This window comes from Phasianus colchicus, chromosome 24 (genome assembly GCF_987193195.1).
Source record: "Phasianus colchicus chromosome 24, bPhaCol1.hap1.1, whole genome shotgun sequence".
NCBI lineage: Eukaryota > Metazoa > Chordata > Aves > Galliformes > Phasianidae > Phasianus > Phasianus colchicus.
This window is the reverse complement of record NC_143459.1, coordinates 3,868,783-4,123,980: the sequence shown is the minus strand read 5'-3', so window position 1 is coordinate 4,123,980 and position 255,198 is coordinate 3,868,783. Positions and strand designations below refer to the sequence as shown.

The 255,198-nt window shown below is 45.1% G+C and overlaps 2 long non-coding RNA genes across 3 annotated transcripts; both read left to right on the top strand.

Moving 5' to 3' along the window:
• The first annotated feature begins 33,117 nt into the window (after positions 1–33,117).
• LOC149915130 (uncharacterized) lies at positions 33,118–251,890 on the top strand. 2 transcript variants are annotated; one of them, XR_016459678.1, is made up of 8 exons: positions 33,118–36,741; positions 115,368–115,549; positions 122,442–122,666; positions 123,765–126,482; positions 136,479–137,304; positions 191,190–191,276; positions 248,723–248,832; positions 251,136–251,890. It is a non-coding gene; the product is annotated as an uncharacterized LOC149915130 (long non-coding RNA). The 2 variants fall into 2 exon arrangements; XR_016459679.1 differs by lacking the exon at positions 33,118–36,741 and adding an exon at positions 113,088–113,757.
• LOC149915131 (uncharacterized) lies at positions 213,183–218,369 on the top strand. The gene is made up of 3 exons (XR_016459742.1): positions 213,183–214,655; positions 217,802–217,857; positions 217,963–218,369. It is a non-coding gene; the product is annotated as an uncharacterized LOC149915131 (long non-coding RNA).
• Positions 251,891–255,198: the final 3,308 nt, after the last annotated feature.

Below are 255,198 nucleotides of genomic sequence, written 5' to 3'. Positions count from 1 at the left end.
GAGACAGCATGAATCAAACCACACATCCTGGGGGCGAAAACCACAGTTCTCTATTGACAGTGAGATGGAAAAATTCACTAATTTGAAGACAGGAAAGTGGAGGCAATTTTCATTGCTAGAGGCAGCTACTAGGGGGAGACATGGTCACACTCTCTCTAAGCCGAGGCCACAGAATTCATAGCAATGTGGCCACAGTGCTTCTCAAATAATGAGCAAAATGAATGCATTCATATCAAGCTGAGGTGAAAGGAGATCACTGACCCAGCTGAGCCTCCAGCAGTCCCAGATACACACACATCTGCTTCCTGCCAAGCTGTGCAGCAAGATAACACAGTGGTCCCATGCTTCCTCCACTGCTCTGGAAGTCACAGATTCCTCCGGGACGTCTGAAGATCCTGTCTGTTTTACAGCGTTGAAAAAGCAACTTTTCTCTTCTGCTGTCATCTTTGCCCCATTATTCTCCAGGGACTCAACTAAAGGAAGCTTTAATTCGCAGTCCTTCTCCATCATCCTTCCAGCAGAAGGGACACAGACACTGCTGGTTAGCTTCCCTGCTCACCTCCTTGGTTTTTGCTTTCCCTCTTTTCTAGCTTGCTTACAGATTGAACTGCTCCTTTTATTTCTTAAAAGGGGTAGTGACCTTTCTTTGAAGCCCATCTTGGAAGTGCTGCTTGTTTGCAGGTTATTTAGCATTTCAATGCTAGCACACGGTGTAGATCTGCACCAGTACTCTTTTGTTTTCCACTACCAGGAGTTATGTCAGCTCTATTTGTTTTGGTGATATTTCCCTACACTCTATCTATCTATCTATCTATCTATCTATCTATCTGCCTATCTATCTATCTGTCTATCTAGCTGCCTATCTATCTATCTATCAATCATATCTAAAGAGTCAACACACACAGAGAAGTTTTAATTTATTAAGAGATGAAGAAATGGCCTCAAGTTGCTCCAGGGGAGGTTTAGATAAGGCATCAGGAAGAACTTCTTCATGGGAAGTGGGGTCAGGGGTTGGAACAGGCTGCTCAGGGAAGTGGTGGAGTCCTCATCTCTGGAGGTACTGAAGAGATGTCTACATATGGTGCTAAGGGACATGATTTGATGGTGGACTTGTGATGGTTGGACTCGAAGACCTTATGCATCTTTTCCAACACAAATGATTCTATGTTTATTTATTATCTGTTGATAAGTGGCTCAACTAAGACAAAATGCTATTGCATCTTTTCAGAAGAGCAATCCCACAGAGGATGAGTGGACTTCTTCCTTTCCTGACCAGTGATGGAGGTAGCATTTGTCCTCTCTTCATTAGGACAGAACAGGAGTGCAAATCCTACAGAACTCTTGAGACTTGAAAGCAGAGATAATTCACACTCACTTGTCTTTAGAGAAAGCAAGAGCCATGAAAATTGCTTTAATCTCGCTATGGATTAATAATACTCTGTTTCATTTATTGTGGTGAGTGGAATGCAGGGCTCCCTTGTCTCCCTGCTACATTCATAATTTATCCCCAGCCAATTAACTTCTTCTGCTGCAGAATTAATAAACTATTATATTATTGATGCCACAAAGGGGGTATGGCATTCTGTGTCTTTCTAACAATGTTGTGAGAAGTTATGTATATGACTTCAACAGCAAAGAGAGTTTTCTCAATTCCTTTTTGTACCAAACTGTGGGAGGTGACACCCTGTGGGAATTACATCTTAATTGTTAGCCCATTATTAACTGCGGTTGCCCTGATCCAGCAACTCTGATCTACCCAAAATTGCAGAAAGCCCCCGTGTTGTGCAGCCTGGCCCAAATCCTTTGGAAGGTGGGGTGGAGGTCTCATCTGGGTCTCAGGCCCAGATGTATCATGGAAATGTGTTCATGGAAGAGTCAGTGTGGAGAGGCAGTGCTTGGCTGTGGCAGTGAGGTGCTTGGTGATCCCAAAATGCCTTCTGTGAAGTACCACAGCTGGTCCCCTGCAGCACCTGCCCTTCTCTTCCCATCTCCTCATAGGGACCTGCACAATGAACCTACCCTTCCAAAGGACAGCTGATGGGAGCTGCCTCTCTTTTAATTGCTCATTGTTCATGTCTTTTGTGTAATAGAAAGGGATTTCAGGCAATAAATGTAGGTTATTTCCACCAAAATAGCCACTCTGCAGTGTTGTGATTGTCCTCAGATCAATACATCCCTCATAGGAAGTTCCATAGCAGGGGACAGTGTCACACACAACCCTGGTTCTGTCAAGCAGGTTCTTGTTTGGAAACTTGGGTTTGTTCTCATCGGAGCTTTTTGAGGGAATGCATCTTTTCTGCAAGCAAAAATCTCCTAGACCACAATACCTCATTGGTTTTACTGGGACCTGCCCACCCTATGGTCAGAGGCCACACTGTTTCCACGGAACAAACAACTCACCAGCAAGCCAGCAGAGCAAGCCCCCCTACCCAGTCTTGCTTTCAGGGTTTCAGTGCAATGTAAACAGCAACAACTGTTTAAACATTTGTTTAGTTTCTGCAGTGATAAAACCCTCCCTGCTTCGCAGTGGACTGAGGGCTCAATTTCTGGCTCATGTAAAGTTTTATTTAAAAACTGAAATGTCCGTGTAAACAAAGTAGAAGTGCTATTGTTTCTAAAGTCAGCTCTGGGCTTTTCTCTATGGTAACCTCGCAGAAGGTAATTAGGGAGCCATGGCAACAGCTATACCTCCTAGCAGGCTGCCTGCTCTCACAAACACTGGACAAGCTCCAAAGCATACAAGCAAGCAACCTGGAGATGCCAAGCTGGTTTACATTATGGAAGAGGCGATTGATGTTTCCCAGCATCACTTGGGGGCTCTGTTTCTGACAATGTTCTGTTTATTTCTGCTCCTCGGGCCCAAAGCTGTGCTCCCACATCCTTGCTTTATGTGGCATGCCAGGAGTGCTGTGTGCCTGCCCACTCCACAAAGCCTTGCTGGCTGAGTTATTGCACGCCGTGCTGGGACCTGTGTCCCACAGCCAGCTCTGCACAGAGCTGATGTGCTGTACAGGGGGAGGAATGACAGCTTAGCATTTAGTCCTCCCCAGTTTGAGCTCCACTGCTGGTAATGGTTTTATCAATCTGGGAGTCATCCAGTGTGCATACTGTGTCCTGTTGTTCCCTGGTGAGCATCTACAGCTCTGATGCCCGCTCCTTCCCAGCAGGTCTGTTCTCATCCCCTGCATAAAACAGGCTCTCTGAGAAGCCCAAAAACAGTTTGTCAAAAATCCCCAAGCAGTGATGGAAAAGTGGTGAGGCTTTGTGCTAAACATGACATCCAAATACTGCAACCAGTGATTATCTCCATCACTTTGTAAGTGTCTTCCTCTTTGTAAAATGGGCCAACCACATTATTCTGCTTGTGAAATTCTTACAGGAAACATCCAAAAGCTCTCAGGTGGGTTTCTCATTAAGGCCTCTCTCTGCATGAACTTTTCTTTTGCAAATACTCAAATTTTCATTACGAGAGGGCAAAAAACCTGCCTCCAAGGTGACAGTTTTCATCCTTCTCTTGCAGAGCAGCAATTTGTAAACTGCATTGAAGGGTAGATCAGTCCAAGCCAGTCAATTGGATGTCACCCTAAAAGACACATATCCTAAATAACACTTAATGAGTCATGTACCTGTGTCAGCATTCATGGAAGGCACCACCTTGGCCTGACAGAATGTAACCTTCACAGACTCTTGGGGAGTGGGCCTGGAAGGCCCCAGGAGAGGTTAATGTCTTTAGATGGGTAATTCTGACATAGCAATGTCTTGCAGGAGCCCAATGCGATGGTAACAAACGAAAAAAGCAGGGATGGAAAAGCCATTTTAGTAACTGGACACACAGTGGAACTCCAGGGCTAGGTTTCGTTTCCCATTTTTCCCTTTCTCCACTGTTCCCTGGGGCAGCAGAGAGTAGAGGAGAGAATGTCTGTCTTCCCCATGCCTCTGGCATCTGTCCCCAGGCACCAAGGAGCAGCAATTTCTGCTAACAGCAGAACGATCCACCCACTTAAGCAAAGTAGATGCAACAGGTCTGCTGGTTTGGAGCTGACAGGCGATTACTTGATGAAGACATGAAAGCTGTAATTTCCCATAATGAATAGCAACTGCTTATTAGCTGATCGCTCCTTTCCTAATTTTGTTTTATATGCGATTTTCACAGAAATGCAGGCGTTCAGCTGCAGGTGGGAGGTAGGAAGTAAACTTCAATATGCAGGAAGACAGAAAGAGTGCACTAGAAAAATGTAGTAAGAGACATTAAAACACTTTGCAGAAACGGGTCAGGGCTGGCGGGTTCAGGAAACATTTTTCTCTCTGGACCAGCATTTCAGGCACACTCACTTGCAGGAAGGAGCACTGAGGTTTTCAGTCTCAGCTTTATCTGATATTGCTGAATACAGGTTCAAGATCAGGACAGGACACAGTGTTCTCATTGCTCCCTCAGGTTCTGTCTGTTAAAGAAATGCAGAGTTTCTTCAATTCAAGGACCTAATTGGTGGCCTCAATTATTCAGTATTTCATCCGAGAAGAACGTTTTGCAAATGATTCTCCTTCTGCCTGGTTTTGCCATTTGATTTCTATTTGTGATACCTCTGAGCCACACTTGCAGCTCCTGTAAATGCACATGATTTGTGTGTTTTGGGTCATCTTACTTGTTGGAAGGAATGGATCCTTTTCTTGTCCCTCCCCCAAGGGTCCCAGTATGGTAGATATCGTTGTATGATCCAGATGGAAACGAGACAGGTGGGTCTGAAGATAAAGAACAAGCAGCTATATTATAATCATCACAACCACTGAGCCTAATGAGAACTTTGGGGCTGTTCCCACAGGAAGGATGGCTCTAAATGGACCACAGAGAGACACTGACACTCTCATGGCCTCCTGACAGTCCCATTAATGTTGTCAAGAGAACTGGCAGAGCAATGCAAGGGTTTGAACTGTCATTGTTTACCTTGCAATCATTCTGCAAAGGGAATATCATCATCTTCCAGGCTGTCCACTGGGGAATAATATTCCACTTCCAAGAAGAATGGAGGCGTGACTTGATGAGAACTGTCAACATATACATGCAGTCACTCTGACTTGTTCAACCATTTTCCAATCCCAAGAAACTTATCTTTATTTTAAACTCTTGATTTCACTGTTTGCAAGGAGAATTGAGAGAATGTGGACTTCTGATTCCTGCTATGGGTTACTGAAAGATGCAGAGTAGTGTGTTGGTAACTGGACCCAGTGCTTTTCATTACCAGCAGCACATAGGCCAGTGGATGCATCAAAGAGTTAAATGCAAAGAGAAGTGATCAGCTTTAGAAGGTGCAACTACCTATAGAAAGTACTGCCAGGCACTGCAGCCTTGATCATTACCTTATAGCACAATCTATATGGGCAAAACCAGCAGCCCAAGAAATGTTCTCAATGTGTGAATAGGAGGAACAAAGAAGTTAATGGAGTGGTAGCAGCCAGCTCCCACCTGCCCTGCATGCAGTGACAGCAGCGAAGCCCAGCACATGCTTTGTGGCAGCATCTCGTGGGCAAAGCAGTCTCAGAGTGGGGAATTTTCAATTAATTTAATTTCTTGCCAATTAACAGCAAGTTCTGATGCCTGGTTTGAGTATTAAGTAAAAAAAAAAAATAAACAAAAAACCAAAAACCCAAAAAACAAAAAAACAAAAAAACCAAAAAAAATCAAAAAACACATAAGGAAACACATTACCTCCCACTCCCTGCGGCTCAGTTACAACTGAACACCTCTCCCCACACGTATCAAGACTCAGCTCCCCGTTTTCACCACGTGCTCCTCCAGACCCTTTGGTGGGGTTACAGAATATGTGCTGCAAGGAATTCTGCTGTTCTGTGCTTTGTACTGTTTTGGCTTTTTTTTTTTCCACTCACAGTCCTTTGTGGGTGTTCCTGGGTTGGTGTGGACCACCTGCAGGCTGCAGTCCCTTGCAGGTGTCTCTGACAATGTGGGTCACCATTGCTGCAGTCCCTCTGGGGTATCCATACCCAGCATTGTGTCCTGGAGTTCTTGGGGAAGCTTGGGGGACTCTTCCCGCTTCTATGCTTCCCTCTGCCTGGCTTTGGAGAGTGTGTTAATTAAACAGCGTTTCAAGGATTCATCTGCTAAGGCTTCTTTCTTAATTAGCACACCCTGTTAGCAGTAAAGCTCTGTAACACAAGTGAGGTTTAACATATCTTCCCATTTTCTTCTCTCGTGTTTGCTCTGGAGATAATGGAAGATGGATGATGCAGGGGTCGTTCAGTATTAGGAGCCAAAGTTTCATTTTCTCCGTCCCTTTCTAATTTAGGAATGTTCTGTGTGAACAATTCCAGAAGGTGAGGTGAGGTGAGCACTTGGAGGACTGCCCGATGGATGTACACCCTGAGTGTGTCAGCATGGTGGGGACAGCCTCCCAGAGGTGCCCCAAAAGACCAAAACAGCAACAGCAAAGTGTGAACACAGTCAGAAAAATAGTTCTGTCAACAGTGCATGTTTCACTTGTGGGACACAGCATTCACCTTTCTGGACATCACCCATCCCAGTGCATTGGCACAGCCCTTGAAAAATGCCCAGCTTGGCCAGGCTGTGGGTGGAGTGCAGAGTGGCATGGACACAGCTAAGCCCCCTTTCCTGCTCATGGTTGAGCCCTGTTTCCTGCTCACTGCTTCCAAAAGAAGTGACCCAGAAGCAGAAGCACAGCCCCAAATGCTGGGCAGCCTCAATTCATCCCAGTGCTGTTGAGAGCCTCATGACTGGGGCCTGAAATGGTGAAGGGTAATCATTCCTGAATTCCACAGAGGAATACAAAGCCCAAATATTACATTCAAGTGCAGAGTCTCCAAAAACCTTATTAACAGGCTTCTCTTCATTATTCCTTTGATTTGCATAGTGCTGTCTTAATGCAGACTAAATGTAATTATTTCTCATTGCTGTTTTGCCTGTATTAGTAAAAGCTAATGCCATGGGGCCTTGTTCAAAAACTGCCTGTATAAATATTGTTAAAAATAAATGCATAACATTAATTCTCCATCGTTCATGTCACTGTTTATTTAATGCTCTAAAAAGCTAATTACCGCTAATTTTATTCTACATCTTTTTCGGGTCTTACAGTCTTGGCACTATAAGATAAAAGAATTAATTGTTAATTAGCATACCTTTCTCGGAGTACACTTTTTTCTTTATCAAAGATTACAAGAGGAGGAAGAGAGGGGGAAGGGAAAGAAATGAAGCTCTCAATTTTTCTGTCAGCTGTAGTGCCAAAATGGGCTTTTTCTTAAACAACAACACAAAAACTTTCATCTGGCCCTAGGGAGGAGATGTATAAGCTATGGTGTGTGAAGCCAATAAAAAGCACCAGTATTATTATTATTTTTTCTTGCACTGGATGTCTGAACACATTGTACCTGACTGTGTCTGCAGCATGATGGATTTGTAAAATGGGAGATGATGTCGCTGGGATTCCAGACATCCACCACCAAAAGTCAGGGTGCCCTGTGCTATGGAATGATCTGGGAGGCAGTGCAGACATTACCACGAACATTAACATTTGCAGAGCATTGGAGGGGGATGCCAAGCACTGCAATGCCTAGGTATCCCAATGCCCAGGGGAAGCCTGAGAGACCCCTAAGCTCAGCAACCAGACATGAGATGTTTCACATGACCACCTTAAAAAGTCTGAGGGCCGTCCAAATCATCACTGCAGAATGATTTACAACTGGAGCCATGTGTACTCATTCCCTCAGCTAAAGCTGTGCCTCTCAGGGTGAGAAGATGTGTAGATCTGATGCAGAAAACATGAAGACATTCAGGCCAACAGGCAGAGGGAGAACTGCAGTGTATCCACAATTTGGTTGGCACAGCTTACTCTGCCCTTTGGACTCAGCCCTCACACAGTGCTTTCCCTCCATGCCAAGGACAGGCTCCTGTAAAGCGGACAGATCACACAGCAAAGGAGTATTTTCCATATAGAAAAGGAGCCTTTTCTTTCTACCTTTTCCTGGTGCCCCACAAGGTCCCTCGAGTCCAAGATGTGGAATTTCAAGGAAGGGACAAATCAGGGCTGGTGGTCTCCTGTGGGAAGCCCATGTCCTGCCCTCACTGTGGGATGCTACCCACCTGCCTTCATTTTTTCACTACAACGCTGTTACCTGTCTCAGTCATTTTGGGCAGAGATGCTTACAGTGAGCCTGACCCTGACAGCAGCAGCTTTGCAGGTCACAGGAATGGGCACTTCACTGACTTTGTCTTGCAGAAGCCAAGACCCTGTCAAGCACCAGCAGGCAGATGAATTAAACAAACTCCTCTCCCCAGCTTAAGCCTCAGATCAGCCAAAAGGTGCCATGATGAGCCAGGTTTAGTGCTCTCAGTGGTTTCTCTTCCTCTTGTGCCCAAATTTTCAGCCACAAATTCTCTCTCTGCTTCCCAGAGCAATAGACCACCTTGCCACCAGGCTGTTAATCTCAGCTGTAAGGAGCAGAGCCCAGAGCCTGGCCAGGCAGTGTCGCAGTGGGAGCGTGCTGCCTGTGCCCTGCCTTTGTGATGTATTTATGGTTGCCTTGCTTTTCTCTCCAGCTAATTGGAAATGTCATGGAACTTTTAATTTGTAACAATGAAGTGAAACTCTTCTGCCTCCGTATTTACATAAATTAGGGAGAGTTTGCACTCATTCATTTCCTGGAAGAAAAGACAAAAACAAAACAAATGCGAGATGAGTTTCCTGCTTTTTTCATCAAGTCAAGCATAAAAAACAGTGACTAGGCAAACTTTAAAAAAAACGATGTGCTGAATAGAGCTACAGGAACAGTATGAAAGCCCATCCTGGTTGGTTTTTTGGGCTCCCCACTCCCTTGGTCATGGCCTGTGAATTTGTCACAGTTCCCTTGTACTGTTCCCAATGCCACTGATTTGGTTAGCAGCACCTTGGAGCTGGGCTATGTCTCTCCAGATGCTCAGCCTCAGAAAATGGATGGAAGAGAGAGGCATGGCTGGCCTGAGCAGAAATTAAATCAGCCTGGCATGTCAGTCATGCACAGGGCCTGCAGACCTTCATTAGTGTGGTTGGGGCCAAGCTTGCTGAGTCAATGAGAGCTCTGCTCTGGCCGACATTCTAGGGCTGTGCTGGGCTCTAGCAGGTAATTGCTTCAGGCCATTTCTGGAGGGGTTTGTGGGTTGTTCATTTTTTACTAAAAATATTGCATTTTCATTTGGTAGCTGCTCTGCAGAGGCTCATGCAGCCTTAATGAGATGTCTTTGTGAGGAACTACAAACCGAGGTCCTCTGCTCTGGATGGGGCTGAAGGAGACAGAATTTTGTGAAGGAAAATGAGCATCTGTTCAGAAGATTCTGTTACATCTCAACAGGAAAGTAGATCCTGAAAAAGTCAGTGCTTATGGCTTGGCCATGCCTCATCTGAGCATCTATCCACATCCATGACCTATCTGATACTCCCAATAAATATTTAAATCTTAGATAGCTTCTTTTTTTATTCCTCCTATTCTTATTGTGCCTGCAGTCAGAGCACGGGGAGGGTCAGTGGTTCAGCTGCTGGCATAATTCATGCACAGTATCCTCCAGTATTATCCTATAAATCTTCTATTAACCTGCATTATTTCATTAATTCAATATTTATCTCTGGTGCTGTTAATGGAGTATTTGATTGAACAGTACACGAACACTGCATCCTGCAGCAGTAAGAAAAAAGGTGAAAATGGAATTTAAAACCAGAACAGGATAATTGCTAATCTAATGTACTTGCAAAGTTGTTAAACACAAATTCTTACCCCAACTGTGGGTCTGATGTTTCAATCCACTTAGCACAGATGGAGTGCTTTGTAATTTGTGCAGGTAAGAATATGTCTTCGAGGAGCAATAGCAGCTGGATTTAGTCTTGGTGCTTTGTTGTTTTCAGTCATGAAGGCACTGGGACACAGCCTGTAGAGGTCTGAGCCTCATGTAAACAACCCACGTGGAGGAATTGAACCTGGAGAACTGAGAGTTGATTCATATGTTCTTGTGTCTTTAAAACTGCTCAGAAATTCTTACTGATGACTCTTGTAAATTCCCAGACAGATTTAAGTCAAGTAGTAATGATAATACCTGATACTGGTCAGATCCCTTGTGTAGCTCTATTTTGGGCCAGAGAATAGACAGTTGACAGATGCTGGATTAGCGTCATGCTGATGATTGCTTCATTTTAATTTGAAACTGCCAAAGACAGAGAATCTTTCACTATTTGCCCTAGTGGCTGATCCTTCACTCTGCTGATGTGATGGACTCTTTCCCACCTCTATTGACGTAGTTTCCAAATTCTGCTTTCTATTGTTCTTTTCTACAGACCACTTTTTAAAGAGTCATGACCTCAGATCACCTCTGGATTTTTGCTCTTCAAAATCTGTTTAGATCTCAGCTTTGGTATGAAATGTTTGCAGGAAAAAAAAAAAAAAAAGAAAACTGGCCAAAGTTTTCTGCTAGTGTTTCTCTACTGAAACCCTCTTTTCCAGGCTTGGACACAAAACCTGCACAGCAGCTTTGTGCCACCATCCAGGCCGCTGTGTATCTGCTGAGCCTGTTCCACTGCAGTTTCCAGTCCTGCACTGAAGACAAGGACTTTGCACAAAGGTTGACAGCCTGTCCTACACCTCTTACTCCATTCTTAATGCACAGCTCATGGGAGGGTTTGAACATCTCTGTTTCCTTTCATTTGAAATACTCTTGCAGATTCCTGATCGAGGCTTTAAATAAAGAAGGTACTGTCTGCAGACAATCCCTTTTGAGTTTTATCTTGATTCCACTGCATGCTGGGAGAGCGGATTTGCAGCTTTTACCAGGGCTTTGTGGTTACCCAGGCAGTACAGATCGATAAAGCTTGTTGATACACACCTCATTATCCTGTCTCTGAGTCAAGAAGCTCCTATTTACCCAGGTCATCAGAGAATACCTATAAGTACGTCAGTCGAGGCATAGGAGGGGGCGCCAACCCACCCTCCCTGCTTAGTATTCAAAATTTGCACTGAATTTCCCATCTATCATGGGGTGGTGAGTGTTAATTACATGGGTGATGAGAAGCCAGAGAGGGTGAAGGCAGTGTCAGTTTTGCCCTTCTGATACTTGCCAGAATATTCATGAAGATTTTCTTCTTGTTCTTGAAGCTGTTCAAGCATGTAATGATGAGAGCTTTTTTTGTGGAAGTTCAGACTTCTCACACCATGAGAGCCTCCTGTACTCTGATGTGATGCTTCCAGAACTGCCAGCATTTGCAAGTTGTCAGTGTTTCTCCCAGCCTCCTTTCAGCACTTGAGGATGTTAGCAGGCAGAGCTTTTATGGGGAGTGCAAGAGACTGATGCTGAAAAGGTAGCTGCTATCTTACAGCTGCTATAAGCACAGGCAGTGATGAAAGAAAATCGGGGTCAAGGATCAGAGATTTTGTATAGGGCAGATGGATCAAACATGCAGTGTGTCCAGCTGATGAGATAGCCCTTATCAAGGTATTTAGCAGTATCAAGGGCCTTGCTGAAAGAGCAGTACAAAGGAAGATATTTCCAAATGCACTTGCAGTGTGGTCAACCGTGTCAATACACCACAATTACTAACATGGGTAGAGGACCAAACCCCTTTCTTTCACCACAAAATCTGACTAGGGAGAGATTTGGAAAGACTGAATAATGGCTTTCTGACTGATGCTGCACAATTAAAGCTGGAGCTATTTCAAAATACCACCTTAGTAAATGTCCAAGGGCCTGCTAATTGGCTGTGATAGGAAAGCGTTGCTCTGCTGGTCCAGGGCCCTCTATGTCCAGCTCCCAGCTCCATGGAGGACTGCATGGGTCTTCTGCATGCTCATCCATCTGTGGATTCTGCAATGCTGAGGCCTTTTGGCTGAAGTTTTCTATCTAGTCTAGAGTCAGGGCTGCTTTTCCTTATAGGAGTAACATTAAACCCCCATTTTTTCATCTTCATACAATTTTTTTTATATATATATATAGGAAATGTATATTCTTCCTGTGGAAGGTGCCCTTCTGGGGCTGAGGCATGAATCATGGCCACACATCCAAGGAAATGCTCTCATATGTGGCTTCTCAGGGCCACCACTGCAGCCAGTTCTCTGCCCTCTGAGCGTATCTTCAGCACTTTGTCTTTGTCTGTGGCAGGCAGGATTTCCAAACCTGTTACTCAGAAAACACTGTTGCTCCAAATAAGCCTCTCTGGACTTTGGTTTGCTCTAGAGATCTGCAGAGATGCTGGCAAAAACTGTTTGGAACTAAAATTTGATTTTATTTTTCCAAAGAACCATCAGTTTTAGTCAGAGCACATTTCCAACTAAACATACAGCTGGCTCTAGTAATTACCCTTAAGGGATTTGTCAGTCTGATTACCTGTAGCTAAAGAGAAACCTACACCAGATCACATTAATGCCTTTTCTCTATTCTTGTTTCACTTTTATCACTCAACTGAAAGTCACTAATAATGTCAAATTCAGAGCTACGACTTCTTTGATTTTTATCATTGTAACATTCTTCTGATCCAAGGGATTGAGATAACTGGGAGCTACACTCAGCCCTTCCCCCCTTAGCACACATAAATCTGGAAAATTCCACTCTGACCGAATATTGCTGTGGAAGGCTAATCCAAGCCTTTAGCCATCTCCTGTCCTAAGGAAAAACTTGTGAAAGAAAATTAATGATTAAATTGCAACCTAAGGTGCCAGGTGTGATCAGTCACCCTCTGGAAATGCCTTCTTTCTATCCACCACTGATATACCTTAACTAGCTGCCTGACTTCTAAAGGTTGATGTTAGGTACAGCCTCACCTTCCAGATTCGTGGTTCTTTGCTCAGCCCAAAGGAACCTCTCACTGTTGTCATCTTCAGCACATCCAAAATTTCAGTTTTACTGCTTACTTTCCCCATGGAATGAGATAGGCAACAAGAGCAATCTGACAGATCAGAGGATTTGCTGGGTTTAATCTGAAAGGCAGCAGTTCAGGTTGGAGGATTCTGCCTCCCTTTAAACCTTTTGAAAAGTTAAATTTAAGTCAATATCAAAGTAAAACATCATTTCAGCATGCCAAGGCAAAGTATTCATTTTGCCAGTGTAGAAACGGTCTTAAAATTTTTATGTATTATTTTCTCTTTTTTCCCTCTCTCTCTCCCGCATGCTTGAAAGCATTTGTCAAAATTTGTTCTGATTCATAAATAATAATTTTAACCTGGCCAGAAAATGGAAAGAGCCTTCCAACCTGCTTACAGCAAGGAATTTCAGAGGCACGGATGTCTGTGCTTCGAAACAAAAGTAGTATAGATAAAGCATGACTGATAATATTTTTCCCAGTTTTCCATTCTGCAGGGGTTATAGGTCCAGGCACACCCCTAAGTGATCCAGTGGGTGGCAACCCTGCCCATGGCAGGCTGGCTGGAGCTAGATGGTCCTCGAGGTCCTTTCCAGACCAAGCCATTCTCTGATGATATATGATGAAGGTCCCTTCCAACCCAAGCCCTTCTATGATTCATTCTGTGATTCTCAGTGAAAGGTGATGTTCAGATCACAGCAGAAGATTCCTACTTATCTGCTTATCCTATTTTAAAAAAGCAGTGGGCAGTGACTTCCCTCACCGCAGTGATAAATGAAACAGAACACTGCCTACTTTCTATTAGAAATTAATTCTGATGTATGAATGTGCCAATGTTTATAATTAGCACAGTAATGTGTAGGCCTTGCTCCTCTTGACTAATTTTTCATCTCTATTGTTATTCACTTGCTGGTGACAGTGACTGTTTTCCACCTCATAAAGTGACAAGACTCACATGTCAACACTGTTCAATTCATTAAAGGTGGTTTGCATTAAAAAGAACCAGAAAAAACAGGTGCACTGTAAACAAGATAGGAGAGAGCACAGTGGGGCATCTGTGTACAAAGTTTTTCCTGTGTCAAATTTATTGTCAGTGTGGCCCCCAGACAAACCTGCAGGAGACCATGAAGGAATGATAAATCCACCTGTCAGGCCTGGGCACCAGGGACATCCTTCTTCACCAGGCATCAGCATTTTAGAACAACACAGTTGTCATTTTTGCATCAAGAATGAATGGCTGGATTTTTCAAAGGGCTCGATGAAGATATGATGGCTGCTCAGCAGAGACAGCTAGCAAAACTTAATGCGACCAAATTCAGTCCAGATAGGCAGTACCATCAGCATGGAAGGTTATGCAGAATTGTGTTGATACCACCACTATGTTATCTTAGCAGAAAGTTCTGAAATATTGACGTATTTCTTTTGAAGGCTGCCTTTATATTAATATAATATTTTGGTGCTGCAGTTTGAAATGAGTTTTCATTCTGTAGATTTATTTTTAATCTCCAGATTGACGTGTATTTGCTCACAGGTCTTTGTTTTCAGGATCAAAAATCCCTTCTCAGCCCAAGCTTCACCAGAAAACAAATTCTTTCATTCAGGCTGGGCTGAAGATTTAACTTAGATTAGGCATAACAAGTAGAGAATCAGTCTTTGTGGGAAATGATCCCTTAGGATCACAGTTTCAGCCCCATACCTCTCTTTCCTTAGAAGAAAAGCAAATTGTTTGTAGCCTCCACGATTAAGAGGATTTCATCAATTGAAGAGCAACCTTCAAACCCTTTCTAGAGCACAACTTTCAGCTTCTTGATTGTTTGGCTTCCCAAAGAATATTGCCCTATTGCTCCCACATTCCCTGCACAGCTGCCACTCTTTGCAGTCCTCAGCTCATTCCCAATTGCAAACTAGTTTCAGCAGCACGGCGCTTTCCCTTCAGCCTCCCCTAATGATGGCATGTTCCAGAGCACCCCACTTTGCCCCTTGTGTGGATTAGAAATCACTGGTGCAAATGCTGCTTGATCTCCCTGAACCTGCTGCCACTGCACTTCCAAAGAAACCACCATTGACCACATTGGGTTGAGCGTAGACTGCAACCTCCCGTTTCCAGCATCAGTGTAGGCACATTACTTGTCAGCCAAAGAGCTGCAATACCATGAATCTCACTCGACTCTCATTGCTTTCTCGGGGCTGAATTCAAAATTCCCATGTCTTATTAAAAGAGCTTTAAAGAGCAGCCCCCTCCCAGGCATTGTCCCATCTTCTGGGATTCACTCTGGGCCGTGCAGTGAAGTCGTAGCCATATCGTGGTAAATGCAGCAATATGCATTCTGCATGACCCAGGGGGCTAGGCAATGATATTACACAGCCTGGTAATATTTCATTCAATCGGATAGAGGCACCAGAGAGGGCTGTGTTTTAAAATGAAGGGAAAAATTTTATTAGTTAGAAATTGGTTTTGAAAACAGAGCCCCTACTCAATTGCGTTTCTTTCTCTCCTGGCCAAACTCTAAAATGTTGAGAGTCAACCCCTGGACTGGTGTAAATTGTGAAAGTTAATGTGGCCATGATGCTTTATGATGAAGTTCTGGCTTGTATTAGTTGTATGCCAGTGTAAGTCCTCTGAGTGCCAGAAAATTATTCCAGCTTATAATTGAGATCTGTATCTGGCCCCTGAAGAGTAACTGCAGTCCATAACATACAGCCAACGGTTTTATTAACAACTTTTCTGTGTTCTTGCTACTTTATGGGAACATTTTTTGCAATCGATGGGTAAGTATTTTATCACCACAAGATGGAAAAAATACTCCCCAAACTTTTCTGGATGCTAGAAAACCTTGGTACAACAAAGCAAGAAATGGTTTCTGTGCTGAGAGGCAGCAGGAGGAGCTGATGGGCATACTCTAACCCAGGACACTGTGTGAAGATACAGCCTAGAGTGGCCTTGCACACATGTCTAAAGTACCAGTGTTCTTTTGACATAATTGACATATTTTCTACTTATCTACAAATATTTTTATCAGTAATATTGATATTCTCCATGGGACTTAAAGATTTACAGGATTCACTCTTTTATTTAAAATCTGTCTTCTTTTTGTTGTAAAGAATCACAAAGATTCTTCCAGCTAGCTTGAGGTGTGGCACAACAAACCGGCCTCATTCATTAATGGTTTTCAGCAGCAGCAAGATGTTTCTTACAAAACCACTGAGGTCATCTTATCTGTGACTGTCTGGGGGTGATGAGCCCCAGCTGCTTTTCAGGAAGGGCTGAGAAGTGAGTGTGGCAACCTGGGAAGTTCAATCTCAGAAGCTTTGCAAATGGAGGATGGGTGCAGGCATCAGACTGGTCTTTGTTCCCTTCTCACTGCTGCCTGCTCACCCTGGCTGAGTTGCAGCAGACTGGCACAGTCAAATGTGCTGACAGCAATTCTTTGTGTGTCATCGTACACAACCATCAGGAGGTCCATCTCTGCGGCCAGGGAGCTTGGGCCACTGAGAACAAGTGGCAAAATATCAGACATCTTGTCTGAATTATCTCTACCCCAGTGTCAACCTGAAAAACATGCAAGTGCAATGTGGCACAGCCCAGGCAGCAGGAAGCAACATGCCTAGGCTCATCTAGAAGGCCTCTGCCCCTGGAGGACAGAGCAATGCAGCAAGCTGCTTTACCTCCAGAAACAGCAGGGCTGCAACCCATGCAGCAGGCAACAGCAAACATACAGTGAAATCCTTGGTATGGCTGCAGCCAGCAGGAAGAGATTTTTGATTACACCCCAGCAGCAGGCCACATGGGGCTAATTGGGATGATATCTGGATTCCCTCCATCAGAGGTGGTGGAACAGCCTTTGGACTGTGCTGCCCTGTGCTGCCAGTCTGAAAGCAGAGTAATTGGGACTGTTGGGTTTGACAACGACTTGGAACAAGGCCATCGTTAGAGTTCATTAGTAGATGTATTTATTTATTTTTTTACTACCTCTAAAGTAAACAGTAGTTCCCAAAGACCAATTTAAAATCTATTTTTACTTCCATCCCCAAGAGTCTGGAAAAGCGTTTTGAAGAAAGCTTCTTTCAAAGTCTCTGGTGACTCGACTAATTAAATCAGGGGCCTCATGTGGAAAGAAACAGAGAGAGATACACTTTTGTAGCCTCATTTTTTTTCTGTCTGCAATGAAAAAAAAAAAAAAACCAAACCTATTTTGGAGCTTTTGTTTTGTTTTCTGCTCTACTAATTCATGACATTCTAGGAAAGCTGCTAAAGCAAATTATTGTCAAGATAGCTTCTTTCTTTATGAGAAGGTGCTCACTAGCCTTGAAACACCACATAATTTGGGATGCAGCACATGAAACTGTGATGCTTTTTATCATTTATGTACTCTTAGCTGCCAGCTTATTACCACTGTTCTGCAACTTTTTACAAAGGACTGGACAGTGTGGTGCTCTCTCTTGGATGCTTTTCTTTCATTATTAATTTATTTATTGTTTGAAATTTATGCACATTTAGATTGCAGGCGTGCACATCTGCTTTCCCTCTTTTAAAATGTAAGTGGTTATTTAGTAACAGCACGTTACAGTTTTCTAATGGCTCCTCTCGGAATCATTTGCAGGCATTGATGACCGTGCTCTAACAGTGCTCCTGAGAGCAAGCCGTGCCACAACACTGCCCTCCCTTTCATCGGATTGAAAGGCTGAAGCTGCGATGTGGTGTCTGTGACAAGGGAGAATGCACTGTCATGGTTTTGGTCGTGATAAGGTTAATTTTCATAATAGAGTTGTGATGCCACGTTTTGGATTGTTGTTGAAAATAGTGGTGGCAACGCACCATTATTATATATTTTTAGTTGTTGCTGAGCAGTACTTGCATGGAGCCAAGGGCATTTCAGTCCTTGAAACAAAGAGCTGGGGGTGCACCAGGAACTGGGGGACACAGCACAACTGACCCAGACTGCCCAAAGGACATCACATTCCATATGGCATCATGCTCAGTAATAAATGCCCTCACTTAAACCACAGTGATCCAGCAGCAATCCTTATTAAACACTGGACCAACATACACAGGTTGATGGGAGATTCTTCTGAAAATAACTGTAGATGAACAGTGTTTTAAAAAGGACTTAGTTCAGGGAGTGTCTCTGGTTATCCTGTCCAGAAGGTTGGATTAGCTTGTAATTGTGGCTGTTCTGGATTTATTATCTGGAAGTCTTTATAGGATAGATTTAGCATATTTGTCTTGGTCTCCATTCAGTCTTATAAAATCGACTTCACCATTATTCTCATTATAAAATTGGCTTCCAAACTGAAATCTATCAGATTTTGCTAAATAGTTTCCAGATATTGATTATACAATGATATCATCTGCACAGACGTATTTGGTGTATACGCTTGTATAGATATATTGTGACCATTATGCTGCTCGTCACAGGAAAAAAAATACAAAAGCAATATTTTTCTCTCTCACAAATCACACTGTGACTAAAGGCCCTGCTGTTACCCCTGTTATAAAATTACCATACACACAATAATTTCACTTCAGTACATACTCCCACTTGGTGCTCACAGAACTCCCAGAGCTGAACATGTACAAACCTTGAAGTGGTCATTAACACCTGGCTAATTACTTAGAGAGAGACGCACTGGGAAGGCATTACTTCCAACTGCTGTGCATGTGGAATATCTCCTCTTTCCATTGCTCCATCAAGCCTGCACTGCCAGCTTTCTTTCAGCCTCCACCTTGTAAAATTGGCAGGAACAAGAAGGGGTAGAAAATAAATAAGAAACAATTTCAGGTATTAAAGTAACCTGCTTCCTCAGTTCCTCAGATTTGAAGTAAGTGCACTTCATCTAGTCACTGTATTAACAGCATTACCTGGGGAAGATCACAATCTCTTTTACGTTTGCTGTGGAAAAAAAATGACAAAATATTCCCTTGTTCATGTGCTTTCTCAGTTATTTGAAGAGATTCAGTGGAATCACAAATATATACTTGCTTTTTATCTCTCACCTTCTCCCAGCCTCCACCTCGATCCATCGTGTTACAAACGCAAGCGATTTAGCACAGCCAGTTGTCTCCTGCTGAGCAAACAGGAAAGTGACAAGAGACAAGGTCGGGTTGCTCTTTGCTCCTCGTGGTACACAGGCTATTTCATGTGTCTAAAGCTCTGGCTGTAGCAGGGCTGAAGAAATATCATAAGGTATTAAACTTAAGAAAACAAGGCACCAGGAGAACGTAACCTTCATCAAGCAGGAAAGCAAAAAGACTCTTATTTTTGGCTTTCCTGGTTGCAGTGCACTTGTCTGAACCCACAAGGCTGTTTTAATGTTCTGTTTTATTTTCCCCACTCTTGTTTGAAATGCTCTGGTTTCAGAAATGAAAGCAATTTTCATGAATTGATAGTGGAGAGATGCTGAAAAGTGCACATATATGCATGTACAGCTGAGAAAGCCCTCTGTTGCCCCACCAGAGGGACAGTAAGTATGGCCATAAATGCCAATAAAAACAAAATACTGAGTTTTTGCTGAAGACTGATTACAGAGAGGATCTCTGTGAAGACAGTGATTATTGGCTGCTCTTGGATATCCTACGCAATGGTACAAACACACTGGGGCAATGCTTTGGCTTTTCTTTTTGGTGCATTAGAAAGATAGCAGCAATAAGTAAATAAATAAATGCAGCTTTGCAGTATTTGTTTTGTCCACAGTAAATGAGGACCTGGGAAGAAAATCTATGGTTTCTCTCTTTTATCGCTGCCATTTCAAAAATCTAGTAGGTTTGAATGGGGAAACGTGTATATTTATATACATATATTTATATGTAGTGATATGCTTTACTCTGCCAAATGTTTCAAAGGTAAATAAACATGTTTTATTGTTTGCTTTTACATCTAGATGTAGCATTTAATAGATATATTAAACAGTGCAAGATATTCTAAGGAAATATTGTGCATCTCACAGCTAAGACTTACAATGTCACAACAAATCTATATTTTACTAATGGAAACAAGGCTTTCTCACATAAAGTGCTCAGAGCTTTTGGAGCACATTTTCTACCAGACTCATTTCTCCCACACTCTCCCAGATGTTCTGCAATCACACCCCATTGCTGCTGCAAACAAGATTGTGCTATTGAAATGACCTTCATTTCCTAACAGTTGTATTGACACGTTGAAGCAGGAAATGAGACATAAACGTGGGGTGGAGGAAGGCCTTGGATGAAAAGACACAAAGCAGAAGGACACTTTAATGGACCATGGTAGCTCTTCAACTAATAAGGATGCACGATAAGTACCACATCCAAAACAAGGCTTAAGCAACTAAAACAGGATGATACATATATAGATGATGTCTTGATGCTTAAATGCAGGAATAAATGAGAGAGCACCCCTCACCCACCACATCTCTATGGCAGCCAGGCTCCTTTCTTAAGAAGTGGAGAGTTTTCATCTTTTCAGAAAGCAGAAAGAATCAAACATGGGTCTCCTACATCTCTGGGCTATTATTGCTATTTATAGCCTCTAGTATAAAAGGCTCTGTGTGTTGGAGGTGGATTTGAAATAATCTCTTTCAAAAGAAGAATAAATCTTAGATTTTCTCTTTCTTTTTCTCTTTTGGCAATGGCAGGGGCACCTGCCCTATGGGGAAAATTCCAGGTCATAAGTCCTCAGTGCTGCAAGTTTTGGAGCTAGCCTTGTTATGCCCATCTAAATTAATACCTGAGGATGTACGTCCAGCAATGATCTGATCTCTGTTATCACAGTCTGATGCTGGACCTATTTCCTTCTTCCCACACAGCTGCAGTGGCAGCTCTAATCACACCTGTGCAGTAAGAAAGGTATTCAGGCCCCATATGCCCTTCAGTGGCTCAGCAGGCCCAATGCATGAAAACCAGTTACATGTTGTGCAGGGTGCCCAGCTCTTGCAGCCACATGGCTTTCTGCAGTGAGAAGCCAGTGGGGCTGTGTAAAGGTCATCAGATGATCAGACTCTATAATAGTGTCATTTTAGTGCAAGTCCAACCTGCAAAACCATTCACTCACCTACTGTTCGTGTTAGAAGTCCACAGACAGAGCCATACCAACAGCCACCAACAGGGAGAGAAACCACAATGCTCACATAGTTAGACAAAATTAGAGCCAGATTCAAGCCCACTTTTAATCTTAGGGAAGACTCATGTCGTGCTAGCTTTCCTTCTGCACTAGAAAAGGCACATTTTCATGCAGCTGTTGTCTTCTCTTTTCTTGCTGTTGCCAAGATGTAATAGCAGGGTTACATTACTGGCCTCTGGAACAAAACAGTTAGAGTACAGATATCAGAGGAGAGAGAATGCAGTAAAAGAATGATCATACTCAGCTTTAACTCCCTGTGTATTAATGGGCCAAATGTCACTTCAAGCTGCAATTTAGAGACATGATTTCTTGACATCTTTCTAGGAAGAGTAGTTCTCTGGTCCATTGCTAGAGAGAATGGTCTTAGAATTAAACTTTACTGCATATTTCCATTCAGAGAAAATTTTACTGGGTTGCAAAGACTTCATAGAGTGTTTCTCACGTATTCTTGGGTGATCTGGATATAATTTTGATTGTTTCAAGGAGTATTTCTTTATCCTGAATTGTGAGCTGTTTGTAATAGCTCAATGCCTTTGGCCATAGGAGATGGAAAATAAAGCTCTCCAGAGTGTTCAGTTATCAATGGATTGTTTGCACATACTGACCAGACTGATCATTAGTTTGAGATGTCTCTTTCAAATCGAGAGTTCAGAAGGCTTCTGTAGTCTCTGAATAAAACATGCTTAGAAAAGTAGTGGTGGCTGAAAGCACTGCGTCTGGGGTGTGTGCTAATCAGACTGCTTGTGCCTCCTACAGGCCTGAAGCTAAGAGAAGTAGTCATAATTTCTATGAGCTTCCTAATAGAAGACCAATAAAGGCTAAGCTCACTGACTCTTACAGTTGACTCTAACGAGACAACAATCGCGAAAGCCAAAATCTTTTATCTTCTTCTGACAGTCTTGAGAAATGGCTTGAGTTCATCTGAAACCAATCTGAACAGTCCATACTGTGTGTCTTCCTTATTGCTGTCATCTTGTTCTCATGCAGCAAGTTTCTGAAGCTTCCATGAGGCTTCAGGAAGGATGGACTTGGTCTCTCGCTGAAATTTGCTGCACTGTCACAGTGCCACCCAAACATTTGCTGTGTGTGCTGTTCATTGAGGCTAAGAAATTAAGACATCCTTGCATCAAAAACTTTGTGAGAACCTCAATTTCTTGAGATCATGCCCACATAGGAAATTTTTGAAAAAGGCAAAGTCCAGTGAAGACAGAGAATGAAAAATACATCAAACATCAAGTAGAATTGAACAAAAGAGAGAAAAACTAAAAATGAGGAGCAAAGGAAGAATCTGAAGGAAATTCTTTCTGATATAGCACTCAATAATAAATACAATATGTAGTACCACAGTATGCTACTGCAAACTCGCTTTGGGCTGTTCCTTCTATATCTGATATAAACAAAGTTCCTGCAGCTTATTAAATTCATCATAGTCATGCCTCTGCTGCCTGGAGCTACCTGGTCTCCTCAAATACTTGCATTACAATACTGCTTCAGGGTTTTCATTTCTAGTTATTATCAAGATCTGCTTTCATCAGGATTTCAGACCAAATCTAATCATGCTAATGAAATGCTATCTTGACTGTACACTGTATGCTTTGCTCATAGCCACTATTTATTTTCTCCCAACCAAAGTCCATGAGGACAGTTTTCCAGATGGAGAGAAGAATTTGCCAGGACCAATAGATCTTTCCATCATTGCCAGACAGCTGTATGTATTCCTGTGCTCCCTGAAACACTGTTAGTCTCACTGTAACCTCTGCAGTCCATGCCAAGATATTACTAAGGCAGGCTCCTGCAAGTCTGATTCCTGAGTATAGCCTCAACCTAGCTCACCTGTGAGTTAGTCATGTCACATGTAAGCTGTGACCAGCAGAATGGACAAGTCATGGGGTTCAGCGTGCTCATTTCTCAATTCTCACTCCATTGACCTATTTCTAGTAGCAGCAGGTGGCATTAGCATAGAGACCTAGAGAAAACATGGAGTGTCCACATGTCCAGCCACCTTGATAGTATCTCCTCTTTCTTTTATTGCAATTAAGCTTTTTTTTTCTATGTTGTGAGAGACATGATCAGTCTCTGCTTTGTAGTACTGTCACTGTGTATTTATAGAGCAAGTCTTATGAGAGCTGCAGCTTCCTGGTAACACCATGAGTACATTGCATGATGGAACCCATACCAGGAGTTGTCTTTTCATCATAAAACTACCCAGAATTAAGTTCATCCAGGCAGAAGGCGTACTCTTCCAGAGATCTGGCTTCCTATTTAACAGATAGAATAGGAGTTGCTGCTCCCTTTCTCGTGGGCCTTGGAGTGGCCCCTCAAGTTAATAGCCAGGTGTTGATCCCAGCATGTTATCATCCTCCTCAAGACCACTTTGTCTTGGGCAACTTGTCGCTCAGCTTCTGTCTGCATATGCAGAAGAACTCAGTGCTCTTCAGTTCTGGGGACAGCATCTCCTGCAGCTACAGTTGGATTCATTCTTTTCTGTCTCAGAAATCGGTCTCTCTGGGTAACAGATACGGACTTTGAGTGACACTGGATGGACTAAATATTGGCAGGGCTCCTAGCCCTGTACCCCAAGGGAATGGAAAGGACTTGAAGGCATCAGCAGTGCAGATAAGTGACATTTCCTTATGGTTACACAGCACCCCAGGGAGGGAAACTGCACAGTTGTCATAGCATAGACAGCTGCAAAACCAGATGCTGCGCGCTCTTAGACCAGTACAAAAGAAGACTGACCCTAAATAAAATGGAAGGCAGACTGCATAAAAACTGTGGTTTCCACAGGGGAGAAAAGCCTAACGAGGAGAATGAGACACTCAGATGACTAAGTCAGAGAAATGGAATAAACATATATCGATTCTCAGTGACTTATGGCACCATTAGACTGAGATGAAAGCCACAGCGTCCAGACATGGTTTGGGCTTCCTGGTTGTTGGTGTTTCTAAGCATTCAGAGCAGTGTAGCCAGTAGGAAATAGCAGCTATAGATGCTGAAGAACGTGGTAGCAAATAGAAAACTCAAAGGGTAGATGCAGGCTGTCAACATTTAATAGCCTGGATCAGGGGCAAATGCATTTTATTGAATCTCCGTTTTTCATTCTCTATTGAATTTCTCTGTTTTGGTATGAATTGCATTTTCAATCAAAACAGACATCTTCTTGAAGCCTTTTCAGTCAGAAAAAAAAGGATAATTACTCTTTTCTTTCACTACTCCAAGCTTTCTTTTCTTTCCTAGTAGAAAAACTGGAATGAGAAACAGTAACATTCTTTTCCAATCATGGTTTCCAGTTTCAGAAAGCAGAGACAGAGCTGGGGATAGAGAAAACCAACCAACCAAACAAAAAGCAACAAGACTAAAGGCTCTGGCTTTCCTTTCTCAGACACTCTGGGGCTTAATTTTCCTCTCATGTGCAAATGTAAATCAGACAAAATTCCACTGACTGTGGTGGAGTTGCTCTGATGAAAAAAATGATACAAGAATGTAGCAGAACCGTGTCTTTCCTAGTTAAAGCAAACCAGTTAGGCTTAGGATGATTTTTACCAAATTCTAACATTCTTGTCCCTCCATATCCACCCAAAGTCTATTTAGCCCTGGAAAAACAGCAGAATCTGAACTAAGACCTTTAAATATAATAGCAGAAGGAAATTTCAGTGTAAAATAAGTTTCACCTTCAGAAAAAACTGCATGAGAAAACTCAGAAACAGTCAAAAAATGGTGTGTTGTCCTGGTGCAGTTTACATAAGGTGTCAGTCATAGGGCTAAGAATGCATCAAGACTGCATTCTGCAATAGAGATGCAGGGGGAAGCTCCAGTTACCTATAGAGGATTTTTATCTGCTGCATACAGTATCAGAGAACACTATCCCTTTCACTCTCTCCCTCCTTGTACTCATGTATGCAACATTTATTCTAACTTGATGCATTTTTCTTTTCATTTACGGTTGAAAGCTGAGATCAGTTTTGTACTCCCATGGAACTCTTCAAATTCCCACCCAAATTATTCTAGAGCTGATCTCCTAACCCAGAGGGGCTCTGCTGGCAGTACTTCCATTGAATATCATTTATATTCCCACTGAGTTCTGCAGTAAAGCTCCCCCATCTGAATGACTGAGGGCAGCATATAACACTATCTAGCTGAGAGAGTCCATTCCCAATCAGCTTTGTGAGTAGTTACCAAGTAAGCCATCGTGCTGTTACAAAGCTACTCTCATTTGGATCCTCTCATTTGCCTGCTGAAGTGTAACAAATTATTTTCCTCTTCCTTTTTCTTCTTTTACAAATTATACACAACTGCCGAAACCTAACCAATGACTTTTGTGTGAATGCAATTGAAGTGGGATCCCTGGTAATAGTTATTATTCCGTTTCAGTAATGGTCACACCTTGAAAAGCCAAAGCAAAGCAACAGAGCATAAAAGAGAAACTCAATGAAGCAGAAATGGTTTGATATGATATTCAAAGCTCATGTTCTTTTCAGCAGTTGAGGTGGGAAACTACCCTAATCAATGCTAATGTACCCTCCTTAGGCTGATCTGGAAAGCCAACTCTTAAATATTATTTTCTACTTCCTGAGCCATGAGAACCCAGATTGTGTGTTCTTTTATCAGAAATTATCCACAAGGATTGCACAGGGTTGTTTGATGGAGGAAAGAGAAAAGGACGCAACGGTTCACAGGTCCTGACTTTGCTGTGTCACAATCCACATGGTCACAGGATACTGAGCTCCTGTAGCCTAAGATGGACACTGAGAGCTACCTCAGCCTCTCCCAAGGACCAAAGAAGAGGTTTCTTTTCAAAGGGATTTAGAGCAATTAAAATGAAGTTCCTGATCAGATTTGGCCTCTAGAAGTGACCACAGTTCTCCCTGCTCACTACAGATATAGGTTTGCATTTGACCTTTTCACTGAAAACTTATAATGAATCCAAATTTCTGACAACATCTGTCAGTGATGTTTTTCTCCTTTTAAAAGGCAGATCAGCTCTTTCTTTTCTCATCCTCTTTTTAGACATATACTGGCTGGCTGCTTCTGCCTACTGCTGCCCCATGGTTTGGTTGTATCTCATGGACAGAGCTGGCATCTTGCATCACAGAATCACAGAATCACAGAATTGCCAGGGTTGGAAGGGACCTCAAGGATCATGAATCTCCAACCCCCCTGCCACATGCAGGCCCCCCTGCCACATGCATCTCCATGTTTGTTGTTCTTGGCCATCTTGATCAGTCTCTAATCCTTTGAGGACACTGAGCAGTTTCTCATTTAGCCAGGCTAATGTCCTTTGACATCCTTCTTTCCCTGTGGAATAATTTGCATTTTACCTGCAACATAATGCCTTTAACGAACAGCCAGCTTTCTGGTCTATTCCTTTTTCCCTCAGACTTGTGCCCCAGGAGCCCACCTCCCCATTATCAGCAGATATTGATGTCTGAGGCCTTTAAGTCCATTCTGTGCATTCGCTGCCATCCTGCCAGAGTCATGAACTTTCATAGCCTTGGATGCTTTCACCCAAATTGCCTTCCCCCTGCCTATTCCCAAGGAACCAAACCATCTCAGAGTCAAGACTGGGAAAACCACACATGTAACTCCTATGTACTGACCCTGTTATTGCACACTGTGAGAAGCTGATGCACAGCTTGTATCTGGCCCAATTTTCTTTGTCCCAACCTGTGTCCTGGCATTGATGCCACTCCTTTTCCATCATGCAGAAACTTGCATTAAGTCAGCCCCATGCATCACAAGAAAGTCCTCCTCCTCTTGGCCAGAGCAGTCTCTGCTTTTTGTATCAATGTGCCAGACAGTGGAATTGTTCCACCCTGTGCTTTCTGTGCCAAATTCATTATACTTTAAAGCACTGAGACTTTCCTTGGCCAGTTTGTCTGGTCAAGTCTCTGGGTAATTTTTATGAATTGCCACGAAACAGATAAAGAAAACTTTTGGCAAATTTTAAGCGCACAGCTTAATGCTGCTCAATATCACCCACAGATATTACAATTATGAGATCAAGATGGAAATGAATATGGAATGAAATGACAGGGCATTTATCCACGTAATGAAGCTATTCAGAATTGCCACTGATTGGATTTAAAATACTTTTTTAAAGAGCGGAATGGCCGTAGACCCCTCACTCCTCAGGAATACAGAATGATACTCTTAGGATTCAGGAGGTTGGTTTCAGAAGCAAGGCTGCTCGCTGCTGCCTCCTGCTCTATTGCATTCATCCTCTCCTGAAACATCTCCACCAGCCAGCAGACAACCTTGTACTGACAAGTTCAAGGTCCAGGCGTAGCTTACATGCACCAGCATGCATGCAAATTGGAGTCACAGAATGACTGAATGCTAAGTGAATGCTTGTTACCTATTCTGTAGAGGGAAATTTAAAATTCGTTATTCACTGGCTGAGATATTGATAAATGTATGTATTAATTTACTATTTCAGTTGTGTATTTCTTTAGTTAATTATGTAGCAACTTAATTTATCTTTTGTCAATTTGTTTTCCTTCAATAAATGATCTGCCAACAATACGTTAGTTTTAATTAGCCTGCAGCAAGTGCCTCTACAAATGTAAATCAAATGCTTATTTGAGCCATTAATTGAAAAGGAAAGAACATTGAAATTCATATTGCATTATTCTTTTTTTTTTACAGGTTTTTTTTTTTTTTAAATTCTTGGAAGGATTATGACAAAACAGTGCCTGCAGCAAGGAATTGACAACACACTGATAACCAAAAAGAAACAGAAATGTACAAAAAAAGGGACAATCTACTTTTTCTAGCAGATAATAAATGCCAGGTAATTAAAACAAAAATTGTAACTGAAAAAGTCAGTTATTGATGATGGAGAAAACAGAAACCCCTCTCTCTGCAGCCATTCTCTTGTTTGGCTTTTTTTTTTGTATGTAATTTAGGGAACAACCATTTTGGATGTATCTACATGAAGAGGTAGAGAAAAACAAAACTCTTTTCTTAAGGACTATTCAACCCAGTGGAGAAACTACAAAATAAACTAAACATAGGGACTGCTATCACTCTGCTGCTTGGAGGGCTTTGCAGCTGCTGGGGCAGACCGGAGCACTGTCCCTCACTGCACAACACTGCTGCCTGTCCCTGACTCCCTGGGTTTTGCTCCAAGGCACGGATTGATCCCTAGGGATGTGCTACCATCTTCTTCTTTCATCACTATGGCAAAATTCCTCTGGTGTTTGACTGCTTTCTTTCCCTACTTTAGTGAAAGAACTCTGTTCCATCTGTTTTTTATTCCACTTTTCTCTTACTTCTTTTCTTTTCCGATTGTAAAAGCGTTGAGTCCTGAAGAAAATATACTCGGTGTCATTTTGTTTTATTTTCTGCATGGTTAATTACAGCAAGTTTTTCAGGCTTTGGGTGTCACTTTAAACAGAACTACTGCTGATACCACTTTAGTCAGAGAGGTGTTTGGGATTTTTATTGCATTTTGTAATCACACAATTCTCCCTATTTCAAGCAAAACATCAATGGCCCATCTGGCACATAAACAATAGTTCAAAAGAAAACCATTGTCTTACAATAATGAAGCAGGCAGCATTTTTAACCTTGATGTTCTGGGATGTGTGAGTGCTTCTCTGTGAAAAGACTGGTTATGAGAAAACCTTTTAATAGCTAAGATTTTCTGTAGCATTCTGTACAATGGTTTCCCAAAGGGACCTCATCTTCATAATTATCTTCGTTATTGTTTCTCTGTGCCATGTGTCACCCTATTGCACTACTCCACCTGAAGAGTCCTTGACTGCTGTGTGACTTGTATGACAAGAAGTGTCAGGCACACATTATTTAGTGCAAGGTGCTCTTAAGGGGTTTTCTAATGAAATGGGGAGGAACTGCTGTTTTTGAAGGAATACATCTTGCTGTGCCGAGGTGAGGGAATAATACAGCAGCATTTTATCATCCACTGCTTTCTGCAGTGTCACAGTGACTTTTGTAAGTGGAAAGCTGCTGTGATTATCAGTAATTTGATTTCAGATTTACAATCACTAAATGGATGCAGCTTCTTAATTTCAAAGGGCAGCAGAATAAGGGCCTGGGAAGTAAATTATGAAAAATATAAGAAGAAATACTCCATAAAAAATTCATGAAAGTGAAAGACTTGGAGAATAGATGATCTGGCTTATCTTGGAAGTTTTACTCCCCAGAACAGGACCAAGTGATCTTTGCCATTTCTATGTCATGCATTCCTATGAGATCAGCATCCCCTGAGTCCTCACTGCGTCATCTGTCAAGACTGCAGTTCCCATCCAATTGCTAATGGCTCACTGTGCAACCCCTTCTAAGCCCCATGAGTGCCTTAACACATGCTTAGTCCTGCTGAAGTCAAGGGCTCACCAATAAGATAAGACATTTTCAGTCCTCGCATCTGACTCAGACGCCTAGAGATGCAGATTAAACACTTGAGAAAAGCTGTCTGCTGCTTTTATCATCTAAATTCTGCAGCTGAGCACTAGTAAAGTCCTTAAACCCACCATTCAGATGCTGTCTAATCCATTTGCCTCTGGTCCCCTGCATGGGGCACAGCAAAGGACTGAGCTTCTGTTGCTGCAGTGCTGCTCTGCTCATCTGAGTGTTCCAAGAAGGTATTTGCTGAGATTTTGCATTTCTTATGTGGCTCTCAAACTACTGCATTGCCCAGAATTAACCTAGAAATCTTTTCAAACTTGTGCTAAAGTGATCAGGGCTGTGATTTCCACAGGACTTGCAAGGGTTTAACACGCAAGTGCCTAAAATTTGTCTTTTCTCTGCCAGTGCCACTTCTCTGCAGAGGCTCTGGGATGCAGTAATCAGTTGGTGCTGGTGGCAGTGATCAGTGAAAAACTCAGCCAAATCTTTGGGTTTTGTACAACATGTCTTTTCAGGGCACCTGGATAGAGCCAGCCTCAACAAGAACTTGAAGCACAGGGACAGTTTCTTGCTAGGGATACAAGAAACAACTGCCCCTTGAAGTCTGAGGTGAAGGACAGTTTGGATATTGTTCTTTTTTTTTTTTTTTTTTTCAGCAAGTACAATTTTTAAAAATAAATAAATCTTATTAAAGTTTAATTTTAAGAATGTCCTGTGTTTTCAAATTCTTGATTGAATTACCCTTTAAAAATTAAATTGTAATCCTTTAGGAGTTATTGATTCAGAAGGAAGAAAATGCCAATAGTACCATTCTGGCCTGAAACGCTTCCCATCAAATTGACATAATGCTTTAATTTGCCTAAATAACTCATTGAATCTGACTTAACTCCCATGGTTGGCTTTTCTAGCACTCAGTATCCGTTTAGTAAGGCAGAAAGAAAGATGTCATGAGCTCAGCCTCAATCATGCATGGTGACAAACGTTCCACCTGGGCAAAGAACAGCTCCCTGCCATTCCTGGCTATGGTGACACTGGCTTTTAGAAACTGGCAATGGGCAGAAGGGACTTCCTATGGCACTGCTCTGAGTGCCTGGAGTAGCTTTGGCCCAGAAGTCCTTTGGGTGAGTGCTCAGCACCCTTTGTTGCAAGGTGGCTACAGAGGACATAGGAAGAATTTGTCTTAGATGTGTGAAAAGGTGCTGAGGAGAGCAGGTGTGTGCTGGGCTGTGTATCACAGCAGTGCAGGGAAGGCTTCTGGCTCCTTTTGGCTGCCTACCCATCCACCCAGCTCCCACACGTGAAACCTGAATGAGTAAGAATCAGCCTCAAAACATTCCTTTCCCTTTTCCCCTTGTTAAATTACACCTCCAGCTAGAGCGAAGGCGCCACAAAAGAAGAAATAAACCTTCCATTATGTTTTGCAGGAGTCTCAGCTCATTTTTGAGTTAAAACACCAACATGACAAAAAAGTCAGAATGAATAGAGCCACCAAGATACAAACATGGTCTGTATAATTCAGAATCCCCATGAGAACAAAAGGTTGCAGTTCTTGAATAGAGGCACTGTTGGGAAAGCACTTGAAAAAAGGGGATGAATCAATTAATGCTTTTGATAGTTTGAATGTCCCACTATCTAAAAAACAAGCACTGCTTTAATAGTGAGATAATTCAGTTTACTGAATCCAATTACATGTAATTGGCTTTTTCTCTTTTTCTCCCCCTTTCCCCCCTCCCTTTTTAATTGCTGTTGGAACCAAGACTTTAATGCACTTGCTCTGGCTCCACCAGATGTTTCAGTTATTGGTGTTGCAAGGGCATGCTAGGGATCACAGGATTCAATTAACATCAGAGGTGCAGCCCTCCGCCCGAATGGCTGCAACACATCAGCGACTCCCAACTCTGTAACCCCAGAATAAAAAGTGCTCATGAAATCCTGCCAAAAAAACACTTATGAAAGTTCCCAATGAGGCAAAGTGTCAGTTACTCTTTCCATTTCTTGGGGAGAGTGAGCCTTTTTGCTTTGATATGATGCTTGTGTTCTGAGACATGAGTTTTTTTTATCCATCTCATAGAGTAATGCACTGAAGGAGCCAATGGTGCGGGAGGTCAGGTGAGCATAACAAGCTTCGTGGGATCTTTCTGGCAACGTTTACTTGTTTGTCTGGGACCTCTGCTCAGCAGGACTGTGCCTTCCTTCCTGGCAGCTTTCCAGCCCAACCCTTCCTCTCCTTACTACAACAGAATTAGTAGTTTGCTTCAGCCATCACCGACACAGGCACAACTCATATTTACAGCTCTTTGGCAATGTTCCACCCACTACTACAGGCTGGCACTAGAAATGTGAAGATACGCTGGCTTTCACCCCCAAAACAAGGGGCAAACATTTTGGAGTGTTGGGTGTATGACCTGCTCACAGCTCCAGGTACCCTACGACGTCTTTGCTGCTGGTTCTGCTTTCCTGACTGGCACTGTACACTTGTTGCTAACTCCTTCTGGGGGATATTGAGATGGGGTCTCCTGGCCATGTTGAGAGAAATGAGTCATTATGAATGTGCATGAACTGCAGTTCTTTGGTCATTGTGGGAGCATTCAAAAATATTTGCTGCGTTTTTATCCCGAAAAATTGCTTCCTCTCCTCTTTCCCTTTCCTTTATTTCCTTTTCCATTTTTTTCATTTTTCTTCTTCCTTCATTTCTTTCTTAGCGAAACAAAGAAGAAGAAATATTTGAAACCTGTTTTCTTAACAAGATGATGAAAAGATTTCTCCGTCTTATTCAGACATGACTCTCCCCTTTGAGCCCATTCTTCACTGCATGACATTTAAACAAACTCCTGTTGAGTGAACTGTTGCCAGATGGGAAGAAAGCAGCGTGCTGGCTATGCTGGGTGCTATTATGAGTGTATCAGTGATTGACAAGGCGATTCACACATGTGGATGTAGCTGGCAAAGTACTGTCAGATGCCCAGGATCAGAAGTCCTCCAAGCATGCAGAGTGCTGCTCTGAATTAGCATCAGCATCCAGCAGCCAGGGCACAGCACTGTGGGCTGAGTCACAAAGTGCAAACTTCCCAGCCAGACAAACAGCCTGGCAGAGGAAAGCACACGCTGGAGGATGGGACGGGTGCTGCATTGCTGTTAAAGCAAATTAAGCCCCTCCCTGATTAAGTCCTCTTTACTCCACTCACAGTTTTCCCCTCTTGGTCTTGCAAATCCTGAATGCTGCATGCTACTGTCACCCCACGCTCATTACCACTTCATGTATGCAATGGGAAATTTAATTTAATTAGCCACTAATAGAAAGTTAAAGAATCTAGCTCAGAAACTGATGCATCCAGGCAGTTGTGAGGGCAGCTAATCTGTATTCATCGATCTGTCTTTGCGCCTGAACTTTTCAGCAATCTGAGCTCAGGGGATTCGGAGGGATGGGAATGACAACAATTGCCAGCTCGGTCTCTCCCAAGAGACAGCATCTTTTGCACCGTGCCCAGCAGAATCATTGCCACATCATTTGGCTGATTTTCTACAACTTGCTGTTGGATGCACAAAGGGAGAGGAGGGAGTTCCTTGTTATAGAAAGACCCTTAATCCATTGCCCTGTACACGCAGACCTCTGCATCTCATGCCCGGGGCTTGACCTGCCTATCTGTTCACAGATGGAGCGTGTGTACAAGAGGAGCTACTTTCAGTTTTTAGAGACATTTCTCCATCTGTGAAAAGAGTCTCTGCTGGGCAGCCCCAGGAGAAGACAGCTCTTCCTCCCTTTGCCTTGATACAGAGGGAGGCTGCAAAGGTGGGCCTTTGCCAGGTGGCTGCAGGTGGCTGCAGGTGGCTGCAGAGTGTCTGCAGAGTGGGCCTTTGCTAGCAGCTGAAACACAAATGCAGGCATCCTGTTTTCCAGGCTTGTGCTTCAGTGCTGCTCTTCAGAACCATAAAAAAATATGAAGGGGGAAAAATGACCTGAACCTCTCTGATCCTCTGGAAGAATTGAGTTTAATTCAGTTTGAGCATGGGGGAAACAGTTTGGGTCATTGCCTTTTTAAGTCTAATGGGGGCACCCACTTCTGATCTTTAAGATTTGAGAAGAAATGTACAATATGGTGAACCAGATGGGAACCCAACTCAAAGCTCCTTCCAAACTCCTCCAATGGTTTTTAAGACAGATGCTTTGCAGGATAAGGACTAGCCGTGGGGTTAGAAGCTATAAATACAGTGTGCAAGACCTCCAGGCTGCTTTGCAGTTGAAGGCAGAGGTGCTTTTGTACTAGCAGCAAAGAATTCCTCCAAAGTTATATTCAAAGAAAAAAAGTTCCTTTCTTACTTTGGCTGTTAAGAATATTCTTTTCACTGAACATTTCTTTGACATTCTCTGGGTCAGGTGATTCATCCCATGCCCTGTGTTCTGCTTTTTGCTCTACCTCTTTTTTTTCCCCAGCCACATCCGCTTCTAATAGGATTTTGTATGTGATTAGCAGGAAGCTGCTAAGATAAATGACAACGGCGTCCCATGTTTATTCCTCTGAAGTGTTAATTCAGTATGGAGACCCTCAGGTCTCTGGAAAGAGGACAAATGCAACTCCTCCCCAGTATACTGGTTCTGTAAATTTAATTCATTATCATTTGATGATTTCATCCATAACTTTTTTTCAAAGCAATGGATCTTAATGACTCAGGAAAGCCCATGCAGACAGTAACAAATCTCTATCCCTTTTCTATGTCACCGTGCCTTCCAGAGTCTCACAGAAAGTCACTGTGACTGCAGATGCATAAAGAAGTGTCTCCTGTTTGAAAATATTACTCAGGCTCCAGGAAATTCTCATTTCGACAGGCTCTTGCTAGAGTTATCTGGAAACAATTGTCTTTTTTCAGCAGAGTCTGACGTTACCCAGTCCTGACCAGCCTAAAACACCATAATCTCTTGGCTGAGTGATTCTTGAATACCATGGAGATAATGAACTTGCTTGGGGCTGTATCTTTTGCAGGAACCATGCCCTTTGTCTTATGTTCTGTTTCTTATCTTTAAGCCAATTACTTATCCATGTAGTGACACTGTGTTTTATTACACAGCCTCTGAGTTTCCCCAGAAGCATTTTGAAGGGAAACCTTGCCAGGAGCTTTCTAGTGGTCCAAGCAGCCTGCAGTAAGGAGGTGCTTCTTCCCTACATACCCACTGATCTCTTGAACTGTGGCTACGCTGCAGACTGCACTGATTTCCCAGGTCCCCCTCACCCCATTCTTTAGCCCATCTGTCCTCAGTGCAGATGCCAGACCACCTGACAGAGGCAGCAGGCAATGAGACAACAAGAACTGCAAGTGGCAGCTTTCAAGACTCAAAGGCCTTTCAGCAACTGCTCTCCAGGCTCCACAGACTGCCCTAAAAGGGTTTTCAGGAATGTAGCCAGTAACATCATCCTATGGCAGCAACCTATACGTGAAAATGGTTAGAGATCTACAAAGTAAAGGACTTTGTATATCGCTGAAGAGCATTATTTTTCTTTTCCTTTAATGTTCTTTCCTTTACAAATATTTTTTCTTCTCCCAAGTCATGTTTCCTAAAGGTGCCTTTCATGCAGTAACACCCTTCTCAAGATAGGGCACTAGATCCAATCAGACCGTATTTACCACTTTTTTTTAGCAAGCTGAAAAACAAGTCATTTATAAAATAAAATCCCAAGGAAAAATACCAGACCAAAGCAATGATTCTTGTTACAGATAAGCCAGGTGTTTGTTTTTTTCTTCTTCTGTTTGCTTGCGAGCTAGAAACCACAATATTGCATGGCCTCTGACAAACCTTAGAGAAGACACGGCCCTTTTTACCTGCCTCATTTTCACACTTGACTGTTTAATTCTATCACCTTTACAGACTGCAGTCCTCAAGCTGGAGATTACTGTGTCACAGTGCACAAATGCAGATAGCACTCACTGCAAAAGGGCTTTGATCATGGCTCACTCTTCATATGCTACTATCTAATAATAATATAACAGCACCAGAGAACAGAATCTGTCTGTCCTGACCTACTATCCGGATTTGGCAGCTCATCCACATCTCCTCAGGCTGGGACAGAGCTGGCCAGAGCCACATGTGTGTACAACCTGACCAAGAAGCAAGAAAGCCGCACATACCTGTTTGTATTGCAACACCCACAGCAGAAAACAGCTTGGTAGTCACAGAATCACACAGAATCGTCACCGTGGACCTCCTGCTCACAGCACAGCACATCTCCATTGGCTCATTACTTCTTACGAGAACGTTTATAACGCAGGCTGGCATAGAGCTGGGGAGATGAATTGCTGTAAGTCACCTCAGCCAAAAGAAAACAAATAAAAGAGACCAAAACGGGCCAGCAATTTGTTCTTTTTGCTTTTTGCAGTGCTACGAGTACTGCAGGGCCCTGGGTGGCAGCAGAGCCTGCAGCTTCCCAGGGCAGCTTCAGCATTGCGCTGCCTGCAAGCCACGTGGGCAGGTGGTGGGCACTGCTGGCAATAAGAATACAGCCAACAAAAGTTTTGTACTGGGTGAGTTGGCACAAAGCCCCCAAGAGCATTTTGCTGTGTGACGGCAGGCTTCCTCCATGCTGCAACTGGACAGAAAACTGATATTTTTTCTTTTTTTTCTCTCCTCTCCAAAATAGAGAGGGCTAAAATTTCCAAGGAACGTTATGTGGAAAGAGAGAAGTAAAGTCTGTTGGTTTCCCAGAGGTTAATTCCAACTGTTAATGATGCTGTGAGCACACGCTGCTGAGGCACTCAGCGATCTGCCAGCACACAACGTGCTGCTGCTGCCCCTTGGTTCCCACAGAAGAGGCATCCCAGGCTCCTAAGTGCTCTCAGTGCCTTCAGATTTTGTGTTTTTTTGTTTGTTTGTTTGCTTGCTTCTTGTTTTTCCCACCAGCCCAATTTCTGTCCCTTCCTCACTCCAGTGTTGGCACTACTGTTATCTGCGTGCAATGCTGTGTCACAACGGTGAAGGCCATTCGCTGCTCCTCAGACTCTCGTGCCAGGACTGAGCTGTTCCCTCACCCCTCTGACCTTCTCTTTACTGACCCTGTCAGGAGAAGGCTCACGCTTCAAACGTTCAGCTGATCATTAGAAGCAAAAGCAAAGAACAAAGCCTAGAGGCCACTAGCGGCTTCCCTTGGCTCTGTGAAGCAGAAGCTGACTGTCCCCGCCGGCTGCCCCGCTGCTGAGGGACACGCAGCCCCATCACCTCAGAGCGAGGCGGGAACGGCGCGAGGCGGGAACGGCGCGAGGCGGGAACGGCGCGAGGCGGGAACGGCGCGCGGGAGCTGAGCAGGTGATGGAGAAGCACCGGGATGGCGGCTCTAAGGCGTGGACACCTCTGAGAGTCTACAGCCATGAGTGACCCATAGCGCAGCAGGAACCGCCCCGAGGGACCGCGGCTCATAGGGATGACCCTCAGAAGCGAAGCGCCGCTGGAATGCTCGGTAAGAACCGCCGTGTGACCGCTTTGGGGCGCTCCGCGGGCAGGCGGTGCCTCCAGGCGCATGTGCTGCAGCACAACCACAGAACGGCCGGGGTTGGAAGGGACCTCAAGGGTGGTGAATCTCCAACCCTCTGCTTCATGCAGGGCCACCAACCTCCACATTTAATACCAGCCCAGGCTGCCCAGGGCCCCATCCAACCTGGCCTTGAACACCTCCAGGGATGGACGGGGCATCCACAGCCTCTGGGCAGCTGTTCCAGCACCTCACCACTCTCACAGCAAACAACTTCCCCCTGACATCCAACCTCAATCTTCCCTCCCTCAATTTAAAACCATTTCCCCTTGTCCTGCAGTTATCTACCCTTTCAAAGAGTTGATTGCCCTCCTGTTTATAGGCTCCCTTTAGGTACTGCAATGAGGTCACCCCACAGCCTTCTCTTCTCCAGGCTGAACAAGCCCAGCTCCCTCAGCCTGTCTTCATAATGGAGGTACTCCAGTCCCCTGATCACCTTTGTGGCTCCTCTGGACCCTCTCCAACAGCTCCCTGTCTTTCTTGTACTGGGGGCTCCAGACCTGGACACAGTGCTGCAGATGGGGCCTCAGAAGAGCAGAGCAGAGGGGGACAATCACCCAATCACCTCCCTGTCCCCGCTGGCCACCCCTCTTCTGACAGAGCCCAGGATCCTATTTGCTTTCTGTGCTGCAGGAGCACACTGCTGGCTCGTGTTCAGCTTTTCATCCGTCAGGACCCCCAGGTCCGTTTCTGCAGGGCTGCTCTCAAGGACCGCTCCTTCCAGTCTGTAGGGATGCCTGGGATTCCTCCAGCCCAAGTGCAAAACTGCACTTTGCTGTGTTGAACCTCATTATGTTCACCCAGGCCCACCTTTCAAGCTGTTGATGTCCCTCTGAATGGCATCCCTTCCTTCCACCAACTGCACCACTCAATTTGGTGTCATCAGCAAACTTGCTGAGGGTGAGCACGCAGCTGTGTGCTAAATGGGAAGGGCGGGGGCTGGGATGATCCCTGCAGTGAAAGCAGCAGAAATCTCGGCTCGTGCGAGAAGGGACACCGCAGTCTGTCCTTTCGTACCAATCTAATGGGAAAACGCATCAGCCAGTGGAGCCGCGGGCGGTTGGAGGGCCGTGCTGCCGTGCTGCTCGCCGCCGCCAGGGGGCGCCCGACCGCCGCGGAGCTCGCGTGGTGCGCAGGTGGGAGCGGGAGGCTGCGCCGAGGGGAGCGAGGCATCTGCTGCTGCTCTATGGCAGCCTCCATTTGTAGGATTTTGTGGTTGTTTTTTTTTTTCTTTCTTTTTTCTTTTCTTTAATTTGTATGAAATTGTTGCGGTTGTGGTGCTGTTTGCAAGCAAAATCCGGAAATGCCTACCAGAGGCATTGTTAAATAAATGGCCAGCACACAACTAGGTCTCCCCTGTGCACGTGTATCTCTGGTTTCTCAAATGGAGAAAAGGATGACAGGATAGCAAACCTGGCCTTCCCTTCACACCTGTGGCATCTTGTTGCTGGAACAAAGGGAACTTACTTCTTTCTCACCAGGAGGTGATCTTGGGGTTCACTACCCATGCTAATTGTGGAGCTACCTGCAGGTGTCTGTGTAGATTTCCAAGAGCAACGTGTTATAACTGACCCTCCTTTGGGCAGGGAGGTTGAGCTGAGCCATCTCCAGAGCTGCCTTCCAGCCTCAACTCTTTATGGTGCTGGGGTTTGTCCTTGTTGGTGCTGCTCAATGCTGGGAATGCTTTGTGAGCAGATGTCTGGTAGGGGTTGTTCCCTTTGGTAGAGGCCATCTAAGGAAGTGCTGTGGGCTTTTCCTGGCCTCCAGACGGGGGCTTTTTGTTGTAAATCATGATCTTGGTGTTCACTGCATCCCACATCATCCATCTCGCTTTATTTACACTGAGGAAGCAATCTGAGTTTGCTCCCTGAGTCACCTTCTGTGGGCAGAGGAAATATGAGCTCTGAAACGTCACTGCAGGGCTCTGAAGTAACACCTGACCTTAAGTAAAAGGTGTAAATAGCCTTTCTTCCCACTCCTTGTGTCAACAGGACGCAGACCAAGGCTCCCACTCACTGGGAGAATTAAACACCTCTCAAAAATATTAGCTCTGTGACTCTCTCTCTGTTTCTCTGTGTGTTTCTATGCAGTGTCAGTGATCTGGCACCTGTCCCACAGCCTTTGCCATTATGGGGGCAAGATGCTGCCTGTAGACCCCTCTGATATGAAGTGGAAAGCAGATCAAAACCACAGCTCCCATGGGTGAACAGAGGAGACGTCCCGTGTGTGCAGATGGAGGTTTAGCAGCAGCATTTGGATTATTAAGCTTGCTGTTACCCAGGGTGTGAACAGCCCCATGGCATGGCAGCCTGTCTGATGGGATGAGCTGGGGCCAGCAGCAATGGGAAACCTGTGATGAAGCTACTCCCTTGCTGCTGGCTCGTGAATTAAAGGTAAAGATAAACTAAAAGTGGGTTAAAGATAGTTTGCATTTGTCTGCTTGTGCTGCAGATCAAGGCTATTTGTGACCAAGGAGGAAGGATATTCCTTGCATGGTAATTTACTCCATCTCTTTTTCAATCTTCTTCTCCCCTTGGTCTGTACTCCTTATTTTTCTATTTTGGGTGATAATTCTCTGATGCTGGACTGACCTCCAAGCCTTTTTCCAGGAGAATGAGGTCAGCAGAGAAAAGCAGTCCATAAACTTTTCCCCACCACTCGATTCTGCTTTTCCTTTCACACTGCAGCTTCCTCACATCTCTGAGCTGAGGTCAGCGTGCAGTCTGATATTGATTCATATTGGGAAAAACCCCATCTGCTTTTGCTGTTAAGTCTGAATGGAAAAGGGTTGTGTTCATTGCATGTTTAATTATGTCTGAATAAGAAATCTCCTTGGGACCATTTCATGAAGGACACTTTACAAATGTTTTGTATTATCATTGTAATAATGTAGCAGGAGTTACGCATGCGTGGAGAAGAGACGAGATGTGAGCAGAGCAGGCACGCAGCCTTTGGAGAAATGCCAGTTTGCTGCCATGGAAAATGAAGAGGGCACATTACCCTCCAGAGCTGAGCATCCACTGGTTTGGGATGCCCCTCACTGCAATTCACAGCCCAGTGGTCCAGGGCAGTGCCAGTGCACTCTGTTTCATTTGGGGAGAGGTGGAGGCATCTTGCTGTGTGCTCACCAGTAGGGGAAGTCGTGGTGCTGTGTTCAGGTGGGTGCTGATGTTCTCACTGCATCAGGCACTCTGGAGATAAAGGAGAGCAAACCGTTGATCAGGTCTCTCAGCTCGTTGTGGCAGCAGTTGTACAGCAGTTGTTTTTCTAACACTGTGATTGTTTTCTGTGCTGGTGAGGTTAGCTGGAGAGACCCACTGAGAGCTAATAAATACAAAATACCATAGCAAGTATTTAGAAATTGCAAAAATGATAAGATAAGGAAAAAAAAGTAAAAGCATGGAGGCAGGGGATGAGCATGAAAGGCTTTGTATCTGCTTGCCCCACTCTTGCTCTTTTTAAGGCTAGAGGAGCTGAGTGAAGTAAGCATCTTCCTGGCTCATCTTTGGTTGTCCACTTTTACCATTTCTCTGGTCTTCTGTTTCATAGAATCGTAGAATGGCCTGGGTTGAAAAGGAGCACAATGCTCATCCAGTTCCAACCCCCTGCTATGTGCAGGGTCGCCAACCAGCAGACCAGGCTGCCCAGAGCCACATCCAGCCTGGCCTTGAATGCCTGCAGGGATGGGGCATCCACAGCCTCCTTGGGCAGCCTGTTCCAGTGTGTTTCCTGCCCCAACTGGACATGGTGTGTAACAAAGCCAGTTGAGAAACTGATGGTAGAACAAGTTCTCATAGGAAAATAGAGATAGTTTTATCTAGATGACGCTTGCTGGTGGAGCAGGTGGGACTTTTTAAAGGTGTCACATGAGGAGTGCTTGGCCAAACCCCCTAAACTTGTAGTGTTCAAAGAATGGTTTCTGCAGTCTGCAGAGCAGTGCATTGCAGACCATGCCAGGTGTCACATCCACCCCCTAATGTGGGTCTGAGGTGCTTCCCTGGCCCTTGGCAGACAAGGACCTTCCTGTCCCTGGGATGGAGCTGGACTCACAGCCCCTCCAAGCACAATGACCCCAGGGCAGAGTCTTTTGTGGCATGAAAATGAGACGTTTGGGGCTTAAGGTTGGTTCTGGTGGAAGGAAAGAAGACAATTCTACTTCCTCAAAACTTTTGGTTAACGCAGAACAAAACATTTCTTCCAGTAGTGTGTGTTCTTTCTCAAAATCCTCTGAGCTAAATGGAAGTCAGTGTCCTAATAAACTAAATCAAAACAAGTCAAACATGGGAAATGTATATTTTGGGGTCTTCCTTGAATATTTTTTGTAGTTTTTCTCGATTAAAAAACCAAAACAGTGAGCATTTGTAAAATACAGCAGGGTGGCCAGGTGCTTCCTCTGATTCACAGCAAGGCTGCAGCTATAAATAATGTTAACAGTAATAGTAACTTGTTCAGCACAGCTCAGAAGCAGTGTTAAGCTATCAAATAAAAGAATGAGCAGAACTGAGTGCGTGCATGAGAGTCCATGAAAGAGCTGTGTCAGCATTCTGTCCTGTGGCTGTGGAGGAGAGGAAAATCTTAAGTGTTGTGATGTGGTTTTATTTCCTTATTTATTTATTTTACTGCCAGTGAACAGAGAGCTGCACTGGGACAGAGACAGGAACATTTTCTTTGAAGCGTTCTGCTGCTTTTCTGCACAGTGTTTCTAAGAGCATCCCCTGAACTGCCTGGATTCCTGCTGCAGATTAAAAGTACGTGGAGATGGAGGATAAAAGGGGCGTTAGCAATTAGCTCTGGTGATAACTTCAGCTGCTGAAAAAGTTGCACTAGCGAAGAACTATTAATTGAAATCCCCAGTTAATACAGAACTGTCAATAACGAATGCATAATGGAGAAAGTCCATTTAATTTTTAATTATCACCATCCCCCTCCAAACAAATACAATGTGTTAAATCTTCCTGTCACCTTCAGCCATGCAAAGGATGTTTGATGGAAGTCTTCATTAACCCCAGGTCTGCTCACGGCATCCTGCCAGGCCATTAGCTAGTTAGTTACAATAGAAATGACTGGCACTTGGCATGAGAAAACCCGGGTGGCCCTTGCCAGGTCCAGAACGTGGCAGGAATTAACTCTGTGTGATCATTGCAGGAGGAAGCTGAAATTCCTTGGCTGAGCTTTCTGAGCTGGAAGGGTATGGAGCACATCATGCATCTCACTGGGAGCTTTGGGAGCTCATGGAATCCCAGTTAAGTCTCAGTTCCCAGCTGAAGTCCTTGTTGGTTTGGGGGCCACTTCCGAGCATGACCTCTGGGAGACTCCTGGCAGGTCTGCCAAAGCAGCAGCACAGTCTGATTTCTATAGATTGAGGAGTATGGATGTGCTTATGTTCCAGTTTGAGCAGTGGGATGTGCACTGAATGAAGTACTTAAATCTTGAAGGAGAGTGTTGACACCGCGGCCTGAACACATTTGGGTTTGGACATGGAACATATTTAATGACCAAATTTAGGATGTGATCAAGGATCTACTGGAAACCAACTTGAGAAGAAACTGCCATGGGTTTTTGGTGAATCATAGCTGGTCTGGGATTCTCATTTCAGCTAAAAGCAAAAGGCCTGTTCTTGGTCAGGTTAATCCAGATGGAATAATCTTGCTGATGACCAGTGCTGTAGGAGGCTGAATTCTGCTTTTCTGGTGATTTAAATCAGAACTGATTCTCCCAAATCTGGATGAACTTAACAATGTGAAGCTGATGGAAGCAGGGTGAAAATCAGACCACGATTATCTGCTGAAAGCATGAATAGATGCAAGCAAGCAGCTCTGACTTCCCGGTGGCACTGGCTCACGGGAGCTGCCAGAACGTTGTGCTTGGGATGGGTTTGAGGTAAGGGTTTACAGCTCCAAAAAGTCACCTTCTAATGCCTGTCCCAGATGTGTCCTTGTCCCAGATGTGTCCTTACATTTACTATTCTTAGCATCTCACTCTCAAATGAGTTTGCCTACAGACAGCCTTCTGGGGATTCAATTAAACTCTAAAATAAAATAAACACTATCCCTTAGTAAGGGCTTGAATGCTAAGTAGAGCCATTATTTGAACAAAATAGGGCCATAAGTTTCAGTGTTTGTGTCCTCTATTTTCATCAGCTAGGGGTCAGAAACAAGTGAAGATGGGAAAGCCCTGTTCATTAACTCAGTTCATCCACCCTCAGAGCTTTTCCACTGCTGCTTTGAAGTGAGCAAAACACCTCAGAAGCATTTTGTTTGGTAGCACTTCTGCAAGTCAGTGACTCAAGGCAAAGTCACTGTAACAGCTTCTGTTCTTTCTCAGATGATAAACCTCCTGGAGATGTATTGCACAGGCAGTGCAGTGACACTGAACCCTGGGCTCTGGTGTCATTTATTTGCTGAGTGACCTCAGGCAAGTTCACATCTTTGTCGTTGTCCAATTTCAGTACTTGCTTGGTGCAGAGCGATCTACAAGTTGTTCTGTGGGTGAAATCTCAGTTCTTAGAATCTTTAGTCCAGATTTTTTGTTCTGGTCATGGAGAAGTGCTTGCCTGAGTGTGTATAGAAATTGGGTGAGCTGCTGCTACAGAGAATTGTGGCCAGTCTGCAATGGAGGAATGCAGCCGGTGAAAGAATCCCAAAATTGAGATCTCACACCCGAAATGTTGTGTTTGAGGCACCAGATTTAGATTTTGGGCAACAAGATGTTCCCCGAGGTGTGTTTGACAGTGTGCAGTGCAACTTATGTGAAGTTTCTTCTGAACCTTATCATAAATTCCAATCTGCAGTTTCTGGTTGATTCCATTTCACCTGAAGCTTGCTTTGCAGCTCATCAGCAGGCACCAATACAGGCCAGAAGCAGTGGTCACTCTTTGAAAGCTGCTGGCACTGTAAGCTGGAGTGCAGCTTGCAAGATGCCTGCAGTCATCCTGCTCTGCAGAGCACTGGGAGACTTCAGCTTGTTTGGGCCATTGAACTCTGAGAGTGATGGAAACCAATTAACAGAGAAGACTGCAGACAAGACTGATGAAATGATCAAGAGGTCTGGAAAACTGTGGCCAACAGAGTAGAGGGAAATAATTGGATTGTGTAGCTTAAAGAGAAAACTAAGTGATAATAATCTTAATGGATAAAAGGTGGCTGCAGGAAGGGAGTGGTGCCTTCATCACATCTGCTGCAGCTGAGAAATCACAGGCAGAGTTTGCAACAAGGAAATCCAAATTAAATATAAGGCAAACCTTTTCCATGGTTTTTATTGCCTCTTGCACCAAAGGCAAGGGAATGAAGACTTCAGGTTAAACAAATGTGTAGCAGGAGTGATGTCTAGAGCTTATGAAACAGGCTTCATAAATAACACAGATCACTTTGTTTTTCAGTGATCCTAAGTACCCAGATAAAGATGGCTGTCCACATGCATACACTTTGTTCTCTTCCCAAATACTTGCAAACAAATGATGTTAGAAGATAGCAGACCTTCATTAGGTCTTCCTGTCAGGTTCCCCAAGGTGATCTGACCTCCTTAATTTTAGCACTTATTATAATAGCACAGCTGTGCTATTCTTAGGAAAGTTTTGGCACCTTAGCAGTCTTAGCAGCTCTCTTATTGTTAAGATGCTATTTTTTAATTGATATTTCTCAGTCTAAAAGAAGCTAAAATAAAAAAAACTGCTGAGTTTTTTAATCCAGCTTTGCTGCTTACTGCTGCTGCAGCTGCACGCAACCTGGGGTGCATCCATTCCTCTGCATGACAGCAAATTGCTTCCTGTTGTCTTTTGATACAAAGTCAATTCAGGAAGGTTTGGAGTTGGAGTGGAAGCATTGGTGTTAAAAGGAGGTGTTTCCAGAAGGGAATGCTAAAGAACAACTATGGACACTGCTGTCTGCTTGGCTTTGTGAGAAAACCACACTGATTTGCACTTTGATCGGTGAAAATCAGTGTTTTCTGAAACTCACAGATCCTCATGGAAAAAGCTGCATTGGAAAGATTCCTTGGGGTCAGGTCCAGTCTATAGAAGAGAACTTTTGAGCCTAGAGTGTCAAATAAACTGCTTTCTCAGCTTACTGAAGTACTGCACTGTTAGAGCCTGGTGAGGCAGCGCCCCCAATTATCCCTTTCTTAATGGAAAAGAGAGACAGGGTGGGTCGGAGTGTGATGTTAGCACTTGGGGAGGGACAAGGCTAAGCAGGCAGTGAGTCTGTCCGTGTGGATTTTCTACATGTCGATGTTGCTTATCTCTTCCATTCCTATCTGTCTGCCATGCTCTCATCTTACTTCATAGAGACAAGTATACTCCTTTTTGACAGAAACTTACATAAGGTCACATTTCATCCCACTTCTAGGATGGTTCTGTTTATGAAATTGCAGCATTTCTGTTGGATTTAAATGTGTTTTTCTGTCCTTACATTGTTGGTTTTTCTTTAGCTACTGTACTCCAGAAATGCCCAAACTGCTGTGTTGCTGAGCAGATGTGAAGTGGTGGAAAAGGTGATGCCCTGGTGCTGGCAGCTTGCAGTGTTTCATTGAGGATATCTGCAGGGATCTTGCTTCATGAAGGCCATTCTGGGATAGCCTTTGCACTTGGTAATTAAATCCAGCACACACACAGCAATCAGAGCTACTCATGCAGGGTTACAGATCAAATGGATCTGAGGGTTACTCCATGGCCTGGTGTCAGTACTGATGCAATTAAAAGCAAGATTCACAGTGGGCTGGAGAGTGAACCATGTAGGAGGGCAGAGAAGAGCTGAGAGCCCAGCAGCCTGTCACACCTTCAGTGAGATTCTGCCTGCTAGGTGGATGCTGGTGCTTAAGAAGAAGTCTGGAAGGAGCATCTTCATGCTCTGAAAATGTAACCTCACTCCTCTTCTTTTGCATTACAAGATCTGCTCTTGCTATCCATGTGAAAGAGCAAACTCAATTCCTAGCACCCAGGCTGGGGCCTCCATACAGCCCTGGTGTATAGCCCATGAGAGCCACTTACTGAGCTTCATGTCCTGCATCCTCCTTCACTGTCGTATGGTTTGGTCAGTGCTGCTCTAGATTTCAGGCACTGAACATCTGCTTGGTGTAGAAGGCTGGAGCCCTGGGGCAGAACTCCAAGGGAACTGGTTTGCTAGCACTTGTGTATCCCCTGGTTCAGGTTAAGCCTTCTAGCCTAGAAGAGAGTGGTCAGCTTTAAGATGGAATACATATTACTGTGCTTTGGTATCTAAAAGACAAAAAACATGAATGACTCTCTCCATCCCTTTTTATATTCAGTGGAGAGACATGGGGATCTCAAGAGTGATTCACTGAACTTGTCTTAGCAGATTGTTTTGGTAAAAAATGATTTGCTTTTCTCTCCCCTTACTATAAAAGGGACATACAGTGAGCAGGTTAGTCTTAGAAATCTAACTTTTGACATCTGAAGTCAGAGCCCATGCCTGCCTTTTTAAAGAGCGTGAAGACTTCTCTTCCAGGCAGAGATCCACGCTGAAGCTGAAGATGTCAGCCTCCACTGGCAGTTTACTGCCAGATCCATCACACTCCATGTGGCATACAACATGCTTCCCGACTTCACTGAGAATTTAAATGCAATGGGAGGCTTCATCTCTTTGTATCTGTCTGTTTCATTACATTCCTCTTCTTTGCCAGAAGCGGGCTGATAGCTGAGACCTCTGCAGGGCTCTGATGGGTTTGTTCAATAAGGAGTTGACACTTATAGTCACTGTTTGACTCTATAACAAACGTGCCCAAGTGAATTCCCCAGTTTTATGCTATTATTTTTTTCTGAGCCCGCTCAAGGAATTAGAGTTTGATAGATGATTCTTTTCCTTGTCCCAGAAGTGCACAGATTTCTGCATTTCTGTACACAGCTTTCGTTATTGTGCAGCAAAAGCTTGCAGGAGAGCACAAAGAAGAGGGCAGGTGACAGCGTGTGGAGGCAGAAAAGGCTGCAGGGTGACTGTGGGTGCCTGGAGCTGGAGATGTGATGTCAGAGTACAGATGAACTCAGGACATGCTAGGGAGATGTTCACTGCAGGCAGCTTGGTGGCCTGGAATGATGTTGCCCTGCTGCTGCTGATGCCACACAGCCTTTTTCTTGTTCTTCCACAATGTTTTTTTTTTTCTTTTGAAACATCTGAGTATTATTGCACTGCAGAAATCAAGAGAGAGGAGAATTCTTTACCCTTCCAAAACCAATGTAGGCTCTCACAACAAAAGCCCAATACTGCAGATTAGAAATGGGGAAATCTGAGCACATGTTGATGGTGTTCATGTAGATCAGCCAGAGGGTGAATGAATAAAAGAAATGTGCTTTAATGATTGTACGTAAAGACTAGTTTTGGAGTTGAGATGAATACAGTAGGTGCATTGTTTAACTCCCTGTCACAAAGGTGCTGTTTTACCCCTGCCTTGACTGCTGCCCACATTAATCAAGAAAGCTAAGATGGTGTGACTTGCTGAAGCTTATGGTGGGGCTAGACTTCACGAGTATGATATGCTGTTTGGTAGCTCTTCTATCTGAAGAAGCAGGTATGGTTCACTGGACGTGACAGCAAACAAAGATTAGAATGAGGCTTGAATGTCTGCTCTGCAGCATATCCTCTGTTTATGTTTCTCTCAAGTGTAGATAATTAGCTTTTCCTGCTTCCATAAAGCACATAGAAATAACATAAAAGCAAAATGCCATTTTCAAATTAAATGCTATTATTAACATCTTGTGTTTGATGGATGATTATGGTGTTACAGCAACATAAATTCTTCTCTGGGGGCACTTGGCCAGTGATGTCGTAGGATGCTTTGCAGTTCCAACCTGATTAAAAATGAAATTCTATTACACATCTCTGAAGAGATTCAAACCATTGAATAGCAATCAGAAGGAGATTCTGCCAACTGTGAGGCGTAAATACTGACAGCCCTGGCTACAAATGTTTCCATTTTTATTTAGTTAGTTAGTTTTGGTAAGAGGAACTTAAAAATTAGAAAGGATGTGATTCAGAAGCAGCCCAGGAACATAAAAGGGAAGTAAATGGTAAAGAAGTTGCAGAGCTGCACTATTCCAGCACTGTGGTTTAGGCAAACAGAAGTATTTTAAAAATCAGGAAGAAAAGTCTCTGGCAGCCAGTGTGGATTATGGCACCAGAACAGGCAGATGAAAAATGGCTGAGAAAAGCATTTTCTCATAGTTTGAAGAAGTCTGAAGGAAATGTGGATGTGCAGAAGTAACATCTGTGAACAGTGTTTGCTTCTTGGTTGGAACAGCGGGGTGCGAGGCATTCATTGTGATAGCAGCACTGCAATGTATGTTGGTGAGACTGAGGCTCATTCACACCTTTCTCACTCCTAAGCACTGAGGATTGTCTCAAAAAAGCCTGAGGATCTCAGGTGACAGCATCCATTTGACTTTATTTGCTTGGCTATAAAAAAGCCAAAATTCTACGCTGCACAATTCATATGCAGCAGTTCTCCAGTCATGGGGCTGATAGTGGTAGAGCAGATCAGAAATTGATAGCTTAAACTCAGCCAGCTCTCACGTTCTTAAAACTACATTTCTTGCAAATTAGTCCATGGACAATCCATAACCATCAATGATCCTGGCAAAAATCAGAGAAAGTTACAGCAACTGGGAAAAAAGGAAATGGTTAGGAAGGATCAGGACAAGAAGGCAGAGAAATAGGAATCAGGGGAGGGAAACTTAGAAACAGGGAGACTACAGGTACAAAAAATGATTTTGAGACAAATGCTTTCTGTAGTGGAAATGCTGAGTCACAGCTTGAAGCAGTGATGGAACACCTGGTGGGAAGGCAGGGCCAGCCCAGGGCTCAGGTGTGAGCAATGCAGCTGAGTGACCAGAAGGGGTGGAGCCAGGATGCAGCCCTTCCCAGCCCTCGTTTAAGGGTTGGTGGGGGGTTTCTCATCTGGAGGTCTCTATGTCTCTGAGGACCTGATACATCTTCTGAAGGTAAGCAGCTTTTTTTTTTTTTTCCCTCTTTGTATTTGCTGCTGTTGTTATGAGTGGATTCTTGTTTTCTGCAGCCTGGATTCTTGCTGCTTTGTTGTCTTGTTGTGCTTTCTGTCACATTATGTTATCTTCACATACCTAGGACGTACTGTGCTTTTGTGTGTGTGTATTTTTTATTTGTAGTTTTATGCATTACAGAAAATTCCTGGCTTTTGGGTGTGTAAATAGGGCAAGTGTTGGTACTGCTTCAGCCATTACAGGAGGTGTCTGTGCAGCAGAGCAGCCTGATAGGTCTGTTAGTGTGACCATCTCCTAGCATCAGGCTGTGCTGACTGACAGCATGGGATGGCTTGCTGTATTTGGGGTATGGCTGTGTATTAAACCCCGCAGCAGCCATCTTCTCATTTGTTTATTTCCCTAATTGGACTCAGGAGTCTTAATGAAGAGGAGAATTGTTTGCTAAGACTCAGTAAGAGGAGATATTTCATATTCTCAGAGCTAGGATGAGGCTAAAACTCTTGATGAGATCTTGGTGCTTTGTGTTCATTTCCAAGAAGGCCCCCTAGATGCTATAAGCAAGGTTCTGGTTGTTTTTAATACACGTGGTAGGAAAGTTAAATATATAATGAGATAATTAAAATAGCTCAGATTTCTGGGAAGTTTGGAATTTTGTTCTGGGTACAGATTTAAGTGGAACTTGAGCACCAGTGGGAGATGTTCAGACTTCCTTCCCCTGTCACTTCTGATCTTTATGCATCTCAGTTCTTGCATTGAGCCAGGCTTGGAAATAGAAATGTCAATAAGCAATCATCTTCTCTTGAGATTCCTGCTCCACTTTCACAGATCTGCAAAATCTTCGTGGGTTGTTTTAAGCAGCCAAACACTGGTTTGCAGAGTGTTGTTACAGACTTGAGGAGATTCAGCAAATGCATAAAGCCTTTTTTTTCCCAGTATTTTTCATAATTACCTGTTTCCTGTTTGTTTGGTGAGATTCCAGTCATTCTTTTTAGAGAGATGTTTTCATTTTTTAGATGAAAATGCTGTTGAAACAGAACCTGCACCTTTAGAGTACATATCCAACCCTGAACTGTGTATCTTCCAAAAGAGATATAAGGAAACAAAAGAAATCTCTGAAGCTGTAAGATAAAGCCTTTGAAGATCGCAGGGCAAAAACAACCAACAAAAAAAAAATATCAAAAAACCTTGAACAATAAACAGTCAGTACGGTGTGTTTTGATAGAAGGTTTCGTTGTAAATTCAGACTCTTCACTAACAGTCCAAGTTTTGTCCTTAAATATGGATATTATATCTTCATCATATATTTACCTGCTGTTATTGGAAGACCATTACCTTGAACAGACTGTTCTTTAAATTCCAGGTGTAACTTTTTGTTACCTAATTATAAATGCAGCCATACCAAATGACTTGGATGAATGACACATGCTCTAGTCCTTTCAGCGCCTTATTGTGTCAGATGGGAAAGAAAATTTGCTTGTAACAGGGTCACAGACAATGCACCTCAGTTTCGTCATCTGCAGTATGGTGATAAGAGTAATGACTTTATTTCTGAGCTAAGCAATAGCATGTAGGTATTAAGAGTGTGCTTTTGTTTCTATGCTGATATAAGTAGACCAGCTTACAGGTGAACAAGCTCATCCCCCAGTAGAACAGCCTGCTAGTAGCATAGATTGTGCTCCTTTTTCCATAGCAATAGCTATAGTCTGAAGTGTGTGCACAAGATAGGACTGTAACCGTACTGCAGAGGCTATGCTGCCTATCTTCATCAGCACAAGTGATGTGCTAAAGCATTTTGCATTACAAAAATGTCCTGAAAATGCTCTGAAGTGAAAACCTGGCTCCTGAAAGTCAGTGTGAGGTTTGCTGTTGACTCCAGTGCAGGCAGGAATTCCCTTGAAGCCCTCAGGAGGTATGATTTGTTACTATGAAAACAACCTAGCTTCACTAAGTGAAATTCACTCTCTTGTGGAAGGTAAAAATATCCTGATTGTAGGAATGAAGGAAGATCATCCCTTACAGTTTCAAGTTTATGCACTGAACCTTTGACAGCTCAAGCCAGAACCTGGTGGGGATGTTTTGTTCTTACAGGCTTGTTGTGGATGCAGGTCACAAAAGCAAGTCTTTGGCTTCAGGAAATAAGCAGCCTCAGTGTGCACAAGCAGCACAGAATTGGGACTCTGGCAGTCACCTCAGCCTTAGCCCTTTCCATCAATGCCTTGTTCCTTGACTGCAAGTTGGCATGCCTGTTTATTTGGGTTGGTTATTTTTGTAGGCATTTGATTTATAAGTAGCTGCACAGGGAAAAAAGCAAACAGCCCCTGGCCTGGCTCTGTTGTATTGCAGCACGGATTGGAAGCTCTAGACAAACAGTGGGTAGTGCAATCTGCATGAGTAATTCTTTATTAAACCTAACCAGACCTAAGCCTTGCAACCAAGGCAGGAGGTGCATGTGCGCCTCTCAGCACGTGGCTTGGATGCAGGGTTTGCATACTCCTCCAGCATGTTCTACTCACAGGCTGTCATGCATAGGTTCCCTATGTGGATGCACAACATGCTTGTATGTACACAAAGGATTTGTGTGTCTCTAAGGACACCTAAAACATAGGATGCTCCCATGTGCAAATGCACAGAGTGCTTACACTGCAGACATTATTTCCTCCTTTGGGAAGAGAGGGGCCATATATACATGTGTATGTTTGTACATGTTTACAGACTGACGTGCAAAGAAAAATGAATGTGTGCCTGCTATTACCCAATGCCTGTGTTTCTTTATGGTGGGGGCTTACATTCTCAAAGTTATGTGAGGTGTGAGCATGGTAAAGTTCTCTCCTCAGGGCTTAGCTCTGAAAATATATTCCATATTTCTCTCATGGTAGTTTTGCTGTTTTCTGCCAGATGCTAATTGTGTTGGAGCCATTCATTATTACTTGCATTTTGCCACTGTTGAGGGAAAAACTAATGGGGAATGGTGTTTTATGATGTTAGATGCTGCCTGGAAGAAAGACAATTTCCTCTGAATGACTCACAGCCTAATAACACCAAAGGGAAAGGTAAAGCACAGGGCAGCCTGGTGCCCCCTCACCCAGCAGATAGAGGCTCTCTCTCTTTGTGGAACCTTTTTCCATCTTGGTTCAGCACAGTCTCTGCTTCTTGAAATGGATGTGTTGTCTTCAGGATTAACAGCTTTTTTTTTTTTTTTCTCAGGGACTTACATTATGGATGCAGTAAAGTTTTTCACTTACTTTCTCTCCAGTATGCTTAAATGTTATCTCAAAAGACAGATATCCAGGAGATATGAGGTTAAATCAGGAATCAACAATTATCCCGGGGAAAATAGGACACAAGCTCTTTATTTTAGGGAAGATTTTGATTAAGCAAGTAGTGCACAGTCCCATTTCTGTTTCTTACCTTATTCTGAGGGCCATGAAGCACATTTGCAATTAAATTGAGTCTAGTTACCCTCCAAAGTAAAAGGAATCTGTTCTGAAAATTACTAGTATGAGTCTCTCTACCTTTTGACAAATTATTTTCTAATGAAAAACATCTGCTCAGGCTAAGAAGGTTCACTCGTCTTTACTTCTGCCTCGTGTGAATGGTTTTTATTTTGCATATTGCAATATTGCATATTGGTAATAGAACTGAAAGGGACAGGAAGGTATTGATAAAACGTAGCAATGCTGTGAGTAGAATATAATTTCTCCCTCCCCTCCATGTAATTATCCTTTTTCTTTATAACAGGTGTAATGAGTGGAGCACCTGATGGCTAATGATAATCCAGATGGCTTGGAATTGTAACTCCATATGCCGCATCATTTAATGCGAAACAGTGCTGAAGTTAACTCTGTGTGGGTTGATGAAACAAACTTCCTTGTTTATTTTGGAAGTTTATGTTGGCAAACAAGAAATTCAAAGAGAAACCCACGGATGTGGGACCAGTAGGTTAATGGGAAGGCATCCATGCTGGTATTTCCTCTAAATCATGGGCAGAGAAGGGTTTGCTCTCCCAGAGACTTGCACATCTGTGTTGCCTGATGATACTTTCTCAGGATCTGGGTGTACTCCTTTGTGTGGTGCTGTGACTGCTTGAAGCCTGAATCCTGGATTTGGCTGTGTGTGTAAAGGCTACGGTCAGGTGTTCCAGCAGCTCAGTGGTGCTCATTGACTCTCAGAAATAATAACTTTATAATGCTCCTTTCTATGAGAAGAGGTGGCTGTTCTGTTTCTGCACTACTGGGATCAGTCCTAGATCACGAGATGGCTTTTAGGATGTGATAGCTTGCTGTCAGTCTTGCAGGTGTCTCTTCTGAGCTATTTCACACGGTTGGGCCCAATAATCCATCCATGCTGACATACAGAATTATTTCTGGAGTTATGTGTTCTCCGTGGAAGTAGTCACAGCTGGCGCCAGGCTAGCATGAATGTTTTCTCCTTAGGGAAAAGTGAATCTGTAAGTTCTAAGGATTCCTTATACAGAGAGGTGGCATCATTCCCCTCGTGTTATGAGAGGGGAAACTGGAGCAGGCTGGCTCTAATTCAGCACTGAAGCACCATGGGACATAAGCACATGCTTTCATGTTTGGCTGAACTGGTGCTGTACAGAGACATCATGATTTGCCCAAAGTCTCACAGCGAGCTGAAAATAGAAATCAGGAGTTCTTTGCACAGCTACAGCAGCTATTTGGTTTTGACAGGTTTTCTTCCTGTGCTGCCCAGAGGACGAGCAGCATTTTTCTTTACAAAACAAAAACAAATGTGCCGTAGTAAATACTGTGATTCCTGCAAAACAGCTTTTGTATTCTGCACTGGGAGGTGAGGAACTGAGGAACTGTTTCTGTAGGTCAACAACAGTGTTTGTGCCAGGTTTTGGAAAAGTTTTTGAGGTGGTGGTGTGAAAACAGATCAGTCCGGTGCCTGGCACAGACAGCCTGGCATCAGTTGACTTGGGAAGGATTTCTGGTGTGTTTTAGGCAGAGATTCCTTTGTGTGCATCAGAAGATGAATGGGTTCCTAGGCAAGGAAGAGAAATAAATCCTTTTGTTAGAATGCACTCAGGGCTGATCCTAACATCTGGTTTGCAATAGTGATTTGATTAGCAGGAAACAGCGATGTTGCCTCTCCAGCTCTGGGAACAGTGTGCAGCCCACATATCCAGAGAAAAATGTCAGCTTTGTTTGTGTATTTATGCCATTCACTTGCAGTAAGAACTTAACCTTGGTAGAATCCGGTGGCATCAGTTTCATACTCACAGCCCATTTCTCTCCTATTTGAGTCAATTTCTGACAGCATGTATATATATTAAAAAAAAAAAATTGCATGGCCTTTGCATTGAGTCCTTTTGGTGCGTGAACAAGGAACTGTTTCAATGGCTGTACACCTACCTGCAGAGAGAGACAGCTTGATGATATAGTGTGACATCAGTTTTCTTCAGTAAGTAGTCAACAAAATGAGTAAGCACAGATGCAGTCTCCTCTGCTCCTTGTGTGGCATGCTGTTCTTCAACCAGCTCTTGGCCTTGGATGTAAAAGAATTTAATATTAATTCAGGACAGTGCATGTTGTGAAGGAAGCAGAAGTGGAATTTCTAGATTTGAGACCTGGGACTAAATGAGAGGGTCTGTTGTAGTTCTTTGTATTGAAAGATGGAGGTAATACACATCAGAAAAGAGACTCTTTGCACATTCTCATTTCATACCTGACAGAAAGCTGGGGCAAGATGAATACCTGCTCCTAATGTTAAAAAATATCAAGTAGGTGGAAAGGCTTTTGCTCTTCTCTGAAGTAGCTGATGCTGTTAGAGGACAAATGTTTTTACAGTAGAGGCTTTAGTACAGATCATGGATTTAAATCTTCCTGTTGGCTTGAGGGACTACTTGTGTGGCTGGGTTCTGAAGAGTGCTGCTGAGGCATAATAGGTGCTAAATAGTGCTGCTTTGGCTTTCAGCTTTGGGGAATCCTCCTCAGTATTTGCAACCAATGCTGATATGTGGAGATTTGCTGAGAGTTGCCCAAACTCACCAGCATGCATCTGCAAAGGGCCTTGGCTGCTTTCTGCAGTGTGGCAAAGGAAAGGGATCAGGAGGCTGAAGTGGCCTCCATCAAGACAGCTGAGTTACTAACATGGGTTGTCTTCATAACGGTTCCTAGTGCTTTAAAGCTTTGGTAAATAGCAAAATGAGGGAAAGGAGTGGTATTGTTGTAGGGGAAAAAGAAAAAAACCCAAGATATCTGAGAATTGTTAATGCAGGAAGTGAAGAGCTAGATTTTCCAGAGCACATAAGTGTGTTAAGTGCTTAATTCCCCCCTCAGGCCTAGCACTTAGCTGCCATGTGAAGAAGGGAAGGCAAAAAAAAAAAGCGTAGTAGCATAGGAATAATTTCCTCAAACTTACTCTGATGGAGACAGCATGTTGAAGTCTGTGTAAGCTCTTCAGACCCACAGCAGGGAGGCACAGGCCCTCTTGCCTGCAAGCTGCAGGCTGGAACTGCATCTGCCTTGTCCTTCTGGCTTGGAAATGAAGATTTGGGAAGCTGTTCTATCAAAAGGATGAGAGCTAAGAAGGACTCTTCTATTCCCTCAGCTGTTTTCCTGGCTGTTAGAAGATGGTCCCAAAAAGACTTGTCTTCCACCTTGGGGTGGCACTGTTCATCTTTGCCTGTTCTTAGGGGAAGCCACGTGCTTGCTCTGCTCCAGGTGCCTGAAGATCTCTGGAAATCCAGCTTGAATAGCCTGGAGAGGCCTGGACTTAACTGATGGGAGTTTTCAGCAGTGATACTCACTACAAATCAAGGAGAAAATGAAATATTAAGGACCACCTTACAGCAGGCAATCCAGAGACTTTCTGAAACTAAATTGCGAAGACCAAGTGGGGATGCTGTGTGAGTGACTGCAGACAAAGCATGAGGCACCCAGGCAATGAAAGAAAGAAATGAAGCTAAACAGAGGTGGAGCACAATAAGAATTGTACTCAGACAGTGCCTGTGGTTAATTCAAGCTGAGCTGTGGGGGATCTCGCTGAATTCCTTTCTCCTCTTCAAGTGCTTATTTACCCAGGTGGTACATGGATGACATCCTCTTTATGAGAGCTACCAGTAATTTTAGATCTGTTTAAACAAGTATTAGGAAGGTTTGAGATGATAGCAGGGATATTAGATGGTCACTGAGTACTCTCAGAAGATCTGAACCTACAGAAACGTCTCATATTGACAACAGAATGCTTCAGAACAATTTGAAGCAAATGTATTTTCAAACTGTTTTCCCCTTTCTTAGAATTGAATGTCCATGGAATCTGTTTAAGCATTAAGACCAGGCTTATCCCTGTGTAATGAAGTTCACTGATGAGCAGAATGCATGTGCAGATCTGGTGCTGTTGGTCCTGGTGGTCCAGGAAGGGCAGAGCTGCTGTGCGCTCTTCCTTTCCCTGTGGTGTGAGCTGTGTTCCTTCCACAGAGCTCACAACAGAAGGAGGCTGTTTGCATTGTCCACATGGGAAACTGGGAAGTAACGTGGGTAGGCTGAAAGGGTCAGCAGATGTCTGAGAGACAGTAGCAGAAGCTGATCTGCTGACTCCCAGGATGTCATCTCACATAGTGTGAACTGCCTGCCATTTGCAAAGGGTCTGCTATTTCCTACAGAGCTAAAGGGACTCAGAGGCCAGAGAAGTTCAGTCTCACTTTGTCCAATTGCGTGGAATTTGTCTTTGCAAAAAAGGGCAGACCCGAGAAATGGGCTGAGGGAGAATAGCCAAGTTCTTCCTATGCCTCTGCAGTGCGAGGGCTGCGCTCCACTGATGAGGCACCTCAGTTTCACCTTAGATTGGATACCCAGTGTACTTGCAGGGTTAGGGCAACTTGGTGGTTTAACAAGTAACCACAAAGGAATGCGCAGTAGTTATATCAAACCTCATCCCTTTTAGCTTTTCAACGCTGCAAAATAAATTTAGAAGGGGTCATCTTTTAGTAAACACTTGGAGCATGATTTTTCTGGGGGCATTAAGAAGAGTTCCCTAACTGCTCTGTACCCAGTGCTGTCCTGCTGCATCTCAAGCCCTCTGCTTTTACTGTTGCCATATTGACAATGCAGGCACTTTCAGATTATTTATCCTGTCTGTGCTTTTTCATTTAACTTCTCCCAAAGTCCATTACCCTCAATGACACTTCCAATTGGCATTTGAATTTAAGGTGAAATCTAGACCTTGTAAGAAATAGGTTATTTTGTTCTTCTTCAGATGGTTCTGTCTCCTACACAGTGTCACTTTGGCTGATTCATTTATACAACCTGACAAAAATCTCCCAGACTTTCATGAACGGCTTCTCTGTGAATGTCACACTGAATTTGCTACAGTTGAATGCTGTATATCTACCAATGAACTGGAGAGCAAAGTGCTGAAGCTGGATGGTGAAACCACCCTGAGATGATGTTTCCTTTCCTGCCGTACATTTTTCTGTATTAGTGTGTTGTCCTGTTTGTGCATGTGCCTACATTCCATTGCATTCTCCTTAAACATCTGTTTGAGCCTGGTGTCCCATTGACACCAGGTAGCTGTGTGAGCCAGGCCTTCAGGCTGCTGTGTGTCCCCAGCATGCTAAATTTTAATTGTGTGCTGCCTCATTAAAAAAAAAAAATGGCATGAAAAGATTAACTGTTGTGGCTATCAGTATGAACACATTTACACACAAACCTGCCTTCGACTGCAGTGGGGGGAAAAACCCTCCATGCATCTTAAAAGAGCAAAGAATAAAGTTAGTAATATCAAATTAATCATAGAACATAAAATATCCCAAGTTGGAAGGACCCACAGGGATTGCAGAGTCCAACCCTTGGTCCCACACATCACTCAGCTCCAAGTTCTTTGTCTGTAAACAGTGTCCAAATGCTCCTTGGGCTTCAGCAACGTGGGGTCCCCTGGGGAGTCTGTTCTGTGCCTGATGACTGTGGTCCAGAAAAGGCTTTTTTTAGACATGTTGTGAGCTGTATCTGGGGTTGCTGGGTGAGTGCCAGTCAGCCCATCCACAGCTGGAGGTGTTTCCCTGCTGTATCTGTGCTCATCTTAGACACCTGGGAAAGGAAGCAAGGTTGTGGGAGGGCACTGTCACACTGCTTTGTAACCAGCCACCTCACTTTGTATGTAAGATTATTTGTTTTGATACATAATTACATGGGTTGATACTCTAGTCAGTGACTAATTAATCCTAATTGGATGTAAATTAATTAAGAATAGGGTTTGTCAAATTCAGTTTGTGCTTATCCAACTCTGCTCTCCCCTGGAGCAAAAGTGAAGATCCTGGCCCAAATCCAGCACTGTTTAGTGTGAGTATAGCAAGCTCAAACCCAGCATAGGCCCTGGGGTGGGTATTGCACCTTCTTGTTGTTAGAAAGCTGCTGCAATTTGGAGGCGTTCAGGGGATGCTTTCTTATGAGATGATTCCTGTTTAGGAGAAACAGATTAGGACAGCTGACCTACTGTTGAGTGAAGTTAAGGTGGTAAAAAAACAAACAAGTGAAACAATCCCCTTCCATATCTGATCACTGTACAAGAAGGACTCATAGATAAGATCTGCCTGGCCAGGAGGTACTGAAACCAGACAATGCTTTATTCTCCCATGTATCATTTTTCTCATGGCAATCCTTGTGTATGCTACTGTTTCCTAGGGAGTTCAACTCAGATGATCATACATGCTAGATATGGTTTGTATGCAGCCAGAATAAATGCTAAGCCACCTCATCTCCAGCAACCCTGAGATTATGTTGACAAGGTGCGAAAAAGAGTGGAAATTATTTTTTCTTTCAATAGTGGGGAAATGGGGCAGCCTGTTGCTGGATGCAGATGTTGATAAAATGTTTGCTTTAATACTGCTGTTATAGAATAGCTGTGTACTCTTGTCTCTGTTAGCCTGATTTGTACTCATATACTAAATGATCAAAGCAAAGCTCCCACATCTCAGGTGGAAACTGATGAAGGCAATCTGCACATGCTCAGTGCACCAGGCACCCTGCTTGTAACCAGTCTGGGTCTGAACAGCTCTGCTTTGTGCAGGGTTTGTGTTCTGGCAGCCTGGATGGGGCTTCTATTCCAGCTAAGCTGCTGGACGCAGGGAAATTCAGACAGAGGTCACATTTCCACATTTATTTTCCACTCAGTTTTGTAAAAGGCTGGCCATGTGATGCGTTTAAATACAGTGCAAGATGTGGTAAAATAACTTCATGTCCATGTATTCCAAGGGACCTTTAATAATTTGAACTTCAAGAGATCAGTTTTACTGATTGCAGAGCCTGTCACTAACCTGGCCTTTTCTTAATTGCTGTCACTCATCTATGCAGGGTGTTCCTGCAGCATTTCATACATCTATGTTTAAGGTGCCTTCCAGATCAAAGCTCTCCAGGAGAAATTCCCCATATTAGTTGTGAGATATTAAAAAATAAAAAATAAATGCAGATTTTCCAGTCAAGCCTGAAAATCTGCTCCAGTTGTAAGAATTTCCAAAATATATTACTACAGTGCCAATCATCTGATGCAAAAGTGGGAAAGATGTCAGCAAAATTCACCAGGTGCACGGAATTGTTGAATAGATTCATGGGCAGTCCACTGTGATGGCAAGTTTTCAGGGGTTATCAGAACTCTTTATACATCAAGTTAAAAAATGACAAGCTGAAAAAAATGCTCTGTGCTTTGAACCAAAGGATGGTTGAGACCACCAAAAGAAAGATGTAATATTGTAAAAATACGTAGTTAACCCCACAGTCTTTGTCAGACAGCATAACTATAGAAGAGCCACTGCTCACCATGGAGAAGGACTGATTGATCTGTAGGACTTTGATCATGTAAATGTGTTTCATTTAAATCTGCGTTGGACCATTGAACCTGAGGACTCTTAGAAGAGAAGCAGAACTGCTGGGTAGACCTGACAAAAACCCAGATGACCAAACTCAATTATGGATTGTCAGACAGAGCCAGCTCAGTCCAAACGTGTTCTAACATGTGTCACAACCTAGCTGTGATCTCAGTGTGCATGCATAGCAAAGCATGGAGCCCAGCATAGCGCCAAGGCTGCACTGCAAGCTGCACTCCAGGCACTGGTACTCTGGGAGCAGTAAGTCTGTGTGCAACAGACAGCAGGCATGTATAGCTATAAACCAGATATGTATAAAAGGGTGAGACTGGGCCTCTTGTCCTTTAGCTGCAGAGATGGCACGCTCATGTGGAGCAGAGCACTTGCTGTGCTGGATGTTTGTTAGGCAGCAGTAGTCCTTTTTTTTCCATTCATCTTAAGCTGAGAAGTGGTCTTTGTTATGCATTGTCTGGGTCTCTCTTTTTTTTTTTTTTTTTGTGGAAACTTGTGGTTTTCTTTTTCATGGTATTTGGGGCCGACCGCCAGCGTGTTACCAAAATTATCTGAATCAGTTCTATCTGCAGTTGCCCTCACCAGAAGTTTGTTTGCGAAGTTGGCATAAAATTTTATCTAAAGCTTCTGAACAGAAAATGTAAGAGAAGAACTTCCATTATAAGTTTCTAGGACTGTGCCCCTTAGTGCTGTCCTGACCTTCGGGCTGTAATGGAGCTGTGTGCTCTGTTATCTCAGAAAGCTGTGTTGAGTCACTTCCCACACATACCTCATGAGCGGGCACCCTTAGCACCTCTGTGCTCTCTTCCCATGCATCTCCACTGGCTGTGCTCTCCTCCCCATCACATTTGGATATCTCATTCTGCATTTTACAACAGCCTTCAGCAAATCATGATGGCTGTCAGGTTCTCCAGGCTGGTTAGTCAGCTAAGAACAGCATTTTAAGATCTCATTTTTGACCCAGTGGTTGTAAATACAAGCACAGCTAAACAGAGAGGAGATGGAGAGCCTGGGTAAGTTATGACCTGAGTCACTGAAGTGCACTGAAGAGGTTAAAGCAAATAAACTGATAAGAAGAGAAAAATGGTTTTAAGTTTTAAATGACTAAATGGATTAAAAAAAAAAAAGAGTAGAAAGTATTACTAAAGAAAGCAGGAAATAACACACTGATGCTTACAGCACCTTGTTCAACAAACCTTCCCTGCCCTTTAGATTGGCAGAACGAGTTGTTTGGAAAGACCTGAAGAGCTCAGATTTACTGCTGACACAAATCACAAGCCTTGGGAGGAGGGTTTATCAATGCCAGCACTGCTGAAAGTAAGATGGAGATGAGACAGAGATCATGACAAATGCAGGACTTTTCATAAATAAGTATTCCTTCCTCTGAACTACTCACTTAACACCATTTATTGTTAACTCCATGTCCTCATCTAATTGCTTTTTTGTTGCTAGGACAGCTGAGCACTTACTGATAACCTCATTTGTCCCTTCTACATCTTCATGTCTGTATCTGCGTGTTGGATAACGGCAGGAAGTGATGAGCCTTTTGTGGAGTTCAGATCTCATTCTCAGTATGCTTGGCTAATTATGGCAGATGGATGACAGTTCTGTGGTCTCCAGATGTGTGGGGTTTTTTCTACTATATAGGACCAAAATCAAGTGAGTTTTGAACAATCAGCAAAACAGGTGTAACAGGTAAATAAAACACAACTATAGATGCGAATGTGAGAAGTTGATTATTTTGAATGACAGAATACACATTTTCTTTTGGAAATGCTGTTGAGCTACCTTGGGAGAGCTGCTGTTTGGTTACCTGGTGTCCTCATTTGGCTCTTCTCAAAAGCTGTAGAACATATCAAGGCCTTGCAAAGACGAGACCTTATATCTTGTTAATCCAAAGGCATTGCAGCAGATGGTGATGATAAGAGAGAATGTATTAAGGGAAAGCATGCTGAAAGGGTATGTCTTTGTCTTGCAAGCAGTGCTGCTCAGAAGGGAGGGTGGTACAAAACAGGAAAAGAGCATGAGACCAGATCACAGCTTGCTCCAGGCTGTGTGAACCCAGGTTTCATGAACCTGAGGCTCCGCATTGCTCTCCCTCACCTTGGTCCTTCCACATGCTCCTGTCCTTGGTGCCTCAGAGTCATAAAATGGCCCAGCTAATGGAAAAAAAACCCAAAAACTAATGAACAACAAATGTCTCTTGGCAGGGTTTTTCTATTTTGGTGTTGGATTGGTCTTTTGATTGTCAGACTGCCAGTCAAAACTGCCACCCCTTGATCGAATCATACACTGCTTGTGATTTCACATCTGAGGACATTACTCCTTGGTGTAGTGCTCCCGTAGCTATGAACTTGCCCTGTAAGGGTCTTCAGCTCTGTGTTCATCAGTTCAGAGCTGGCAGGATGATATGAAAACACGGATATATCTGCACTTGGGATCTCGAGTAGACTGACTTAAATGGCTGCAGGTTTTGATTGTCAGATTTTGTGCTTGCCAACTGCGTGGTGACCTAAAATAATCAGGTGGAATGAACTCAGAGGAGCCTGTCTCAGTTTGCCAATCAATGCCACTCAGACAGGAAGGAGGGCTGGGAGGCTGGGGTTAGGTTTGCAATGTGTTGCAGTGTGTGTGTGCCTATGCCAGGAGTTGGACAGCTATCCTGAGTCCCTTTCTGCCACACAGGGGCTCATTACCACGGTAGTGTCACTCCTGAAATTGTCTCATAGATGAACAAAGGTTTTTGCTGATTGATGCCTGATTTGCTCTGTGTTTATCAGAACTGAAACAGTAATAAAATTGCTTTCATTTGCACCAGGAGGGACTTGAAATGTAAATTGTTTCATGGTTTCAAGGAACCTTTTTTCATTCTTCCCAGTAATTATGCCCAGGAGGGTGAAAAGCATTTGAATTGCATAAGACACATGCCATTGTACATGACAATTCATATTTTATAAAGCATTTCATAACCCCTACAGGAAAATAACGCTCAGTCTATATTTGTTTAAGTAGAGAAGCAAGCTAAAAGCCAGCTAAAAGGAAGAAAAAAATGGAGTTTTGTGATGAAATGTAGCAATGTAGAGAGAAAAGAGCTAGAATTTATATTTCTTCCTACTTCAAGATCTGGAGAGTTTTGGATTCAGAACAAGATACAAAAAATGGGAGGCAATGCATGAAGCGTACAGGAGGAGAAGTCATTCCATGAGGCAACAGGGGCACTGAAACCAGCTCCAGTCCTTTGCATTTGTGAACAGATTCTAACGTTCTTGTGTTCCTACAGGACAGCTATCATTACACTTGGAGATTTGGTGCTGGAGCTGCAAGGTCTCGAACTTCACATGGAGTTTTCAGCAGGACAGTTTTCTTACATGGCTTTGCTTTGGTATTTGTTTGGTGAAGACCAGAATGTCTTGATAGGTTAGGAAAGTCAGGCTTTTTCTGCAGGTGATCCTGCTGTTGGGGCTGGTTGGGTCATAGAAGTGAGTTCAGGTGAGAAGTCAGATTTGTAACTTTGTTTTCTTCAGGGCTGAGTCCCTCTAGGGTCTTTGCAGCTGTGGGAGGGTATCTTCAGCGTGTCCTCTAGCAGTCAGCCAGCAGCACAGCACATCTTTCAGGCCTGATGCCTTTTTAAGTACTTTGCTGCAAGTAGCTCAGCCTCTGCTACAAGGACAGGAATAATGAACAGCAAAAAGGCACTTGAGGCAGGCACGTTTGTGCCAGGCTGAGGGGCTGAATGGATTAGATCATAAGATGCTCTTCTGTGCTGCCCCTTGTGCCTGGGACACCCTTTCTGCCCTGCCTGCTATGATCTGTTACATGAGATCATGCAAAGCATGGTGAGCTCCAGCCACATCCCTGACTGATGTGTCAGCAAGGAGCAAACATCTTCACCAAACAAGTAGCTGCTCTGGGTCAGATGCTCTTAAAGGTGTTTCTTTAGGGCTTTATTCTTTTCATTCTGGCTTTTAGTCTTCTCCCATAGGAGAGCAGAGAAGTAACCTTCAGTCATAAGTCTCTCTTTGCTGCTCCCAGCGTTGTGTTTTCATCTGCCTTTCTGTGCTGACTGTGAAGAGCTTCAGTTTTAAGTATGCACCGTAATACAGGACAAGAGAGTGTTTTATTATTAGTTAGGTTGATATTGTGCAATTAGAGCAACAGTAGTGGCAGGACAGATGAGATCATTCCTGCTGCCTGATCTGTGCCCTGTAATGAATCAGATCTCTGCCTTCCAGAAAGCTGTTATCTTTCAGGAATATTGAGGCAATGAAACTAATCAAAAGAAGATTTAAAGAATTTTCCTCTATTTCATAGTGCAAAAGTCCTTGGAAATGCCACAGAGGCTGTTAGAAAAGGTGAGGAAAGTATTTCCTTAGTACTAAAGCACACATCAAAGTAAGAGGTACAATGTTGTGTCAAAAATGATGTCAAATCACTTTTAAAAACTCTTTTTTAACCAAAGTGCAGTGTGTGCTCTGTGGAGTACTGTGTAACTTCTGAGTGGGGAAGGAGTCTTAATGGACGTTTGTGATGGCACCCTGCACAAACCTGGGGTTTGCTGGCAATTTAAATTATGGGAAAATAAAAAGCTGTGGAAACAAGTTCAGCTGTGAACTTTTTGGAAAAAGCATGCAATTTTATTATGTAATTGGACACATAATCAATTGCTAAAAAAATTAAGCTCCAAAAATGTGTGAAGTTGCTTTTAAACTCTTGTAAGACTGTGGCATGATCATAGAGATTGAGCAAACATGGTCTTAAACATTGAATGGGATAAAAGTTACCTCTGCCTGACTTTCGAAAACTGTATTCCTAATTCCTTGCTAGCACTCTGTAAATGGGAATTATTTAAGCTGTCGTTGAGGCCTCGCTTTGCAGTAGAGCCTTGTGCTCAGCTGTGTTGTGTCCTGCTAAGCACTGTGGAGCCCAGAAGCAGAATTACATTGACACAGATGCAGTACATCCAAAATGGTGCTTCAACTCATTGTGCAACTTTGTGACATTGAAGGAGTTGACTTGGAGAAGGTTAAAGAAACCAGTTCCTTAATTAGTGTCATCTGGGTGCCCAGACCCCATAGAGGTTTAAATTCTAAGAAAACCTGGTAGAAATGTGCTTGGTTTGGAGGTGGGCAAGAAAGATGCACCAAAAAGATATAGTCAGGAGGTTGGCAGGGGCAGTTAAGCTTTTGGGAAGGTCAGCTTTGAGAGCTAAGGGAGCACCAAGGAATGAAAAATATTAGCAAGCTCTGCTTACAAGGAAAAAAAGGTTACCCCCCCTCAAAAGATGAGGTGTATAGGTGAAGAATATAAACACATCTCATTAAAATTACTCTTTATAAAAGACTGATGTTAAGCATTACCTGCCCATTACAGTTACGTGGCTTATAAGACCAAATTCTGGTGTTAAGCATTACAGCCAGAAGTGTCTGGCACAAGAGGAGGCTATCTGCTGTGCCTGTTTAATTGCCTCAGAAATTGTAGTGGCAAAAGGGACTGTTGCAATCAGGTTTAGTGTTTCAACTTGCACTCCAATCCAAACAAACCAGGTTTCAGCAGATGGATAACAATATGTGCAGGAGACAGGAAAGAATAAAGCAACTCGGTAAAATGAAGATCACATATTGCAAAACTACTGACTGAAACCATGAAACTCAGCATCTGCCAGCAAAGACTGCCTAAGGAATTAAAGCATGGAATTGGAGACAGTTAGAAGAATGCAGGACAAAATTCAGACACTGGAGGTCATCAGATAGGTTTGCAAAAACAAACAGGCAGGTTTGCAGAAGTTGCAGACACCTCCTGTAAGCTGAAAGTGCAGAGTGTTGTTGGGAACTGAAAAGGTGTAGAAGAGGCTCTGACTCTCCTTAAATTCTCTACAGTTTCAGTGCTGCAGACCCCAGTGGGCCAGGGCCCTTAGGATGTGCTGTATGTGTGTAAGCTCCAGAGATCTCAGCCCACCTTTCAAATCTGGAGAACATTAATTAACATTCTCTACATCCTGTGCTCCTAGCATCCTTCTCATAGCCAGAATAGCACCCCTTTCCAGGCATTTTATATCCCAGCAGAGAGGCAGCAAAGTGAGAGCTGGAGCCTCCACTGACAGATCCCTTGGATGAATACAAATAGGTAATTCCAAGTTAATTAATGCAACCTGCAATTGATTGACACTCACTTTCTAACATTTCTTGTGTTCTTGCTATTGCCCAGCTGAGCTGTCTGAGTCATGTTGTGTTCTTAAGATTATTACTTGAAATGCAATTGAAACTGCTGAAGCTTGGGAAATCTGTCTTGCCAAGAGCTTTTTTATTTAAAGGAAAGAGAAAAGAAAAAGAACAAGAAAGGAAGAAGAAAACCCTATAAGCTTAAAAGAAAGCTTAAATAAAACAATGCAGAGAACAAAAGGAGGAGATAATTGCAATTGGAAGGTTTGTGAAAATCTTTTTTATCGGTATTGTTGGGGCTCTCCTGAAAGTTTCATGTGTGTCTCTGAATTTTTCAGGTAGGAAGAATACCTCATGTAGGTGGTCCCAGTTTGTGTCTTTGGCATTATTGCTGTCCTGGTGTAGGCTGGCATTTTGGGAACTGCATTCTTGTTTTTATTACAGTCTTCCTTTAGATTTATCAGTTGAGGCCAAACTCATAATGAACAGTTTTTCCTAAAGCAACTGAAAAATGATTGGCTTATTAAGATCCTTGCCTTGCTGAGGGCAGCACGTTGTACTGACCTGCTTCTGGAGGCTGCTGCATGCTTTGGTCGTGGTGTGTGTGGGGACAGCCATTCTTCCTCAGCCTTCTTGGGCTGTAAGCTTCTTGATGCAGGGATGTTTGTGAATGCACAGCACCTCTCACAGCATGGATCTGTGCTGACATGCATCTTGGATGTGCCAATGTACGATAATTAACAGCATCTGATGGCCTGACTGCATAGGACCTGCTTCTCCTTAAATGAGTGACGTGTCAGCAGCAGGGATAGAACATCATCATTACCACAATTGACTTTAACTCAGCTGTCCTCTTAATTGTCACTATTACCAGGAAAATCGACCCCATCCCAGCTCCTGCTGTTCCCTGCCAAAGGAGCAGATCGGTTTATGTTGTCTCCTGCTGTCCTTGATTTGACAGAAGGTCTCAAAAGTGCAGAGCCTTTCTCTGACCCGCCTCCTCTGCCCCAAGCAAACTTCCAACTAAGCAGCACTATGGTATTTTACAAATTGTGTTTAGCTTTTAATGATTTGCTATAACATGCTTGATTAAAAACCCGACTAAATTCCCAGCCTAATGAACCTTGAACTTTCACATTAGATACATTAATTATGGTGGTCTCAGTGGCATGCTAGCACAGGAAAGTTATCCTGCCACGTTAGTATGAAAATGAAGAGTTGCTGTAAGAACTAAATGTAAAAAAAAAAATAAAATAGACAAGACTTTATTGCTAAAGCAGTTGTGCCTCTGAATTAAGTTACTGTCTTTTGTTTTTCCTTTTTAATTAATCAGATGGCAGCAGCAGAAGCAACATTCCCAAAGGCATTGCTTAAAAAGCCATGGACTGATGGAAAGCAACAGAAATAACCAATGACTTTGCCACTGGTGCTTAGATGCCATAGCAGTGATGAACGTGAGGTGCAAAGACAGACAGATCAATTTGCTATTCATTAATATTACAGTGTGGTGTTCTATTTTGATTCATGTCTTTTCGATTTATAAGGAAACACTGATCAGTGCATACAATCAACTTAATGCACAGAGGTAAATGCATTGATAGGTGCATTTAAAGGATGCCAGATGCTGACAGTTCCTCCAGCAATTCAATGCTTTGAAAAACTCAGTCCTGGGTGAAGGTTGTCCCACCTGTGCCAGTGGGATTGTTTACAGGATTGCCTGTGAACCATGGTGCTGCAATAGTATATGCTAAAAAAAGTGTTGTTCTTTCATCAAATCTTTCATATTGAATTTCAGCCAAATTGCTGCAATGATTGTTCACAGTTCTGTCCCATAAACATTTGTGTTGGCATAAAAGAGAGAAACAAAGAGCAGTGCAAAAAGCATGCTTTAAAAAAATGTAGTGAAGGAAAACCTTAAATGTTCTCTTAGCTGTATGCCAAACCTCCTGTTGTGGTCAATTCTCCATCAGGGCAAATACTGTCTTCACAGAATGAAGTGAATGAAGAGGTGCTTAACATAACCAGGAAGATTCACATCCCTTCTGTCTGTATCAACAGTTTCTGCAGGCTCCAAGCTTTCCCATGCTGTATGTAGGGTTGGAGGTGTCCCAACTGGACATCCAACCCAACTGGAGCTCGTTGCTGGTTTTCCAGCTTTGTGCTCAGCTGGGCCAAGTTGGTCCTTCCCACCATGTGTGACCTGGGAACAACATCAGCCCTATGCAGAGGGAGACGTGGTGCTGCAGGTCAGCGACGGAGCCCCTCATCTTCTTCCTTTTGCTATCAGTGTGTTACAGGTGGTTGCATGGTGTGAGAAGAGCCTTGCCATTTACACTGCCTGAAAGTCTGGTCAGTGCTGTTTAAAGCACGCTGACTTCCACATGCTCAATTTGTGGATAACAAGTGATGGTGTTTAGAATCCCATTATGGGTTCATTATGGCACATTCCATATGAAATTGATTACAAATTCCAGTGGAGCCAAGCAAAAGACTGTTAATTAGCTAATTATTGCTCAACATACATTCAAAAGACTCACTCAGTTCCTTGAACTTTCACTCCACACTTCATGCATTTTCTGAATTGAAATTCAGCAGCACAATGGGATACACGTGTGTCTCAGCTCTCCCTGTAATCGAGGCTGAACGGACGCCCAACTGCCAAGCTAGTCTGCTGAAGACAAGGGGGGCTTGTGCTTCACCCTTCACTCCTAAGCCTCCTTCAGTCCTTGCCAAACTCTTTTCTCTTCTAGCTTTACCACTGACAAGCAAGGAAATGAAATTTGCATTAGTTTTTCTCTTTCTGTCTGCCATGGCAGCTCTCTTTATTAAACAATTGAAAGCACACCAGTCAATGGAGCTCCTCTTGACTTTTGTCTTTGCTTTTCCAAGGCCTCATTCCAGGATAACTTGAATTCCTCTTCTTCCAAGATGAGCATGTCTTGATCTTAGGTCAGATTGAGGTGATGTAAATCAATTTTGCTTTGTGGAATAGAACTATTCTGACCATTACATCTGAAAGCCCAGCTGGATGAGGATATGGAAGCATTCAACTCTCAGGAGTGCATTTGAACTTTAGCATGTCAAATTTTTACTATTCATTTTGAGATGATCCTCCAGCCCTGGGCCAGATACATCCATTGGTGTCCATCTGCACAGCTTTGCTGATGCAGTGGTGGTAGAGCTGCAGTGCTTGTGGAATGGGTCTGGCCCTTGGGAGCACTGTCTGTCACTCATCCTGTTTGAGGGCTCTGATTGCATGGGCTGCATCCTCCACTTGGCCTCTGTTGACTTTGTTGGAACTGTATGGATCAGCACTGGTGTCAGTGTCTTTGTTCTCTGCACAAGAGCTTTTACTGCTGGCAGCTGGAGGTTGTTGGTTGCTATCTCTACTCCCATGAGGATCTCCCAGTACTCTGATGCGCTCAGGATCCACAGCTGTTGATGTCCCATTTCTGGGTTACTTTATTTGTTTAGTACCCTTCAGTTCTGCTGTGGACTCAGTGCCAGGAGCTTTTTCCAAAGTGCTGGTAGAGCTCAGTGCAAAGTTTGAGACCTCAAGCAGCTCATCTTGAATGTTTTAGTATGGCACAGATCTTGCTTTGTCAGAAACTGGCCTTATTCAGATGTATGAAGGACTGTGAAGTTGCAGTGATACTACTGAATTTTCATGTGAGATGTCTGCTGTTTTCAAATTCTTGCTTTGGGGATTTTGTACATAAGGATTCGCTGATTAGATTGCTATTCTCTGGCCCAGATGCTGTAAATATTCACACATTGCCATGGTGAAGACCTGCCTAGTCTGTTTATGCACAAAGGGTGATTTTTTTCATTAGATAAATATGTAATTTTTTTCGTGCCTTTGTTTAAAAATATTTCCAATGTATTGTCAGAACCCAGAACAACAGAGGCTGTGACTTATCACTCACATTTGTCTAACCAAAGAGAAGTTTATTAAAAAGTTTCAGCAAATGAACCCACGCTTATCAATCCCTCTCTGAATGCAATCAAAGCAGGTGCACAGGGTGAACTTGATGCTTTAAAGCACAAAAAGAGAAGAATGAAGAAAATAAAAATGAGAGACGGGGAAAAAAAGGGACTGGAGAAAAATAACAAAACATCAGTCAAGACCACAGGGAGGTATAGTGAGGTCTGTACTGTGAGGAATGAATAGAGCTGAAAGGGGAATTTTCATCTCAGGTTTCTGTGATAAGCAACATTTGTTGAAAGCACGGGAGTGCTGAACTCCACACCTCCTCCCTAACAACTCAGCACGCATTTTAGCAGGAGGCAGCTGGAATGCAGAATGCATTTCTGCCTGGAAAAGAGGCAGAACACTGTCTGGAGCTGCTCTGTGTGCTGGAGGTTCCCATCTGCAGGGAGCAGATGGCTCACTGGGGACAGATCTCCTTCCTCCTTTGCTAGGAGGCCAACCTCTGATAGTAGCTGCCCAAACTGTTCCCCTCCACTCAGAAACAAGAGGTAGAAATTGAGCTGCTTTGTCATTTGGACATAGACAAGTGATTACAGTGCTTGCTTCAGTCTCCAGAGGTAAACTCTGTTCCTGTCTCAGCCTGATGTGGCTCAGACCCTCGCTTATGTGCCCTGCAATGGGTGTGAGGCTATAGCATCCCAAGTGCTTGTATCTCCTTGCTGAAATTGTACTGCTGATATGCAGCGATGCCTGGAGGGACTGAGGGAGGCCAAGGGAACTGTCAGGTGGGGATTCTTCCTCCTCCTTCTCTGTCCTTCAGGGCTGTCTTTGTGTTGTGTGACATGTCTGCAGTCACACACACAAGTAATACTGCTGAAGAGCACTCTTCATTTTAATCAAAGAATCATAGTACATCCTGGGTATGGAGCAACCCACAGGGGGTCACCAGATCCAGCTCCTGGCTCCATGTACTGCCACCCAAAAGCCAAATCTTATGTCTGTAAGCAGCATCCAGACTTTCCTTCAACTCTGGCAGCTCTGGGCAGGAAATTGGAACAGGGTACAACTCCTTTTACATCTCCCCAAACCTCCCTGAGCAGCTCCTGCTGTGTGGATGACAAAGGTGGAGCACATAAAGGGCTGTCACAATTGTTGGTGACTTGAGACATTCATTCCTATTTAAAAAGACTGTGCTGTTACTGTTTCCTATGTTTGAGAAGAAGACTGGGGTCCTCCTATGCAGAAAAAATAATCCAGTGCTTCATTGACAAGAAAGTGACTGTCACTTCCTCCAAAACCAAATTGTGTCCAGAATGCATTATGTCAAATAGCTAACAGTGTTCTTATGACAAAATGTGTTTTTGTCTAATACCTAGATCATATCTGCCAGCAAAATGAATTCTGTCAAAGGCCCTTGAAGCCCTCTGTCAAATTAAAATATTTTTCCCCACCTGAGGACAGATCTCTTATTCTGATGGCAAAATTTATTTGATCTGATCCTTTAAGCTCTTCTCCTGGAACATCATCATGTTAAAATTCCAAAGCTACATTACAGGGAAATGCAATTCCATCCCTTTTCCCTCCTCACTGCTGTTGTTAGAGATTTTTAAAAACAAACAAACAAAATGTGTTTATATATAAAATCAAAGTGAAAAATAGCAGAGTTTTTTTTATACTTCATGTTTGGGGCAGAAAGCTTAAAGAAGAAAATTATTTTCTATCAGATAACAGCAGTAACAAGAGTGAAATGTATGTATGTAGAAGACTGGTGGACAGAAAATGCTTTATTTGATGGAGGTGACTTTAGAAAGATAACAAAGAACTGCTAAATTGTTGCAGGGACAAAATGATCCTTCATTCCCTAGAGATGCAAATTCAGTGATGGGCCTCCTACAGAGCCTGCCTCCATTCAGTACCTACACCTCGTTGTCATATGGATGTCATGGACAATTATATTTCAAATAATCACTGTCAAATCCAACTCTGCATAATGTTGCTATTCAAATGCACCAGGCTGTCAATATTTCACCCTAATGGGAATCAGAATCCATAGTGAAGGATGCAGTTCATGAGTTTATTGGATAAACGTAGAAACGATGCTGCATTGTGATGTCACTCAGGAATAGATTTTAAAAAGTTTAGAATGTATTTTGGTGTGTTCTCCCTGTCTTACTTTCCCCTGACTTCTATTTGTGAAAATGCCATTTTTACTGAAGACAGTTCATAAAGCTTATTCTTCTCCTTGGTGGAATGCAGTTGATAAATGACATTAATTGCTGGAGCATAATGATGCAGTAAATATGCTTACATACATGTCAGTATTGTTTCCTCAACTTTATTCATTCTGAGAGAAGAAAAACAGAGATCACGGCTCTTCGGTGAGATGCTGACATACGTGAAGGCTTCAGGTTTGTGTCTTTCATCCATCAGTGCTGGAATGAAGGAGTAACTTTGTGCTGGGAAGTGATGAGCTGTGGCTGAAACAGCAAGATGAGGACAGAACCCAGAAATGGGAGGAGGCAGAGCTGGCTGTCCCTGACCTGCTGTGTGTCCTTGGGTGATGGTTGGCTCTGTGTGCTTGTGGAGGCTCCGAGTGCAAGCTGATTTTTTCCTTCATGCATAGGAACTGTTATGTCATGGCTTGAACTGGTGATGGAATGCCTGGTGGAGGGATGTGACCGGCCCAGGGTGCTCAGGCAAATCAAAGAATCACCGAGATTGGAAAAGACTTCTGAGATCATCCAGTCCAACTGTCCACATATCACCAATATTTCCCACTAAACTGTGATCCTCGCTACGATATCTGAATGTTTCTTGAACACCTTTGGGGCCAGGACTTCACCACCTCCATTTCTTGTAGTGAGGGGCTCAAAAATGGACACAGTACTCATATGGTGCACAAATGTCCTTTCTGTAATTGGAGTGCACAGTTATGAACTGAGCATCACTGTAGCTGTTCTAAGAATAAGAAGCTCATATTCTACGGTGGGTGGAGGAACAATGCACAGTTATTTAGACAAGTGTGTGATAATTGCAGATAATTATGTTCTGTGTTTGTAGATGGATCAAAATACGTTATTAAAAAGAGCCCTCTCTGCAATTATACACCTACACGTATGAGAGTTTAATAACTGCATTGCAGGAGCTTTGCCAATATACACATGGAGCAAAGAGTAGTAAAGTCAGGAGACAAATTAAAAGCTAAATGCAAGTACAGCTGAGTCTTTGATAGCAGGAGAGCTACACAAAGCGGTTCTTTGGCTTACACTGCCTTTTTCTTCTCTGAAATTCTGTGCATGGTGTCACTGTGTGGCATTCTGGCCCTACAGGTTCAGCTTGCTTTGTTTGAGGCCAGTTTGAGGTTAGCCAGGGGTTTGATCCTGAGGTCTGTTGTTAATGTCCTTAATGCTACTTCAATGGGCAGATGTGAACAGCAAAGCCCAGTGTTTATGTGGGCAACCTTTCACAGGCTCTGGTTGGGCTCTGCTGGCAGGATGACGTGTACAACAGGATCTATATTGCAGGGTATGGGGTTTATGTGCAAGATACCCATGAAGTATGTGCAACACAAGTATGTGGGCACACATTTCTTCAGGGAAGAAGCTCAATTCAGTGAATATTCCATGCCTCTGGTTTTTCTCCCCAGCTTTTGCAGGAGCACGAGGGGTGGCCTGTCACTGAGCTGATGCTCACAGGGAACTCGGGGACTTCATCACAGGCAGCTCAGCGCAAAGATTTATCCTGACTGGTTAATGCTTTTGTTCTATTTTGTGGGACATCCTGTTAATAAACTATGTAAATCCAGAGAGCTGGGATTTTGTGGGACTTAAAACTGAAAGAAAAGGCTTGTCAGTTTAGGCTCTTTTTCTCCTTTTTCTCTCAGCATCCCTTTCTGTTACGGCAATAATTAGGATGACAGGGAGACATGGCCTGAATCTATTTGAATGAGTCTATCCTGATCAGCAGCCACCACTGTCCTCATCTGATACTTCACAGGCATTGTCAAAATGTTCTTAACACTGACAGTCACTTTATGAAAGAGAACAAATCTCAAATAACCCTATCAGTTTTCCTTTTTCTTACATTGCATTTTCCTCTCCTCTTTATACTTCCAGTCAGCTAGTAGGTAGGCAGCTGTGGGGCTGGGTGATGTGGGTATGAGCCTGGGGGCCTGTAATGAAGGTAGAAAGAGGCTGTGTTTGCGTTCAGCAGCTGGGCACAGCAAGCCATGGGGATGTTCTGAAAGCAGTGGGGAAAGCAAGGTATGGTCTCTGAAAAACAAGACAACCTCTAAAAGAGCCAGTCTATCTTTGTTGCCTCTGAAAAGTAGAAAACCTGCATTTAGTGCAGGTAAGGTGGTCCCTGCTCACTGTGAAGCTGCAGGAAATAAAAATAGTGGGGATGTGCTGCTGTGGACATTCCCTGTGCTTGGCATGGCTTGCTGGAGAGCAGCCTGCTGTGTTTTAGGAGGGCTGAATGGCTGTCATGGTGCTACCTGGGTGCTGCAGTCACTCGATGTCACTGGTTGCTCTTTAGACAGAAAGGCTGTGAAGGAGGGTGGGACTTGTCAGTCTCTTCAATCTTTTTTTCTATCCTGTCTTTGGGATACAGCTCCCTTCAGCACATAAACAGCATTGGCATCTCTTAGAAGATGCTCTCTCAACTACTTCAAATAAGTTTTATCATTGATTTTGACAGGAGTTTCAACTCAGAAGTTCCTGGTGGTGGGCCAGTGGAGTCATAGCATGAACAAATACTGCTCCTTGGTGTTCTGGAGGTGGATTCAGAATGAGCATGATGGTTATAAACCAGTACAGTTATCACAGCCGTGGAAGGTGGCATGAAGCTGTAAATTACAGTGGTTTTTAGCTTCCCAGATGGGCAAAAATCAAAATACTGGTTCAGATCAAAATCTGCCTGGTTGGTGCTCTGCCTCTGGCTGCTGGCCAGCAGTGGAGGGTTGCAGGAGTGCATGCAGAGCAGCACATGTGGGGAATGTGCTTCCTGCTCCGTTCCCCCAGCAGTTGATGCTTCAGGGGTTTTCAGCAGTGATTACTTCTGGTTACTTCCAGAGTCTGTGGTGTAGCAGCCAGAAATAATCTAGTTTCATGTAGCTTCTTTCTGAATTGATTCAAGTGACAAAGGCAGCTTGTAAGCTTTCCTTTTTCCCTTTTCTTGAACCTTTCTTTTTCCCCAGAAATTGAGGTGAATGGAAAAGATAGCATTGGGGTTAAGCTGTCCCATGTGAAGACTGAAGGCTACCCTGGCAAGTTGGATCTGCCCCTGAGTTTGTGTAAGTGACATTGAAGCTTCTCAGGTGGCTCCCTGCTTCCAGTTCTGTGCAGAATCTTGTTAAGTGATTGGTTCTCATAGCCATGAAACAGCCCAGGACTGTGAGGTCAGGTCTGAGCTCTGGCTTATCTTGCACAGATGGCATTGTAATGGGGAGGACATGGGAATCTGACACGACAAGTCTTCTTTCTTCCCCTCTGTCCCTTAGGAAAACTTCATTGCAACTGTCGATAGTGGCTTTGTTAGCACTTCCATGCTCTTTCTCTTCTGAAGTCATTGCATTATGTGGCAATTACTATGTATTTCTTCCCCCTTTACATATAATCTTGTTCTAATGTGCATGTCAGAGTTTTAACAAGCTTCCCAAACTTGTAAGTGAGACAAAAAATACTCTTAATGCAGAATTCTAAGGCAAGGGCAGAATTAGGCATTCAGCTCAAAGAGTGAGCTCTAGGGAGGGTAGGAGCTCATGATGGAGGTAGGAGGAGAGAGGCCCTCTTCTGAGCAACTGCAGTCATACCTCAGTTCAGGTGAGAGGAAGCCCTTCTATTGGGGTTGGCTGGACAGTAAATTGGAGATGTGGACTGCTTGCTTTCATGGGCTGAGCACTCTTCGTCAGCTCCCATGCTTTGCAGAGGGCAATGATGACCCATGGTACAAAGCACACAGCTTTCACCTCCAGGATTGCTTTGCATGAGCTTAGAGAAACCATCACTTCTGTGGAGCTGCTTCCTTCTGCTCTGGGAGGTGAGTGGTGGAGCGTCTCAGAGCAGAGCATGCAGCCTCAGCACATCTCTGGGCTGCTTTAAATAGGTTGCATAAGACCTGTCCTTGCTATGGATTTTACATTGCTTGCAATCCTGTTTGCATTAGAGGCAATGCAAGACTGTAGTGCAAACTTTCTTAGTGTTCAGAAAGTCCTTGAGCAACCTGCAGCAGTATGTTTCACCCTTCCTTGGCCTTCTTGGAGCAGAAAAACAGTGACATCCTGGGGGAACAGAATCACAGTAGTGTTAAACACTTCGCTAAAAAATTGGCTGTAAATGATATATTTGAAAACTTCCCAAACTGTGAAGTTCGCTCCCTTAGCATTTGAAAAGTGCTTTGAGATCTTGTGACAAAAAGTAGTAGTGTAAGTGCAAAGCATCACACGTTTTTTGTTAACTTGAGTTCCCCGAGGGTGAAATCTACCATGCTTTCATCATCAAAGGGAATTTTCTGGAATCTTCATCCATGTTGGGGGAAAGCAACTGTAATATTAAAGTTGCAGCACAGGCTGTGGCTGACTTCTCAGGGACTAGAATGCAATTGCAGTGTTTTTAATTGCAGCATTCTACTGTTTTTCAAATAGAATATTTCAGTTGACACAATGGGGGGCTGTTCTCAAGGGCATTGCTTTAGCTGGAATGAGAGACTGGAAAAAAGCCTCAGTGCCAACATGTGCAAGAGAACAGGTGGGGAGGTGTGTGGTTGTTGCAGTGAGTGTTTCCCAGTGCATCATGATGAAACTATTTAATGTAACCCTTAGTTAGAAAGTAAATTGGCTGAATGGCTTCACTTACATTATCTCTCTATAATAATCATTGTGGCTGATCCTGTGGTGCTCTCACCCTCCTTTTTTGTTTAAGTAAAGGATGTTGCAGAAGAGGTATAATTTTCATAAAATCATTCTGGGGAAGCTAAAAAACACCCCAACCCTTCAGAACCTTTTGGATTCACCTGAAGAAACACTATTTCAAATGGCACAAAAAGATAAGAATCTAGTTCTGCATGAAGGGAATGAACAGCACAGTGCAGAAAATACAAGGTGGTGGCATCGGTATGGAATTATGAAATAAGAGAATACTACCTGAACTTCATTGCTTTTAATTCTCTTTTTCTTTTCTGTTTTTCTTCACACTTGGTCTTTGTGTAAATGTAGATAGCCTCAGTCTGGGTGGAAAGTTCTCTAAAACAGTAATTGCATCCTAAATGAGCATCCTGTGGACAGGAACTACATGTGGGTTCCAGGCTGGAAGGCTGCCATGATGTGCCTGGTGCTGCACAAGGCTCTCCATAAGCCAGGAGCACACGCAGGGAACCAGAAGCCAGTCCTGGCAGTGAACCACTGCAGCCTGGATCCTAGCCTTGGAGCACAGGTGGTTTAGGCCTATTCTGGACCAATCTAAAAGTACAATTTAGCCCTACAGTCTCTTCTCCAAAAGATGCATTTTCATCTCTTTGTTTGAGCCTTTAGATTGCATGCAGGTGTCATTTTCCCGTGGCAGCCATGAAAGCTAGAAACTCAGCAATAAAAAAAGACAACCCTTATAGCAATCTCAGGCCTCTTGGAGCTTCAGGCTCAGACAAAGCACCAAATGCTGCCTGAACTGACACCCAGGGCACTACACCCTCCTTTTTTATCTTACATTCCTCAGTTTAGCCACGCAAAAGATCACAGGTTGCTTCTTCAGAGCATTAGCTCTGCTTGTGTGGCCTCGGTGTTGTTGCCATGCCCTGGCACAGGCTGCAGAGCAACGTGTGCTTCTGAGTGCTGGATGTGGCAGAGATCAGCTGCCTGTGCCCGCTGGTACCAGGTGTGAGGCTGGGCTCACTCTCAGCATGTTGGTGTGACTCAGTCTTCTCTCTGAGAAGATAAAGATGGAACATGAAGTCTGTGGTAGAGGCATGGGTTTGGGCTGTTCTGTAAATCAAGGCAGACTGGACTGTATGGCTATTTTCCTTTCCCTAGGCCAAAAGATAATGGATTTAAACCTCTAACGTTGTCAGCTGTTCATTCTCTTCCCCTTCACACCATCTCCTTAATTCCTGTATTTACTGATGGCTGTGCTAACGCAAGTATACTCTGGTTTTTGAACTGTGAGGATGGCTGGATGACACTTAAATCAATACCATGTGGCAGTTTTATTTTCCCTGCCTTAGACACAATCTGTCCATTGTGCTAATGCTGTTTGTGACTTAAATGAATGCAAGAATTTATGGGTACATCTTGAAAGTGCTGCTTTGTTTAATCATGCCAGATAAAGGAATTCTTGCTTTATGCAAGGCAGGAATGTCATCTGTTCAATGGGAGGATACTTAGCCGATGCAAGCTGCATGAATCCTTCATTTAAATGACTGCATTTAGAGCCGTAATCGGACAAAGGAAACTGTGAACCAGAAAAAAAAATAAAGGCTGCCAAAAAGAAAGAGGAAATATCCTCTGCTGGGTCCGTTCTGGCAGGACGGCAGTAATTTTCATAGTCTGTGATAAAGCAGTGTAATATTTCGTTTCTGCTGCAGTTGTTCCCACTGTTGCTGCAGTCTGGTGCCCATCATGGCCTGGCTGTGTTGGGCACATCCCCAGGTCGTGACACCAGTTACCCTCACAGAAAGCAGTGTTGGGATGCTGCTATCACAGCTGATGTGTGGATGTGCTCTGTATGAGTGCCAGGGACTTTGGCCTCCTATAAAGTGGGTGCTTTAGCAGAGATCCAGGTTAGCTGGCAGAATGGACACATCTCCTAGGCTCTGCTGGGGGAATGGCCTTAATGCAGCCTGATAAGAAATTCTAACATCTCCATCAGAAGGAGATACTGAGCCTGTCACTGTGTAAATAGGCCCCCCTCTCCTGGAGAAGAGCGATTGGTTTTTCAACAGCCTTCCATTCTCACTTTTTTCAGGAGTGTAGAGAAGGACTATTTACAAAATGCCAGCAGTGTCAGAGGGAACATCCAAATTCACAGGTTGCTTCAATTTTGAAAGATTTGAGATGAATTTGCGAAAGAACAAATGTACTGAAACGTTCAGCTCATCTTTTTCCTTAAATGAAAGATACTGCAGATATCCCCAAAGCACTGTTTCATCGAACATGCTTCTCAGGGGCATCCGAGCAATACTTTGGTATAACAGTAAGCCCACAGGTACAAATAGTTTATGAAATACCTGAGGATCAAAGTGTTCCATTGGTGCGAGTACAATGTAAGCAATCATTAGGATATATTCTCTGTTGTGCTGTCTGATCTCCAAATTAGCCATTTTAAAAACACTGAGTGTGTCATCTTCCAGGAAATCAAAAGCTCACTTAAATACCAGGATCCACTGAGAGTAGTTCAAACAATATACATCTCTTAACAAAGAGAGACTCGCTCATCCAAAGCAAAGGAAAACTACACACAAAACTACACGAGAATTAAATCTACAATGCAGCATGTGCTGTGTTTGACAAGTGATAATTAACTGCTGACAATATAATTCTAGTTTTGATGCAGACTTGTTTTTCATTTAAAAACTAATCAGGGAGTATTTGCTTGGAGTGGGACAGCCTCCTGCAAGGCAGGAACACACATGGTTCAGTGGTTCTGACATATTTACCTCGTGCTGAACATGTATCCTGCTGGGGAAACCAGTGGGTTGGATCTTCCCAGTAAAGTTGGAGCTCTTTTTATCAACTCAGGGCTTTGGATCTTAAGGATCAATGCCCCAGGCAATGCTCTGCATAAGGTGCTGCTTTGTCTACCATCTCCTTTTTGGAAGAAGAAATTTGAATGTCTCAGGATGGCTTCCTGGCAAGTAGTTCTTAAACTTGCAGGGGAAGTTACAGCTCTTACCAAGAGTGAGTATGAATACCTTATTTTAAAGTGGACTAGGAGTCAATATGTTTGTGTTCATTACAGAGAACTGTAGGCTGTGGTATCATGGGGGCAATACAAGAAAGAAGGCAATCAGCTGCATTTCCTTTTGGAGTCTGGGGTGCATCTTAACAAGCTGTACTCAGTGGCTGGCTTGGAGCTGAAGCTTTTAGAGAGGAAAACAGCTCAGTGACCACTCCAGGCCTTTAAATGGCTGCACATGTCATTAGGCTTCGACTCAGCTTTAATTCCCCATGGCATGGAGTCTTCCTCAGTTCTGTCTGCCTCGAGGTAGGGAGCACTAAATACAGGGCTGTCCCTCTTTCCCAACCTATTTTTGCTGTTCTCAAGGTAGCTCTGCTTTAGAAAATAATGGTCTGATCTTCTGAATTATCAGAACAGGATTGTGACACACAGATTCCACTCTGCTGAAGGTTGATGAGAATATAATAAAAAAAAAAAGCTAGAAAAATAATAGGCTGGATAACTGTAGGAAGTCAGGTTGTCCAGACTGTAGATCTGGGCTATGAGAGAGCCCTGAAAAGAACCAAAGATTCATTGACTTGCAGATTTTTCACCACAAGACACTCCTCTCTATTGGGTTTCCATTGTGTAACTGTGCCTATAGTAAATTATTATTCTCAGAAGTTAATTTTTAATAATGCAATTTAAGTTATTTAAGCGATGATTATTAAAAACATGTTTGAGGTTCACAGTATAATAGGTAATTATCTTCTCCAGAACAGTTAATACACTGCAGCACATTCTCCTCTTCAGTGATCAGCTGGTATTTGTTTAGCCTATAATAACATTCTTAATAAAATGAAATTAAGTGGTTGTAATTCAAGGTATCGTGGCAGATCTTCAGAAACACAACGGGCTGAACTGCATTTCATTCCATGCTAGTTATAGCTGCCTTTGATGTTAAAATGGCTTGACTCAAAACTCAGAAGCGCACCAGGTTTGCCCATCAGCTGCAGAGAGCTTTGGGAATGCTCAGTAACTCTTGGGTTCAAGCCCATGCCTAAGCCAGTGTCATCACCCACTGCCTGTTCAAACAAGCAGCTCCCTTTTGGAGCCATGGGCTGCTTTCCACCAGTGCAGACAGCAGCAGGACCTCAGTGTGCCTCCAGAGTGCAGCTTTTCTCATTCGGCTTGGATGATGGCTCATCCCTCTGTTCAGACACACAGAGGGTGTAATGCTGATACTGTTGGGGTGAAGTAGTGCTAAAGCCTTTCTCCCAACCCGTGGCATACAGCAGCACTGATCTCATGGCTACAAGAAGGGGGACGGAGCATGTTTTTCCCAGGGCTGCCCACTCATTTGTCCTGCAGTGACCCCCATTTGAAGCTGTCAGTGGAACCATGCCAATGTAAACTGGCTGAAACAGTATTGATTTCTCAACCTGAAGTCATTTTAAGGCTTTTTTTTTTTTTTCCTCTCCTGCAATAGTATCTCTTTCATGGCTTATTTGTATTAGGAGTTTCATTATATGATCACAAAACACTGGGGAATATGTTAATGCGGTTCAGTGTGTAATCCAGTATAACATCATTGAAAGGAATTGCATTTTTATCCACAATTGAGGCAGCAAATAGGAGCTCCTTCTCCTCAAGTACAAATATCCATAGCTGAATTAATATTTCACTCCCTATAGTGTCATTTAAATTTACCAAAATGTCCATGCTGATTAATGTAGATACAGCCCCATTTTCTCCAAGCAGTGCACATAGGTGTGGGCTTCTGATGCTTCATACGTATTTTGAAGAACTGAGAACTGAAGAATTGATTTTTACAGGAATCTCAATCAACTCTTAGTTCCCTTGCATTTGTGTGAATCAAAGAGCCATTATAATCCTCACGGCAATGTTCAGCCTGCTTTTCATCCCGAATCAAGGTACATGCAGTACTGTTATTTTCCCATTTGTCAGCTCCTGGTGTTTCACCCCACCAGGAAATTTCCTGGGATCACTGACTGTCCCCCAAAGGAAGTCCTGCAGAGAATCAGCATCTCAGAATATAATCATGTTCCTACAATTTTTACTGATGTTGAGTATGAGCAAAATGTGTTTATGAGGCACAACCTGCACCTCGTTTTTGGTGCAAGAAAGTGTCAGGAGACCAAAGAGATGAGATGTGTGAGAGGAGATGGTTAGGAACAAGGGAATCTAAATCAGATGATGATTTAACGTCAGCTGTTTCTGGTGTCAGCAAAAAAGGATGCTTCAAGTGTCATAATTTCTTTTCCCAGTCCATTAATTGCAACCAGGTTGTATTCAGATTGGTATGGAAGGATGTTAAAAATAAGGCAAGTCAAGGTTTGGACAATACTGGAGTAAGAAGACTGAGGTTGAGCAGTGACCCTAACAAGGCAGGTAGCCTGAAAAGTCCACAATGAAGCATGAGGTGGAGGGCTGAAGTAAAATGATCCTTGAAAAGATGAAGTCGTGCTCTCTTTGCTCAGTGTGCCCTGTGCTGAACTTAAGATGCCCACCTGCCTGCGGATGGTAAATTTGTCCCCATCAAGCTGTGCACTGAGACAGCTGGACTACTGTCAATGCCTTGGGTTCTGTGTCTGGAGAGAATGCATATCCTTTGTCCATGAATGATGACACGCTTTGAGATTCTCAGCTGGAAAGCATTCAAGAAAACTAAAAGGTTTCTTGGGCTTTTTTTTTGTTGTTGTTTTTTGTGTTTTTTTTTTTTACAAGAATTTCCACTCCTCCTTCCCAAACTGCTTCTGTCTCCCTAATGGAAATCCTATCAATCTACAAACTGTCCAAACCAACATTCAGATTGCTCTTTTGTATTGATTCATCCTTGATACTGTAACAACTGCAGCAATATATCAGGTGATTGGGGAAGACTTTCTGTCCTTGCTCTAAAAAAGCAGCAGCGTGTTTTAAATTTCTTGTATGCTTTGGAAATAACAGTTTGAATCATAAGCTATAGATGCTCACTTGGCAGATGGATTCCTGGCGATGTTGCAGTATTTGAAATGCATTCAAACTCACCAGATTGTATCCTGTTGACTAACAGGTTCCCACTTAGATGCCTTGGGACTAAAAGGTATGGAACTTGATATTTAAAGATTGCTTAGCAGAAATAAACCTGAGTCTAAACAGCAACAGGCTGGCAATGGTGGTGAAAGCTGTAGCACTTGGAGGGAGCCTGTTTACTGGAAGATGTGCTGCAAGGTGTGAAAGGCAGGATGAGGATGAGTGCCAAGGCCAGGGAAGCGTGGGAGTGTAGTAAATGCCAGAGGCCAAGCCCACATGAGTGGTTTCTAATGCTGTGAATGCATTTTGGAGAAAAGCTTGGAAGCCTGCAAGTAAGGGCAGCAGGCAAGGGAGGTGAGGCCACAGCCTTTCTTGTGTAACCTAAGATTCAGTGTGAAGATATCATAATTTGGGTGGACAGGTTACCTGTATGGATCTTCTGACACAAGATGGAGAGCTTGAAAACATGAGGAAGCAGGGAAGGTTTCTTATGTATCTCCTTATATACAGAGTGAAAAGCTTTCAGTGCTTGTGCTTTTTTTTTTTTTTTTTTTCTTGCTTGCTTCTCTGCCTCTTACACAAAGTCTCTGGAAGGGTTAAAATGGAGCACTACCCAAATCTCATCAGCATCCTCTGGAAGGTTTATGGCTGAGGGCTGAGGATGTGTGGAGCAAGCAAGAATCAGTAGCTAGAAGTTAATGAGAACTGAGATGTTTTAGGATGAAGAATGTCAGCCCAGACTGGCACGTAAGCAATAGTTAATTACATGTCCCTGCCACCAGCTGCTGTTGTGTTGGGATGAGTATTTTCTGGACAAAGCTACAACTCCCCTGTTACACTTTTAAAGCTTTGCTATTGACCCCCAGCTGTCAAAGCTCTCCTTCTGTGCACTCCCCCAGCAGAGGCGATCACAGCTCTTCCCTGTTCCTGACTGCAGTGCCTGTGCCTCACACAGTCAGATGGATTGCATTTGCTCCTGTCCTGCTTGGCTAGGAAGAACTTTTCCTTCCTACTTGTGGAAAGATTTATGTCTCCAAAGACAACATGAAATGGAGCAGCTTAGCCAGGTTCTGCATAAGTTGGTAAAAGAATTTGGAAATGGATGAGGATTCCATTAGAGACCTGGGAGGTGGCACAAATATTTATGGGTAGTACATCCTTTTCTTTATAATGCTGCACAGGATTGTGACATATTCATGGTAATAGCAACCGTCAGCGTTAAATTAATTTGAAGAAAAATCAGTGGGAGAGACACTGTGGAATGGTAGGAAAGCGTATGTTATTAGGGCAGATAAATCACAAACTAAATCCTATTTTTCATGCCAAGATCTCCACTGGACTTTATTTTTGCACACAGGGAGAGTTTCATGTCAAGTGTCAGATCTCATTCCCTTTCCTTTATTCACCTTGATTCGGAGCCAGGAGTCAGGGAGCTCCTCTGAAAGGTCTGAGCTGGGGTTGCTGCTGAAGCCTGAGAGCATCTCTGAACTCAGCAGCTTGATGGTAAAACTCAAAGGTCAGAGCTTCTATTCTCCAAGAACCATTGGAAAGGGAAGTCAGAACACACTCTTAGCATTGTAACTGGTGAGACTCAAAGTAGTGTGCAAGGCCAGCAGACTTATTCCTTTTTATTTAATCAGTAGAAATGCAGAGAAATGTGTGGGTACATGCAGGGCAGTGCCAGGAAAGTCTGGTGCCCAACCCCATGGTGTGACTGTCCTTGTGTGATGCAGAAATCATTGCTTTAGTAGGAAAAGATAGAGAGCATTTATCCATGGCAGATTAACAGCAGTGATTTTTGTAATTGGCAAATTGTATGGGAGTGGATTTAAGAAAAATTGTTTCTGTATCTTTGTCATACAACTGCATTAGTATTAAAGCCTAGAGAAAGCTTCATGTGTACGCTGCAGTTTGGTTTTGCAGACCAAAGCAGCCTTGCTTTGCTTTTTTTCTCTATGAATAGCCTGACATTTTAAGGGTAGAAAATTCACAGGCTTAAACATGGAGTGAACTGGAAAGAAGAAACAATTATTGTGTAATACCCTAAGGGACAGTCTTGTTGAACCTTATGTTATCCATGACCCCTTCTCAGTACCATCCACAAAAATCCTCTTCATCTATGGCCAATCCTGTGATCCCTTCTGGGTTTTGGTTCCTTATTAAAATCTCTGGCAGAAGTTATGCAAACATCTGCACTGCCTAAAAGAACAGCAGGAGTTGCTCTGCTCAGTGCTCTTGTGACAGGAAGAAATTCAGAGGTTTGTCCCTGTATATTTGTGTTCTGCTACTTCTTGGTTTTTGGGAAAGGGTTTGGAAAAACCTTCTGCTGTTGTTACGTGGGTCTGGATCCATTCACATTTGAATCTCTCTGACCTGAAAAAATCTTGTGCTGTTGATAGTTTTACTTAGGTCACACGTTTCATAAAGTTAGAGAGAAGCTTTTGGGGAAGAAGATAACCAGTGATAGAAATGAGCGAGGTGTGCAGGCAAGGAGAATGTGGGTTTTTTCCTCCATACTGTCAGAAACAATTGCCCTTGCTTGTATCAATCTAAGCATACCTCATAACCTGCACAGAGGAGTTTGTTAGATTTATTTTCTTAGCTTGCGTGTGCAACCCTGTTATTAATCCCCGCATCAGTTCAACTCTCTGGAAGAAAACATACCTTCTTAAAAGAGCTTTTAGGTTGAAAATAACATGTTTAACTTAATTAGGCATTTAACTTGCAAACAGTATTTAAGTCAAGCAGACTAATGAAGGTCATTATTGGAAATGCACCAGTGGAAGCCGTGGGAGCTCAGCCAGCAGGTGGGTGCCCTCCTCACAGTCTCACCCTGTGCCACAGGAGAGGTGAATAAAAGGAGAACAAAGCCCAGACTGATGCCTTCATCACACACAGTTATTTCTCATGGCACGTCAGATGCTAGGCACATCTTTACTGAAAGAGTATTAAGACAGCACAGTGCTTTGTGTGCTAGAAAAGCCTCCTCCAGGGACTGGTAGCTACAGAAATTTGTACAGTCTCTTTTTGGTGGTAGGAGAGAGTTGTCTTGGTGTTTGCAAAAGTAGTTTGGCTAGCTTATTCTTCCTGAACCATCTGAGCATTCATTAGTAAGGATGCTTCTCGCATCTGTGTATGGGAAGTGAGCACCTCCCAAGCACAGCTCATCACATTTGCTACGAGTCAGAAGAGTCAGTGAAGACAAATTCACCTGTGTTCTCCAGAGGCCAGAGTCGCTGTGTTTTGTCATTGGCTCCCCTCCTAAGCTGTTTGCTGGATGACATTAAGAAGTCCATTTCAGAGTGGGGAAAAGAGCCAGAGCATGAGCCCAGGTTTGCTGGTGCACACATAACAAGCCTTGCCTTCCCTGGAGCTGGTGATGTACCACATTGGTATTCCAGGCTGCAGCTCCTGTCTCCCACCTTCCTCCCTAATGCAGAGAGCATTTTCTTAGCTGTAGATGAGATCTGAATGCAGCTCAGAGAAATCTTGTGTAATTCACCCAAATCAAGATAGCAGTAGCCAGGAGGAGCTGAAGAGAATGGCAGCAACTATCTTATAGTAATGAGCTATTGTCCTTAGAGGTATTTAATCAAAGGCTTCTACAAAATATGCTTCAAACTTAATGCATTAACAACCTTCATATAGGAAAAATGCAAAGCTGTGAGATGGTAAAAGGATGCATAATATTTAACAGGGAGATGGACTTGCCCTTATCCTTCCCCTGAAAGGTATCATTGTCTTTACTTTCCCTTTGTATCAGAGGGAACGACCACATAAATTAACAGAGAAGAAGGTCTGGCAGTGTATTAAGGAGATCTCTAAAAATAAGCCTGCACTCTTACTGTTTCTCCCTCTGGGCTGTGTGTGGGGTGGGCTGGCCAGCCACAGAGTCTGGGGAGGATGGAGCAGACAGCAGGGATGTAAGTGGTTTGTGCCAACAGATGTGCCACAGTTCAGCATCATCTCCTAGCAAAGAAAAGATAGTGCCCATATATATCTGCATTTATCAACATACAGACATCACTGTCTGTACTCATCCAGAAGAGGACATTCTCTGGCCTTGATCCCAGCTGAAATAGTAGAATTAAAGAATTGTGTGTCTATGCAGTTCAGCTATCTGTGGCTGCACCTAAACTGCTACCGGGGGCAGGGGCCTGATGCTACATGATTCTTCCCTGCAGGAGGGAACGTGCTGAGACAGAACCACGCAGAGCAGCATTGGTGCAGTTCTGTGCCACAGCCAAGATGCTGTCTATGTCAATACCCCACTCGGTCTTTCCAGGGAGAAAATGCACAGACTGGGGTTCATTTTGCTCTGGCACCTTTTACTGCCATCAGTAGGATGTCCACTCAGGGACAGGATTCTTGTTGGCCTCAGTGGCAGAGTGGCCATGCACAGGGTGCTGCCACTCAGTGCTGCTTCTGTTGCCCAGAGGTCTGGGCAGTTTCCTGCACTTTTGCTGCAGTGTTCCTGTGGTGTCTGTAAGGCACTCAGCTGGGCTGCAGGCTGATTCAGGGACCTGGTGCAGCTGCCTGCAGTGGCTGGGCATGCCTTTGTTACACACTGAGTTGCACAGCTCTTCACAGTTAGGAAAAGCATTGCTTTCATCCCACCTTGGTTTAATTTACCACTCACTCTCTTTGTGATTAGTCATTTAGTACTTGCTAATATATCTTATTTCCACAGGCTGTAGGTGATGTTTAAAAAAAAAAAAAAAAGGAAAAAAGAAAGATCCTTCCATGCAAAATATCCTTTTGAGAAATGAAGTAACTATCTCCAAGGCCTAACTGAATTACACTCTTATCAACTGAAGGGAAATAATCCACTTGAAACATGAAATACAGCAGAATGAAAAGCCTTTGCAAGTTGCAGTAGAAGAACGCAGTATGTGTCTCAAATAGCTCTGCTTTATCCATATGGAAAAGCACATTTTTATTGGAATCATTCTCAATATATAATGAAGTTTCTCCAGTGCTTACCCTTCCACCTACCTTTTAATATAACAAAAGGGAAATAATCCTTCTACTTGAAGAAGTCCTTAGAACAGGGCTCAGGCTGTCTGGAAGTCAGCAGGACTACCTTCTTCAATTAATGAGATTTAGTTTGGTTTTTGGTTTGTTTTTTTTTTGGGGGGGGTCTTGGGGGATGAAGGGTTGTGTTCACTGCATTGTGCTTTGGGGTTTAAATTCTCATTATTTGGACTTTGTAGCACAGCTATGTAGATATCCTCAGCTAAGATATTTTCGAAACACTGCCTTTCTCCACGCTTTTGCTTCTCCTTGTAAATAAAAAAAGAAAAAAGAAAAACAACCAAAAAGCCTGAAGGAAGAAATAGATTTATAAATAAAAGCCACAATCCCCAAGATCTCCTTCTGGGAAGGTTAATTCAGGTTTCTGATTAAAAACTCCAGTTTCTGTCTCTTTCTCTCTCTTTTCTGCTCGAGATGATCTTTTATCCTTTGCACTGTGGAACTACTGCGTGCCAAAGTCAGGTTGGGTCAGTGGAACGGCTTCCTTAGAGCAAGCAGGCAGTGGAAGTGAGTCAGGCTGGGGGCTGTGCAGGGCCTGCTGTGGCTGCTAGGAGGCAGGAGAGTCACTGAGCCCTTCTCCAGGTGTGGTTTGTGGCCACCTCTGAACCCAGCACCTGCTGCTCCCAGGCAGCTCTCCTGCATCTTGCTCTGCTTCTGTTGCTTGCAAATGCAGTCCCAGTTCAGCTCCTGAAGCTCCAGCCCAGCTGCTTTTCTTACCACATTCTTTTTTTTTCATTTCTCTCTTTATTGTTACTATCCATGTGAGATGTTCAGAGGTCTTTGTGACCAAGGATGGAAGTATAACGTGTCTCTTTGCTGGGTCAGGATGGCAGAACCAGAGCAGAAATTGTATGGGTTTGGCTCTCCCAGCAGAAAACAAGGGATAGCACAGTGGTCAGTGAGCCCATCATTGGGAACAGGTGGTAGAGCCTGCATTAGCAATAACTTGTAGTGTTTATTATGCCTAGAACAAGCAAACTGAATTCCCAGATAAATGAAACTAATTAAACATGCTGCTATAAAAATGAAAGCCTCTTTTTGTTTGTTTGTTTGTTTGTTTTCAGTGAGTTGGCTTTTGTTGCTGTGGCTGGTTTGGTAGCTTTGTTTTTGTTTGTTTTGTTTTGTTTTATTCTTTTTTTCAGTACTGCAGCAAATCTGCAAACATCTGCAGACTGCTGCTGTGTTTCAAAGCTCTGCTGTGAACTGCAGTATTCGCCTTGCTTCCAGCCCCAGATGGAACAAACGTCGTCACTGGATTTCTAGAAAGTTCCAGAGATGTGCATGGGAGAGAGAGCCCTCTAGCAGAAGCATAGCATGGTAACTCTTCCTTCTTCCTTCCCCTTCAGTCAGACACTACAAAACCTGTCCCTGAAGTCTGCAAGAACTTTGTGTCCACTGGAAGGCTCCGTCCCAAAGGGAAGGAACCCTGCTGTCGGTTAGCATGGGTGGCAGCTGCTTGCGTGCAGATTTCAGAGCAACCAGAGAAACAGAAGTTCTGCTGATCTTGATGACAGCACTTCTATACAGCCAAGAACACCCTTCTGTGTCCAAGATGTGTGGAGGTGACAAATTATTGGTCTTGCAGTTTGCAGCAGGGAACAAAGAGCACTAACACTAAAACATAGCCAATACAGAGAGTCTTACATTGATGCTGCACAGCTGGATATAAATGGCATTTACCACTTGGGTTTTGTTTTTTCCTCCACACATGAAGTGCTACCCAATATTTGAGTGTTTGGTACACAGCTTTCTTATTCTGTGTAAATTATAACACATATCCAAGGAGCGGTTTTGAGATCAGAGCCCATGCTTCTCTGAGGTACCCTTAACAAACTGAGGAGCTCCAGCTCTCTCAAATAGCAGCTGTCTCATGGTTGCACCAGCAGCTGCCAATGAAATTTTAACAGCTGCAACCAGAATCTGAATGACAGATTCCAGGATGCAGCAAATGGAACATGAATGCACTGCGTGCTTGGGACTCCAGGGTCAGCTGCAATTCCTGAGAGCTTTGCAGTTGTAAACAAAAAAGTGGCATTTCAAGGCACCTGGGATTACTGATGAAACCTCTCAGCTCCAGCCCCATTAGGCTCACTCACACAGGAGCTGAGGAGTTTGCAAACTGATCCAGCACGTGATCTCAGGGATGGGGATGTGCACACAGAGCTTCTCTGTATGACTGCAATGCAAATCCAGTGAGTAACTCTGCTCCAGGAAACAGTCACAGGATACAGGGATGCCACAGGGACTGCCGTGCAAGGAAATTGCACATCAGGGAAATTGGAAGAGATCTCTTAGTAATGAGGAACGGCTGCCTTGTCTTCACTCACATGCACAATAAATAAACCGAGGCCGCAGGGAGAGATTGAAAAAAAAGCTGTAAACCCATTCTCTGTTAATGTTAATAGTGTTCCTGACTGATGCCTTTAGGCAACAAGGAAACACTGCTAAGGGCATCCAGCGCTTCAGGAGCTGGACATATTTAGGCCATTTAAAACAATCTAGTTTGGCACATGTGCTACAGATGGTTCAGCAGAGGAGGCATTAATCTGGGAGACTTGGAGAGTGGCTTTGCTTTGTTATCTCCTAAGTTTGTGATAGATGACCTTGGTCCATAATGCGTGCCTTCTTCAACTCTGATGCAGGGTGAAGAGAGCTTAGCAGCATTTATTAACTCTTCAAGATCTAAGTGTCATCGAGATATTGTTATTGAATGTCACTGTGATAAATTCAGCCCCTGCCTACTTTTGCAATTCTGCCTTTAGCAACTGCAGCTGACAAGGAATTAGATACTGAAGATGCTGAGGCTGACTCAGGGCTCTTTGCTCCATGCTCTGTTCTGTAATTTGGCTCATGCCCGCAGGCGTGAATAAAACTCCCAAATGCTTGCGAGCTAACCAGCTGAGCTGCAAGCAGAGATGTATCCAACCACAGCTCTCCAAGTAGTGATGGGCTTCCAGCAGCCAGCAACTGCTTCTGTTCTGGGATGCTGTGCACTGCTCCCTGCACTCGGCCTGGTGCTCCAAGCCATTGGTGCAATTACTGTGGGAATGTAGCAGAAATGTGGGCACGTCCCAAGCTGGCAGTGCATCAACACCCTTTGGTGCTTCTGCAAATCGTGTGCTTGCCTTTTCAGAAGTGTGTAATGAGAGCTTAGGAGATTGGATGTGCTTGTCCTCAGGTATGGATGAGAGTTCATGTTTTAATTAGCAGGTATAGGAAATGGAAAATTGTGAGATTTAATGTTTGTCTCCAGGTAGACATTTGTGGTTTGCTTTCTTATTTCATTTCTTTTTGTATTTCATGTAACAAACATGAAGCAGGTTTAGTTCACTTTCAGTTTTCAGCCCAAAGATCTGGAAAAACTGAGAATGACATCATTTCTGCAAGTAGAAAGTGTAATTCTGTAGCAAAAGGTTGTCAGAATATTTCTTGGCGATGGTGTCAGATATTGCTATTACAGTTTAAGCTGGAATTGATTGCTTAGCCATTATATATATATGAAGTGCCCCATAGGTCTTTGTAGGTAATTCTGCTTGGATATTTCCCCACTTTGCAAGCAGCCCACGCGCTGCCCAATAGCCAGTATTTTCTCTTTCAGAGGGTCTCAAATGTTGGGGTATCTGCAGGTGTTGCAGATCACATTTGCAGGGAGTACTGAATGCACAACCTTGGAAACAGTCACCAGGAAATGCCCGGACCAGCCGAAACTTCAGGGACTGAAAACAAACAACTCAAAACCAACCAAAAAACCAAACTGGAAGAAATAGAGAGAAAAATGCACTCGGTGGGGCAGCGTTGTGCAGTGGAGTCGTGCTGTTTGCAGAGGCTCATCCCCCAGCTGTAACCTTTCAGCCACACAATGAAGCTGGCAGGGTTGTGCAGGTGGGACCAGGTCCCCAGTGCTGTCCCATTGCCCTGCTGAGCACTGCTCACAGCTCTGGGGCACAATGGGCTGTGTGCAGCCCCAGCACAGCCTGCCCTCTATTTCCTTGCAGGCAGTAAATTGGCCCCAGCTGCTCAGTGGCATAAACGTCGTCTTTCCGTTCTGCTGCGTGTCACTTATTGCTTTGCATAATGTATTTCTCCCTCATTTCCATATTCTTCTCCATTGTGGTGATAAACTAATAAATCTGGGAAATTCGGAAGATGTTTTTTAAAACCCGTTTGCTGACTCCAGCATTATTCATAAGTTGGGTTGTTTTTTTTTTTGTTGTTGTTGTTGTTTTAAGGGAGAGACAACAAATAATTGAAGAAATAATTTTCAAGTTCTTTCTATTTGGCATCTTTTGAAGTGGGGGAATTTTTTGCTCCTTTCAGTACGTTTGGGAATCTTCTCATCGACAATGATATGAAAACGGTAATCACCAAAATCTTACACTTAATGAAAATTTAGTAAAATAAAAAAAAGTCAATAGGATCCTCAATGTCTCCAAGAAAAAAAAAATACAAAAATTTAACAGCCATAAAAAAATCGATATTTTTTCTGTCGTGTTGGAAATGGAGGCACTACTTTTGGAAGGAAATCAATAAGCACAACCAGTATTTCAGCGTCTGATTATCTCATTATGTAGACATTCTTGTAAGTGCAGAGCAGCGAAGTGCCTTGAGTTAATCATGAATGCACAGATATCACCAGCTTAATATATTAAAAAAAAAAAAAAAAGAAATTCCAAAAGACTTTTAAAAGCCTCAGAGCTAAATGAAGTCACTGTAATTGCATACAGATCTGCCTGCTGTGCTTGGCTGTGTCCCAGTGCAGCGCACAGCCTGGCTGCCTGTACCTGTCTGTACCTGTACCTGTGGCTGGCTGCTCAGCCATCTGACGGCTGGGACGGGGTCTGTGAGCTCCCTTCCAACCAAAGCATTCTGTGATTCTCATGCTTGGTGTTTTCTGTAGGTTCTGTTCTTTCTCCACCAACTTCTCTGAAGATGGGGATCCCCCATTGTGCAGCGTTCTTGTCTTTCCTTCTGCTGCTCCTTTGGCAGCTGTCTGGAAGGAGCTGACTCTGATTTGTGCTGTTTCTGCGGTCTCAATTCAGCTGTCTGAATGGGGGTTTCTCCAGTTTCTCACACTCTGGCAAATCCTGCTGGCCTCCAGCTGTGGGTCTCAGTGGTCTGAGGTCTGCTGCAAGGGCAGCCCAAGCCATGGCAGAATTAGATGCCTACATCAACCCTTACTTTTCTCTGTTCTCTGTTGCATCTCAAAGTAGTACTAACTGTTGAGAAGGGAACACGTTCATCCTTCAAGAATCTTCCCTCAGCCATCTTCTAGAGCTTTGACTCGAGCTGCCCTTCCTGAATGCCTATCTGGAGACTTTCCTCTTTAGTTGAAAGAGCTTGGAGCATCTTTGGCAACTCTGCAGGAAGGAAATTTGGAGACAACCAAAATGTACGCAGAGGTTCTCAGGCACCTGCTGGAAATATGGCCCATGTTCTCACAATCCAGTGTGCCAGACAGGATGAATTACTGCTCCAAATGCATTAAGCCTTTTACGTTCCAAGTGGTTGTACAGTGGGAGCCACTGGTGCTGCTGATTGAAATTCCTGTAACCGTATTACGGGAGGGAGCGGGTGCCAGACACACAAGCATCCATATGCCCAGCTAAATTTACTCAGAATTGATTAAGTTATGCTGAAGGAGACCCAGAAATCAATCTGTTCGGGCTTGCTTGTAGAAAAATGACACACTGGAGGTGACACAACTTAATTCTGCTTTCATCGCTCTCTCCCATGCAAGTAGGATGGGCATATTGCATCTCACATGTCTTCTCCCCAGTTAATTATATTTGTGAAGGTAATAAGCTGTCAGAGTAACGCTAGTAAAATGCTTTTCACCACTCCCATGACTTCCTGGGACATTTGGGGCAACCCAGACTGCTCAGCTTAACACCAGCAAAATCAAACTGGGGAACAGCTTTTGTAAGGCAAGGAACTCTCATTCTCATATTGTAGACTGATCACTCTCATTAGCAGGCTGTCCATAGCAAGGTTTGAAGTGCTATAATGGTTGATATTCTCTGTGATTCTTGTAGTGCTGAGCTCAGTAGGATCCTGACTCAGGACTGCATTTCTGGGATTTGCTGAAATAATGTAATTATTGCAGGCCAGATTGATGTAGAACTTTTCAGGTAAACTGCATTATCCATCATCGTGTCTTAAACAAATCATTTCGAAGCCTAAATTTTATTCTATCTCAACTCTGCTGAAAACATGTCAGCCATAATGAGGTGGCTCCTCTGTTCCAAAAGTGCTATTTTAAGTCCTATTCCACATGAAAACTGCTGGAATAGATAAGAAGCTAATTCTTGATAAAGGACTTTCACTGTATGTGACCTGATTCTTTTTGCAAGAGATTATTCCATACGTAGAAGAAAAGGGACACCCAGCCCTTTACAGATTGGATCAAGGAAAGTTGGTGGCACTTCACCTGGAAGCTGGAACTCCAGGACAGCTGTCAGCAGCACGAGGTGGGTGCCCAGCGTCCCATTCTGCTCCTGTGCCAAAGCCCTGCAGGTCCCAGGGCTGTCAGCACACTGCAACAGCAGCACCGTGCTGCTCCTGCCTTCCATTAACACGTGTTGTGAGAGCAGTTCTGCAGAGAATTGATTTTTTTGGCAAGGCTGTGCAACTGAAAAAAAAAAACGACGACAGAATCACCTGAAACTCAACTTTGTATTTTTCCCCCTCCTTTGACTCTGAGCACACAGCTTTCCCTTCCAGGCAGTAACTGGGATTACTTCTATCACCCTCTATGGAGTATTATCTTTCTAATCTATCTCTCAGTGTTTCGCATCTGGATTTGAATTAATTAAATTGCGTTGTCATTTCAGTCATGAATGCTCTAAATTTGCAGTCTTTGAAGATCTGTTTTACCTTTGCGTGCTCATTTTCATTTACGCTCCATTTAAAAAATGAATAAGTCCATTGACATTTTCAGCAGGCTTTTTTTTTCTTCTTTCTTTCTTTTCAGTCGATTTTGTAAAGATTGGGATCTGAGGTTGAATTGAGCATCCTGAAACAGCAGCATGTTTCAGGATTCCTCCAAGTGGTGCCATTGGCAGGCAGTAATGTGAAGGCAGTGTGAATGGCTGGGAGTCACTGAGTTCTGCCCAGCTGATGTTGCTGTGTTCTGTACCCATGGCTTGCTGCTGCTCACAAAAGCTTGCAGAGTGCTGGGGAGTCAGTCGTCCTCGTGTGTTTTCTCACCGTTCTGAGTTCATTTGTTGAATTATCCACTAATTCATCCCAAATAAATTTCATTGGGCTTTCTGCCAATATTTTTCATCAGAAATGACATGAAGACAAATACTGTCATTATTTGTCCAGCTGTGCAGCTACATTTGTATTCTCTGCGGGATTGAACCCATTATCAGAGCTAAATAACACTGATAATAAGAGGGATATCTCTCCACTGCAGTGCATCTAGTGTCAGCACACGCACCTGAGCAATATCAAAACCCCTCTGTGTTGATTTGATAACCCTCCACACCCACTTGGTTCAGATGTAGCCTTGCTCTGTAATCTTCCAATTGAACATTTTTTCAAGAAAAAGCAGCCATGTTTTTTAAAGCAGTTTGTTTCCCAGCAGCGTGTTGAATTTGATGAATCCATATTTCAGGAGGGGAAAATAAATACTGAGGCTCTTTCAATAATACATCAATATCCTGTTCCCAGATTGTCAAAACAAAACATTTTTATTTGTGTTTCAAGTGCCTTTTATTCAGAAGTATCTTTGCTTTCCATTATAAATATTCCTTTAAAAATCTGTAACCAGCTTGGCACATTTCTCTTCCAGAAAACAAAGTATGTTCATTACACCCAAATTCATTTCTCTTAGCACAGGCAGGACTCTCATTGGTGTTTTTACTTTCAGGCTGGTTTTGCAGCTCTCATGTGCAGAGCATTGCAGAAATCACCCAGGCTGCTCTGGTCCTGTGCTGAGACATGGATGGAGAGGCACCGTGTGCTGCAGCCTTCAGTGCTCTGCACCAGGCCTGGCGATCCAAAGCTGCTGTCTTTGGCTCTATCAGCTCTCTCAGATTAGACTGAGATTAAATATTTTGTGTATGTTTTCATGGGAAAGATTAATTGACGTTATTATAGGTTTAATGCTTCAGTCTCAATTTGCATTTTAAACGGCGCGATCTCATCTGCTCTCAGAATACCACTTTTTGTGTTTACCATTTGCAATTGATTCTGTTTGATAGGTTATAATTAAAGCAGGCACATTGAGGATTTAATAGTGCTTCTTATTGTTACAAAAGATTAAAAGGGTGTTAGAATTCATACTTCAAATTAATGACTTTGATTAAGAAGAGCACGTGGGGGTCCTGCAGTCCTGACTCTGTTCTGACCTTGGGAAAGTCACCTGTGCTCAGGGTCTTTTCTTAATGAGCAGAGTGAACTCTGTGGCATCTCAGCCAGTTCTCACTTTGATGAGATCCCTGGGCTGGGAAGAGCTGCTCTTAAAGACCCATTCCAGCAGTGCTTTGGCAGGAGGGAGCTCAGATTCCACACTCTTCCAAGTCCAACTATGGGTGTTGTAGCAACTTGTGTTGGGCTCCTCTGAAGAAATCTGTGTGCAATGCTCATGTTTCTTTTTGAGTTTCCTTCAGTTTTTGCTGGGCTGAAAATACATCCTGGCTGCAGAATGGGACTGAGATGTTAGGATCAGTGTGCTGGAGACTTCCTGGAGCGCTGTCTTGTGAAACACAACGTACATCATCTATCCTGAGAGCAGTGATGGGGAGAAGTTCAGTTGTGCTGCAGAGCATTGTCACATAATGAATGCACAACCTAAGAGCTGTTCCATTGAAATAGGGAAAATTTCAACTTTGCTGAATTGAGAGGTAATTTTACTTAAAAAATTACTGTGAAAGATGTTCTTGTTCAGTCATCTCTGGCACGTGCTGTATTTTCTGCAGGATTCATCCAGAGCTGGTGGCAGGCTGTGACGTGGTGCTACAGCCACAGAAAGGGAAAATGTATTTAGCCTGACATTGAGTTCACCAAAAAGGAAATGTTTTAGTTCAACAAAAAGCAGTGAAATCTTTCAGCTTGGAAAATGTCAACCTGTTTCTTCTCATTTATAAATGTCTCACTGAAATGCTTCTGGAGTTTCAGTCCAATAACAAACATTCGCTTTCCATCACAGTTTGGGATGAAAACGAAGTACTGAAACAGAAGATTTGCACTGCATAGGAATCCCATATTTTGTGCTGCTTTAGCCATATGGCTTCTGCTTCATGCTCAGAGAACCTGATGTGTGAAACGAGAGAGTAATGAATGAAGAGCATATTCCATACATTGAAATGCTCTTCTTTCCTCAAATATCCCACTTTTCCTGCAGTTCTAGAGGTGAGGAATGAGTGATGTTCAAACCATGAGTGTTCAATAGGACTGCACGGTGTGGAGGCTTGGGCTGGCTTTCTTTACATCAATTTCTGTGACTAAATGGAAATCTCGCCTAGCAGAAACATTGACTCAGAGAGCTTTTGAGAAATCAGACAAATCCATGCAGCGCTGAGTCATCTCTTGTTTACACTGGTGTAAATTGGGAATGAGTTTGTGAAATCCCCTGTGCATCACTGCTGCAAGTCAGAGGTTTGCCCTGAGCATCACTGCTGATCCCTGCCAGGGTTTTGGTTTGGTTGGAGCTGGGGCTGGGAACCTGGCAGGGGCAGAGCTGCACAGTCTGTGATGTACAGAGGTTATTTCTGCTGCTGCCTCTTTTCCTGAGCCAACCACGCAGCTTTTGTGCAAACAATTCCTGAAGGAAGGAAGGAGGGAATCTCTGAAGGTGTGCTAATGCAAGCTGCACCTGATCTGAGCTGTGTTTTGGGTCAAAATAACCTTGTTTGCTGCTGGCCAAGTCATGAATGGGCAGATCACCTCTCAGCCCTGCACCAGTGCCTTGCTGCTGCGATGCAGGTGGGGCTGCCAGCTGCAGGCGTGGGGCTGAGTCTGAGCAGTGCTGATTTACATCAGCTGAAGGCTGTCATGGTCTGACATCCTTCTTTTTCCCTTTGAGGGCCAGAGGCTGGATGACCGTCTGCTACTGTTTGCTATTAAATTATTCATCTCTAATAAGAGCTGAATTAAAATTACATGAGACGGTTGTATAACAGCAGAATGGAAGCTAATAGCAGAGAATGCATTTGCTCAAATTTGTAAAGGATGCAGCACGATCCTTTAACCAGTCTTGTTAACTACTGCTAATTTTACTGTGATCGCTTATTTTGTGGAACTAATCTCTTCATATCTACCTGTGAACAGAAATTTACTTAAGTTAATGGAACCTGTGGGATTTATCCACATTTTAGTCACAGTCTGAGCTGGTTTTCACTCCTTACAAGTGTTTAAGTGCACAAAGAGTGTTATTAAAGCATTTTGTAAAAAGTGGGTGTGTTAAAAGCAGAATTCTAATTGTGGTTGTTAATTAACTTATTAAGTTATGGTACAGCTAATTTCTAAAATATATTTGCCCACTTATCCAAGGCTGAATGTAAATATCTCTTTTGCTGATGCTTAACTTCAACTTTGCACCCAGAATATCTTCAGCATTTCTTCAAAATGAGGTCATTGTTAACTTTGAGATGAACTGTGTCCCTGGAATGGCAAAGGAAGGAATTTGTTTCACCTGCCTACATGAGCCCAGCTGGCTTCATGCAGATTCTAGGCAGGCATGTGTGGAGCAGGTTAATGAAAAGGCAGTTGCCACCTAGCGAAGAACTTAGCTTGATATGTGTGCAAACTGAAGCTTGGAGGAGTGCATGTGACACACTGGAACAGGTTGCCCAAGGAGGCTGTGGATGCCCCATCCCTGGAGGCATTCAAGGCCAGGCTGGATGTGGCTCTGGGCAGCCTGGTCTGCTGGTTGGCGACCCTGCACATAGCAGGGGGTTGGGACTGGATGAGCATTGTGGCATCCTTTTCAACCCAGGCCATTCTGTGATTCTATGACATGTGCTGGGGCAGGAGCCGTTGCCTGGCTGTGGATCCTTGGTTATCCGTGCCCTGGGACTCGTGGACTCCAATGTGGTGGTGATTGGAGTAAAACCAGCAATGTGTGCTCAATATGGGACCTGCAAGATACCTCTTTCTGCCTTGTGGAAACAAACTTTGCTCCTTAAGATGCCCTTAAGCCATACAAGAACACATCCACCTTTTAATAAATAGCTCAATTTTCTTTCCAGATGCTCCACCTGTGAGTTGTCAGCAAGAGAGCCCTGCAGCAGCACAGTCCATGCCTAGTGCCAGATTTATGGCCTCGCAGTTGGAATTGGCACTGAGGCATCTGAAGCAAGGGGCTGTCAGGAGCATGAAAGTGCTGATTCTGCAGTTCTGTTCATGAAGGGACAGGAAGGAGTACCTGAGGCACTATTTCACAGCGTTGTAGATTCATGAGGCAGTAGGTAGGATCATGAAACAGAGTCCTTGTAGACTCCTAGGCAAGAACGGAGGGAGTTGTGACTGTCTTTTGACAGAAAGAGGAACAGCAATCAGACCTGTGCTGTGAAGGCCTCTGTTCCTTCACAGCATAAATCAACATGGTTTCAATCTCCGTGAAGGAGATCCAGTTCAAGTTCAGTCTTCGTTGTGAATTTTTACCAGCTTTACTTCCAATCTAATGATATCTTCCTGTCATGTCTGTCTGCCTGTGTTTCTCAGATTCAGCCAATTCCTCCCAATCAGTGATGGGACCATTTCTCTGGCACAGAGCTGGAGCTGCCTTAATCCCAGAGAAGCTGGGAACCAGCACTTTGTCAGCAGCAAGAGCAAAGAATGGGCTTAGTCAGCCCCTTTAGTTACTTACCAGCCCCTTGCCAGCTATTAGCTGCACTTTGGACTCAAAGGATGAGATTTTTCTAATGAAATTTAAGCTGACAGCAACCTGGTTCTCATCCAAGCACCTCTGCATTACTGCCAGGGAAAAGAGAAACAGGGCAGCTCCAGGGGTTATGCATCTGACTTGCCAGAGGTATGTCTATGGGAAGGTACTGATCATATTCCCCATGTCAGAGGACTTTGGAGCTTGTGCTGGTCCATGCATGCTGAGATAGGATATGCAGTCTCACCTTCAGACAGAGTTGAAGCCGCCCTAAAAAACAGAGTGGGCAGGAAACCTGTAATTGGTGCAGTAGCCTGGTCCTGTGCTCTGCACTGGGCTTTGGTGGTGGAAACACACACACACACACGAGCAGAGAAGAGCTGAGAGGTGCGTGGAGCTGGGAATTACACAGCATCAGGTTATTTTACGGTGATATTTTTGTTCATTAACTCTCTGATCTTTCCACATGCTGCCATCTGTAGAAAGCACACATTGTACATATGGGATTTTTATTCATGCTGTCAGATGGAGCTGGATTATTTCCAGTTACATCAGCTCCTTCCCATCAATATTCAGGCAAGAAAGAAAAAATGACTTTCTGTACAGCATTCTTGCTAGAGTTTTAAAATAATGTTCTTTTCCCTGTTGTTTTTCTGCATCTCTGTTTCATAAACATTGTTTTTCGTTGGCCTTAAGTTCCCCATTGCTTCTATCCTGATCCGCACCATTTACTTCCTTGCTGGAACCTATGTTGTCAATAGAGCTGGTCAAATAAAGATAAAACCAATTAGGGAGTGAACATCAGGCCGGGCTCTGCTGGTGTCAATCCAAGCTTGAGGCAGCGGTGTGTTCCAGCATGGGGCAGTGCAGAGGGCTGTGCCCTGGCATCCCACTGGAGCTCGTGGCAGGGACACAGGTCCAGGAGGAGATGGGAAAAGGCTCAGGCTTTTGCACCAGGCTCATTGCAGAAGGTTTCTGTTGTCTGGCATTTGTTAATACCCACAGACTCCTGTCCTCCTTTGCTCCTCCCTCCTTCAGTCTCAACCATTCTTCTCTTTCCCTTTTTAATTTCTCTTTCTCTCTCTCAGTCCAGCTGCACCCAGGTGGTTCAGGGAGCAGATCCACCTCCTGGCTTATAGTGCAGGTGCCTTTCTGGTCTGTATGGGGGAGTGACAGGTTTGGGCAGTGCCGTGGCAGCAAGGGACTTCTTCCCTTCAGTGAAACCTCACTTCTTAGAACATGATCTGTTAAGACTGCTGAAGTGTAGAGGAAACCTCCCTTTAAAGGCCCCAGCAATAGAGAAAACAGCCTTTGCAAACTCTTCCACTGTTCAGCTGCTCCATCTGCCTGCTCTGTTTCCTTTATTGTTTATTGTATGTCTGCTGAGCTCCTGGTATGACAGCAAGTCTCCACGGGTCACATTATCACTACCAAGGCAGTAATTAAATGAGTACTAAGAAATGGCCCTTGGAAAAGGTCCCCTGGGCATATTCTGGTTCTGCTAATAAAGAACTGAGGGCTGAGGGATACAAATCAAGGCTTACATGTCACCCTCGTATTGAACGTGGATGTTCTGAAATCCACGTTCGTTCTTAGCCCTGGAGGTTTCTATCACTCTCAGTCAGCCATAGAGAGAACACAGGTTCCCTGTATTGAATACCGCAGTATTAATGGTTGTGTTTCTTGCCCCTGGCACATGATAAAATTGATTCTGCAGTGATCCCTCTCTGTGGGGTGGGTGGCAATAGATGGACCACAACCACTTCCTAGCTGCAGGGACAGAAGCTTTCCTTAGCTGCTCAGTAACCTAACTGCAATGAAACGTGCTTGCTTTGGTGCACAAACAGCCTTTGCCCTCAGCCCTGGCTCCTCTGTTCTGCTCTACCCAAAGGGTGGCAAAAAAGGCCTCTGCAAAAAAGCTTCGTCTGTTGTAAGTCACTGCTGGAAAGGGGAGCAGTTCCAAAGTAACAGCCCAACGCCCCACCTCCCCTCCGCTTCCCAAACAATCAAGTTCCCCTGAAACTCTAAAGCATCACCAAATGGTAGCCTGCTTTTTCAGGGAATGGATTCCTTGGGGTATCTTCAAGACAAAGCAAGCTGCAAGATGATCTGAAAACCTTCGCTTGGCTTCCATCCTCCTGCGATCAGCATTCAGTTGCACTGCTGGGAGGCCGGACTTCTCCCACCCAGCAGCAGCACAGAGGAGCAGTAATCTTGACAAAATCTAAATAGAGGTGTCTCTAGTAAAGTGTAGGGGAAAACAATGGCCAGGACAGCTTTTGTGGAGTCCATAAATCCGTGTGCTGATAAATTACTTCAGAAAGTGCATTGCACAGACACAGAATCCTAATTCACAAGGGGCAGCTGGTGATAATGACTTCACAGGTTGCTGTTACCGGGGCATAGCCGCTCTATTTTTCTCCTTTATGGCCATCTGTTTTCAGGAACACATCCATCAGGAAAAAAAATCCTTTCTAAATGTTGAATTTATTTGATGGCCAGCCAAGTGGCAGTGCCATACTGAGTGGCTTGGTAGCTAATATATAGTTCAGCAAAAGCTTTGCGCTCGGTTTCCCCCTCAGAGCTGGAGATGACTGAGCTCTGCTCATGGGCCCATAAATTCCTTGCTGCTCTCCTTCCTCTAGGCTCTTCCAGGAATTAGTGAGAAACTTCCTGATGCTTGACTGTGGTCCTCTCTGAGATAATTTTAGGTGATTAAATGGTGGATGAGTGGTTGCTTCTGACTATTCAGACCTTCTGCCACTACTCAGATTGTATTCTTCAAATGGAATCCCTGGGGATTAGGAAGAATATAAGCATCGTTGCTGCATTCATTGGCTGCTTAATTAGTAATTTTGGACTGGTCTGCACAAAAAAACCCTCTCCAACTTGAGCAAAATGGTGTTTGAAACTCAATCTAATTCATTCAGCAGCAGAGCATGATGTCCAGAAGCACTGAGAAAACAGAACTGCTCCAATAGCTGAATGCATCTGAAATTCATGACTCAATCCCCCTAAAATTGGCTTTAACAAATAATGAGTTTAATTTTTCTTTTATTTGATTTTTCAGCGGTAATTTTACACTCTTATTTGCTTTTTCCTCCCATTGTCTAGTCACCATTGTAAGTTTTTTTTCTGATTTGGGTGGACTGTGAAAAGCTTATCTTCTGTAAGGGAAGGCTGGGAAATGAGAAACTGGGTCATTATCAGCAGACTTCTAAGAAAATAATGGCAACTGACAGTGGTAGATGTTTATCAGGAAGATGTTTACAAGATAAATAAAAGCAATGACTTTATTGGATCCAGAACAGATACTTTTTCCCTCCTGGGAGATGAGAGACAGTGTGTCAGCTGGATTTGTGTATGGATGGCAGCTTGTCAGCCCTGGGTGTAAAAGCTTACTCTCTGCCTTCCACTTCTCTGGGCAGGACAGCTTCAATGCATGTATTTGCAAGCCAAAAGAAGCACTGGCATCTTCCTCCTGCTCCCATTGCTGTTCTTAGGAAGAAGTGAAGAGTGGGATGGACACCAGGGATGGATGCAGCCAGGAGTGTTGAGCCATGTGCCCAGTTCTCACTGCTGCATTGATGGCTGGTCAGGCACAGCCCAGGTAATGCTGAGCAGGGACTGCTGTGCTTGGATGCACGACTTTGCTTTGTGCTTACATGCAGAACTCTGCTTGTACACCAAGCAAGTCCTAGATCTGTGCTCCAGCCAATGTTTTATTAAATCACAGTTGTACAACAAAATGAAATCTCAGCTCAGCATCAGCCAGAACCGAATGCTGTATATCACAAAGATCAGAACCTCAGGCTATTTTTTACTGTTGTTGTTTCTGTTTCAAAGATCTTTGCAGTGAAATTCAGTGACGTGTCATCCTCATACAAATTCCTATCCTTGCTGCTGTTTAAAGCTAACACAGAACTGATTTCTCAAGGCCTCAGCATCCCTGAATGATCGTTATTTTGCCAGCAACCACTTCTTCTTTGCCCCAAAATAGTGACAGGTAAATTAATGTATCTCCATTGAGCAGGTGGGCAAAGAAAGTAAAGGTTGTTCAAGTGATGTAGAAATTGCTGGTTTATTTATTGCAGCTATGTCTTGATGAAGCAAAGTCTGCTTTCTAGAGCAGTAACTCTTCTTAATATGTAATTTTAACATAGTAAATGTGTTAGAAGTCTGTATGTTGTGTATCTACATGGCCTTGTTTTGTTTAGGTGACACAGCCACTGGAGTTCAGGGATCATTTTGTTCCATCATATTCTATGCTTCAGCTCCTTTGAATTAACTTGACCAGCACAGGATTAAAAGGCTTACATCTGAGATCTTATGATCTTATGTTTTTTGGCCTTGTAGGGTTTGCTAGAACAAGAATCAGAAGTTGGAAACAGCAGAACCTTGGACTATCTTTGCTGGTTTTGCTAGGAGTCTGAAACCTGGTGAAAGCAGCCTTGCTTGCAGAGTCAGCAGGACTAGCTGCATTTGGGATTGAAAGAGAATTTCTCTGCACAGATCTTCAAGGAGCATAGCAGGATGTCCCAGCTTGTGGCAGTGTCTTTGTCACTCACTGCAGGCCTGCAGTTAGGAGGAATGAATGAAGGGACAGCCATCTTCAGCCTGTGCCCATGTCAAATCTAGGGGTAGAACTGGGTGATTGGTGAGGTCCCTTCCAACCCAAGCCATTCTAGGATACTGTAAATAATTCCTGGCAGCTCCTTTCAGACATTCCAAGTTAATGGGATATGTTCAGAATTCTTCTTTGGGTTTGCTGTCTGAGTTGAGGTTTGTGTTACAGTGCTCTGAGACCAACCTTCACAGATAACCAGCTGGGCCTTGGCAGATTATAGTCACTTCTGACATGGCTCGCCGTGCTGCCAGCCAAGGAGAGGGATGTTTTGGAAGGTCTGATCAGGACAGCATCCTGCTACCACTGCATTTCAGTGGGACAGAAGAGATCGGCGAGATGGACCAACTGCCCAGGCTTTAGGAACTGAATTCATTAACTCTGGAGGTATCAGAGCAATTCCTTTAAGCTTCCAGGCCCCTTCTGCCCAGGCAGCCAGGTTATGCTCTGAATGCCCACCTGATAAAATTAGTTTCTTGGTAGTTCCTCCATGGGGGACAAAGGCTTCTTAGCTCACAGGCCTCACTGTCTGAAAGCCTTACGAGCCTCCTTTATGGATTTATAGTCAAGAAAATGGAAGTCAGAGCACCATTGCCTGGCAGATTGTGCCTCCGTGCCAATCATCTGCATGATTTTATAACCTGTTAAATGATGAGCTGTGATGTTTGATGAAGCTGTGAATCGATCTGGGGTGACAGGCAATAGGGGCGTATCAGTTGGGAGATAAATCTCCCTGACTGGCATCCACAGACCGGAACAGCTCTTCCTTTTGCTTTTTAGTGATCCCTGGCTTTGAAAGTAGCAGTAGGAGATGTGTATCAGCAGAGAGGTTACATCCTACCAAGGTGTTGGCATGCGGTGACAGTGAAACGATGCATCAGAGGAAAACAGGCATTTAGCATATGGAAGCTTGGGTGCAGTGTTAGCAATGCAGACTGTTTCAGTGTGATCAATGTGCTTTTGTTTTTGTAAAAAGAAATCATTGCTGCAAGAGTACAAATATTCAGAGCAATCAAATTGTATCTCCCAAGAGTTGTCTTCAACAGTGTTTGGTATCAGAGACTTCATGGCATTAGATTTCATTAGTTTGATTCTTCCTGGTAGAACATACCACGTCTAAAACTCAATGTATTCTTAAGATGGAGAATTTCTGAATTCCATTATTATGAGAAAAGTGATGCTAAAGGCAAAGCAAATGCAGCATGTGCAATTCAGGAGGTAGATTGGAAATGGTGTTTGTGGTTATACATGGGTTAAAATCCTGAAGTTACAACTTTTATTTTCAGCTCTGAGGGTTGGACCATCTCACTTTCCTCACTTTCAGCTGTTGGTGAATTTGTTTTTGTTTTTTTTTGCTTTCTCAATTCTGTAAGCAGGACTCGGACGAGGTGTCTGAAGCTGTAATACTTTTACTGTTTCTTCAAAACAAGAACACAGCTGAGGAATTCTAGAGCAACTCCATATCAAGTATTGTGTTTGGTGTTAAAGCAGGAGCCTGGCTATCAGCTGAGGGAAGGAAGGTACCCCCTGAGCTGTGCACTGCAGCCAGCCCAGCAGAACTGCAGGGTTCTTCTGCAGTAGAAATCAATGACTGTGTTTTCTGCATGGCTCCAGACTGCAGTGAGCCCACCCTGAAGCAGCTGCCAGAGCTCCCTGGGAAAACCTGTGCTCCTCTGCTGTGCTCCAAGTGGAGCATTGGATTAGTTCAGGGCTGTTCCCAGTTCTGTATTTAACTGCTGGGCTGAAATGTTTCTGTCTTGCAGCCACTGCAGATATACAGCTGATACTCTGAGAAATGGGAGCGTGTTGTACAGCTCTATGCTGTCCCATTTCAGCAGCAGATAAATAAACACAGCTCTGTGCTACATCATTTAAAGTCTCATGATTATGGAGATTGGGAGAGAGAGATCGGTATGAATGTCGAAAGCAAATACCTCTCTCTAATTACATTCCTCCAAATGTATCTCTAGCACACAGTTTTACAATCAGCAAGTTATTAGCCACTTCAGATGGAATTGCTGCCAGTGCTGCAGGGATATTAGTGCAGGAACCACCAGTTCTGGGCACAGCACAGGCCTTGCTGCTGCTGTCCTGCAGCTGGAATGTGTTCCTTCTAGGGGAAGAAATAGGGGAGGAGAGGAGTGAGACACAGACTGATGTACGAGCATGGCTGGGACTGGGAGAGAAGATAGAAAAGGAACACTGTGTTCTTCTGAACATAACTTTCTATATCTGTGTTTTTAAGGGTTTTTCTGAATTTTCCCCTTTGCTATTTTAATATTTAATTAAGACTGTCATCATCGTAATAACAGCCACAGGATGGGGGTGTTTCTTGTTGACTTGGCAATAACTCTGTTCTCAACTAATAAACAGCAGTGCTGAATATTCCACTGCTGCCTTTTAGAATTTATTTTATCTATGATATGGTTATTGCATCCCATAAACAAGAAGTATCCTCAAGTTGCCATTATAATAAAACTGTTACAATGCGCTGCGTTTTATATAGGAATTACAGAATGTGCTTTTGCTTTTGAAAATTTATATATTTAGTTTACAGATTTATGTGCAGGGTTGTTTTTTTTTGCTACAGGTTCAAGTGCATAATGACTGCACTCGGAGTATGAGAGCACACTGATGTTGGTGTGTGCAGTGTGGTTCATGTTGCTGTGCTGGTCCAGCACGAGGCAGATAAATGAGATGCTGTAGGTACTTTGGAATCCTTTTGGAAAAAAGCCTTGTTTTAGAGATAATGTAAATTATTATTTCCAGAATAAACAGCAGATTTCCTCCATTCCAGCTTAACTCTCTCCAATGAGTAAGCCTGGAGAAAAAGTAGATGTTGTATTAGCAATAGAGTTTGGGCATCTGGATACATTGAATGCTTCTTCTACACTCATAATGCTATAGCTGCAAAGAGCTCAGTGGCATTATTGCACCAGCTGGGTTTTATTTAAGCCAACAGGGGAAGAAAGAAGGCAGGAGGGAGAAAACAACCCATCTCCTGCAGGCTCAGGAGCCCTTTGGCCATTCCCTGTGTGCCCAGCCTTGCATGGCAGCACTCCTCTTCAACCTATGGCTGTGCTGTCAGCCTGCACCATCCCTAACCTCTCAGCAGCCATTTGGGGTGCTGCTTTCTGCAGAAGCCCACTTCGTGGCAGAATCTTGGAGCTCTGTCATATGCTTTGTGCTTGTGCTCTTCGTACCTGAATGCAAACAAGCGACTGGGCTGAATGGCAAAACTTGAAGTTTTAAGACTCTGGGAGTAGCTCCCTTCAGCAGGCTTCCAGAGCACGCAAACATGAGACAGGGAGCATCCAGTGGTGTCAGGGATGCTCTGGGCAGGTCGAGTCTTGGCACGAAGCAGCAGAACAGCAGTGATTCCTCTGTCAGCTGCCTCTGCAGCTGAGGAGCAGCTCAGCCTCAGCGTGTTTCATCTGCATGAGGTAATTATTTTGCAGAGAAGTGCTCCGGCGGGAGAGGAAAACTGTGTGCTGGTGAAGGAGAGAGTGCATAAGAACAGTGAGAGCCTGATTTGCATTAACCTTTCCACCCTGCATCACTTGAGTGACATTTTATGAGTAACCACAACTTACTGTGAACTCAGAAGTGGTTCAAGAGTAAAATTGAATGGAACAAAGAAGAAATCAAAGAGGGTCAAAGAGAGCTGCAAGTGGGAAGTGTTGTCTGCAAGGGCACTCGAGGGAGGTAATTAGACCAAAAATTCTGGGTGGGATGCAGCTGATGGCATTATTCCTTGTGATGAACGCCCTCAATTACTTGAACCCAGCCCTTGTGCTGCCATAGTGCTCAAAGTTGAATGAGCCCACTGCTTTCCAAACCATCTTCCAAAGTGATACAGTTTTATCAATTTGCTTAATGCTTGATAGAATGCATTTGCTGGTAATGTTTTTTTTTTTTTTGGGTGCCAAATCAGCTTGTCTAAAAAAATATCAAATAAAGCTGTGAAAAACTGGGGCAGAAGGGTGAAGGTTTTGGTTTTCTTTATCACCCCTCTGCTGCCTCTCTCTTTTACTGTCTGATTTATTTGAAAAAAGTGAACAGGAAAGCAGTGACCGATTAAAAGAGAGAGATGAGACATGGAGGAGATCTGTGAAATTGTGCAAATGTAGGAATTGTTTTTTCATGACAGTCTGTGACATTTTGCATTCCCCTCTGCCTCATCCTCTTTGTTTTCCCATTATCTGTACACATCCTGGACACCCAGCCCCCAAAACAATGAAGTCAAGCAATTAATGTAGAACTGGCGCACTCTATTTTCTACATATCTATATTCTGTAACCAAGGAGGCATCTGAAGATCTCCTAAGCAAGGCAAAGGCCGGCCCCTCCAGCTGCTACAACCCAGTCAGACCAGGAAAGCAGCACTGTTTGTTCCTGCCCTTCTTTTGCTGTGTCAGGTAATTATCTATGGACAGCCCCTCCAAACATCTATTAGGAAGGCAGTCAGGGTGCCTGGAGATACCACGTTTAAGCTGGAAATCCTTAGGTATTCATCCTTGCAGTATTCATAAAAAAGACTCAGCCAAGTGGCTGCTGGCTGTCTGGAGAGGATTTGTTTTTCTATTAAAAAAGCTCTTTCTTTCTTGCAAACACTGTTTAAAATAGTGGCCTGCCACTTACCGCCTTGCTTTACAATACTTTTCTGGTGTTCTTTACAGCAGACAATAAAGAGGCCAAACACAAGAAAAAACAATAGGTGTGAATGGCACTGCTGCAGAGCACGGAATGGAAGAGAGATGTGGAAGGACTTTCTAACAGGTCAATAAAATCCAACGCAATGCATGAGGTTTTCTTAAGTACAGAGTGGTGTTGCATAGAGGGATGTGGGGAAGGGGAGCTAAAGGTGGGATCTCCATCAGCTCACACAGGTGCTGTGCAGCTCCAGCAGGTCATGCCACGTTTGTGTGCTTTGTTCCTCGTCTGCATGCATGGTTTGGTGCTGTGTTGTGTCCATTTAGAGGCAGCAGTGAAAACCAAAGCATGATTTCAGGCCTGGTGGAAACGTGTCCATTGATATTTTGGAACAAAATGCCAGTTTTCATTTCGGTGAGTCTTCAAATGTCATTTATTAATTTTTAAAAATACTTTTACAAAAGTAAAACTATCATGAGCCAATATCCTATGATTACTTTGTTATGCCACATCACTTGACTTTTAAAAAAGTTTTATTTGGTTCAAAAAAGAACTTAAAAAATCAAAATAGAAATGCTCATCTTCATAATTGCAGAGTTATACTGAGAACACGCCTTGTGTTCAGCATTATCTCTGTGAGGACTGACATGTTTCATTAGAAATTGTATCTTCACATAACAGATAATTAAATGAAACTCATTAATATATGATTTGCACTGAAACCACAGCCTTCTGTGGGAGCTTTTGCTGTTTAAGTCTCCCACTGCCATAACCACAGCTTCATTTCAGCAGTGGGGAATGTGCTCAGAATGCTCACACTCACAGATGCATCTCAGGAAGGACCTCTCTGTGCCTCCTGCCCTGCTTAGCACAGTCTGAGCAGAGCCAGGTTCATGTTTGCACACATGAGAAGGGGTCCTTGTCCTGAATTTTAGGGGGCATCAGAGCCTGGGGGTCTTCTCTGTCAAGTAGCACAGGCAGGACTTTGCTGGCTCTGCTCCCTGCCGTGTCCTTGCAGCAGCTCCTTGGCATAAAGGTTGTTTCTCTCTTATGTGCACGTGTGATGCCAAGCACAACAGTGCATGGATTTGCCCCTGGAGCTTTGGCTGTGCTGTAGTAACAGGGATGCTAATATAGCCTTGGTATAGCTTCACACTTGTTTTTGGCTGAGGGAAGCAGTGCAGCCTTGAGGATAAGGCATCCATCAGTAGTCTCATCCATCAGCAGTTTGGACCATATTCCAGTTGCAAAATTACTGTGGAGTGGTTTTTATTCAAGTTAACTCATTTTTGGGTACCTGAATGCAAATGATACTAAGCTGGGAGGTGCAGTGGGTACACCAGAGGGCTGTGCTGGCATTTGAGACCAGGATAGGTGGAGGATGGGGGCAGGAGGTGCACCTGCTCTATGCTCCTCCACTGGCTGTAAGATGCATAACATGATCTGCTTATCCGTATCAAAGTGTGTCCCTTTGAGGGAAATTCCTCTGCCCTAAGGTAGGTGTTTATTAGATGTGTAGTTAGGAGCTCATCTCCTATGTTGCAGAATCAAGAGGAAGAAGTAGGCTCCTGCACAAGGCAGTTGTTCCTGTGGTCAGACAGCCCCCTTGGCTGCTCACATAATTTACCTTTGGGATAGCACTGATTGGGAAGAACCTGGAGTAACCAGCAGATACACAGATGTGTCCCCGTGAGACATCTGAGAGGAGAAGAAATTAATTCTGGTTGTTTTCTGAGTGCGGTGCTTGGACTTCGCTTGTCATTTTCTACCCTTCCTTTTCAAGGAGACTGAAAACCCTCCCCAGGAGCACTGCACCTGCCAGAGGGGTGGTGAATAATGATTTAATTACCACCACTGCATGCTCTGTGCTCACTTGCAGGCAGCACTGGAAGGAGGCTGCCAGCTGCCAGCTTCTGCTTCTCCATTAATAAAGGGTAAATGATACTTAGATAGATGCTGCTGTGCCTTGGGGTAGTGCTTTGGAAGCTGATACTCCTCATCTTTTTGTTAGTGGATTCAGATATTCAGCCTTGCCTTAAGGCAGTGGGTATCCCAGAAGATAATTCAACTGTTGCTGCATAGACTCCTGAATTTTGAAGGGTCCATGAAAGTGTTGTATTTGCAGCCAACGTATCCATCACCGTCCTTACAGCACAGTGTGCTGAGATTCATATCAATTCTCATTAACTTGAAAAAAAAAATTAGGCTTTGAAAACATCAGGGAAAAATATTAATCAAATAATCAGTTGAAAATGTGCCACAAAATAAATCTCAAGTATTTATCTGACTGAAGTTATTTGGCCGCTCTGAATGATCAGCTTACAAATTTGCAGATCGTAATAATGACCAGCAGCACCCTGAGCACAGGCTGTGTGCTGAGGGCTGGCTGTGCTCAATGGGCAATCAGGGCACTGCCTGCAAGGAGGGAGCACAGCCAGGGGGAGATGGGGCTGCTGACCCCGGATGCTGTGGCAGATCAGTGAAAAAAGAATGAAATTGTTGTGTACTGGGTTTGCTCTGCTGTCCTGCTCCTCTATCCCAGCTAGCTCAGGTCCGCAGGACAAACCTCCACTACAGCAATGATGGAGAAGTTTGAGATGGAGGAGGAATCATCTCCTCCCATCCCACCTCTCCCATGGAAGTGCACATTGCTCTGGTTACTGACACTGCAGTTGTGATAGCAGCTGGATGTATTGTGTCAGAGCAAGACACCTTCCTTTATTAACTCCAAGATAATCTCTGACTTCACCCTTCAGAGACTTGTATTAATATTCTACTTGGAAAGACAGAAAGAAAATCAATAGACTGGAAAGCTCTGCGTGTTGTTTGTGGCAGCCAAGAAGGATTCATTTGCCTTATGATGCTTTGTTGTGACAGATGGTTACTTTGTGCTGCTCGGAGGAGGCCCATCCAGCAAAATTAAGATCTTTATTGGGAGAACTCGTGACAGATTTCACGAGGGCAGCACTTTTAGGGGAGGCATCCAACAGTGCAGCTTTTACAGCACCTTCTCCGTGCCGTTACAAGCTGGAGAAGCTTGTGGCTGTTCATTTGCTCAGCAGCACTTTGCTTGTGCTGCAGACCCCTGGAAGTAGTGCTCACGTTGGCAATGGCAGTAGTTGATCAAACTCAGTTCAATTGCTCAATCTCGATTCCTGCCAGACCACGGTGAGTGGCTGCCTTCATACTCTGCAGGTGAACCTGGTAAATGAAGGGCGGGCTACAAAACACTTCTTTTCATGTTAATTTGAAAGCTGAGTAACACACTCTGCACTCCTGATAGCGGTGCGCTGCACCTTTCTAAACCACTCTACTTTCTGCAGCTCCTCCTGTAATAATTTCTATTCATTGAGAAAATCCCGTCCAAATCATGCCTGAATTCTCACCAGCCTAATTATGCTCTGCCTCCTTGCAGTGAGTTAAGCAGCCTCTTCAGTTCTTGGCCTAAAATCGGAGTTTGGCTTTTGCTAGGTATTTGTAAAGTTTTGCTTTTCTTTACTAAAACAGCTCTGTTTGATTAATAAATAGATGATTCAATCTGTCTACCTCCATTTATTTGTTCCATCAAAGTTGCTTTTCTTAACAGTTTGCCTGTTAAAATCAATAAACCTTCCCTACTGAAACAGTGCTGATAGCATCTACTGATGCTATTCCATTTCAGGGGAGCAGGCTATGCAAGGAAAGCACCAGCAGGGCATGCAGTCATTCAGCTTTGTCTGTCACCACCTGCTGGCAGGGCAAGTAATTCTCCAATCGAAAGCAAATTACTTTTGGGAAATACAGTTGCCTCACTACTGGAGTTACCATTTCTTCCCCCCCACGAACGTATGTGCTCAGTCACTGGCAAACTGCTGCAGGCTTCAGTGATGTACTGCATAACGGAGTGCATTTATTGACCAAAACAGAAGACCATGTCCAAGAATACAAAGTTTTATTGATTTGTTTTCTTGTAGATGGTATTTTCCCCTGAAAGCTGCAGCATGATCATGATTTGTTTTCATCTCTTACTTTTATATATCTATTGATTTAGAGTAGGGGAAACAAAAGGAGATTTGGAGTTTGGTCTTCAGCTTCATCCTTTGTTGTGTTTGCCTGGAAGTTGGGAGCTTTGAGAAACAACAGAAATTTATAACCTTGGGTATTTAGGCTTCATTCTCAAAGAAGAGTAGAAAATGTTCCCAAGCAGTTAATGAAGGAAATTTTATCTATACTAAGGAGAGGAACATAGAATACCCCTTTGCCAGCCATAGGTTTGGTTAAGGCCACCCTGCATGCTCAGAAATCTAGAGAGCAGCTTCGGTGTCTCCCAGCTTGTGAGGCCCTGCTTCTCTTGGGCTGTGTGTCAACTCAGCAGCACAGAAGAATACGGGCTTTTAATATGTATATATTGTATAAAAGTCTTATAATTAAATCCTAATGAAAGTCATGGTTCTCCTGGGAAGGTAGTTTGTTTATTTATTCAGATTCAAGCATATAAGCCAATGTGTTGATCCAGTATAGGAAATTACTTGCTCAGAGCTTTCTGCTGCTGATGCTGGAAATGGAAGGCTGTGCCCAGGGCAGGAAGGGACTGGAAGCTGCCTGCTGTGAGCTCACATTGGCTCCTTCAGGTTCTGGAGCTCCCATCCAGAAAAAAGAAATGAACTTCTATTTTGTCTTACAAAGACCTTTGGGATTTCAAATTGTCTTTTCTTTCCAGTGAAGAACAAATCCAGAATATTTTCTTGAAACACAGCTTAGGGTTTTTTTTTTTTCTTTCCTTTCTGCTGTCATTCTCTCTTTTTAGCACTTTCTCCCTCTTCAGTCAGAAGTGTCAAGCTTCAGAAAATTTCTCATCCAAAACCATCCCCCAAACTATGATAATTCTATAGAAATTGGCCAGAGCAGCACAGCATATTTCAGTCACAATATATTGCAATGCTGTGACCAGCAGGCTTCCTATTACAGCTTCAAAATGATGTAGACAGCCTCAGGAACATCAGATGTAGGAATCTGACCAGTGTGCAACCACGTGAGTGAAACACTCAATTTTTGCCTTTGATGCCTAGACAGTAAGTAGTGAACTGATGCTCCCAGCTGGAAAACAGACTGGCAAACTGCATCCTTCCTTTAGTGAGTGGAAGTGGGCACTGACCAGGCTGGTGAGAGGGACTGGATCCGGGCACCTCACAGCTTGGGCTCTCCTGCATTGTCACTTTGGAAGCAGGAACAAAACACTGATGGGAGATCTTCATCCTGCTGAAGGGTTGGTAACAGCAGGACAAGGGGAAATGGTTTGAAGTTGAGTGAGGGCAGATTGAGGTTGGATGTCAGGGGGAAGTTCTTTACTATGAGAGTAGTGAGGTGCTGGAACAGCTGCCCAGAGAGGCTGTGGATGCCCCGTCCATCCCTGGAGGTGTTCAAGGCCAGGTTGGATGGGGCCCTGGGCAGCCTGGGCTGGTGTGAAATGTGGAGGTTGGTGGCCCTGCATGAGGCAGGGGGTTGGAGATTCATCATCCTTGGGGTCCCTTCCAACCCTGGCCATTCTATGATTCTGTGAAGCACACAAGGCTCCCACCTTCACCACCATGAAAGTGGGGCTTGTGCCATCTGTGGATGAAGGCTGTAGGTCTCAGTAAGTTAAGCTGAGCAAAACCCCAAAGGGACAGTTCACATTTTCACTGTGGGATATCTTGCTGTTTTGCATTCTTATCCTATCCATTCCCATAGAAGGCTTTGCAAATGTCAGCTCTTATTTCCTGGGCTGTCCCAGCCAAGAGAACTCCTGGGTTGAGTTGTTCTGCTGGGGCAGAACAGCCTCACTGCTGTGCTCCAGATACATGGCCAGGACCTGGCCCTGCCTGCCACAGCAACCTGCTGGCATTGGCTCTGCTGGAACGAGGCGTGGAGAACATTGCTGCAGCTGAGAGCAGAGGTGAATACCTGCATGTTCTGAGCCAGAGGACCCAGGTTTGATTTGTAGTGCCAAAAGGCTGCTGAGGGACAGGAGGCAACATTTTGAAAGAGCTCAGAGATCCTCTGATGGAAGGTGTTACCTGGCTATAAAGCTGCCTTATTATCCTCTGCGTGGCCGAGGTGCAGGTGCACAAACCTCCATCCAAAAAACGTTTGCGTGTAATTGACTTCACCTGTGGAGACAAAGCAATGATTTTGGAGGTGGGAAGAAAGGAAATAGAAGTGTGCCTTTCTGCTCACAGCATCACCTGGTATATCTCTGGGAGAAAAGCTTATCCTGAGCCATCCAAATGGCTTCTTACATAAGCCCTCTCTGCTCACAAGCTGCATCCCATCCAGCAGTCAGTGCAGGCTGTGTTTTTTATCATTATTCTTGATGCAAAAAAAAAAAGAATTGAGACAGTATTATATTTCAATTAAAACTCCATGAAAATTTTGGCTGTGCTTTTTAATGTGATAATGTTAATTAAACTTTGCTCTCATGTTCTGAAGTCTTATAAAATGTCTTAGAAAAGGATAAAAAATAATAGTAGAAATAAAATTGGGCTATTTATCTACCAGGAGATTAAAGGGCTTCTTGTTTCCTTTGTGAATTTAGATTTCCAGAATTAAATGAGTGTGAAGTAACGACATTTTTCAGCAGAATCATTATCATTTTTATTGCAGTGAAAAATAAGCAGCATTTCCTTGCGACTGTACTTAACTCACCTAATTGCACCTCGCTGCTCACCAAGCACACCTGCTGCAGAGCTCTGCCCACCTGCACCAGCAGATGACACAACCCACTCCCTTCCTTCACCTCACTGCCAGCATCTGAAAGGTGTTCTCATGTGGAGTGAGTGTAGCTGGTAAGTGCGGAGCAATCAGCTTCTTTTGTAGCCACCAAACAGGCCAAGGAAGGCTTTCTTGTTCATTTCTGAGATTTGTTTTTATTGTGCTTACTATTCTAGGGAGGTACAGTGTGTTAAGGATGGACTTTAGAAATGTAGCTCACCACATAAACACACAACAAAATAGAAATACACTCGTATAGATAGGCAGAGCTGTTGGAGCAGAAACATGGATGTTGTAGTACAGATCCTGTGGATGGCCTTTTGTAGAGTAATTACTAAATTGCAGGATCGTTCAGAAAAGTGGCAGCAGACTGCACTGATGCACACTCTGTCCTTGTACCTGCTGGCCTGGCTGCATGGGGGCATCCAGCTGTCGTGTGCTCCTGCCTGTAACTGTGCTGCAGCTGTTTGATGGCACAGCAATGCTGTACAAAAGCACAGGGGGAAGCAAAGGCCTGTGATGCAGATCCCAGCTCACCATTCACTCGTGGTGATGCACGCAGGCATTGCTCACTTTCTAGCTGAGGCTGTTTGTCTTGTGGTGTGAGAAGGTGCCCAGCACAGCACACTGTGTTCTGGTGAATAAAAGGCAGCTCCTCATAGGTTGAAACCTGAAACGACCCTCATAAGTGAGAAGCTTCAGTCTTCTTTCCAAACACTTGCCTTCAATCTTCTGTTTATTCATCTGTTCTTTAAGACAGATATGAAAAAGCAGCATTCACTGGGTTGTCTTGGTTATCAACCAGGGCTGTCAGACAACTGAGAAATAGTGTTAATAATGTGATAATTCTCACCATGACGTTCTGTGAGAGTTTTCTGCAAAATCCTAGATTTCTAGAAGCATCTGAGATTTGGGGTGTTTATGATGGGCGTATGCATCCTTCTTCTGGTGAACCTCTTCACTGGCACTGCTCAGAATGGTGTTCAGAGCAGTTACTGAGTAGCTTCACACCTTGCAGTCAGAACCTGATGGTCATGAGGGATGCATCCTTGTTAGCCTGAGTCAATGTTGTCATCTGTATTTCCCTTTCTTTTAGCTCTCCGCATTGATTTTGTCAGCTGTTGACCTTTTAAGATTTATCCATTAAAATTTTTAAGACCCTGGAGTGGAAACGACTCTGGGCACAAACCTAACATGGAGCTGTTTGCTCATCTCTCAGTATGGGAGCAGAAAAATAACAGCACATAGGCAGAGACCTCCAGAGAGGTGCAATAAAACTGTGGAATCGTCTTGTAAACCAAAGAAGAAATCTCTTCTGATAACATATATTTGTCAGCTTGACGTTCTTTATTACTCTTCAAAGTCCAAACTGTAATGGGGACTTTGGGGCCAGGAGGCTTAATGATGGTAGGTCAGGGCTGGGTCAGGAGTTCTGTGCCCTCAAGGCTTCTGGTGCTGCTTTTCTGCTGCTCTGTGCATGGAAAAGAAGAAATGGAACAGAAGAGTGATGATATTATAAAGAGTATGTTAGACTGCTTCTGGCTTTTCCCTGATCAACATGCACCCCTACTAATGGCTCTCCCTCTACTCTTCCTGAGTCATGTTGGATGATGAAGTGCTTGCTCACAGGAGTGGGGACAGGCCTAGAAATAGTAATCAGGATCCCAGCCTGGCGGTGGGCATTAATTGCTTTGGCAAGGTGATGCTATGGGTTTTAGTGACAGAAGCAGTGAACCAGAACAGATTTTCCTGTAATACCAAGATTTTCAAATGTTTTTGCAATTCATGAAGCTGTAAGCACTGAGCACTGCTCAGCATAAAACGTCCTTTATGAGACCAGGAGGGTTTGGGTTTTTTTTTTGCTCCCTCTCTTTCTTAAAGAAAGTGTGAAAGGCTGCTGAAACTGCCCCCAGAGTAGGGGAGGCTGAGATTCCAAGAGTAAATCAGAAGGCCCTGCATGTGGCAGGGGGGTTGGAGATTCAGGATCTTTGAGGTCCCTTCCAACCCTGGCCATTCTGTGATTGTGTGAGAGGAGACAGCAGTGGGGTCAGTGATAGTGACAACAGAGATCAGTGCTTGTGTGGGTGCAGGGGAAATGCACTGTGCTCCAGACAAAGTGCCAGTGGTTATAGGAATATTCTCTGGAACCCTGAGCTGAGGCATGGTGGGCATCAAAATCCTGCTGTGAAGGTGCTGCTCCCAGTGCTCCACTGATGCTACTGGGCAGTGCTGGCAAGGGATCCCTGCTGGGTTTGAAATAGGAGTCCTGGAAGTGAGATGTCCTCTGTGCTCAGTGTCTGTGGTACGAGGGGAAAGATTAAGGGATCAGGTCCTGCAGAGAGCACTGAGAGCTTCCATGGGGCAGAACTGGAGAATGCTGTGGGAAGAAGAGCCATCAGGCTGTGCTGGGGAAGCTTTGGGTGAGGGTTACTGTATGACTCCCTCAGGAAGCTATGTGTCCCCACGTGGAGCAGTCACCACATTTCTGCACCTCTCATCCTGTTCCTGCAGGACGCCTGGGATCAAGTCCCTGTCCCATTACATCTGCAAGTGTAAGTCATGAAACACAACAGGAACATCCAAAGTAGGCTTCTCCTGTCTGTATGTCCCTCACAGGGCTGGAGGATTTGCAGGTCAGCCTCCATCCTGTGTTCGGTGTGGCTGCATGGAGAGCTGAGCCAGCTGTGGGGCTGCAGCATCCTTCCTCGTGTGCATTCAGCCAGAGATCCTGAGCCTTTTACTTTGTTTGGAGTGAGAGCCACGACACAGACAGAAGGGCTGGATTCACGTTGCACCTTCATGTGTTCTTATCCTGGAGAGCACATCCCTGGAGGGAGAACCTTCTCAGTGTCCTGCCTTTCTTCTGTGGGTGTGAAGGAGTCTTCATCTCCACACCAGCTGCATTATTCTGGAGGACTGCATGGACCATTTGCTCAGTATACCTCAACATGCTATCAGCATTTTTGGAAACCTAATTTCCAGTATTTCTGTGGCGATATCTGTGCACCAAGCAAGGAATAACTAAAGCCTTTTATCCCCTTTTAATCACAGTAAATCAATGCACCATAAGTGGGAGGTTTAAAACCAATTTTTTATGCACTGCTGCTTACGTTGAAAAGACTCATTACAACCCAAATTAATCAATATAGCCTGTAACTCTAAAGTAACTCCTGGATTGAATCAATGACATTGATGAGGATGGGGGAGTGGAAAGATAGAACAATGAGAGGAGTGGGAAGGCATTAAGCAACACAAAGCCTCCTTGAAATGTTTTGCCTTACTTTTAAGACAGAAGCAGCCTCCTTTGGTGTGTTAGGCTACAATGTGGAAATGATTTTTCCTGCTGTAGAGGTCTCTTTTCAGGTGAGATATTGCTTGGGGACCACAAGAGGGCAATGGAGATTGGAGACAGAGCCATGGCCAGGCGTAAGCTCAGATGTTGTCTCCTTCCCCTGCCCACCCTTCTTCGCTGCACCCAAAAAGTGCCATCCCCACCATGCAGAGAGAAAGATAAAGGGTAATAAGAGCACTCTGTTTTCCAGGGCTGCTATTTTGTAATCAGTGAGACATTATTACAAGTAAAACATATGTCTGCTATGTAGCTAATGCTATCTAAATCGCATCAAGCCCCTAGCAGCCTGCGTGGTCTGTGTATGTATTCTCAGAAAGGTGTGTGGAAGCAGTATTGATTTTTTGACTAAGTGTCCTAATGAAATACAAATCTGCTGTCATTTAGAGAGCCATCTGTCATGATGAGAAATAAAAAATGCTACAAGCAGAACAATAACTATAATTCAATTTGTGAATCCAACTGACTCTCAGCAGGCAAAAAGCGGCCAGCCCCAGCCCTTGGCTTTTGGGATTGGTTCTGTTTGCTGAGCTAAACTTGTCAGAAGGTAATAAAGAAGTCAGTCAATAAAGTATTAAATAAATTTCCAATTATGGGTAAGGTACCTGTTGCAGAAGACCTCCTTTGTGCAGTGTGGCGATTTAAAATCCATCTACATGGCTCAGGTTCTCTGGCAAGTGGCAGAGTAATTTAATGCTCGTGGTGTTATATTGTCCAACATAACTGTAAACTACTAAAAAAAACCATGCACGACTGCTGAGCAGGAAACTGCTGACAGCAGGTTAATGAAGAGGTCGTTTTCCTAATACCCTCCAGACCACTGGTGATGCGGGCCCACCCTACACGAGAGCTTTCAGGAATATTTGTCCAAATTAACTTCTCAAGTGGGGCGGTTAAACCATATTAGCCACCTATGTGGACGTGCTCATTCAGAGTTAAAAGGGACTTCATTCTACTTAGCTTTGCTCTGTTTAAGTTCTGGTTCATCAGAGCACTCGAGTGTCTGCTTACATTGCTGGGGGATGCTCTGATGGGGCTGGAAATGAACCTTATCTTACCTATAGGGAAGTGGTTCATTGTCTCTGGGCCTGCATCCCTTACTCTCCAGTGGGTCCATAATATCTCATTTTTTGAGGCTGGGCCATTTGTGTGTGGGAAACACCACAGACTCTTAGAGGAACAGGTGCTGGTGCTTGGAGCTGTGCGTTGAGGAGCAGGGAGCAGGGAACAAGGCCGTGTCCCCAGGTCAGTGAGCAGTGCACAGTGTGGATGCAGCACATGGACCTTCCCTCTGCTCCATGCCCAGGTGTATTTCCTGAAAAAAACAACTTGATTCTTTCTATAGAAGAGCCAGATGAGAGCTAATGTGTACACAGTGTAGATAAAGAGGGGACCAGCAACATGGTGCCGAAGAAAAGGGGGGGAAGCAGCTTGATTGTCACACACTCGAAGCAAACATGCTGTAGCCACAGGCTGATTCTTCTCCATTCTCTGCATCGCTTTATCCCCTCCTTCGCAGATATCTGTGCTTTGCAGAGTGCTGCTGCTCGGGCCATGAACCCCCTCTGAGAGCCCCAGATGGGGTCTAGTGAAAAGCCACGGCTGTGTGCAGTGCTGCATTGTCTGAGATAATATATGTCCAAATTATTTTTTTTGGAACCTTTTCCTAAAGTCTTTATCTGCCAGGCTCCAGGCTGTGGGATCGATGTGCTCCTGTGTACTCATTCACTTCCCATCTCTACAGCTTTTCTCCGACAAGGGCTGTGCTGGAGCTGGGCTGTGTCAGCCCCTGATAAGCCAGGTTGCTGTTTGCTCTGACAATCCTTCCTCCAGAATGCCCTGTGTAATTTTGTGGGTATCAAAGTTCATACTCTCTCGTTGCAAAAAAAAAAGATATTTTTGTATTAATTGAGGGTCTTTTTTCATCCAAATGATGTTCACTATTAATGATCTAGCATCTGGCAGCAATCTAGGCTGTTATTTATGAATGAACCAACTGCTAAAGGTGGATTTGATGAATCTTCCTGTGACAGAGGAAGGCTCGGGTCTCTGAGCACTGGGCTGTCATGTGTTTGTGCTATTTCAGCTACCTGGGGCTTCAGTCTAGTGGAGCTTGCTGCAGAGTGTTCCTCTGCCTGGAAGACTGACGGGAGCAATAGAGCAAGTATAAAAAGGAACAGAGCAAAGTGGGGAAAAAATAACTCGAAAGGTGCTTTGTAGAGACTCCACTTCCCCCAGCTCTGGCAGGGAGGAGGCGTTGCTAATGAGAACCTCTGCCCGGTTGCTTTGCAGCTGCAGGATGGAGCTCCCAGAGCCCTGGGATACTCAGGAAGAGAAGCAGAGCCCTGGCTGGAGGAGCTGCTGAGAGGAGCCTCACCCCGTGCTGGGACAAAGGCCAGGCTAGTGCTGAGCTGTGCCCCTCTGCCTGACCCCGGTGATGCTCCATTGTGTGAATGACTGCTCTCTGGGTGCCATTGCTGATGGGTTTTTGCATTTAGTGCACGGATCCCCAGGGCAGCACAGCTCAGCACAGCACAGCCAGGCTGCGGTGCCTCCCCCAGGAACAGGAGGCAGAGTTGGGTGTACAGCTGTACCAGGGCTGGAAACTTCATTTAATTCTCTGCGTTGTTTGTAAATATTTTACTGTCTGGTATTAAGTGAGCGTAATTACTGCAGCTTAAAGATGAGGGAGGCTGTTTAATGGGGATGCTGTCAAAGTATTTTCTCGTAAGTTTCAAAAGCTGTTATTTTTTCTCTACTGTTGTTGGTAATAATCCCTTGAAAGCTTGGAAGTGAAATGTACTGCCTTCCTCTGCAATTGTTTTTCTTTGTTATGTTTCTCAGACAAAGAGTAAAACATGAACTTTCAGTCTCAATTACTTTTATTTTAGATTAAAGGAAATAAACAAAGAATGAGCAAATCTTAAACTCTGGGAGGGCGAGCAGCCACATCTCCTCAAGCCACACTCCTGCTTTGGGAACAGCAGAACACAGTGCCACAATGCAGCTCTCAATGACATCTCTCTGCTGGGTCTGGTTTTCTGCCAACCCCAACCCCTGCAGGGCAACTCACACCAATGAGGAGAAAAACTGATGTGTCCATCAGCAGCATCCTGTGGGGATGTGGTGTGACAGAAGGATCCTGCAGTGCAGTGTGAACATCATCACAGAAAGAGGAGGGCTTGTGGTTTGTCCAGCCCCTGGCATGCTGGTCAGGAGAGTGTTTTTGTCTGTATCAGAACAGCATCTTCAGTGTGTCTGAGTGCCTGCTCATATGATGTTCTAGGCAGCTTCACAGTGGAGCTACTGGCAGCGCTCCTCCAGCAGTCCCCCTTCTCCTGCTTTGTAATGACACTTAATTCCACAAACTCCATCTGCAAAATGCAGCTCACAGTGGGTCTGTGTTCCTGGAGATGGAGTTGGAGGAGTGATGGCCACTTCTGCATCAGATCTCAGGATGGTTTTCGCAGGAAATTAAAGCACATAATTTAGTGGAAGATAATCTCTCCTGCACTGCAAACATTTCTTTATTCTTATGGAGATAAATATTCAACGTAATTATCTGCCAAGTCCCAAACAAGATTCATTTTGTCACTGCATCTCTCTGTTCCTCCCAGCACAGCATCACCAGCATCTGCCCAGCTGCTGCCCTGGGTGTCACGGGGTGCTCCAGATGTGCAGCGAGCAAAACCAAGGACTTCAGTTCTGCAGGACACTGCAAGCTTCCTGACCCTGCCCTGAAAATCATCTCGAGAAGCAGGTGTGATGTGTCTGACTGTGCAGAGAAAGCAGTTTCCTTACTTTCCCTGTTACGTGGCTGAATGGAGGCAGTGAGAAGCCTGGTGGGTACTTTCTGCTGACAACAAAACAGCTCAGGCTAAGAGTGCTAACAGTAGGGGTTTGGTTTGTATGCATTAAGTGGAAGATAACCATCCCTCATTAGAGGTTCACAGTCTGCCTCTCTCTCCCAGTCTCCTGACAGCCGATGTTGAAATCCCTACAGACAGTCCAGAGCTCTTATTTCTGGTACTCGGTTTTCTTTAAACAATGTTATTTCCATGATTCTTTTAATAAGCAGTATCTTTGCTTCTTAATTCTAGTGTCAGAGACAGGCTTCCTCCATTTGCCAGAGAACTTTTTGTCTCCTTCTAACTTTCTCCATGCTTTTGCCATAAAATCTAAGCCAGTGATTGGCAGCCCAATTTAAACTCATGTTTAATATTGCAATTGGGAGTGATATTTTGTGTTTGCTTTTTGAAGTGTGGAGAAAGGGTAGTAGAATTTGCCTTCTTGCACTCATTTCACCCACAAAAGTGAAATTTTGCTAGCAAAGAAGAAAAAGAAAAGGGAGGAGGATAAGAAAGAGCTGAGATTAACATCCTTTAAAATGTCCCTGTTTACTCCTATCGTCTCAGAGCTAACTTTAAATAGGATAAAATGATCCTTTAATCCCCTTTATCTTCTTAAGAGCTGCTGTAAAAGATCTACTTGACATTTGAGAAATGGAAAAAAAAAAATAGAAAGGCTCATAATATTCATCAGAAATGGTGGATGGTAAGATTTGAATTTAACAAAACGTGAAGAACTGGATCCTCAAATGGGAACACGTTACTGTAACTTCTGCTGAGCAGCTCCAGCAGCCCAGGCTGTTGCACACAGCAGGCCTGCTGTGCTGGGCCCATTTGGGTGAGTTCAGCTCACACACACTGGAAATTCATCTGATGCAGTCGCCTTTGCAACACTGGTAAGGCTGGGGTACTTTACATGCTTCAGGAGCTCCCAGTTGGCATCAAGTCTCTCTCTGTGCTGTTTGCTGTTTTGCCTTTAAAAACCTGGCATCTCTTGCTGAGTTGTTATTTGCAGCCTCGATTCCAAAACATCTGTTTAGTCTTGAATAAATATGCATTCCAGTTACTTAATGGCTTTCTCTCAATTTTCAGCCCAGAAAGAGTAATGAATCATGAATAAGTTATAAGGAGCTACAGCATGGAGACCTCTAAGCAATGTATCCTGCAATGTATTGCCTTGGCTATCTTTGCCCATCTACTGAAATGCTGCAAGAAAAAGAGGAAAGCCTTTCATTTGTTGTTGCCCCATTTGCAGTGAGTAATGAAAGAATGACATCCACTAAAAGCCAAGGGATGTCTGCTCCAGAACGCTGAACTCCCCGTGATGAACTGCCCTCCCCAGCCATGCTGGGGCTAATGCTTGGGATGATGGATCTGGACTTCCATGGGCTCATAACTCACCGCCGTATGAGAGCAGTGGTAGAGTTGTTTAAAGGAAAATAGACTTACCTGAACGCAGCACAAAGAGGCAATATGACTCTGCCTGGCTAAGAGTGCAGACATTTCATGGCAGCTTGTATGAAGACATCCTTCACTGGCATGAAACCTCCGAGACAAGGCAGCACAGGTCTTCAGAATGGGCATGAGCTGGTGGCCGGGATGCAGCAGCAGGCATTAAGGGACCAGGAATGGGATTCATATGTTCAGAAAGGATACCTTTTTCAAGTACTGTGTGTGCAATGGACTGTCTTTCACTGGCAAACAGCATTACAAACCACAACAGGAGTTTTCTTTCCAGTCTAGTTACTGTATCATTGATAACAAGAGGAAAATCCTAATGTCATCCCAACATACTCAGTGTTGAATGTATGTCTGTCATTTCCTGTTTGTTAGCTTCTTTTCCAATAGTGAAGTACCCAGGGTTGAACTTCACCTACCGTGCTGTGGAGAGGTGCAGTGCCAGGTTTCCACAGTGGGGATGCTGAGCCTCCAGCAGCCTGTGCTTACCTAAGGAGACACGAGCCAGGGTGTGAAGTTTTTGTGGGGAGCAATGGGACAGGAGCAAGCTGGCTAAATTCTAGGGAAGGCTGTTCAAGTCAGCTTCACTGAATGCCACCTACAGTTGTGCCACTTGGTGTAAGAAATGAAATGGACACATAAAAGCTTTTATGTAAGAACAAAAAAATTCCCAGCGCAGCAACTCTCTGCTGCTGCCTGTGTGCAGACAGCACATATGGAGTGCTGGAGGTCTGCGTGCTCCACCTTGTCTCAGCCTCTGTTTGCAGGTGCTGTAAGTGCAGTTCTGAAGGTATCTGATCTCTTGTCCCGTTCTGTTCAGTTTCTGTAGTGAAAAAAAGTACTGGAGTTTAGAATATGTGTTTGTTGTGTTGTTCCACGTCCTGGTAGATAACCCAAGCACTGCTCTACCTGTGTAGGAAATAATCCCCACAACAGACCTGTAAAAGCACAGATGGAGTTATCCTTGTCTCAGAAAGGAGAAGCAAGACACAGATTAAAAACCAGGTGGAAGGTGTGCAACCTGGCAAGCCAAGGTTTTTTCCTTCAACTATCCAGTTATGGCTACTTAGCGAAATTCAAAGCTGTATGTTTGGACACCAGGATGAGTTCACCAAAGCTGTACACTGGTCTGGAAGTGCATAGATCTCTTCATTAGACGCGGTGTCATGGAAATAGAAAAGTTCCTGTCAGCTGCACAGCCAAATGTAGGAGGACTGGTAATAGTTTGCTTTCACAAGCTCAGAGCTCAGCCTGGGCCAATGTTCCCTTCCAAGAGGCACAGAACATTTCTGACTAGATCATGACTGCAGTAGAGGTATAACCTGAGGTTATTCTGAAAGTCACCACCTAAACTTCTCATCCTGGATTTCCTTGTCTTCCATGCTGTCCAGCCCTTGACTTTCTCTAAAATAAAGCAGAACTAAAGCAGAAATCCGAATAATTATAATGGCATTGCAGGTATCCTTCCAGAGAAAGGGATTGATTCTGCATGGGAAACAAGCATTGCTCTTAGCTCAGGAGAACCCGTCCTTTGTTGCAGTGGTCCTTGTAGGGTATGGTTCAGGCACTCCAGGAGCTTCTTCATCCTCTAAAGGCAGATGAAAATAGCCTTTCTTTATAGCATTGTGCACAAATGGAAAGGAGTCATAGCTTGGAACCTAGAAAAAGCTGAAGAATTTACCTGAAACAACTTAAATAAGTTAAAAAGCTTGCTTCCAAAATGAAATGGGATTCTCACTCTTGAAAGACAGTGCCACAGAGCTCTTTGGCCAATTCCCTTCCTCCTAATTTGGTAGACTCTGATGGAGTCACCTCTTTGAAGGAGTGTTTATTGCTCGGTTCCTGGTGCTGTTCTGCACTGAAGTGACTGCAGATGGATGGAGCAGAGGCAATGTGGGGCTTTGAATCTGATACCAAGCAAATATTCTTCAAGATTGTTGTGGAATCTCTTAAATGTGAAGCGTGCTTTGTTACAGTTGATGATGGAAGATTATAATGGGAATACAGAAAAGCATGGGGAATTTGGAAACCCTAGCACAAACTGAAGTGGTTTCAGAATTCTATCACAAACGACTTCTATGTTTATGTTAATTCCTGTTAGGAGCATAATTGCTTCAGTTCCTTGGCTCAAGACCAGAAGCAAGGCCCAGTGATTCCAACCAACAAAGGCATGTCACAAATAGCATACAGGCAGTGTAAGCTGTTGGTGAGCAACCTTCAGGCTAAAAAAGCTGCCTCTCCAAAGGACTCTGTGAGACATCCTTGAAGCAAACCCCTGTGGGAGAATCACGAAGGATTATTTAAATGCAGGAGAAATCCCACGGCAGACATGAGGGACCTTCAGGCTGCAAGGTATCAGTCCATGGAAAAAAACTAAAGATGGGCCAACAGTGCGATGTTCTATCATTGAGACTAGGTTAAGAGGATAGTATAGAAATGGGAGAAATGCCAACTGGATGCTGCTGTAAACGCACAGACATTAGGAGATGTTGCTGGAGCTCTCAGTGCTGGTGCTAAAGCCCAGAGCAGGAGTCCCACCACAGGTATTTCTGGAGCGGCTGGAGCTGGAGTGTCTGAAACCACCACTGAAACTGCACCTCAGAAGTGCTTGACAGCCACAGGTGTTTGCTCTGCATTGAGCACAGTAGGTGAGAGCTGCCCTTAGCCATGGAGTTGCCATCACCTTCCAATTACATGGTGGTTGGCCAATTCCACGCTCCACTCCCCCTCAAACCAGATCCATATGGGGCTGACCTCTTCCCAGGCCATTTTTTACCCACCCAGCCTTTATATTGTTTAGAAGCAGTTACCACAGTGACCGTATTTTTGGTAATTCCACATTATTCAAGCCAGGGGCCATCATGTGATGCATGCTGTGTGCATAGCAAGCAGCGGGCAGATGTCTGAAAGCACCCTGCTGAGAGCCCAGCTGGACATGTTTGCCTTTGCAAGGCCAAAACGGGCTCTGATGACCTGGACACCACCTTGCTTAGGTTTAAATTCAAAATAATATTAAGATTTAGTGATAGTGAATGGGAGAAATGCATTTCATTTTCATATATTTTCCCTTGGGATAAGTTGAAAATATCTACCAAGCATCTGATATTCAGGAATAGCTTTTTCTGGCTCTTACATACATACATATTATTTTTGTGGGTGACTTTGAAGGAGCTCTATTAATATTGCATTCAGTTTGAATAATAATAGTAATAATAATAATAATAATATAAACAATAACACCACCACCATCTAAATTCCATTATGTGTGGGGAAAATAACTCTATCAGTTTCTGCCTGTGGGTGTTGCTTGTACCCTGCTTGTGCTCAGCCCCTGCTTTCCCACATCAGGATGAGTGCTGCAGGTCACTGGGGAAGGCTCCTGCCTGTGTGTGAAGGATTTACTTGCAACCTTCAGACCTTCTGTAAAGCATTTTCAGACTTCAAGGCTTAGCAGAAACTCCTCACACGTAGTTGAATATTTCAAGCCAATCCTAGCGGGTCTGGACATTTTGAAAAGTAATTTGGTGTGTGAGGAAGGCCCAGCAGAGCTTTCACAGGCAAGTGGGTTGGGTTCAGCTATTGCCTGAAAATGCAGGAAAGTTGTTTCAGTTGAAGCCATTCTCTCAACGCTGTGCAGTGTGGTGAAAACCTGTGGGTAAAGCAAGCAGTGCAGCACCTCAACCACGTGCCTTAATTACCATGGGTGATTATTTCACTTCAGTAGCTGGCTGTGTTTGAACACTCGGTGTGCTGCATTACAGAAGCAATTTGAATGCTTCCATTCATTTCACGAAAAGCTTCTGTGATGCTTCTCAATTATTCATGGTACAGGTTTCCTCCATCTGAGACACCTCCGTGGCTCCCAGCACCTCACATTGAGGTGTTGCAGTGCGGGAGCTGCAGAGCTTCTTTGTCATGAAGGAGAACAGCGCGGGCTGGGGGTGTTGTGATGCTGCCCCACGACAGCCCAAGGGTGCAGGGAGAGGCCAGGGAAAGTCCTGACCTGTGCTGCATAGCTCTGGTTTACCAGGAAGAGCTGGGGTTGCATGGGGGTGTTAAACACGGCACTGCCACAATGCTGAGACTGGCAGTGAGGCAGCAGCACAGTGGAGATGTGGGACGATGTGTGAAGGGGGTAATGTCATGCCAATGGAGGTTTTGATTGAAGATAACTGAGCAGAAATAGCAGAGAGAGTCCTGTCACCATCCGTGCTGTGGTAGATTGGAGGTGAAAAGCATCTCTCATGAAAATATAAAGCACGTGTATGACAAAATACAAGATATTGTATTGCATGCATGAGGGATGGGGCACATAAATCACGCTCCTTTGCCCTGCTAGAGCATGGCGAAGATGGAAGAAAGTGTCTGAAACAGAGGAACCACATCTCCAGGTTTGTGCCCAGCAAATGAGCAGGGCTCCTTCTGAACCCGTGCTTAAAGGGTGGGGGCTGGCATCTCTCATCCATCAGAGGCTTCTGAATTACAGATGAATCCAACCCAGTGCCTCAGCCTGCGGTTCATGGGACCTCAGACATGTGAGTGAATGCCCTGCATCACAGTGAAACGCCTCGCTTTCAGCAAATTGACATTTTGGAAAGAAAAAATATTTTATCATCGGAGTTGGAAGATGCAAATAAGTGTCTAGGGGGGTTTTTGGAAAGCACTGAAGCAAGTTGAGCTCTGACTTCTATTTTCTAAAATCTCATCTAGTTCCCAGCTACATCTTTCATTGCCTTTGAAAATTGGGTCCTTTATTAACGAGAGTTAAATTACATAATACTGAAGAAAGAATTTAAAATAATTACTTCCTAACCCCTTTTGCAAAGCCCTGAAGCACGAGGCTTTATTACCCTTATCTTAACTTTCTTAACTACTAATGTTTTAGCAGTTAGAAAATTATCCTTTCCCTTTTGAAAATCCAGCTGCAGTTATTATTTCCACATTTTTATTAGCCCTCCTTCTATTGATAATAATCGCACCATATTGAGGTGTTCAGGAGAAGACATTAAGGCCAATCAAGTGAATAATTCAACATTTAAAAAAAGTGGTCTGAACACAAATTTACACAATAGCCTGTGACAAAAGAATCTTTAGGGGACGATCAAATAAATAACACCCATTTTTCAAGAACACTGCAACACTATCAAAAGAATAATACAGACCTTTTTTTAATGGTAAGCTATTGCTATTCATGTATGTATGCAATTTGAGGAGCTGTGGAGCTGTGCCACATATTGGATGCTGCTTTGGGGGCAGGCATTGATCCCTGTGTGGTTGTCCTGGCCCCACGTATTGCTGTGCTTCTGAGGGCAGCTCCATCAGCTTCCCAAAGCTCTCTGTGGTCACTGCTTTGCTGTAATGACGCCTGGCCCATGCATTGCTCCTGTGTGCTGTCTGGCTGAGCTATGGGAGAGAAAGCAGAGCTCCCCTGGGCGCTGTTTGTTCCCTGTCACTGAGTAAAACTGAGTGGGTGTGAAAGCCATGGAACAAACATTACCCCATGCACGGGAGTGCTGCCAAATGGGGCTCGCTGGCCAGTGGCACCAAATGAGGAGTTTAAAATCTTTTTTTCAGTAAACACTTTCTTCAAATGTCTGGCTTGTTAGATCTGTGCAAAGCTTGCCCTGCTGGATAGTGTTTGTGCTTCTCGTTTGAAGGTGGCTGCATTTACAAACGCTTTTCCTGACTTGCAAGGTGACTATTAGTGCTGCCAAGGTTGTACTGAGTGCTGAACAATGCTTGGCTTATCACACGGCACTGCCCACATCAACACACCCAGGTCTGTTTTCTGCAGGAAGAAAACAGCTGGAAACGTTGAGTTAAGCAGTGGGAGGAGGAGGCTGGCGGGCTCTCTGCTCCCTGCCTCAGCTGCAGTGCACTGGTGGGGCTCAGCAGGGTGAGGGTGATGCTGTATGGGAGTGTGGGGAGCAGTGCTGGCCCTGTGTCCTCCCCTTTGGGAATGACACCCCACCCTGAGGCCCTCCCCTGCCAGATGGAGGAGAATGGGAAGCTTTTAGGATGGGAACTGCCTCACTGGTTTACACTGTTCTATTTCTCCATGCTATTGATTTATTCTTCCTAGATTTAGCTTCCATTTGCTGGGATTTTTTATTAGCCAAGAGTTAGGGACAGCAGAGAGCCATCTCCATCATCCATCCCCTCTAAGGCTGTCTCCTGTCCTGCCGTGCCTTGTTTCTCAGGAGGCAGTGTCTGAGATGAGCTTCTGCCTGTGGCACTTGTCACCTGGCTCCCTCTGCCATGTTCCTTAAGATGCATGTTCTGCTGATAAAACCCATTACAGCCCACATGAGCATTGCCTGTGTTATTTATTACTCTCTCTTAAATAATACTCTGAGATTTGGCTGCCCTTCTTACCACTGCTTAGCCTTCCATCTCTTGCTGAGGAGTCGGGATGCTACTTTTTGCCTCTTTTCTCCTAAGCTAAACTTCTTTGAAGGCTATAAAATAATGATTTGAGGGGAAGAGCGCAGGTGACAGGAAAGCATGGTACCTCGGGCTTGATTTAAAGACAGGGGAGGCAGCCAGAGCTACGAAATGGATTGATGTTGATTGTTTTATCCGATGACGAGAGTCTGGCTGCTCCTTGGTGAGACTGAGAGCCTGGGTCTGCGCTGGGCTCTGTACAAATCACGTCGAGAAAAATCCCCAGTTCTGAAGAACTGGCAGTATAATGAGGTGACAGACAAATGAGCTAATTTGTATGTGCTCAGAGGGATAATAGAGCCTGCAGGACCTCACTCCTGAGTCAAGGGCTGGAGCCAAAGGCACCTGGATGCAGGAGTTCTCCTGATGCACCCTTGGGCTCTTCTTTGCCCCGCAATGATACGAAGCAGTAAATTATCTCAGCTGTGCACAACATTATCTGCGTGAAGTGGCTTCAGGTCAACTTTTGGCATTGTGGATCCCGAGAGAGGGAGATGGGTGCTGCAAGAGGGGATCTCATGTAATTAACTCTGTTCGTGGCAATCTGAAGGTGGCACAGGGCTGTGCAGGGATGCCCCATTGCACTGATGGCAGGGCTGGGTTTGGGCAGGGGGCTGTAAGCTGGGTTCCTTTACAGGGGAAGCAGAGGGGATGGCTTTATGAAGATGGCTGAATTAATCAAATCAATAGTTTTAAGTGCTTGGTGCTTCAAGTGTTGGTTATAAAAGCCTGTGTAAACATAATATGTAAGTACTTGGTAATAGACAGCTTGTTCAAGGGAAATACATCTCCTGGAAGTTTGTGTACATATACTGCTTGTTTGTATACATAGTCATAATTCATGCCTTTATAGAGTGTTCAGGTATTAATCTACTGTAGCAATAAGACACAGTGCTGAGTGCATCCCTCCTAGCACCATCTGCTTGGGTAGAGGAGAAGACTGACTTAAGGAGCTGGCAGGAGGGCTGTTGTGTGTTTAGCAGCAAACACTGAAGGAAGCTGAGCTTTGTAGTGGGCAACGCTATCTACAAAGTAATTCAAATCTCATATTTTGTACTCTTATCACCTGACCATAGTGACATCATGTGCTCTGCAGGATCTGGCATTTTGAAGTGACCCCAAGCCTTTAAACCAGGCTGGACAAAGCCTTGGTGCATTACGGGAAGAAATCCTCCTTTGCTGGAGGGCTGGTAGAGCTCAAAGGCTTTTGCTTTTTTTGTCCTTGTGATTCTGAGCTCTCCTACTGTAGAATTTCATATTGATCCTGAGATGTTGTAGGAAGCAGGTTGTGCATGCTGTCAGTGCATGCCCAGCTGCATGTAGAGCAGGAGCTTATTTGTGTGTCTGCTCGGGCTGAGCCACAGGGTGTGCACAGAACTGCAGCTGGACTGGTGGCAAAGTTTGGGCTGAAAGCAGGAAAGAGAGGAGCTCCGACTTCACTCACCAGAAGAGCATTTAAGCCCATGTTTAAAGTTTAGCCATAAATACATAGGGATATTTTCAGAGTCATGAATGGAAGCTAAGCACCACGTTAGCTTTGATGGATTTGAGCAGAGCTTGGAAATCTCCTTGATCCCTGGGATTTAACCATGTGCTTGAAGTTTCAGAGCATGCTGAAGCTCTGCCCCCGCTCAGCTCCATATCCCAGCAGAGCACTGCTCCCAATGTCATCTCACTGCTCAGCCAGCCCTGCAGATGCTCCTCACCTCCAGGGAACGCCGGGGTTCTGCTGGGCCACGTCTGTCTCTGTGATTGCCACCGTCTGCTCTGACTTCTTTGACTGTCAAAAAGGTGTTGGTTTTCTTTTTTTCTTAATGTTTATTAAGAAAACTGATGTAAACCAAGAAGAAATGTTTTAAAACGACTCCAGTGTTATGTCTGCTGGCTGATAAATCAGTACCCTTATCAACTTTCCATGCATTGCAATGGATTTGGCAGAGGCTAGAATGAGATGAAAGCCCTTTATTACCCTCATCTCCAGATTTGTGAACATTCACACTCAAGGACAATTTCCCACACCTTATCTGGACAGAAGCGGCGTTGATTTAGCTTACATTAACCTTTTAGGACCTATTGGATTACATTGGATACATTTTGTTGGATAAGAATTTAACTCAAGTTTAGTCACTGCCATTCTTCTGGGCAGCCACATCCTGCAGTTCTGTATTAATCACAATCAGGCAATCTGCTTCCCAGCTTTTAACAGTGAAGTGTTTTTAATCACAATTTTATTTCTAAAATTACTGACCAATCCTCCCAGCCATCTTGCTCATTCTATATCAATTGTTCCCAGGCACATTTAACTTTGTTAGAAAATCTGTGCTGTGCTGTTTCAAGGCAACTTAAGGACATAATTCTCAGACCATCCTGCATACAATGTCCTGTACAACCTTGTTCTTCTGACCCACCTTGTTGTCATTTTATCGAGATTCATGGCTTGGCTTTTGCTTTGGAGGCTGGGGGAAGATTTTTGAAGATGAAGTCTTGTGATGGGTAGCTGATCTGTTTGCACAAAACCTGATCTGAGCCTCCAGATGGACAAAGAAAGCCTGTGTGCCCCTGCATGTCTGGTATGTGATAAGCAGGAGCCCTGAGTCTTTCCAGTCCTGTGGAGATCCTTTCACAAGAGCAGTGCCAGGCAGCTAGAGGCTCTGTGGGGACAAGCATCAACAAGTAAGTAATGCCATGGGAATGACTTGCACGCCTTCCTGGGGCGGATGCTACTTGCACAGCCTCAGCTTGCAGAGGGAAACATCCTCTCTGGTGTCTGAACTCAGAGTTCAGATCAGAGAAGAGCTGCTTAGAAAGGGAAATAACTGCTTCAGTACCAAACTACGGCCGGAGCCCCTGCAGCATCGCGCCTGGGGAGCTGCCCTGCTGTACCTGCAGCGTGTAGCAGTGCTGTGCTAACAAGGCAGGGGACCTCTGGCACAGGGCTGGCTCTTGTGTCCATTGCTTGTTAAAGGAACGTGTTTAAAACATGGCTGGGTTAACCCTGCATAACATTCTGCTTTCTGCTGCTCCATTCCCTGCGTTAGGACAGACCTGGACTTGCTGAGGCGATCAGGCTCCAGGGAATTGTGATGTTTGGTGACATGTATTACAGGGCCTCTGGAAGGAAGCTCACATCACTTGGGAGAGGAGGTGCTTCTTGTACCCCTGGGAACCAATTATGTCCATTCAGCTGGAAGTAGTTTTTTTGCACCGCACCGTTTTGTCCTGTTCAGTGTTTTGCAATTTGATTGATCGTCTCTTCTGCTCCTTTCCTTCTGCTTCTACTTCTCACAGATTAGTGGGGCTGTAAAAGGAGAGAAAACAGAAGAGGCAGCCCCATAAAAACAACTGAATATGGAAGACATCAAAGTAACACAGTGCAGGAACATAACTATAAGTCACTGGCTACAGGTGGCGTTGAAGATGTGGAGGGCTTGTTCTCATGGAGATTGTAATAAGAATAGTAAATGGCACAGTACTAATCCTGGCTCGAGATAAAATACTTGAAGTGACTCTTGGAAAAACAATGGGTTATGCTGAGAGGCAGAATGAGCCATAACTCTCACGAGAACCAGGAAAAACAGTTTGCCCTCAAATAACTTTGTATAACAACTTCTTTAAATATGTATTTTTTATAATTCCTGAGGGTAATAATTCTGCGCTTCACCAGTTTTGCCATTCCTAGCCCTCAAGATCTTCCTGGGAGTACCACACTGTCATCACTGCGTGTGGATGTGAGCACAGGGAGGTGGTGCCCACCAGTACTGCTTGCTGCTAGCGTGCTTTGGGTCCTGCTAAGCCCACAGCTGCAGAGTGGAGAAGCTCATGAGTTGAAGATGGAGCTGTTTGTGCTTGGACATCCCGTTGTATGGCTGACCACTGAAACTTTGGGGTCAGCTATCTGCGCCCATAAGAGTGAGTGGAGCTCACTGTGTGCACTCAGAACTGCTCTGGTGGTGAGGTGGGCGACTTGTGGCTGCAGCAGTGACTTCCAGACAGCTCGAGTTGCCTTCAGGAGGGAATTCTGCAGCACAGCTTGCTGAGGGCAGGCACTGATTGTGACACAAAAACTGGGAGCTGTCATGAAACCCCATGCCAGTCAAGGCTGTACTGTCTTTTTTCAGTGGCAATTATTGCTGAGATTCAGAAGCTTTGAACAGCCCTGCCTCGTTCTTTCTGCTGCCTCAAACTTGGTGCAAGGACAAATTGAAACCTTTGTATCTAAAATTTCAGTGAAGTATGAGAAACCAAAACAGAATGTACTAATCTTCGACTACTAAATTTATGGACTTGCTAGTATTAACCTTTTGTTTTATTACCTTTATGACCATACTATAAAATACAGCCATAGTAAAATATCTGCATATTTGAACTATGCTACCTGCAATGGTCTGATTTCTGGAAAGGAAGGGCCTTTCCTCTTGCTCTGAGGTGTCCCCAGCACTCTTGGGACACTGTTCCTATACTCCTACAGCCAGCACAGATGGAATTGTGATGGTGGACATCCATGGCTCTAAACATGGTTTCTACTCATGGTCTGGGAGGGCTGTGTGCTCTTGGCTGCCAGCTGCACATGCTAAGGTAGGCTGGGAGTGGTCTGAAGGGGATGATTTAGGAAAAGCAAGTCATGTAGTAAATTGTGGTGGGATTTTCTGAGCTGTGGTTTCCCTGATACATGACTGCAGGACTTCACTGTCAGCTGAGGAACCCATTAGAAGAGTAGATGTAAGTGCCAGGCTGATGGTGGATTTTGCTATCGAGCCTCTGGATGTTGCTGTTTACTACCAGCACTGTGCTGGTGCTGAGAAGCTCCGTTATGGACAAAGCTGTCCTTGCTGCTGGAGCTTCATCTCCTAACCTGTTCAGAGTGCTCCCTGCATTTGTGAGCACCCAGATCTCCTACAGATCACATCTGACTGCAGCATTGGTTGGACCAGGTCTTGCAGCCTTGGCCGGTGTGCATTGGTGCCCTTCAGAGCAGTGGTGAGGCTCCATACTATGCCAGAAGCACTTGCTGTGATAGCTGTGTGCCATTTCACACATGGGATGAGCCTCAGCACAGAATGTTGGGTGTTCTGTCCCTGGTGGGATGACAGCTGTGTGCTGGCAGTGCCATGCAGCCACTGCTGGTGTGCAGTGGAATGGCGTGGCAGAAATCTGCAGGGCAGCTCATTTTCTGTGTTTGCCATATCTCTATTTTACGGTGCTGAGCTCATTACAGAAAATGAGCTGTCACAATTCTTATCACCACAGCGTATGGGTAAGCAGAAATATATTTTTTTTGACAGCTTTTGGACATAATGGGGAATTCATACCTTCACCAAATGTGGTAAATTTGCAAGGGAAATTATAAGGCAAGGTGGGCTTTGCGTTATTCCGTGGAGCTGATGGGAGCACTTTGTAAGTACATTGAACAGCTTCAGTTGTGTTGATTAGCACTGATGGTGGTGCATCTAATGGCCTCATCAGAACTGCTTGTAAACTGATTGTCCTCCTGGAGCAGTTAGCTCGGAGCTTAAATGTGATGATAGCATCTATTCTGCAAGCACCTGGCTGTGTGGAGTAAATATAGCAGTGCTGAGTGCTGGAGGTACTGCGAGCTGATCTGCTGCGATCCCTGAAACATGGATCTGTGCCTCCTAAGGGTAGTGGCACCGTGAGCCTGGTCCTGCACACTGCTCCAAGGACAGAGGGAAATTCCATTGGCAGATTGCATAGTTTTATTTTGTCGTCCAAGGTCAGCACAGTCCTAACTATTCTTATATCAAAGGGAAAAAAGTAGCCCCCAAAATACTAGACTAGATGGAAATAAAATGGTTATGAATTTTTGTGATAGCATCCAAAATGTTCCCCAGCATTTTTAAGCTCTGAACCAGTGCACCAACCTGATGGTGGTGTTTTTCCTTGCAGGTGGATTGATGAGCTCCTGAGCCAAAGACATCCCAGGTCTGAGCAAGGCAAGAGCTCCATCCCTGTTGTGTCAGGCCGAATGGAAGCCAACACTTGCCATGAAGTAAGAAAATTTGTTTCATGCCATGGAATGTTGATACTAAATGGAAGGAGGGGAAGAAAAGAGCACACATCTGCATGTTGGAAAAGGAGCGGTTAGCTACCTTCTTGCATGTGCTGGCTCTCTTTGAACACCTCCATTGCCACCTAAGAGACAATGTGGAGAGGTGCTTTGTCCACTGCAATCTGTTCCTGCATGGGATGACACTTGGATGACTGGAGCATGCTGGAGCCAGGTGAATGATGCCCAGGGCTTCCCAGGCTTGGAGCTGTTGCCAGCTGTTGGGCTGCTGCTCTTGGATTCACAGAATCATAATCACAGAAACACAGAATGGCCAGGGTTGGAAGGGACCTCAAGGATCATGAATCTCCAACCCCCCTGCCACATGCGGGGCCACCAATCTCCCCATCTCATACCAGACCAGGCTGCCCAGGATTCCTGTACCTGCACCTGCCTGGTTGCTCCTGAGCAGAGATGTGCCTTGCTCAGGGAGCAGGTGATGTCAGCTCAAGGCAAAGTACAACAGGGTGGAAACAACAAAAAATGAGCTGAGAGAATGTTGTACTCGCACAGGCAGATCTCTTAACACTCCAGAATTAGTGACAGGCTGAGACCTATGCTGTGCAGGAAGGATGCAGGAAGAGGCCATCTGTGGAAGCAGTGGGACACTTGTCATCCCAGCGAGGCAGCAAGACAGAATCTTCTTCCAGCAAAAGCCAGCAAACAGTAAGTTAAACTCACTGAGATTAATGATGAACCAAGAGTATTGGTGAAATTGGGCTAAATACTAATGTCTTGGCTTTCAGGTAAGATAAGGTCAACATTTTGCTTTGGTTTTCATCACAATGTCTTAATTATTACTTCTAACCTAACTCAATTCAAGTAAATGAAGATTTTTAGGGGTGAAGCCTTGTCTGTCTCAGCCCTTGCTTGTTTTCTGGATCACAGAATCACAGAATGGCTAGGGTTGGAAGGGACCCCAAGGATCATGAATCTCCAACACTCTGCCACATGCAGGGCCACCAACCTCTACATTTAATGCTAGACCAGTCTGCCCAAGGCCCCATCCAACCTGGCCTTGAGCACCTCCAGGGATGGATGGGGCATCCACAGCCTCTCTGGGCAGCTGTTCCAGCACCTCACCACACTCTCTGTAAAGAACTTTCCCTGAACTCCAACCTCAATCTTCCCTCTCTATGTTGTTTTTCATTTCATTTTTAGTTTAAATGAATACATCCTTGAAGACTTGGCTCATAGTGGTAGGCTTCAGTTAAACTCTCCTGCAAGGCAGGAATTAGAGGAAAAATGCAAAATGTTTTGCAAATATCTTGAAAATGACCTTGCTAAGCAGAATTGTTGCAGGGGTGGGAACAGGACCTGGTGTTTGGCTTCAATGCTGGCTTAGGGCATGCACACTTATGCCTCAGTCTTCCTGTGCACCATCTGTACAACATCACATAACTGTCTGCAGGCACTTGTGGATAGGCACACAGTGCTCCCTCATCTCCTGCCCACCTCCTTGTCCCCATGGGGCTGTTTTCCTGGGGGACCCCAGCACTGCATCACAGACCCCTTGGGGGCTCCTGGATATGTCTGCAGCACTGGAGATACATGTGGGCTTTGTGTTGGTCTTCTGGGTTTTGCAGCACAACTGTGAAGGCCCTGCTGTGGCTTCTCCTCTGTCATACCTGCTCCTTGCATACCTTAGGAAACAGATTTCACCCACGTCAAGTCCAGAGCTTGGGGCTTTAGGCTGCAGATCTTCCCACATGAGTGTATGTGTTGGAATCAAGAGCTCACCAACATAATAAAGGAAGCAGGCTTGGTTTAAGATTTCTTTTCAGATTTCAGTTTGCTTTTGGTATTTTTATGTACATAATTTCACTCTTTCTTAAGCAGTAGCAAAACATGATTACAGTTGATTAAGCACATGAAATACTCTCTGTATTTTTTAAAAGACCACTGATGATGGAACTTCTTTGAAATCAAAGTGTTTCCTTTGTGTGCAGTACTGAAAACGTGGCTACTTTATTTCTTATTTGAATACAATTTGCTTTTAAAGATATTCATTTACATTAACAAATATTTAAATGAGACATCCAGGGAATCATCTGCAGTTCTCTGTGAGCCAATGTAAACACTGACTTTGGTGCATCAAATTATAACAATGTGTACATTTCTGGCTTTTTGCCTCCTTGAAGTAAGAGTGTCTTGGAAATCCTTTAATTATTGTGGAATGGAAAACCTGTTTTTCCTATCATCAGCAATTTCTTCCAACCCCAGTGAAAGCAGTGCTCCTTGACAGTTTGTTGGAATGGCCAATAGTCATCAAGAAGACCTCCAAACCTCACTTCTGTGGTAGATAAATGATGTTTGTTTTGAAAAGCGTTAATGTACTGACTTGACTTTGCTTGCTTTCCTTGCTTTTTCAACCTCTGAAAAGGAGAACATCCACCTGAGGATTTGGTAATTAGTCCCAATGGGCCACATGTACAGTTTTATTTCAAAGGAGAACTTTGATGCTGGAGAAAGATATTGAGAAAAACAAGGGAAAAAAAGGCTGCTGCTTCAAAAAGAAGCCTCTAAGTGCTGTGTGTGGGTTTTCTCTTGCCTGTGCACTTCCCTTCCCCAGTTCTGCCCATTTGGGTACCATTGGGTAAGCCATAAAAAAAATGATACGAGCCAGAAATTTTCCAATAATATATTGCCTATAGAAAGGCAAAGGGTGAAATGAAGACTTGTTTGAATGCCAAGTTTAGGTCAAGCAGCCAAAAGCCTTTCTACCTGCTCCCAACCTGGTGTTCGTTTATGACATTAAGAGCTCCTGGGTGAACTCTCACAAGTTGTGCAGATCAAAGGAGCAAGGCTGGCATGGAAATGGGGAGCAGCAGCAGCCCCAGAGCAAGGGACAGCATGGGACAGCCTCAGCCCAAAGGCAGAGCCATTGCCAGAGCCAGCTGGCTCTCATTGAGCAGCAATTGACAGTGTGTGTTCTGAAAGGATGTGTGTAACTTGTGATAGCCGTGCTGTGCAGTTGTGTGGGTGTGGGGAGGAACTACCCAAGTGATGCTTGGTTATTGTATTAATAAGCTTCCACACTTATTGCCTCTGTTATTTTGAGTTAATTACACGGGTGCCTAAATGTATCTCTCTTAAATCTCAATTAACGTCCTTTGCAATCAATTCATATTCAATTAACATACTGGGCTGATTAAATGTAAAGAGAAAGCTCATTTAGCTCCAAGTGCTCCCAGTTCTTCCTCTGCTACACGGGGTGTGAGGAAAACCTGCAGGGACTGAACCCAACAGCCCTGCTGCTCGCTGACTGTGCCTGGTACGAAGGTGTGAGATGTCTGCTGGGTGCCCAGGCCTGGGTAAGTCCATGCAATGCTCATCTTCCTGGGACCTCAGGTGCCTCTTGGCACAATCTGGAGGAGCACAGGCTGTAATGAAGGGCCACACCTGGTCCTACTTTTGCCTACCTTCATCTCAAGGCCTCATGCTGAGATCTCAGTGCTCCTGAAGGTGCAGGAGGGAGCGGGGCAGCAGCTGGGCTCCTGGTGGGAGCTGAAACGTCGTGGTCTGTCTGCCTTCCACGCTGCCTTGCTTCCTTCATTTGCAGTGGTGTATTTCTGCAGCATCTGCACTCTGCAAGGATTTTCTTGACACTTCACTGAATGCAGAGGCATCAAAGGTAGAAAAAAGTCTTTTGTCTCATTGGAGAGAAAGGCAAAACAATAAAAAGCCCAGTGGCTCTGAGATAAATGCACCACAGGTCAATAACTGAAAGTACTCCTGTGGACTACAGCTGGGTAGCACTGTTTGCTTTGATTTTGTTTTAACTCCTTTATGGTTTTGTAAAGCTCATGGAAGAAAAGTCATTTGGATTGCAGCACTGCTGATCTTTATGCCTGCAGAATGACAAACCAACAAGGCATAATGGGAGTGCTGGTTGCTGTGGCTCCTTGTGAAACAACAGCTCTCCCAGACAGCCGGGGAGGATTTCTTTTAAAGCTCCTTCTGAGCGAATCTCGTTCTTAGCAGTGCTGCAGTTTCCCTTTCCTGCTTGCTGCTAAATGTGCCTCCCAGCAACAAGACCCAGGGCAAACTGAGGAACTATTGACGAGGTGACCTGTAATTAAGTAGCTGAGTTTGTGTATGCAGAACAAAAGAGCTAATTATCTAGCAATCGGTTATTTGAAGGAAAACATTTGAAAGAAAACAGAGCTTTGGTTTGCTCTGCACTGCTCCAAAGGCTTCAGCAGGGCAGTGCACAGCCCTGTGCAGTGGGGACACACCGTGGGGAGCACTGAAGTGAAGGGAAGGAGCTGAGTCTGGAGGAGCTGAGCCTGCAGAGTAAGTCTTTGAGAGTGTCCAGTTTGCTTTCCTTCTGCCTCTTTTCTCCCTGTGAGGCACACAGATGTAAGCACTCTGCCTTATTTCCACGGTGTCTCTTTGCTGTTTGAAGTAATGTCACTCTGCTTCCAGACACGTGAACGTGTTCCAGGAGAACCTGCTGGAACATCCTCTGCAGATTGGGAAATGTGCATTCAGTAGAATGTAGCACCTTCCATTTGCAGAGCTGTTCTGTGCCTCCTGTTTTGGTATTCACAGAAGATAGTTGTGGTGGAAGTAAACATACACTTCATTTAAGGAAGTAACCAAGTGCTTTCACGTTTAATTCCTGACCAAGTTTATGTAAAATTAATTGCATCGCATGTTCTGCGTATCTTTTAATTGCAAAACCAATTAACTTTAAAATGTTCTGCTTTGTAGTTCTGCTAATGGATGGCATAGTTTTAGCTGGCTTTACAAAATCCATCTTTTGTTGGAACTGGGCAGGCAGCCACGCTCCGTATCTATGGAAGTGAGTTCCCTTCAGCTGTGCCAGCCTCAAGCACTCGAAGCTCTGAAGTTGTTCTGCAGGTGGGGATCCGGGGGGTGAGTGACTGCAAAGGGGCTGCAGTGCCTGGAGGAGGCTGGGAGGGACTGGGGGAGGAGGGGGTGTTTGAGTTGGGAGAGACCTTTGGCCATCTGATGTGGTACTGGCTGTGAGCTGAGCCTGGAAGGTGTTTCGTTGCTGCAGGAATTCACCTTGTTTCCTGAGCTTCTGCCTCTTTGCCAAAGTTTGGGGCTATTTTGGCGTTCTGCATAGTGTTTGTGTGGAAATTATTTCAAGAAGAAAAGAAGATGGGGAAAAAGCCAGCCTCATTCTATCATTATTGAGCTGTACGCTCACTGATGGACTCAGCCATGCATGCCTGCACGCATTTCTTATAAAAGCAAGGTAAAAATAACACATTTGAATAAACAGATCTTCCCCCGTTCCCTGATTTCCCCTGGCACACTGCTGTATGGACAGCCCTGTTCCTTGGTACCTCACCTCCTAAAGCAGGAATGACCACAGGGCTGCTGGAGCAGCTGGGTGCAGAGGGAAGGGAAGTCAGAGTCAAGCTGCGTTCTTGGGATGCTACCTTCTGCCTGCAGTTTGTGGAGAAGGACATGGGAAAATAGTGACCACCTGCTCTGTTGTGGAAGAAGTGAAGACACGAGGGACAGGGATGGTTCAGAGAGGGCAGCATGGAGAAGTCCCATCAGTCCCATGCAGATGTGAGTGCAGCTTCTGCTGCTTTCCAGCAGAGATCCAGACCTGCTCTGCCCAAGGCTGTTTGCTTGAAGACCTGCTGCCCTGCTCCCAAAGTGCCCTCAGCCTGAGAGCTCAGAGAGCAGCTCTGCCGTGGCTGCAGGGCAGGACAAACACAGCACAGTGCTTCTGCATCCACCCGCACACACCCGGCAGGATCCTTCTTCCTTCTTTTCTCTTTACTTCTGCTGCCTTTTGTTTTGAATATGAATTTATTCTAGGGGAACATTTGTGCCCTGCTCTGTTGCGTTCATGCCTCCCACCAGCAAATTGTTCAACCTCAGCTGGGCAATTAACTTGTTTTTACTAATTTAAGTATTATTTTAATGTGGTGTGAGCCCTTTTAAGTCACTGGCCAACCTCTCATCTGAAACAAAGTGCTTCGTGGAAAAGTGGCTCACCTGTTAGCCAGGGCTAATCCACGGGTCATTAGTTCAGACCGAATAAATAGAGATTAAAGCACAAACCCACACCCAGGCACACAAACCTTTTCTGCTGGCCGAGCTCTGCTCTCCCTCCTGAATCTTCTCATCATAGAATGGCTTGGGTTAGAAGGGACATTGAAGATGAGCCAGTTCCATCCCCCATCTCTGAGCAGATGCCTACAAATACCGGCTGCTGCCTGGTTCTTCAGCTGCTCCGGGATCATGGCTGGCAAAGGCAGTAGGCAGTGGCTGGGAGCCAGCCCTGCCATTTATTTAATGAAACAAATGGAAAGGAATGGAGTAAGATGGGCAGAAATGGCTGGCTTGGATATCTGGGATCCCCAGCCAGCAAATGGACTTTGCTAATAAAATCTGGTTTATATAGCTCATTAGGGCTCCTGGTGTCAGCTCCATCTGCTACCCTGTGGATTGTGTGGGTTTAGCTCATGTCCTGGATGGAGAGGAACGATGGAGAAGGAGAGTGAATCTGGAGGTTTTAACATTGGATAGAGGGTTCTGGCTTACACTCAGGAGTGCTGTTAAGCTGTGGGACTCAGTTGGGCTTTACTTTGGTTCTGGGTGCAGCTGGAACGTGAACAAAATGATGTCAGAAAGCACTTGGTTGGATATGTGTATCTGCAATTCTGGAAGTTGCAAATAAATGCTGTAGGCTTGCAGACTGGAGTGCTTGGTTTTCTAAGGGCAGTCTGATCAACCATAATCACCTTTGGTGTGCAGCTAATTGATGATGAGCTTGAATCAACCAGCAGACCTAGGCAGGCTTGTTTCCCTGTGTTTGCCCACGTGGTTCAAACACAGCTCCCAGTGGCAGATGAAGTTCCCGTCTGTCTTGGTTGTCACCTGGCTTCTCTCAATTATCTTTATGGGCTTTTGTTTGTTTTCTGTAGGCTTCACGTGTTGGTTTTTATGTTCACAGCTGTTTGGTCAACATTTTTCTTACTTCCTGGTGGTAAAAAACATTTCCTTTCTTTGAACAGCTATTAAAACATTTGATAGCCCAGTTATTTCATCTGAAACTGCAGTAATTAATTAATTTCTCTCTACCTTTTTACTCTGTGTGGTTATTTTATCAAATATTTGTAGCTCTGATGTTGGTTTCACTTAAGCTGGTGCAAAATCAGGCGTTGCCTCCATTAATGCTAGCAGTGATGTAAGATTTGGGACTGAAACAAGAACCTGCATGGCATTTATAATGCTACCAGCGGGTGCTCTTCAGCTTTGTTTCTTGTCTGTACTGAACTGAAAACCATGAAGACAACTTGCCTTAAATAATTTGTAAAGGCATTTTTAAGAGAATGCAGAACAGCCGCACAGTCTCTATTTGAAATTCAAGAATGTCAGGAAGGAGCAGCCAGCGATCCTTGCTTTGTAACCCAGTGAGAGAAGTGCAAGGAAGAGAATTACTTTGAATGTTTTGAGTGCAGCTGACCAACTTATTTATATATAAGCTATTTTTTAGCACTCTCGGAATATGCGGATGTTTTAAAGGAAAAGTATCATTTCTTAGTGCTCTCTCTGAGGCTTTTTTGAGCCACGAGGAGCCCCAGCCTGCTCTGTGTTATCATACCGAGAGGAGCAAACGGTGAGTGGGTGGGGGGCAGGAAAAGATGCAGGGACACGTCCCACCTCTGGGTCATGCAGATGTGATGCAGAACTCATCTGGCTGCTGCAGCTGGAATGAATGTAGATGCAGCTGGAGCCAGAGGCCAGCCTGCCCTGCAGAGTAATGGGGTGGGAGCTCAGCTGTGCTCCCTGGGCTGCTCCTTCACTCCTGGTGCTGTGTCTGAGCCCTGCTGGTGGGATGAGCCCATCTGCTCCGGCTGTGCTGCTTCTCACTCAGTGCTTGGGGATTGATGAGATTAAACTTAATTTAAAGCAAACCCAAACCTTTGTCTGGTATCAGGGTTAAAAAAAAACACATATCAAACTGGTGTGTTAACAGTACAGGCTGGAGGCAGGTGCAGGGAAGGGAAAGACGTCAGAGGCTGGAGGCAGAGGAGATCAAAGTTCTGCAAAAAGTGGCATGTATAAAGCGGATTGATTCCCCCCCCTGTATGCAAAGAGATGAAAAAGAGAACAGGACATGAATGTAGGTGTGAGGCTGACTGCAGTGGTGATGGTGGGGACAGGAGCAGAGCGAATGGAAGCAGTGGGCACAAGGACAGAGCTGGGTCAGTACAGCAGGATGCTGCGCAGGGAGGGGCTGTGAGCTGCTGCTGCACCTGGGAGGATGGGGGGAATGAAAGGAAGGAGAGGGAGAGGAGCAGGGAGTGAGTAATATATGTGCATTTGTTCAGGGGTGATATTTTTCAATGCCTGGTTCCTGTGATTGCAGAGGAGAGTCTGATAATGTGACCCATGGTGCTTAAGACGGTGCATGTTCTTGTCTCGTGGTTTGGCATTTCAATGCTTTAAAAGACTCATTTGAAACAATTATTGGAGGACCGAAGGCACTTTTTTTTCCCACAGAAGAGGGCACTTCAAACTATGCTGTAAGCTGAACTCTCTGCTTTGGGGGATAGTTTGCTGTTATGCTGTTGAATATCATATTCTTTTCCAGGTAATTTTGGATTTTTAGAGATTACAGTCTGGGTAACACAATAGGAAGTGAATGGTTTATTCATTACATATATCTGTGTAATTCTAGACCCAGGGATACAGTCTCCTCAGAATACATTACAGCTCCTCACAGCTCACTTCAGGCTCACTGATGTCTCCATTTCATCCACCCTGAGTCCCAGGGCCTTCTGGCAGCCCATTTAAATGTAATGAATCTCAGGAGGCTTAGATCCAGCTCTGGCAGGAGTAATGGGTAGGATTACTCTGAAGGCTTTCTTGGAAATTCATGATTTGAAAGAAAGTAGGGGTCAACATCAAGTCTAGAAAGTGTCTATTCCAGTCTAGGTGGAATATTTGACTTTGGTGATGTATGGCATTGAGGTGAAAGCACCCTGTGTTCCTTTACTTTAAAGATGAGCCTACCTAGCTGGAATTCCAGAGGTGTGTGGAATCTGATGATGATATTCCCTGGCCTGGAAGCTGGGCCTCTAGATAGACAAGGTTGTGTAAAACATGGCAGTTCTGAACTAAAAGGTGGAACGCAGTGAAGGTGCTAGTTCTTGTGATGTCTGGATCCATGGACCCGTCTCAGGACACAGCTACTTCAGCTGCTCTGTGCTGTGGATGTGCCCTGAAATTCTTCTCAGAGCTGGTGGTCTTTCAGGATGCTTCTTCATGCAGCACTTACTTGTGTGGGAAGTGGGAAGAAAGCGTGCATCAAGTCATATCACAGCCAAAGGCTAATAGAAGAGGACTTTGCACACGTAAACTTATTGTAAGTACATAATAGAAATATTCCCTTGCTGTACAGCCCCCCACTGCTCTCAGCACGTTCATCCAGTGATTATACTGATCTTCATTTTTCTGTCTTTGAGATAATATGTGGTTTCCATGCTTTAAATTCTCTGTTTCAAGTATCATCACTCCTGCTTGACAGAATTATTGACATAGGTTAATACTATAGCTTCTGAGACAAAGAGCAAAACAATGAGATTACAGAGAAATACATATGTTGGGTGAGTCGTGAAAATTCAACCCAACCCTAATAAAACACGTTAAGTTTAATAACTGTAGCATGTGAAAATCAGTCATGAAGGGCTATTTGTCACGGAGATCCTGGCAGTAAATAGAAAATGAGATAATATCCATGTTCCATAAGAACTGGGTACTTTACCTGTTTGTTTGTGTGTTATTAAATCACCCATCCTTAACCTTGCTCATTGCTCACCTGTGGTTTTGATGGGTGATGACCCAAAACCTGCCATTCAAGATGCTGTGAAGTTATTTCAGCCCTTACGAATGCAGGGAGTTAAATTTAAAATCAGTGGGTTAAGTCCCTCGGTGAAGATGGCATCCCTGAAAAAACCTTGCTCTGCATTGACATTATCATTATCCATTTGGACACATGGGGATTTAAATCTGCTGTGTTTGTCATGCAAGCTTATCCAGGAATGTTTGTAGTGGTGAGGATTTTGGGGTGGAATCTCAGTTTCAAGCATCCAAGACTTGTGGAGCATGTCCCATGGCAGATGACCACAGGGATGCCACCACACTGTGGTCCCCTCATTGCAGAGGACAGCAGGGGGACACAGGCACCTTGCAGTGCCGAATGGGACAGAAACCAGGGCTCATGGAGCAGACCCTGTAGATGCCTTGACATCAACTGAGCTAACCCCATGCTTTGTGGGTTTTCCTACAGGCCCTTTGGGCAGTGGTTGTAATGAATATGTGATGAGAGCAAGCTTCCATGCAGCATTCAGTGGTTTTGTCAACAAATGGTGCGAGTCCCTCCAGGCAAATTTGTATTATGCAAGAAATTGCATGCATGTGTTGCTAATAAACTGCTTAAAAAGCTGCAGATGTGACTTAAAGTTATTTCAGAACCCTTTGGGACTGAGCTCGTTCTGCTGAGCTCAGGACTCAAATCTGGCCACGGTCAAACAGCAGCAGCATGCAGGGTCAGACCCTTCAGCACAGAACTGCCTTTGCCACAGCTCCAGTGATACTGACAGCACTTCCCAAATCCATTATCCTTCTTGCAGGTCAGCAATTCGTACATCTGCACAAGAGCTGCAAGACTTTCCATATCATCAAGGAGTTTCCAGCATCTTGAACTGGGGCAAGAGAAGAATTCTCTTGGGATGAATGAGAAGAGCAGCAGGATTGCTGGGATCACCAAGAGCACTGGGATCACTGACAGCACTGGGTGCCCACTCAGGCACAGCCATGCATGCACTGTGCTGTGCTCACGCCATGTCCTCCTGCCCCAGGCAGCCCCAACAGTACGAAGCAAGCAGATGAAAGCAGGCCTGCCTGAGGTGCAGAGAGGCAGTGGCATGCCTGAGGAAGACAGAGGCTCTTTGAAACGGGAGGATGCTCTGTATTCATTTTATTCTGTATGCTTTCAGATCGCTGCAGATGCCTTTGTGTCAGGGCAGCAATTTAAAACAGCCCCAAGTGGTATCACAGCTTGCCAGGTCTCAGCAACCACTGAATATGGAAGAGCAAATGTTCCTTCATCCTTGGGCAGAGGAGGGAATCTGCCCCTGAAGAAAGTTTGCCTTGAACTTGATTTCCCTGTTCTGTATTTCTTCTGGGGTTTTGGTTGTTGGTTTGTTTGTTTTCTTTTCCCCTTCACACACTAAATGTTTAATGAGTGTTCTGAGTATTCGGGCATCACAAAAGTTCTTGTGTTCGATGCATTTAAAACCCAAATCAAATGAAAAAGCGTATTGCCTGGAGGTGCATGCACTTTATTCCATCATAAACGGCCAGTGTGACAGGCAGAACACATGGCTGGGAGTGGGGCAGTTGAGAAAAAAGCAGAGGCGATCTCATTCATTTGTGGGAGTCACAGATGGAAGAAATAATTTACTTGTGTTCTGATTAACAGCAACAAAAGCAGCACATGCTGCTTTCTTCATGCCTCTGTCTGTGCTGCAGCTTTGGTTTGGCTTGCAGAAGCTGTTGGTGTCCCAGGAGAGAACAGCTTCTACAAAGAGCACCGATGCAATTGGGTGCCTGGGCACTGCTATGGATAAGATCCTTTGCTCCAAGCGGCTTTTTGTCTCTTGCTTCTCTTGTCACAGGCTCAAATTCATTGCCAAGCAGGCAGCTGGGCTAAATGGCCTCCATCACTTTGTTCTCAGCCTTGCCCCCAGGCTGGAGATCTCTGTTGTGTGAGATTCTTCTGTCTGGTTCCGCATCTCTCGTTTGATGCATGTCTCCACATATCACTTCTGCTTCCCTCCATGGCAATTTCTTTCATGCTTCTTTGCAAAAGAAGATTGTGTATTTATATCCTAATAGCCTTGCTTGGCTTTCAGGACTATTAAGTAGTAACTTCCCCTTTCATTTTTGATCTCTTGCTCCTGTCAGAGAAGAAACAAGTGAATTGGGAGGAAGTCCTTGGCTTTCGTGGAGCTGGTAATCAGCAATGATTCCTCCAGGCTGTCCCTGGTATCTGTGCATCTCTTAGGAGGAGGGCTGGGAGTGCAGTGTGTTGTGTCCTGTGGCAGACACTTTGCCCAGTTTACACATTGTGCACTACTTGCTTCCGTGTCTGCATGCCCAAGATCAGCAGTGCTGATTCTCTCATTCCACTGAGTTTTGATCAGCTTTTTCTGTCCCCATGCCTTGTGATTAATCAGTGCCCCTTTATCTATATTTTCCTATATCTGCACAGTTTGGAAGTAATTCTTTGAGCAGTGAAGCAGGCATTCAGGGATGAGCATCCAGCATCCCTCTGCTGACAGCAGTGAGGCTACAGCACACAGCTGTTAAACAGAGACCACAGACATACAGGAAAGGAATTAAGGAGAAGTATTCTAACAAAGATGTTTAAGAAATTACAGATATCCTAACTAAGCCTTCCAGAAAAAAATACCCCGAGCATCAAAAGTAACTGTCCTTCCTGACACAGATTCCTCTGTTGTTTGTTGGATTTTCAGCACCAATCTCTTTAATGCTGATTAAAATGAATGTAATACAAAGGCCCGTGAATGAAATACAAAGTATAACAGACACAAAATAAATAAAAGTAATAAAGCAGAAATACCTTGAGAACAAACTCTGTAGCTAAGCAGTGCCAGTATTTAGACAAGACTCAGTGGGACATCCTGCTTGTGGGAGCACATCAGTGTTAGCTTGAGTCCGGATGTGGTGCTGTGGGTTTATTGCTTTCCTTGGGGCAAAGTGCAGCTGACCAGAGTGTATAATAGCAAAGCAGAAAGGTGGGGGACTCAGATTCTATTCATAAAGGTAATATCAAACCTTATTATTTTTTTTTTTAGACAAGGGATTGGATAGAAAGATCCTCAGGCGCTTTTTTGCTTTGTATAATTTCAGGAGATAAGGCACAATCCTCTTCTGAGTATATTGCCTTAAACCACGGCCCTGTGTGTACAAAGCTGTGCTGTGATTTCCTTTCTGTCTTTTTTTCCTCCCTTTCTCCTCCCTGAGAATTATCTCAGGAAGCTCCAACCTTAAGCAAAATTTAAGTGCTTTGTCAGACAGAAGGATGATGTCCCAAGAACACCACAAGGAGGGAATCCTGTGAAAGCAAATCCCCTGTCCATACAGGAGCACTTGCTTTGTAGTCGACTCCTGAGCACGTTGCAGGGAGCTCATGGCTACAGCTGTACAGCACAAACACCAAGCGGGGTCTCAGCCCACTGAAAGGCAGCTCATGGCAGCTGCAGATCCCAGGCACAACTTGCTGGAGGGCATCCCTAGAATTTGGCTACAGGGAAGTGATGGGAAATAATTATTAAGGGCTGTATTTTTACCATTGTTTGAATCGTGCAGAGCCACATCATAGAAGCAATGTGAAAATCAGGCAGTCTGTATTCTAGTCATCTGCTGAGTACAAGGGCAACTTCTTTTAACTTTTAAAGCATGTGCTAACTTTTCAGAACAGCTTCTGTATTTTTCAATTATTTTTTTTCCAATCTTTCATTATTGTTTTGTCCCTTCTATAAAGAAAGAAGAAAATTAAAACACATAAAAACTTTGATTTCTGCAGTATAGATCTACTAGTAGATAAAAGCCTGCCACAAATCATTGATTCCAGCTGTAGCCTGAATGACACTCATACATGGGTACTTTGTGGGATTTTCTAGCACAGACAACTCCTTGCCAATAATCATCTGGCCTGTGCTTGTTTGCCTTTTTGGGGGGCAGCACTTTGAAATCCCTAGCAGAATTTGTCCTCTGGATGGGATGGCTTAAGCAAGACCAGAAAACTCTCATTGCATTTCAATTTTTCCTCCATCCATGTTCTTCTCAACTTCACTGCTGGCCTGAGATTCCCATCTCTGTCAGGAGCCCTGAGGCCCAGGGCCAGCTCTGCAGGTGGAAGCTCTTTGGAGGCATTCAGTGATGATGGTTTATCCATTGCCCTGATGAGTGGTGTCTGTCAGTGTTTTGCAGTAGTGACTATAATCTCATATTTGATTTCATCCTTCTCCTTCAGATAACAGAAAATCATAGAAACCACTTAGCTGTAACTGCAGAGGAACAGCCAGCTTTCCAATCAAGGAACGCACAAGACCTGCACTGGATGGCTTTCTTAACAGAGCACTTTTAAAATGTGGGTTTTGTTCTGCTAATTACGCCTGTTTATCTGAAATGTTGGATAAAAAAATACCCTTCTAAGTGTGTGTATATAACTCTCCACAATAGCTGTGCTTAGGGAAAATGCATAAGGTAGGAAAGGCTCTGAAGAGCTGTGCTGCTGTGCAAACACTGAAATGGGTGTTGTTAGCAGCTGCTGTAGCTGGATCATACTGTGCTGACCACAGGCACGTGGATTTGCAAAGGGCCAAAGCAAACCTGGACGGGGTGCTCTCATGTCCCTACACACACTTAAAGGCCCTACTTGGGCATGGCTTGGATGGGGCCATGCTGGGCTCCAGGCAGGCAGAGGTAGGAATGGTTCTTCCCAGAGCAGCACTGGAGGCTGCTTTTGGAGTAAGGGACCCAAAGGAGCAGGGCAGTGCTCCCTGCAATGGCATAGGGCAGCAGCAGTGCTGGATTTCTGCCTGGCTGTCCTCTCCCAGCAGAGCCAGCTTCACCAGGGTGGCACATCACATCACCTGGCAGACTGAACCTGTGGAAGAGCTCTGAGCTCATGAGCAATGCTTGGGACTCTGCTGGTGCAGGGAGGTTGGGTTAGGTCATGTCCAGTGGCCCCTTCCAGCCTAAATTCAGTTCTACAGATTTACAGATGTGATTTCAATGGCTGGGTCTTGTGTGCCTTATGGGATGGAAGTCGTGCAGGGAAAGTGAGAGTAGTAAACTTAAATAACATCACTACTGATAAAACATTAGTTGGCGTTTCCACCTTCCATCCTCTGAAATTGAGACACAGTCTTCTGAATCTTGCAAAAACGTTGGAAATAGGCAAATATGAGAAGGTCAATATCATGGTTGTGTTCCCTGCTAGGAGTGTTGCCTGTGTCAGAAGGCTGGGCTTTCTCTATTGTCTGTGGAAGAGAAAAACACTTTCTTCATCAGATGACTTAGAGTATTTAAGTAAATCATACCTCCATCTCATATTTCTCGCCAAGATTTGCAGACTTCTGTGGCTTTGGGTAATTGCATCGGAATCAGAAAGAATCTGCTTTTTTGGCAATTCTTGTATTCACTTGAACCACCAAAGCATCTGAGGTCCATCCATCACAGCAGCATGCTCCATTCAGATAATCACGCAATGCAAAAAGACACCATTTGAGCTATAAATCTGAAAATGGGGGCTATGTAATACGATCTGCAGGTAAATTAAAGTTGCCTTGAAAAGCTGAGCTGTACATAATAATAAATGCCGGATAAGGACAAGTGAACAATAAGAAATAAGCAGCCAAAGCTCTTTCAGGAAACTGCAGTGAAAGAAGTTTGCTTTTGCTCCTGAGATAAGCAGCAAATCAAAGCAGAGTGACCTCAGCTGCTGGCAGTGCTCAGGCAGGGGGAGGCTGTGAGCAATGCCCAGGGCAGCAGTGGTGTTTGATGAGTGTGAATGGCAGCACCTTCTTCAAGGAAGCCAAGATCTGATGGTTCATAGAATCCTTAAGTAACAGACCTCTAAGTGCACCAAGTCCAACCTCTGTTGCTGTGGGCTTGGTGGTTCCCTTGGCCTCCATTCCCTCTGTCCAGAGAGCTGGTGTGTGAGCAATGGGGGAACTGTGGCTGGAGACATCAAGAAGGGACAATCACTATTGAGCTGCTTCAGGTAATTGCCCAGAGCTGAAATAACTGCAGACTGCGAGGCTACAGACATAAATACTGAATCTGGCAGGCGCTGTCATATCTGAAACACTCTCTGGTCTCACAGCTGAAAATGACCTTGTGGGAATAAGTGCAGGAAGCATCAGCTCCTGGTGGAGTTATGGGAGGCAGCCCTTTGGCTGTGTGCATGGCTGTGTCCCTGTGATGTTGGCTGAGGCTGCCAGGGGTGGGGAGAGCACATGGAGAGTGGGGTTGGAGTTATCCTCACTGGGTTGGGGTTTGAAATTTGGGGCCACCTATCCTAGGGCAGCCCTGCTGCTCTCACAGCTGCTCTGCAGTTCCGTGGGGGTTCTGTGGGTACCACTGTCACATTGGCTTTGGTTTTTCTGGTGGTGTAAACTGCAAAGCCTTGCACTGGAGGAGTGCTGTTGCCAGCAGTGGCTAAGCCAGCAACAAAAGTAGAGAAAATACATTAACACAGAGCACTTTTCTCTCCCTGTTTTACCTTGCTTTTGTTCAGCACTTGTTTTTTTTTCTGCAGATCAGCTGATGCATGGTAACCTGCTAAGGTACAGTCACTGTGTTCCATAGCTAAGGGCTTGGTATTGCTTGAATGTTGTCTGAGACTTGCAGCAGGTCATGGGAAGTGCTAACAGCATTCACACAGTGCGGTGTGCGCGCTTGGCAAGCATGAAGTTCAGATCTGGCAGCTGTAACCCTAATTTTGTAATAAAAGGCACTTGGAGATCAAGCAGTCCTTTGGCTTCAAATTGTGGTGCTGCAGTAACCATGCCACTTTAGCCCAGGTGAAACAGTTCTGCTTATCACAATACTTGTAGCGTTCCCTGCAGCTGCTATAGAAAGCAGCAACTCAGTGGGTAAGATTATTCTGTGAAGATAACTGGCAATTTGACAAAAGAGATCCGTTCTGTGGTGAATGTGAACGCTTCTGTGGGGTTTGGAGCCTTTTCATCCTGTGGAGTTGTCCCTGAGAATGACATGCATCATCTGTCAGCATCCTGTGTGTGTGACGAGGATAAAATAGCCCGCACTGTGCAGTGTGCCACCACCAACTCCATTTCCCTTCATTTATTTTTGTGTGGTTTAATTGTTACTGTTGGATTGGATTGGCACTCCATTTCCTTGGAAAACACTGATGTCTAAAGGCAGACAGCGAGTCGGAAAAGTTCCCTGGAAAAGGATTTTGCTTTTAAGGGAACTGCTTTCAAGATCTCTGGATTAGGGTGGAACAGAAGTGCCTCGGTTGCTGTACAAACGCCAAGTGCTCTGGGCATGAACTGCTGTGATAATTAACTGACGGTCTGCCTGAAGGCAAACCAGGGCTTTCCAGCTCTGAGGCTGAAAGCAAAGAGGAAGAAACTTTGGTACCAACAGCAGAAAGGGCAGCAACTTTGCCTGTGGGGCCTTAAATGCAGCATTGGGACTGGGCTGTGAGTGCTGCTGGCTGTCTGAGGCTCACCCAGGGTGCTCTGCTCCCCAGGTGGGTGCTGAGCATCCGCCCTTCTGACGTCCAGCTCTGCCCCTCCTTGGCTCAGGCTCTGAGGATGCACCTTCCTGACACCTCCACAGGATACAGGTTGGAGCTGCAGGAAGCAGAGGGGGTAAACTTGCCATTGTCATTAATAACTTGAGCTGTTAAAGGTTTGAAAACGGGCTCTGAAAACTGTCATTGCTGCTGTCAGGCTGGAAAGGTTGCTATAAAACAACCAGCTTTTGTGCTACAACAGGACTGACCTCTGCTGCAGCTTTCAGGACACGCTGCTCCATCTGATCCCTTCTGCAGAGCTGCTGCGAGGGCAGCTGTCCTGCCTGGTTTGTGCTTTTCCTCCCTGGCTGCCACTAAAACCACCGAGATAAAGAGAGGGTGTCATGACTGCAGAGATCTTCCTATCCTGAACCGTAAATCCCTTCTGTGGCCATCATCATGCTGCATGATTGCTCCACCAGAGCTGCGCTCGCTGGTTTAGCGTTTGTCCCTCTGGACTCAGCATTTCACACATGTCTGCATTAAATTGCATTTGCTGGCTGAGTCACCTAAAAGATGCAAATCCTTCAGAATCTGCGTGTATTGTGTTTGCTCTCAGTGGGAGAAGGAGTGTGACAGAAACATTTCTTTATTTTCCAGCTCATATGAATCTGTTCTGACTTAAGCTATGAGAAAAAATCCAAAGGTGTCATGGCTTTTATGTTCCCTTGAATGTGAACAAACGTGCAGTATCTTCTGTGGGTTGGACTCCATTCAGATCCTGTCTGGGCTCAAGGTTAGGGATTTTCTTCTGCTTCTATCACAGTACCTGCGGGGGGAACCTGTTATTCTACTCCTCAGCCTCAGGAGGCTGTAATCTGAGCAAATCTGGAAGGATTAGCCTCGATTTGCTAATCGGGAACAAAGCAAGCCAGCAGCATGCCTGGGATGCAGCAGCTTCGTGGGGCTGTTAGTTTAATGCTCAGGTAGCTCTGTGTCACAGGCACGGGTTGCAGAATAGCCTCAAGGACACGGAGCTCACAATCTGGCTGTGTTCTCAGCATCCAGCAGTTCCCAGGCAGAAAAGATCTGAAAGGGGGAGGAGCAGAAAGGCGACGACAGTTGTGCACTATGGTATTCTCTGCACTCAAAGTGGGGATGAGCAGTAGTGTGCTATGGGGATGAATGGCAGCTGAAACTCAATGTTAGTAAGCAGAGTCAACACGTTGGGGATGAAATTCCCAAATCACCTAAGATAGCTTCTGAGCTTATTGCTGTTGCTCTTAAGTGAGATTTGGGGATTAGGATGCACTTAAGTTGGGCTTTAGAAATTGTGTAAAGAAATGGAGTACATTCCTATGTCACTATAAAAATCTGGGGTTTGCTCATGCCTGTGCCATTCCTCTGCACACCGTTCCTAAATGCAATTATTAGGAAAGGATGCTGATCACCTGCTGTATTTTTTCTACAAGTAAAACCATCTGGGCTCGGATTTGGCTTGAGAGAGATGAGTTGGAGGGAAATGGTGCTGTGAGATGGAGGTTGGCAGAGCCCAGTGCGGTCTGGAGGTGTAGGACAGCAGCAGCAGCTCTGTGCCAACACAAGGAGTGGTGGATTGCAAATGGTGCTGAGGGAACCACGCTCAGAACAGTCCAAAGCAAAAGCTGTGGAACTGCTTGTCAGAAGGGTCTTGTGTGTGCAACAGCTGTGTGCAGGCGTGAGGGCTGAGCTGGTGTTTGGAGGGGAGGTGGATTCGGGGCGCACTCAGCTCAGTGTTTAGAAGGAGCAACGTGGATGGAGTGTGGCTTTGGCAGAGCTGAGCTTTGTGCTGCCCTGCAGCACCAGCACAACGGAGCTGAGCCCTTCCTGCTGTGGGCAGTGCTGGTGCACAGCTGTGCTTGCAGGGCTGCTCACCCACATGTCCCAGAGCCAGCAGAGATGTGCCTTCCATCCCACCAGGGCTGCACAAAGCAGCTCTGTGCTCCGTGACAATAACTCACAATTCTTAATCGCTCTCTGTAATTACAGCTTCCCCAGGTTTGTGCCTCCTCAACGCTGGCTGAGGACAAGAGCTGTTTCATATTTAAATAGTATTATAGCTGCATCACTCTCCTGGGGAGCTGTTGGTCTTGAAGGCTGAGGTTTAATTCTCAGCCCTGCTAATTAGATGAGGAAAACAAGCGGGGAGGTGTGAGCGGAGGGGTTGTAGGCCTGTTAATAACCACGTCTTCTGCTTTGTTTTAGGAGCAGCATGGTGGGCTTGCAGTGATTCAGAATCGTTTGCTATCGAGATAGAGAGGAAAAGAGAAAGAATTGGGATTTTTGTCTCTAGATGTTACTTTTCAGTTGCACAAGAAGGTAAGGAAGTGGAATGAAGGAGTGCAAGGCTTACGCTTGCTTTGAAGCAGAGAATTTCCTTGGCTGGGAGAGACCCGAGGGAGCCAGCAGAGGTTGTGACTGCAGTTAGAGCTTTTACTTTGACATTGCTCTGTGATAACAGGAGATTTCAGTTTGCCCCACATAGGCTGATTAAATGTCATGACAGTTTGTTTAAACGTGTTGAGGCAGCGGGATTGGCAGCTCCCAGGAGCAGGAGACCCACAGGGGATGTGTCACTCAGCGGGTTGTGAGCTGTGTGCAGGACCCAGCTTGGGGTAACCATCAGGCAGAGACAAAATGGGCTCCAATTCAGTGCTTTGCAGTAGTGAAAGAGCCAAATAAACAGTGGAGAAATAGGTGCTTTTAGAAGTGTGTGGGTGGAAACTGTGTTCTTTAGGGAAATGTATGACTTCAAAACAAAAAACTTTTAAGTGATTAAATCCAACCAAAGGGTTAAAAGCTAGAAAATAGGGAGAGGGAGTGTTCACAGGGCTGTTAAAATGCAAAGTGAGAGGGATTATGAGAGATCTTCCAGGGCTGAATGACTAGAGTGAAAATAATGAAATGCTGATGGAAGTGGGTTTTTTCCCTCCCGTTTGTATTGCATCTCCTTTCTATGTGAGATGTATCAATGAGGTTAAGCCTCACGGACAAAAAGGTTGATTTTAGTGGGCAATGATAGAAAATTTCATGTAACTTGGGAAGAGTAAATACTTGGAAGGGAGCAGGATGGCGTGGGCTTTGTGTGATGGGGCTTTTCATGCTACTGGAAGTAGTTGGAGGTGAATGATGCACAGCTGGGTGCAGCATGGGGAACCAGCTGTGTGCCCTGTGCTGTGCTGCAGGTGCCTGGTGGTGTGCTGGATCTTCAGCATCCCCAGAACTGAAGAGCAAACTGTCAGCAGCAGCACTTGTCTTTAGGCTGTTCTTATTCTGAGCCCCTGATGTGGAAAATCACCTGCTTCTTTTTGCCTTGACAATCAGGGAAAATGAACTTTGCACTTAATTGCTTTCCTCCTTGCAGTGGTGGGCAGCAGAGACTTTATCTCAGGTCCTGCAGCACTGTTTGCATATCAGCCCTTTGCTTTCCTCCAGGTGCTGTCTCTGTTCCCCCTGAGGCTGTGATCATGACTAAATTGCCTCCTTACAGCATACTTTTTTCACCGAAGTCTCTTACATTTCCTATTATCTTGAAACCAGTGCTGCAGATGGTGTGCTTCCCTTCCTGCCCAGCACACCCCAGCTCTCATTGGGCAGCTCTTGGAGATGCATTGTTCTGTTGCTGTGCATTTCTCACCCTTGCACAAAGGGTTGCATTCATCTGCCCTGGACTGAAAGTTAAGTCAACTCTCAGGCAATGCAAACCAAACCCAATTCTGCCAGACTTAATAGGAAGGAATGCTATTTATAGCAGATTTACCAAATTCTTTCAGGAGAAAAGAAGAAAAACTTGAGGCTTAATTTCAGTTATTCAAGGACTGCAAGTTCCTGTAGAGCAGTGTGACTGGAGATGTGGCTGTGCATCAGTCAGTAGCAGTTTGTATTTTCCTGGAAACTATTTTGTACGCTGTGACCTTTCGTCTTAATAGGAGGCAAAATATAGATCACCTCCTTAATGTGGTGCAATTTGGAACATTTGTCTTTTCAAACCGGGCCAAATGGTAAACTGGCATTTGAGACACTTAGGATCCATTTGCTACTCGACACAACAGGGCAGAACCTGCTGGAGGCTCTGAAATGCCCACCTGAGTGGAGAAGCTGAATGTCAAACTTAATTTTTGGCCATTCTGCAGCACAGAAGGAACTTTTAACCCTCTGCACATCCATGTTGTGGCGCAGACAGGTTGAGCATTTCTTCGTTGGGTGATTTGTAAAGATTGTTTATTTCTGACTTCTGTGTTTTTTTTTTTTTCTCTTGAGGGAGTGAAGCTTTACTCTGAGTGTTATGGATGGTTTTCAGCCTGACATAAAAGGAAATATTGATGAATACAAAAGCTGGAATATAAAGGAGACATAAGAAGTATTAACCAGTAAAAGTAAAGAGGGGATTTTTTATTTAGTAGCCCCTAAATGATTGATATAAAAGCTCTGAAAATGCTGTTAATTGTAAGTGACAAAGGCTACATTTTTTTGCCCTTAAAATGCTTAATATAGAGGACACCTTACAGCAGGCGTTCTTTTCCTGCAGGGTTTTACTCCAACAGAAGTGTTTTCCCCACCAGAGTGGGTTGTGTGCATGCAATTATTCCTTTCTAACAAACATGGCTTTTTTTTCCTGTAGCATATTGCTGCCTCATGCCCTCAGCAGTGCATTGTGTGCTTGGAAAGAGGACGGCCAGGGCTGCAGGTGATGAGCTAGGGCCTGAATTTGGGTCACTTTCCTCACCCCAGTCCCCTGGGTGACTTTTAGCCAAAGCACTGCTTTGCTTTGAGCACACTCTGGGTTCTCTATAGGGGCTCTGTGTCCCCAGGTTGTCCATAGAAGCTGTTGGAACTGGAGCCTTCAGAGGATTCAGCTTTGTCTTGGGAAGCTGTGCTCATGTTCCTGGTCTCTGCAGCGTCATTTCATACAGAGATAAAATGAGCTTCCTTTCCTGCCCCCAGCCTGACTTGTCCTTGGCTGTCCTTGATCACTTTGAGCCTGTTTGGTCCTTTTGAAGAAAGGATTCATATTCTTCCCAAGAAGCATATTGCACTGTTTTGGATCTTCTGTGTGCTTTTTACAAGCGACAGCCTGGAGTTTTGAACCTTATTATTAACTATAAAACCCAATGATTAAATGCAGCAAGGTTTATTATTATTTAATCAGGACATTTGCTCTATGTGCCGTGAGATGAGACTTTGCAGGAACTGGTAGAGATTTAAGCTCAACAGTAACAATTATTTTCCTACACATAACTTCACTTTTCCACTAAGTTGCAGGTCTTGCCTCTTCTATGAAGGACTGAGAGTGGGAGAACACAAACACTTCAGCAACTGGTTTGTGGTGTCTTTGAAGAAATGACTTCTGCTTGGCAAGATGGGTGATGATGCCTGTAGTTCTTGGATCCTCTCTGCAAAGGGATTAATCTCATTCTCCAGTCCTAGGGAAGAAGTGCATGAAGTCCAAATTGAAATAGTTTGGGTGGTAAATAAGCTCCTGAGCTCCACTATCCTTACCAAGCAGGAATCTAGTTTTCCAAGAATCAAAATGTTCCTGTGCTGGCTTTTGTTTGCATTGGGCCCTTTTTCTGACAACCACATCTGCATTACAAAAGAGAATAATTTGCATTCAGTTTCCTTCTTTGCCACTTCTCTTTACAACATGCCTAAGATAAAAGTTGGGCCAAAATAATGTCATCTTAGTCACTTTTATTCTGGAGTGCTGAGAAACCCAGTGTGGGATTGATGTGGTCCCTGTTCAGTCTGCAGAGCTCTGTGCCTTTCCTCCTCCCAGCTTGTACCCAGAGCCAAGGCAAATTCCTTCATCCATCCAGATGAACAACTCCATGGCTCTAACTCAGCACAGTTATGTCTGGATAGTGAAGCAGTGATGCTGCCTCTGAAGAGGAATGAATGTTTCTACTTAACTGTGGTTTTACATCCAGCTTGGTCGTCGGTAACATAAGGATCAGCCTTGCTCTGAGGAATGGAGTCACTCCTGTTGATGTGACTCACAGTCAGGAGGAGCAGCTCTCCCTTTTGACTCTACTGAGGCAATCCTGGGCAGGAAATGAATGGTTCCTCGAAATAACTGAAACCCACCTATCTCCTGTTAACTCGAGGGACCTGCAATCCAGGAATCTGTTCATTTAGAGGTACGAGCAGTTAGAGCTATAGAGATGCTGGTGTTGAGTTTTTGCCCTGTGCGTGTATGTAACCAGCTCTAGCAGTTGTGTGTTGTGCCATGTCTGTCCCACCCAGCACTGACCATCCACCCTCCATCCCTTGGTGATGAGATCCAAGGAGCTCAGACACAGAAGACAACAGCCAAGAGGTACCCTGCCTGTTTTCCATCCCAGAAGCTGCTGTCAGCTCACTGCCACACCTGATGAGTCACATCCATGTCCCCCACTGCAGGAAGAAACAAGATCAGTGTTCACACACAGGCTCAGGTGATTTGTTGTCTGCTGACCTTGTGCTCACCACCAGACCCCGCAGGGACTGGAAGGTGCTGGAATTTAGGAAGCTGGGTCTGCCCTCTTCCCTGCTGCTGCTGCTTTAAGGCTAATGTTAGAAAGACATTGTGTTGTCCCTGTTCTGTTAAAGTGCCGTGAGCTCAAATGCTTATGGGCAGACTTTGCACTGCTGTTGCAGAAATGTTGCAAGGTGCTTTTGGGTGCCAAAGAAGCCGCTGGTTTGTTAACAAACCAATAAATCCAGATCTGACTAATGCTATGAATGAATGTGAGAGATAGGACTGAAATTTCCTCAACATGTCCCCTCACCCCTGTAATGTCTGTCTTTCCTTACTGCTTTGTTTTGTATTAAATCTGTAACTAAGATCCGAATCACTGTAATTGCAAACAAGGAGAGGTAATTTCTAGGACTTGTCCTTTGAGTGAACTGTGGTACTAAGATGCAATAAAAACTTTAATCTTTTAATTTATAGTAAAGGTACTGTGTAGCACTCTGGGAACATAAAGCAGTCCTGACATGGTCATTAGTTACCTGCATCGTTCCTGCAGAACAGTCTTTTCCTAAAAAAAGAACAGGTCAGTCCTTTCTATTTATTGGGGTGGACACCTGTGTAGATCATTTCAATTGGAATGCTTCTCACAGCCCAGTCTGGAATCTCTTCGTTGTAGCTTCAACGTTTGGAATCCTCCACTGAAACATTTCCTGCTAGAGAATGTTTGATGTGATGCAGAGTGGTCACATCAGAGCTGTAACAGAAGGAGCCCTCATAAAACCTTCAGGAGTCAATGTGAAGGTAGAAGCTGTGGATTGCTGCAGAGGCATTTCAATGGCTTCCATTACAGGGCTTGGAACTACATCTTCAAAACTCAGAAGAACGTGTAGCATTTTTATATTACAGTGTGATTAATGACTTTACGAACAAGCTCTTAAGCTTCATCTCCAGATGGAAGAACACTAAAAATATTGATTTGCTGTGGTTTCTGGTGTGAAGCTCGATGAAATCAGTGCTGCACCACCTGAGCTGACTTTGCGGTCAGCGCCGTCCCTCAGTCCATGAGGTTTAGCACTGCTGCTCTCCTTTGGTTCCCTGCAACCTCTGGGAAAAACACCTGTTTTTTACATTTTTACTGGGAAATTTATAAAAAAATAGAAGAAAAATTCCATTCATGCATTGATGGGAGCTGCCAGTCACAGTGTGCCCATGGGAGTCTTGCTGCGGGCACAAGGGCACCAGCTCTGACTTCCTGATAAATAAATCTTCCCTTTCTTGGAAGGAGCTGCCAAGGGCTTAAATCACTGTCATTTGCTAAATCTGCTCAGGGCTGTGTCCTCAGCTGGTGCAAGCTAGTGCTGTGCACCCAAGCTAAGTGGCAGTAATTTAAGAGGAGGATCTTTTAATTAACCAGAAAACCTTGGTCGTAAAGCTCAGTTCCTCATGTACCTCTTTTGTCCCAGGCTGTGCATGTCAGAGCTCTTTGCTAATCGCTGTGGTTTGTTATGAGGGCTGTGTTGGGCTGAGGACACCCGGAGGGCACCCAGTCCAACCAGTGCCTTCAGAAAGCTGCTGGAGATATCTCAGGTAATTTCTTCCTGCACTCCTGCTGTTATTCCTACCCAGGGTGTGGGAAACAGTTATTACTTCGTTGGAATTAATACCTCTGTGCTGTTGCTCTCCTGGTGTCAGAAGGACTGGTGGTGTTTTTTAAGGGAGATGAGTGCAGCTCACTGCTGTCCCGTCCTGGGGCCTCAAAAACGTAAACCAGAATTAAGAAGGGAAGCTAGCAGGGTGTTGTAATGAATGAGGTACTGCTGACCCGTGGGCTTTTGCTCTCTTCTGGATAATTGCAGAGGAATAACTGCATAAATCTTAGCTGGATTTCATGCCCCCTTTTTTTCTCTTGGAAATGGATGACCCTGCTGTGCTCCTGTTCCCCAGGCTGGAGGATTGTTTTAATTTAAGTGCAACTTTATGATGCTTTGCTAAGTAGAGTTTAAAAAAGTCAAAACAAAGGAAGAAGAGTGAAGCTTTTAGTTAAGTTGGTCATTTATTTTGCTGGCTGTTCTGAGTCTGAGCTGCTGCCAAAGGCACGGGGCTCCTCTTTGCATGGCTTTGGGAATAGGTGTCCTCTGGTTCAGCCAGCCCTTGGTGTGTGCAGTGTTGGTTGCTGGGCACGTGGCAGCTTCTCCATTATGGTGACAGCAAAGTGGTACCCATTTTTTTCCTGGTTCTGGAGTTTTTAGTCCCTTTTCATTCTTTGTTATCAATGCTAGAGCAGTTAGGATGTAATGCCTGGCTTGCATGCTGTGTCTCAGCACCTTATGGCTGTGGTGGATGTGTGCACACACATGTTGCACTTTCATTCTGTTTTATCCTACCTGTGAAAGAGCTTGCAACCACTGCTGACCTCGAAGCATCTCCCATAAACCCATTAAAGACAAACCTTTGGATACCTTGCAATGTTCCTTATTAAGATTAAAAAGCACTGCTCCATTCCCCTGCCCCCCATCACCCTGCATGCTGCCCAGACCTGTTCCCCAGTGTGGCAGGTTGAAGATGAACAGTGATGGGGCACAGCGTGAACCTGGGGCACAAAGCAGTGTAATTCCATGCAAGATTCATTGTTGCAGAGCACTGTTGCAGCATGGTTAATCCACTTACTCTTTATTACAGAGTGCAGGACAATCTCACTGCAAACTGCTGCATTCAGGTGAGGCTTGCTCAGGCAGAGGCAGGACAGCAATGCGACACGAGCCAGAGAAAGTGCTGGATAATGCAACAGGGAATTGCAGCTGAGATGTTGGGAGGAGAGTGAGAAACAGAAATGGCAGAGATTGAGGGGTCTGGGGAACATCAGACAGGATCTGACAGCAGGATGGAGCCCATTCAAAATACAGGGCTCAGCAAAGGTAACTTTTTCTGCTGAGAAATTTAAGTGACACGTTCAGGTGAAACTGCATCCAGACTTTGGTATCCATGCTCCAGGCAAACATGTATGGCCTGAATTGCCTGCTCTGGGATCAGGTTAGATTGCATTAAATCCCAGCATGGGAACTCTGCTCTTCAGAGTGGTCTAGGTCAGCGTGCCTTACTTTGCATCCAGCATCAATTAAGCTAAATCAAATCAGTGCTGTTCTATTTCTGACTGGAAAGTGCATATGAGGGACCTTAATGCAGTCTGAGTAACCACTTCAAATTCACACCTTTAATTCAATTAAAATTTTAAGGTGCTTAAAAGCTTGCCCGTACATTGTTGGTGAATAGTTTCCTTATCTAGGATACCATCTCTGATGAAAAAAAAAAAGGATGCAAGTTGGATAAATGTTAGTTTTAAATCTGTTTATGGTGTTCTGAGCTTTATTTGAAATCTTTTTTTGATTTTTGGTATTCTAAATGTCTTCTCACAAGAAGCAAGTGTTAGCATTTCTGGCCTAAGCAGCCACAGAGGAAAGGTTTGTATATGTACAGATAGCTGCATGAATGTGCTCTTGATTGTCTAAGTGCATAATATCCCTTTTTTTTTAATGTATTTGATTCTAAGGTTGTTTCTTGAGTGTGAGGAGTACAGCAGTGTTTGCTGGGCATTTAGAGGTCCCTACCCTATGTGTGCTGGAGGTTGGAGAATGTTTCCAGCTCCCAGGTTTTGCCCCTTGGGGGTGAAGGGAAAGGAGGTTTCTGTGTTCCATCTCGCAGCCTCCCTGAGGTTTGATACCACCCGATCCCCACTTAAAGGCAGCTTTGGAAAACTTTCCCACAGATACCTACAGCCAAGCTTGCTTCAAATCCACTATGTCCCACTTCATTTCACATAATTAGGAGCTGTGACTTCCCTGACCTGACTCTTTGTGTCTTGAAATGAGATTTTCCAACCAGCAACCCACCAAGGAGAAATTGAAAGCAAACTGATTATCCATGTGGGATGGCTCTGACCTCTTGGTATTAAAGGATTGAGCAACTTCTTGCTAAATTCACTTAATCTTCCTTTTTTTTTTGCCCCTTTTCACTTTTTTCAAAATAAAAAGTCTTATGCTTAAGGATAAATACAAACCTGCTTAGGTATTCAGCACCCACCTTCTCTTTGCTTACTGCAATTGCTTTGGCATCCTCTGATCCTGAATTGGGTCTGAATGAAGGGGAGGGGGGCAGAATCAGATGTCATTTCCAGGTGCAGAAATGTCAGGCTTGAATCAACCCAGCATTTTCCCACACGCTGCTGCAAAGCCAGCAGCAAACTTGTGGCGGGGTGCAAATTGAACCAAGTTTTCAATCGAGGAGAATCTTATTTGTGTGCAAAGCCATCCTTTATGGGAAGCAAAGAGAATAACGGAAGGCTTGAGCTTCTGGGGAGCAAAGAAGCAAAGCTGTGAGGTTAAGGTGCAGACCCAGATGTACAGTGCTCAGACAGCAGCCCCAGCTGAATCCTGCTGCTGTGTGGCTTTTTCCACCCAGCCACAGAAGAGAAATTTATCAAGCACATCACCTAAAATTAGCAGCAGCAGCAGTTTAAGTTGCATGTGAAATTAATCTGATTGGATTTTAAAGAGAGGCTCATAATAAACAAGGCTCGGGTTGTTTACAAACCTCACTGCAATATAATTATATTTTTCAGCATGAGCTGTGAGCTACAAGAGTGGCTGGTCCAGTAGCAGCTTTATTAGATTCAGCAAGTCCTAATGAATAGGAAGCAGATTGCAAAATATTGTATGTTTTATTGTTATTCACGGAGGTGAGTTCGCAGCAGGGAGGTCAATGGCTTTACTGCTCAAGGTTCCTGGGGAAGAGACAAGCACTCTGCCAAGATTCTGAAATGAGCTGCTGTTGCGGGAAGGGAGGTGAGGTGGGGCTGCTGGGAGCTGCTGTGCCATGGCTGGGTGTGCTGGAGGGGTGTGCTGGCCTTTGGGACTCGCTGTGCTGGCTGATGGCTGTGCTCCCAACCCACAGAGCGGTGCTGCATCCCTCTGCACATCCTGCCAGCTTCCAGGACCTGAGCTGCACATACCAAGCTCTGTGTTGGGATGGGATACAGATGACTTTTCTCATAGTTCTGAAAAGGGCTCTGGTGCAACCTCACCTGTTTGACCTTTTAGGTTGCAACTCCACTGCAAGTTGCAAAGATTTGACTGCAGTGTGTTAGTGGCAACACCACAGTAGGTACAACAAAATCAGGGATAAATTCTGTGCTGTGGTACTGCACAGCTGCGGGTGTGCATTCAGACCTTAGAGCAATTCTCTGCAGTTGAATTTCCAGCCTAGTGTGCTAATTTGTGTGCATGGAGGGGAAACATCAGAGGACAGTGTTGGCTGTTGCTTGCTGGCTTGCATGCAGACTGGAAGGAGATGTAGATTCCTGTAATGAGAGATCCTGGAGGGGGCAGAGCCATGAGCAAGCAAATGTTGATGTGTTCCTTACAACCTTCTGACAGTTGCTGGAGGAGTGGCAAAGATCTGTGTTACAGGATTTACAGGTATAACAAAAGCTCACACACACACACACACACAGCTGTGCTTGCTGCATTTGATTTTTGTTTTAATGAGTTTTGATAATAATAAAGTAGAAGATCACAGAGGTTTTATTCCTTGTGTGTTAAAATAAGAAGCAGTTAAGGCTGTTAAAAGTTGCCATGGTGGCAGAATGAAAGTGGGTTTTGGAGATGCACTGTTTTTCAATCTGGGATCTGAGAATGCTGCCTCATTACTCACCTGCCAATGCTGGGGCAGTTTGATGTCTGTTGCAACAAAGCAGCACATTCATGCATCTGTGACAGCCTGGGGCAGTTCATTGAGGTTTATTAAGGCACCAGAGCAAAAGTAGGGGCTGTCCTTCTCTGTGCATCCCTTGGGTTGGGGCCATTGGTGGGAACAGGTTGGGTTGTGCCCATCACATGCCCTGCTTGGGGCTGGGGCTGCCACACAGCTCCTCACACCTCACCCAGGAGCAGTGGGGATGAGCACAGAGCTGTAGCCCTTCTTTTGTTTCCCCAGTGCTCCCCAGACGTTCTTCAGGGAATCAAATCAAGTGAAGTCTATGTGAAAAATAATTGTAACTATTCAGCGTGGAGCTTTTGAAGGACAAGTCCAGGTCTTTATGCTGGTGAAAGGTTTTATTGTGTGCAGCTCTTCTGGTCCCAGCTCCCTGGGAATCGATGAGCCTGAGGTGCTGCTGGCTGGGCAGTCCCACCTGCATTTCATATGGGATTTGTCAAAAAATTGGGCTTGAGAGCTTGAGCTGCTCATCCTTGTCTTTTTACAGTTAGTGCAGAAGGCAGCCTCTCCAGAGGGCTATTTCTCTCATGCTGAGACAAGTGTTAACAACGGGTCAGAGGAATTGCCCTCTAGCAGCTCTTATTTCTCTCCATTAACTACAGAGAGAGGTGTGATAACTAGCTCAATCTGAAAAATTAAACTTCAAACCGCCCAAATTCAGGTGAGGTGAATACCTTTATGAGAGGACCCAGTGTTTGTGCTACTAGAAAAGCTCTCAGCTCCATGGAGCTGCTGCAGAAATCCGCTCCTGAGCTCACCCAATCCCCTCCTTCAGATGTGTTTTGCAGCTCAGGAGGGTCAGAGCCCATGGGGATAAGGCAGCATCCAGGGAAATCCTGCAGCCGTTTGCTTTCCTTCCCTAAAGCTCCGTAGTGCTGCAGTCTCCTGGGCTCAGAATTGGTTTTCAGCGGCAGCGATGTCTGTAAGCAGGCCAAAATTACTGAAATTACCAAAAATTGGCCCAAATAACAAGTGCTGTGAGGAAAAAAAACCTGTGTTAAGGGCCCTGGCTTTCAGAGTCTGAAAGTCTCTTAGCACCAACCCCACCTGATTAATGCTCTGCAAAGCCACATGCATCATTTACCAGTGGGCTCCATCCACCGATGCTGTTGGTGGTTACTGATGTGGCACTGAGTTAAAAAGAAGAGGTGCAGACCCAGAGCCCACAACCCCCCCTTCACTGACGTTTTTCTGCTCCATCACTTCACTGATTTCACCCCCAAACTGCTGAAGCTCAGGTCAGGAGGTGGCAGGGGCTGGCACAGGGTGATGGGAGGGGGGTTGTGATGCATGGTTGGGAAGTGAGGTCTCCAGCCCTGTTGTTTTGCTGCTGCAGAATGGGATAAAATGATATCCTGCAGCTTGCTGGGAGGGTGCAAGAGGATGAAGGTGTTATGATGTGCATGCAATGCTCCACCTGAGCATGCTGAATCAGAGGGGAGAGAGAGAATTCCTTCTTATGGAACCCCTGCACTGTTTAATGCAGTTGAATCCCATCATCTCTGTGCTTTAGCCTTCCCAGGGCCACACAGAGCTTCAGCTCTTGTTCTCTGCTGTGTCTTTGGGATCAGGAGATGGCAGGAGCAGCGCCGCTTGATTCCTGTGATGCCAACTGCAAATGTTTTCCCAGCCTCCGGACACACATTCCCTCTGCACAGATCTGGACGTGGGCAGATTTTCATTGTTTGTTTTTTTTTTTCTTCCTCCTATTTGTACGACAAAACATCCCACGGTTGTGGCTGCTGCCCTCCTGTCTGAAGATGGCACTGCAGCATCTCACAAACCGGTGCCGCTCTCGCAGCTGGCAGCAGTGGCATCAAGGAGCAGGGAGCAGGCGAGGAGCGAGGGCTGTGCACAATTTGCCAGTGCAGGGAAAGGCAGGAGGAGCAGGGGGATAAAGCTGGAGCATTAGGAACTGAGCGAGGTGCTGCTTCGTCCTCATCCTCTTGATGCTTTGCATGGATGGTGCGCCTGATTCTCACATGGATTGAAATCATCATTCTGGCCTTTGTGCCTCACCCAAATTGGATGTTGGATGGGAGTAATTAGGATCTAGGATCAAGGTTGCTAAAGAGCTTTGCCCAGAGTTTTGTGTTGTTAGCTGGGGATGGGTTGAATGCTTGTAATTGTGGTTGCTGCCCCGAGGAAATGCAAAGGTGAGGAATTCTTTGTACGAATGTGGAACCACTGGAGAAATGTGGGGGTCACTCATCCCAACTGAGCTCACAAGGCAGGATTGTGCCTTCAGGTGTGGGAGGTTCAAAACCAACCTCTGACTTGTGTTGAAATGGTTCCGGCTCAAAGCTGGAGGGAGCCAGGCATTGCTCATGTAGGAGTGCTGACTGAGTCCCAGGGTTTGCCAGGACACACAGAAAACCTCATACAGTGTTCACTGTGGACCTTGCACGTGGCAGAGGTGTCACAGCCTGCACCATGTGTGCACTCTGACCTGGAGCAAGCTGCTGTAGCTGCTGATCCTCCTTGCCATCTCCTTTCATCACAGCCTGAGACCTTTCCCATCAGTTACCCTGAAGCAGCAGGTAATCTATATGTACAGTAAATTGACTTTAGCTCTTGCCTTGAGCAGCTGAAAATGAAACAAGAAATAAAAGAGAGCAAACAGTGATTAAAAACAAGTTATAACCTCTGTTGCAGAAGGGGCAGGCTGTCATCAGAGCTGCTTCTGCTGTGCCCTGCTTTTCCAGTGCAGAGTAAACAATTTTGTCCTCACTTCTGAATTGAAACACCTGAACTTTGTGGCCTCAGCTCTGAAAAAAATTGTGGGTTTGTTCTGGGGAGGAATGGGCAATTTTTGTCTGAGAGAGAATGTTTAAATGTCAGCCATCCTTGGGTGGGCTCTGCAGCAGTGATGCAGTTGTGGAGGCCTGGGGATGTCTGGCTGGGTGATGCACTGTGATGGAGAGGAATTATCTGAAGTTTGCTGCCTTTGCTGCATCCTTCTGTATTTCTCTTCACAGCCATTGATTTGAAGTCCAGACATCTCGTGTGAGATCTGAATTCTTACCCAGGCTCCATCATTCTCATGTTTAGCCAACTCCCAAGACAACCTTCTTGTTGTCTGCTGCCGGGAACTGAGCCTTGAAGCCATTCTGAGAGGTGTCAGCCCTGGGGCAGCATGGCATCGGGCTGCATTAGAGCCACAGAGAGGTTTGTACCAGATTCAGGCACCAGAGCCTGAACTGGCATCCTTCACAGCACACCTGGGCTCACAGCAGGCACCTCCATTCTATTGCAGCCGTTTGTCTTTGTGAAGATGGGTTGGTATTTTCCTTTAAACAGGGAAGGTTAGAAATTCACCTTCAAGAAGTCAGTGAAGGCTTTAAATCTGAAGCAGAGAAACTGGTTAAGGGAGAACCTCACTGCTCAAGGCAGGATTTGCCCAGGCCCTCAGCCTGGCCAGGACTACAGGACCGGTTCTCAGCTCTGTGTTCTCCCATCATAGAGAAACTGCAGCATTTGGGTCTCTGGGACTGCTGCACTGAGAACACATGTGGCCTGGAAGAAAGAGGATTTGGACCAGGATCCCACAGCAGCCATAAAGCAAGAGAAGTGTCTTTAAATCCAGGTCCTGGTTCCTCTGATGTACAGACACCTCTGGGGGGATTCCCAGCTGTCACTGGAAACTCAGACAAATCAAAGGGTGTGGATGAAGGAAGGAGGGAAGGAGAGCTTTTTCTTACGTTGCACAAAACAAAGAAAACCAAGGGCTCTGGAGCTTTTTAAATGCTTTTCGAAGTGAGAATCTTCTTGTTTTGTGTATTTATTTTGCATAACCAAGCAGAAGTGTTCACCTGCACTTGATCATTGAATCACAGAAAACACAGAATGGTTTGAGTTTGAAGGGACACTTAAAACCATCTGGTCCAACTCCTCTGCAGTGCACAAGGGCTTCTGCAGTTCAGTCAGGTGCTCAGAGCCTGGTCCAGCCTGACCTTGGGGTGTCTCCAGGAATGGGGCACCCACCTCCTCTCTGCAACCTGTGCTGATGACACATCACTCCTGCCATGAAAAACCTTTTCCTTACGTCTAGTCTAAATTTCCCCTTTTAGTTTGAATTGATGGTAATGTGTTATTCAATGCAAAATGGCACATGGCCGATCAGTCAGATTTAGATGCTTTGTTCCCGGATGCACTTTGTGCTTTTGCTATGGGAGTTCTCATGGAAAAAAAAAGAGGTTTTTAGCCTGTTACTCCCATAGGGCTGGGGGATGTGGCAGGATGGGGCTCTGCGGAAGCCTGGATCCTTGCTGTTTCCATCAGAGCCCTTCCCGGAGCTCAGGAACCCACCAGAAGATTTCTCTGCAGCCGCTGTGTTCCCGCAAAAGGGACCACTTCTGACAAATCATCTTTTTCCAGCAACGATCTGTATTAGTTTCAAAAAATTAATTAAGAAAGTATCTAATAAATGATGTCTCAGTCCTTTGGGCCACCTGAAAGTGGCTGTGCTGTGCCTTCCCCAACCTGGATTGCCTTCCCTCGGGTTCCACTCAGTGGCCGAGGCGTTCCCTGCCCGCACCCATTTGTCTTCACTGCAGACAGGGAGGAAACATCCATCAGTGCACCCAGCTCGCAGTGATTGATGTCAGCAGGCATCGATCGTGTTTAACAGACAGAAATTTCTCTCGCTGGCTTCCCTCCCCTTAGGTTTTCAAGTCATTTCTGCATTTTGCTCAGTCTCTTGCTCCTGTCTCCTTCCTATTAATGCCTCATCCCTCTGTCCCGTCATTTTACTCGCCATAAAGCAGACACGTTGCTGGCAGATTGGAAAACATATCACAGGCTGGGGGGGGGAAATAAATACATCAGAAGAGTGGGCAAAGGGCTGTGCTCTATGGAGCAAGGAGCCACCTCTTCTTATCTGTGCCTTCCACAGAAACCAGGTGGTATTGTGATGTGCTCTGCCTGTACCTCTCTTGTGTTCCATCAAATCACAGAATGATTGAGGTTGGAAAAGACCTCTAGGATCAGCAAGTCAGACACCAACCCATCCCACCATGCCATAACCACGTCCCTCAGTGCCACATCTGCATGGTCACTGAACACCTCCAGGGATGGTGACTCCACCACTCCCCGAGCAGCTGTGCCACTGCATCACCAGTATTTCTGCAAATGTTTCCTTATATCCAACCTGAACCTCCTCTGGAATGACTTAAAGCCATCACCTCTTATCCTATTGCTGTTGCTACCCCAGAGAGTTTCTCTCCTTCTCTCCCTGCCTCTGTCTTTACTCTTAACAGCCAGGGCATAGAATCACAGAATTGCTCAGGTTGGAAAAGACCTTAAAGATCATCAAGTCCAAACTATATTGCATGCAGGCTCTTTGTCTTCCCACTTCTCCGATCCAATCTGTCTGAGCAGCAGTGTTCCAGCTGGGAAGTTCCTGAGAAGCTCAGCACTAACATCAGGGGCAGCAGTTTGATAGGGCAGCCAAAATAAAATTGCTTTTCTGGGGAAGGAACATTATTCTGTGAAAGACAAACTGCTTGGGTGGCTGGAAATAAGGTTAAATTGTTTCAGGGACTCAATGTATTCTGTTGACCACACACAGATCTAAGGCAGCAGAGCAGCAGCTTTCACCTGGAGTGCAACTTCCACCAGAACGGAGCTGCTCCTCCAAGTTTCTTTGGATGGAAGAGATGCGGTTTGAGAACATGCACAGATGATCTTTAGGAAAAGCTTTGCCACTTCGCGGGTTCCAGTTGGAGTTTCAAGTCTGAGTCTGAGGAGAAGTGGAAGTTCTGTACTTCTGTTCTGAAACCAGGAAGGCAGAACTCACAGGGGAGATCAAGAGCTCACTTGTGTGGACCGACACGAGATGCTGGTTTAGCCAGACTTGAGCGAGCTGGCTTGAAAAGAGCCCTCTTTTAGCCTCCCCCCCCCAAAAAAAAAAAATCAGAAACCTTTCCAAGCACAAATTCCAATGAGAGATGCAGAAGCTGCTTCTTGCAGGGTTTGCTGCTTTTGCTGTGGTTTCAATATTCTTAAATAAATTCACCTTCAAGGTGTTTTATTATGGAGAGGGTATAACTGATGCAGTCTGGCAAAAGGAAACAACCAGCTCTGTTTGAGACATCTGCATTTCAAAATGTAAAATGGCCATTAAATACCTCTTTAACATGGCAGAATGGGGCAGCAAGAAGTATGTGTGCCCTGATGGCTCCGACAGGAGATGGTTCAGTGAGCTGTGAAGGATTCATGTTTCCTCCCATTTAATTGCCCTGTGAAAATACCAAGTGAACGGTGAGCTTTTGAAAGACCACCCCAAATTAATAAAATGTTTCCAGCTGGGATTCACCCCCTCCCTCTCAGGGCAGCTCCATCAGCCTCTGGTAAGCAAGGAGTATGGGGAGCTGGAGTCAGCACAGAGAGAAGCCGGGGGGCTGGGATCAGACACCTCAAATCTGAGTCCTCTGCTCTGCCCCTCCTCCTGCTCCTCTTCATGTTACTGCACAGTGTCACTGTGCCATGGCATTGCAAGCTGCTGTTTCTGAGGTGTGGGGTGGAAAGGGAAAGGAAATAGCTGTTAAATTACCAGGAATTGCAACAGTACGAGTACTGCAGAATGCATGTGAAAAATCCAGGCAGGTTTTCAGGTGAATTCAGGAGTTATTTGCAAAGTCAATGGGCTTAATGTTTCCTAGGTTGAGTTGCTAAATAAAATTATAGAGAACTTAATGGATGCAGGCATGTAGAAGATATCCCCAGTGGAAGCATTGAGGATCATTTTCTCTCTTACAAGGCTGATTTCATTCATCTTTCTCTTAGTCAATTAACACAAAACTCCTCTATTAATATTAACCAATACCAGCCTGGAAGGTCCTGTATTTAGTAAGGGGCTGATCAGGAGAAAATGGTGCTGTTAATCATCTTGCAAAGGGCACCAGATGTTCACAGATACAGCAGCTGAGAGCCTGCACTTCTGGTTCGGTTTTTATATTATTTCTTGTAAGTTTAGGACCATTTGTAGCATAATTGGCAGTGCTTAATTAAAGCATACTTCCTGCATCAAAGGGTGATGTGCTTTGGATTTGGCCACTGAGGACTTAGTGGGCTCGTGCCCCATTGCTGACTTGCAGGGGTGCTCATGTCCTTGGGTACCAGGCTGAAATCAGTGCCCTGCAAAGTCCCCATTCAAATGCCAGAGCCAAGGATAAAAAATCTGAGGTTCCAGCAACTTAATGTAATGTCTCTAATTGAAAAGCTTGTCAGCTGTCTGATTAAGCATGCAAGCATTGAGATTAGTAGCAATGCAATTATATTAATCCACATCTTAATATGTGCTGCAAAATGTGGGGACTTTCGGTATTTTTAAAAGAATTGATTTCACTCTGAGAAGCCTTTTTTATGGTCTTGCAGAAAACTGACGTGCCTTGTCCAAACCTAGCTCTAGCTGTCAGCTTTAGCGATGCATTTTCAGCATTGACAATGGACTGTAATAATGTTCCAGCCTCGAAGTTGCCTTAAATTTGGGTCCTCGCTCCTCACCATCCCTCCTTCCCGCAGCAAATTAAATCTTGTGTAACTTTAGGAACCAGTTGCTCACAGGAGGCAGTGAGTGTTTTTCCACTCATCATTTGCTTAGCAATTAGGAGCGATAAATGAAGTCAGCGAAGTCGCATCGTGTCTCCATACATCTCCCTTGACTCTGTAAACTGCTCGAATCAATTGTCTGTTAGCAAATTATTGGGACGTTTACCTGTGCAGCAGATGTAGCTGGAATGTAGCTGGAAGAGTCTTCAGCAGGTGCATCCCATCTTCTCCTTCCAAAATATCCCACCCCATTGTGCACTAGGATTCTCCAGCACAAACGTGTGCTTCCTGCCAGCCCTGGGAATGCATTGCATGGCTGAAAAGTTTCAGAATACAAATTGTAGCCTGAGAGATCCTCACCAGCACATATGGAGTGCTCCTAAGCCACGGACTGCTCCTAACCCACATGGAACCTTCTGACTGCACATCCAGATACCTGAAATTTGGTGTCCTACCTCGCTGGGAATGCTTTCTTTCTCCACCACTCCATCATTTTGTCCACTTTGTTTCTTGAATACATGGTTTGGCATTACAGATATGCATATTATTAGGTGCTCTAACATTGAGAGCAACATTCCTTCTAGGTTTAACTGTTGGTTGTCCACTGCAACCCCCACTTGAGCTCTGCTGCTCCCAGTCAGGCACAGCCTCAGCCCTGTGCTTGCACTCACTGCAGGAGCCAGGTTTGCTGGAGGGGAGAAGTGGGCTCAAGCCAGGAAACGTGGGCACAGCAAAGCCACCCTCTGCCTTTTGGTTGCAGGTGATCGTTTTGTTGTACATCGCTGTCCTGCCTGGCACAGCGGGATTTTGGTACAGGAGGAGAACTCCTGTGTCTTAACATAATACAAATGATAGCAATAATGCAATAATTACACTCAACTCCAGAAATGGTATGTAACACAGCAGGTGTGCAGATCCTGGCTGTATCCCTAGCGTTCATTAGTCATGCAATTAAACCTTTTCTTCCTTCTCTGAGGCTGCACAAGGTTAATTTTAAACTAGCCAGCGAGGTGATGGAAAATGAGTGCACAAGTTAGTCCTGAAGCGAAGCACCCAGCTGTTCCCCTCATCCCATGCTGTAAATGAGCCTGCTTGTTCCCGGAGAAATGCCACCAGTACAACTTTAACTTTTCAAGTTGCAAATGTCAGTGCTGTAACAACTGTATTTAACATGGGGAGATGTTGAACAGTGGGTGACTCAAAAAGAAACCCTTCACTGCTATTAACAAATTCACCGTTCCACGTAAAAAGAAAAAGAAGAGGATCAAATAGTCATTATCTGAATTGGCCAGCAAATGCAGGACTAGGGACTGGGCAGGTTTTAGTAGGTCAGCTATCTATTTAAAGTAATTTGAATTATCTAAGGATAATTGAAATCCAGTGTTCATCCATTACTTTCACTTTCAGGTCTTAAATGATTATATCCATAGCGCTACCTCACATTTATTTGGTGACCCGTGAGACCTCCAGCTTTCCCGTCTCTAATAGGTCATGGTATTATTTTCCATCAAATTATAACATACGTAGTCACAGGTTCTTCAAAGGCAATTGGCTTGGCTGGGTGACAGCTGGAAGGAGAGCTATCACCTCAGTCTTATCAGGGGCTATTTATGCTCAGCTCTGCAACTTAACGCCTGCTCTTTTGTTGCTGTTGCTGCGCTCACCAAGAAAAAAATAACAGTCCTGTTCTTAATGGGAGCTCTCCTCTTTCCCACTGGGATCCACCAACACCAGTGGCTTTCTGAAGCAATGCCTCACGTGTCAATGCATTGGTTGTTAGTCACCCTGAATGCAGGCCGCCAAGATCTCCTCGTAGATTTCACCAGAAGACCTTTTTTCTAATGGGAGATCTGAAAGCAGCCAGCATTTGGTATAACTCACAACAACTTATGCAACAAACTACATTCAGCTTTTACAGCCTCCTATAAGTGAGCAATTAAGGAAAAGATGGAAAAGCAAATCGCACCGCGGTCCTCTGCAGCTGCACACTGACACATCTCCTTGCAAAGCTTGCTGTGAGGTAAATCACGGAGCGTTTTCCTTTGGTCCCATGAACAGCATTCACAGCCACCTGCATCCGTGGTGCTGAGCAGAAGGTTCTCTTTGCGTTGCTCGGCGCTCTGATGTTTGTGCAGGGCTCCAGGTGTCTCTTTGGGTCTGATGGATCTTTGCAGAGTCTTAAGTCAGGAAGATGAAAAACCTTCAGATGAAGGTGGAGAATCTCTGCTACCACTCCAGGGAGGGTTGGGGACTGCAGCAAGGAGCTTTTAGTTGTGCTTGCACCAGGCTGAAGTGCAGAGATGCCAAACCTGAGAACGCATTAATGGAGAAAACCCTCACAGGATCGTGGCAGAGCTGAGAGATGCTCATAGAAGGAAGGGGAAGCAGTTTTAAAAATGAGCCGAGGGATTTATTTCCCTTTTCTTTGTTTTATTAAAAGAGCTTGTGCTGCTACCAAGGGAATCCATCACTGGGGCTGCCTCTGTGCATGGCAGAGTCACAGCAGCACAGCAGGGAGAAGAGGAAAGAAATGCCCACGTGCTCCTACTGTGCAGTGCTGCTCCATGGGGGGCTGTCGTGGGGCTGTGGCTCTCCTGCTGTGGTGCTTTACAGTTTTCTTTCTTTGTGGAAGAGGAAATAATTCATTTTATCTATGTGAATTTACATTGATGGAGATATTGTTTGGGCAAGATCTGTTCCTGACTCTTGTAATTCCGCAGAGGGCATGGCAGCGCCTTACTGAGACAATCAAACATTTCTTCTGTTAGCTACTCAACTTTACAATCATAGACTCACAGACTTGTTACTGTTGGAAAAGACCTCTAAGATCACCAAGTCCAACTGTCATCCCACCCCCACCATGACCACTAACCACGTCCCTAAGAAAGCTTACAGCTCTTGATTTGTGACAAATTTCTCTGTAGGCGATCAGTAGAATCAGAGGACTTTTTCCTTAGCAGCCTTAGAAGATGCAAACTATTCTTACTTTGTCTTGCATTTTGGCTCAGAGATTGCATACATCTATCTCCTGCATCCATGCTCAGTGCTGCCCAGCTCTGTCAGAGCCTGGCTCAGGGGTCCCATCCCTGCCCTGCATGGGATCAGCCCCAGGCCGACGTGCTGGGATTATTGCTGCTGCTGGCTGGGCTGACAGCCCCACAGCCTGGCTGACCTTACTGCAGCCATGTCAGGGTTCTGTCTGAGCTCCATCATCTCTGAACACTTACCAGGTCCTGCAGGAGCACTTTGTGCAGGAGTAAAATTCTGGGGTCATTAAGTTTCCCATTAGATCTCAAGGAGACAGGCTATCATTGGGGCAAATGAGACGTAGCTCATGATTTCTTTCTTTCTTTCTTTTTTTTTTTTAACAGAAGATTTATTAAGGGCTTCAGAACTCCCGACAAGAAGATTTTCTCTTCCCACTATTGCAGAAGAAGGTTGATCCTCGTGGGGTTTCAGGCTGTTTTGATTGTTCAGGGTTTTGCGATTCTTTTTGTTTATGGCAAACTTGCTGCATCATCCAGAAGCACGAAGTTTTGGTAATCTGTCCAACAAAATGTCTCCATCTCTCTTTGCTCTCCCATATTTTTCGTCCTTCTTCCAGCACCTTTCTCTCCAAGCCCTTCTGCATTTTCTGTTTTTGCACAAAACACAAATAACACAGGAGGTTTTTAGTATTTATCTGAGCTGATAAAAAGAAAAGAACTTGAGGGGGTTTCATGTCACCGTAGGCATGACATTCGCCTTTTATCAGCTTCTTTGTGAGGACATTTCTTCAGGTTGGGCTGTGCTGAAGTGTTTCTGTGCCCCATGGTGAGCTGTGTTGTGCCCAGCTCTGCCCAATTGTTGGCAGGCAGCGCTGCAGCGATCTGCTGAATTGCAGAGGCAATTATTTTGATATGTAAATGAAACGATGGGAGGAAGAAGGTATCAGTTTTGAAATGCAATCAAGGCCAAAGATAAAAAGTATTTCTCATCTGCTCTGCAGTAATTGTTTTTTAAACGATGCCCCTGATGTGGGATACCTGGCTGTTTCCTCAGCTGACCGCAGGGAAAGCCACTACCATTACCCCAAGGCTGGGAGGATGGTCGTGTAATTTGCTCCTGCAATGGCAAAAAAATGGTGGTAAAATCTTTATTGAGTGCACTTAATGGCTCGACAGATTATTAATGAGATATGGAGCTTTTCAAATCTAATTCCCTGTGTTTAAATCCCAGCCCTGTCAGCAGCTGGAAAAGGAGTTTGTGTTCTCAGCCCAGCTCTGGAAGATGGAATGATGCACAGTGTTGGCACCACCTGGAGCTTGGGTTGGCCCTGCACTCTGAAATACTGGGGACACAGGTGCCCACACCCAGCGTCTGACCTTCCCCTCCTTCCTATATTCTCTTCTCGTCCTGCCTTGTGCTCATCTCAGCTTCTGCTCCCACCCCTCAGCATCTCTGATGCTGCCTGGAAGTTATGGCAAGGTGCGTTTTCTCCTTTTATTTGAGAATAATGTGGGGTAGCAGGTTTTGAGACGCCTTGAGATGCATTTCCCAGCAATGACTCCATCTTAGCATAAAAACCAATTAGGATAATAAATAAAGTCCAATACTGTACATGGAGTTTCTTTTGTCAGTGGCACTTAATCACTCAGTCTGGGCTGTGGCCAGTCTGCAGGTCCCAAATCTGGAGGGTTGGAAGGAGAGCAGGATGATGTCCACGTGCTGCGTGTTTCATTTGTGCCTTCCCACCCTGTGGTCCGTGCTGTGGTCAGGGGCTGGTCAGGGGTTGTCCCAGCAGCTTTGCCTTTACAGTGCTAAAAGCAATGAAGAGAGAGTCTATTGCACAGCCTGAGCCCTGCCTGCTGCTCTCTGCCATGTCCATACCAGGGGAGAGGCTTTGGACCGACCACAGTCATCCAAGGCAGGCAGGAGCATGGCAGGCATCCAGCCACACAGCATCTCTTATCCTGTACTGGAGCATTTTTCCTTCAGATTGTCATCACGATCCGTAAAATAAACAAATCAACATCACTTTTCAAAGTTACCACACCGTGTCTAAGAGCGGGCAGCCCAGCTACTTGGAGATCTCAGCCTGTGTATTAATGCCACTGAATGCTCAATCTCTTCTTTCTCCATTAATCTTCTTTAATCCACCAAGGGTTTGTAGTATTTCCAACTAGTGGTCATTCAGTAATTTCTTCATTTTCTGAGGAGGCTGAAGCTTCATTCCCACTGGCAGTGCAAGCTGTGGCACTGGTTCACTGAGCTGAGTTCAGATTATAGTAACAATTGCTAGGTCAGGGGAAACACCTTGCTGGCACAGGCATATAAATGCCATTTAGCTTGCAAAAGTTAAGCCAAGGTTCTAGGAAGTCACAGGATTTGTTTCAAAATGACGATACTCAAAAACATTTGCAGGCTCTTTTTACTTGACCTGTATTTCCTGATACTGAATGCAGCAAGCACTTCATCCTACTTAGCTGCAGCCTTCCAGAAGTGAAGTACACTGCCTGAGCCCTTTATAGACTGTAGAAAGAATCAAGCACAGCCTGATCTATCGCCCTCAGGAATGTGTCCTGTATAGAGGGAAATGAAAGAGGATAGGATGGGAGTCCTGCTGACCGTGTTAGACTTGATGCTTAAATTTAAAATGAAACCTATGCTGACTTTTTTTTTTTTTTTTAAATAACTTTAGTTCAACTACATCTGATGCCGGAGAGAAATTTCCCTTGGAGCTGTTAGACAATGTTAGCAGCATTGTTAGACATGTTCTTTCAGAGCAGGCTGTCTATTTATACATGGGGCTGCAGCAGTATGAGAGAATACAATTCAACAGCCAAAGGTCTGCTCTGGTTTTTCTCACTTCCAGCTCAATTCTGTTGCAGCTGATTCCAGATTCCTGTGCTTTTTAAGGCTGCGTTGTTAAAAGACAGTTGCAAAAGTCAAAAGGGATCTTGGAGTGGTTAGGACGTCAGGGTAAGTGTCTTACTTTTCATTCCTGCCTCAATCCAGATCTGTTGGACTTATCTGTAAAGAAAAATACAGCTCTTCTGTCCTTGCATCCTTTCCTTGTGGGTTTTCTTGCAGGTCTGGAGAGCATCAGAAAGCCTACCCAGCTATAACACTGATTTCACCTTTGGGAAGTCCAAGGGGTCAGTGCTGGCTGTGGACCAGGCGCAGGTGGAGCACAGGTTTTGTAGGTTTGAAAGCTACCTGGATTCAAGAGATAGATCCAAGATAGCATGCAGCTATCCAGCCATGGAGCAAGGTCCAATCCATACCATAACAGTGTCTTACAGGAAAGAAAAATAAAATCCACAGAAGAGAAGAAGATTTCCTTTCCATTGGGACAAAAGGGGAATAGTTTTCTTTGCCATTGTCCCATGCATCCAGGAATGGACTGAGTTTTCTGTGCCTCTTCTCCTGTGTTGTGTCTTGTCTCTCTGGGCTGACATGCAGAGAGGTGCCACAGCAATTGCATCCATCAGGTATTTGTATTGCAGTGAGGGAGAGAAATGGCATCTGTCAGCCAAGAGCTGCTTATGGCTGGATGACCCAGACTTTCCTGCTTGTGCATGGCAGAAGGGATTTCTTACAAGCCCATCTTTGTAGGGCATGTGACAGCTCTGGCTGGAAGTGCAATCCATGGCTACAGTGCAGGTTTGGTTACTTCTATGCCCTCCTCCCTCCTGGAGGTGTGCTGGGGCTGGTGGGTCCCAGGGAAGGTCTGAGCTCCTTATGCTGAGAGGAACCCTGCAGCGCTGTGCTTATTAAGCTGGGAGTGACTAATGCTGGAAATGGCAACTAACACCCAAGGGAGGTTTACAGGGATAATGCCTGTGAGACCACCTGTGCATTATGCTGCAAAAAAGTGCTGTTTGCATGCCCAAATCAAGATGGCAAAGGGAAAATACGGATGGCACGAGCGCTCACAGAATCACAGAATGGCCAGGGTTTGTTGCTGTTCCATTCTACAGTGCCATCATCTGCACCTGCGTGGGGCAATTTGGGAGGGATTGGAAAGAAGAAAGGTGCCTGGGCAAATGAGATGACGTTGGTTCTTAAGCATCAAGTGGTCTTCTTGGCACTTCCAGCACGCTTCTGCGTGCTGCGGAATGTCGGGTCTGGTCCTTACCATCTGGACCATTAATCAGAGCTTCATTAGAAACCCAGATTTGTTGAAAATTAGAACATGTAATTAGAAAACGCGTCTGCTAATTGAGTCCCTTTGATGTGGGCTTCAAGATGTGATGCTGATCCCACACAGAAAAGGTTTTTAATGCCTTTTATTTATACACATTTCCCCACTTATTGTTATTTGCAGCTAGAACTCTTTGCTGATCAGAAATATTCAGAAGCTCATCCTGCAGAGAGGAGTGACACTTCGGCTATTTATAAACGCGACGCCAGCACAAAACGCCATTCAGCAAATTCCTTTTTTTAGGTTGCTCCCTCCCTCCTCCCCTTTTTCCCCCCTTTTCTTTACATTCCCAACTACAAAACAAGAACTTGCTATTTTAGTTTGTTCTGTGCGAGCCAGGTGCTGCTGCTGCAGTAGGTGGCACTGCTCCCTCTCTGTCAGTTCCTGCTGGGAAGGAGGATTTTGCCTTCTGCTCCTCTCCCAGAAGATGGGAAGCAGACTGCTGGGCTCCCTGAGCATCCCACAGAACCCTCTGCAAAAATCATGGTGTAAGCTTGATTGCACAAAGCATTGTCAACTAAACAGCCTCAGTCTTGCTCTCTGCGGTCCTCACTCACTTTTAGGCTGTTCTTCACTTCCCTTTGCATCTGAGGGCAGTCCTCACAACTCTTTTAGGGGCCAAATGTTTGCACAGGGGCAGCTGCATGGCCTGTTTCTGTTCTGTGAAGTGTTTTGAGTTCCTTGGAAAAAGGAGCACTGCATACGTGCAAAGTCTTATTCCCTTTATATAAGCCAAAGGAATTAATTAAATAAATGGGTAAAAATAACCCTCTGAGAAAAACAGAACAGCTCACATATAACTTAATTTCCTGCCACTTTCTAAACTCCACGGCAGCACAAAGCTGGGTCTTTCTGATGCTTTTCACCTGGTGAGAAAATATCTTAGGGTAGAGAGAAAGAAGAATGCTTAACTCCTGCAGTTCTGGCTGTATTGGAGCAAGAGCTTCACTCTCCAAACCTTAAAATACCTTAAAGGAGTATTGATAAAGGCCCAACACAGGGAGCAACGGCCCCTCTGCAAACGCAGGGTGACAGCACAGGGATTCAAGGCTTAGCAGTGAGCTCTGTGTGCCAGGCTACAGCTGGTAAGGGAAGGAGCAGAGCAGAGCCAGGAGCAGCAGACCCAAGGGATGTTGGCAAATGGAGGCTGAATCAGCAGGATGGGTTCACCAGCAGATTCTGCCTGCTTCCCGTGGGCTTAGCTCAATAGCAACAATCACTGCACCGAGCTGGAGCAGCTGGAGCAGACCAGCACAGCAGAAAATAAGGCTCAGCGAATGCTCTCTGCATCAAAAGGCAATTGCTTTCCTGGGTATTGGACAATCCTTGGAGATGCTGAACATCTTCAGCACTGCAGCAGGTACCTCCTGGCTGCAGGCAGCTGCTCTGCACATGTCCTGAGAGCAGCAGACTCCACTCTGCTCATTGGGGAACTCATTTTGAGCCCAGCTTGGCTCCCCAGGCTGCGTGAATGGCCGTGGATGTGTGTCCTAATGAAGCAAATGCTTGTGGCCACCAACCTCGCTGTGCCAACAGGCTGCATGCTGTAATCAGGAAAAATGCATATTGCTGAGGACACGAGAGCGTGGCCGATGAGTTTAGTGTTCCTAATAAAAAAATCTAATTCCTCTAATCTGTATCAAACACTAAAAGCTACATGCTACCAATTATTTTCCTCTAGTTTTAATTTACAACAATCAGTTATAATGGATGAAATTAATTCTTAGTTTAATTTCATTGGCTGTGTGCTTAGAATCCCATTTCTTTTTTCCATCTCTCCTTTTCCTGTTGCTGGAAATAAGCTGCATCTAGTGGTGCTGGTTGGGATGGAACATTGGTCCTAATTGTTTACTAATCTTTGCAACCTTTGGTGTGATCATTATTTGCTGCGGTTTCAGTGTGGGTTTTCAGTCTTATTAGCTTTGTTTACCCTTTCAAATCCAAAGTTTTAAAATTTCAAACCATAACCATCCCCATCTGTATCCTCCATCAGTGCACTCTGTTTCCATCACTTCGGTCTCTCTTTTAGAATAGCCTCTGGGGTTATCCTGCCTTACAGTAGTTTAAATGGATCTTAGGGCTCTAAAACATGTCAAAAACCCAATATTTCTCAAGGTCTTGTGCAGAACTGGTGCTCTGACCAAGCAAAGTGCTCTATCTGAGCTCAGCCCCAGGAGCTGGGCATGGGCTGGGCATGGTTGTGCTGCAGGGCTGGTTGGCAGGGGAGCAACGCCCTGCACGGCAGTGGGAGCTCCACAGCTGCTTCTGAAGGCTCTGCATCATGAATTGTAAAATGAAGCTCAGGGCTGTGAGTTTGTGTGCTATGCAAATCAGTGCCAGCCTCTCCCTCTTAGCTGCACTCCGCAGTTCCCTGCAGCAGCGGTGGATGTGAGCAGCTGTTGCATCGCAGCAACTCAGCAGAGGCCTTGGAGGACTGGGGGAGGCTGAGGAGGGGGGTTCCCATCGTGCCATGCATTATGTAACCTAATTATCCCCCTAATTAACCCCCAGGACCAAAGGTTGCATTCTGCTTTTCCTTTCCTGAATACAACCTTTGTGAACGTGCACTGCTATTGGTTTGCATTCAGACCGTTAAGCCAAACCCACAGAGCTGGCTCTGAGGAGCTCTGACAGCTCGGGTTCACTGAGCATGTGTTGATGTGGGAACGTTTTCCGGATTAATCTTGATTTCCTCAGGATTTTGTCACTGTGGGGAACTGGTGCAAAGTTCAGACGGAGTCAAAGTGCTGGTATTTTTAAATGCAACCTCTCACTTTCTCCTTTTCACATCGCTGTTTGTTTTGAAGGGCTATTTTTGCCTGGCAAGTGATAAAGCATTGCATCATCACAGTCGGAGCTCAACGCGCTGAGATCCCCAACCCGCAGACAGGATTTGGTTTTCTCTCCGACACCAAATGAAACCAGTGAGGAAATTGAGACCTCTGGGCAAACAGAGCACCATTCCCTCTTCTCAGCTTTCACAACAAAGAAAGTTAGGCAGAGCTTTTAGCGCAGTGCTATCAGTGCTCCATCTGATCAGCACCGTGCGACCGGGGCAGGGAGGATCACAAAATTGCACTCCTGAATGATCCCCGAGCTCAACCCAGGAGCTGCACGCTGCTTTTCTTTGCTCACAGTGGCTGAGCTTATTTTGCTGTGCTGCAAATGTGGAGATGGTTATCAAGCTGTCCATGGTGCTCCCAGTGCTCCCAGTGCTCCGACGCCTGAAACCCCATCCAGATACCAGTGCAGCATCATGCCCTCAGTACTGCTTTCGGATTGCACTCTTAATATCCCAGAGATCTGTGGTTGTTTTGTTCCCTTCCTCTCCTTTCCCCGTTTTTCCTTCTTTTTCAAACCAAGGTTTCATCAGATAGCGCAGAAAAACCTTTTGAAGTCATCCCGTCCCCATGCAGAGCACTACATGCAGACGAATAGTTAATAGGTGCAATGCAGACGTAATTACAGAGTTATAAGAGCTTTATTTATGCTCTTCACATTAAAGTGATATCACGCTATTAAATCTTCTTACCATTAGCTAGTCAATGCAGAGAGGGAGCACACAAGTGAGGCAGTCACAGGAAAATTTCCTCATTAGTCTCTTAAGAGCGGCAGAAGACACAAAGTGAGGTGGATCCATCAGCCTGGGCTGGGACTGAGGCAGGCAGAGAGCATTAAATACGCTGACATTGCTCCAGCAGAGGAGTTTGCACACATTTCTCTGATGTGCAGAGCGGGGAGGTCACAGCTGGAATCTCTTTTCAGGGAGACAAGAGCATGCTGGGCAGCAGAACACTGCTGTTGTCATGGGCACTGGCTTTCCCTGTGCTGTGCACAGAGCAAATGAATGCAGGTGAGCTGCTCCATGCAGGGGTTTCAAGCAGTGGGGTCACTCCTGAAATCCAAGCAGCCCATGGCTTTGAAATTCCTTTCCAGTTTGTTAAGTCAATCAAGGCTGTGTAAGGATGAGAAGGAGCCACTTATTTATTTAGTGAAGGGTTTATTTGCTGTTAAAGGACTCTTAAAATGTTCATCTGAAATCAGTAGCAGAAAACATATTCATTACATGATGTGGAACATTAAGCCCGGATCATAGAATCTTAGAATGGTTTGGGTTGGAAGATGTTCTTTGAATGCAAAGAGGGTGTTGGGATACATTTCTGTGTTCATTTAATTTTTAGCCTTTGTCAGATGCGTAAGGGCAGATTTTGGTGGGTGTTCTGGAGCACTCATTTCTCACTTAGGAAACAAAATGAAGTTGTTTTGATCTCAAATGCAAATGCTTTTGAGACTAGAAATACTCACCAACCCCAGAATGCACAAGACCTCCAATCGTGGTGATGCTCCTATCTGAGTCTGTGTCAGGCTTTCTTTGGTTTCTAAAACTAAAATGCTGGATTAGTACAGCAGTGATGCACAATAACTTCATCCTTCTCCCCAGAGAGTGACCCCAAAGGGAACCACCTCTGTTTTACCACTGATCCAGTTGGAAACTCCTGCATGAGGAGATGCCAGCAGCAGGATGAACAGGCACTGCCAGCAGGCTGGGGATGTGCTTGGAGCAGGACCAGCATGCAGGGTGCAGGGAATGTCCCACTGAGAATGAGGAAATGCTGGAGGAGCCGTCCACTGATTTCCTTTCTCCTTCCACACCGTTTGGAAATGATACTTGCACACAGCTGAGCAGATGTGGGGCTGCCCTGCATTGCACAGCACAGCTGGAGGTGGAAGGCTTGTGCATAGATTGCTTTGCAAATGGGGAAACTGAGGCACAAACTTCTGCCTCATCATTGCAGCCAGGGGGGCTCCCAGACTTGAGCCCAGGGATGCTGCTGGCTGTCCTTCCCCTGCAAAGCCAGAGGAGAGCCTGAGTTGTGGAAGAGTCTGCAGAGGAGCATCGTACCCTCTTGGCTGCTGGTTGCTGTGGTGTTCAGCCCTTGCAGAGCAGAGCTTGGGACTGTCCTCCTATCCCTTCCATCTCCATACATAATGGGGCAAACTGCACGGAAATGCCAGGTTAAGAATAATTCATGGTGGAAAAAAAAAAGGAGGAAGAAGAAAAGGCTTGTCGTGTGCTTCCAGTAAACACTGTATCTGACACAGAATTAATAGGGGGATTATGTGGAATCAGCATATACATTCCTCAAAGTGACTTTCCTCGACAGAAGGACACTAATCGCACTTTCAGAGATCAAAGCCTTTAATCAACGTTTAAGCATCTTAAGTTTGTTCCACTTTATTAAAGGAAAATAATGACACTGTGTTTTACATTGCTGTAAGGAGGAGGAAGATGCCCCAGAAAAGCCGTCTGTTTCTCAGCCTGACTTCACAGCTCAGCACAAAGTCACCTCCAGTCCCACAGGGCTGTGGGGTTGGTGGCATCGCAGCCTGTAGCTGGAGGAGGCAAGTGAGATGTCCAGCACCCCCAGCAGATCAGACACATCTCTGGGCATGTGATGCAGTTCCTTTACATCACAGCCACGTCCACAGCAGCTCTGGGTGTTCAAGGAGGTGACGAGCAGTTCTGTGATGGTTGGATGGAGTAAAACGTATTTTCTACTGCACAACCCAGAATGGCTGACTGAAATCCTCAGCACATGCTAATGGTCTGAGCTTGGAAGAGCTAGATGTGCCCTCTTGGAAAGGTACTGTTGCTGTTACGTTTTCCAGTTCTAAGCTTTCTTGATGATAAATTACTGTTTGTTTTATGATCACTCCTGAAGATCCTCGAGCTGGAAGGAAAACTTTCCCTAACATCTAGAATTACTTTTTTCCCCTCCGATTTTCCAAATAAAAGGTTAAAAAAGGGTTAAATTGAATCTTTTCTTTCCTATTTTAAATTATGCAGCATTATGAGAAAGCCTTGAAACCAGTAATTCAGACAGAGTTTTGCTTTCTCCCGCATTGAGGGATAAGTTCTGCTTTTGCAGTGAGACCAAGAAAGGGAGAGAATCTTTGCCAACCGTGTCTGCCTCAGCCCTGCAGGCAGGGCAGGTTACTGCCATTGCATCAGATGCTATCTCTCATGTTCTATGGTCAGAGCAGCACATTCCAAGGTTTGATTCAGCTTTCAAGCCCCCTCCCTGTTAATCGCTCCCCAGTCAATAGATGTCCAGTGACAGAGGTGAGCAGGAAGGACTGGAGGATTCAGCATCAGCTCAGGCTGCCAGAGCTCCTTCCCAGCTCTAGAAGAACAACTGTAACTTCTGAGTAATCCATCTGATCACCAGCAGATGGATTCTTCCATCCTTAACTTCTCCAGGTCCATCTCAGCATCTCACCCACTCATTTCCTTAGGCATCAGAACCTCCCAGGTTGGTGTCCACATGCTACATTGTCATCGTTTTCATCACTTCTCTGCTGCTGCTGGGGTTTTTGGCTGCATTTCAGGTCACGGCCTGAGCGTGTCCACCCCTCCATCTGATGGGCTGGGCAGTCATTGTCAAAGATCAGGGTTTGTAAGCTTGTCGAGCTAATATTCATTCATTAAGAAAATTGCTTTCCATAGCCTGCAGGAGCATGCAGCTCTGCTGAGCCTCAGATAAGACATTTATACATTAAGAGGAAAATGATAAGTCAGATATAAATTTGTAGTTTAATCTTGAAATGGTCAATTTTTCAGTGTCTGAATCTTGTTTTTTTTTGTCAGTACAGCCTCTGCCCAGGCACACCGTGACAGTCACCTCTTCCTAAATATCCAGTCCATCTTTTACACATTGGCAAGATGGCAAATCGACTGTTCCAGCATTCCTTCCCATCCAAAGTGATATTTGAGCTGGGTGGCATGGGATCCTCCTGAGGTTTGTTTTTCATGAACAATCATTCTCACTGTATTTCTTGCAGTGCTGAGCAGTCTGATCTTTGCATGTCACATGTCATTAGGTTTAAAGTCATTTAGCAGAGATGTTAATCTGCAGCTGGATGGAACTGTGCTATGTGCCACTTGAGCATAGCCTTTGTGGTCTGACACTTGCTCTAGGCTTTAAGATCTTAATGTGATGAACTATGCCTCAGTTTACCTTCCTTAACCACTAATTTGATTTAAGGATGGAATAATTGTAGTTTTCTTCTGATCTGCACTGTTTCTAACAGCAATGCTTGACAGCTATTTGAGCCACAGAGGTTTTTCCATGCCCCGCAAGCTCCACTGAGCCTTGGTCTCATCTTCCCCTCTGCACAGAGCTCTTCCTTGAGAGAGCTATCATAAGGGTTAGTTCATTAACGCTTGTAGAAGGCACTTGAAGTGGAAAACCATTGATGAGCATTCAGTTTGGGCAGTGCAGAGGAACTGTCAGCACAGTTCACCGCTGCCCATGAGACCATCATCTCCATTTGGAGTTTGCCTCTTGCAGTGTCTGAGTGTGGATGAGGATGCATCTCCCACCCAGTGTCATATGGGCTGACTCTGAAGTTGCAGACAGGCTTTTGTATCTGCCTAAAGCAGCAGAGGGGGAGTTCAATAGAAGGTGGGTCTATGAGATAATAGCTGACCACAATAAAATAGTCCCACCTGGTGGCATGGACTTGCCAGGGAGTTCCACTGCCCACAGGCAGAGGAATCAATTCCCTTCTTTCCTTCATGCTCATTTTAACCACTTGGGCTGATGGAACAAGAAGAGAGAAATGATTTTCTCTCCCAGTTCTGACAGTCCTGCTTTTTTTCCTCTGCAGCATTCATCACACAGGGCTTAGAGAAAAAGAAATCAGGCTTTCCTTTTTTTCCCACTCAACGTGCGCTCGTCCAGGTTTTTCTCCCCATCAGTGAAATGAGTGACAAGATCACGCTCCCTCCCAAGCAGAGGGCAGCTGTTGCTCCAGCAGCATCCCCACAGAGCCCATTCCTCAGCAGCACAGTGTTCAGCAGCTGCACAGCACCCAGCACCACGCACTGGGCAGAGGCAGAGGCGCAGCGGTGCAGCAGCCGCAGTCGTGCCTCGCCAGCTGCATCTCGCCTTGGCAAGTGGCAGCACGCACGTTGAAGCCAATTGCTGGGAAGTGATGGGGTTGTTACACACTGCCCTGCCGGCTCATCAGTGCTTTTGTCAGAAAGTGACCTTGGCAGGTATCGAGTGTCTGGCAGCACTAAAAATATCAGCTATTGCTGTCTGCTAGGTTGCAAAACCATGGGCGCCCGTGAAGACGCAGGACGTGTGAGCGAGATGAGGCTCTCCAAAGTCCTTCCTCTCCTCTTGGCAAGGCAGCATCTCTGTTTTCTAAGCTTGTCTGTGAGCGCAGACTTGTTTCAAGATGAAAATTTCCCTTTTGGAGGAGGATGGGAGAAGCCAATGGCGATGTGATGTCAGCAAATGAGATGTAAAGGGAGAGGTAGAACTAAAGAGGGGATGGACAGATGGACCGACACCAGGCTGGGATGGCAGGAGATCTGGAGGGCGAGGGCAGCTCCAAAGAGATGAGGTGGCCCAGAGAACTGCAGACAACTCAGCAGTGGTGTTGGCAGAAGGCTCAGCGGGCTCCCTTGGCTCTGACACTTTTTCACACTGACTTCTTCCATTCTGTTCATGTTTCTTTCTATTTCTACACCTGGACTGTGGCCAGAATAAGAAGGGGAGATAGAAAACTTAGTGCTTTTCAATTAAACGAGAAGCACTTTGCCATTGTAAGCGAGCTTATTTAGACATTAAATCAAAATCAAATGCTTGTGCTATCAGTGCTACTTACAGTCTGATAATTAATGATGGCTTTCCCTAGCAAAAACTCTTCTGTGTTCTGTCAGCACCACTGTACATCTTTGATCAAAAGCTTTTTAAGTAGTTTCAGAAGCTGGGTCTTTAAAATAAAAATAACACACAGTGGTAATTCTCTGCCCAGGAAATAAATAGGAAATGCTTGTAACATTTAAGCGTTGGATGTCAGCTAATCAACAATTTCAGCATCATTGCATGGTGGTGAGCTGAGAAATGGGAGAACGAAGGGGCTTTGCAGCTCCTTGGAAACTGGCAATGTGAAGGAATCTTAGAGCAGATTATTTTCAGGACCTTTGCTATAACCTAAATGGAGGAGAGGGATCTCAGTGCTGATGAAAATCAAGTCCAGTTCCTCTTATGAAAATATAAGCCATCCCAGTTGCATTTCTCCTTCATACTGCTCAGTCTTGGAAGAGGACAAAAGGAGAAAGGGAGGGAAATTCTATGCATTTAACAGCATACATTGAACTGTATGCATGAGTCTTTGCTAAGCAGAAGGCCCCAAGGTCACATCCCATCCCCAAAAGGCACCTCTGCAGCTGGGAGCACACCCTGCTCTGCAGGGAGGCACAACGGGCTGCAGGCAGCTCGGAAACCTCGGGCAGGGTCTCCATACCCACCTGTTCCTCACCTTTCCTGAAGTTAGAATTGGTCTCCATTCTCAGGTGGGCTTCCTTTCCTTGTCTTTTTCTGCCGGGTCCCTTTGGGAGCACCTCGGAGTTCCCCATCCCTGTTTGGTGTCAGAGGGATCTCCCTCCTGGTGCATCTCCCGGTCTTCATCTCCAACCCGCCTGCTGGAAGGAGCCTGCCCTCCTCCATCAGCACACTCAGCAGAGCAGACAGCTGCCAAGTGCAGTAATTGGGCCTCACCTCACTTTGCCTCGCGCTGCCAGCTGCCGCCACAATTAAGCCGCATTATTACTTTCTAAACTGAGAAACGTTTCCCCTCCTCCCTGTGCTCCCCTCCTCCTTCCCCACCCTCCCTTCTGCGGGTGCAGTGTCAGCACATCCCAGGCTCATGGGGAGGCTTGGAGCAGCACCTCCAGAAGGGTTAGTGGGCATGGTGGGGGTGGGATGCTCCAACCATAACGATTCTGTGATGCTGTGAACTCCTTGAAGCCCTTGAGGAAACACATGGGAGCCAGCTGAGGAGGTGGTGTGGCTGTGTGTCCCATTCATTCTCTGCAGGGGGAGGTGGGTGGGTGCCCCGTGTCCTCTGCATGCAGCTCACATGCCTTGGGACTGTCACTGTGGTAATTAACAGCACTTGTAGGTTTTAGTAAGATTTTACACAGTGTATCTTCTACAAAATGGTTTCTATTACTTTGAGCAGATAAAAACTGACATAGGTTCAGAATGACTTGGAAAATCAATAAGCAATAAAACTTAGCATGAAAACAAATAAATTATCCCAATCAGAAAAAGCACTGAGAAGCCGTCAAGCTAGTTAGACAGATGAAGTCAAATGTCACTCCCAGAGATGAGCAGTTGTTAGCACAGAGATGCTAGGCTTCATTTCAGAATGTTTTCTCAACTTCTTTCTCTCTTTAGGACGGAGCTTGCTTCCATCTGCCAACCTCAGTCTGAATCAAGCAGAAAGAGACAGAAATCCCATAGGACATCTCATCTTCCTAGAAGGTATCTTCCTTTGAGTTGCTCTTCTGGAATTTAACACACGAGGCGGCTCAGCAGAGCCCTGGCAGGGGGGCTGTGATGCCACCAGACCTCGTGCTGGTGTGGGCACAGGAGCTCAGCTCAGTGCAGATTGCAGGGCTGAGCTGAGGGCTGGGGGCTGTCCCAGTCCTCCCCCATCACACACAGTGCCTGCTCAGTGCACCACGCCACAGCCTCACCCTGCCTGAGCAGGGAAGGGGAAGCTGGCTTCTACAAGCGATTAACTAATTAAAATGCACTAGAACAATTGCAATTGAGTGTCTGACTATAACCTTCAACTCTGGCTTAATTAGTACATAAACCTTGCTTTACGTCCTGTGCAAAGGGTTGAATTGAATGTGCTGGGAATTATCTGTTCAGTGTAGCGAGGAGGGAACAACAGCTCAGTGCTACCAGTACTCCTTCTCACCTGGCTGGGCTGTGACCACTCACATCTTACAGTGCACTCAATGAGTTTAATGGCTTCAGGTCAATAAGGATGGGGCTGGGAGAGCTGTTAGCCTATGTGATGGCATTACATGGAGGAAAAGTATGAATCACTTCCCAGCAGCAGAAGAAATGTATTGGTATTGCCCATAATCATATGTTTTTATCTTAATCATTTTATTAGGTCTGGTTTTGGTTTAACACAGCCACACCATGCTGCACTTAATCCTGATTTGACTCTGTGGCTTTATGTGAGCTAAGTGGGTGTTGGTATGGAGAGAGGGAAGAACAACCCATTGGTAACCACTGGGGGCTTTGCAGAGTTGCTGGGCAGGGATGCTCAGCGGCTGGTGTGAAGTATTTGGGGCTTGACTTGATACGGATGATGTTCTCCGACTTCGTAGCAAAACAAAACTGGATGAGAAATCATTCCAGCTGGAACAAAACATTTGCTTCATTTGCAGTTGTTCAGTCAGTTGTTCAATCGTATAGAAAGAAACTGAGTGATAAAGTACCATTTCAAAAGAAAAACATTGAAAGGCTTCAAAAAGGGGAATTTGAAATGGGGGAAGGAGAGCAGCAAGCTGAAGTGCACGGACTCAGTGACATGGCTCTGACTGACCAGAACGTGAGTGTTAGAACACAAAGCACTGAGCTGCTCTGCAGGAGGAAACCTGGAATCCTCACCTGGTGCACCCAGGAAACAGAAGGTTACAACTTCTCCTTACTGAATTGAAACGTGATGTCCCAGAGTTGAAAACTTCTCACACATAGAATAGCCTGGTTTGGAAGGGACCCCAAGGATCACAAATCTCCAACCCTCCCACCACAAGCAACGCCACCAACCTCCACATTTCATACCAGCCCAGGCTGCCCAGGGCCCCATCCAACCTGGCCTTGAACACCTCCAGGGATGGGGTAATGCTTCTCAAGCACTTCAAGGTATTTTAGGGTCAGAATGGACCTTTTCCTTTGAAAATTTCAGGTTCTGGCATTTCTCAATGGGGAAAAGATGAGGTAATTTCCTGTAGCTATTTCTGTACCCTCAGCAGCTTTTTGAACCCCTTCACGTAGTCTCACTTTTCCCCTCCCACACACAGCGCTGAGAAATAAATCCTTTGGAAATGGAAATCAGGCTCAGAGTAAACAGATTAGTAATGGTTAGTTGGTAACTCTTTATTAATTAAATGTCCTAAATACATTTAAACCTAGGCACTTAATTTAGATTTATAAGGATAATTTAGATTTATAACAATAGTTATTATACATTAAGTACAATAAATGCCAATTGATTTTTATAGACAATATTTACTCAGGTGTAACTGCACTGTGAAATTTAATTATCTTCCTGCTTTGTTAGGAGGACAGGACTGGGGTTTCATAAGCAGGACCTCATAAGAGGGCTGGCAGCGAAGGCAGCATCTCCTATTAAACACACCTTAGAAAGGCAACCTTTGTCTTGCCCCACATCTCCCAGTCATTTCCATAACTGCAAAATAAAAAGCTCATCCTGTGCTTTCCAATGGGAAAAGTGATGGGAAATCTTTAGCCTCTTGGTGTGAGCTGTGGGCTGCAGCAGCTGCCTGAGGACTGAGAGGTTGGCTGCTGAAGCTCAGCCTCTTCAGCATCCCTTTGGGTAGAAAGAATTTAACAGATCCCACAGAGAGTTTCCTGCCTGTAGGATGCATTGCTAGGTTTTGTGCCTGGAGAGGAGGAGAACCTAAATCTGGTTGCATCACTTGTCATCAGAAGGGCCAATGTATGGAAAATGACGTCAGGGAATGGGGTGCAGTCACTGGTTATGAACAGAAGAGGACATTTCTGATTTCTGCCATGGAAAACCCCCAGTCTGGGACTGTTTGTGGGTAAGGAACCACATCAGCGCATCTCCGTGCTGGGAGAAAGAGAGGTTCTGAAACAGAAAGTGTTAATCCATTTGTTCCAAATGACACTTCATTTTGCCACTGTTTTCATTAACAGAGTGGAGGAAGAGCAAAAGTATAATCATCATGGTGGAGGATCGTTTGGAATAATAATATGATTTTTGAAAAATCCCATATCTATTGTTAACAGAAGAAAAGTTGAATTCCTAGAAAACCCTTCGGGACACAAACCCTTTTCCCTCCCTGTCTCCAGCACTTCGGCCATCTGAGCAGCTTTGTATTTTGTTGGCTCCTTCTGCAGTGGGGACCTGCAGCAGGTCAGTGGGATGTGCTCAGTGCAGGAACAGTCTGTGCAGGATCTCTCACTGTTTCATTTTGCTCAGGTTTCTACAAACATTTCATTCATTTGCAGTTCAGGATGTTTCATGTTCCATAAGCTTCGCTTCGAGATTTGAGGGAGAATGAGACCAGAATCTCAAGCAGCAGCCAATGAGACTCACCTGTGTTCACGTCAGCCCCATAAATCAGCCCAGGCACTCAAACAAGTTCATGAACCTTTGGGAAACTCGGAACAAACCCGGGCTGAATCTCCAGGCTAGATGCACAGTTTTCCTAGTAAATAATTCAGAACATGCAGCTGAGCTGGCAAGATAATGATTTCTAAAGCAAAAATAATGTAAAGCACTGATATTAGATGGGATAAACACATTTTTAATGCAGTTGTGCTGAAGAATGTGCCGGTGTAATCTCAGAATGTAAATTTGCCTGCTCTGACCACTGTGACTTTCCCCACATTTTTATTTCTCTTGCACATCACAAATACCAACAGCTCTCTAAAATTAGCAGGAATCCCAAGTGCTTAAAAACCTCTGCCAAATCCACCCCGTGTTCTGTGTCCTCTTTAATGTGCAACATTGCACATTCTGTGAATGAAGAGCAAATCGGGGCTGTATGGGTTTGTTTCACAGCCCCAGTGCTGCGGGCAGGAGCTGAGCATGGGGAATCCAGCCTGCAAATGGGAGGATCCTTCAGAATTGATATAATTACTTGGAATATGAGACCGTGGCGGAGGAGCTCATCTGTGTGTCCACTTGGCACTGCTGTGGGTCTGAGGAATTTGGGTTTCACATGGCAGCTGTGCCTGCATGCAGTTGCCCAGTGTGGTGTGAGGGCCTGAACTCGTGGCACTGTACCTAAGAAGCACAAAACACTGCAAGCATGAAGGATTCAGGAGTGCACTGTGCTCAGGCTGAGGACCCAAACTGAGATCCTGGCTGGCACTGTGCAGGGGAGGAGGGCAGGGGGTGGTCAGGCACTCACACCCCCCTTGTCTGCACCCGATGCAAGTCCAAACCAAAGTGCTTCTTCCCCCTTACATCCTAGGGGCACGTGCAGGAATCCAAGCCTTCAGCAAGAGCAACAAGCTCCAGCCCAGCTGTATGCTGAGAGGAGTTTACTTCTCCTCTTTGTCCTCTGACAAATGAGCAAAAATGACACTTGGACAGGGCAGCGAGGTGTTTCTCTTTTGTTGGCATAAAAGAGAATGACCAAACAGAGAAATAAAGGGAGAGAAAAATCTGTTCACACGTGCACACACAAATATTGTGATGAAAATGAAGATGGTTCTGTTGTGTGAATGTTTCGAGGAGCACAGAGCACTGGGAACATGTTCCAAATGTCAAATGGATTATACTCCAGCGCCCTTATTGTTTCATATAATTCTCATCTAATGTCACCCCTGGCAACAATAATACAAGTCTCAATATTGGCTTTGATGGAGCCTCACTGAATATTTTTAAGCAATGAGGAAATTGCCAGGGGGAGTGAGAGAAGGAGGGGCAGGCAGGATGGGGACTGCACCCAGCACGAGGGTGACAAAACAGATCCCCAAATTAAATCCATCAGAAAGATTGAGTTTGCAATTTCAGGGTCTGTGACGCCGGCGCTGCTGCGGCTCGGCGAGGCTCGCGTTTGAGTCTTAATCATGAGGTTTGTCTCCATCGGAATACAATTAGGGAGCCTGAGCTTGAAGCAAACGGATCGGAGGAGCGGAGTGAAGGCAAACGTAGAAACACGAAGAGGGACAAATCTTCGTCATTTTGCCAGGCTGAACGGAGCTGTCACATTACAAGGTCAGGCCGAAGCGAGCTGATTTTGCAGGAAGGAGGGATGAAATGACTACAGAGGTGGAAAGTGCAGAAGGCAACGCTGGCTCATCCTCCGTTATTTGATTGCTCTTCTGACCCCACAGGTTTTCATAAAGTTGATTAACAGATCCAGGAGCCTTGCTGCTTCCCATCCTCCTTCCAGGCGGGCTGAGAAAACAGGAGCAGCAGCACTGAGAGGTTGCTGACAAACAGCCAAATGGGGTTCGGTCTGCCAGGAGCTGCACACCAGGTGGGACCTCAGCTGGGCTGCTCTTGGGACCACAGATGCATCCTTCCCATCCACCCAGGGCAGGGCAGTGAGCCCTCTCCTAGGGCAGGACCTGGAAGAGTAAGCAGGATTTAGGAGCGTTCGAGCTGCGTTCAGTTCAGGTTTTAATCTGCAGAGCGTGAAGAAATTCTCATTAAAGTCAGCCACCAAAGTTTACGTCCATTTGACCTGTAGAAAGGCTAGTTCAAAACAAAATCTTTGTGGTGGGAAGAACGGAAAACACTTCAAAGCAGCTAAATCAGAGAAAGATGCTTAGCCTTTCGTTTAATGCTCCAAGGAGTCTTCTAGCATGGAGACAGCAGTCTGTTCCAAATTGGTGCTGTCATTCCAGACACACAGACCTGGGAATGGACAATTCGGGGTCCATAATATTTATAATCTCAGTGTGTGGCCTCTCTTCTGTGTCCTGCTGTCTGCTCTGATTGCACAGTGTTTGTCTTACTTCAAGAGCCATCATATGTGACGCGGACATAATGTTTCCCTTCTTATTTCTCCTTTAAATTATAGGAGTTTCACTGAGCTCTATGATTTGTGCAGGCTGTATTACAGGCATCAATCACAGCTTGCTTTTTCCCTTCCATCTCTAATGGCACAGGGTTCTTCCTTCAGTGCTCACGGTCCTACACAGACCTAGTGTGAGTTAAAAGGTATCAGCTGGGGAGGGGCTGGAAGGGCAGAGCAGTGTTCATTCTTAGAGGTCAGATGGGTGAGCAAAAAGCAAAATACTATCAGCTTGTGCAGCCATGATCTGAACATCATCTTATGCTTATCTGCTCCTGTTTCATGACAGGGATTCAGGAGATGAACAGGCTGTGCACAGCTCCCAGTTGCTGCTCATCAGGTCCCTTTATGCCCTCTCCTTGGTTACAGAGCTGGGACCAAGCTTCTCCCTGGTTATTCCATCCTGAAGTATATTTTATATAGGATCTCTGCAGTGAGAGGAGGTGTGGACAGAACCTGCACAACCTGCTTGGATACCACGTTACCAACAGGTAGTGAGATAAATCCCACTTTACACTCCCTCTTCAGCTGGTGAAAACAGAAGGGTGCCCTGCAGAAGTCACCTTCAGTCCCCAAATAGTCTCATGCTGACTGAAGATCCCCATCTCTTGCTTTTGGCTGCAAAGTTTCTTAATTTAGCTGCTCAGTGAGGTATTTGCACCCAAGAGTGAGCACCCAAGAGCATGCATGCTCTGTGGGCTGTACCAAGCAAAAAGACTTTACATTTAAGCTGGGGTCCCTCAGAAGTATCAGAGCAGCCACTTTCATAAATGTGTACCATCATAAACACGTACCAGAACAGACTAAGGGAGATTCAGGATATATAAAAAGAAGAGTCTTCTTTAGAAGACACACTGCCTTATTCTCCCTGCTGAAATTCTGTTGTTGGGTTTGGCTCCATGTTTTCAGCCCGTGAGAGCTGACCAAACAGATCAGTCAGAATTGTCCCCTTCCTGAGGAGCAACAGAAGATGGTTTTGTAATCCATGGCCCTGAGAAGATGGTTTTGCTTACAGTAATCCATGGCCCTGAGGGGTGTCCTTTTGGTGCCCTTCCTCCTCTCTTCCCAATGAAATGCAATAATAGCCAGCCACCTGCAACTTGCTTTTGCACTGCTGGTGTTTGGTATTCTCTCTGCTACTGCCTGAGGGTATGTGCCAATCTGTTAATACATATATAAATATTATCCTTATTAATCCCTCGGAGAAAAATAGTACCAACAAAACTTATTACCATTTCCTTTGTGGCTGGCTGAGTAATGTGAACCAGATGATGTTTATGTTTAAGAAATGAAAATGCCAATAAAAAAGTAATTTTAAATAAGTCACCTCTTGGTATTTTCCTCTACCAAATGGAGGAATAACAGAGACATGCTACATCTGCGTGTTAAAATTCAGCAAAAACAAATGGTCTTTATTACAGCAGTCACAGTGGTTACAGCCATGATGGCCCCACTGCAGAGTTGCACTCTAATTTTTAGTACATTCCTAAATGTTAAGCACTTCTATGGGAAGTGCTTAATAAATTAAGAGTTTGTGAATGCTTCTGGCCAGAGTGCAGAGCTGCCAGGTCTCAGTTGTGCCCTTCAGAGCACAGAGCTGGGAAGACAGGTCTGCTGCTGGGAAAAGCTGGTGTAAGCCTTTGTTGGTGTAAGGCCACGCTTCTTTACATGGATGTGCGTAGTTCTGGAGCTCAGTCATCCATACCAACAGCACCAGATTAAAGAAAGAGGGAAAAATCATTAAAATCACACTTAAACTCCTCCAGATAGGACAAAAGCAGCACTGCAGCTGTAGGAATGGCCCTCTGCATTCAGGCAGTGAGGGAACCCACAGCAAATACCATTGGTGGATGATTCTGGTCTGCAAGGAGACATATTTATCTGATGCTTATTAGAGCGCGTGTATCTGACCAGATGTTAAGCTCAGAAAACTCTTTCCAATTTCCTGCTTCCATATGTCCATTGCTTCCCAAAGTTTTCATCTTCCAAGCTGTAATTATTACTGATTGATCCTTTTCATTAAATGATTTCTTGTTTTTTTGTTTGTTTTGAGTCTTTGAATTCCGTAAGCGAAATCCTTTTTGCCATTTTTAGTTCCAATTATCAAAGAAAGAACCATCAAGAGCTAAAAAAACGGAAGGGCCAAATTATAAACCGACGATGCCCATCATCTTCCTGAAATGAGAATAATCAGGCTACTTTTCTAACACGATGGAAATAGAGCTCTCCATTGCAAGTGGATCGTGTTGCATCTGTCAGACTTCAGCCTTGTCTGTGATTACGAGCTGGCTATCGTCCACTTCCAACTGCCTTGCACCTCTCCCAATAGCTGAGGTTTCTCCTCGAGCTCCAGCCTGGTCTATTTGTGATCAGATGGGCCTCTCAGCTTGCTTAAAAATGCAATCAACTGTCGAGTCTTTATGGCTGTGAAAATAATAATGTTTAAAAAAATTGCTTCTTAAAGAGAGAGAGTTAGACAGCAAGATGCTGGTATGAATTGCTCTTTCTGCAGTATATGTGCTCATGTCTCTCCACCTTTCTAGCTGGTCGTCTATCTGTCTTTCTAAAAATAATAGATGTTTTTAAAAAAAAGTTTAAAACAGGTGACAGTCATTCAGCAGAAGGCATTCCAGCCCATAAATTTCATTCAGGCCTTTATGTGAGGACCAGAAAGGGCTTAGCTTTAGTGCTGTCTTCTGAAAGAGCTGACTTTCTTCTAATAAAAGCCCAAATGGGAAGTGAAGGGCTCAGCTGGGTGAACCTGGGATAGAAGAACCTGGGTACCATGCTAATGGAGCTGAGCATCTCCAGATCAGGCTCCACCCAGAGGATGAAGGTTGAGCAGGCATGGTGGTGATTTAGTGGGTACGGTAGTGACCGACTGATGGTTGGACTTGATGATCTCAGAGGTCTTTTCCAACCTTAACAATTCTATGATTCGATGGTTGTGTGGAAACTGCTGAATCACGGCCTGAACCTCTGTCTGACCACCTCTCCTAGACCCCATTTAAGAGCTGACTACCACTGGGAAAGGATCTCTTTTGGAGACTGCTCCTCTTGGATCCTTCTCAGCGAGCCCAGGACAAGGGTAAGCTTTCCATCCATTCTTTTTTAGCGTGATAACCTGTTTAGCCTAACTTTCTTGTATATTTCTTAATTATAACATCCATATATTCATTGATTATACATGGTGTACATCTCTGCTCTTCTTCCCCATGCCTCATCCTCACCACGCAGCTCCGCAGCCCAGGGCCAGAGCAGCAGGGTTAGAAAAGTTTCCTTCCCCCTTTGGAATAATAAAACTTCTCAGGCAGGCACACATCTCCAACACGCAGCGGATGGAACAATTAAAAAATGATAAAAGCTCTATCTTGGTTCTGAACACGCCAGTAGAGTGAGGAGATAAACCCCCGTTCATTCGAAGTCATTAACGGCTCAGCAATTTCAGTGCCATTTCCCATCAAAATGTATGAATTTTTAATTCTTTAATTGCATGCTATCCTAAACACCACGTGTGCTTCCTTCTTGTTTGTCCGCTTGCTTTTGTTGTAAGAGGTAAATACGTTTCTGAACTGGCTTTTTTGGGGAAGAACCCATTGTCATCTGTCTGCAGGCAGGCAGTGCGGCCTCTGGTGGGCTCTGATGGGGTGGGCTGAGGTCCTGGATGGGCACAGGGCTGGGAGAAAGCGGGGCTGTTCTTCCCAGCCTCTGAACTGGCTTTCGTGATAACAGGAAAATTAATTACTAGGGAGATTACTGAAAGGAATATTCTGCTGATTGTGTTTATTTGAGGCATCTGTTTGGTTTTGTTGCTGAAGAAACTCCTGTGTTTTGCTCTTGGAGCTCTGAATGGCCGGTGCTACAGCAATTGTTGCAATAAATACGCATTCATTTCTGACCTCAGGAATGTTTGTGGAGCTTTGTCTGCTCTGAGCAGGCTTTTTAGGAGACTGAACACAATGGCTCGTGCCAAGATTGAGATCACGTCTTCTCAAAGACCGGGGAGACTGGAGCCAGGGATTAAGTCTAGATCACGAGCTTCATAATTATAACAGGGCTCAGTTAACAGAAACAATCAACAGAACAAACTACTTGTAAAGCATCTGATGCTTGTTGGGAGGAAAAAGGAGGTAATTTTTCTTGTCATGAAGGATCTATCAGCAGTTCATGGAGACAATTACAATATTTATTTACTGCCTTCAGTAACTTTCCTGTTGCGGATGGTTTTGTTTCTTGCCTGTGGACTAAGAGTAAATAAGCTGTGAAATTCCTGCAGGTTTTGTCTGACACTCCATTGCTCTCCCTTTTGCATTTTTACCTGCACTTCTACAAATTTAGTATCTCGAGCTCTAAATGAGGACCCTGATGGTCTTCACTCGCCTTGCACTTTGCTGCAAATTGATGACATAAATTTCAAGCCAATGAATAACGTGGGCAATGGAGTTGAAGGGCAGAAGATATCACAGGAATTACTGAGCTGATTTCCTCCATAGCTCAGGTCACACATGGAGTAATTCCTAAGCTGGAGGACATTAGTCTTCCCATTATGCAAGGCGTATTGGTTCAAAAGTTCAACTGTTTGGCAAAATTCACATGGTACCCTTGTGCTCTGAGCAAGGAGGGAGCATATATTTGGATCTCACAAGATGTCTGTGAACTGCAACGCGTGTCATAAATCTGAGCTTTTGCCACTGTACTTGAGCCAGACTTCTGTGGATGTTTAGAAGAATTTGAAATGCCCATGGAAGAGATAAGGCTGGGGGCAAAGGGGGGTTGATTTTCTTGCAGATGGGAAAGCGTGTTGCCTCTCAGAGCTTTGTTAGAGTTGTGATGGATTTGTGAATCCCAGCATCGCCATCATGTGTGTCACCTTTATACGTTCTTTGACCCAGCAGGACTTGAGAAGTACCAAAACGCTCAGATGTACACATTCTGATCTAATTATGCAGGTTCAGACGATCTGCTGGGAATCGAGATCAGGGTTTGAGTGCAGTGCAGCACAGGTCTGAAAGCAAACATGGCTGTGAGGTGCTGGTACTCTCCTGGCTCGGAACTTTAATGGCTGAAATCAGCACAGAGCCACCTGTTACTGTGTTCTGAGCAGGACTGGCCCCTAAATGAGCTCTGAACCTACGGATGTTTAGAGTTTTTCAGTACCACGAAGCCGAGCCAAATCAGGTCCTGAGGTCTCCTTGCTAACACAGCTGATATTTTGTCAACTTCTCACCGATTCAAAATGTTAAATGCGGTAAAGTAAATGTTTTCTTAAGCAAGCTATTTGCAAGTCAAGACCAAATGCATGCTTCATGCTGGCTAATATCCAGCGTGACATGGCTGAGCAGGTGTGCAGATATTAATGTCTTTGTATTAGGACCTGCAGTAAATACGATTCCAGCAGTATCACAGGGACCAATTGGCTATTAAGCTAGAGGCTAAATTTGTTGGTTTTTATTTTTTAATGTCGCAATAAATCTTCGTTTTCTACAAAGCCTAGGAAAATATTAAATCAAATCCCCTTCTTCTCTCCCCCCCTCCTTAGTTATTGATTGAGAGTATTATATATCAACTAACCACAAGGAGAGCATGCTATAACTCTGATTGATCGCCCGTATATTTCTGGCACTAGTTCTGTGACAAGTGCATGCTTTGCTGGCCACCCTTGTCTGTGCTTTATGGCACTGGCCTTCTCCCCTGGCCGATTCATAGATTAAATGATGGGAGCAGCATGATGCATGAGGTCTTTCGAGGTGACCTTCTGCCCAGGGAGCTGGGTATCTTGCTGCATAGGAAAGACAAACACTTCCCCCTCTCCCAAAATAACATTTCCTCTTTGCAAAAAAACTTGCTCATGAGAACAGAAGGAAAGGAGGTAGAGGGGAGAGCAAGGCTGAGAGGCAAAGAAAAGCTGCTAAGCTCAGAATAGGATCGGTGATCTTCATGTGATTTCACCTCCAGGGTCACAGCAGTCTCTGTGCAAACACCAGGTGCAGCAAAATCTTGTGTCTGTTACCAAAGTGCAACAGACTCACCGGCTGCATCGTGCAGCCCTTCCCTGCTGCCCATTCCACAAGGGAGTGTCCAGGATCTCACTGCACTTTGGCTCTGAGTCTTTGCTCCTCCATTTCTTTTGCCCGGAGGACCTGAGCCCTCCTGGTGTTTCAGATCCTCGTTGATGGCAGGGAATCATTTCTCACGCATGGTTATTTTTGCCGTATTAAATAACAGAAGGAAAATGCTGTTATGAATATAACATAATTCAGAATCATCCCTTAGCAGATTTTACTTTGGTGGGATGAATTTATCCCTGTCAGATTTTAAGAGCTGTCCACTGCTGATTCCTAATGAGGCAAACCAGCTCTGGATAACAATAATTTCTACAAATCTGCTTATCTGGGCTCAGTGTTTATCCCTTTAGCTGGATACCTCTTGATCCAGAATCATTGTTATAAAACATACGCAGGGAGTGTCTGCAACAAGCATGTAATTGAAAAGCACTTGCTTGCTAAGTTGTTCAGTGCTCAGTAGAAAACCAAGAACAGAACTGGAAGTGCCTGTTGCCAATCCTCTTCTTCATTGTAGCACATGGGAGGCTTTAAAATAACGCCTTCAAATAACCAGATTGGGGTGCTGGATGAGACCAGTGGAACAGCAGCAGTGTATATGAGGTGACAGTGAATGTGTGCTTGGAACACTGAACCAGAAGACCAGAAGAACATGAGAGCAAACAGAGACCCTGAAGGAGAAGCTGAAGGAACATTACTGTGAGGAAGAAATACTTGGGTTAAATGGCTGTCGAAGAGGAAGGAGGAAAAATGCTGACTGTGGTCAGTAATTAATCTGTCGGGAATGGCTTAAAAAGCTTCTTGCTTAAATGGAAATGTATGGAGTGAAAGGGTAGATCAGACATATATCTCAGATTATAGTTTTTGGCCCACAGCATCATAGAAACCCATTTCAAGGTAAATGCAGTGAAGGAAAATAAAATGGAATACTGAAAGTACAACCTGTTAGTGGTGATAGGTGAAAACCATTGTGGCAGTCCTAAAGGAGACAGCCAGGGATTATTTTGCCAAAATTTGTCCATTTTGTCTGTTAATTTAAAGCTCATGCACTAGGTGAGCTCTCAGGGCCCTTTTTAGATCCTCAGCACAATACTTGTAGTAATCCGAGACAAAAATATTGCAGTTTTCACGAGGCTCACCAGCAAGGAGTGATGCTGGAGGAACCAGCTCAGAGCATCACTATGGGCAGCTTCCAAGGCTCCTCCATGTGGGATGGGGAGTCCAGCATCACCCATCAGACTGGGGACAGAACAGCTAAAGAAGAGCATTTCATTGAAAAATGGGACTCCTGGAGTGCTGAGAAATGCCACGGGCCAGCAGTGCTGTCCTTGTGTGACTGTAAGATGGCCCACTTGGGCATCCCAATATGCTGGTCACTGAGAACACGATGGGACATGAAGTGGCAGATGGCCCCTTATTTCCCATTATTTCAGGTAGACTGGACTTGTGTTATTTACAGCTCCAAAAACCAGCAGCAAAACCCTGGCTCTCATTCATGTGTGTCACTTGGCAATTTGTCTGCAGTGGATATTGCTTCAGTAGCATTTGTATAAACAAATTAAGGGAGGAGAAAGCAACAAATGCAGCTTAAGACTAATTCCCCTCCACCCACCGAATCACTGAGGGCCTTTAAGAGTGTTCAAAGCCAAATTACACTTCAGTGCATAGGATTTAATTTGCATCTGCCAACTGCAGAAGGGGGATTTAGTTGGGTAGGGCATTTGCATTCCATAAAAGGAGTTGATCTCTAATTAAACTAATATCATGTTTGAATTTCCAGAGTGATAACTAGGAAGACAAAACACGCGGGTCTCAGCAAGAGAAAGGAGCAGGATCAGGGCAGGGGAGGAGAATGTCTTTACTCTAAAATGCCAAACACAAACAAATGTATTTCATGGTGTCAGAGGTCTGGGTGCCGTTTGTGCAGGTGTTGCTCAGGAGAGGCCCAGGAACTTGGAAAGTTTCAACCTCTTTGCATGTGAAGATGACTCTCTATTTTTAATGTTCAGCCTTATTAGGACACAGCTGGGTGTATGACCCCAATTGTAGTCACACCAGTTCAGCAAGAAGGATGCGAGGGCTTCGGGTTGATGAAGTAAGTCAGAAAGAGCCCATGTTTGTCTGCATAGCAGCCCAGATCCACCGACGAGATGATGCCGAGTGGTCCTGACAGCCTCTGAGCAAGCACAGGAAGAAAACATATCATCCAGCTAAGCAAAGATCCATTTAAATTTTTTTTCTTTGGTTATGCTGAATCAATATTTATTTTCTAACTCCTGAACGCACAGAGGAAATTCTTTCAGGGCAGCTCAGGCCACCAGAGACAGAAGTATTTCTTACCTGCCATCAAACATTCAGGAAAATCAGTAAACTGTGGCAATTATTTTCACAGATCAATAGATTTTAAGGCCAGATAGGAGCACAATTGCAGCCATCAGCTCTGATTTCCTGCTGTAGAAATCACAGAGTGATTCCCTTTCTGAGCCCAACACCGCGTGCTTAAACCAGAATGCATCTTCTAGTAAGACATCATCCTATCTTGATTGAAAGACAGCAGCTGATGAGGAAAGAACCCCATCCATCAGTGAGCCCTCTCATGATAAATTACCCTCCTTCTTAAAACATTGCTCTTTATTTCCTCCTTAAATTCTTCCAATCTTCATCCTCAAACTACTGACAGCAGTCTGATGGGGAGGTGAGCTCCTCACACCAGATACACATCTGACAGAGGCCATCCTTGTTCTGCAGCTTACTTTGGGCTCTGATCAAATCACAGTGTGTTCTTTGCTGCAACATGGAAGTCCCTTCTCGGGACATGTTCCACTTAAGCTGATGTCTTCCCTCTGACAATACAACTGGAGAAGACAGAAATCTCCTTTAGGACAGCATCAGAAGAAGAGTTGGGTTGTGATATGGCCGTGCCTTATACAGAACAGTTCAGGATGGTTTCCTAGATCAGCATTTGCCCGTGGCCAGCGATTGCTGTGCCCCTCATGTACACATCAACCTCTGCTGTGGTGTCACAGAGCCACAGCACAGCCCATGGAAGGGACCTGGGAAGATCATCAGGTCCACAGGATGGGAAGCCTGGATGAGATGCCCAGCATTGCTATCCGTTTGCATCTTAAGAGCCCCAAGGATGGGGATTCCACCATGACCCTGTGGCTCCTGGTGAAGAGACAGACTCCGTCCTCCTTTAAATCCTGGAGTACCATCATTAAATCCCCCCTGCAACATCTCTTACAGGCTGAAAAGCTCTCACTCTTTCAGTCTTCCTTCACAGGACAGGTTCTCCAGTCCTTTGGTCACAGCCCTCCCTGGGACCCTGGTCACATACCCACAGCTCCACATGGGCTCACAAGAGTAGAGGTGCTGGGGCAGCAGCTGAAGTCTTTGGTCAAACAGTGTCTGTCTGTCTGGGCAGCCGGCCTGACATGAGCTCTGCTGGGCTTTTCAGTGCCAGCCCAGCACTCCAGCTGCCTGCTCCATGCTGCTTCCCCCAGGACACAGCTGACAGCACCATCAGCAGAGCAGCCCCTCCAGGCTCAGAGGGAAATCCCAGCCGCATTAAAAGCAAGGAGTTCTGTTTTCATCTCTGGTGGGACCGACGTTTTGCTTGGAAACTTTAGAGATGAGAATATTCATAGCCCTGTTATGCATGCCGCACATAAGAACTGGGTTTGTAATGGAAAACAGAGCTCCAGAGCACTTCTTTTACATAGCTAATTTTAATATCATTTTTTATTTATTTTGCAGTGAAGTGCATCTGCCTTACAATACTTACCCAAGTAAATATCCCATTTCACCTCTCTCCCAGGAAACAGATGTACACAGATCAAACCAAGAAAGACGACTGCTTATTTTCTTCCCCTGTGGCTCAATCCTGTGCATATGCCACAGTGTGTGGCATTTTCCACTCCTCAAAGGCAGAAAACACACATGACATTAAAGCTTGCTTTTCCAGAAGTTAGTGTTTTTTCAGATGAAAGCACCCAAGTAAAATATCCTTTGGACAGAAATAAAACAGGTAACTTTTCAAGCTAATGAGGTATTTGCGGTCAAGTTCTGATCTCTGTTACAGCAATACACATCTGTGCTGACTCCCTGCAGGAGATAAAAGCCCCTGCCCAGTCTGGTGGGTAAAATAAATTCTCTCATGACATCAGGCAGTTTTTTTAAAAACTTCCTTAGTAATCAAAGCCCCAAAACATCTCTTGGGATGCGCGTTTCCTGAGCTGCTGGAAGCAGGAGCACAGTGCTGTGGTTGTGGAGCTGCTCCCAAGTGCATCCCAGAGGTGGTGAGAGGTGCTGCTGGTCCCATCTCCCAGCTGTGCCTCTGGGCAGCGAGAGGAGCTGGGTGCCTGGGAAAGATGGAGTCCCTTAGATCAGCTCTGAGCAAAAAGCAGAGCAGGACAGCTAGAGCTTTTGGACTTTTTTGAAGAAACAATGCATCAGAGCATTGCTTTCCCCAAAGACAAATCCTGCACAGGCCCCTATGCTTTGGGCTCACGACTCAAACCTGCAGCAGAGACCAAAATGAGTCACCCAGCACAGAGCAACAAGGAGCAGAGATGCCTTCCTTTGCTTTTTCCTCCTTGAAACAGCATATGGGGAGACAGCAGAAGGGGAGGGAAGACTGCGCTGTTACAGAGCTGCAGGGCAATCAGCCTCAGGAATGGTGGCTTCCTTTATATATATGTATTTATGTATGCATATATATATATATAACATAAGAGAATTGTAATCATAGCTCAGTGAGACTTCAGAACTGTCAAAATGCACAGAATTCCTCATGAGGAGGGGAGAAAAAAAAAGGCAGCTTGTCAACATGCTTTGCATGCTGAGGCTGGTGTTCCAGCAGGCTGCTGGCTGCTGTAGGAGATTATAAAGTCAGTTTGGTTTCGCAGTGGGATGCAGGGAGAAGTGGAGGGGAAAATCCTACCTGTGCAATCCCAATTAACATAAATTAGCAGGTCCTGCTCTCCAGGAATAAACAAACAAACAGTGTTGGTGGGAACAAAGGGCAGCGTGGGGGCAGATTGGTTCTTTTTTGCCATTGGAACTGGGAAGGTGCAAATGTTGGCAGTGTCTTGGGGAAAGGAGAACTGGATTTGGGCAGGGAGATGCCTCCAGGCCTCTCCAGGTCCATGGGATGTGTGTAGGGTTTCCTTCGAACTCTTTAGTTCAACCCTGAGCATGAGGAAGAACCTCTCCAGGGTGAGCTTCACCCCACCTGAAGCTCCATGCTTCTGCTGTGGTCAGGAGGAAGCAAGGTGACACGGCAACTGTCCCGTGCCAGATGACAGAAGAAACTTCTCATCCAGACTTGGGCTGAATGAGGGCCATTTGAGTACCTGTAGCTCCAGCTGTTGGCAAGAGGAGGCACCAGGCACGTCAGGATATGTTCAGGATATTCAGAATAGAACACCCAGCATCTGTTTGCATCTTCAGGTGCCTTGGCACCTTGACAAACCTTGTCTTTCCTCACTGGGAAGTGGAGGCAGTGGCACTGCCATCCTTCAGAGCAAAGCTGGGCTCACAGGTCTGTGATAACTGCAAGGTGTGTTGGCAGCACAGCCCTGGGAAGTGTGAGCTGAGGGGGTGCTGACACCTGCAAACACCTGCCCAGATGTTTTAAATGAAAGGGAAGCAAGCAGGAGCTGTGACAGGGGGTGGCTTTTTGGACAGGCTCATTGCTTGCATTCTGCCTTTTGCAGAACCAGGGTTTGAGTTAGGAGCTAAGGAGCAAAGCCTGGAGGGTTTGTGAAAATAGACATTTCTAGTCTGGCAGGCTGAAATCGGTTCATATTCAGTCCCTAAAAACTCCTAAAATACACAGACAGATGGCCTCACACCATCCTCCTCTCCGAAGGAACAAAATCCTACATATCTCATTTTCTGTAATCTCTTCTTCCTGTGCTGTTCTGACCCCCACCACAGCTTTACCCCATTAAAATCTGTGGCTTTCTGTAGCTTCATAGACAGAACACAAGAAATCAGGAGCAACTGATACAGTGCTTTGGCTCCTATCCTCAGATGGAGACCTCAGCAGCACTTTATTGATTTACAACCAGCAGGATCAGGTCTTTTTTTCATGCGTAAAATACAGAAATTGCTGCTTTCACTAGAGCTCGTGTTATCTCCAATTAGCTGCACTGACATGATTTGTTCTCCCATAGTCTTTGTTGCATAACTAATCATAGCCAATAAATATAAACACAAAAAATAATTAGCCTAAATTGTCTAGATGTACGTGCCAAGCACATCCATTCAAACATGAAGAGGACATGCAGATTTCCTGAGATTATAACACTTTATTTCAGTTTATTCCAGTCTGCGGAGCTTTGGGTAAAGCAGGGGATGGAGGTGCACGTGAAGGGCTGTAGCTATAGTGATGTACATCCAAATAAACCCTATCTGCTCTCCAGGTAATTCAGTGTTTAATTCAGCGTCAGTTCTGTTTATCACTTCGTTCCAGGCGATCCCAGCATTTTGACATTCCCAGAGCATATGTCTGAGTATTAATGAAATACCGAAAGAAGTCCCCAATAAGAGCTTCCACTAGGAAGGGGGGAAGATGAGCAGAGCCCCTGCTGCTGCTTCTTGTTCTTAATAGCAGTAACGATGCCACCCCAAGGACTGGTTTGCTGGCGCTAACTTAATAGCGGTAATTGATGGGGATGGAATATCATTGCTGTGAGCTACTTGAAAGCAAAGCTGAGACGGGCTGTCTGGGGAGGACAGGAAGCACAGTGACACAGTGTTGGTTCCCAGCTGGTGCCAGGTGGCCCAGCAGCTCCCCATGGCTGGGGCAGAAGAGGTGCCTGCGTGCTCCATCAGCTCTCAGTGCCATCCGGATGCGTGCAGCTTTGCCTTTATCAGACACGTTAGCAGGATCAGTGCTGGGCTGTCACAGCTGCTGTGAATCTAGAGCCAAAGGGTTTTTTTCTTTTGCTGTTCCCTTCTGAGCAATTCTTGTCACCACCAGTTGATGGAAAAGTGTATTTATTACCTAGAAGTTTCCAAGCTGCTCTTCTCACCTACTGGAGCACAAGGCTACCCAGCCACAAAATCTATATGAAGCATGGCCAGCACTTACAGTGCAGTCACAGCTTTTATTTAAAATCGAACCAGGCTGTTTCAGCCTTTGCACTGATAGCCCGAAAAATGCGAACAACCTTACAGGCACCTGAAACTCTGAGACAGGAGGCTGAGAGCCCTCTGTGTGTGACCTCAGCAGCTCTCCTGGCATTTCAGCAGCTCTGTTGACTTAGAAGGAGGACACAAACTTTTTGAATGGGAGGGATTGGTAATGCTGCCTGTAAGGTGTTTTTTCTGCACGAGGGCTATCCTTTCACGTTTAATTTTTACATCTGCTGTGTTGGTGCTTATTGTGTCCTACATCACTGTCCGTATTGCATTTGCTTTATTTCCCTGGGGCTGAGCTTTGCTTGCACCGTGTCCCTCTGTGTGAAAAACAGAGCAGGAGCTGGTTGTTGGGTAGCTGTGCTTTCTGCTAGTGAGGTGAGGATTACTGGACCACTTGATAATCCCCCCCAGGCTTTCCAACACTGCATGTAATGCACACTGACATCTGTAAATGCGAATGCTTCTCCAAAGTGTGCAGGCTCTGACTCTAACAAGTGGGATTGGGAATCTCAGAGGAAGGAGCCATCCTCATTTAATCCTCATGATGCAAACTGAGAGGTGAAAGGAAGCATAAGGAGACTTGGCCATGAGCTTGTCAGCAAGGATTGATCCAAACCTCCTTCAGATCAACCTCAGCTGCTGATCATGTTAGCAGTGGGTTGTATGCAAGGGCTGTGTGAGGATGGGGATGCTGGGGTTGGCAGGTCCACCATGTGCTCAATTCTGCAAGATATTCCCAGTGAGACTTAGGAGAAGTTTTAGCAACACCCAGCAATTAATGGAAAGCTTTCGATGGGTTTCAGGCATCAGCTCTGTGCTGATCCAGTTGAAAGAAAGGGTTCTTCATCAGCAGAGATCTCCCCAGACCTGCAGCACATTGCTGTGTTCAGGCACATTCATCATCGAGGCAAAGCTGCAGGTTTGTGGGAAGCTCTGGGCCTGATTATTTATGTCACGCTTAAAAGTTGGAGTTTTCTCATGCAGAATTGAAGCATTGCACAAATATGCCAATTTACGCATCATTTTCTATGGGAAGCTGAATGGTTTCATTTCAGCGGTCTCATTTCATTTCAGTTGTGTCCTAAATCTGTTGTTTCAAGACAGTAAATCCGTAGGTTTTCTATATTATTGTTATGCTTCATTTCTTTTGATCAATTTTATTATATCATAATTCACATTGTCTCATGCTACAGATTTCATATCGCAATGCTTAGGATCGTCTAAACAACATTTCTACCTCTTCGGAATGATAAGTTCTGAAATTAGGGAGTTCAGATGATGCAGCCACATTGAAACAACCACCGTGCAGAGGCCAATGTAGCAAACATTCACAATTCCTGCTGCACTGTTCTTTATTATGGTTGTCATTATTACTACAGCTGTTTGTTTTCTTTTCTTTTTCTGAACCAGAATGAAGTTTCAAAGGGTTCAAAGTTTAAAAAGAACGGCAATCCCATTTTCAAGCCCCATAACTGTCTCACAGTGTCCCTGGGATTAGCAGGGAAGCACTTCCAGTATCAGTTTGTGAATGACTCCTTGGGATCTCACCACACATTCCCCTTCCTCCAGATATCAGCCTGCTCACCCGTGGGTGTCTGACGATGCCATTTCCAAGGTGAAATTGCAGGTTTTGACAGCAACTCTTTTTTGCTGTAGCAACTTCGTTTTCTGCAGCGTTACCATCTGCTGCTCAGAAGGTGGGTGAGCCATCCTCGGGCACAGCGAGAGCTCAGGCAGGTTTTCGGTCTCGAGGCTGAGATTTTGGAGGATGCAGAAGTGTGTCCTACCAAAGGGAAGTCCTGTGGGCAGACAGGGAGCCCTGCAGGCTGCACCCCACACTCTTTGGTAGGGCTGGGACACAGCTTATACTTGTAAGAATGTCGTGCTCTCAGATTGCAAGTCCTTCAGATTATGGGCTGACTTAACAACATGAAGTCGTCAGAGCTTTTGAGATTTCATATTAGCAACTTGCATGCAAATACATGCAAATAAATGCAAATAGACAGACACTTCTTGCAGCCCAGGTTATTAAAGGAGCTGCTGCTCATAAGAGGATTTTCATAATAAGGATCCCACAACATCCATTAAAACACAGTTTACTGTAAATTACACTAAATACAGGGTTGTTATCCTTGACAGAGCTTTGCAGAAGGAAGGAGCAGGAGTGATGCTGTTTCTCCCCACCTCATCTCCCGTCTCCTCTTCATGTCTCGCAGTCTCTTGCAGTAGGGCAGCCTGTAGTTAATTGTCGTTAATGCCCCACTGGACACTGTGAGATGATTTTAAGAGCCATTGTGGTCCAGCTGCCTTATCAGATCTTTGCCATGGGTCTGTGATGGCACTGGGTCTGCTCAGCAGCTCCTGGCTGCTATCAGCACTAGTGGGCTGCTGGCACTTCCCAGGGCTCATCCATGAGCTCCATCAGCAAGAATGAGCTCCATCCTTCAGTGCAACAGCACAACAGATTGGAGGGACGGGACCCCACACCTCCAGGAGCAGTCAGAAGTATTTGCATGCTGGCTTTGTGCTTGCAAGTCACAGAATCACAGAACGGCCAGGGTTGGAAGGGACCTCAAGGATGATGAATCTCCAACCCCCCGCCACACGCAGGGCCACCAACTTCCACATTTCATAGCAGCCCAGGCTGCCCAGGGCCCCATCCAGCCTGGCCTTGAACACCTCCAGGGATGGACGGGGCATCCACAGCCTCTCTGGGCAGCTGTTCCAGCACCTCACCACTCTCTCTGTAAAGAATTTCCCCCTGACATCCGAAGTCCTCTCCTCTAGAGCACCTGGATGGCTCACATCAGCAGCAGCTGACCTCCCACCTCAGCTTGCTCCTCAGGCACAATAGGAAGAGGCACTTCTCTCACACCTTTCCCCTGTGGTTTAAAAAAGAGCCATTAGTGAAAGGGAGCTTCAAGAGACGGTTGAAAAAGATCTGTAAATTGAAGGAGTGTCTGCTTAGGAAATGGTTGGCTCACAATCAGCCCCTTTGAGCAGGGAGGTTGGGTTCATTGGATGAACCAGAACCTGTGATTATAGGGCAGCTGCCAAGGAGAGTCACTTACCTGAACTCCTTCTACACAGGGCAGAGGAAGAGAAATGCTTTTCTCCCTCCCTTCAATATATATATTTTTTTTTCAGAGAGAGAGAAAACCAAACATTGGGAAATGATCAGTCTGAACTTGGAAATATTTCCCTCTCTCAGCCCCCTCACAGACTGCTGCTCATCGTCGTCCATCTCGAGTGTCCTGCTGTGCTCCTGGAGACGAGAGCTGTGACTGTGTCAGCTTCAGCTATCTGAAAGGTGTTAAAGTACTCCAAGGAGTCACTTCAGGCCCATCCCTGGAAGAAGTGAAAGAAGTAACCCCTTGGAGATGCCTTGATCTAATGGCCAACTTTTAGCTAGGTGACCCTGGTTTGATAAATCCAGGTTGGTCCCACCTGAATTATACTCACAAAGTGGGAGAAAGGAATAGGAAACCCACATTCCCATTCCAAGGGGTGCTGCTGTAGTGATCAGAAGCAGAAGTGGATGCTTTAATGCCTCTGCTATGGTCAGCACTACAGATGCATCCCACATCCTTATGGAAAATCCTTCCAGCCATCTCACAGAGCGCCTATCCAACAGGAGAGATGGGGTAGTAAATTTAGAAGTGTGTCAATTCACACGTTGGGTGTATATAAGCTGCAGGTGAATACGATACAGCTGAAATCAGAAGTTGGTAAATTCTGTTTAGAAATGTTTGCCCTTGAGTCTTCTGCTGGTAACACAGTCACAAGCCTCTGTACCTTTTTAAGCACTGCGGGGCTCAATGAGAGTGGATTAACACAATTACCCCAACCTCTATTCCTCTCCTTTAATCACCAGACCTCGCTCCCAGCAGCTGTTTGTAGTTCACAGTCTGAGTTTATGCACTTCCTTCTGAGCAAAGAAATCTGATTTTTCTACTCTTAGATTCCTCTTAAATAGGTTGAAAAACCTCCAAACCAGTGTTTTCATGAGGAGCTGCAATTTCTGGCGGAAAAGGAGATACTCCTGGCAAGCTGAGCAGAGCGACTGTATGGAAACTGAAGGGAAAAAATGTCTGTAATTACTGTTAATTCACTGGTGTTGTTATCATCATTGCTCAAGGCAGTTCTTCACTGCAGCAAGCACCGCACGGAACATCAGCAGAAGTAAAATAACTCAGTGCAGTGTAAAACATTCAGCAGTAACATCAGAAAATTCATTAAAAAAAAAACAACAAAACAAACAACAACACTCAAACCCTTGAGCACACAGTTGAAGTTCGTTGTTTCTGAAGGCATTCGGTGAAAGGTTCCTCCCTTGGAATTAAAGCTGTGCTGTGAACCAGCATCACGATGCTGCGTGGCTGGACCTGGCTCCTGCAGCACTGCTGGTTCAGCTGCAGCTGGGTGACATTTCCAAGCAGTTAGAATGCTGGAGACAAACAAAATGCATTTTTCAAGCTGCATTCCTTGTGTATTCCAGCAGGTCAAGATTTGAGTTGAATTCTGCTTTGATTACAGCGCTGATTTAAGGAGTCGGGAGGAAATTATGGCTCTGTTCCACCCAGAAATGCTGAAGGAACCATCTGGGCTTCCTAAAAACCCATCCTGGAAGGAGGTGAATTGCCCTCAGGGCTGCCTGGTCCTCTCCATTGCCTGTATGCTCCAACTTGGTTTTAGATAACTGAATTTGAACCAATAAATCTCACTCTTAGTGAATCCAAGCCCTTCACCTCTAGCAGGATTGGAACTACATATTCCTTCCAACCCAAGCCATTCTGTGATGCTGTGGATCTGTGATACTGTGATTCTATGTTTCTGTGGCTGCAGACCCACGTGCTCCTCCCCAGCACCCTGTTGGGTTCTCTCAGGTAAATCCTTTACTTTTCCATCCTCCTGCTCACCACTCAAGCACCACTTATTGCTCGGGAGTGCAAACTGATGGCCACAGTAGGATAGTGCTGGATAATCCGTGCACAAATTCAGCTTTACCTCCAGTGTATCAGTGTAACCCCCAAGGGAAACCTAAGGTCCTCCTGTTGGTACTTACAATGAAATATTTAGGCTTGCTTTTATATATATTATATATATTGGGGCTGTTGTTATGTGATAAGGTTGTTTACAGGGAAGAGGTTTGCTTTTATGAAGTGTAACTGCTGGGGATGTTGGTGAGTCACGGATGCTGGTGCAGCTCCCTGGGGAATGGAGCTTTCCGAAGCTGTTTTCAGACTCTGGGCCGTGTGCAGTTTTGCTGCAGTTTCAGACCTGGTCCTGGAGTCTTGCTGGAGCACTGAGGTCAAGTTCTCTGCTCCAACAGGGAAAAATGCTTCTAATTACCATGTGGGATGGGGCTGCTTGGCCTTTGATGGCTTCTTTGAACAACAGATTTCAGTGACTCCAGTTACAGCAGTGAGAAACATATCTAAATACAAATGATACACTTCAGTTTGTAATCACTCATTAATTAAGGTGGCCAAGGAATGCCTACATCTTGGCAGCGACTAGAAAATATAACAAGCCACTCAGGTAATGAATTTCACTCACATATAGAGCAGTCCTCTGAAATAATGAGCTTTGGAAACAATCTGTAGGTGCTGAGTGTTTATTGATGTTAGGAACTCAGTGACCCTGCTCCAGCAGGCCATGCTTTTCAGACAGCATCTTCCCTTCAGGTGCACGCTTCCTCTCATCAGGGCAGTAATTCAGGCACTGCAGCACACCAGCATGAATGGAAACATCCTGCTCTGCAGCTGGGCTGTGCAGTCAGAGCCTGCCCCGAGTCTTTAGTCCTCTGGGTGTTTTGCAGGATAAATTACAAGCTGGTCATTAACCCTTCCCTCTGTTTGTGTGCATTTTCATTGGTTCAGATTAAACTCCATCAGTTGAGCACAGCCAGAGTGTAGGGAAGCTGCAGTGGCACTGCAAGGTGGGATCATAGTTCTGCATTTCTTTTGGCCACTGGGATGTTGATGGTTCAGAGGAAAGGGAATCCAGCTCACTGTGGCTCCTCTGTGCTCATTATGGAAGGACTTGTGCTCTGTGCATTGCACTGTCAGCTCCTAAGGCTGTATTACACCAAAGGCTCATTCCTGCCCAGTTGGCTTAACAGCATGCAGTGCAGGAAAAGGGCTGAAAAAGTCTCTTTTGTCCATATCCCGCAACATTTCAATGAGAGCAGCTCCTGGAGCCACTGCCAGAAACCTTTAAGAGGTGAAAACGTCCACTGGAATCACCAAGAGTGGTTTGATGTTTTCCCTAGTGAGGATATTCAGATCGAGATGCTTTAGAGTCAGACACATCACCTGCCTCACAGCTAAAACTGAATCAGCCAAAGAGCTTGGTAACCTGTGGGATCTGTGCCTGATTTGCTTTGATTTACTGCATGTAGCTCCTGGCAGAAACGCAGACCCTGCTATCATCATCCCCGGGGTGAGCTGATGCATCTGTACATGTGCAAGAGAAAAAGAGCATTTAAACACTGGCTGGCTTGACCTTGGGAGGATGGATGGCTCTTTGATGGTTTGTGAGCCTGCTTTTGCCCAGCGCCCTCACTTCTGCAGAAGGCGTTGGGAGCGTCTGACTGTGCTTAGTGCAGCTCAGAGCAAAGGAAGAGGTTGGGATGAGAGCAGGACCTCTGCATGGCACTGAGCCTGGGCAGGCAGAGGGGGCATGGGAAATGTCAGAGCAGCCAACAGCAGGGCTCGAGCCCAGGGATTCCTGTAAGGAGATTACATGAGCATAAGCAGATGGACTCTCCTGGAAAACAAAACCCAGCGAGCAGTGCTGCGCGTGTGCGTGCTCCTGCAGAGAGGAGATGCAAGCAGAGCAAGGGCTGTAATCTGATGTACAGAGCAGTGGGAACAAAGGCAGGCTCCTGACCCAGCGCCCAGCGGAGAGCTAGCAGTGTTTTTAGAGGGGCCTCTCAACTTGTTCCCACTCTGTGTGTGCACCAGAGATAAGAGGGACAGAGAGTGGGATCCGTTTGTTTAGCTGTGTAAACAACTCAGCTGACAGCTAAAATTACAAGCTGCTGGTGAAAGCACAGGCTTTCGTGTTGATCCACCATACACCCAACCCTATCTTTCCTACTGTGCACACAGCAAAATTAAATAAAGCGAAAGCTAGAGTCTAGCCATGCATAGTTACAAAGGTTTGTCTTCACTACAGAGACAGGACTTGATTATGAATACTCTCAAAAGATAATAATTTAAATTATTTTTTTTTTCTCTCCTGCACCACTCCTTAATCCACAGAGGTACCCTCAGCTCAAATAGGCTGCCTGTGCTGTCTGTTGCTTTGTATGGCATTCTTCTCCCTCTTTTGCTCTCAGTAAGAAAAATGAACCTGTTCCAGCAACGTTACAGAGGAAAATGTTAATATAGAGACTGAGGGACCGTATTCCCAGCTGGTGTAAGCAGAAGCAACTTCTGACGTGGGTATGGAAGAGCCAGTGCTGACCAGTATAAATCCTGGGCTTCAGGTTCCCTGCCTGTCTGGTGGGAACCCCAGGATGCTACAGATCCAAAGGCTGGTGTTGCTTTGCCAACCTAATGGGGTTCCTAGAGCCTTTCCTGCCCCCTCAGGGCTCCCATTGGCTGCACAGGAGCAGATGAAGGTCTCTAGTGGTGACAGTTGGCTGTTCTGGTGTCTTTCTGCTTTTTTTAGCTACTTGCACAGTGATAAAAACAAGTTCCATTTAGCCAACATTATGCTTGGGAAAGCAACACTTTCTTTGTTACCCACTGGTTTCAAGGTATTTAATCAATGTTTTCAGCTTCTGGTGGACTTTCCCACTTAGGTATTTTGTGACAATCTGCTGAAGACTTTTCCTGCACCTTATTGCAGAGAGGGACCAGGTGCACATACTGCAGCAAACTGCTTCCTAACTCTGTCCCTGCACAGCCCAGCAGTGAAGGAAATGCCACCTTCTGTCTGTCCGTCCGGTGCCTTCGTGGCCCTGCTGGTGGTGACTTGTTTGGTTCTATCATGAATTCCACTTCTGTTTATTTTGTCACAGGCGTACAAAGAGATTGGATGGTTTCCTTCTACCAAAATAGGAGAAAAAAATCCAATGCAACTGATTCTGAATCCTCATTTCTTGCAGGGGGGAGGCACTCCCTTCTGCATCATTTTTTAGAAAAACAATAGAATGCTTTTCATTAATGCATTTCCAAACAGAAAGCAAGGAGTTGGCTGACAGTGTCTTCATTCACTGCCAATCCGAGGGCTCTCAAACAGCAGAATGCTTCCTGGAGAACAAAAGGAGAGACTGCTTTACACAGCACCAACCAAATCCTCATCCTCAAACAGGTGGAAGAGGAGTGCACAGTTTGTGCACTGCTCGTGGGCTGGGCAGCCCCAGCAAAGCCCATTCTCCTGCCCTTGTGAATGGAGCTCACTGGGTCGCACCTCCAGCAGCCAGAGTTCATCACCAGCAATGGCAGCAGCAAATTGAAAGAAGGGGATGATGAGGAAAGAGAAAAGGGAGAAGGAATTTGGATGAGCACGCAGAGGCTGGAGCAGCTGGTGTGCTGCAGATGTTTGAGGAAATGTGTTTCCCCATCTCTAAAAAAACTGAAAATATAAGGGTATATCTTTGAGATGGCTTTTCTGTCTTCTTTTTTTTTCCCTGCAAAACTTAAAAATAAGGCAAAAAAAAAAAAACAACCCTCAAAAAAATCTTCCTTCTCTTCCCACTGGGTTAACGCCAAGCGAGAGGGAGGAAAAAATGAATAGGATATGCAAAGAGTCAGAATGTTCAGGGACCGAAATGGGAGATATTTTAACCCAAACAACAGCTTTCTGCTCAAGTTCTCACTTTGGTTAAAAAGCTGTTCCATGCTTAAATGTACACAGAGTAGGAGAGAGAAAGGGGTTTCAACTCAAACTGTTTTAACTGGTTTGCTGTTTTTTCCCACTGGTGTCTTCCACCCTTCGAGAGTTCTGCAGCAGATAAGATAAATCAGTGACTGCAGTGAGATGGGGATGAAATGGGTGCGTTTGTTGTGATTTACCCTTCCTGTGAAACATCCAGAAAAGAAAAAAACTGAAAAAACTGAGTGAAAACCACCCGCAACATGCAGTGATGCAAAGAACAGACAGCGCATGGGAAGTCCTATTTATCTCTGTGTAATCCTAGTTAAAATCATTAGCGAGGCTTTAACTTGCCCTGCCACAGCTTTAAGTCCCCTAATCACATCAAGCCCTGCGCTTTGCTGGCCATTGCAGAGCGATGATTTATCTTGGGATTAAGCTGCAGTCGTCCTCCTTCTACTCTAATTTTTAAAAAGCACCTCCTATGAACTAATAACAAGAAGTCATTCTTACGGTTCAATTTCCCGGCCATTATTATATTAAGAAATACCATCTCGGTTCAAATGGCTTCAATTTTCTAATCCTGAATAACCTAAAGGATGAGGAGTGACCTTGCTTTATATCAAATGAAGTGTAATGCAGTGGCAGAGTTTAAATCCCAGGCAGTTCATCAGCAGAGCCCACCATCACTGTGTTTCTTAGTGAAGCGGATGTCGAACGCTGCCCCAAATCTGGAAAGCTCCACCTCGGTTCTTCCTACGTTCTCCTCCTGCCCTATCCCTGACACCCAAGAAATCAATGCATAACCACTCTCTTATATTTTCCTTTTCAATTCCCATGAAAACCTTTTCAGCTAAAAAATAGCAAGAAAACCCCAAAGCTTTTCCATCAAAAATACTGTGTTTTGTTCCAGGCATTGCATTAGCCAGAAAAGGAACAGAAATGGCAAAATACCATTATCAGCTCACAAAGAGTGATGAACTCCATGTATTTTCTAGGTGCTTACTCAAAGTGTGCCTGGGGACTCAGCCATCTCCGAGCTGCTTGTTGTCTCCTTAAGCATTTCAAGCGCCGTGCAGTGCTGTGCACGTGTGCAGGTAGAGGCAAGGGCAGGACCTGACTGTTTTACTCTAAAAGTCATTTAAGTGGGAATTTGATTTCCTTCAATTTTCAGATCTTTTTTTCCACTGGGGAGCAGCGGCTGTATTGTAACCGAGCTGACAATCACAGTGTCTTACTTAAAATGAAATAGTCAAAATATTGTGTCAGGAATCCTGTCTAAAGTGATTTCTGAGGCTGTCACTCATAGCTGCCATCCTAAAGACTCTGGTTCCCATTAGCAAAGATAGTCAACACATAAATAACCTCAAAAAATAAATTCAGTTAAAATGAGGAACGCCCGGATCTGCTGACAGCGCCAGCAATCGGACCTTTGGGAAACGTTAAAGAAGAAAATAAAATCCAAATATAAAAACAATGTAAAAAGGAATCTTCGGAAACATAAAACTCAACATTAACAGAGTTAGCAAATACCATTAGCTCTGCCTTGACATCTAATTACGTGTCTGTGCTGTGCAAACAATCATAATGATGGAGTGGGCTCCACTTGATGCCCATTTTTATGGTGCTTAATATCATTAAGGAGTGCTGGCATTCAGCAAATGGAGATCTGTGTTGGAAACGGAGGATCTGGACTGATCCCCATCACACAGAACTGCAGAAGTGTGGTTACTCACAGACCCCATTGGAGCAATGACGTTTCCCCATGGCTGCGGGCTGCCCTCCATCCTTTCCCCTTGGCAGGCAGTGCAGTTCTGCTGCCTTCCAGCCAAAGCGGTGCAATAATCGTGCAATGTGATTTAAGTAATAAAGAAATTGCTGTACATGCTGTTTGGTTTCTGGAGAACTGGGAATAGCAGAGGCTCAAGTTGCAGACAAGTGCATTAATCTTTTCGGCTTTCCTGGAACGAAACATCAGAGGCTTTAACCTATTCTTTATTGCTATTCCAATGCCCTGGATGGTACTTTTAAAAATAAACTCCTGAAGAAGGCAGGAGGGGAAAGGGGATCTTGAAAGCTGTTCATTAGCATACTGTACAGCAAACCTCAACCTCTGGAAAAGCAGAGAAAAGGTGAAAAATCAGTTGTTTCTGATTATTATTTGATTAAGAAGCTGGTGTGATATTCAGTATTCCTCTGGAAGCTCTGTCTCCCAGGGGTAAAAGAGATCTCAGCTTCTTATTTTAAAGAGAAGATAATGCTTTGGACTTGCGTGACTCAACATCTGAAACAGCAGCTCATGAGCACCAGAGAACCCACTGGAAATGCAAAACAGAACCTCACCATTGATTTGTATGTGTGTAATCTCACTATGTAAAGCACGGTGTCTGTGTGATTCAGGGCCTGCTGGGAGGTTTCTGAAGCTCCATGGTTCTGACCCTCCTTCCAGGATAGGAACCTGGGCTGGAATTGTCTCATTCTTTCAGCTGTGTTTACCCCGTAGCTGTCCCTGTTGGTAGCAGTGCAGATCATATGAAATACATCTCCAGGTGCACGAAGGGAACAAGGATATATCTGTGCAACTTAATGAGCTTTGTGAGCTTCTGTCAACTTTATGGTCACTACTGGGATGGGAATTTAAAACTTTCTGCTCTGAAACCCTTGGCTTGAGCCACCAGCACTGAAGGAGGGCTCCTGGCAGCCAAACTAATATCAGCCTGTTGATCTGTGGATCCATCATGAGCTGGGAAAGTGGCAGTTCAATTCCATGCAGCAGGACAAGGGCTGTGCAGGTTATTTCTGGAGAAAAGAGGCAAAATTTTACTGCCTACAAAGAAAGGCTCTTCTTTGGAGAAGGTGCCAAGCAGAAGCTGAAAGTTCAGAACTTGATCTGTTCTGCAGATGCCATAAGACCTGGGGAAAGGTACTCAGCAGGAGGGTCCTCAGACAGGGGACGTATCACAGGAGCTGCAACACTGACTTCTTCAACAGCAAAAGCAATGTAATGTGTTGGAAAGTAGTGGGTATGAATACCTGAGCTTGTTAGAATTCCAGCCCTCATCTTTCAGAGGCCTCGGTTGCTGTTTCCCACGCTCATCAGTTGCTCAGATTGGAGCTTGCTGTAATTACAGAGACGTGCTGCAGCAATTACAGCACCTGCAAGCAAGTGGGAGAGTGGATGATGAGTATGTTTGGTTTTCCAGCATCCTGGAGGGGTTTTGTACAGGCTTGTTTTCATCAGGTCTAAGGGACTGTGTTCTGCTGTGCCACCTGAGAAGATCCCTCACTGGGATTATCTGCTGTGATCTGAATGGAATGCTGCCTGGAGTTCCTTTCTTACCTGCTAAGTTGGTGTCTCAGAGTATCATGGCAAAGTGTGGGAAGGGAGTTTGCAAGACAAGTGGAGAGCAAAGCCCAAGTTTTCATCTGCTGTCCTCAGAAAAGGAAACCAGAGAACCAGAAGGGCATGAGAAAAGATTGTGGTCAAACCATGAAATCTGTGCTCCTAAAGAGGTCTCCAGTCCTGCTGGAAGTTATTTCTCCATGGCAGAGATGGAGTAGCTGCTGTTGTGTTTGTTCCCACTGCATGCAAAGGAATCCCAGTGCCCCAGTGCTCAGCCAACCCCCACCTGAAGCACCTCCCTGCACCCTGCAGTGTTCCTGGACTGCAGGACAAACCAGCCTGGCTGGGTACCCTCTGCTCTTGGTTCATCTTGGCATCATTTTGGCCCTGGGATCAAAGCCGAACAAAACCCAAAGCTGCTGCTTACAGATGTGCAATCCTGCACGTCCTCCTGCTGAAAAGAGCTGAACGAGTTAAATCTTTGCTTTCACCATCTCCCAGGTAAAGCCAGAGGTACCTTCGACGCCTGTTGTAATGGAGAGTGATTATGGGAACTAAAATTTGCAATGGAATTATGGTAATTGTATCTTCTGTTCCAACAGGTATTTTGAGGAAGCCAGCATTTTAGATAATTAGTGTTATTTTGTGTAAATAGCAGAGAGGACACGGGAGGAAGCAGTGTGGTTCTCTGACAGGCGTGTTTGCTGACATGGGCTTGGCTGAACCTGCTGAAGATTTCCCCTTCAAGAAGAAAACGAATGATCACAGGATGGCCGGGCAGAACTGGAGGTGTTTGCAGCACTTCAGGTGTTTGATTTAACCAACATTACCAAAGTGTGCTTTCTTCTCAAATTCAAAGCTCCTCAGCCTGATATCTCAGCTGCCACAGACCTTCTCTACCTCAGGCTCTTCTTCTGTAAACTGGAACAAGGAATTGTGCTAGGAATGGCATTTTTTGCTGGTATTTCTGCTCTGCTAGTATTGAGAATAAATGAGACAGATTGAGAATGAAGGCAAAATAAAAGTAAAGGATTATTTCCATCCTGAATCTCTAGTGAGGTTTGAATTGGGCTTTTCAATAAGATTCCAATCTGAACAAATCCTGCTCTTCCTACTTGATGCTGACTGTCTCTGTAATATCATTTCACACTTCAGTTCTGTAACCTTGACTTTGCAGAGGGTAAAAGTACCCATGTGAGCCACGTGGTTCAGATAAACCAATGGAAGCTGAGATGCAGCTTATCCAGGACATTTCATATTCAAAAATGACAAAATTCAGCTTCGTGCAGAGAATAATTGAACTTTAGATAGACTCAAGCTGACACATCCCTGAAAGCAGTTGAGCCATGACAGGTTGTGACATTACCTTCCCTCAGCCCATCTGCACGGGAGCTCCTGCCCATCCCCAGAGCTCTGGCTTAGCTCTGTTCATGGAGCTAACACCTTGTGTTTGCATTGGGCTGGGAAGGGACATCCACACAGCTGGCTGCCAATACAGTCACAAAGAAAGCAGAGGAAAAAAAAAAAAAAGAGTGAAGTCACTTTGATTTCTGTTTGATCTTCCCATTTGGCAACACCAAGGCTTCAACAAACAGGAAGATGGCTCAGCCTGTGCCCTTGTTGCAGAAAGAAGGGAATTGATGAGCAGGAAGCACGTGTGGGACTCTAAATGATGTGATATTTGGCATCAGAAAAAGGCTCACCGGGTTGAAGCACCGCCACGCTCCTGGCCAGGAAGAATTGCAAATCTTTGTCACACGTGTAGGAAAGCAAGCAAAAAAATCTTCCCCCAAACCTTGCAGATTTTGAAAAAATACTGTTCCAGTTGTGGCTTTGATGTGGTGTGGAGAAGCTGGTGCTGTTGTGTAAGCTGCAGAAAGCCTGTGGGGGTGCAGAGCTGCCCTTCAGCTGAGAGCTGATCTGCATGGTAAGACGGGTGCTCACCTCTGCTCCTTCCCTCTGCTTACCATGGGAGGCTGTGCAAGTGGGATCTGCAGGTCTGTGTTAATGTGCAGCCCAGGAGCCCATCTCAGGCACTGTGCAGAACTGCTGATGGCATCCCAAGCAAAATTTTCACTTTCAAAAGTGTTTTCCTGGCTTTCTCAGCAGCTTGGTCACTGAAGTGCTCCAGGCTGTCTGTTTCCAGGAGCTCCATCCATGTCCAGATGAAAACATTTGAGTCTTCCTAGACCTGGAGATCTTGTTCAGATCTTCAGATTTATTTAGCTAAATAAATGGGAATACGTGGAATAAACCTGGGCAGAAGTGCAGAACTTCAGCCCTTGAGAAGAAAGTCCCATGGATTTAAGGAAATTTTTTCACGTCTTGGACAAAAGCCAACCAAAAGGCCTAAAAATCCTGAGAACACGTGAGGTCTGTGCACTCTCTGCTCATGAATGTGAACAAAAAGCAGTAGAACTTTAGCAGGGAGGTCTTAAAAGTCAAACGAGGACCTTAATTTCCCAGCACAGCTTTTTATTCCCAGGCATGTACCACTGCAGCTAACAGCACACCGATGGGCTGCAGCTCACCAAAAGGGAAATACATCTTTTAAGTCAAATATTTGTCATGCCTGTGAGAAATTAATTGCTAGTTTTACATAATTAACTTCCTAGCAGGCTGCTTCTCTAAAAGCAAAATGACCTGAGGGACAGTAGCAAATTCTAAAATTTTAAGTAAATAAGTGATCCCAGTTAAAGAGATCAGTGAGATGAAGTGATTCATTAAGGGCCTGTTTTGAAGATTTTGAGGAATGCTTGGTGGAAAAACCGGAGCAATTATTTGGATTTGGTGTGAATATTTGGGTTTGGTTTTCTTAGTGTTTTGTTAGTGATGGAGGGGCAGAAAAGCAAAGGCTGAGCTGATGGGGAGAGGTCTGGTCGTGGCAACAGCAGAGCTCTGCAGTGGGCACATGGAATTCCCTCTCACAGTGTGAATGCTGCAGCATCAAGATCAGCATAAATAACACAGATTCACTTGTTGTGCTAAAATATCTTCGTAGAAGCTTAATCAGAATTTGTATGGAGCCCCTTTTACAATCATTGGGCCAACTCTGATAGGCACAGAAACTTCAGGTGTGCACACAGATTTCATGCTTATATGCACTAGTATCAGTCTATGATAATTGTCTGTGTACAGACTTAGTAGCAGACAGTAAGCATGAACACACATGAAGACACATAGGTAGAAGATGGATGGATGGATGGATGGAGGGATGGATGGATGGATGGATGGAGGGAAGGATGGATGGATGGATGGATGGATGGATGGAGGGATGGATGGATGGATGGAGGGATGGATGGATGGATGGATGGATGGATGGATGGATGGATGGATGGATGGATGGATGGATGGATGGAGGGATGGATGGATGGAGGGAGGGATGGATGGATGGATAGGTAGGCAGATAGATAGATAGCTAAGTAGATAGATAGATAAGCAGACAGATTGATAGATAGTTTGATAGATGGATGGACTGATAGATTTACATGCAATAACACAGAGAGCTTGAGACGTCCTGGCAGTGATCCTGAAAGTGCACATATTTTTCATGTAAACTCTATTGCAGCCACTGAATGCAGCTATGGCTCTGCTAAACAGAGCTGTGACTGCTGTGTGTCCTCTCTGTCTCTCAGTCACGTCTGCTGACTTCTTTAAGGGCAGTTTGGCTTGGAGCTGTATGGAGCTGAGACTGGGGGAGGGCTGCCAAGCTGTCCCCATAGATTCCATGTTGGAGGAACTGTCAGAATTGGATATGCAACTTAGGAACTAGGTGTTACAAAATGTTTTGGAAGCCTTGCTTATGGCACTGTCTGCATGCAATGAAAGCTTAAAAAAACCCCAGAGCTCGGGTATTTTAGATCTTGTGACAGAGAGTTCATGGTCCTAGAAATTAGTGAAAGAAAATTCTAACGTTGAAAGCAGCACACAGCTCTAAATCACAGAGAGCAAATTAATCGAGAACCCTGGGATGCCAAGTTCACGGTCACTTTTTATTGGCTGTGTGCCTGAATTTGAAGAAGATATGTTCCATGAACGTCTTTTAATTAACTGCCTAAAGAGCTCAAAGCTAACAAACAAAGGAAAAATAATTTTCTCCAAGCTCTGTAGCCAATTCCAATTATGGGTCCTGTTAAACATTAACATCTGTTTGTAGAGCCACAGGGCTTCTTCCCTCTTCTTCCCAGCAAAGTCCCCCCATTTTCCCCTGACAGCTCAATTTCCAGCCAAACTGCACCCAAACTCCATCTCTTCATTTCTGGGGATCCTTCGTTAAATTTCTGCTCCCAGCTGTGCTCTGGCCACTTGGATTGGTAGCTGGAATGGAGATGTATCTCTTCTGCTTATGTAGTAAAGAGTAAAACAAAAACTAATGGGTATTTTCAGATAGCCTGACAGTGATTAATTGCTGTTCCAGCAGATGCTCCAAATAAAAAATGCTCCGGCTCCCTGATTTATACCGAGTGCAGAGAAATGAAGAGGAAACACATTGCAGAGCCAGGGAGGGGACAGTGGCTGCCCTCAGCCTTGGTGCTTGTGGGGTGAGCCCTCAGTCAGGCTGAAATTGGGGGCACAGGGTGCCTGACTGCAGCACAGCCCTTGGAGGGGCTGGGGATGCAGAGTTGGGGAGGTCTCAGTCCTACTGATGGAGTGCAGAAAGGAAAGGGGAACTGAGGAGGGCATGGGAGGATTTTACAGTGGCATCACTTGTGTAATAACTCCATAGGATTTTTATGTTTGCAGATGGGGGGAGATAATGATCTGGCTTATGAATGGGGAGAAGCAGTCAGACATCGCCACTGTCACATTAAGCACGTGGACTGTTGGCTTGATATAGTGCTTGATTAAGGGACAAGACAGGGATATCTAGAAACCATCATGTAGGCAGCGAACCATCCATCTTTCTGACGCGTGGGAGAAGCAAATTGCAGAGCTGTGTGTGCCTGGTCCAGCACCCAGTGATGCCACAGAGAGGTTTCCCTTGTCCCTGGGCATCTCACATGGCTTCCTGCTGGACCAGATGCAAACACCTCACAAATTCCTTGTTCTGATCATCAGAACACCCATTCCCAGGCTCTTCCATGCATAACTCTTTTTAAAAAATCCTTCTATCGTTGGTGATAATTTCAGAGACTTGAAGGGGAAAAAAAAAACAAACCCTATAACTGTCTCACCTGCACGTTCAAGCCCCTTATTAACTCTTCCATTTTCCCTACAGTAATTGTTTCTGTCTATTTTAATTTCACTTTGGTGGAGACAAACTCAGAGGCTTCTACAGCTGGAGGCGGGCGCTGCACCAACCCATGGGGTGCTGGGGATGGAGCAAGCATGATGCAACACCCCCAGAACCATCTCAAAAATGGATTTTAAAGGCTGGCTCAAAATCCAGCTGCCAAGGATTCACGTTTAAGCTCTGTCACGACTTAAATGCATTTGGGACGATTCATTTTAGCCAGCTCTGTATTCACAGAGATTCTTGGTGAACCCAACAAACCAACCCTGTTTATCCATCTGAATTGCAGGGCGTGTGCTGCTCGTGCAGGGCAGAGGGCAGAGGTGTGCTGCACAAATCACCTGGTGATAATTACCAGGAGGTGGCCAAGGAAAATTTCCGAGTGCTGATGTTATGCAAAATTGAATCTGTGTCGGACTCAGGGGGCTGCTTAATTACATCAGTGTCATTAGAGAGATGCACTGACGGTTATCAGGTTTCCTCCAAACGCTGCCTGGCAGGATGGCACCTTACAGGTTGTTCAAGGGATGGATGTGACCACGGAATGGGGCAGTGTGGACAGCATTTGGAAATGCACGAGGCTGTCCCTTGGCCTGGCTGTTGTGCCCATGCTGCAGTAGCTAGGGCCAGCCCTGCCACCAGCTGGACAGCATCACCTGTGGCTTTATCGGTGCATCCCAGCCCCAAACCTCTAAAGCTCAGTGACATGTCCAGAAGCACAGGGACAGCGAGCCCTAGGTTGAGACTGAGACCTCAGCCCCTGTGTCTGCCTTGAAATAAATCCCTTCATTTACCAAATTCAGAGATGGGAGGAAAAAGTGCAACCCCGAGGAGCTCTTTGCTAAAAAAGCCACAAACTATTCCTGTTCCATCTGCTTTAATGTCCGTGGCTCAGCCAGCAGCGGTGCTTCTCCGGCTCCTTTCTGATCACGCTTAGACAGGGCAGGTTTCCATCAGAAGCTATTTGACAATTTGTCTTTAATGAAAGAGCAGGCACAGTGCACTGCTATTTGCTGTGAGCCTGTTATGTGGCAGCCTGAAATTCTAATTGCTCTGGCTTTTCTTCATGTAGATTCACAATATAGGGTTTGTTCGTATTACTAACTGGGGACTCGTCTTTCCAAAACCTGTGCTCTAATTTTGTTTCAAGTTTATCAGGATCTGTCATTTATTTTCTTGAAAACTAATCTCTCACTCCCCACACTGAAGGTCCTGCTGTTTTGAAAATACACACACACACACAAAAAAAGGAGAAAAATGATAAATGTTGCTCAGATAAGTACATCCCTCAGTAGTTTTGTCCTCTTCCCAAAATAGACTGTGCTGTAAATGCTGTCTGCTGCTCCCTGCCCAAAGGATAGTGCATTCCTGCACCTGCTGTCCTTTCCAGCACCTCATTCCTTACACCTATGGGGAAATCACTTTGGTGGTTACTTGGTTCCTTCTCCTCTCCATCTGTATGGCACTACATGGAGACAGTGGCATTAGAAAGCCAGAGGCCCTCAGCTGGAAGTCAGGATTTCTGCTCTGCCATGCCTGGTGCTGCACAGACCAGGCCAGAATGATGTGTCCTGGTTTAGAGCTTGATTCAGATCCCCACTGCCAGCCTCGTTAGCTCCAGTCTGTGCAAGGAAAGCTTCACGATAGGAATGTTTGAGGAAATGCAGTGATTTGCCAGGAGGCCGAGGGCAGAGGTTTCTGTTACCTGCACCAGCTGGGATGCTCAGAGCTCCTGGGATGTGTGATCATATTGCACACCTTGCAGCACTCTGCAGAGATCCTCCACTTCTGTCCTGTGTTATCTAAGGAAGGAGGGCAAAGAGGCAGAAAAACAAGGTCAGTGAATCATAGCATCATAGCATCATAGCATGGCTGGGGCTTGGAAGAGACCTTAAAATAGAAGATCAGCCAGTGTGGGTTTGCCAGCTGGTAGCATTGCAAAGGATCTTTTCTAACACTGGGTTTCTGACAGGTTACCATGGGAGAGGTTTGTCCTCCATTGTGAAAAATTGCGTCAGTCTTTTCCTTGTGTCCCACCAGCTTTTTAGGGTCATAGCAAAGCCAAATGCTGATTGTGTGGTGCAGAAAAAGCAAAACACATTAAAGCCTTTATTTTCTCCCAATACATTATTTTCCCCTAAAAATGACAAAAAAAAAAAAAAAAAAAAAAAGGCTCTGTTTTATCTGTTTTATTAAGATACCATTTGCTGCTGAAAAAAGATATTGGGAAGGAAAATAAGCAAGCAGTGCCCACTTTATGACCTTGTTGTCCATATGAAGATGGATGACACAAACCTGCTTCAACCCTGATTAGGCAGCAAGCTTCCACTAAAAAAATGTGCTCACTTTCTCTGGGTGGACACAGAAAAGGCAGATCACGAGACAGGCCGGAGAGAGAGATGAAAAAGCAAGAGCAGCTGGCTTCCAGTAAATGCTCTCAGACTCCCATTTTCATTAGTCCTAAATTCCATCATAGTTTAAAGGAAGCAAAAGATAAAGAGCAAAGGAACATTTAAAAGATTCTTCAGAGAGAGAGAGAGGCTTGCTTTACCATTAAAACCCTGACTAGAAGTTATTGTTATTACTTGCTTTGCTGCTGTGCCCAGAGTCAGGATGAGATCCCCATCGTGCAGTGTGTGGTGGATGCAGGGGGGGGCAGCCCTGCCAGAGCCCCACACACAGCAGCAGGCTGTGCTCCCCATTGCATGCAGCTGGACTAGGACCTGTGACAGAGGGGTTGAGGCAGTGTAGTAAGAGTGGCAGCAGTAATATCAGTAGGAATGCAAGAATTATCATTATCGCCGTCTTTGCAAGAGAAAGATGCTGAAGCATAGGAATCATAGGAATCAGAGACATCCAGCTTGTCATCACCACCTTGCATGGGGCTGCAGTGGGGCTGCATCTCTCATTGCCCTCAACTGTGGGGCCAACAGCCTGTGAGATAGGAACTGTCAGTGCAGCAGGTCCCAGTGCTCACTGCTTCCCTGGGCATGGCACGTATCTCCAAAGCGTGGTCACCTCTGAGCTCCCAGGCCATACAAAGGAGCTGGGGTTCAGTCTGTCCAAATCACTGATGGGATGGAAAATGCAGAAGTCACTGTAACAGCTCCTAAGTGCTTTCAGGTGTAGCATCCAGGATTAAAATGCAACCCCTGAAACCTTTACCTGCATCAGAGAGCAGAAAACAAGCCCTGAGCTCCATGTGTTGGATGAGCTTGTCAGCAGAGGACCTTCCTGACCCTTCATCCTGCATTGCAGCTGTGCCCTCAGGTGTGTTGTGCTCACTTGCCCAGCTCCCTGCCCCATTGCTCAGGTTGTTGGAGAGCTGGACTTGTAACAGAGGGGCATCCTGAAGCTCTCAGTGTGCCCTGACCCCTACAAGCCAGCACAACCCTTAGGGTTGCAGTTTGGTTATCTAATGGATAGAACTGGACACCAGCAGATCTGGACAAACATGAGCCTGATGGACCAGTCCCACTGCCTGTTGGCATTGCTGTAGTTTCCAAGGAAACCCACTGCTTCTGGGAGGAGGAGGGATGGGTGACGTTTAGTAAAAGCATTCAGTGATGCTTGATTTTTTAACGACTGCTGTTGCTCCCTTGTCCCTTTGAGTCTGTGATGCTGCTGCTTTGCACAGATGGGGCTTTCATAGGAAAAAGTGGGAAAATCCCAAAGCTCACACGTGCCTGGCTTCCTTTACATCCCTGCTCTCCACAGACGAAACAAACAAAACAAAACAAAACAAAGGAACCACGGTGGCTGGGGCTTCTTCTAATTTTAATGAGGTTTCACCTTCAAAGAAGCATCCGTTGGTGCACGCCAAAGAGCTGCAAGCACTGCTCAGAAGCACTGCAGCAGAAACTGCCTCTGAACCTCTGACAGCCTTCACTGCACATGGCAGAGATCAGCTGGAAAGATGTACGAGCCATCTTCAAAGCCAGAATTGCTCAGGAAGCTTTTGCTCTTGCCTTATTACTGGAGAACTGTCCGGGTCAGACACTTTTATTGGGAGAAAACTTTCATTGTTTTGGCTGTTTTTGTTCCTGCTTCTGGACGTGGCAGTCTAATGACATGACTGATGTCTCCCAACTTGATAGACGTCAATAAAAATAGATAGAGGAGGACTCAGGGATTCTTAGACTGAGATTGGTCTTGAAACTGGAGGCTGGAGCTGCTCCCTGCATCACAGAATGAAGACAGCACTGCAGTGGGTACAAAGTGTGTTCCCTCTCACTGCGTTCATGGAGAAGCATAGGGCCACTGTGGTTGCTGAATGCAAGGTGTTGTTGATGTGTTTCAGTGCAATAAGATGCCCAGACATAGGAGGTGTTTGCAGTGACTCCTGAGAAAATGATAAATGGAACAGCGTGGTGATGGCAAAAGGTCCCTCAAACACATCCCAGTTTCCATTGCAGAACACAGGTCTGAGATGGTATAATGGAGGTGGTCAGAGGGGTTCCATGCCAGCATGACTTTGTTTTCCTCCAAGGAAATATGAATATTTTTAATTCAAATTTTTATTCACATATTTTTTATTCATGTTTTGATTTTCCTTTGTTTCTGTTTTGCTTACAATTAACATTTTTTTCTGAAGTGGCACAGAAGCCCCACTTCTTTTTCTTAGAGGAGTCAGACAAGGCAGTGTCACAGCAGCCACCAGCTGCCAGCTTCTTTGGTCACTGAGAAGGCTGTAGTGCCATAACCTGGGTATCAGCCTTTGGATGACTGTGGAAGGAGGACTTTGGCTCATTGGTCATTTGGGACTTTGGACACCCTAAATCCAAGAAATAATCCATTGGAGTGTAACCTGGCACTGTTACAGTTTATCTTTCTCAGATTTTGTGAATGGATTCTTGCGGCATTTTTTTCATTTCTCTTCCCATCCTCACTCTTTCTCATTGAGTCAAATGGACAATTAAATGGAAATTCGTCCTGTAAACACAACCCTATTAGGCCTGAAGCCTGGGGGATCAGAGCAGGCTATAATTACAGAGGGGTACCTTTAGGTGTGAACTACTGTGTGCTGAAATAGCAGATAGCAGCCCTTAGCAAGCTGGGTGAGCAGGTTCCCTAATGCTGGGGATCAGAGATGGGCTGGGTTCTCTTATCACAAAAGCCCATTTAGGAGAGAAGCACTGCACATCTGTTGCTTGTCAAAGACAGCCCCTTTGGAGCTTGGGAGGATTAGAGAACGCCTCTCTGGAGATAGGGCTTTGTCAGATGGCTCTTGTAAATCAGCCAGGAGTGATGGGCTTGTATTAAAAGCCTGATCGTGGCCATTGCCACAGGAATCACCACTCCAGCTGAGCCACTGCACTGCTGATGTTCTCATAAGGGCTCTCTTTGCTCTGATAAGGAACAGTCAGTATCTTCACCAGTCAGAGTCCCTTCTGGGGCAGTGTGGATTTCCTTACTGCTGTCCAACCCCACTCAGCAAAGCACCCTGGCAGTGAGTTCTGACCTTTACATTTCAGGTATTTAAAATCCTTTCCCCATATGATGGAGTAAAAGGAAGAGGAATAAGAGTGAGCTGAATTGTAGAAGCAGAAGTGAGCAAATTAAGCTCTACAGTCGATAGCAGCTGACTGATGACAACCCTCTATGAAACCACCGCTGTTTGCCAGAGGCAGTCAGTGGGACCTTCATGGATTTCTCCATTGTCAGAGCAGTGAGAACACAAACACCCCTCAGATTGAGCACCCTGTGGTCACTGCTCCTGTCCATGGCTCACTATTGCAATTGGTTGGTACTTCTTTTCCAAGGAATTTGGTGACTCTCTGCTGTTCACTGCAGGGTGCAGAGGTAACCTCCTTCCCACCCACTACACTCTTGGCTCTGGGGCCATCCTTCTGACCTGCTTTTCATCTTCCAGCACAAGAGAACTGACATCTTCATTTCACTGTTGCATAAACGCCAACTTCTGTGGGCCTTCTTGCATTCCTCCATCTTCTCACTGTCCAAGCTCTAGGCCCTAACATGAGACATCACACCTCAGGGGGTCTTCCCAGCCCCACAGAGCCAGCCAGCCCTGCCGTGAGGGTTTGGAGCTGGGCTTGCAGTACAGCTGGAAGTGTTGATTTGGTAATATGCAGTGTATGCATCTCTTGAGGGAGAGAGGCAAACACACACCATGTCCTGACTTTAAATGCATGAGTAACTTATCAGAGGCGATAAATAGGGATTTGAATTCAGAGATGTAACTTATCTCCAAATACATATCTTCCCATTTAGCTCCGTTTACATCCGCCTGTATCTCTCTGCCTGCAATGTGCCTTATTATATAGCAGTGCTTACCTTTGAAGTTCTGAAAGGCTGTTTGTGCTAGTAATGAGAAAAGCAAGGTAGAAGCAGGCTTTCCAGCACTGGAGTTTTCTGTTGCATTCTCCTTTTGACTGTCTTTCATTTAATGTCTCTAATAAATGGTAGTTTACTGGAATCAAAGAATTCAAAGCTTCTGTTCTTGGTGATGAATACAAGGAATAAGAGGCTTTTATATGCTGTGAAATCTACAGAAAGACTGAGATATGGGGACAGCTTTCCTATACATGTCTTCTAAGTGAGTGCTTATCCTGAGATAGATGCAGTGATCTCTGCAAGAGAAGCAACATTTCCAAGCAAGCACGGCGCTGCTGCTACAGCGGGGAGGGAGTGGAAATGCTGCAGCATCACATCCCGTTGTGTGCTGTCCTGAAAAGCTTTTCAGTGCTGTTAAGGTGAGACTTCTCAGGGGTGCCTAGGACCAGAATATAGCTGACTGCTGTCTGTCATTGGTGATAGCTGAGTGTTTTATTTAATGAGGTCATACACACCCCTTCACCACCACCCTTGGCACTTAGCCTGTTGAAGGCAGTGAGATACACGAAGCTGAGGATAGAGCCATCAGAGCACCCTGGGGAGAGTGTTGACCTGGTGTCAGTGATGGTAGTGGAAACTGGTTGGGGTCACCAGTGTCTGGACACCTTCATTTGCTCAACACAGCTTCACCCACTAGCTTATCGTGCAATTAAACAACAGAGGAGAGGGCTGAAAAGGCATCACCTCCTCATTTCACAGGAAGATGATGAGGCTCACCTGTTGTCCTCCTGGGCTGTTCCCAACCTGCCCATGTCACAGTCGGTCCCATCAGCAGAGGCAGCCCCAAGCTGGTGCTGTGTGCTGGGCTCCCACACTGTGTGCTGTGGTTCTGATTGCAGTCACCCCTCTGAAGCTTTCAGCACTCAGCTGGGCTGCTGAGCCACGCAATCTGCCCTAAGGAACAGCTACCAGTACTGGTTCAGGAATTCAGGAATTCAGCATTTATCTTGGCTGAGGCAGGGGAGAAAAGTGGCTTCAGTCACCCTGTTGGGTTGGTTTGGTCTACAGAGCTGGGTCTGGTGCATGGACACCTTGCTTTGTAAGGAACCCATCTGCTTTTGGGGCAGCAACGTTTGATCCAGAGCTGATTTTGTCCTGATTGTTCCCCATTGCTGTGACACCATCTGACCAAATATATGCAAACTGCAGTAAAACATTTCCAACGAGAAGTTTGTGGCATTTCATTATTTCTCATTCCTTACATAATTAACTTTGGTTCATTTATCCTAAGTTTAATTTTACAATAGTAAAGTAGCTGGGTTTCTCTGTAGACAGATGAAAGGCTGGATGGTATTTTTTATGAACCTTCTCAGTGAAACATGGCTTATAAATTATTTCCTGGAGAAAGAGAATTTGCACATTTAAAACAAAAAGAAGGAGCTGAAGAATTAGTATTGGCTCCTTTGCAGCTCGTGTTTGTGTTCATGTGCTGAGGGCTTTGTCTGTCTGCTGTTCTTTGCAGTGACTCCAGATTACTGCCTCAAAGCACAAAAGCATTATCACGGCAAGACTCCTTCTTAATAACTCTGCAGAATTGTTCTGCAAATGAACAAAGATAATGTTGGCCTGACAGGTTGAGATTGGGCGGCTGATGGAGGCTGGGGCTGGGAAAAGAGATCTCTCCGATAAGCCCCAACAACACTCAGAGACAGCAGCTGGAATAAAAGAGTAATAAATATATTTTCTCCTTTTACATGTCGTAAGTTTTAAACACGAAGCTTCAGATTTTCCATTACAGCATGAATCAGTCACTTATCCTGAAGCTATCTTAAGCTTCCTCCTGCTGTAGTTACTCAGTCGAGGAGCATCAGGCGCTGTTGGCCAGAGCTGGCTTTTAACCACTGTCCACCTTTGCTGGTAAAGTTTCTATCCAGAGATCATAACACTGCTGAACCACTTGTTCCATGTGATGGTATTTTTTGTGGCCAGGATTCCAGGTGCTTGGACAAACAGCCTGTGTCACAAACTAAATGATCAAAGCAGAAGGAAAGGAAAAGCGGTGCTTTCGAAGGACGTAGTGCTCAGGTCTGTTTTCTCAGGCCTGATGCTTTTCTTTACATTGGCAAAAATATCAGGGGAAAGGTTTGCAGGGTGTTGCAGGAAAGCAGTGGCCAAAGTGTCCATCTGACACAAAGAGCTGGCTTAAACCACCAGTTGGGAATGGGAACACCATTGGCAGTGGATGCTCTTCCCATGCTGGGGATGGGAGGATGCAAGGATCGATGGGGAAGGGACCCATTTTGTTCTTCAAAAATAGAAAAGAAAGATTTTTTTTTGCTCAAGTTGGAGACAGAATTTCTGTTCTAACAAATATTTGGCCTGAAATCAGAGGTGCTGGGGATCTGTAGTTACTTTCTCGTTTTCAGGTGGCTGGATAGGATGCTCTTCCCAGATTCGTGGCACAAACACACGAGGAAAATGCCATTCACTCTGCATTACTGTTGTGTTCTCTGCAAGTGCCTCAGCTTCCCCACCCGGTAATTGTGCTGCCTTGTGATGGAGGAACACCTTGCTATCATGTTGAAGGTGAAGGACATCATTAAGAAAAAAAAAAAAAAAGAAGAAAACTCTTTTGGAAGTGTATAGGGGATGGCAAGCAGCAGTTCAGCCAAATTCTGAAGGAACTTGACATAGAGTCACAGAATCACTGAGGTTGGAAGAGAGCTCTGAGATCACCAACTCCAACCCCACTGCATCCCCACCGTGCCCACTGGCCATGACCTGCCATCCCACGTGCTTCTGGTGCAGGTTTTTATCATACACCTCATTGGAGGGCTCTGTGCAGAGGACCTGGCTGCTGGCAGTGGCCTTCTGCTACAAACCACGCTTGGTTTTTAAGTCCCATTCCATAAAGCCCTCACTCCTGAAGGCGTATGATTACAGGAGAATTTCTTCTCTCATTTAACAGACGAAAAGCTCTAACTCAAAGCTTTCTTGTATGGATGTGGGAAAAAGCCTGGCTTCATTCAAGTAGACTTATAAGGGTTTAGCAACCAAAAGAAACACAAAGAGCAGACAATAGATATTGTTTCAAATACTTAATGATTTTCTGAAGGCCAATTTTTTCTTTTGTGCAGTTCTCTATGCTGCAAAACTGAGCCCATTTTGCTCGATTTCAGCCAATTAACCCCAGCATCCCCCCCCCCCCCCCAGCTCGGCCTGGCTGCCCAGCACAGGTCTGGCAAAGCAAAAATGCTTTTGTTGCTTTTAACTTTTCTTTATAAAACAGGAGGTTTGAGCAACAGTGAAGACCAAGTAATTACGAACAGATATATGGCATTACAATTCAAACCTGCACCGTAATGGCTCCATAAAGTCACCTAGGTTTAGATATACATCAAACCATTTTTCACATTGCAAATGAATATTTTTAAGAGCTGTAACTTTCTGGGAGTTCATGAATTTCCTGGATTCATAGCTCTCTCCTGGACGGAGATACTGTGGTGCAGAGAGTAAAGGAGGGAGCGTGGCACAGAGAGCTGAAGCGGAGCAAAGAATAAATCCTCAGAGATGAGATTTCCAAAAGCTGCTCGAAAAAAAGCTGGGATAAATGTATGACATACGCTGTAAATACCACTTTGCTATATCAGCCTTCCTCTTTCCTGGCCCTGCCCGAGGATTTTGGGAGCCTGATTTGAACCGTGAAGGCTTCAATGGCCAAGAGCTTGCAGTTATGTCCTGTGTGCTGTTGCCAGAGCCCTCACCTGGGACATTTGCAGACCCTGTCCCATGGAAACCATGGATGAGTTGCGATGAGTGCAGTGGTCCTTACAGACATGCATTATTTTTAATGGTCCGGGCACCATGCAGCAATGGCTGAGTTAAATCTGGGTCACTCTCTGTCTCTGTCTGCCCCAGACCCATTCACAGGCTGTACAGCACACCTTGTCCCCATGTCTTCGTGTCCCCATGGCCCCATATCTTCAAGTCCCAGTGTCCTGGTGTCCTCATGTGCTCAGTGCTGTTGAGCAGTGGGCCAACCCTTCCCTTCTGACCGGATGGAGGGTGTAAGCAACTACTATTTGTGTGTTTTTAAAGTGGAATGGCAAGGATAATCGGGCGATTTTGGCGATTAGAGGAAACCTCAGAGAAGACAAAGCAGACTTCCCAGCACCCGAGGCAGCGCAGGGTGTGTGACTCATGTAGAGATGTAGAGCCATCCCTCGAGTTGAGTCATTGTGTTGGCAATCCTGCACAAGGCAGCAGAGCGCCTTAAAACTGAGCATCCTGTGTGCTAAATATCAATGAAAGTGCTTTTGCTCCTTGTCTAAAATTCCCTTACATTCTCTTCCACCCCATTGGCTAGAGCAGCAAATCCATCTCTCTCACGAAGCTAAATCAAGATTAAGGGGGCTTGATAGGTAATTATTTTTAATTACAATATGCTTTTTACTTTCTGAGTTACAGACGTTGGCTTGCTGTTCCCACAAAGGGTTGGGAGCTGCTTTCCTGCTTATCTCAGCGAGAAACACATGAAGCACAGAATCCTCTTCACAGATACAGCTGGACCCAAACGTGCTTCAAAAGCCATGGCCTGGGGAGATGAGTGCCTGGGAGCCCTCGTGGTGCTCATGGAGCCAGCCGGGTCCTTCAGCTGCCGTGGAGAATCTTTTTCTACATTCTAATTTGCTCACCCCCTTCTAGGGGCATCGTTCGTTCCCTGGGGTTGGCAGTATTTTTTCTGACATCATTTTGGGCTGTTTTCTTTTCTCGATTGACAAACTAAGGAGACAGGGAGTGAGAAAGAATCCCGCAGAGGCATAAAACTAAGATAAACAGGTGTGAGCAGGTAATGTATGCGGATACGGTGAATGCACTCGAATCTGTACATTTAACTGACCGTGGCAATAGGCATCTATCTTTCCTCCTACAGCTTTTTCTAAATGTGCCCCAGTGTCCCTGGAAGAACATTGCCTTTCATGGGAGGGCGTGTAATGAAATGCCCTCATCCTGTTTTAATCAGTTTCGAATGTGGAAAAGACAATCACGATCTGAGGAAGGCAGTGTTTCCCTCGCATGTGAATTATGTGATACTGTAGCTTCATTAGCATGCTTTACAGTCTTATCTTTATTCATACTGGCAAATTAAATTAGCGCTGTCTTTCAAATCTCCGTCTATTTTTCCCCCTAGGCAACCACCAGCAGCACAAAATAAATGACAGTAACGGGAGTGGATTGCTGCACTCTTGACGCTAGTCCCTGGGTTTTAAGCAAGCATCCCTCCAACAAATGATATTTGTTCTCTCTCCAGGAGCTGAGCTGCATTACATTGTTCCTGTTACAATCACAGAGCTCCACGCACCGGCACGGAGCGCAGGCTGTCAGCATGGGGCCTCATGGCCCTTTCCTCTTTAGCCTCTACCAAAGCCAAATCCGGGATTTAGGCAGGTGCCCCTTTTCTCCCTTCATGTCCGTGTCTCTCTGTTGGCTGATGTCTTGATGGGAAAAGCACCAAACGTGGCTGTGGGAAGGGTGGGAAGTGAGTGAGAAGCAGAGATTTCGGCAGCACAGTTGGGTTGGAGGTCGTTCTGTGCTGATGCTGTAGCACTGGTGAGGAGATGTGGATGAAAAGGAGCAGAGAGTCTGCTGCTGGTTGAACCCCAGCTGTGCTGGGGGCTGCTTGGAGGAAACGTCTTAGGGGAAAGTATGAAAGGAAGGAGGAAGTGGGAAAGGCTTTCCTCACTTCTGCCTTCACCATGCAGATATCTGAGCTGAGGACGAGAGTGGATTTGTCAACTCTGCAGTCAGGCATAAATGGAGCTTCATAACTTTGCAAGTGCAAAGCATTAGCAGTAAGTGATTTTACATTAAACACTAAATATTGCAGCTATTAAAGAACATTCATCATCTGCACAAGGTGCCTGAACAGAAATGAGCTGTAGCATCTCCTGCAACATTGACTGTAAACACATTAAGAGCTCTCACAGTGCTGTCAGTCACTTCCATCTCAGGGAGAAGACCTGGCGCTCAGGGGCTCCACCACCATCCTCTGCACAGAGAGCAGCACCGTGTCATCTCCCCATGGAGGTGCCCCCAACCTCTTTGCTCTGCCTTTGGTGCAGTATCCCAGAATGGAGCCTCCTGTGCACTGCTGTCCCCATGGAACACGTGAGGTGCAAGATCCCCCCTGCTGTTGTGACCAACAGTAAGTGACCACCACCAAAAAGATGAGCCACAGGCAGTGCTGTGCAGTCACTAGTGATGGAGGTTATGGGGACGTTGCAGCTTTCTTCCCCAGATCTCAGTGTGAATAAATCCAGGACACTGTTTCCTCCTCCTGAGCCGTTTCTCTGATCTGTGCATTGCTATCAGCCATGCCAAGAGATGGAGCAAGCCTCCGTCCTAACAAAGATTTCATTTCCTTCTGCTGTTCTGACACCAGGCCAGCCAAGAGCAGCTGTGCATTGTGCTGGGGAGATTGCTTGGTCCAAGATTGTGCTTCAGATAAGAGTTTGGATGATGATGATTAATAGAACTGCTTTGTTTGTCTGACAGGTGGACTGATAAATAGATATTGTTGCTAGGAGTACATTCCTTCCTGCTATGGGAAGCAGTACAGACAGCCTGAAATGCTGATGTTTCTTGGAGATCTGTGGAACTGGAGGTCAGGGCAGGCTGTACCTTACCTTTTGATTGTACTGGATAAAGGACTTCAGTCCTTTAAGTGAGGAGTGATGATTTCATCACGACCTGACATGTCCTTCGTTTCCAGTAAGGAAAACAAACAAAACCTCACAGTTTTGAAAATATGGTCCAGACATGCTGAATGCTCATAAAAGGGCAGAGAGTCCGCAGATGGAATAGAAAAAACAGCTTAAAATGTCATCAGAAGTTGTTGTGATCTTTGGTGAGTTTCTTTCTCCCCTTAATCTGATCTCCATTTATTGTTCTTTCAGTCTTTACCTGACAGCAACTGATGAAATTCAGAGCCAGAAGTTGCCACCAGGGCCACCTGGTGCTGAAAGCCCTGCCCAGGTGGGCAGCAGCCACTGTTGTGCTCAGTGAGCTCTCAGAGGTGGTCCCAAAAGGTATTTAAACCCTTTGCAATGTTGATGCTTGTGGGGTTTGCTGCTGCTGTGTGGGGTGAGTAGTGGGTGGCTGTGTTGCTGCAGCTTGCTTCAGCAATATGAGTAAGGGAATCTTGCAGCAGTTCTCAGAGCCTGTGTAGCTCAGATTCCAGAGAAGATTAGTGGGGCTCATTATAGCTTGCCTATCTTATTGAAGCAGCTCATTTAATATAGGCTTTTCTCCCAAACAGTGGGAGCCTCCCACTTCCTAATGAGTTTTTCCTCCTAGTTGTGGAAGCAGTACTGGTATTTCCTTGTACTGATAAGGATGGAGGATCCTCTTATCTAAGGAGTGGGGTGAACCTGGAAGTCTATGGCAGAGCTTGGGAAGCTCTAGCAAGACTAATGTGCTAACACAGGCACTGTTCTCCTCTAAGACTATGCATCATTGCCTGTGTCAACATGTGAGCTGATTTAGCTGTTCTGTGTGATGAGGAGTTGGTCTTTTCAGCTGTTGTTAAGGTTTTTTTCCTGAGGTTGAGGTTTCCTGCCTTGAGACAAGCTCTGCTTTCACCTATCGTGTGTTCCTCTCTATCAACCCCTGGAGATGCCTGGGTCAGAGGTTCAAGCAGAAATTGGGGTTAATTGGTGTCAGTTGGAAGCCAGCAGCACACAGGGCTCCTTCTCTCTCATGTGCATCTTGCCCTGTGCCTGGGGGCTGGCAGCAATCTGAGGCAATGTTTGATCCATGCATACCAACTCTTGGGCACTGGTGATTGCCCAAAGAGCAAATTGCTGTGCTTTGAAGTTGGACAGTGCCTGCCTTTCTGCCTTTCCCTCAGCACCACTTAGGCTTATGGGGAGAGGTGGGCAGGTTTTTAATACCTGGATGCAGACTTTGCCAAATGCTTGGGATGAGCTCAGCTGCTTTCTGCTCTTTGAGCAGCTTAGTCTCCCCCTGCGATTTGGCTTTAAGGGGCGATTAAGTGTTCAAAAGCACTATTTACATTTCAAAAATGAATCTGGACCTGGTGTGAGATCAAAGTGGAAGTGAGGTTTGGGTGCATCGATCAGATGCCCAGGATGCTGGGGCTTCCTGCATCTTGTAAAGGATCAAACGAGTTCAGAGATGCAGCACTGTCAGCATGGTTAATTTTCTTGTAGGTAAGAGCTTGTAGTCCCTGGTGCTCAGATGCTTGCCTCGAAGAGAAATAATTAGTGGCATTTTTCAGGTTAATTAACAACTACAACTTAGACATGGGGCCTTCCTCCCTTGCTCCCTATCTTCCCATACCCTCCCAGCAAATATGAATGGGATTCTGTTGTTCAGGGCACACATTTCAATCTCTCTCTGCTCTTAAGTGTAGATGGAGCTCACGTGTGTCCTGGTGACAATGCACCCAAACCTTCAACCTGAAAACTGGCATGAGCAAACTGCATTTTGTGTGCATCACTGTGCATGTCTGTGTATTTAGGAGCTGGATTCCCACACTCCAGGGGCTTTATACCTGCTGTGCAATGAAGGAACCATGCAGCAGACAAAGCATAAGCCACTGTGGGGAGAGTTGTCCTCTGTGCCTCGTTACAGATGGAGAAATGAAGTGACCACGTGGCTGCTGAAGGACGGGTTTTGTTCCCCTGGCTGCTGCTTGAGAAACACACTGTGAAGAGGAAGAAACATCCTAATTTTCTTCTGTACCTCCTACTGACCTGTCTTGCTTTTCCCCACCTACAGACTCTAGTTAAGCACCAGAAAGAGGCTTAGATCAGTGGTGACTTCTTGTTCTTTAATTCATGCAAATGTTCTTTTTAACTATCTTGGAGTCTTAAACGACCCTCTGGGGAACCTTTTGTGTTTGATTATTGAAACAAAAGTTTATTCCCTTTAAGCACAAAACAACTGCAAAATAGAGGGCAAGAACCTATTTGTTTTCTTGCATATGCTATAAATGCAAAGGTCGGGTATGACTGACATAGCAGTGGGCAATGCAACACTCAGGAGAATTCCCAAGAATTGCAATGAAAATGGTTGGTTTCTGAGCCAAACAGCATCACAAGGGTTTGGCTGGCTGTATGCAGGGCCATAAAGAGCTCACAGGGTCTGGGATGGGCTTTGCAGGAGTCTGGATGCTTTGGGCTGGGCAGACACAAGGAGCAGCACAAAGCCTGTCATCAGGGAGCGCTTACCTTGAGTAAGTAAGTAAGTGCTGGACAGCCACATAGATACACCACAAAAAGATTGTTCACCCTGGGAAATGGGTCTGAATCCTTTAAATGTGAGGGTTTAGTAGCTACAAAGCCAACCTTCTACCCTGCACAGCTTCTCCAGTTGCATGGCTCTCATCTCCTGCAGCAGCCTGTTGTCGTTCCATGAGAACAGCATCCGCTTGCTTTCAAACCTGCTGCCTGCTAACTTCAACTAATATCCCATCATTCTCTTATTACAAACAGCCCTTTGTCTTTACTGCCCTTGCCTGTTGTGTTTCCACAGCTGACCTGTTTCTGCTTCCCCAGTTGTCTCCTCTCAAACCTGCCAGGAAAAGCTGTGTTGACCCCATGTCTGGAGCTCCCAAAGTAGCTGCTGGTGGGGCTGACCTCGTGGCTTTGCACTGAGTGAGCTGTGCTCAGCATCCCTCACTATGCCAGAGGCAGCCCTTCGCCCACAGAGCATCTGTGTAGCAGATCACCCTGACACCAACTCACTTGTTCTTTGTGCACCACCATCCTGCCACTCAGACATGTAGAAAACAAAACTAACATGGCCTCTAAAATCAATGAGCCAGTATATAGAGAGTTGTAAATAATCAGCAGAGGATTTAATTAGCAGCAAACTCCCTTACAGCGTGCTGGTGCCTATGGCAGCCTCTGGCCTGAAGCTGCTTCCTCTGCTCTGACTTCTTCCCCTGGTGCAGGGAACCCCAGAGAGGTTTCTCCTCATTGTGATTTCACTGATGGTTTTCAGATAGAGGTGTGATGCTGAGCAGCATCAGCCCAAAACTTCTGAGATTTCTGGGAACCACTTCACTGATGCGAGGTGTGCTGCGTCATGTGAAGGCTAATTTCATTACTGAAAGAATGATTCCATTAGGTCAAAGCAGATTGTAAAGATCCCTCTCCTGTGTTTTACTGCCTTTATTGAGCATCCAGCCATATGCCTCCTTAGTAGCCACGTGCTGTTTGGTTTTATTAATGCTCGCATCTGCTGGTGATTTGAGCAAGGGCCAAAGGTTCAAAACTAGAACTTGAGAACCCTCTATTACTGAAAGATTTTATTAGCCATCAATCTGCTGTATAGTGCCAGTGTTGCCAATGGGGAATAATACAATCAAACCTCTCTCCCCACCGGTGACAGCCCCACTCTGCTGCAAGGATCTGCATGAATTAATCTGCCTCGTTAACCATGCCAGGGTAAGTGCCTTTCAGGAGGAGAAAATACTTCAGTGGGGCTGGGATGTAGGTGCTCAGGAGCAGAGGTTGAGCAGCCCCCAGGTGTGTGAGCTGCCCCTCGCCCTCTGCATAAGGCTGTGGCTGTCCCACGGCCATTATGGGATTGCTGTGCAGTGAGCTGGCATGTTGGCCCCCGACCTTCCTAAGTCCTGTAATTCAGGTGGTTATTTCCAGGCTAGCTTTGGAAACTACACACACAGCATGAAAGTAAGGGATGGAAGCACTGGGGTGAACTCCTGCCAGCAGTGCAGCTGGTCACTGCCATGCAGCATATGGAAGCAGTAAGTTCCTGTCCTTTCTTCTTCTACCTGTCGTGCTGGGATTGTGCTCAAGAGAAAAATATTTCATTGTCCAGTAGCAAAAGCTGCCCTTAGTGCTCAGCCTCCCCTGCCCGCTCACTCCCCTCCAATGATGGGAGATGGAAAACAGTACAGTGCCTCCGTGGCAGGTGATGGGTAGAAAGCACACAGGGACCTCCCAGAAAATGTCCTGCAAAGACACAAGTCCTGGCACTCTGCCTGTTTGTGAGCACGTGCAATTAGATGTAAAAGTTCGTCATGAGGCTGACCAATGTGCTCTTAAAGAACCTGGGAGCTGTGCTGTGGACACAGAGCTGGGGCTTTGCTCGTGGAGGGTTGGGAGCAATGTATCCCCACTCTGTTCCTTCCTTCCCACAGCATTGCCAGCATCTCACTGCACGATCAGCTCTTCTTAACTCTGGAGGACAAAACAGCAATAAAAGAAACCTACTTTTGGGTTTTATTTTCTCTATGCAGCGCTGGTATTTCTCCTATATTAAATCTTGTTGGGGCCGTTTCATGCATAAACTTCATTTTTCTGTTGTGCTGGAGAAAACCTGAGCGATGATTTAATGCAGCTCCATTTGCGAGTCTCACTGTGACAGCAGGCTGTCATCGATGCTCTGCAGGGACAGTGCAGGGGAGTGCAGAATCTGTCCATCAGCAGGGGTGGAGAGGCTCAGGCTTTCACAACACATGGCTGGGCTTCGGGAGGCACGCAGACTCAGGGATTTGGAGGCAGGTGATTGCATTTGCTTCGTGTCTTAGCTCCCCATTGGTAGGGCTGGGTATGCAAAATTCAAAGCCGGACTGCCCAGAGTGGGGTGTTGTGTAGCAGAGGTTGGAGGTGAAATCCTGGGGATTCTTGAGGTAAGGGGAGAAGCGGATGGGGCTGGATGGGATCAGGATATTGGCAGCATGTTCTGTGCTGGATGCACAGAGGTTGGGGAGGTTAAGCTGTGCTGTACGCCTCAGTCAGTCCATAAGCTTTCAGCTACCCATAGACTCGTGCTTTAAGTACCCTTCTGAGAAGGCCTGAGTGAAACAACTCCATTGTATTTCAGTCACTTATTGCTGGGTTTCTCTGGTGCTATGGCTGGAAAATAGATGGTTTCTCTCTTTTGCAGAAAGCTGCAAGCACTTTCAGAAATCTTAAAAGGGAGAATAATTTTTAGGCTCGCAGTAACTTCTTTCTAAACCCTTCTTCTCTATCTGAAGGGATAACTGTAAATAAAATATCAACAGTTTTGTTGGGATTAACTTAAAGGGGGCTCAGGATGGCCTGAGCTTGAAGTGAGATTGTTGTTGCTGCTGTCAGCGGGCAGCAATTCGGTGCACTTCCCAGCATCTCCTAAAAGCTCACACCTCTGTTCTGCAGCTCCCAGTGTCACTGTGTGCCACGGTTGGTGGTTGAGCAATTAAACTTTGGACAGTTCTCAGACTAAGGGAGGAAAGGAGGAATGCTCAGCTTTCTGCTCCAGAACCCCTTGAAGGTCTGTCTGCCAGGCTGGAGGGGCTGAAGCACTGAGAGCTGGAGATGAACAGGAAGGAACAAAGTGGGCAGATTTATCAGTGGCGTTCGTGCTATCCAAAGTGTGTTCATCTCTCTGCTTCTGCTATCAGCAATTCCCCAGATGCTCTGGAGCAGACTCTGATTCTTAGGGTAATTTCACATTTTAAGAACTGCTTATGCACGAAAAGGAAAAAAAAAAAACACCTTAACTTCCTGCAAAACAAAGTAAAAATCGCAACGAATCTAGCAGGGTGTGCTTTTAGAGGAGCTTCAGTTTTAACTCTTAACAGAAATGATGTTAAGATTCTCTGTAAGTGAAAAGTAATAGATTAAAAGATGATAAAAACGCTGTCTTGGCAGTTGCACGCTTACACCTTCATAATTTTCTCAGGGAAAAAAGCTTTAACTAAAAAAAAATCATCTATTTATTTGAGAAAATGCTCCTAATTCCAAGGCAGAGATGAAAGAAGTGGCCCATCCTTGTGTTTGGGAGCCTCTAAACATGCATTTGCCTTCACTTTCGTAGTGAGCCGTCCCCTCGTTGCAGTTCATGTCTGGAAGCTTGCAGAAATCCAAGTCCTTGCTAATTAAGGTTATGTTCCACATCTCCAGCAATGACATCCCACAGCCCGCCGCATGCAGGGCGCTTTGCTTTGGCTCAGATCCACAGATCTTGGGAAGATAACAATTCCACATTTCTGCTTCTTTGTTCTGCACGCTCAGTGCCGTGTGGGCACACAGTGTTGTGCTGTGCCTTTGGTTTTAGCACTTTGCTGGACCTTGGTCTGCTGAAGATCTCTTGTCTGCAGGAAACCCAAAACAAGGCTGAGCCTTCGTGGCATCCCAGAGCATCACCATGTAGGTGCACACCCTACATAAGCAGGCTGGCATCTCCAGGCCCTCTCCTTTCTACCAGAGTGCCCCGAGATCTCTGAATGAAAAATGCTTTATGAAATTGTTGCTCTCTGGAGACCAATAGGATTGAGTGAGAGCTGTGGAATTTGTAAAGCCAACTACAGATCCTAATGGCAAACCTTTGCTGCAGGACTCCATAAGTTGGAACATTTCCATTCCCAAAATGCCTGCAATAATCCAATTCACTCAAAGCATTGGGATGCTAACTGAACAGAACGAAGCCCTCTACAAGAATAATAATAATTGAAACTGTGCTCCTTTCATTCATTTCCCAACAATGTGGGGCTGATTTCCCCTCTGATTCTGCTCCCCAGATGGGTCCATGGTAGCAGAAACCCACTCTGGCCTTAAGGCAGTTTCAGATTCATTCATTTCTCCTCTCAGAGCATTGTGGCCCTACAGCCCCATGCTGGCAGCTGGCTTGGGGCGTTGGGCTCAGCTCCAAGAATAAGCAGTTTCCAAGGCATTAATCTTTATAGTGATTATCTACAGCAAGGCCTTCGTAAAGCTTTTGGAAGTCAGTGTGGGCTGTGGGTTTTTTTGTGTCCTTTGGTGAATTTGAGTTGATGTAAAACTTGTGGCTCCTCTTTAGAGAGCCCGTCCTGTCCTGTGTGGACTTGAGCAAGGCCTTTGACATGGTCCCCCACCACATCCTTATCTCCAAACTGGAGGGATGTGGATTTGATGGGTGGACCACTCGATGGATAACAGGCTGCCCAGAGAGGCTGTGGATGCCCCATCCCTGGAGGTGTTCAAGGCCAGATTGGATGGGGCCCTGGGCAGCCTGGTCTAGCATCAGGTGGAATGGTTGGTGGCCCTGCGTGTGGCAGGGGGGTTGGAGATTCATGATCCTTGAGGTCCCTTCCAACCCTGGCAATTCTGTGATTCTGTGATTCTGTGTGTGCTGGGATGAGCAGGGAGCTGGCAGTGACTTGGCCAGAAGATGCTCAGAGATTGTTGGGATGGAATCTGATGACAAGCTGGGGTTGAACCTTGAGAACGCAGGATGAGTTCTCTCTTTTTGGAGGTGCAGAGCAGCCTGCAGGACACAGTGAGATCCTCAAAAAGGAAGATACTGACCCATGGTCCTCTTGGTGTCAGTCTACTCGAAATGCACGGGGCGCCCACTGTGACCCCACCACCAGGTCCTGCACATCTGGGCAGGAGCTGGGAGCAAAAGGTGAGATTTTCAGCCCCTGCAGCACTGCAGAGAGAGGGGATCAGAGGAGAAGTGGGAGGGGGCTAATCATTTAAGTGCAAACGTTAAAGCTGCATTTAGCACCGTTTTTAATATGTGCTTAGCTGAGACATGATATTAGGCAGTGAGGTAAGTGACAATTTATGCAGCATTTGGAGATTAGCTTTAGCACAGGGACTAAAAGCAACTTTCTTCGTGTGGTGATTACAATGGCAGCTTGAATCCAAGACCAAAAAAGTGCATGTTTGGGGGAGGGGAAGGAGGATGTTGCAGAGTTTTCTGCTTTTGTGTTAAAATGAAGGGAATTTTGGAGCTCTGAAATACATAAATCACTTCATTTTGGGAAAGCTGAGAGTAAAAAGAGAGCCAAAGCTGCATTTCCCAATCAGATGCTCTCTGGGAATAAAAACCCTGGGTTTCACGCAAACCCGGAGCCCCAGGGGTGATTCTGAGTACATCCTATGATTTTTTTTCAAAGATATAACTCCATTCTCAGCACAAGGACCACTGAGTGCTCTCTGGTCCTGTAGGTGAGTGGTGGGGGCTGCTCTGTGTTATCTGCATGCCTGCTCACCCAGCAGCTCACAGTCCAGAAGGACATCGCGTCTCTGAGTCCAGCCTGGATCACAGAGAGGGAAAAATCATTGATCTGTGGTGTGTGGTGGCTTATCTCAGGGCACCACGGGTGAAATTTCTTCCTTATCTGAAAAGCCATTGAAAGACCCACACACTGCTTGTTTCATATGAAACTTCAGGCGGATTTGAGTCTGTGCACACAGTAAATTTTGTTTTAATTTCTTTCTTTTCTTTTCTAGCCAACATAGAGAAAGCAAGCCTCAGTCTTGAGCAGAAGATAAGGAGCAGAATGACCTTGCATCTTCCATCCATACACCTGAGGTTAACAGTCAAGGAACCTGAGGCCAGGGTGAGTACAGATCAGAGCTGAAAGCAATCCTGCCTTGTTGGAACACTGATACACAATTTCCAGCTGCCAATTTGAAGGAGAGGGGTGTTTTTCAGCAATTAGGATGTTTTTTTTCCTATAAGTGTAAAATACCAAGTGAAAATTCCACCTGGTGCTCCAGCCCTGGTGGTGCAGGTGACGACTGTCCCTCTGCAGGATGAGTTTCAGCACTGGGACACACTTGTGTAGCCATCCATGCCTGGATCTGCTTCTTAAAGTACATGGGATCCTGTCTTCCTGCATGGTTCCATGCGTGCTGCATGCTCCCTGTGATACATGCAGTAACTCCTGATTCTTGAAAGTATATTTTGATTACATTCTTGGGGAAAAAAGATATAAGGACCTCTTTCGTAGCAAAGCCCCACAGGGATATTGTCAGCCCTCAGCCATCCAAATGAGGTGGGGTTGCTCCAATTCCCATCTAAATCACTGCAGCCCTTATGTGCAGACAGATGCCCACCCCCACCTGCATAAGGTGGCACAGGAGCCACAAAGACGTTGATGTTTCTGGATGCTGTGCTAGAGCTGCTGGTACCCTGACCCATAAAATCATGTGTAGTGTGACTGCACTGTGCTGCCTGCACGTGTGGCTTGGGTACAGAAGCTGCCAAAAAGTGCAGAAGAACATCAATTAGCATCTAGGCAGTGTGGTTTTGGCTGTGGGTGGCAGAGTGCTTTCTGTACTTGTTGTGCTCTAAATCAATATTGAAGTTGGGAGTGGAGCTGTGAAGAACTGTGCTGTTCCTTCGGGTCACTTTGCCCTGTAATCACCACAGCACAGCACAGTGCAGGGAACAATCCCTCCTCCTCTCCCTGCCACCCTGCTTACATAGACTCCATCATCTTCTCACTAGAGGCAGTCGAGCCATATTCATTGCACAGTTTGTTTGCGAGCTTGGCATTTTTCATCATTTAATAATATGCAGCAAACGGTTTTTCACACTCTTAGAGCAGCCCCATAAAGCACTGCAATGAGCTTTGGCAGTAATTTTACTCAGCGCGTTTATTGCATCAGTTGTTGAATAGAGCTGTTTGTGCATCTTAATCAGAAACTGTCCCCCCCACCTCCCCTTTATTTCTGCCATCAGGGGAGAGTGGAGCTGGGGACAAGGAATGGGGAGACATGTCAATTGCTTCCAGTCAGAAAGTCATCACTTTGTTGAACCTCTGCTGGAGGTCTGAAGCATGTGTTTTAAGCTAAGGGAGCCCTGTTGTTCACCAGGGGCAATTTGAGTCCTGTTTTTGACAAATGACCTCATATTGTGTAATAATATTGCATGGATGGATGTCACCAGGTCTGGCCTGGTTTTCTGCTATCAGAATCACTTAGCATTGTCAGTGTCCATTGCTGGTGGAGCAGGCTCAGATCTCCAGGGTCAGTCAGTGCATGTTTCCCCAGTTCCCCCACATTTTCCCCCGTCTATGGAGTGAGTGCTGAATGGGACTTGATGAAACACAGCTTCCTGTGTCCAGCTGGCCAACAGTAGGATGGGTGAGAAGTGGGAGCTACTACCAGTGGAGAGCAACGTGTCTTCTGCTGGGCATTCCAGCCAGCTCTTACCCTCTGTGTATAACTCTAACCACTAGATGGAGGCACAGATCGATGCTCAGCGTGCAAGTTCCACCATGGAAATCATTGTAATCCCCATTTTCAGCTGCTGGCTGAGCTGGTTCTCTCCGAACTACAACAGTGTGATGCATGTCATGAGCCTAGAGTAAAACATATTGGTAGGGGAGCCACAAAAATGATGGAAAGGTTTTGAATATTGGGCCTGTGAGAGACAGGCGGGCTCAGGAACGATGGCTGTGTGGAAGCAGGAGTGCTGTTTGCAACCAGAGAGGAGGATGTTATGGTGCAAGTGGGGAGGAATAATCGTCATTAGTCACCATCAGCAGCATGAGACTGTCGGGCTGGGCTGCAACAGGGAAATGCCATTTAAGTGCTAGGAGAAACATTATATCTGAAAGCAAAATTGATGCGTTTCAAATGGGTGAAGAGAGCCCACGGCATCTCAGCTTCCACAGACGTTTGGCACTGAGCAGAGCTCTGGATGATAACCTCAAGCAGAGCTCTCTTCACCGATGGGTGTCCCCAGTGCCTGTCCCCACCTGCTGCCACCAGCACATCCCATGCCGGGTGGGACCACAGTGGGTCCTTCTCTGAGCAGAGTGCCTCTCAGGCTTTGCAGCACAGCTTCCTTCTGCTGAATTCCATCCGTGTTGCTTTGCTGCTTGTGGCACAATGCCTGCTGTTTTCTCTACAGTGCAAATCTCATCTGGAAGCAAACCCTGCTGCTGGAGTGCTGGCACGAGGTGCTGGAAGGAGAAAGTACCACGGTGGCCATTGTGACTCTCCTCACTGGTCAAGAGCACCTTCTTCCATGCACAGCCTTCAGGCACTGCTGATTTATCTAGGGCTGGGATCCAGCTGTTGGGCACGTCCACCCCAACCGAGCTGATGAGCAGCACCAGCCATGGATCTTTGGTGGAGGAATTGGTGTCCAACAGCTGAAAAGGCAGCAATGCAAACTCCAGTCAGCCAGCAGCTCCCTTGATCCAGCTGAGCAAAGCTGACAAACTTCATTTTTAGTCCTCATCTCAGGACCACATGCTGAGAAGCACAGGGAAATTAATGTCATTAGTGAGGAGATGCAGGAGGAGGGCTCTGGCCAGCTGGGCTGGAAGCTCCTGGCTCAAGGTTCAGCTCCATGGTGGTGCCCATGGGCAGAGCCCCATTCAACTTGTGTCCTGAAAGGACATTCTGCACCTGCCTCCAAATCAAAGCTACACCTTTGCTCGTAGAGATGAAGCAGTGCAGTCTTGCAGAGCATCTCTTTTCCTCTGGAATAAAGAATTATGCACGTATGAAGTATTTCTGTAAGGGAATGTGCTCCTCGCATAGTTATTAATTCATTATTGGTCATGGCCAAACTCACTCCTCTACTAAGTCATCTATTAAATGAGCCAAATGAAATTTATTAACAGAGCGTTGATCATTTAAGTCTTTTAGCATAGAGAAACGGGCATAATGGAATAGAAGGAGAATAATAATTTTTTTGCCCTGCTTCTGGTCCACGCTCTGGTGTGCTCAGCACCCCGTGTTACAGCTGTAATTGGTCCTGGAGCTTCTTCCCAAACAAGCACAGCAGGTGGTCTTTGCTTATAGACAAGCGAGTTTCCCTTTGGACACTGAAAAAATAGAAGCAAGGTTGGGGAGTGGCTAACCAGGAGAAAGAAGTTCTTATTTGAGCAATAATTTGGATGCTGTCTTTGCCCATCATAGGCAGCAGCCAAGCACCAATCCTGTAGGATCTCAGCCCTTCAGAGCACTTCTTGCAACAGGGGAGTTGGGCAAGCTGCAGAACCCAGACATGGCAGGAACCAAAGTCCCAAAAATGACTCCTTGGGGCCAAAGAGAACCCAGTGCAGGCAGCAGGCAGCTCCCTGCCTCCGCTAGAGGCTGCCCCTGTGTCACATTCTGGAAAGAAAGCTGCGTGTCCCCGGAGGGAAGTGGCTAATCACCACTTTGTACAATTAGACTCAGCCTTTATGGAGCTCTGATCATTTATGTTGGCAGAGCTGAGTTTGTTTCTAGTGGATATAATTTAGCCTCCAGGTAGACAGGGAGATTTGTGAGGTTTTTAGTGCTGAATTTGCTCGATGGGGGAGTGCTGCTCTGATTCCTCCCCAGAATTAAGAGGAAATCATACAGGTATCTCAAGGTGAGCACTGCAGGCCAAAGGCTCTCACCTTTGGGAACCCCACAGATGGGGATGTGGCAACTAAGTGATGTTTTGAGGATCTCACTGTCACCTAAATCTTGCATTTTCCCACCTGTAATGGCAGATGGGTCCCTCAGTGTTAGGCCATGTCAAAGATGCCCCAAACTCTCAGCTCCCAATGAAGTTAAATAAGATTTAAGCTTCGTGGGTCTCAATTACTTTAAATGGGACTTTACAAGATTAAGTCATAGAGAAGTGGGGTGGGGGGGTGGTGGCACAGACCTTCTTTTCTTCCATCTTTAAGTTAGTGTGGGGACAGACAGAGGGACGAACACGGAGCACCTCGAAGTGAAAGCATCACTTAACGCCCTGTGCTTGTTCCTGCAGTGCCCCACAGCCCCCTCCCCCCCATCCCAGGTCACAGCAGTGTCAGCTGTTGTCATTTCGGTGATGGATGAGTTCTGAGTGAGACTCGGAGCCCTTTTCCATTCACACTGCACAGCACGAAATGAAGCAGCACATGAATCTCTGTGGGATTTACTCCTTAATTCCACCTCCTTTACTGCTACGTGCAATCAAATATTTACTTACTGATATTCAAGAGATCATAAAATGCTCTGAGAACGAATGTGGGAACACCCTTTAAAAGGCTGCATTGCCCTCCCCTCTACCCACAGACAGATCCATATGTTGTCCCTAGCAGATACTGCTCTTACAGACCTTAAAATGGAGGTGGTTTGCTCTCCATGGACGCCTTGTCTGGTGCTTCCCTTCCCTATCACTGCTGCATGGCAGCACTGCCTGCATCTGCCTCTGTGCCATTCAAAAAGCTCCCTTGGCTGATGAAGGATTTTGCATTTATGGGGCAAGAGAGGTTGTCACAATTCATTGGTGGCAGGTTTACATTTGACTTCAGTGGAGCTCATGAAAGTCTGCAGCATGAAACAGACATTGATTTTCCATAGTGTGTCTGGGTTTGGTTTTTGTTATGGGGATATGCCTTGCAAATGCTGAGCTGGAAGTTGAAATGTCTCTCAATAGTGTATTTCGAAACCTTTTAGTAGCTTGCTGCTGTTATTGCTGGTGGGCTTAGTGATTTTTGGTTTCTAAAATACGATATTTAAGCAGAAACTGAGTTTTTGCACGGATGTTTTAACCATGACACAGGTTGTCTGGGTTTTTAATCAGAGTTTTGTGATACAAAAACATGTCGGTAACAGTAACCAAAAGACTCACTGCAGTGTGATGCATCACTAAAACTGTCAGTGCTAGGGTGGCACGGGGGTCTCAACTCCACACCTAGCCTGCTTTCTGAAGGAGGAAACCCAAATGCACGTGGTCCTGTGCCTTCCTCAGTGTGTTCCATAGGTGTGCTGAAGGTCTGTCCTTCTGGCAGCATCTGCTGCAAGTTACATTCACCACTTAAACCCCATGGATACCCCTCACCCCATGGGACCCCATGTTCTCCCCCAGCTCTTGCTGTGTTTGCACAGTGACAGTGCATGTGTCATCAGCTCCAAGAGCAGCACAAACAAATGCATTTTGACATTTAGCATAAAGCACCGGCGTAAGAAGCAGGAAAAAAAGATGTGCTGCTCCTAATTGATTCAGCAGATCACCTGCTGCTCCGTGCCTCAGTTTTCCCACTTTTTGCCTGTTTAAGCTCTTTGTTTAGTCTCTCTCCTTGCATGTTTGCATGGTGCCAAGTACAGAAGGTGCCTGGTTTTGCTTCGGGTTCTGAAACGCTTCCATAAGGCACACAGTAACTCTTCTGTGCCGGTGTTTAATTGCCAGATCCCTGGGGTTTCTCTGCATATCCCCAGCAGAAGCCAGCACACAGGGCTGACCTCTTTGGCTCACTCACTCGGCCTGCCAGCTTCTTTTCAATTATTTTCTCCCCATGTTGCTGTTTACATTTTGTGCTCGCATCCTTTGCAGCATTTCCAGTCACCTTCCAACAGCCTGAATGCCTCCTAATCTGAAGTGTATTTCTGCCTTATCTCTATCAAAGCAGAAGGGTAGGGGAGTCATCCTCATTCCTGATCCACAAGGATGCCGAAGCCATCAGCTGCTCATCTTGGCTTTCCCCGGCATTTCAGTAAGTTGCAGACGATTCTTCTGTCAAGAGCACCAAGGACAAAATGAAACTTTCTTTTTTTTTCAGGGCTGCACGTTAATCTCTCCTCAACGTGCCTGGAAATGATTGCGTGTCATGTTTCTTTGCAGGCTTTCAGGGAGTTTGCTTGGTCCTCTTGCAAAGAATCCTCCTGCAATAATCCCATAGCTGAGGCACTTGGGCTGCTCTCCATCTCCACCATTGTCACATGGGGGTGAGATTTGTGCTGGTACCACAGGGAGAAGTGCCTTTGCCCCCAGTTTTGGTGCTGTATTGGAAGAGGAACAGAGCAGACTGTGTTAGCTGAGGGCTGGGGGAGGACCAAAGGAAGGAAGAAGATTGGGATTTCTGGAAATATTGGACTCCTCAGGTCTTTCTGGGCAGCTTGGGAGCATTGAGGAGTTCCCCAGTCTGCTCCTTGTCCCTGCCAACCCCAGCACCCAGTGTCCTGGGGTCTTGGGAGAAACTCTTATTGATGGGGAAACCAAG